At 40.0% G+C, this 265,918-nt stretch overlaps 1 protein-coding gene across 1 annotated transcript; it reads left to right on the top strand.

The window, feature by feature from the left end:
* Positions 1-73,218: 73,218 nt before the first annotated feature.
* On the top strand, positions 73,219-241,873 carry SLC2A11 (solute carrier family 2 member 11). The gene is made up of 12 exons (XM_053701969.1): positions 73,219-73,350; positions 73,843-73,935; positions 76,437-76,597; positions 77,511-77,635; positions 89,064-89,193; positions 110,758-110,906; positions 111,272-111,459; positions 125,412-125,522; positions 125,659-125,760; positions 161,116-161,191; positions 161,744-161,871; positions 239,247-241,873. The coding sequence occupies exons 1-12, from the start codon at positions 73,291-73,293 to the stop codon at positions 239,445-239,447; spliced, it is 1,524 nt and encodes a 507-aa protein (XP_053557944.1). The 5' UTR covers positions 73,219-73,290; the 3' UTR covers positions 239,448-241,873.
* The last annotated feature ends 24,045 nt before the right edge of the window (positions 241,874-265,918 follow it).

The following is a 265,918-nucleotide window of genomic DNA, read 5'->3' on the forward strand; positions in this document are numbered from 1 at the left end:
AAGGATAAAAAAAATTATTTGGTGGCTCAGGGGTTATTGCTTTGTGTGTTGGTGCACTTATTAGGTCAGACCATGCTGATTGTAGTATTCTTTCGACTGCTTCCGCCGTTCCAGCTATTTTTCCTTTATGATGCTGGGAGGCGGATCTGTTTGGAATGTATTTATTCGTCGGCTAAGTAGGTTTGCTCTGATCTTTTCCTTTTAAGTAAGCTGTGACGCAATTTTGCCGCTGTTCACGTATACGTGACTTCCTGTTGCTGGAGTGGTCGCGATTTTAGAGAAGAGATTCTCAGTTTCAGCTCCGATATTTAGTGGAGGCAGGAAGGCACCTCAGCTAGTCGCTGGGGTGTAGGTGTGTAAGTTTTTTGTGTTAATTGCGGAAAATGTTAAATAATTTTTTCTCCTAAATTTCAAATTTTATAATGACCTTTTGGATTGTTTATGAGGCACTGATGTTTGTTTGGGAGTTATTTTTAAAGGGACAATACTGAAATAAATCTTTTACTGAGATAATTAAGTTTTTATTTCCACTATGGATCAGGATTTTGTTCCTTTAGTTAATTGCAAGCTTTGCCTTGATAACCAAATTGAACCTCCCTTGCCTTTTTGTGTTCCTCATGCATTGAGTGGACTCTGCTGCATAAAGGTAAACTTTTTGATTCTGAGCCACCACTCTCTCAGGTTGATGCTGTTCAGACTATGTCACAGTCTTCTCCTCAAACGTCCCAAGCCTCAGAGGCATCACATGCAGTGCCCTGCGGTTCCTCTCAATCTCTAGGAGAACTTTATTTGAAAGCAGAAATTGCTGCCCAGGTGTCTGTTGCAGTATCTGAGGCATTAGCTGCTATTCCCATGCTTCAGGGAAAACGCAAGAGGAAGATTAGAGATTCAGAATGTAAGGTTGTTCTTTCTCATAAGTCTGAAGAGGAAGATACTTCTGTAGCCTCTGAGGGTGAAATCTCATATTCAGTGTAATTCCTTCTGATGCTGAAGTGGTTTCCTTCAGATTTAAGCTTGAACACCTCCGTGTTTTGTTAAAGGAGGTTTTGGCTATTTTGGACGACTCCGAAACTTCTGTCGCAGTCAACCCTAAGAAATCTAGCAAACTTAATAAATACTTTGATGTTCCTTCCTCCATAGAGGTGTTTTCTGTGCCAGACCATGCTACAGAAATTATTGCACAAGAATAGGAGAGACCTGGAATTCATTTTTCTCCGTCTCTTTTTAAGATGTTTTCTGTGGCTAAATTCATTAATGGCAAACGGTGCCCAAAGTGGAATTCATTAATGGCAAACGGTGCCCAAAGTGAAAGGGGCTATTTTGACTTTGGCTAAGAGAACTACGATTCCTATTGAGGATAGCTGCTCTTTCAAGGATCCAATGGATAAAAAGCTGGAGGCCTATTTGAAAAATATGTATGTTCATCAGGGTCTCCAATGGCAACCTGCATTGTGTATTGCCACTGTGATGAGTGCAGCAGCCTATTGGTTTGACGCATTGTATGAGTCTCTTCAGGTGGAAAGTTCCTTAGAGGAGATCCAAGACAGGATTAAGGCTCTTAGGTTAGCCAATTCCTTTACTACTGATGCTGCATTGCAGGTTATTAGGTTGGGTGCAAAAATATCTGGTTTCACGGTATTAGCATGCAGAGCTTTATGGTCGAAATCTTGGTCAGCAGATGTTTTATCTAAATCCAAGCTTTTGGCGATTCCTTACAAGAGTAAGACCTTGTTTGGGCCCGGTTTGGCAGAAATCATTTCAAATATCATGAGTGGTAAAGGTTCTTTTCTGCCGCAAGATAAAAATAATAGATCAAAAGGACATCAGAGTAATTTTCGTTCCTTTCATAACTTCAGAGGTAAGCCTTCCCCTACCTCTTCCAAACAGGAACAGTCCAAGCCATCTTGGAAACTTAATCAGTCTTGGAATAAGGGAAGCAATCTAAGAAGCCCGCAGCTGATTATAAATCAGCATGAAGGCTCTGCCCACGGTCCGGGAAAGGATCAAGTGGGGGGCAGACTTTTGTGGTTTTCCCAAGCATGGGTAAGAGATGTCCCAGACCCTTGGGCTGTTGGCATAGTATCCCATGGTTACAAATTAGAGTTCAAGACCTTTCCTCCCAGGGGAAGGTTCTACCTCTCAAAATTATCTGCAGACCAGATAAAAAGAGAGGCATTCTTGAAATGTATACAGGACCTTTTAGATTTGGGAGTGGTAGTTTCTGTTCCGATTCAGGAACAGGGTCTAGGGTTCTATTCCAACCTGTTTGTGGTTCCGAAAAAAGATGGAACTTTCCGTCCTATTCTAGACCTGAAATGTCTAAACAAGTTTCTTAGAGTACCATATTTCAGGATGGTCACTATACGTTCCATTATTACATTGGTCCAAGAGGGTCAGTTCATCATGATAACCATAGACCTGAAAGATGCGTACCTTCATGTTCCCATTCACAGGGATCATCACAAATTTCTGAGATTTGCCTTTCTGGACAAACACTTTCAGTTTGTAGCTCTTCCATTTGGTCTTGCCACAGCTCCCAGAATTTTTTCAAAGGTTCTGGGGCTCTCTTGGGAGTGATCTGGTCTTGGGGAATTGCAGTGGTGCCGTATCTGGATGACATTCTGGTTCAGGCACCATCATACAGAGATCTTGTTGTCTTTTCTACGTTCCCACGGTTAGAAAGTTAATCTGGGAAAGAGTTCCCTTATTCCAGCTACAAGGGTTGTTTTCTTAGGTACCATAATAGATTCTCTATCTATGAAAATCCTTTCTTTTTGCCTCTCTCTACAGTCTATTGTTCGACCTTCAGTGGCTCAAAGTATGGAGGTAATTGGTCTTATGGTAGCTTCCATGGACATCATCCCATTAGCTCGGTTCCATTTGAGAGCTCTGCAGTTATGCATGCTCAGACAATGGAACGGGGACTATGTGGATCTGTCCCAAAAGATAGATCTAGATCAGTCGACAAGAGACTCTCTCCCGTGGTGACTTTCTCAGGACCATCTGTCTCAGGGCACATGCTTCCAGAGACCTTCCTGGGTGTGACCATGGATGCTAGCTTGCTGGGCTGGGGAGCAGTCTGGGATTTGTTAAAGGAGCAGGGACTCTGGACTCTGGAGGAGTTTATTCTCCCCATAAACATATTGGAGTTGAGAGCAATTTTCAATGCACTGATGGCTTGCCCTCAGTTAGCTTTAGCCCGGTTTATCAGGTTCCAGTCAGACAACATAACCTCAGTGGCTTACATCAATCACCAAGGAGGAACTCAGAGTTCCTTAGCCATGAAGGAGGTAGCGCGGGTTATTTAGTGGGCGGAAGCTCACAATTGCTATATATCTGCTATCCACATTCCAAGAGTGGACAACTGGGAAGCGGATTTTCTGAGCAGACATTTTTTTCATCCCTGGGAGTGAGAGCACCATCCGGAGGTGTTCTCCAGCTTGACCCTCAAATGGGGGGGGGGTGCCGGAGATAGATCTGATCTCGTCTCAGCAGAATGCCAAGCTTCCCAGGTACGGTTCGAGGTCAAGGGATCCTCAGGTCGCTCTGATAGATGCGCTGGCGTTCGCTCTCCTTCCACGAGTCATTGCTTGTTTCAAGCATGAGAGAGCGTCAGTAATTCTCATAGCTCCTGCGTGTCCTTGCAGGATCTGGTATGCAGATTTAGTAGAGATGTTGTCTCTTCCACTTTGGAGACTGCCTCTCAGGTAGGGCCTTCTACTTCAGGGTCCCTTCCTCCATCCAAATCTAATTTCTCTGAAGCTGACTGCTTGGAGATTGAACGCTTAGTTCTGTCTAAGCGTGGGTTTTTTGAGTCGGTCATTGAGACTATGATTCAGGCTCGCAAGCCTGTTACTAGAAAAATTTCTCATAAGATATGGTGTAAATATCTTTATTGGTGTGAATCCAAGGGCCACTCTTGGAGTAGGGTCAAGATTCTTAGAATTTTGTCATTTCTCCAGGAAGGTCTGGAGAAGGGTTTGTCAAGTACTCTGAATGGTCAGATTTCTGCTTTGTCCATTTTGTTACATAAGCGTCTGGCGACTGTACCAGATGTGCAATCTTTTTGTCAGCCCCTGGTCAGAATCAGGTCTGTGTTTAAGTCGGTTTCTTAACCTTGTTCTTAAAGTTTTGCAGCAGGCTCCGTTTAAGCATCTGCATTCCATATATATTAAGTTGTTATCTTGGAAGGTTTTGTTTCTTCTTTTTTGTTTTAATTATCTTTATTAAATAGAAGGAACACATGTGAGTACACAGATAAACAGAGACTTATGTTCTCCAGCATAACAAGAGGAGATATGGCATAAATGTTAGACAAATTTTAGTACATAAGTCAGTAATATAGTCTCTCAAATAATTTCAATATGAAATATGCATATTCATGATCAGTAAGAGAAATAAAGGCATGTATATTCACTAGGTCATGTGTTTTCCTCTATCATTTTCCATTTTTATCTTACTATTTACAACTATCAAACATTTATATTAACAAAACACACTAAAACCGGATGAAAGTATTTCCAGCTAGGTCCACACTAAGTCGCTGATCTGTTTCTCCACTCAGGGGGTATGTGGGGTGTGTTAAAGTATATTGCTCCATTTGCCTCTAAGCATCGCTTCAATAAACACCTCATGGTGCAAGAAAGGTCTCAATATCTGTTTTTGTTGACAGATGGGGAGGCTTAGTATATAACTCTGCCATTTACGAAGGAAAGGTCTCAACCTATGTTTGGTATCTAGAGTAGTGTCAAATTGTTCTATATACATTTGCCGAAGCATTCTATGTTTAAATTGGGTCAGTGTGGGAGGGTTTTTGGAAGTCCACTGTGTCAGAATACATTGTCGGGCCAGTAGGGTACTAAGAGTAAGCATGGGATGTAACAACTTATGTTGTGGTTTCCATGATAGAAGGAAAATTAATTTAGAGTCATAGAGGAGGTCAATCTTGAAAGTTATCTTGACCCAGTGTTGTAAACGTCTCCAGAATTGATTTACATATGGATACGCAAAGAAGTAGTGTTTGAGTGTGGGTTCTGACAATGAACATTAAATACACTGGCTTGGAAGGTCCCTATTCCAGTGAAATCTGCGTGCGGGGGTAATGTAGTCTCTGCTTAGCATCCTGATCGGCATTTCTCTAATATGTACCGCTAGGCTGGCAGTCCTTGTTCTTTCTAAGCTGGTAAGTATATCTCTAAGGGATATGTCCCCCAGGTCTTCCCTCTGTAATTTGGTTAGCATGTTTCCCATGACATCTTTGGAAGCATGTGTAATTAAAAGGCGGTAGATGGGCGAAATAGAAAAACTGCCCAATTTGTATGCAATATGGATATGAGCCCAGGGAGAGGGTTGCCAGAAATCGTTATGTCATGATATCAGTGTGTTAGTATAGTGTTGGGCCTGAAGGTATGCATAGAAGTGTGAATTTGGTAGGTGGTACTGGTTTTTATGGTCCTGATAAGTCTTGACTGTGTGCAATAAAGGATCTAAAAGATTGCCCACCGATCTGATCCCCTGTGACTTCCAGACTCGGAAGGGGGCTGTTTAATTTCTATGTTTCCTATCAGTGGAATGCATTTAGGAGCAGGGGATCTGTCTCCCAGATATTTAAATGCTAGTCTCCATGCTCTTAGGGCATCACTGTACATAAAGTTATTTTTAACAGGCAGGTTTGTAGAGGGCATATATGGTAGGTAGGCTAAAGAATGTGGGGAAACAGCTGCTGCTTCTAGAGACGGTTTATGAAAGTGTGTGGTGTCAAGTTGCCAGTCCATCACCAGCCTGATTAGTGCTGCCCAGTTGTAAAGTTTGAGATTGGGAAGCGCTAGACCCCCACTGAGGTATGGTTGCTGCAAAGTCGCAGCTGCTATGCGCGCTTTCCTACCTTTCCAAATGAAGGATTGAATTGCTTTGTTTAAATTAGTCATGTCTGCTTTGGTAAGAAAAAAAGGCAACATTAGAAGTGGGTAAAGGAGCTTAGGTAAGATTGTCATTTTAAGTAAATTTATCCTTCCTGTAAGACCTAAGGGGAGTTTGGCCCAGGCTTTTAGCTGAAGCTGCAACTGTATACACTGCTTGGTAATGTTGAGGTCCTATAGCTTTTGTGGGTTTCTGTGTATGATGATACCCAGATACGTAAGTCTGTTAGGCTGTATGGTAAAGGGGTACTTATCCATATCCAGGCTGTGATCTGAAAGCCACAATATCTCGGACTTGGCCATATTTATTTTGTACCCTGAGAAATCTCTAAAGGTTTTTAAGGTGTCAATAAGTCTAGGGATGTATCGAGAAGGGTTATTCACAAAAAGCAGCATGTCGTCCGCATATAGGGCCATGTGTAGAATAGTGTTCCCTATAGTAATTCCCAGGAAGATTTGTTTTAATTTCAGGGCAAGTGGCTCTAAGGCTAAGTTAAATAATAGGGGGGATAGTGGGCATCCCTGACGTGTACCCCTCTCAAGAGTAAAGTTTGGGGAATTTAGGCCATTAACCAAGATACTCGCAATGGGGGAGGAGTAAAGTTTACAGATAAAATCCAGGAAAGGGCCCTTAAAGTGAAATTGCTGAAGAGTATTAAAAAGGTGAGGCCATTCAACTCTATAGAAGGCCTTCTCTGCGTCCAGGGACAGCAGGAAGGCCTCCTGAGCCCCATTTCTGCTTTTGGCAGGGGGTCTGGTCCAAAAGTGGTTGAGGGCATGAAGTACTCTTCTCAAGTTGACTACAAAAGATCTGCCTTGGACAAAGACCGATTGACGGTACGCTTCAGGGAGTGTGTGGTCCTTCCCTGGCTTGGGGATCAGGGTAATGGGGGCCATTGTGAAAGATCTAGACGGCTGCCCCTCTTGGTTAAACATGTCATTAAATAGTTGGTATAGAATTGGCAAGACCTGAGGTAGCAGTAAGCGATAGAACTCGGTAGGGAGTCCATCCGGGCCCGCTACTTTCCCCAAGGACAGAGATTTAATGGTATGTTGGATTTCTTCCAGCACTATTGGGACATTCAGTGTGTTTAACTGGTCCTGAGTGAGGTTGGGGAGTGTGAGTGATTGCCAGAAAATATGAGAAGAGCTTGGGGATTTTGGTTGCTGTTTTTTATAAAGATTAGAGAAGTAATCTGCCAGACAGCCGGCTATCTCTAAAGGGGTCCGGAAAATCTTCCCCTCATGTTTCAAAGCGGCAATGTCTTTCTTAACTGATCTTGCTTTCACAAGCGTGGCTAAAAGTCGCCCAGACTTTCCGCCAAATCGGTAAAATCGGCCTGCTGATTTGAGAAGGCCAGTAGCGGCCTGTTGTTGGACAAATGTGTCCATTTCCGCTTTAGCGGCAGTATAACTGTCGTATGCTGGGCGAGATTTTAGGGTGCAGTATGTCGGGTATGTCTGTCCTAAGCTAGTTTGTAGGGTATTATATCTATGTTGGATTCTACATTTTAAATTAGCCATGTATGATATAATATGTCCTGTAAGGACCGTTTTAGCGGTTTGCCAGAATAATTGTGGATCTGAGGAATGTATAGAGTTATCAGTATAAAAATCATTCCAAGTGTGGATCAAGTGTTTTTGGAAGGATTCAGATGTAAGAAGGTAAGAGGGGAAACGTAGTGTGTTCCTATTAGGTTTATTGGGGAAAACCCCTACTGTGAGTTCCACTGGCTTATGATCAGAGCTTACAATGTTGTGAATCTTGTCGGATTTAACCTGGGAGACTAGGGAGTCTGAAATAAGGAAAAGGTCTAATCTAGAAAGGGATGAGTTATACTTAGAAAGGCATGTAAAATCCCTATCATCGGGGTGCCTTCTGCGCCAAATATCACAAACAGCCAGAGTGTCAGAGAGCAAGTTAAATACCTTAAGTTCAAATCTTCCCTTATAACGGAGGATATATTTATTAGTCAGATCCTCTGTAGGCCAGGTTCTGTCCAAGGTAGGATGTGGAGTTAGATTGAAATCTCCCCCCAGAATAAATTTGGTGCCTATAAATGGAGATAAGGCCTGAACCAGCGATTTTCAGAAGAGCAGGGAGTTAGTGTTAGGGGCATAAATGTTGCAGAAGGTGTAGTTAACTTTGTCTACAGATGCTTGTAAGATGAGAAACCTACCGTCGGGGTCTAATATTGTATTCAATATTTCTACCTGCAGTCTTTGACCGAATAAGATAGCTATTCCCCTACTGCTACTTTGATATGACAAATAAGCTATGTTACCCACCCAGTCACTACTCAGTTTTTCATGCTCCCCATCAGTGAGGTGGGTCTCTTGTAGAAATGCGATATCCGCATTGAGTCTGCGGAGGTGTGTTAAAATAGATTTCCTTTTAACCGGGGAATTAATGCCCCCTACATTCCATGTAATCAACCTAAGGGCCATTATGTTACATTATAGAGATTCAGGCATGTCAGTGACTGGGTGGACATTCTGAGATAGGGGATAAGGGGACAGAGAGTGTGGGACTTGTATTTTTCCTTAAATATGCAAGTATGTGTGCAAGGCCTGCAGGCATATCATATATTGGGTGGGGGATAGTCAGGGAAGGTGGAATTGTAGAACCTGGTGGAGAAAGAAGCCAGCCAAAGATTATGTTGTGTGGACTAGTAATACAGCTGGATATAAGATATTCAGAAAACATAGATAACAACAAAAATATTTTAACATCGATACCAATCTGACATAGATACGTGTGTAGCAAGTAATGTCTGTATAACTTAAAACATAGCAGCAATAAGAACATCTGTTGGGGTGGAGATAGCATATCTTTCCATACATACAGTAGTTTATTATCAGACAGTGTGAGTGTATACGGGTATCCCAACAATGTGTAGGCCATTATTAGGCCTGGTGGAAGAGAGCAGGGCCCATCCGTGTTCACCTCTGTCACCCAATGAGCAGCCCTCAGAGACACAGGATAATAGGTTGCAATGCCATTGAGTTTCTGTATGTCAGTGTCATAACTGAGAGGCATCCAAACAACAAAAATAACAATAATAATATCAACATTTTAAACCTTAAAACAGGGAGAACTGATATATCTATACAGAGTGACCAGCGTCTGTGTAGTACTGAGCCCGTCTCACTACATAATGGGACTTAGTATGGTAGCCGGTCTCTATCCACGTATGGGTTCGAGACTTAGTGGGTGTATTTAAAGTCAACAGGCGAATACCACTCATAACAGGTGTGAGAGTGTAGGATAGCGGGGTTGGACTATGTGTTGTTCGCACAAGGTGGTCAGTCGTATGTGACAAAATATGAACCAAACACAAAAAATACAGCAAAATTAAGCATAAGAAATCCAAAAAAATAAACACATGTGGCATGTATACATTACATATCTTCATCTGGGATGGGGCACAGCTAATGTGCCAGGATATAGTCAACTAAAGCTGTAAATAAGTCCCTCAGGGAGCCTCAGTGGACTTTTCTGTAGCCAGGTATGAATCCAAGGCCTGAGGGGAATGGAAGATCTTAGGACCAGAAGGGGTCATTAGCCGCAGTTTTGCAGGGTATAATAGGGCCACTTGTCTACCCTGTTCATGCAGCTTAGAGCAGTGTGGAACAAAGTCCTTTCTCTGTTTGGTGATCTCAGCGGAGTAGTCCTGAAACATTAGAAGTCGGTGGTCTTCAAAAAGAACTTCTTTCTGCGATCTATATGCCCTGAGGGCCAATTTCTCTTGAAAATGGAGACATTTAAAGATCACTTGCCGTGGTCTGATGCGTTAATCAGGAGGGTTAGCAGGGCCCACTCTGTGGGCTCTTTCAATGTCGATAGGAAGATGATCAGCATGCAGGCCCAGTAGCTTAGGAAAGGTAGAGGTGACAAATTCCATCAAGACTTTGCCTTTAATTGACTCAGGTACCCCCACGATGCAGAGGTTGTTGCGGCGACTCCTGTTTTCGAGGTCTTCTACCCTGTTTTTAAGTGAGATATCCATACTTGATTGCCTGTCTTCAGTATCAGAGATGCGTGTTTCTGCAGCAGTTAGGCGTGTGGAAAATTGCCGCACCTCGCTTGTTAGATTATCCATTACTGCTTGGAGTGAGTCAATCTTTGGTAGAAAAAAGGATTTCAAGTCCTGCATTAGGGCAGAGTGGTCCCCAGAGCATGACATTGATTGTGATATTGACTGATCAGCCACAGGGGGGCTACCTGCATGTATCTCCACAACATGGCGACTTTTCTTCTCAGCCGCTTTTGATCTGCCACTCATATCTTCAGAAAAGCCAGATGAGATCTTTGAAAAGTACTTGTCGACTTTCATGAGAGAGATGTGAGAGGGGGGACTGATATGTAGTGTGCAGTTTTTCAACAAACCTGATCCACCCTGGTCCTCCGTGGATACTCTTTCTGCGTATGATGTAGTAGTTGAAAGGGTTAATAGGGGCACAGATTAAAGCGTTGCACACTTGGTTTTGATGTACCACTGCAGTGATTCTTTTCCTCCACTCTATAGCATTCTAGGTACCTGGATGGTTGAATGTTAGGCCTCAACGCTGTGTGCAGGCTGGGCCTGTGGATTTCCTTAATATGTGCACAGTTCTAGTATGTCCACTCCTGATTTGCCCCACAGAAATATTCTTGTAATAAACTTGCAATTGATGTCTTGTTGGATGGGGGATATGTGTAATAATGCCTTTAGGTGATTACGAACACTTTATCTACTTGGCCCTGTGTGATCTTTAATACGTAATGCAGGTTATATGGTGCTATCGGTACTGCCTGTACTTACGACACTGCGACACAGCCTGCGGTCTCCTTGCTGGGGCTTCTTGTATGGCCCTCTGCTATATGTATTGCCTGTATGCGCCCACCAGTCAAGAGGATTATTTCGCCGTATTTTCACCTTCTCTCCTGAGGCAAGATGGCTTCAGCGATTTTCCGCTTCTTGTATGATTGCTTTCCGGGTGCTGGGGCACTGATGGTATCCCCATACGCTGTTGTTGCTGACACCAACTGGTCCCTGGGTGTTTGGGACCTTGTAGTTGTGTAAGGCTGATGCGTGGGAGCAGAATAAGCGGCTTTAGATCGTATTTTTGCTGCTTATTTACCGGAGCTCTCAGTCCCTGCTGCTACTCGGTAGCTCTGCCTCCCGGAAGTCTCCAAGGTTTTGTTTCTTGTTGCTATCTCTTCTGCTCGGAGAGTCTCAGAACTCTCAGCTTTGCAGTTTGATTCTCCTTATCTTTCATGCCGATAAAGTGGTTCTTCGTACAAAGTTAGGTTTTCTTCCTAAAGTTGTTTCAAATAGAAATATTAATCAGGAAATTGTTGTTCCTTCTTTATGTCCTAAGCCTTCTTGTCATAAGGAACATTTTTTACACAACCTAGATATTGTGCGTTCTCTGAAATTCTATCTGTAGGCGACTAAGGATTTTTGCCAGTCTTCTGCCCTGTTTGTTTTTTTGGGAAACGTAAGGGTCAGAAAGCTACTCTTTCCTTCTGGTTGAGAAGTATAATTTGTTTGGCTTATGAGACTGCTAGACAGCAGCCTCCTGAGAGAATTACAGCTCATTCCACTAGGGCTGTCTCGTCTTCTTGGGCTTTCAAGAATGAAGCTTCTATGGAACAGATTTGCAAGGTGGCAACTTGGTCTTCTCTGTATACCTTTTCCAAATTTGATACTTTTGCCTCAGCTGAGGCTTCTTTTGGGAGAGAGGTTTTTAAGCAGTGGTGCCTTCTGTTTAGGTTACCTGTCTTTGTCCCTCCCTTATCATCTGTGTCCTCTAGCTTGGGTATTGATTCCCAACAGTAATTGATGATGCCGTGGACTCACCATATCTTAGGAAAGAAAACAAAATTTATGCTTACTTGATAAATGTATATCTTTCCAGATATGGTCCATGGTCCCGCCCTTATTTAAGACAGTTATTTTTGTCTAAGACCTCAGGCACGCCTACACCTTGTGTTGCTTCTTTTTTCTCCATTTCCCTTCGGTCAAATGACTGGGAGTTGTGGGTAAGGGATGTGATATTTAACAGCGTGGCTGTGGTGCTCTTTGCCTCCTCCTGCTGGCCAGGAGTGGTATTCCCAACAGTAATTGATGATTGTCTTTTAGTATTTCTCACTAAGCCTCTTAAGTTGTTTTAATATATATATATATATATATATATATATATATATATATATTTGTTATACATAAATATAGTCTTTAGATACTATTTTTAAACCTATGGTTAAATCTCCTGAGGTTTCTATCCCTGATACAGTCTCTGGGACCCCCTGGAATGGGCTATGCCATGTATTCTTTTTAATCCTTCCGCAAGGTTTAAGAAATTGTATCCTTTACCGGCTTTTAACATTGAGTTTTTGGAAACTGTTCCCAAAGTGTATGGGGACATTTCAACCTTGGCTAAACGTACTACTTTTCCTTAGGAAGATAGCTCTTTCTTTAAAGGGACACTGAACTCAGTTTTTTTCTTTTGTGATTCAGATAGAGCATGCAATTTTAAGCAACTTTATAATTTACTCCTATTATCAATTTTTCTTCATTCTCTTGCTATCTGTATTTTAAAAAGAAGGCAACTAAGCTAAGGAGCCAGCACATTTTTGGTTCAGACCATGGACAGCACTTTTTTTATTGGTGCTGTACAATCAGCAAGGACAATCCAGGTTGTTCATCAAAAATGGGCCAGCATCTAAACTTACATTATTGCTTTTCAAATAAACATACCAAGAGAATGAAAAAAAATGATTATAGGAGTAAATTAGAAAGTTGCTTAAAATTGCATGCTCTATCTGAATCACAAAAAAAAATTGGGTTCAGTGTCCCTTTTTAAGATTGTTTATATAGGAAGTTAGGGTCCTTCTATAGGAAGGCTTTTTAGTAAACAGAATATATATTTAGGCGAACAGTTTCTATTGCTGCTGTTTTTTTGAATTTTTTGTTTAAGAATTTTTTCTGGGCAGTTAGTGGAGCTTTTATAAACCTTTTGGAATTGCTGAAATGTGCTAGAACTTTCATTTGTTATGCTGTTTTTAACATTATTAAAGGGGCACTCAAGTCAAAATTTGACATTCATGATTCAGATAGAGCATGCAATTTTTAAACAACTTTCCAATTTACTTCCATTAACAAAATGTGCACAGTCTTTTTATATTTTAACTTTTTAAATCACCAGCTCCTACTGAGCATGTGCAAGAATTCACAGAATAAAACGTGTATGCATTTGTGATTGGCTCATGGCAGTCACATGGTATGTGTATGCATTTGTGATTGGTTGATGGATGTCACATGGTACAGGGAAGAGGAAATAGACATAACTTTTAAAATTATCAAAAAAAATCTACTACTTATTTGAAGTTCAGACTAAGTGCTATTGCATTGTCTTGTTATCTTGCATTTGTCGATTATGCAAATCTACTGTGTTGACTGTTAATTTGAGATTAATGCTAAAAGTATGTCTTTGATACTTCTTTCTAGAAGGTATTTATAAGGATATGGTTTCTAAACTCAAATCTAAATCTCTATTTTCAGGAAAAGATGTTGTTGGTTGGTTCTGGTTTGGATTCTATTATCTCTACTTTGACTGAAGGTAAATTAGCTTTTCTTCCTCAGGACAAGAAGTCAAAAAGGTAAATTTAAAGCTCCTAATCATTTTTGTTTCAGAACATGGCCTCCCAGGGGAAGGATTTTTTTCTGAGAAATCCTGTGAAGGCTTAGGCCTTTTTTTCATTCAGTTTCGGATCAAGAATCTATGGGAGTGATTGTTCCTGTTCTGTTGTTGGAGCAAGGAATGGATTTTCACTCCAACCTCTTCATTGTTCCAAAGAAGGGGGAAAATTCAGACCAGTTCTGGATCTAAACAAATTTCTCAGAGATCCTATTTTCAAAATGGAAACTATTCAGACTATTCTACCTTTTTGTTCAGAAATGTCAGTTAATGTCCACAATAGATTTAAAGGATGCTTACCTGCCTGTTCCTATTCACATGTTACATTATCAGTTTCTAAGGTTTGCCTTTCTGGACAAGCATTTTCAGTTTATTGCTGTACTATTCAGTCTGGCTACAGCTCCCAGAATAGTCTCAAAGGTCCTGGGTTTCATTTTGTCTGTGTGAAGCGGTGCTTCCTTACCTGGACAATATCTTGGTTCAAGCTCCATCTTTTCATTTAGCAGAATCTCACACCAGCAGACTGTTGTAGATCCTTCAACAACATGATTGGAAAATCGACTTTCCAAAGATGTCTCTGGTTCCTCAGACAAAGGTTGTCTTTTTCTGGGGGTTCAGATGGATTCAGTTTCAATGAGACTTTCATTGACAGATTAAAGAAGGTTGAAGCTATTGTCCACTTGTCTAAATCTTTGGTCTCTTTGTTTTTTACTTGTGGCTATTTGTATGGAGGTGTTAAGTCTCATGATTGCAGCTTTGGATGTTATTCTGTTTGCTCGTTTCCACATGAGGCCTCTTCAGCTTTGTATGCTTCGGCAATGGTGCAGGGATCATACTCCGCTATCTCAAGGATTCATCTAGATTTCAGAACAAGTCAGTCTCTTTCTTGGTGGCTGAATCATCAGCTTATTATGCAGAGGGCTTCTTTTGATCATCCTATTTGGACTGTGATCACTACATATGCAAGTGTTTAAGTTTGGGGGGCATCTGGGGGTCTCAGAGGTTTTGGTTTCCTCGGAAGGCGAGGTTGCCAATAAATGTTTCAGAACTTGGTGCAGTTTTCAGATCCCTTTAGAGTTGGCCTCTGTTCAAAAGGTAGTCTTTTTTTCTTTTCTTTTTTAGCAGTGGCCTAGGTCAATTATCAGGGGGGAACTCACAATTCCCTATCTATAAAGCAATTATCTTGAAGTCTATCTTTAAGTCTTTCCAGGGCAGAAGTCAATTGCTGTCTAATTTCTGATGTTCATATTCCAGGAGTGGACAATTGGGAAGTGGATTTTTCATCGTCAGTCCCTGCATTCAGGAGAATGGTCTCTACATCTGGATGTTTTCAATCATATATTAGATCTTTGGGGACTCCCAAAGATAGATCTGATGGCCTTTCGTTTGAATCACAAATTTCCCAGGTACTGTGTGAAGTCCAGGTATCCTCAAGCAGTGTTTTTTGATGCCCTGTTGGCTCCAGGGTCATTTCAACTAGCCTATGTTTTTCCACCTCTGGTTCTTCCAGAGTGATGTCCAGAATCAGGCAAAATGATGTATCGGTAATTCTGATTGCTCTGAATTGGTCTTGCAGAGTTTGGTATGCATATCTGGTTCAGATGTCCAGTTATCCTCCTTGGCCAATTCCTCTGCATCCAGAACTTCTGTCTCAAGGTCCATTTTTCCATCCAGATATCAAGTTTCTAAGCTTAATGGCATGAAGATTGAACGGTAAGTTCTTAGGTAGAGAGAGATTCTGTTATTGAGACTATGATACAGGCCTGTAAGCCTTTTACCAGAAAGATTTATCTTAAGATCTGGAGGGCCTTTATTTTTAGCAGCATGGTTCATGTTTTTTTCCTGCCATTCTTTTAGAATTCCTAGGATCTCACAGTTTTTGCAGGATGGTTTGTATTATTTGCCAGTTCTTTGAAGGGTCAGATTTCTGCTCTTTCAGTTTTGTTCCACAATTAGATTTATTTTGTACAAGCTTTGGCTAGAATTCAGCCTATAATTAAAACAATTTCTCTTCCTTGGGATCTAAATTTAGTTTTGAATATTTTGCAGGCTCCTTCATTTGAGACCATGCATAAGGTGGATATAAAGGGACAGTCTACTCCAGAATTGTTATTGTTTAAAAAGAATCATTTTATTACCCATTCCCCAGTTTTGCATAACCAACATGGTTATATTAATTTACTTTTCACCTCTGCAATTACCTTTTATCTAATACTCTACAGACTGCCCCCTTATTTCAGTTCTTTTGACAGACTTGCATTTTAGCCAATCAATGCTGACTCCCACGTAAGTGAAAACAATGTTATCTACATGGCACACATGAACCAGTGCAGCGCTGTATAGTTGTAAAAAAACTGTCAAAACACAAGGAGTTAAGAAGCGGCCTTCAAGGGCGAAGAACTTAGCATATGAGCAACCCTAGGTTTAGCTTTCAACAAAGAATACCAAAAGAACAAAGCAAATTTGATGATAAAAGTAATTTGGAAAGTTGTTTAAAATTACATGATTTTTTGGAATCATGAAAGTTTAATTTTGACTAGAGTGTCACTTTAAACTTTTTTCTTGGAAGATTTTGTTTCTTTTAGTTATTTCTTCTGCGAGAAGAGTTAAATGCTCTTTAATGTGATCCTCCTTATCTCATTTTTCATCAGGATAAGGAGATTTTAAGGGCCAAATTTGACTTCTTACCTAAGATTGTGTCTTCAGACAATTGAATTTGGGAAATTGTTGTCCCTACTTTGGGCCCTAATCCCAAGAATTCTTCAGAGAGACTTCTTTATAATTTGTGTGTTATTAGAGCATTGAAGTATTATGTTGACGCTAATGATTTCAGTCAATTTTCTAGTGTTAATTTTTCTTGTTCCAGGAAAGAGCAGAAGGTTTCTGCCATTTCTTTGGCTTCTTGGTTGAAACTTTTGATCCATAAGGCTTTCTTAGAGCCAGATCAGCCTCCACTTAAACAAATAACTGCTCATTTTACTATATCAGTTGCCACTTCTTAGGCTTTTAAAGGACCAGTAAACACAGTAGATTTGCATAATCATCAAATGCAAAACAATAAAATAGCACTTAGGCCCCGATTTATCAAAGTCTGGCGGACCTGATCCGACAGTGCGGATCAGGTCCGCCAGACCTAGCTGAATACGGCGAGCAATACGCTCGCCGTATTCAGCATTGCACCAGCAGCTCACAAGAGCTGCTGGTGCAACGCCGCCCCCTGCAGACTCGCGGCCAATGGGCCGCCAGCAGGGGGGTGTCAATCAACCCGATCTTACTCGATCGGGTTGATTTCCAGCGATGTCTGTCCGCCTGCGGACAGGTTATGAAGCAGCGGTCTTTGTGACCGCTGCTTCATATCTGCTGTTTCTGGCGAGTCTGAAGACTCGCCAGAAACACGGCCCTTCAAGCTCTGTACGGAGCTTGATAAATATGGGCCTTAGTCTGAACTTCAAATGAGTAGTAGATTTTTTTTCTGACAATTTTAAAAATTATGTCTATTTCCACTCCCCCTGTACCATGTGACAGCCATCAGCCAATCATAAATGCATACATATACCATGTGACAGCCATCAGCCAATGACAAATGCATATATGCTTATTCTGTGAATTCTTGCACATGCTCAATAGAAGCTAGTGACTCAAAAAGTTTAAATATAAAGACTGCACATTTTTTAATGGAAGTAAATTGGAAAGTTGTTTAAAATTGCATGCTATATCTGAATAATGAAAGTTTAATTTTGACTTGAGTGTCCCTTTAAGAATAAGGCTTCAGTTGGCCAAATTTGCAAGGCAGCTACTTGGTCTTCTTTGCATACTTTTACTAAATGCTACCATTTTGATGTTTCTGTTTCTTCTGAGGCAGCCTTTGGTAAGAAACTCCTTTAGGCAGTTGTCTCAGGTCTATTTTGATTGTTGCCCGTTGGTCATTTTATTTGCATATTTACCCTGTTTATTCTTTGGGTTCTATTTGGGTTGTTGTGGATTTAGTTTCTCTGTGAAAAAAGATGTTCTTTTTATCCCACACCATTTTTCATTACTCATGGACTCCACAGCTTGGGTATTAGTGCCCAGGTGTGATGGATTGTGGACTCTCATCACCTGTATGAAAGAAAACAATTTATGCTTACCCGATAAATTAATTTCTCTAATAGTGGTAAGACATACCTCCCAACATTTCAAAATTCAAAAGAGGGATACCCCCACACACACACACACACACACACACAGCAAAAAAATTGAAATGTGGTGGGCGGGGCTTAAAAAATCATAAGACCAAAGTAATATAAATAAAATTCTTAATAAAGTCATATATTTTAATACACTTGGGCAGCAAATCAAACACAAGCTCAAACCACTGGTATGGCTATGTGAGCTATGTATTTAACTAGCCTTTGCAAAGACATTGCTAAATATTTTTATCTTAATTGGACATTTAATAATAAATTCTTTAAAACTGCTCTCTGCATTCCCCATTAATATTCTAGATTCTGGCCTTTAAAGTCAGCAAAAATGCACAGTAGCACACTACATAGAATACACTTACACATGCAGATACATACACACTACATAGAATACACGTATACATGCAGATACACACACACACTACATAGCATACACTTATACATGCAGATACACACACACACTACATAGCATACACTTACACATACAGATGCATACACTTATACATGCAGATTCACACACACTACATAGCATACACTTATACATGCAGATACACACACACTACATAGCATACACTTATACATGCAGATACACACACACTAAATAGCATACACTTACACATGCAGATACACACACTACATAGCATACACTTATACAGGCAGATACACAGACACTACATAGTATACAATTATACATGCAGATACACACACACACATTACATAGCATACACTTATACATGCAGCATACACTTATACATGTAGATACACAGACACTACATAGTATACACTTATACATGCAGATACACACTTATACATGCAGATACACATACACAGTTATGGATACAGATAGACACACACACTACATCATATATGAGTATCTGTAATTCATTGTATGGGGTCCTGGAGTTGGCAAGCACATTAGCTGGCAGTCTGCGGCTGCCACTGCTTGTTACCCTGGTATTAGCACTGCTCATTGTATAAAACTGAAAGCATGCTAGTATTATTATCACCAGGGGTTAGACATAATCACTGCCAGAGGTAGGTTAGAGAGGTCACCATTACCCGGTGAGAGCAAAGCCAGCTGCTTCTGAGCATGGGCCCAATAGAATTAAAAAAAAAAAATAATATTTAATTCTATTGGGCCCATGTGTATGCTATGTAATGTGTGTGTGTGTATCTGCATGTATAATTGTATACTATGTAGTGTCTGTGTATCTGCCTGTATAAGTGTATGCTATGTAGTGTGTGTATCTGCATGTGTAAGTGTATGCTATGTAGTGTGTGTGTATCTGCATGTATAAGTGTATGCTATGTAGTGTGTGTGAATCTGCATGTATAAGTGTATGCATCTGTATGTGTAAGTGTATGCTATGTAGTGTGTGTGTGTATCTGCATGTATAAGTGTATGCTATGTAGTGTGTGTGTGTATCTGCATGTATACGTGTATTCTATGTAGTGTGTATGTATCTGCATGTTTAAATGCCTGGGGCAAATCGGGACAGATGGCTAGCAACCCGGGATATGGGGACAGATCCCTAAAATCGGGACTGTCCCGCGAAAATCGGGACAGTTGGGGGATATGGTAAGAGACCCCACCCTGTGTTTTTTTTTGGGGTTGGTTTATTTTTTGGGCACATCTTTTTTCCCTGCGCCTATACTTTTGCTCTTATTTCTTTTCCTACCTCTTTTGCTTGGCTATATGTCAGACTGAGTTACCAGTGAGGTGGGAGGGGTTTTATAGAGCACTTTGGGTTTGGGAATGTTTGCTCCTCCTAGTTTCAGGAAAGAGTAATTCCCAGGAGTAACCGATTGTGGACTCTCATCACAATGAAAGAAATTAATTTATCAGGTAAGCCTAAATTATGTTTTTTACATAGAGATGTTTAGGTGATAAATTCTAGTCAGCTTTTTACAGCTGCATCACTTTCAATTGCTTCAACATTTGGGTATCATGCACCTTTAAGTAACACCATGTAATCTCCTGCACTTCTTACTCTTTCCCTAATTCACTGCTAAACACAAGGAGAAAGATTACATATGCAGCGCAGGCTTCAGCGAAACTGCTGAAACCTGTGTCGCCCTGTAATTTCACCTTGCACATCGGGCTATTACATATACGGTGCTGGCAGTTCATAAAGTGCTGTAAATCGGATAAACTAGCGATGTCCAGAAATGTGCGTAAATACAAATTTCTGGAGTCGCCAGCGATTTACGGCACGTTGGAAACTGCCGGTGCCTAAGAAAAAAAAAAGTTAAATCTCCCATAAAAGTCTAACACGCCTCCCAAAAATAAACCGACACATAAAATCCCTATATCTGCAATCCCCCCACATCGCAACTAATAATAAATGTATTAACCCCTAAACCGACAACCCCCCACAACGCAATGTGCCTAATTAAACTATTAATCCCTAATCCACCATTCACCCACATAGAGATCTACCTAACATATGTATTAACCCCTAAATCCGCCAACCCCAGCATCACAAACTACCCTATAAATCTATTAACCCCGAATCCGCCAAACCCACATAACAACAAACTTAATAAATCTATTAACCCCTAATCCGCCAAACCCCCACAACGCAAATAACAAATTAAATTACTAAGCCCACTAACCTAACATCTCCTAGCCTAACACCCCTAAATTAACCCCAATTACCTAAATTAAAAAATAATAAGTTACAATTAAAATTAAAAAAACTAACATTACTTAAATAAAATAAAAATTTAATTAATCTAAGATTACAAAAATTAACATTACCTAAAATAAAAAAACAAATTATCAAAAATTTTGAATGAAACCTAATCCTTATGAAAATAAAAAGCCCCCCAAAATAAAAACACCCCCTAATCTAATACTAAACTACCAATAGCCATTAAAGGACCTTTTGTAGGGCATTGCCCTAAGTTAACCAATTCTTTTACCTTAAAAAATAGTAAGTCCCTCCTCTAACAGTAAAACCCCACACCCACCAAACCCCCCAAAATAAAAAAAAACTAACACTAGAACATTCTAAACTGATTTGAACAGCCAATAGGATTTCAGTAGCTCTCATCCTATTGTCTGATTTGAATTTGAAGAATCAAATCAGCCAATAGGAATACAAGGTACCCCATATTTAAACGCGTACCTTGAATTCAATCCTCAGTGTGCGGACAGTGATCGTACAAAGAGGATCTCCACGCTCGATGGCTCCGCAGCCGCCGGTCTTCTGTTCCGTGCTCATCTCCGCGTCGGCTTGGTCCTGGATGAAGATAGAAGACGTCGCAGCAATGGAAGAAGACTTCACCACTTGGAAGAGGACCTTCTCCGCCAGACTTCAGGAACGGTGAGTACCTATTTGGGAGTTAGAGTTAGAATTTTTTTATTTTTGGGGGGTTCGCTGTTTTTTTAGAATAGGGATTTTGGGCAGTGTAAAAGAGCTTAATGCCCTTTTAAGGGCAATGCCCATACAAATGCCCCTTTAGGGGCAATGGTAGTTTAGGATTTTTTAGTGTTGGGTTTGGTTTTTTTTGCGGGGTTTGATGGGTGGGGGATTTTACTGTTAGAGGGGGACTTAGTATTTTTTAATGTAAAATAGCTGGTTAACTTAGGGCTATTGGTAGTTTAGATTAGGGGTGTTTTTATTTTTTTGGGGGGGCTTTTTTATTTTCATAGGGATTAGGTTTAATTTTTGATAATCTGGTTTATTATTTTATGTAATGTTAGACTTTATTTTGTGTAATCTTATATTAATTTAATATTAGGTTTTTTTATTTTTATTTTTAAGTAATGTTAGCATTTTTATTTTAATTGTAATTTAGTATTTTTTAATTTAGGTAATTGGGGTTAATTTAGGGGGTGTTAGGTTAGGAGGCTTAGTAATTTAATTAGTTATTTGCGTTGTGGGGGTTTGGCGGTTTAGGGGTTAATAGTTTTATTAGGATTATTGCATTGTGTGGGTTTGGCGGTTTAGGGGTTAATGGTTTTATTAGGATTATTGCGTTGTGTGGGTTTGGCGGTTTAGGTGTTAATGTTTTTTTAGGATTATTGCGTTGTGTGGGTTTTTGGTGGTTTAGCGGTTAATAGTTTTATTAGGTTTGTTGCGTTGTGGGTTAATGATGGATTAGGGGTTAATAGTTTTATTAGGTTTATTGCGATGTGGGTTAATGGCGGATTAGGGGTTAATATATTTTATTAGTTATTGTAGTGGGGGTTGGCGGTTGACAGGTAGATAGATATTGCACATGCATTAGGCATTTGTTAATATTTTCAGCCAGTTACAGGAGTTACAGTACTTTTATACTCAGTGCAAGGCTTGCTGCGCCTGCCTATGTGTGGCGAGGTGAAAATGGAGTAAAATTTCTCCATTTTCGCTGCGTAAATCCTTGCGCTGAATATGTGATACCGATCTGCGACGAGGTTCTATGTTAGCTTATGGGAGTAAAAATTGCGGGCGACGGATGAAATATATGCGCCACATTTATATGTGCCGCCATATATGTGATACCAAAACCACGTAAAAACCAGCAATCGCCGGCTTTTGCGGGCGACACCGCATATGTACTCTTGCCCAAATCTCATATTCCACAAATAACTAAATTATGTGTGACTGTCATACTTTAAAAAAAAAATATTAATAGAGTAACGCTACAGCAAGAAACCAAACTAGATAGTCAAACATAATAATACACTGTGGGACCTCACTGGGGATCCTTGTTACGGAGACCAGGTATGGACACACACTGTCCATCTGTTGTCTCCATCTCAACGTATTTCACCCCAGATCACAGCTGAAGGAAGTTTCAACTTGCAATCCTAAGTAGTTTGTTTGCGTCACCTACTGGAGGATACATTTCCTACTCCTTTGAGCTCATTAGTAGTAACAATATTAATGTGATAAAACCTCAAAAAACACTTGATACTTATATACACAAAATTACATTAATAGATGGAACTAATTTATAACTAAATAAAATAACCAAAAATTATAAATAATCTGCACAATATATCCATATGAATTAATTTATAAACGTGCATATATAGTTATTATAAATTCATATACAAAATATCAAAATTCAACTGGAATTATATTTAAAAAAAATAAATAATATCTTTAAAAATATCCCAGTTTAACTATATGTATAATGTACTGGACAATACAGGCATACCTCATTTTATTACGCTCCGCTTTATTGCGATTCATTTTATGAATTAAAGGTTTGTGGCAACCCTGTGTCGAGCAAGGCTATCGGCATAACATATATACACATTAATACACACCACCAGCAAAAAGATTATGACTCATTGAATGCTCAGTTGATAGTTAGCATTTTTTTTAGCACAAAATTATTTTTAATTAAGGTATGTACAATGTTTTGTAGACATAATGCTATAACAGTTAATAGACTACAGTATAGTGTAAATATAACTTTTAAATATACTGGGAAACTAAACAAAATTTATGTGACACACTCTATTGCTATATTCACTTTATTGCGGTGTTCTGAAACCGAACCCAAGATATCTCTGAAGTACACCTGTACTAGTTTCCCTTTGTCATACTAGATCCATGTACATATATTGAAGGCACATATACTGCCAAGATCATTACATATGAGCTTATATATCTAGGTTTAGGTCATGGGGACAACCCCCCCCCCCCCCCCCCCGTCGGATTTCTGACTGAATAAAAGGAGAGGGCAGGATGCCAAAAAAGATAGGACATTCCATGCCATCCTAACGGCATTAAAGCCCAGCGCTGTTAGGATGGCATGGAACATTCTAACAGAGTTAAGCAGTTAATGTTTCATTTAAATACAAAAATGATCAAATCAAATTAATGAAAGAAACCTATATGAATATTTCAGATAATATATACTGTTTTACATGCTATTTTAAAAAACAATATTATAAAATTAAGATGTGTGAAACAATAAACATGTGAAAAACTTGAGCGAGCATGGAATGTGGTTTCTTTTTGTATGCATTTAGTTAAAAATCTGTGTGGGATAATAGGCACATAGACCAAGAGTTGTGTGAGGACAAGGCTTGTATTTGTAAAGATCACAGTATTTAAGGTCTCCTAAGGACATATAATAAAGTTGGCCTCTCCAGATCTGTGTGCCCTTTACATACCCAAACTATTGTTTTTGGCTCTAGCTTTGAATAAATACTTAAAAAAAACACATTATACAGTTCCCAAATAAAATATATATTCCTCATTTCCACCACAAAGAGATCTTTATGTTTGATAATGTAAATGTTGGCATACATTTTGTTATAATATATATATATATATATATATATATATATATATATACAGTGAGGCCCCGGTTTACGCACGACTCAGTATACGAAATTTCGGTTTACGAAATCGAAATTTGAAGAAAAATTGACTCGGTTTACGAATTTTTTTCGCAATACGAAACAAAATGCCGGTTTGCCCCCCTCGGTTTACGAATATTTTTCGCAATACGAAACCAGTGGCCCCTGTGCCCCCTGCATACTCAAGTATGATTGAATTAATGAAGTTTGGGTACCAGTGTGGAGGTGTTGGAGAGGTTTTGGAGCCATTTTGCAGCAAGTTGTTGAGCCTTTTGGAGTCATTTGCAGCAAGTTGTTAAGCCTTTTGGAGCCATTTGCAGCAAGTTGTGGAGCCTTTTGGAGACATTGGAGCCATTTGCAGCAAATTGTTAAGCCTTTTGGAGCCTTTTGGAGCATTTTTTGGACACTTTATTTGAATTTTTTCGGACCTCCGGAACGCATTAATTGATTTTCAATGCATTCCTATGGGAAACCGTGTTTCGGTTTACGAATTTTTCGCAATACGAAACGACCCGGAGAACGAATTAAATTCGTAAACCGAGGCCTCACTGTATATATATATATATATATATATATATATATATATATATATAAAAAATAGTGACACTGTAAACAAATATTTTAACCTGGACCTAGTGTTATGCAAAATGTATCTAGTTTAAGACTGTGTTAACTCAACATCAGAATTTTGTATAATGTTAATGTATATTCTAGAGCACATTTGTTCTCTTTTGGTAACTAAATAAAATCTAAAAAAAAAGTGTACAAATTAAGGTAAACTTACCAGTTCCTAATCGACAAAACCTATTTTTTTAGGTGGCGAGAGCTTACATGGTACAGTACGCATATTTTATACTCATATAAATACTCCGTTTAGTAAACTACATTTCTCCTTAGCTTGGTCTCATTTATATGGAAAGCATGATTTCTTATTATGATATTTATATACATCTAAATGGACATTCTAATGCAAAAAATGACATAATCAAAACTGTTAGATCAATTACTGAACCTAGCTTAGGCAAAACCCCCCTTGGGAGCCAGTGGCTATGGGTAACTGTTACTGCTGGCTGGCTCAATGGCTGTGTTCTGTGTGGGGCAGTCTACTTGAAATTTGTTTTTGTTTAAAAAGATAGATAATCCCTTTATTACCCATTCCTCAGTTTTGCATAACCAACATTGTTATATTAATACAGTACAATTTTTACCTCTGTGCTTACCTTGTATCTAAGCTTCTGCAGACTGCCCCCTTTTTTCAGTGCTTTTACAAACTTGCATTTCAGCCAATCAGTGCTGACTAATGCATAAGCACAATCATATCTATATGGCACACACGATAAAGCACTGTCTAGCTGTGAAAAGCTAATAAAATACACTGCGATAAGAGGTGCCATTCAAGGGCTTAGAAATCAGCCTATGAGCCTACCTAGGTTTAGCTTTCAACAAGGAATATCAAGAGAACAAAGCAAATGTCATGATAAAAGTAAATTGTAAAGTTGTCTAAAATTGCATGCCCTATCTGATTAATGAAAGTTTTATTTTGACTTTACTATCCCTTGAAGTATTTAGCAGTCATTTACTAGTAAAAAACTTAAAAACAACATAGGTGCTAAAACATAGTGGCCAAAGTGTTCTGTGTTTAACCCCTTTGCAGGCCAGATTACAAGTTGAGTGGATAAAATGCAAGCATTTAGGATAACACTAGGTCTATATAAGTGTTTCACAAAACGTGCAATTTGGAGCTTAAAGGGAAATGAAACTCAAATGTTGAAACACTTGAAAGTGATGCAGCATAGCTGTAAAAAGCTGACTAAAAATTATCACCTGAACATCTCTATTTAAAAAACAAACATATTTTACCTGAAAATGTATTCACACCCCGTTGTAAAGGAATTTAAGCAGCAAATCAGTATGCCTGTCCCAGGACCTGCAAGGGAGCGAGCTTCATGCACACTTATGTTATTTATATGAAATCTCATAAGATCACAGTAAAACAGTTCATGACCTCAGCACTGCTGATGCGGATTGGCTGCTGTTCATTTTTTTTTAAACCTGCAGCTGAGCAGTAACTGAAAGGTAAGCTTTTACAGAGCACTTACACTGGTAAGCTGAGGAAATTGTGAGGTAAAATATCTTCCTTTTTTACATACAGATGTTCAGCTTTTTACAGTTATGCTGCATCATTTTCAAGTGTTTTAGCATATGAGTATTATGTCCCTTTAAATTCAAGTAAATGATAGTTATTTTATCTCGGATAGTGCAAATGCTGTTCTAGCTCACTATTTCCTTTCAGTAAAATGATTACTGTTGCGTAGCACAGAGGGCAAAAGCAATTCTAATATGCTACATATGTTAAGGACAACGCCCCCCTTTACTTTCTGACTCCTCCCTTGTCATATCCAAAGACAACACAATAGGAACTATATGGAAACACATTTCCTGTAGGAGGATGCTGGCAGCCTCAGTCTCTCCTGCAACTTCTGTAGAGCTGTGGTATGTCATGATTGGCGGAGCTTCACTCCCCCGGCAACAACTTTAAACTCCAACAAAGGATTTCAAAGGAAAGAAAATTAAGAATGGTTTAATACTTTTGAGTGAATGCAAATATTAAGAGGAATGTATTCACAGGAAAGATCAGCTTCACCCGTACAAAATTAAAAAACAAATTGTGTATAAAATCGTCTTTAATAAACAGTTAAAAACAAGTATACAGCTTAAATAAAAGAGCTCTATGCATTTCAGCCGAAAACCTGCTTCTCTCAAGATCACATAAATAAATCCCAAACATCTGAAACCTTCTTTTGTAGTGTAAGTGCAATTCCAACAAAATAAAGTTTTCAAAATAAATAAATAAGAGTATGCTGTATTATGAATAGCTAAACTAAACCAATGACTTGTGATAAACGCCATGGTACAAGTTAACCAATAACTTGTAATACCAAATCTAACACTGCTGATTGCATGTGGCCTTGCACAATCAGCAGCACTCAATTTGTAATCTGGCCCAAAGTGAACTTGTGTCATTTTTGCTTAAAGGAACAGTAAAGTCATAATTAGACATTCATGTTTCAGATAGAACATACAATTTTGAACAACTTTTCTAATTTATTTAATAAGCTTCCTTTTCTTGTTATCCTTTGCTGAACGGTTTATCTAGGTAACCTTAGGAACAACAAAGAACCTAGGTTCTAGCTGCAGATTGGTAGCTGCATATATATATAACGATTGTCATTGGCTCACTCATGTGTTCAGTTAGCAACCAGTAGTGCATTGCTGCTTCTTCAAAAAAGCATACCAAGAAAATAAACTAAATGTTATAATAGAAGTAAACTGGAAAGTTGTTTAAAATTGTATGATCTATGTAAGAAAAAATTTGGGTTTCATATCCCTTTAAGAATGTACCTTTAAATGACCGCTTATACAGTTGAATTGCAAGATATATTACTTCTCAGGCTACTTTAATTTTATAAAGTGAATCCAAAAAACAGTATTCACAACACTTACTCAGCATGATTAAGGGCAGTGGACCCTGAAACTGTCTTTTTTATGTGTCTAATGGTCTAAATAAAGTGCTATTTTAAGTAAGGCCTGTGAACACTGTTTTGTGTATCATTACCTTGATAAAGTTGCTGTGCTCCCTGTTCATAATTTTATAAAGCAGAAATAAAGACAGTCTGAAAATTGATTCCCTTGTGTCATGTTATTATTAAAGGTGAAGTGATCTTCTCGTATATCTATTTGCTTTACCTCACAACAGAAGCACAATGTAGCCACTAAGTTACATCTTATAATAGATAACTTAGGAAGCATTCATACATGAAAAAAAAGGTTTAACACGCTCACACAGTTCCTACCAGGCATCGAAGAACTCAGGAAGCCACTGTGTGCAACATAATGAGCCAAGAACAGAAAATGGTGAGAGTTTCAAGTTTTTTTTTTTTAAGTGCCTGTTTTTTAAGTCACATCTAAGAATGTAATATGAGCATGTGGGATCTGGGTAATGTAAGTGTTCAAGTATAACACCATTTTGAAAGTTAGATACCAATCTGTCAACTAGTATTTTTCATTTAAACTGAATTAATCTTAATTTCTGCAATAGACTATCTGGCTTCATAATGTATTATAATGTAACAGTTGAACAATATATCACATTGTAGGACAGTGTTTCTGAATCATTTTTAGTAGTCATACACCTTAAGGTATAATTAAAGCAGTTTACAGAGAAAACAGACACGACACATACAAATGTACACCATATAAAAAGACACCCCTCCCAAAAAAAAACTTACATTTTAACATATAATAACTAAACTATTATGAATAAAATACTATAAAAGTGGTGCACTATGTTAAAAAACCCCACAACAATTAATAGACAGGTGACCAATTGATCTTAGGTTGGAGAGCTTTTAAATATAAGATAACATAAGTGTGATTAATATAAATAGTTGACAACAACCACAAATGTATTTGCCATAGCCACAAGACAGTACTGAGCACCTTGATGATCCATAAAGCATCAAAGTTATTTTTATTCGCAAATATGATTTTTGTTGTTGAAGTATTGCAGTGTTCTAACCAATGTTATGGCGCTGTAAAATAAATCATTTTTAATGCTTCTAAGGCACTGTCTGTCATTGTATCTGAGGAATACCAAATCTAACACTGCTGATTGCATGTGGCCTTGCACAATCAGCAGCACTCAATTTGTAATCTGGCCCAAAGTGAACTTGTGTCATTTTTGCTTAAAGGAACAGTAAAGTCATAATTAGACATTCATGTTTCAGATAGAACATACAATTTTGAACAACTTTTCTAATTTATTTAATAAGCTTCCTTTTCTTGTTATCCTTTGCTGAACGGTTTATCTAGGTAACCTTAGGAACAACAAAGAACCTAGGTTCTAGCTGCAGATTGGTAGCTGCATATATATATAACGATTGTCATTGGCTCACTCATGTGTTCAGTTAGCAACCAGTAGTGCATTGCTGCTTCTTCAAAAAAGCATACCAAGAAAATAAACTAAATGTTATAATAGAAGTAAACTGGAAAGTTGTTTAAAATTGTATGATCTATGTAAGAAAAAATTTGGGTTTCATATCCCTTTAAGAATGTACCTTTAAATGACCGCTTATACAGTTGAATTGCAAGATATATTACTTCTCAGGCTACTTTAATTTTATAAAGTGAATCCAAAAAACAGTATTCACAACACTTACTCAGCATGATTAAGGGCAGTGGACCCTGAAACTGTCTTTTTTATGTGTCTAATGGTCTAAATAAAGTGCTATTTTAAGTAAGGCCTGTGAACACTGTTTTGTGTATCATTACCTTGATAAAGTTGCTGTGCTCCCTGTTCATAATTTTATAAAGCAGAAATAAAGACAGTCTGAAAATTGATTCCCTTGTGTCATGTTATTATTAAAGGTGAAGTGATCTTCTCGTATATCTATTTGCTTTACCTCACAACAGAAGCACAATGTAGCCACTAAGTTACATCTTATAATAGATAACTTAGGAAGCATTCATACATGAAAAAAAAGGTTTAACACGCTCACACAGTTCCTACCAGGCATCGAAGAACTCAGGAAGCCACTGTGTGCAACATAATGAGCCAAGAACAGAAAATGGTGAGAGTTTCAAGTTTTTTTTTTTTAAGTGCCTGTTTTTTAAGTCACATCTAAGAATGTAATATGAGCATGTGGGATCTGGGTAATGTAAGTGTTCAAGTATAACACCATTTTGAAAGTTAGATACCAATCTGTCAACTAGTATTTTTCATTTAAACTGAATTAATCTTAATTTCTGCAATAGACTATCTGGCTTCATAATGTATTATAATGTAACAGTTGAACAATATATCACATTGTAGGACAGTGTTTCTGAATCATTTTTAGTAGTCATACACCTTAAGGTATAATTAAAGCAGTTTACAGAGAAAACAGACACGACACATACAAATGTACACCATATAAAAAGACACCCCTCCCAAAAAAAAACTTACATTTTAACATATAATAACTAAACTATTATGAATAAAATACTATAAAAGTGGTGCACTATGTTAAAAAACCCCACAACAATTAATAGACAGGTGACCAATTGATCTTAGGTTGGAGAGCTTTTAAATATAAGATAACATAAGTGTGATTAATATAAATAGTTGACAACAACCACAAATGTATTTGCCATAGCCACAAGACAGTACTGAGCACCTTGATGATCCATAAAGCATCAAAGTTATTTTTATTCGCAAATATGATTTTTGTTGTTGAAGTATTGCAGTGTTCTAACCAATGTTATGGCGCTGTAAAATAAATCATTTTTAATGCTTCTAAGGCACTGTCTGTCATTGTATCTGAGGAATTTCTGCTTTTCAGCCAGTAAGTAATCAGTCTTTAAAGGGACATTAAAATGCTGGGTGCAACTACTCTAACATGGCTACTACTCATTATGGTACCTACAGCTCTCTTTAAAGTCATTCTCTTGTCTTTATACATTACAGAAGGAAGTTGGTAAAGCTCTCTGCCTCTTTACACTGGGTGAGGCCATCTTGGAATGCACATATTGTTGCATTCTGTGACCAAAGCAGTGCTCTTTAACAAATCAGTGGTGTTGCTGTTTTTTTTTATAGAAAGCAAAATAGTTACATTTTTGCATTTTTTTTCCTACAGATTAAAGTTACATAACAAATATTAAAAAGGTCTCAGGAATAATAGAGAGCAATGCAGCCAATGCAAAAATATACAACTCCCACTGTGTATTGTACCCTCTAAACTAAGCTGCATGACATGCGTTGTCAAGAGGACAACAATATCACTGAAATGGCTTGGATACTCAAGTTTTTTTTCTTTCATGATTCAGATAGAGCAGGCAATTTTAAGCAAATTTCTAATTTACTCCTATTATCAAATTTTCTTCATTCTCTTGCTATCTTTATTTGAAAAAGCAGAAATCTAAGCTTAGGAGCTGGCCCATTTTTGGTTCAGAACCCTGGATAACACTTGCTGATTGGTGGCTACATTTAGGGAGCCTCATTTGCATGCAGTGAGAAACTGCACAAGCTTGCATTAGCAATAACCAGCCACTAATGGCTGGTTATTTATCGCACTCCCGCAAACGGACACATTTGCCCATTTCCGGGCGCACAATAAATTAGTGCTCCACTTGTAATCTAGCCCGTAATGTAAATAGTGTCTTATTATTTGCATGACATAAATATTTAGAGCTTGTTGTCCAACTAAAGTGACATTGAAATTCAAAAATGGAATATAGAGCATGTAATGTTTAACTGCTCACTATGGAAATTCCCAGGAGTTAAACACACAAGTAAAATACTGCTTGAGACCCAAGCTGAATACAGGTGATTGACAGGTTGTGCAATTATTGCTGCCTATCTGTTCACTAGCTGTTTCTGCAACATAGGTGTGTCCGGTCCACAGCGTCATCCTTACTTGTGGGATATTCTCCTCCCCAACAGGAAATGGCAAAGAGCCCAGCAAAGCTGGTCACATGATCCCTCCTAGGCTCCGCCTTCCCCAGTCATTCTCTTTGCCGTTGCACAGGCAACATCTCCACGGAGATGGTTAAGAGTTTTTTGGTGTTAAATGTAGTTTTTATTCTTCAATCAAGAGTTTGTTATTTTAAAATAGTGCTGGTATGTACTATTTACTCTGAAACAGAAAAAAGGATGAAGATTTCTGTTTGTAAGAGGAAGATGATTTTAGCAACCGTTACTAAAATCGATGGCTGTTTCCACACAGGACTGTTGAGATGAAGTAACTTCAGTTGGGGGAAACAGTGTGCAGACTTTGCTGCTTGAAGTATGACACATTTCTAACAAGACTTGGTAATGCTGGAAGCTGTCATTTTCCCTATGGGATCCGGTAAGCCATTTTTATTAATAAGAATAAAGGGCTTCACAAGGGCTTTAAAGACTGGTAGACATTTTTCTGGGCTATAACGATTAATTTATAAGCATTTTTAATAGTTTATAGCTTTGAGGAGTTATTTTATTCTTGGGAATTATGTTAAAAAAACGGCAGGCACTGTATTGGACACCTTTTTCACTGGGGGCCTTCTCTAATCATAGGCAGAGCCTCATTTTCGCGCCACTAATGCGCAGTTGTTTTTGGGAAGCAAAGCATGCAGATGCATGTGTGAGGAGCTCAGATACACAGAAAAAGCTTACTGAAGGCGTCATTTGGTATCGTATTCCCCTCTGGGCTTGGTTGGGTCTCAGCAAAGCAGATACCAGGGACTGTATAGGGGTTAAATATAAAAACGGCTCCGGTTCCGTTATTTTAAGAGTTAAAGCTTTCAATTTTGGTGTGCAATACTTTTAAGGCTTTAAGACACTGTGGTGAAATTTTGGTGAATTTTGAACAATTCCTTAATACTTTTTCACATATTCAGTAATAAAGTGTGTTCAGTTTAAAATTTAAAGTGACAGTAACGGTTTTATTTTAAAACGTTTTTTGTACTTTGTTATCAAGTTTATGCCTGTTTAACATGTCTGAACTATCAGATAGACTATGTTCTGTATGTGAGGAAGCCAAGGTTCCTTCTCATTTAAATAGATGTGATGTATGTGACAAACAATTTAGAGAAAATGATGCCCAAGATGATTCCTCAAGTGAGGGGAGTAAGCATGGTACTGCATCATCCCCTCCTTCGTCTACGCCAGTCTTGCCCACACAGGAAGCCCCTAGTACATCTAGTGCGCCAATACTCCTTACTATGCAACAATTAACGGCTGTAATGGATAATTCTATCAAAAACATTTTAGCCAAAATGCCCACTTATCAGCGAAAGCGCGACTGCTCTGTTTTAGAAAATATTGAAGAGCATGAGGACGCTGATGATAATGGTTCTGACATGCCCCTACACCAGTCTGAAGGGGCCAGGGAGGTTTTGTCTGAGGGAGAAATTTCAGATTCAGGGAAAATTTCTCAACAAGCTGAACCTGATGTTATTACATTCAAATTTAAATTGGAACATCTCCGCGCTCTGCTTAAGGAGGTGTTGTCTACTCTGGATGATTGTGACAATTTGGTCATTCCAGAGAAATTATGTAAGATGGACAAGTTCCTAGAGGTCCCGGTGCCCCCCGAAGCTTTTCCTATACCCAAGCGGGTGGCGGACATTGTAAACAAAGAATGGGAAAGGCCCGGCATACCTTTTGTCCCTCCCCCTATATTTAAGAAATTGTTTCCTATGGTCGACCCCAGAAAGGACTTATGGCAGACAGTCCCCAAGGTCGAGGGGGTCGGTTTCTACTCTAAACAAACGCACTACTATCCCTATAGAAGATAGTTGTGCTTTCAAAGATCCTATGGATAAAAAATTAGAGGGTTTGCTTAAAAAGATGTTTGTTCAGCAAGGTTACCTTCTACAACCAATTTCATGCATTGTTCCTGTCACTACAGCAGCGTGTTTCTGGTTCGATGAACTAGAAAAGTCGCTCGATAAGGAATCTTCTTATGAGGAGATTATGGACAGAGTTCACGCTCTTAAATTGGCTAACTCTTTTACTTTAGACGCCACTTTGCAATTAGCTAGATTAGCGGCGAAAAATTCAGGGTTTGCTATTGTGGCGCGCAGAGTGCTTTGGCTAAAGTCTTGGTCAGCGGATGCGTCCTCCAAGAACAAATTGCTTAACATACCTTTCAAGGGGAAAACGCTGTTTGGCCCTGACTTGAAAGAGATTATTTCAGATATCACTGGGGGAAAGGGCCACGCCCTTCCTCAGGATAGGTCTTTTAAGGCTAAAAATAAACCAAATTTTCGTCCCTTTCGCAGAAACGGACCAGCCTCAAGTTCTACATCCTCTAAGCAAGAGGGTAATACTTCTCAAACCAAGCCAGCCTGGAGGCCAATGCAAGGCTGGAACAAAGGTAAGCAGGCCAAGAAACCTGCCACTGCTACCAAGACAGCATGAGATGTTGGCCCCCGATCCGTGACCGGATCTGGTGGGGGGCAGACTTTCTCTCTTCGCTCAGGCTTGGGCAAGAGATGTTCTGGATCCTTGGGCGCTAGAAATAGTCTCCCAAGGTTATCTTCTGGAATTCAAGGAGCTACCCCCAAGGGGAAGGTTCCACAGGTCTCAATTGTCTTCAGACCACATAAAAAGACAGGCATTCTTACATTGTGTAGAAGACCTGTTAAAAATGGGAGTGATTCACCCTGTTCCATTAGGAGAACAAGGGATGGGATTCTACTCCAATCTGTTCATAGTTCCCAAAAAAGAGGGAACATTCAGACCAATCTTAGATCTCAAGATCCTAAACAAATTTCTCAGGGTTCCATCGTTCAAAATGGAAACCATTCGGACAATTCTTCCTACCATCCAGGAAGGTCAATTCATGACCACGGTGGATTTAAAGGATGCGTATCTACATATTCCTATCCACAAGGAACATCATCGGTTCCTAAGGTTCGCCTTTCTGGACAAGCATTACCAGTTTGTGGCACTTCCATTCGATTAGCCACTGCTCCAAGAATTTTCACAAAGGTACTAGGGTCCCTTCTAGCGGTGCTAAGACCAAGGGGCATTGCAGTAGTACCTTACTTGGACGACATACTGATTCAAGCGTCGTCTCTGCCACAAGCAAAGGCTCATACGGACATTGTCCTGGCCTTTCTCAGATCTCACGGGTGGAAAGTGAACGTAGAAAAAAGTTCTCTATCCCCGTCAACAAGAGTTCCCTTCTTGGGAACAATAATAGACTCCTTAGAAATGAGGATTTTTCTGACAGAGGCCAGAAAATCAAAACTTCTAAGCTCTTGTCAAGTACTTCATTCTGTTCTTCTTCCTTCCATAGCGCAGTGCATGGAAGTAATAGGTTTGATGGTCGCGGCAATGGACATAGTTCCTTTTGCGCGAATTCATCTAAGACCATTACAACTGTGCATGCTCAGTCAGTGGAATGGGGATTATACAGACTTGTCTCTGACGATACAAGTAGATCAGAGGACCAGAGATTCACTCCGTTGGTGGCTGACCCTGGACAACCTGTCACAAGGGATGAGCTTCAGCAGACCAGAGTGGGTCATTGTCACGACCGACGCCAGTCTGGTGGGCTGGGGCGCGGTCTGGGAACCCCTGAAAGCTCAGGGTCTTTGGTCTCGGGAAGAATCTCTTCTCCCGATAAATATTCTGGAACTGAGAGCGATATTCAATGCTCTCAAGGCTTGGCCTCAGCTAGCAAAGGCCAAATTCATAAGGTTTCAATCAGACAACATGACGACTGTTGCGTATATCAACCATCAGGGGGGAACAAGGAGTTCCCTGGCGATGGAAGAAGTGACCAAAATAATTCAATGGGCGGAGACTCACTCCTGCCACTTGTCTGCAATCCACATCCCAGGAGTGGAAAATTGGGAAGCGGATTTTCTGAGTCGTCAGACATTTCATCCGGGGGAGTGGGAACTCCATCCGGAAATCTTTGCCCAAATAATTCAATTGTGGGGCATTCCAGACATGGATCTGATGGCGTCTCGTCAGAACTTCAAGGTTCCTTGCTACGGGTCCAGATCCAGGGATCCCAAGGCGACTCTAGTGGATGCACTAGTAGCACCTTGGACCTTCAACCTAGCTTATGTGTTCCCACCGTTTTCTCTCATTCCCAGGCTGGTAGCCAGGATCAAACAGGAGAGGGTATCGGTGATCTTGATAGCTCCTGCGTGGCCACGCAGGACTTGGTATGCAGATCTGGTGAATATGTCATCGGCTCCACCATGGAAGCTACCTTTGAGACAGGACCTTCTTGTTCAAGGTCCGTTCGAACATCCGAATCTGGCCTCACTCCAACTGACTGCTTGGAGATTGAACGCTTGATTTTATCAAAGCGAGGGTTCTCAGATTCTGTCATTGATACTCTTGTTCAGGCTAGAAAGCCTGTAACTAGAAAAATCTACCATAAAATATGGAAAAAATATATCTGTTGGTGTGAATCTAAAGGATTCCCATGGAACAAGATAAAAATTCCTAAGATTCTATCCTTTCTTCAAGAAGGTTTGGAGAAAGGATTATCTGCAAGTTCTTTGAAGGGACAGATTTCTGCTTTATCTGTTTTACTTCACAAAAAGCTGGCGGCTGTGCCAGATGTTCAAGCTTTTGTTCAGGCTCTGGTTAGAATCAAGCCTGTTTACAAACCTTTGACTCCTCCTTGGAGTCTCAATTTAGTTCTTTCAGTTCTTCAGGGGGTTCCGTTTGAACCCCTACATTCCGTTGATATCAAGTTATTATCTTGGAAAGTTTTGTTTTTGGTTGCAATTTCTTCTGCTAGAAGAGTTTCAGAGTTATCTGCTCTGCAGTGTTCTCCTCCTTATCTGGTGTTCCATGCAGATAAGGTGGTTTTGCGTACTAAACCTGGTTTTCTTCCGAAAGTTGTTTCTAACAAAAATATTAACCAGGAGATAGTAGTGCCTTCTTTGTGTCCGAATCCAGTTTCAAAGAAGGAACGTTTGTTACACAATTTGGATGTAGTTCGTGCTCTAAAATTCTATTTAGAGGCTACAAAGGATTTCAGACAAACTTCTTCCTTGTTTGTTGTTTATTCTGGTAAAAGGAGAGGTCAAAAAGCAACTTCTACCTCTCTCTCTTTTTGGCTTAAAAGCATCATCCGACTGGCTTATGAGACTGCCGGACGGCAGCCTCCTGAAAGAATCACAGCTCACTCCACTAGGGCCGTGGCTTCCACATGGGCCTTCAAGAACGAGGCTTCTGTTGAGCAGATATGTAAGGCAGCGACTTGGTCTTCACTGCACACTTTTACCAAATTTTACAAATTTGATACTTTTGCTTCTTCTGAGGCTATTTTTGGGAGAAAGGTTTTGCAAGCCGTGGTGCCTTCCATCTAGGTGACCTGATTTGCTCCCTCCCATCATCCGTGTCCTAAAGCTTTGGTATTGGTTCCCACAAGTAAGGATGACGCCGTGGACCGGACACACCTATGTTGGAGAAAACAGAATTTATGCTTACCTGATAAATTACTTTCTCCAACGGTGTGTCCGGTCCACGGCCCGCCCTGGTTTTTTAATCAGGTCTGATGAATTATTTTCTCTAACTACAGTCACCACGGTATCATATGATTTCTCCTATGCATATTCCTCCTTTACGTCGGTCGAATGACTGGGGAAGGCGGAGCCTAGGAGGGATCATGTGACCAGCTTTGCTGGGCTCTTTGCCATTTCCTGTTGGGGAGGAGAATATCCCACAAGTAAGGATGACGCCGTGGACCGGACACACCGTTGGAGAAAGTAATTTATCAGGTAAGCATAAATTCTGTTTTTCTGCATGCAACCAGCAGTTCTGTGCGAGAATTTATGTGTTTAACCAACTTGTGGGATTAAACAGTTACACAGTGAGTAGTGCAAAAAACATACATGCTCTTATGAATTAAAGTATATATATTTTGTAATACATGCCCCTTTAACCCTTTGCAACAAATGAACGTACAGTATGTAGTACGTCAAACAGTACTTTGCCCAGCTTACAGTGTTGACGTGGTACCAACACTGAAGTGCACGCTGTGGTCCAAGCTGTCAGCTTAGCAGTGACGTGCGGTGAGGTCAGAGATTGGTGAGGTACTATATATGATACGCTGGAGAAACACATATACCGCGGGCAGCAAGTACCCCCAACAGGGCAGGTTTTAATTATCGCTGAACCAGTGCATAGATGAAATAATAAGCTGATGGGTGAGAGCATGTTATTAACCATGTGTTACTCATCAGCTGATTATTTTATCTTTGCACTGATTCAGCTATAATGAAAACCTTACCTGTTGGGGGTACTTGAGGACCACAGTTAAGATACATTTCACTAAAGCACCAGCTCATCTGCAATATTTTGACGCCCCACTGCCATAATGACTGCAGTCTTTGTTTTTCTAGGTAATGTTGTGTCTAGAGCAGACCACTCTTAGAGGATAATGTCACACAATAATTTTGGGATATATAAATTTAAAGATTTTGTGAAAAATACACCATATGAGGTGGTAAATAATGTTATTCCAGACACAATAAATAGTCCACCTTATTTTGATTAACATTTAATTTATTTTGCAGCATTAACAAATTCTCTCAGCAAAGAGTTAAATACATATTTAGAGACTGGCCAGTATCATACAATATTACTCCCATAAATGTATCTGTGGCTTAGTATCCTAAAAGCATGTATGGCTTAACATCTTGTAGTACAGTCATCAACCAAAAAACAAATCTAACAAAACTAACTATATTAAAACAGCATTGCAATATATAGTTACCTGTGAAAATTGTGCTTGTTTTTCTACCCTCAGAATGTATAATGTGCTTATTTTGTATTGCTGTAGTAAGTTTGTCTGTCCCCTGCCTGGTACATCATGGTGCATAGCAATTGCATACATCAGTGCAGGAGCTCATTTACCTATTGCACCTGACCCAATAGAGTTAAGATAAATGCTTAAAGGGCCACTGTAAGTAAATATTTTCTATGCCTGTTACTAACTGACTACCCCAAATACGCTTTTTATCAATAGCATTTCATTAACATATCTCTACTGTATATCAGAAATCTTGTCTGCAAATTTAATTGTTTTCCAAACCCACTCCGTGGGTATCCTTTGCTCTGTACCAATCCGTTTACAATACCTAGGTTTCAAAATGGCGCTTTAAACACAAAGTTATTGGTTTAAGTATTTTGAACACTCAGTGCTGAAAATAGTGGGCAGGATAACGTGACATTATCGGCGAATAAAATATATAACTTTTAGAACGTTATGAAACTTCGTTTTGGAGAAAATATAGGTCAGTAGGTTTTAATTAATGTTTATTATATTAACTTTAATATGCTAGTTGTTTAGCTTAAAAATTATAACAGAAAGTAATCCTTTAAGAGGATCTTATTGGTTAGTTTACATACCTAAATACTCTAGAGCAGCACAAAAAACAACTAAACTAAAACAGTCAAAAGCAGTTTTTTTTAAAGCACAAGCAAGCACTTTACATAGCATATTATAGTATTTTGCAATGTTATGCAGGCCAGGGGCTGCCACTGCAAAGCCTGTGTCTGTTCAATTTTAATTGCTGATTTAAACTGTTCATCATGTACTGGTAACTTGGATTTTATTATCAAATTAACTCGACTATGTCAGTGAGTCACAGTGTAAGATAGATGTTTTTGACTCATCCTTTGCCAGCACTGCAGGGGGTAGCTCCGGGGAGTGGGGACTAGTCGAGTCATGTCATCATCACACAGTCTCTTATTTAATTGTGTTCATTCTTCATTGTTATGTTAACTCATGAATTTTTTATTTTAACGGTTAACTGGTCCTGCTCCCTCCCAGTCTCCCACGCCACTCCTGAGCTCCTCAGTCACAGTCACTAGTGAAGAACTGATTAAGTCCTTTAGTCCACACTCCTCCTCACTTTACTGCTCTCTAGTACCTGGTACCGTCTACCGTGATGACTTGACTAACTACTGTAATCAATTAATCATTACTACTCTACTCACTCAAAAGAAGACAAGACAAACTCAGCAGCTCGCAACAACAGTGAGTCAGTTGCCTTGCCGGATACTCCTCCTCACGGCTCGCTCTGACACTGACAGTGTGCGACAGAGTGAGTTCTTTCACGTGGCTCCTCGCTCCTGGTGCCTCGTCTACGGCGCAGCAGCAGCTCCCTCCTGTTGTAACTGCTCTTCCTGACAAGGCGCCAAATGTGACGTCACTCAGCCCGCCGAGTCAGCCAAGACCAACAGGCACGCCTCCCTGCAGCACTGATGCTGCTGATTGGATGTCATTTAGCCTCTATTGGAGCGTGTATGGGACCCGGTGAACCACCACTGGGTGGTGCATAGCTCATAGTGAGCTAAGAACATATTCAGCATCCAGGTTGCGCAATCAATGGAGGGCAGCGGTACGGCTCACTGCCTCCTTATTGCGCAACATGGATGCTGATTTTTTTTTATGCATTGGGTGGCGCCGGCAGGGGGATACCTATGGGAGGGGTGTGGCCAGAAAAAAATTAAAAAACAGAAAATATATTTATTTTTTAGTATTAATCACAATTAAGCACTTTTTCTATGATTTGACAGGGGAGGCGCTGCATCCCCTGCCTCCTATCACTGCACGTTACTGCAGCTTAGACAGCTGAAACTACATCTTGGGGGTAGAAGGCATATACTGATTGTGCTCCCTTTACCATATGAAGCCATATCGCCAATACAGTCAGTGGCACAGACAGTATCTGCTGAAGTGTACTGTGGGAGTAGGAATGCCACCTCGGCCATGTTTTCCTGGACACTTATGGGTTACACATGCTGCAGGGTAAGCAGGGCGCAACATGTATTGTGCTTCTGGACATCACATGAATAGGGCTGATGAAAAGCACAAAACCTGTTCCTCCCTGCTTACCCTGGTAGCAAGCGTAACTCCTAAGTGTCCAGGAAAACATGGCCGAGTTGGCAACCCTACGTGGAAGGGAAGAGGGAGACGGGTGGCTCATCACCAGATGGGGGTAGGATGGGGAGAAAATGGAGGGTTCCCTATGCTACAGAAAATAAGGGAGAGGGAGGGATGCCACAAAGGGACTTTTGAGAGGGTGGATAGGGCACTATCGTTTTGAGGGGGGATTTCTACACTACATAAACATGTTTGTTTTATTAATAAATAAAATGTATAAATACATGTAAACTGGGTACTAGCGGTCAACTGCCAGTACCTAAAATGGCGGAGACCATTGGGAGGGGGGATGTGTAAGAGGAATCCTACAGTGCATATAAATAAATAAAAAAGACCTAAAATGTCATACTGGCAGACTGTCTGCCAGTACTTAGGGTGGTGGTGAGGAGTGAGTGTGTTTGTGTGGGGGGGAACAGGGAGGTCCTTACACTAAAATATTATTGCCCTTGCTAGCTAATTAACCCCTTCACTGCCAGGAATTTCAGAAGTGTGGTGCGTAGCTGCGATTAGCGGCCTTCTAATTACCAAAAAACAATGGCAAATCCATGCATGTCTGCTTTTTCTGAACAAAAGAGAATCCCAGAGAAGCTTTTACAACCATCTGTAGTATGAATGCACAAGCAAGCTTATGTAAATAAATTCAGTGAGAAACTTAAGTTTGTGAAAAAGTTGAGTGTTTTAATATGATCGCATTTGGTGGCAAAATAGTGGCACAAAATATACAAAGTGGGCCTAGATCAATACTTTGGGTTGCCTACTAAAATATATAGTTTTAAAAGGTTAGTAAAAAAAAAATCTGTTTAAATTTAGTGATAGCAAAAATGCTAAAAATTCTCCAGTATTTTGGGCAAGTTTTTCTTTAAAATCCCCGGTACTGAACAGGCATAGTGACAAACACTTGGATCTGGATGGATTTATTTAACCCCTTCCCGCTGTTAGGATGTTCTATGCCACCCTAACTGCACTGGGCTTTAGCGCAGGATAGGACGGCATAGAACGTACTAACGGTTTCTGTGTCCTGCTCCACCTCCATTGCCTTATGAGTGCTGGATCGGGTTGGGGAACGTGCCTAGCACCTGAGTCAGTCCACCAGGATCCAATCAGCGCTAAGGAGGAGTATCGATCTGCCCCTGCAACATTATAACAGCCAATAAATGTGGGATAATTGGCTGTTACAACTGTATCTGCTTCCTCTCCTCCCTGACTGCGATCTGAGGGAGAGAGGAAGGCAGATCAGTGTGTTGCACAGTATGTGTGTGCTGCATTAAAAAAAAAAAAAAAAAAAATATATATATATATATATATATATACAAAATAAATAAAGTGGTTCACTGTGATCAGCCTGTTAGCACTCTGATCAGTGCTGATCAATAGTATTAGTTTTTTTTTTGGGGGGGGTTCTATAGTTGCTGTTAACCCCTTTACTTAAGTTTTTAAGTTTAACCTTTTTTCCTGCCCTTTCCTTCTGTTCCTGAACACCACCCTTCCCAGTTTTTGTTTATACAAACCTGAGGGAAAAGGTGGATTGTAATTGGGGGGTGATGTGGGATTTGGGAAGTGGTGAAATGGAGTTTGGGTGGTGGTGAAGTGGGAATTGGTGAATAAAAAAATCCCATATGGCAGCGCACTACTCAGCCGAAGATGCTTACGATATCCTTTCCCAAGATTCATGGAGTGAAACCCTCTGCTTTATCTGATAGCGCAACTCTTACAACATCAGATATAGAGCCCCCTAGTGATGGTGCTCCCTGCCTTCCACCAACTAAAACGGGGCATCCAACAACATATGAACAAAATTGGCCAAATTTAACTGCCCCTGAAATACCCCTATTTACAGCTACTCCTGACATCACAACCATTGTTGCAGTATCAATAAAATATATCTCCCTGTTTCTGACAGATACCATGTTTGAGCATATAGTTGCACAAACAAATTTATATGCCAGCCAGTATCTTTGAGAAAATCCACAGTCTCAGAAAAAATACTTCACATCCCACTGACATATCTGAAATTAAAAAAGTTTTGGGCCCTGAATTTGGTAATGAGCATAGTGAAGAAACCCAGCATACGTTCCTACTGGAACCAGAACCCCATCCTGGCTAACTCTCTTTTCCCAGGGATTGTGAAAAGGAATAGATATGAACGACGAATGCGGTTTCTTCATCTTAATGATAATGCCCAGTGCCCACCCCCAGAAATGACCCCTTGCATAACAGGTTATATAAAATATAAAAAGGACATGGCCAGGACATTTCTATTGATGAGTCCTTCATGAAATTTAACAGGAGATTGCTTTTCTAGCAGTATATCCCATCCAAGCAATCCCGCTATGGTATCAAATTTTATAAACTGTGCTGTAAAGGATACATCTGTATATTTTTGATTTTTCACGGTAAAGATAGCCACTTAGATACACCTGGCTGCTCAGATTTAATTGGCACAAATGGGAAATTTGTGTGGGATATCCTCCTACCCTTACTAAACAAAGCTACTTTTGCAAATGATATGCCATGATGCAGGTAATTTTAATTCCTGGGATGCTATAATCTTTCAAAAGCAACATAGGCCCCAAAAAATCAATGTGCCACATTTCCATGTAAATGGGCATGCCCCATATTTCGCCCTGTAACTTCTTGAAAAACCATAAAACATGTACATGGGGGGTACTGTTGCAATTTTTTTTTTAAATATGACCACTACGTTTGGCCAGGTGTTGTGACTAAGTGGCTACAAAAAACTAGACTAGACAATACCCTGGGTTGTCTACTTTTACAAATGGTATGCCATGATAGGGTAATTTTCATTCCTAGGCTGCCATAATGTCTCAAATGCGACTTAGGCCCAGAAAATCAATGTGCCAAATTTCCATATAAATGGGCAGGCCCCATGTAGCTTCCTGAAATCCCATAAATCCTGTACATGGAGGGTATTGTTCTCATGGGAGATTACTGAACACAAATATGGGTGTTTAACTGCAGTATCAGGAATATGATATTCCCAATAAAATTCATTTCTCCTGTAGTGTAGTCAGTCCACGGGTCATCCATTACTTATGGGATTATAACTCCTCCCTAACAGGAAGTGCAAGAGGATCACCCAAGCAGAGCTGCTATATAGCTCCTCCCCTCTACGTCATATCCAGTCATTCGACCGAAACCATACGAGAAAGGAGAAACTATAGGGTGCAGTGGTGACTGGAGTTTAATTAAAATTTAGACCTGCCGTAAAAAACAGGGCGGGCCGTGGACTGACTACACTACAGGAGAAATGAATTTATCAGGTAAGCATAAATTATATTTTCTCCTGTTAAGTGTAGTCAGTCCACGGGTCATCCATTACTTATGGGATACCAATACCAAAGCTAAAAGTACACGGATGACGGGAGGGACAGGCAGGATCTTTACACGGAAGGAACCACTGCCTGTAGCACCTTTCTCCCAAAAACAGCCTCCAAAGAAGCAAAAGTGTCAAATTTGTAAAATTTTGAAAAAGTGTGAAGTGAAGACCAAGTTGCAGCCTTGCAAATCTGTTCAACAGAGGCCTCATTCTTAAAGGCCCAAGTGGAAGCCACAGCTGTAGTAGAATGAGCTGTAATCCTTTCAGGAGGCTGCTGTCCAGCAGTCTCATAGGCTAAACGTATTATGCTACGAAGCCAAAAAGAGAGAGAGGTAGCCGAAGCTTTTTGACCTCTCCTCTGTCCAGAATAAACGACAAACAGGGAAGAAGTTTGACGAAAATCTTTAGTTGCCTGCAAATAAAATTTCAGGGCACGGACGACGTCCAGATTGTGCAAAAGTCGTTCCTTCTTTGAAGAAGGGTTAGGGCACAATGATGGAACAACAATCTCTTGATTGATATTCTTGTTAGTGACTACCTTAGGTAAGAACCCAGGTTTAGTACGCAGAACTACCTTGTCTGAATGAAAAATCAGATAAGGAGAATCACAATGTAAGGCCGATAACTCAGAGACTCTTCGAGCCGAGGAAATAGCCATTAAAAACAGAACTTTCCAAGATAACAGCTTGATATCGATGGAATGAAGGGGTTCAAACGGAACACCTTGCAGAACGTTAAGAACTAAGTTTAAGCTCCACGGCGGAGCAACAGTCTTAAACACAGGCTTAATCCTAGCCAAAGCCTGACAAAAAGCCTGAACGTCTGGAACTTCTGCCAGACGTTTGTGTAAAAGGATAGACAGAGCTGAAATCTGTCCCTTTAACGAACTAGCAGATAAACCCTTTTCTAAACCCTCTTGTAGAAAAGACAATATCCTAGGAATCCTAACCTTACTCCATGAGTAACTCTTGGATTCGCACCAATATAAGTATTTACGCCATATTTTATGGTAAATTTTCCTGGTAACAGGTTTCCTAGCCTGTATTAAGGTATCAATCACTGACTCCGAGAATCCACGCTTTGATAGAATCAAGCGTTCAATCTCCATGCAGTCAGCCTCAGAGAAATTAGATTTGGATGTTTGAAAGGACCCTGAATCAGAAGGTCCTGTCTCAGAGGCAGAGACCATGGTGGACAGGACGACATGTCCACTAGATCTGCATACCAGGTCCTGCGTGGCCACGCAGGCGCTATTAGAATCACCGATGCTCTCTCCTGTTTGATCCTGGCAATCAATCGAGGAAGCATCGGGAAAGGTGGAAACACATAAGCCATGTTGAAGACCCAAGGTGCTGTCAGAGCATCTATCAGCACCGCTCCCGGGTCCCTGGACCTGGATCTGTAACAAGGAAGCTTGGCGTTCTGGCGAGACGCCATGAGATCCAGATCTGGTTTGCCCCAATGATGAAGCAGTTGGGCAAACACCTCCGGATGAAGTTCCCAGTCCCCCGGATGAAAGGTCTGGCGACTTAGAAAATCCGCCTCCCAGTTCTCCACGCCTGGGATGTGGATCGCTGACAGGTGGCAAGAGTGAGACTCTGCCCAGCGAATTATCTTTGAGACTTCCATCATCGCTAGGGAACTCCTTGTTCCTCCTTGATGGTTGATGTAAGCCACAGTCGTGATGTTGTCCGACTGAAACCTGATGAACCTCAGAGTTGCTAACTGAGGCCAAGCCAGAAGAGCATTGAAAATTGCTCTTAATTCCAGAATGTTTATTGGAAGGAGTCTCTCCTCCTGAGTCCATGATCCCTGAGCCTTCAGGGAATTCCAGACTGCGCCCCAACCTAGAAGGCTGGCGTCTGTTGTTACAATCGTCCAATCTGGCCTGCGGAAGGGCATCCCCTTGGACAGATGTGGCCGAGAAAGCCACCATAGAAGAGAATCTCTGGTCTCTTGATCCAGATTTAGCAGAGGGGACAAATCTGAGTAATCCCCATTCCACTGACTTAGCATGCACAATTGCAGCGGTCTGAGATGCAGGCGCGCAAATGGTACTATGTCCATTGCCGCTACCATTAAGCCGATTACCTCCATGCACTGAGCCACTGACGGCTGTTGAATGGAATGAAGGACACGGCAAGCATTTAGAAGTTTTGATAACCTGTCCTCCGTCAGGTAAATTTTTATTTCTACAGAATCTATAAGAGTCCCTACAAAGGGAACTCTTGTGAGTGGCAATAGAGAACTCTTTTCTACGTTCACCTTCCACCCATGCGACCTTAGAAATGCCAGAACTAACTCTGTATGAGACTTGGCAGTTTGGAAACTTGACGCTTGTATCAGAATGTCGTCTAGGTACGAAGCTACCGCTATGCCTCGCGGTCTTAGTACCGCCAGAAGAGAGCCCAGAACCTTTGTAAAGATTCTTGGAGCCGTAGCTAACCCGAAGGGAAGAGCTACAAACTGGTAATGCCTGTTTAGGAAGGCAAATCTTAGATACCGGTAATGATCCTTGTGAATCGGTATGTGAAGGTAGGCATCCTTTAAATCCACTGTGGTCATGTACTGACCCTCTTGGATCATGGGTAAGATGGTTCGAATAGTTTCCATTTTGAACGATGGAACTCTTAGGAATTTGTTTAGGATCTTTAAGTCCAAGATTGGTCTGAAGGTTCCCTCTTTTTTGGGAACCACAAACAGATTTGAATAGAATCCTTGCCCGTGTTCCGACCGCGGAACTGGGTGGATCACTCCCATTAGTAAGAGGTCTTGTACACAGCGTAGAAACGCCTCTTTCTTTATCTGGTTTGCTGATAACCTTGAAAGATGAAATCTCCCTTGTGGAGGAGAAGCTTTGAAGTCCAGAAGATATCCCTGAGATATGATCTCCAACGCCCAGGGATCCTGGACATCTCTTGCCCAAGCCTGGGCGAAGAGAGAAAGTCTGCCCCCCACTAGATCCGTTTCCGGATCGGGGGCCCTCACTTCATGCTGTCTTAGGGGCAGCAGCAGGTTTTCTGGCCTGCTTGCCCTTGTTTCAGGACTGGTTAGGTTTCCAGCCCTGTCTGTAACGAGCAACAGTTCCTTCCTGTCTTGGAGCGGAGGAAGTTGATGCTGCTCCTGCCTTGAAGTTACGAAAGGCACGAAAATTAGACTGTTTAGCCTTTGGTTTGGCCCTGTCTTGAGGCAGGGCATGGCCCTTACCTCCAGTAATGTCAGCGATAATTTCTTTCAAGCCGGGCCCGAATAATGTCTGCCCTTTGAAAGGAATATTAAGCAATTTAGATTTAGAAGTCACATCAGCTGACCAGGATTTAAGCCACAGCGCTCTGCGCGCTTGAATGGCGAATCTGGAGTTCTTAGCCGTAATTTTGGTTAAGTGTACTACGGCATCAGAAATAAATGAATTAGCTAGCTTAAGGGCTTTAAGCTTGTTCATAATCTCATCCAATGGAGCTGTGCTAAGGGTCTCTTCCAGAGACTCAAACCAGAATGCCGCCGCAGCAGTGACAGGCGCGATGCATGCAAGGGGTTGTAATATAAAACCTTGCTGAACAAACATTTTCTTAAGGTAACCCTCTAACTTTTTATCCATTGGATCTGAAAAGGCACAGCTATCCTCCACCGGGATAGTGGTGTGCTTAGCCAGAGTAGAAACTGCTCCCTCCACCTTAGGGACCGTCTGCCATAGGTCCCGTGTGGTGGCGTCTATTGGAAACATTTTTCTAAATATAGGAGGGGGTGAAAAGGGCACACCGGGTCTATCCCACTCCTTGTTAACAATTTCTGTAAGCCTTTTAGGTATAGGAAAAACGTCAGTACACGCCGGTACCGCAAAATATTTATCCAGCCTACATACTTTTCTGGAATTGCAACCGTGTTACAATCATTCAGAGCCGCTAATACCTCCCCTAGTAATAAACGGAGGTTCTCAAGCTTAAATTTAAAATTTGAAATCTCTGAATCCAGTTTACTTGGATCAGATCCGTCACCCACAGAATGAAGCTCTCCGTCCTCATGTTCTGCAAATTGTGACGCAGTATCAGACATGGCTCTACTATTATCAGCGCACTCTGTTCTTACCCCAGAGTGATCGCGTTTACCTCTTAATTCTGGCAATTTAGATAGTACTTCAGTCATAACATTAGCCATGTCTTGCAAAGTGATTTGTATGGGCCGCCCTGATGTACTTGGCGCCACAATATCACGCACCTCCTGAGCGGGAGGCGAAGGTACTGACACGTGAGGAGAGTTAGTCGGCATAACTTCCCCCTCGTTGTCTGGTGATATTTTTTTAACATATAAAGTTTGACTTTTATTCAAAGTAACATCTATACATTGAGTGCACAAATTTCTATTGGGCTCCACATTGGCCTTTAAACATAGTGAACAAACAGATTCATCTGTGTCAGACATGTTCAAACAGACTAGCAATGACACTAGCAAGCTTGGAAAAAACTTTTAAATAAATTTACAAGCTATATAAAAAACGCTACTGCGCCTTTAAGAAACATAAAAATGTGACACAGTTGAATTAACAATGAACCAAATATGTTAAAACAACCAAATTTTAACAGAAAATGTATAAAGTTAGCAGAGGATTGCACCCACCAGCAAAAGGATGATTAACCCCTTAATACCCAAAAACGGATAACAGTTGAAATAATAAACGTTTTTATCACAGTCAAACACATTGTCACAGGTCTGCTGTGACTGATTACCTCCCTCAAAACTAGTTTTGGAGACCCCTGGGCTCTGTAGAGACGTCCTGGATCATGGAGGAAGAAATAGGAAGACTGTGACTAAATTTTTACTGCGCAATAAAGCGCTAAAATAGGCCCCTCCCACTCATATTACAACAGTGGGGAAGCTCAGTAAACTGTTTTTATTCAGAAAAAAACGACAGCCATGTGGTAAAAATCATGCCCATAAAGTTTTATCACCAAGTACCTCAGAAAAAACGATTAACATGCCAGTAAACGTTTTAAAAATTGAAAATTATGAAGTGTTATTAATAAGCCTGCTGCTAGTCGCTTTCACTGCAGTGCAGGCTCAAATATTACTTTAATATTGACAGTATTTTCTTAGTGAAATTCAATTCCCCAGAAATACCTCAGAGTATACATACATACATATCAGCCTGATACCAGTCGCTACTACTGCATTTAAGGCTGCACTTACATTACATCGGTATTAGCAGTATTTTCTCAGTCAATTCCATTCCTTAGAAAATAATTTACTGCACATACCTCCTTGCAGGTGGGCCCTGCATGCTATCCCCTGTTCTGAAGTTACCTCACTCCTCAGAATGGCCGAGAACAGCAAGTGGATCTTAGTTACGACTGCTAAGATCATAGACAAACTCAGGCAGATTCTTCTTCTAATGCTGCCTGAGAACAAACAACACACTCCGGTGCCGTTTAAAATAACAAACTTTTGATTGAAGAAATAAAAACTAAGTTTAACACACCACAGTCCTCTCACACGTCCTATCTTTAGTTAGGTGCAAGAGAATGACTGGATATGACGTAGAGGGGAGGAGCTATATAGCAGCTCTGCTTGGGTGATCCTCTTGCACTTCCTGTTAGGGAGGAGTTATAATCCCATAAGTAATGGATGACCCGTGGACTGACTACACTTAACAGGAGAAATATAAAATTTCTTTTCCCACTATTCCCACTTACTTGGATTTTTTTTCAGATAAAATTAAAGTTTATATATAAATATTTGATGATAAAAGAAAGCCCTATTTGTCCTCTACAAAACAATATATAATAAGTCTTGGAGGCAAAGATTCCCAATCCCCAAGAGCTCTATTTAACTCCTCCCGCCTCTATGGTAATTAGTCTTATCTTTGCCTCCGCTGCAGGAAGGTGAAGAATGGTGATGTGCAGAGGACTGCTTCATTGAAAGGGGTTCACAAACTGAGTTGAGGCTCATTTCCCCTCAGAGTGCAGTGTTGATCAAGAGGAAAGTTTAAGGAGTTTGATGTGTCCCCAAATGTTTCTTTACCATGAAAACTTAAGTCACTATCCTCCCTAGGATGTTGCAGGTACTTGTCTTTTGCCTCCTCCTATTGGGTCTACAATTAACTCCTATAGTATATACACGTTATATATGTTTTCAGTACAGGGTTGTTTTTTTCCTGCTATTTTTGTATAGTAGGAGAGTGTGTAAGGTGATTCTTATTTAATTTGAACACTCTTTTTAAAACCTATACCGGGATTACTATATAGCATCTATATATAGCCGGGGATCAGGCAAAAAAAAAAAAAGGCAAAGGGCTTTAAAATTAATATACACACATATACATTTCTAAAGATGTGTGTGTGTGTGTGTGTATACATATATATATTAGGGCTGCACAATTAATCGCATATGCGATTTAAAACCGCGATTAATCGCCGCGATTTTAAAACCGCGAGAGTTCGCAATTTTTTGCTAAATAAAAAAATCCTCAGAAGTGGCTGTAATATTGACTTGCAAACTAGCTCCATCTAGTGGTTGCTTTTAGCACACATTTGTAAAATGCCTGTTTTTACTTTCACTTTCTGTTCTCATAAGCAGCCGATCAATCTAGAAGTCTAAAAGCAGAGCACATGTAGGAATGAACAGGAGAGAAAGCCACTTACTTATATTACCCCCTAGGGACGTCTTTAGTCTGAAACTTAGGGTATGTAAACATTATGAAACCTCTCACACAATCTCCTGCTCCTCTGAGAAACGGCTCAAATACATAGCAGATGCAGTTAACCCCACGGCTCCCAAAAAGGCTAAGACTGCAGTCTCCTCTGCTACTGGGTTAACTTAACTGCATCTACAATGTTTTTTTATTTATATATACAGGGAGTGCAGAATTATTAGGCAAATGAGTATTTTGACTAAATCATCCTCTTTATGCATGTTGTCTTACTCCAAGCTGTATAGGCTCGAAAGCCTACTACCAATTAAGCATATTAGGTGATGTGCATCTCTGTAATGAGAAGGGGTGTGGTCTAATGACATCAACACCCTATATCAGGTGTGCATAATTATTATGCAACTTCCTTTCCTTTGGCAAAATGGGTCAAAAGAAGGACTTGACAGGCTCAGAAAAGTCAAAAATAGTGAGATATCTTGCAGAGGGATGCAGCACTCTTAAAATTGCAACGCTTCTGAAGCGTGATCATCGAACAATCAAGCTTTTCATTCAAAATAGTCAACAGTGTCGCAAGAAGCGTGTGGAAAAACCAAGGCGCAAAATAACTGCCCATGAACTGAGAAAAGTCAAGCGTGCAGCTGCCAAGATGCCACTTGCCACCAGTTTGGCCATATTTCAGAGCTGCAACATCACTGGAGTGCCCAAAAGCACAAGGTGTGCAATACTCAGAGACATGGCCAAGGTAAGAAAGGCTGAAAGACGACCACCACTGAACAAGACACACAAGCTGAAACGTCAAGACTGGGCCAAGAAATATCTCAAGACTGATTTTTCTAAGGTTTTATGGACTGATGAAATGAGAGTGAGTCTTGATGGGCCAGATGGATGGGCCCGTGGCTGGATTGGTAAAGGGCAGAGAGCTCCAGTCCGACTCAGACGCCAGCAAGGTGGAGGTGGAGTACTGGTTTGGGCTGGTATCATCAAAGATGAGCTTGTGGGGCCTTTTCGGGTTGAGGATGGAGTCAAGCTCAACTCCCAGTCCTACTGCCAGTTTCTGGAAGACACCTTCTTCAAGCAGTGGTACAGGAAGAAGTCTGCATCCTTCAAGAAAAACATGATTTTCATGCAGGACAATGCTCCATCACATGCATCCAAGTACTCCACAGCGTGGCTGGCAAGAAAGGGTATAAAAGAAGAAAATCTAATGATATGGCCTCCTTGTTCACCTGATCTGAACCCCATTGAGAACCTGTGGTCCATCATCAAATGTGAGATTTACAAGGAGGGAAAACAGTACACCTCTCTGAACAGGGTCTGGGAGGCTGTGGTTGCTGCTGCACGCAATGTTGATGGTGAACAGATCAAAACACTGACAGAATCCATGGATGGCAGGCTTTTGAGTGTCCTTGCAAAGAAAGGTGGCTATATTGGTCACTGATTTGTTTTTGTTTTGTTTTTGAATGTCAGAAATGTATATTTGTGAATGTTGAGATGTTATATTGGTTTCACTGGTAAAAATAAATAATTGAAATGGGTATATATTTGTTTTTTGTTAAGTTGCCTAATAATTATGCACAGTAATAGTCACCTGCACACACAGATATCCCCCTAAAATAGCTATAACTAAAAACAAACTAAAAACTACTTCCAAAACTATTCAGCTTTGAAATTAATGAGTTTTTTGGGTTCATTGAGAACATGGTTGTTGTTCAATAATAAAATGAATCCTCAAAAATACAACTTGCCTAATAATTCTGCACTCCCTGTATATGTATATATATATATATATATATATATATATATATATATTTGTGTGCAACTGTGTATGTGATAATTTGTATATTATATATGTGTGTGTGTGTGTGTGTGTGTGTATGTATGTATGTATATAATTGTGTGTGTGTATGTGGCTTATACTGCTTCATTTGTTAATCATACCACTGTCCACTGTTAGAATGACTGTCCAAGAAAACATGACAATGTTGTGTGTCATAAGACCTAATAACTGGCTAGTGGCTACTATTTAATCACACAACAGGCAGCAAATTTTATTTTAACTATTTTGTGGGTTGTATTTTTATGCTCCAAGAGTGTATTGGACATTGAGAAACATGTACATTATGATTCTGTAGTGTTAAATAAACTTTAGAATGCAAAATGAAGGTGTTATAGTCATTTATAAGAAAATCACGATTAAATCGCAATCGCATTTTTTTTCTAAAAAAATAGCGATTTTTTTTGCCCATATCGCCCAGCCCTTATATATATACATACATACATATACACACATATATATATGTGTATTTATGTGTGTATATATGTATTTACAGACATATATTACACATATAAACACATACATATGAATACATATATAGACATACATATAGGTGCATTGGAATCTTTTGACTTTAAGTAGCTGTAAAAGCATATTTATGCAATATTCATATTTAATAAAGATTTTAACCGTGTATTTACTGTAAATATTTCACATTCCACATAGCAGAATATGTTCTATGTATTCATAAAGAAATATTTCTACATATATCTGATTTTTTGGTACAATATATACAGGGAGTGCAGAATTATTAGGCAAGTTGTATTTTTGAGGATTAATTTTATTATTGAACAACAACCATGTTCTCAATGAACCCAAAAAACTCATTAATATCAAAGCTGAATAGTTTTGGAAGTAGTTTTTAGTTTGTTTTTAGTTATAGCTATTTTAGGGGGATATCTGTGTGTGCAGGTGACTATTACTGTGCATAATTATTAGGCAACTTAACAAAAAACAAATATATACCCATTTCAATTATTTATTTTTACCAGTGAAACCAATATAAGATCTCATTATTCACAAATATACATTTCTGACATTCAAAAACAAAACAAAAACAAATCAGTGACCAATATAGCCACCTTTCTTTGCAAGGGCACTCAAAAGTCTGCCATCCATGGATTCTGTCAGTGTTTTGATCTGTTCACCATCAACATTGCGTGCAGCAGCAACCACAGCCTCCCAGACACTGTTCAGAGAGGTGTACTGTTTCCCCTCCTTGTAAATCTCACATTTGATGATGGACCACAGGTTCTCAATGGGGTTCAGATCAGGTGAAGAAGGAGGCCATGTCATTAGATGTTCTTCTTTTATACCCTTTCTTGCCAGCCACGCTGTGGAGTACTTGGACGCGTGTGATGGAGCATTGTCCTGCATGAAAATCATGTTTTTCTTGAAGGATGCAGACTTCTTCCTGTACCACTGCTTGAAGAAGGTGTCTTCCAGAAACTGGCAGTAGGACTGGGAGTTGAGCTTGACTTCATCCTCAACCCGAAAAGGCCCCACAAGCTCATCTTTGATGATACCAGGCCTAACCAGTACTCCACCTCCACCTTGCTGGCATCTGAGTCGGACTGGAGCTCAATCCAGCCACGGGCCCATCCATCTGGCCCATCAAGACTCACTCTCATTTCATCAGTCCATAAAACCTTAGAAAAATCAGTCTTGAGATATTTCTTGGCCCAGTCTTGACGTTTCAGCTTGTGTGTCTTGTTCAGTGGTGGTCGTCTTTCAGCCTTTCTTACCTTGGCCATGTCTCTGAGTATTGCACACCTTGTGCTTTTGGGCACTCCAGTGATGTTGCAGCTCTGAAATATGGCCAAACTGGTGGCAAGTGGCATCTTGGCAGCTGCACGCTTGACTTTTCTCAGTTCATGGGCAGTTATTTTGCGCCTTGGTTTTTCCACACGCTTCTTGCGACCCTGTTGACTATTTTGAATGAAACGCTCGATTGTTTGATGATCACGCTTCAGAAGCTTTGCAATTTTAAGAGTGCTGCATCCCTCTGCAAGATAACTCATTATTTTTTACTTTTCTGAGCCTGTCAAGTCCTTGTTTTGACCCATTTTGCCAAAGGAAAGGAAGTTGCCTAATAATTATGCACACCTGATATAGGGTGTTGATGTCATTAGACCACACCCCTTCTCATTACAGAGATGCACATCACCTAATATGCTTAATTGGTAGTAGGCTTTCGAGCCTATACAGCTTGGAGTAAGACAACATGCATAAAGAGGATGATGTGGTCAAAATACTAATTTGCCTAATAATTCTGCACTCCCTGTATATATATATATATATACACACACACACACACACATAGGAAGTCTAGTACTCAGCTAAGATTAAAAGCAAAACTGGAAGAGTTAGTTACCGCATCTGGCCAAATGGGACACACCCAGGTACCACGTCAAGGTCTCTCCCAAACCTGGGTCCCTAATGCAGCCAAACAATGCAAGCTCTCAATCGAGCAAGCTGGGAACAAGTCAAGGGTGCACAGGCTTATGTAATCACCCTAGACATATACAAAACACGGAAGGGGACTGCACTCTGAGACTGGACTGGGTACACATCCCATTACCCTGCAACATGCACAGCCCTGGGTGCTCAAAAGCATTCACAGGTAGTTGTACCGTCCCCAGAGTCCCAGTTAACCCCAGACAAGTCTGGGTGCAAGGCCCATAGGGAATGTATGTGTGGGGTTATTTCTGTATTTGTTCATTATTGAATTTGTCCTTAATCCTCCTTTGAAAGCTAATGTTTCTGATGTTACAAAATGAGTAATCAATAAAAATCATCAAATTATATATATATATATATATATATATATATATACAAACATACATACACACACATATATATATATATATATATATATAAATACATACATAGACACAAACATATACAGTATATGTGTGTGTATGTACCTGTTCATGGACAGGAATAAAGCAATACATTCCTTTAGTTAAAATTAAGTCATGTCAGAAGCAATGGGAAGAACATAATTAATAGCCCAACTGGTGTCCTAAGAAGCAACTGTCAACAGTCAGAAATAGCTAGAGAAAAAGGTAAAGTGCTGAGATACAACTTACTTTAGAAACAAAAATATACATTCCAGCTATTATGATGAACCAATCACACTCTAGGCCAACCCAAAATGATACCAAGCAATACCAATATCTATTTTGGGAAGTATTAGCTGAAGGGGCCTGTCATTATAGGTATATAAGATGTAGGGATAGAAGGAGGAGTTAAGGAGGAGAGGTTACAAGCAATAGAGTACCAGAAGTAAAGACAGACTTCTTACTGGGGCCCCAGAGGTAATATATTATTCTTATGCACTTACTTTATAGCTATAAAGTTGTTTTCATGTCTGTTTGGATTTGATGTAAGAAATTGTATGCAGTTATGTTAATGTGTTTTATGTAATTTATTTAATGTAACTCATTTTAATGGTACCAAATAAGGAAGATAATGTATCCTCTTCCTGCTTTTAATATTGAGCTTTGGAAAACTGTCCCTTAGGTGGATGGTACCATTTATAATTTGGCTAAACTTACTACTATCCTTCTGGAGGATAGTACTTCTTTTGAAGACCCTTAGGATTGGATACTTGAATCCTTTCATAGACAGGCAAGTTATCTTTTCAGACCAACTATTGTGATTGCTGATGTTTCTACTACTGCTTCCATTTGGTTGGATAGTTTTTCCGATCAGATTTCTGAGCATTCCAACAAAAGATTTTCTTAAAGGGACACTGAACCCAAATTTTTTCTTTCGTGATTCATATAGAGTATGCAATTTTAGGCAACTTTCTAATTTACTCCTATTATCAATTTTTCTTCGTTCTCTTGCTATCTTTATTTGAAAAAGAAGGCCTCTAAGATTTCCTTTGATTGAGTACTCTGGACAGCACTTTTTTTTTTTTGGTAGATCAATTTATCCACCAATCAGAAAGAACAACCCAGGTTGTTTACCAAAAATGGGCCGGCATCTAAACTTACGTTCATGCATTTCAAACAAAGATACCAAGAGAATGAAGAAAATTTGATAATGAGTAAATTAGAAAGTTGTTTATAATTGCATGCTCTATCTGAATCATGAAAGAAAAAAATGTGGCTTTAGTGTCCCTTTAAGCTTTTGGGTTTGATTAAATGTGTTTATTCCTTAATTGGAAATGCTATCTTAGGCCTAGATTTAGAGTTGGGCGGTAGCCGTCAAAACCAGCGTTAGAGGGTCCTAACGCTGGTTTTTACCGCCCTCTGGTATTTGGAGCCAGTCATTAAATGGTCTAACGCTCACTTTCCAGCCGCGACTTTTCCATACCGCAGATCCCCCTACGCCATTTGCGTATCCTATCTTTTCAATGGGATCTTTCTAACGCCGGTATTTAGAGTCGTGGCTGAAGTGAGCGTTAGAAATCTAACGACAAAACTCCAACCGCAGAAAAAAGTCAGTAGTTAAGAGCTTTCTGGGCTAACGCCGGTTTATAAAGCTCTTAACTACTGTGCTCTAAAGTACACTAACACCCATAAACTACCTATGTACCCCTAAACCGAGGTCCCCCCACATCGCCGCCACTCGATTACAATTTTTAACCCCTAATCTGCCGCTCCGTACACCGATGCCAGCTAAATTATCCCTATGTACCCCTAATCTGCTGCCCCTAATACCGCCGACCCCTATATTATATTTATTAACCCCTAATCTGCCCCATCAACGTCGCCTCCACCTGCCTACTTATTAACCCCTAATCTGCCGACCGGACCGCACCGCTATTATAATAAAGTTATTAACCGCCTCACTCCCGCCTCAATAACCCTATAATAAATAGTATTAACCCCTAATCTGCCCTCCCTAACATCGCCGACACCTAACTTCAAACATTAACCCCTAATCTGCCGACTGGAGCTCACCGCTATTCTAATAAATGTATTAACCCCTAAAGCTAATTCTAACCCTAACCCCTCCCTAAGTTAAATATAATTTTTATCTAACGAAATAAATGAACTTTATTTTAACCAGGTACAATAGCTATTAAATAGTTAAGAACTATTTAATAGCTAAAATAGTTAAAATAATTACAAAATTACCTTTAAAATAAATCCTAACCTAAGTTACAATTAAACCTAACACTACACTATCAATAAATTAATTAAATAAAATACCTACAATTATCTACAATTAAACCCAACACTACACTATCAATAAATTACTTAAATAAAATACCTACAAATAAATACAATTAAATAAACTAACTAAAGTACAAAAAATAAAAAAATATTTACAAACATTAGAAAAATATTACAACAATTTTAAACTAATTACACCTACTCTAAGCCCCCTAATAAAATAACAAAGCCCCCCAAAATTAAAAAATGCCCTACCCTATTCTAAATTAAAAAAGTTCAAAGCTCTTTTACCTTACCAGCCCTGAAAAGGGCCATTTGCGGGCATGCCCCAAAGAATTCAGCTCTTTTGCCTGTAAAAAAAAACATACAATACCCCCCTCCCCAACATTACAACCCACCACCCACATACCCCTAATCTAACCCAAACCCCCCTTAAATAAACCTAATACTAAGCCCCTGAAGATCTCCCTACCTTGTCTTCACCTCACTGGGTCCCGATCTGTCCAGAAGAGGGTCCGAAGTCTTGATCCAAGCCCAAGCTGGGGGCTGAAGAGTGACGTCCATCCTCGGGGCTGAAGTCTGGATCCAAGCGGCGGCTGAAGAAATCCATCATCGGGCTGAAGTCGAAAGTCCATCATCGGGATAAAGTCTTCTATCAAGCCGCATCTTCAATCTTCTTTCTTCCGTAGCGGAGCGGAGCCATCTTCTTTCCAGCCGACGCGGATCCAACCTCTTCAAGCCATGCCTACTAGCCGAATGACGGTTCCTTTAAATGACATCATCCAAGATGGCGTCCCTCGAATTCCGATTGGCTGATAGGATTCTATCAGCCAATCGGAATTACGGTAGGAAAATTCTGATTGGCTGATGGAATCAGCCAATCAGAATCAAGTTCAATCCGATTGGCTGATCCAATCAGCCAATCAGATTGAGCTTGCATTCTATTGGCTGTTCCGATCAGCCAATAGAATGCAAGCTCAATCTGATTGGCTGATTGGATCAGCCAATCGGATTGAGCTTGATTCTGATTGGCTGATTCCATCAGCCAATCAGAATTTTCCTACCTTAATTCCGATTGGCTCATAGAATCCTATCAGCCAATCGGAATTCGAGGGACGCCATCTTGGATGACGTCATTTAAAGGAACCGTCATTCCGCTAGTAGGCGTCGCTTGAAGAGGTTGGATCCGCGTCGGCTGGGAAGAAGATGGCTCCGCTCCGGAAGAAAGAAGATTGAAGATGCGGCTTGATAGAAGACTTCATCCCGATGATGGACTTCCGACTTCAGCCCGATGATGGATTTCTTCAGCCGCCGCTTGGATCCAGACTTCAGCCCGAAGATGGACGTCACTCTTCAGCCCCCCGCTTGGGCTTGGATCAAGACTTCGGACCCTCTTCTGGACAGATCGGGACCCGGTGAGGTGAAGACAAGGTAGGGAGATCTTCAGGGACTTAGTGTTAGGTTTATTTAAGGGGGGTTTGGGTTAGATTAGGGGTAGGTGGTGGGTTGTAATGTTGGGGGGGGGGTATTGTATGTTTTTTTTACAGGCAAAAGAGCTGAATTCTTTGGGGCATGCCCCGCAAATGGCCCTTTTCAGGGCTGGTAAGGTAAAAGAGCTTTGAACTTTTTTAATTTAGAATAGGGTAGGGCATTTTTTTATTTTGGGGGGCTTTGTTATTTTATTAGGGGGCTTAGAGTAGGTGTAATTAGTTTAAAATTGTTGTAATATTTTTCTAATGTTTGTAAATATTTTTTTATTTTTTGTAACTTAGTTTTTTTTTATTTTTTGTACTTTAGTTAGTTTATCTAATTGTAGGTATTTTATTTAATTAATTTATTGATAGTGTAGTGTTAGGTTTAATTGTAGATAATTGTAGGTATTGTATTTAATTAATTTATTGATAGTGTAGTGTTAGGTTTAATTGTAACTTAGGTTAGGATTTATTTTACAGGTAATTTTGTAATTATTTTAACTATTTTAGCTATTAAATAGTTCTTAACTATTTAATAGCTATTGTACCTGGTTAAAATAAATACAAAGTTGCCTGTAAAATAAATATTAATCCTAAAATAGCTATAATATAATTATAATTTATATTGTAGCTATATTAGGGTTTATTTTACAGGTAAGTATTTAGCTTTAAATAGGAATAATTTATTTAATAAGTTAATTTATTTCGTTAGATAAAAATTATATTTAACTTAGGGGGGTGTTAGTGTTAGATTTAGCTTTAGGGGTTAATCCATTTATTACAGTAGCGGCGAGATTCGGTCAGCAGATTAGGGGTTAATAATTGAAGTTTTGTGTCGGCGATGTTAGGGAGGGCAGATTAGGGGTTAATACTATTTATTATAGGGTTATTGAGGCGGGAGTGAGGCGGATTAGGGGTTAATAACTTTATTATAGCAGAGGTGCGGTCCGCTCGGCAGATTAGGGGTTAATAAGTGTAGGCAGGTGGAGGCGACGTTGTGGGGGGCAGATTAGGGGTTAATAAATATAATATAGGGGTCGGCGGTGTTAGGGGCAGCAGATTAGGGGTACATAGGGATAATGTAGGTAGCGGCGGTTTAAGGAGCGGCAGATTAGGGGTTAAAAATAATATGCAGGGGTCAGCGATAGCGGGGGCGGCAGAATAGGGGTTAATAAGTGTAAGGTTAGGGGTGTTTAGACTCGGGGTTCATGTTAGGGTGTTAGGTGCAGACGTAGGAAGTGTTTCCCCATAGAAAACAATGGGGCTGCGTTAGGAGCTGAACGCTGCTTTTTTACAGGTGTTAGGTTTTTTTTCAGCTCAAACTGCCCCATTGTTTTCTATGGGGATATCGTGCACGAGCACGTTTTTGAAGCTGGCCGCGTCCGTAAGCACCGCTGGTATCTAGAGTTGCAGTGGCGTTAAATTATGCTCTACGCTCCCTTTTTGGAGCCTAACGCACTGAAAACCCAGCCATTCTGTGAACTCTAAATACCATTGGTATTTAAAAGGTGCAGGAGAAAAAAAGCATGCGTAGCTAACGCACCCCTTTGGCCGCAGAACTCTAAATCTAGCCGTTAGATTTCATTAGGATTTATGCTAAAGCATGTCCTTGTCTGCCTGTCATGGTTGGCTGATGCAGTTTCTAAGTCTAGATTCTTGAATATTTCTTTTCAAGGAAAGAACTATTTTGGGAAGATTTAGTTTCTATTTTTTCCTACTGTTCCTGGTGGTAAGAGAGTTTTCTTACCCAAGATAAGGAATCTAGGGGTAAATTTGAAGCTTCTAATCGTCTTTCATTTCTTTGCTCAGAATAAGGAGCAAAATCTGATTCTTCCTCAACTAATCAGAGTTCCTTAAATTGGAAAACAAGTTCTAGTTGTAACAGGCATAAATAAGCATTCCAAAAAGCCAACTCCTGGTCCCAAGTCCGCATTAAGGTGCGGCTCTCATTCCAGATTATCTGGTGGGGGGAGGCTAAGTTTCATTAGGGAGGCATGATTTCGGAATATGTCAGATTCTTGGTCTCGGAATATTAATGTCTGAAGGTTATAGGATAGGTTTAAGGGTAAGAAACCCCAATGAAGGTTTTTCTTCATTCAGTCCTGGATCTGGATCCAAGGTGTGTGTGATAATTTCTGTTCCTCTGCAGGAAGAAAGGGATTTTATTTAAATCTCTTTATTGTTCCCATGAAAAAAGGAACTTACAGATAAGTTTTGAATCTGAAGGTTCAGAACAAGTTTGTCAGAGACCTTACCTTCAAAATGGAGATTATTTTGTACATTTTGCCTTTCATTCAGCAAGGGCAGTTTATTTTGACAATAGATTTAAAGTTTCTGAGGTTTGCATTTCTAGTCAAGCATTTTCAGTTTGTTGCTGGCTACAGCTCCAAGGATCTTTACAAAGGTTTTGGGGGCTCTTTTGTCTGTCATCAGGGGTTAGGGAATAGCTGTATTTCCTTACCTGGATTATATCTTAGTACTAGCTCCATCTTTACATTTAGCAAAATCTCACTCCAACAGACTCTTGATGTTTCTTCAGCAAAATGATTGGAAGATTAGTTTGCTAAAGAGTTATTTTGTTCCTCAGAAAAAGTTTATTTTCTGGGGTTCCAGATAGATTCAGTCTCCATGAGATTGTCTAAATCAGGTTAAAGAAGACTGAAGTTGGTTTCAGCCTATCAAAGTCATCAATTCCTCCAGTTTCCAACTGTTGCTCTTAGTTTGGAGGTTCTAGGTCTTATAATGGCAGCATCAGCTGCAATACCATTTACTCGTTTTATGAAACTCTTCAACTTTGTATGCTTCGACAATAGTGCAGGAATTTTTTGCTGTTGTCTCAGTGGCTGGATCACCAGACTATTTTGCAGAGGGGCTTCTTTTGTTCATCCTATTTGGTCTGTTATCACCACAGACGCAATTCTTTCAGGTTAGGGAACCATTTGGGGGGTCTCTGACAGCACTGGGAGCGGGGGCTCATTGAGAGGCAAGGTTGCCTATAAACGTTTTACAACTTTGTGCAATTTTCAGAGCTCTTTAAGCTTGGCCCTTCTGAAAGGAATAATCTTTTTCTCCAGTTCCAGTCAGTCTTTAAGCCACAAGGAAAGTTTTTTAAAATTTTCTTGGGCAGAGCCCAATTGCTGTCTAATTTCAGCAGTTCACATCCCAGGGGTGTTCAATTGGGTAGCTGAATTTTTCAGACGTCGTTTTTTTCATCCAGGGGAATGGTCTCTTCATCTGGAAGTGTTCAATCAGATTGTAGATCTTTGGGGTCTCTAAAAGGTAGTCCTGATGGCTCTCAGTTGAACAACAAACTGACCAGATACTTTGCAAGGTCAAGCGATCCTTTTGTATGTGTATCCTCTGATAGCATTATTGTCTTTTAAGCTGAAATTGCTTATGTTCCTGATAGTCATAGTTTTGTTCAGGCTTTGGTGCATATAAAGCCTGTTATTATCCAATTTGTCCACTTTGGAACCGGAATCTGGATCTGAACGTTTTATGGGCTCCTCCATTTGAGCCTATGTATAAGGAGGATATTAGTTCTTTTTCCTGGAAAGTCTTGTTTCTTCAAGGTAATCTCCCCTGCTAGATGAGTTTATGAACTTTCCCCTTATTTGTTTTTTATTCTCTTCAGAATAAGGCAGTTTTAAAGGGACAGTAAACCCCAAAAAATGTCTTTTATTATTTAGAGAATACAATTTTTAAAAAGTTTCCAATTTACTTCTATTATCAAATTTGTTTAGTTCTCATGTTCTTCTTTGTTAAAGGGATACGTAGGTAGGTAGCGTGCACATGCCTGAAGCACTACATGACAGGAAATTGTGTTGCCATCTAGTGCTCCTGTCAATGTATAACATTGTTGCAAAACTGATCCCATATAGTGTTGTGGACACGTGCACACTCATGAGCTTACATCCCAGCTTTTCAACAAATGATAACAAGAAAACAAAGAAAATTTGATAACAGAAGTAAATTGGAAAGTTGTTTAAAATTGTATGTTCTTTCTGAATCATGAAAGAATTTTTTTTGAGTTTTATGTCCCTTTAACCCCTTAATGACAACTGACGTACCAGGTACGTCATGCATTAACAAGCAGTTAATGACAATGGACGTACCTGGTACGTCAGTTGTCGAACAGAGTGCTGGAAGCGATCGCAATCGCTTCCAGCAGCTCTCAGGGTATTGCAGTGATGCCTCCATATGGAGGCATCCTGCAATACCTTTTTAGAAGACTCTGATGCAGAGAGAGCCACTCTGTGGCCCTCTCTGCACCGGTAGCGATGGTGCCGGTTCGTTGGTGGGTGGGAGCGTAACAGGGAGGCGGGTGGGCGGTCCATCGCTATCCGGTTCCTAGAAGTGCAATGTGCACGCCGGGTGCCGGGAGCGTGCGGGGGGCGCGCGTGCATGTGTTCAGAATAAGGCAGTTTTAAAGGGACAGTAAACCCCAAAAAATGTCTTTTATTATTTAGAGAATACAATTTTTAAAAAGTTTCCAATTTACTTCTATTATCAAATTTGTTTAGTTCTCATGTTCTTCTTTGTTAAAGGGATACGTAGGTAGGTAGCGTGCACATGCCTGAAGCACTACATGACAGGAAATTGTGTTGCCATCTAGTGCTCCTGTCAATGTATAACATTGTTGCACAACTGATCCCATATAGTGTTGTGGACACGTGCACACTCATGAGCTTACATCCCAGCTTTTCAACAAATGATAACAAGAAAACAAAGAAAATTTGATAACAGAAGTAAATTGGAAAGTTGTTTAAAATTGTATGTTCTTTCTGAATCATGAAAGAATTTTTTTTGAGTTTTATGTCCCTTTAACCCCTTAATGACAACTGACGTACCAGGTACGTCTAACAAGCAGTTAATGACAATGGACGTACCTGGTACGTCAGTTGTCTAACAGAGTGCTGGAAGCGATCGCAATCGCTTCCAGCAGCTCTCAGGGTATTGCAGTAATGCCTCCATATGGAGGCATCCTGCAATACCTTTTTAGAAGACTCCGATGCAGAGGGTGCCGGGAGCGTGCGGGGGGCGCGCGTGCGCGCGCATTAGCTGGCCACTGACACCAATGAGGAGGGAAGAGGGGGGGGGGGGGAAAGATTTAAAAAAATAATAATATAAAAGGATCTGGGAGGGGGAGGGGGATAGGGGTATTGTGGGGGGCTGCTACACTACAGAAAACAAAAAAAATTGTAAAAGAGGAAAAAATACTTTTGTTTTTGCGGCAAATTGGGTACTGGTAGACAGCTACCAGTACCCAAGATGGCCGCAATTAGATAGGGGAGAGGGTTAGAGAGCTGGGGGGGGGGATCATGGAGGTTGGGGCTAAGGCAGGAGTCCATCACAGCTAAAATATTTTATTTTTTTTATAAAAAAAAAAAAAAACTCCTTTTATTTAGTACTGGCAGACTTTCTGCCAGTACTTAAGATGGCGGGGACATTTGTGGGGTGGGGGAGGGAAGAGAGCTGTTTGGGAGGGATCAGGGGTGGGATGTGTCAGGTGGGAGGCTGATCTCTACCCTAAAGCTAAAATTAACCCTGCAAGCTCCCTACAACCTACCTAATTAACCCCTTCACTGCTGGGCATAATTTACGTGTGGTGCGCAGCAGCATTTAGAGGCCTTCTAATTACCAAAAAGCAATGCCAAAGCCATATAAGTCTGCTATTTCTGAACAAAGGGGATCCCAAAGAAGCTTTTACAACAATTTGTGCCATAATAGCACAAGCTGTTTGTAAATAATTTCAGTGAGAAACCTAAAATTGTGAAAAATTTAAAGTTTTTTTTTTATTTGCTCGCATTTGGCGGTGAAATGGTGGCATAAAATATACCAAAATGTGCCTAGATCAATACTTTGGGTTGTCTTCTAACAAAAAATATATACATGTCAAGGGATATTCAGGTATTCCTGACAGATATCAGGGTTCCTAACTAGCGCTAATTTTGAAAAAAAGTGGTTTGGAAATAGCAAAGTGCTACTTGTATTTATGGCCCTATAACTTGCAAAAAAAGCTAAGAACATGTAAACATTGGGTATTTCTAAACTCAGGACAAAATTTAGAAACTATTTAGCATGGGTGTTTTTTGGTGATTGTAGATGTGTAACAGATTTTGGGGGTCAAAGTTAGAAAAAGTGTGTTTTTTTTCCATTTTTTCCTCATATTTTATTATTTTTTTTGTAGTAAATTATAAGACATGATGAAAATAATGGTATCTTTAGAAAGTCCATTTAATGGCGAGAAAAACGGTATATAATATGTGTGGGTACAGTAAATGAGTAAGAGGAAAATTACAGCTAAACACAAACACCGCAGAAATGTAAAAATAGCCATTGTCATTAAGGGTAAGAAAATTGAAAAATGGTCCGGTCATTAAGGGGTTAAGAACCAAATTAGATTTTCTTACCAGGGTTATGTCCTCAAATTATTTAAGTATGGAAACTGTAGACCCTTCTTTGTGTTTTAATAAAAAAAAAAATCTTCAGAGAGCTTTTTTTTCAATCTGGATGTGTTTAGAGCCTTGAAGTATTATGTTGAAGTTACCAAGGATTCCAGACGAATTTCAGTTTGTTCACTTTTTAGTTCTAAATGTGATCATCAAGATTCTGCCATTTCTTTAGCGTCTTCATTAAAGCTTGTGATTTGTGAAGCTTACTTTAAGGTGGGCCAGACTCATAATCAGATTACTGCCCACTCTCCTGGATCAGTAGCTACTTCTTGGGATTTCACAAATAAGTTTCTGTTGACCCGATTTGCAAGGCAGCTACTTGGTCTTCTTTGCATACTTTTCTAAATTTTACCATTTTGTTATTCTTGCTTCTTCTGAGGCAGCTTTTGGTAGCAAGGTCCTTCTGGCTGTTTCTGTGTTATTTTGACAGTTGGTTGTTTTTAAGTACATAGAAAAGAAAATGTATGTAATATCTTTTTAGGGTTATGGATTTAGTTTCCTTATGGAAAAAAAATGTTTCTTATCCCACCCTATACTTTTATTACTTGTGGACTCTCCACAGGTTTGTTATTGGTTCCCAGGAGTAAAGGATCCATAGACTTTTACTACCTTTATGAAAGAAAACTTAATTTATACTTACCTGATAAATTTCTTTCTTTCGTGGTGGTAAGAGTCCACGAGACCCCACCCTGATTATTTGGTGTAGGTTCTTTATATTATGGCACATCTTTTTCATGGTTCCTATATTTTTTTCCTCCTTATTTCTTTTCCTACCTTTTTTTGCTAGACTATTCATAGACTACCATAGAGGTGGGAGGAGTTATATAGATCTCTTGGGGTTTGGGAATATTTGCTTCCTCCTAGTGGTAGGGAAGGTAATTTCCAGGAGTAATGGATCGTGGACTCTTACCACCATGAAATAAATTAATTTATCTGGTAAGTATAAATTATGTTTTCATTTACGTTCAGAACTTGGACAATTGCCTCTGTCCTGAAGGGGTTAATGAAACCTTTGTGGGTGCTGATTTGTGGCATAGAAGTTGATCTAACAAGATTTGAACACCTGTGAAAACTAAATTTAGCAGGAACCAGATTTTATTGTTGAAGAAAATAAGTACGAAACCAGTTTTTACCCCAGACTGTTAAAGGGACAGTAAACATAGAAAATAATGTTATATAATTCTGCACATAGTGCAGAATTATATAACATTATCATAGTAGCAGCTTTATGAAACTAAAGCATTTCCAGATTTTTTATTTCAAAGTTGGACTCCGCTCAGGGTTCTACTGAGCGGGTCTTATTGTTCAAAAGCGCTTTGCGAGCACGCTGTCTAGTCACATCCCGCCCGGTCACGCCATTGAAGTGAATGTAGCTTGCTCCCGCTCTGATCTGGTAGCGAGCTACATTCACTTCAATGGTGCGACTGGGCGAGCTATGACTAGACAGTGCGTTCGCAAAGCACATTTGAACAACAAGACCCGCTCAGTAGAACCTTGAGTGGAGTCCAACTTTGTAATAAAAAAAATCAGGAAATGCTTTAGTTTCATAAAGCTGTCGCTAAGATAATGTTATATAATTCTGCACTATGTGCAGAATTATATAACCTTATTTTGTATGTTTACTGTCCCTTTAAAGGGACAAAAGATTTCTGTGACTAAACACACAAGAGAAAGCCGCCCTTTCTCTTGTGTGTTTATTCACAGAAATCGTTTGTGTTTAAAAGCTTAGAAACGCGTTGCAATTGTTTTAAACACACAGAGGCTGTTATTACAACCTGTGTTTTAATTTTTATCTTGTATTTTAAAAATTTATATTTTTGTACTGCACTGAGAGCCTGAGTTTACCTTACACCTAAATAACTGGGAGAGGAGCACAAGCACAGAGGATCAGTGAGTTGGGACACAGAGGTCCCAGTCTGCCATACTAAGCACAATTGGGTGCTGCTACACTTGTGATTACAAGTCCACTAATACACATTATCATTGTGGCGTATCAGTATTACACTAGGAGGTGCCCTTTCTCTTGTGTGCTTACTCCAAGAAATTGTTTGGAATTGGGAGATTTATTTTAAAGGAGCAGCCTGTTCTGGAAGGACACTCTCTACAGAACCACATTGTGACTGATTGTATGACCTGAATCATCCATATGGACTGGTATACAGTTGTGCTCATACGTTTACATACCCTGGCAGAATTTATGATTTCTTGGCCATTTTTCAGAGAATATGAATGATAACACAAAAACCTTTTCTTTCACTCATGGTTAGTGTTTGGCTGAAGCCATTTATTATCAATCAACTGTGTTTACTCTTTTTAAATCATAATGATAACAGAAACTACCCAGATGACCCTGATCAAAATTTTACAGACCCTGGTGATTTTGGCCTGATAACATGTACACAAGTTGACACAGAGGGATTTGAATGGCTATTAAAGGTAACCATCCTCACCTGTGATCTGTTTTATTGTAATTAGTGTGTGTATATAAAAGGTCAATGAGTTTCTGGACTCCTGACAGACCCTTGCATCTTTCATATAGTGCGGCACTGACGTTTCTGGATTCTGAGTCATGGGGAAAGCAAAAGAATTGTCAAAAGGATCTGTGGGAAAAGGTAGTTGAACTGTATAAAACAGGAAAGGGATATAAAAAATTATTCAAGGAACTGAGAATGCAAATCAGCAGTGTTCAAACTCTAATCAAGAAGTGGAAAATTAGGCGTTCTGTTTGATAACATGCTGCATTCATCTTGCCATCAATTCTGACCATATTTCTTGTGCCTTTGTAGCTCACACATCCCCAAAACATCAGCGATCCACCTCCGTGTTTCACAGTAGAAATGGTGTAACTTTCATCATAGGCCTTGTTGACTCCTCTCCAAATGTAGCGTTTATGGTTGTGGCCAAAAAGCTCAATTTTGGTCTCATCACTCCAAATGACTTTGTGCCAGAAGGTTTGAGGCTTGTCTCTGTGCTGTTTGGCGTATTGTAAGCGGTTTGTGGCCCCAGAAGCAGAACTTTTTTTCACTTTCTGCGATGAGATTTTTTTTAGTTAAAAATTTTCTGCAGGTCATTTTGAAATAGAAATCACTTCACCATGGTCTCTTCATGCATACCCCCCTGCATATCAATATCACCCTGGTCTCTTCATGCATACCCCCCTGCATATCAATATCACCATGGTCTCTTCATGCATACCCCCCTGCATATCAATATCACCCTGGTCTCTTCATGCATACCCCCCTGCATATCAATATCACCCTGGTCTCTTCATGCATACCCCCCTGCATATCAATATCACCCTGGTCTCTTCATGCATACCCCCCTGCATATCAATATCACCATGGTCTCTTCATGCATACCCCCCTGCATATCAATATCACCCTGGTCTCTTCATGCATACCCCCCTGCATATCAATATCACCATGGTCTCTTCATGCATACCCCCCTGCATATCAATATCACCCTGGTCTCTTCATGCATACCTCCCTGCATATCAATATCACCCTGGTCTCTTCATGCATACCACCCTTGCTTATCAATATCACCATGGTCTCTTCATGCATACCCCCCCTGCATATCAATATCACCCTGGTCTACTCTCTTCATGCATACCCCCTTTGTATTCAATATCATCATGGTCTCTTCATGCATACCCCCCCCCCCTTCATATCAATATCACCCTGGTCTCTTCATGCATACCCCCCCCTTCATATCAATATCACCCTGGTCTCTTCATGCATACCCCCCCCCCCTTCATATCAATATCACCCTGGTCTCTTCATGCATACCCCCTGCAATATATTATATAAACATACTTTCACTGCACATATACCCCACCATACTGATTTTATTAGGATTACTATGTGACCATATATATATATATATATATATATATATATATATATACACACACACGTATATGTATGTATGTATGTTTATATATATATATATATATATATATATAATCTTCTCACACATGTATACACACATATACATATTAACACATTTATTAAACTAAATCTGGCTCCTAAGTATATTGGTTTGCTCCTAGAATCATTTTTTTAAAGGGCCAGTGTACACTAAAATAAATTAAATAATGGATCATATACCAGTAATAAATTCCCTAATTAACTAAATGAGATATGTATAGGAATTTTGAAAAACAATGCTTTTAGAACATTTTACTTTTTTATTTCCTGCTCCTGAAATATTCTGGATGGTGCTGGCATTCCCCTAGAAAAGGGCTGAGCTGTGCTTGAGGCTAGAATGCCCACCCTCCAATCATAAGCCATATGCAAATCCACATTGCACTCCAGCAAAACAGATAGTTATTAGAAAAGACAACAATAGGTCCAAACAGTGCAACCTTTATTAACTCATACAGCATGTATACTTGAATCAGACCAAGTATTTTACTGCATATGTATGTAACCCCAGTCCATCCTCCATTCCATTTAAACAGCAGTATATCGGTGCCAGACAGAACACTGTGTGTGGAGCAGCTCCATATAAAGAAGACCGGCAATGCGTGTTCTACACAGCAGCTGCCTATGACACAAACTCAGAGTAGATGAAGAATATATTGTAGGCTCCTTGACACGGTACAGTGTAGCAGCGTTCAGTTGCAATGTTTTCCCTCAATTTGAATTATTTGCCTGCCCACACAAATTTACTGTGGATCGCTAGTCGGACCTGAAGCAACACTACTTGTTTCACTAGATGAAGACACTGCTTCACATTCCGTGGGCTTCTTGCACAGACCTGCCCCTGCATCAGTGCACAACATGGTGACTCGCAAGATATTATATACCGGAGACCAGGTACTGTACAGCATAACAATTTCTGAACTGATATCCCATGCCATGTTGTGCACTGATGCAGGGGCAGGTCTGTGCAAGAAGCCCACGGAATGTGAAGCAGTGTCTTCATCTAGTGAAACAAGTAGTGTTGCTTCAGGTCCGGCTAGCGATCCACAGTAAATTTGTGTGGGCAGGCAAATAATTCAAATTGAGGGAAAACATCGCAACTGAACGCTGCTACACTGTAGCGTGTCAAGGAGCCTACGATATATTCTTCATCTACTCTGAGTTTGTGTCATAGGCAGCTGCTGCGTAGAACACGCATTGCCGGTCTTCTTTATATGGAGCTGCTCCACACACAGTGTTCTGTCTGGCACCGATACACTGCTGTTTAAATGGAATGGAGGATGGACATATGGAGTCTTCATCTAGTGAAACAAGTGGAGTTGCTTCAGGTCCTGCTAGCGATTGTGGCAGGCAAATAATCCAAATTGAGGCATGAAGGTGCTCAGACAGAGAAGGGAGTGGGAAGTCAGGGTTGAGGATCGTCTCGAGCAAGCAGCATGGGTTGGGAGAGCAATATGAAAAACTGCATATTTATTATTAAAAAAATATATACACACACTTCCAATAAGTTTACCAATTCACTTACAACTTTAGCACACAGAAAACTTGGATGTATAATGTCTGGCCCCTGACTTACCAATTCTGCAATCTTTTACCCTCCGCATTTGAGTTCAGGAAGAGAGAAGAAATTGAAAACAGAGCAACGTAGTAAATATTTAGACCGAGATAGAACGGGACAGTGACACCTGCAGGTAAAAATAATTAAAAGTGCAGGCAATTTTTTTTTTACTGTCACGTCCGGTCTTTCTGCAGACACACTACAGATTCTGCGATGAGATCGCACATTGTTCTGCCTTGGGGTTTGTGGCATTTGCGTAGTAATGGCTTTCTTCTGGTGACTCGACCATGCAGCCCATCTTTCTTCAAGTGCCTCCTTATTGTGCATCTTGAAACAGCCACACCACATGTCCTGTATTTCACCTGAAGTTATTTGTGGGTTTGTCTTTGCATCCCGAACAATTTTCCTGGTAGTTGTGGCTGAAATTTTAGTTGGTCTACCTGACCGTGGTTTGGTTTCAACAGAACCCCTCATTTTCCACTTCTTTATTTGAGTTTGAACACTACTGATTTGCATTATAAATTCCTTGGATATCTTTTTATATCCTTTCCTGTTTTATACAGTTCAACTACCTTTTCCCGCAGATCCTTTGACAATTCTTTTGCTTTCCCCATGACTCAGAATCATCAGTGCAGCACTGGATGAAAGATGCAAGGGTCTGTCAGGAGTCCAGAAACTCATTGACCTTTTATACACACACACTAATTACAAGAAAACAGATCACAGGGGAGGACGGTTACCTTTAATAGCCAATCAAACCCCTTTGTATCAACTTGTGTGCATGTGATCAGGCCAAATTCACCAGGGTATGTAAACTTTTGATCAAGGTCATTTGGGTAGTTTCTGTTGTAATTATGATTTAAAAAGAGTAAACACAGCTGATTGATAATAAATGGATTCAGCCAAACACTAACCATGAGTGAAAGAAAAGTTTTTGTGTTATCATTCATATTCTCTGAAAAATTGCTAAGAAATCATACATTCTGCTAGGGTATGTAAACTTATGAGCACAACTGTATATCACAGTTAAAGTGATGGTAAACTCATTTATTTGACAATTACATATTTACATTAGTATATATACAATATAATAAACCGCATTATCATTTTTTTTTATTTATATGTATTTGAATGTAAATTTGAATACATTTATAAATCCTTGTTGCGCCGCATCTCTCCGCCTCGCTCCACCCCTCTTAGATTTTGCACTGAATATTGTCTGCTTTGTCCTGTCTCCACCCTCTCTACACGTCAGAGGGTTCGCTCGCTCCCGACATAATTTTTCACGCATGTGTATTGGTTAGCATGACGTATACCAAGTAAACATCGAGTCGCAAGATTCAATGTTTACTTGGTTCAGTGTGATCGCAAACTTTGGTTCAGTGTGATCGCAAACTTTGTGTGGATCGAGTTGGTATTAAAAGAATTTAACATATAGAATTCAGCTATTTACTTACTGGCACTGTTCAAAGTAAACTATGAATCGTATAGTAATAGTATACGATACAGTGCTTACTTTAGCGTGCCGTGTGGAAAGTAACAAAACACGCAAAATCGTCTGTGGATTTAGAAGCTGTTGATTGGATGTTAGGATTGCTCGTTAATGCGCATGCGCAAATAAAATTGCATTGAAGGAAGCCTGTCAGGCGACAGGATTGATCATTGGACAAAAAAAGGAAAAATGGATGTGACGTCACGGGGGGCTGGCGATTTCACGGAACGGAGATATTCTTTATTATTCCATTGTAAGTAAATGGCTATATAATGTTTAAATGGAAAATTTGTGTGCACATTGAAGAAGAATGTACAATATTGATAATATATTCGGCCAATACTGAGTTTAACATCCCTTTAAGGCATAAAATCAGATATACCTCATTTAAGGTTGGATTTATTATATGTAGCCTTTTATCATATGTTGGTAAGATTCTATGTTTTTATTTTTATTTTTTTTATTTTTTTTTAATCTCTGTTCACATCATTTGCGCCCCCTTAGCTTGTGACAAGTTATTATCACTAACAGAGTAACTGTTAAAGGGACAGTACTTGAAAAGATAGATAATCCCTTTATTACCCATTCCCCAGTTTTGCATAACTAACACAGCTTTTTACCTATGTGATTACCTTGTTTTTATATATAAAACAACTGTTCGTGTGTGATGTGTCTCTGTATGAGAGCAAAAGGTCGCCTAGCTAGTGTATCAATGCGGAGAGCCATGTTACTGTTCCTTATCTTACATGCTGGAAGTGTGCCAGGTGGAATTGTGCTTGCTGACAGCAGCGTGTCCTATTGGCTCTGAGTCACGCCGGGTTTGTGTCCTTGGCAGCTCCTGTCTACATATTCCACCGCAGCACTACCCCCCTCTCCATCAGCACTTTATACCGCCCCGACCCTGATGGATGATGAGGGGGGCGAGGAGGAATTGGGCGACCGAGCATCATCACCACAGCCCCGGGTGAGAGAGCCCATTCAATAAACCGCACCTTCCCAGATATAACCGAGCGTCATGACGTCATGTGTGCTAATATTAGTGAGCTCGGGTCGCTGAAGTTTCGATTTCACGGCAGTGTTTACTCGATTTATAAACGTATATGTTATGTTATAATGAATTTATATGCAATACACGATTATGCGATTGTGGTTTCACATCATGTAGTCTTACGTTCAAATTGCAAATATTCCGTCTACATCTAATTATGACTGGTTTCTCAATTATTTTTCACAGTCTTGACATGAAATATAAAATAGGCTCTGTTATGATAAAAATGGACGGCTCTTTTATACGTTCCCTTATATAAATAAGACACCATTTACATTCTGCTTAGACAAATATCTATCTCTTGGGCAAAGAGTTATCAGCCACAGGGAGAAAATCAAATTAATTATTTTTTACAGAAAAAACTGGATAAATTGTATATTAATTATATATTTTTTTCTGCTGGTTTAGGGTTGGGTGTTACTCCTCACAATGTGTGCTGCTGGTATTGGGGGCACCTTCCAGTATGGATACAATCTCACCATCATAAATGCCCCCACTATGGTGAGTCTGCTGCATACCTGCCAACATTTCAAAATTCAAAAGAGGGACCCCCCACTCCAACCCTAGCAAAACATTATTAGTCTATCATAGAAATGCATATATCAAAATCTGCTTTACCTGCTAATCCCCCCCCCCCAGCATCCTTAAATCTTGTCACCATCACAATAAGGAAGTTGGTTTCTTATTTGTGGTATTTGGTTTCTTATTCATGGACGTTGTTTCTTATTCAATTATTTGTCAGAATGCTTTAAATTGACTTTAAAATAAAAATATAGGTTTCCAGATATCCCAACCTACATGTGACCCCCCCCCCCCCCCGAAAAAAAAAAAAAATTACTGTCAATTTACAAAGTGTTACCATGAGTTTCCGGGATATTATGTTTAGTTTGCATCAGGGAGAAACTATTTCAATGCAGGAGACTCACAGAACTTCCGGGAGAGTTGGGATGTCTGGGTTCCATTTAAATAAAAATATGATTCATATAATGTAGTTATGCAGAGGTGAATTCCCTTTATACAATCATTGTATATACAAACTGGAAACAAAGGGCACACATTGCCATTGATTCAAATATTACAATTTTGAATAATAAACTGATATTTACAAAGGATTAATGACCATTGGGCCACAGATGTTACTGTTGATATACATAGGGTAGATTCCCCTCCATGACATGGAATTGTTTTTAACCTGGTCCAATGTTTTTTTAGGCAAATAAATTGATGCCAAAACTGGCATAGGTGCTGTAATACAGTATCCATTTTTTAATAAGTAACTGATATTTTCAAAGGCCTAATACCATGAATAAGAAACAGCTTGAATAAGAAACCAACTTCCTTATCATTTCACCATCTGTACTTTCTCCTTGCATCTACACAAACTTCTGTTTTTTTTTTTTGCAATATATGTATGTTTAATATAACATACTTATAATTAGGTTACTTGTTATGTTGATACTTATACTTGTGGATATCAAATTACCTACTACATATCTACCTTAAAGGGACAGTCTAGTCAAAACTAAACTTTCATTATTCAGATAGGGCATGCAATATTAAAGGGACATGAAACCCAAATTTTTTCTTTTACGGTTCAGATAGAGAATACATTTTCAGACTAAAACTTCCCCAAAAGACAAGAGCATTTTTAGCATTTTTGCCATCACTCCATTTAAATAGAAATAGAACCTTGTTTTTTTTAATTCACCTATCAAAACTATACATATATTTTTAGTAGACAACCCAAAGTCTTGATTTAGGCATATTTTGGTATATTTCATGCCACCATTGCGATAAAATAAAATAAAAAATTGTTAACTTTTTCACAAACTTTAGGTTTCTCACTGAAATTATTTACATACCGCTTGTACAATCATGGCACAAATGATTGTAGAAGCTTCTCTGGGTTCCCCTTTGTTCAGAAATAGCCGACATATATGGCTTTGCCATTGCTTTTTGGTAATTAGAAGGCAGCTAATTGCAGCTGCGCACTACACTTTTATTATTTCCAGCAGTCAAGGGGTTAATCAGTTAGTTTGTAAGGTTTATTTTAGCTCTAGTGTAGAGAGTACCCTCCCACCTGACACTTCCCACCCCCTGATCCCTACCTAACCCCCCCCATACAGCTATCTTCCCTCCGTCACCCCTCACTGATCCCCATCTTAGGTACTGGCAGACAGTCTGCCAGTATGAAGTTTTAGTCAGGTTTTTTTTAATACATTTTTTATTATAATTTTTTTTGTGATTACCCCCTTACCTTCCCACCTCCCTGATCCTTCCAAAAAAGCTATCCAACCCTCCCCCCTCTAACTAGTTTTCCGCCATCTTAGGTACTGGCAGCTGTCTGCCAATATCCAGTTTTCTATCCAGGTATCACTTCATTTGCTGCCCCTATTATTTACCTCCCCTCCAAGCAATCTTTAATTCTAGGACCCACCTAACTCCACCCTCCCTCCCGCACTCAGTCTTGATTTTTTTTCTGAAGTGTAGCGGTTCCACCCATTCCCGCCCCTCCCTCCCCCTTCCAGCGATGGGCCACCTACCCACCTCCCTCCTAATCCACCCACATCACCAACGATCAGCACTGCCGCTACCTGATGCAGAAAGGGACACAGAGTGTCTCTATCTGCATCGGTTACTCTGCAAGTCTATTTCTACACTGCCCCACTCGTAGGGCATGCAGAAATAGCACAATCTCGCCACTGTTAGCGAGATCGCGACAGAAAGAGGCCCAGGACAGCAGCTTCGTACAGGGTATGGTGCTGGTCCTTAAGGGCTTAACGACCAACGCCGTACTGGGTATGGCGCTGGTCCTTAAGGGGTTAACAACATTTCTGGATTAGACTGTCCATTTAACTATGTAGGATTTCACATTTTATTTTGTATGTGTGTAAAAATTTTTATCTTTATACTTGTCTCTGTAGATGGAATTACTGGCTATACACATGCCTTGTGCTCATAGGTTTTTATCCTACTTCTGTTCCCCACATTTTTTTTCACAGCACATCCAAAAGTTTGTAAACCATACGTGGCTGGAGCGCAATGGTTCAGAACTGGACAACACGATCATCACTCTCATCTGGTCAATCATAGTGTCTGTGTATCCCCTAGGCGGGTTCCTGGGGGCACTATTGGCAGGCCCTATGGCCATAAAGCTTGGACGGTAATTTGTTATTTCTTTGAATATTATGTAAAAGTAGCATTAGCCCTCTTAAAGGGACATTCCGGTCAAAATTCAAATGTACATTGATGAATTACATCTTTGAATAGAAACATATTTGCAATATATATGTATTGGCAAAAATGCTTCTAGTAAAAGTTATCACTGTTTAGTGATAACATTTTTCTCTGCATGTGCATGTGAAGCATAGCTAGATATTCTCAGTGCACCAACATTTTAATTACTACAGCTGCTTAGAGCACCAGTGGGGGTTGTATTATGTCAGCAATTAACAAATTTAGTTATTAGCAGATGGTACAAACCCCTTAGGCTCTCTGAACAAGTGCTGAGTTTAAAATGCTGGTGCACGGGGCATACTTAAATACAAATTTAAAACAGCTATAGCTTTTATAAGAAGCATTTTTTGCTAGTACATGTATATTACAAAAATGCTTCTATCGAAAACTGAAATGCATCCATGTGGATTAAAATTTTGGCTGGAATGTCCCTTTAAGCATCTAAAATTCTTATTGATGTAGGCCAGGGCTGTCTACCTGTAGTTTTGTTGCCAAGGTACGCTAACAATTGAAAATTTCAGGATTTCCTTTCCCTTAAAATGAATCTGGGTAACTCAACCATATAAGAAATCTGAAACCCTGGTATGTTTTAGACACCCCTAGATTAGCCTTTAGTTTCTTTGAAAATCATCAAATTATACTAAACATTTATTTCCATTTTGAACAGTAATTTTAGGAGACATCTCCCTATTTGCATTGTATTAAAAAAGAAGAACACATATCTGTGCTTTATTGTATATGTATCATATCCTTTTTTTTTTAATTAAAAGTTGTTTGTCCGAGTCGTAGTTCTGCTGTACACTTTGCCTCTTTATTTATCCTCTGCCCATGTCCTACAGGAAGAAGTCTCTTCTTTTCAACAATATATTTGTGATACTCTCTGCAGTTCTTTGCGGGTTCAGCCGTTCTGCTAAATCTTTTGAAATGATTGTGATTGGCAGAATGCTTGCAGGTATCAATTCTGGTGAGTCTTTACAGCATGGAGTAGAAAATAACTCAATGAATGTAATGACTTTTGTCATCTTGCTTTTACTCTTCATTTCTGATGATACAACTGGTATTGTTGTTGATGACTTCAGTATCCTTATTATTAAGTCCAGTCCTAATACTTACAGCATCTTACAGCAACCTTCTTCATGATCTGTCTCAATGGGAAAAAACTCCCACTCAAAACAATGGTCATATTCTTTACCTTGATTTCTACCACCGACCTCAAGTTGGTAACAAACCAATTTCTGTATCTGGTTTTCTCCTTCTAAACTTTAGCCTAGATAAAACTAATTTCCCCCTTACTTTTCCCTCTTTCTTTAAACATAAAGTCATAACCAAAGTCAAACCTATTTTAAAGAAACTGTCTCTTGACCTTACCTACCCTTCCCCACTACCATCCAATTCCTCTCCTCCCATTAGCATCCATGTTGTTTTATAGACTCATCTCTCTCCAATTTGACACTGGCCTCTACATTTCACGACTGCCCATAGTAAACTGACCACTGACATTCATTCTACCAGACCTGTCAGATGTCTGATACTATTCATCTTACTTCTTCTTCTACTCATTATCCATGTTATCAAGCTTCACAATTCTGCCTTCTGTTTTTTTCTCCTACTTAATTGCTCTTTTAATGTCTTCTATGGTATCTTCCCTCCTCTTCCTTTCTCGGTTGGTGTCCAGCAGTGCTGTGTTTATGGTCACTATGTATTTTCTTTATGCATCTCCTCACTGGGTTATTCATTAGACTTCTAGTACCACTTTACACAAATGAGACCAAAGTCAATGCATTCTTCTCAATATCAATATGAAAGCAGCAAAATACATAATTATAGTTTATTGCAAAGTTGTTTTACTAAGCAGAACTAAACATTTTATATGTGTTTTATATACTGTTCCTATAACTTTTTATATTACCTTGTATGATCTTTTTTTGAGCAGGGCTCTCATTATCTTCATATCTCTTTGATGCAATTTCTCTAATGAAATGATATTTCTTTTGTAAAATGATGATGATCCACAGACCTCTATAACATGCAATATATTTCCCGCCACAAGAAGGAGGTCAAGAACCCGTATCAGAGCTTAAAATCCCTCCCACCTCCCATCTCTCTCTTAGTTTTGTTCTAGGCCTTGTAGGAGTTAGTTGAGAATAGCGGTGTCTCCAGCTACTTGCTTATGGATTTTAATTTGGGAGCTCAGACCTATGTGAGACCCAGTATCCCTGGGAAGTATCATTCACAAAGACAGAAGAGAATCTTCACAGCAGCTGAATGATACAGGGACATAAGAATACCCTGTTATATGCGCAGTATTTCCCTATGAGACTTCAGCCATAACTACCCTCAGGCGTTGGAGGGACTCGTCCTTAGCCTCCCGCTGAGGGACACAGGTATTTCCTACTGCAATCCTCTGTGGTACTCAATACCTGCACTGGATGGGATCTCTACTGGATACTGCTGCAGCTGCATTGACAAGGATTTGACATGCCTGGTAAGCCAGTGGAGGTGTGCTGCGTAAGGTAAGTCACTTTTTACAGCACACACACTGCCCAGAGACTATTTGTAGGGACTTTGACACAGGTACTTAACTTGCTTTCTTTATGACACATTTATTTTCTTCTTTTTGGGTCCCTACCTGCCCTATCCTTATCAGGGTCATAGTCAGGGAAGACTGAGGCCCTTTACAGCCCTCTGCAGCTCTGGGGACACTATTGGGGAACTTTGTTAAAAACCGCTGTATAGCCCTTTAAGAATGCCGCCATCTGCTTAGTGCAGTTAGCGGTTCAGTAGAGAAGGCACCGGCTAGGCAGGAGATCATAATTGTATTAGGATTGGATGTATAAGATGCATGGTGCACATTACTTAACTAAAAGTAGTGTTAAACTGTTCACTGCAGCACCAGCTTTTCTCCGCGCCCCCTCATTGTTCCCAGGTGTTTTCCTCAGTCCAAAGCTTCTCCAACCATTAATTTTGCTTCAGTAGTGTTGGGCCAGATTTACAGTACCTTCCGCTGTAGTGTTACATACACTAAAGAATAAATATAAGTGTCTTATGGCGTTTAAGTATAGTATAGAGGGTTCTCTACCTGTTTTTTTTTACTAGACCTTAAATAGGGTGTCATTGCATACTCTATTATAAGTTAAAATGGAATAAAATAACTCTGTCCCCACTGATGTCTCTATAGAGGACTCCGTTTCTGGTATATGTATATATGTTTATTTTGCAAATCTGTTTCAGTATGCAAGGTCAATCAACTCTGTGAGAATTCTATACCTCAGATTTTGCATACAAATCCCAGATGAAAATTTGCCCTGTATTACTGTTTTTACTCATTAACCCCTTAATGACCACAGCACTTTTCCATTTTCTGTCCATTTGGGACCAAGGCTATTTTTACATTTTTGCGGTGTTTGTGTTTAGCTGTAATTTTCCTCTTACTCATTTACTGTACCCACATATATTATATACCGTTTTTCTCGCCATTAAATGGACTTTCCAAAGATACCATTATTTTCATCATATCTTATAATTTTCTTTAAAAAAAATTATAAAATATGAGAAAAAAATGGAAAAAAAACACACTTTTTCTAACTTTGACCCCCAAAATCTGTTATACATCTGCAACCACCAAAAAACACCCATGCTAAATAGTTTCTAAATTTTGTCCTGAGTTTAGAAATACCCAATGTTTACATGTTCTTTGCTTTTTTTGTAAGTTATAGGGCCATAAATACAAGTAGCACTTTGCTATTTCCAAACCATTTTTTTTTCAAGATTAGCGCTAGTTACATTAGAACACTAATATCTTTCAGGAATCCCTGAATATCTATTGACATGTATATATTTTTTTTTAGTAAACATCCCAACGTATTGATCTAGGCCAATTTTGGTATATTTCATGCCACCATTTCACCGCCAAATGCGATCAAATACAAAAAATCGTTCACTTTTTCACAAATTTTTTCACAAACTTTTGGTTTCTCACTGAAATTATTTACAAACAGCTTGTGCAATTATGGCATAAATGATTGTAAATTTTTCTTTGGGATCCCCTTTGTTCAGAAATAGCAGACATATATGGCTTTGGTGTTGCTTTTTGGTAATTAGAAGGATGCTAAATGCCACTGCGCACCACACGTGTATTATGCGCAGCAGTGAAGGGGTTAATTAGGGAGCATGTAGGGAGCTTTTTGGGGTAATTTTAGCTTTAGTGTAGTGTAGTAGACAACCCCAAGTAATGATCTAGGCCCATTTTGGTATATTTCATGCCACCATTTCACCGCCAATTGCGATCAAATTAAAAAAAAAGTTAAATTTTTCACAATTTTAGGTTTCTCACTGAAATCATTTACAAACAGCTTGTGCAATTATGGCACAAATGGTTGTAAATGCTTCTCTGGGATCCCCTTTGTTCAGAAATAGCAGACATATATGGCTTTGGCGTTGCTTTTTGGTACTTAGAAGGCCGCTAAATGCCGCTGCGCATCACACGTGTATTATAGCTAGCAGTGAAGGGGTTAATTAGGAAGTTTGTAGGGAGCTTGCAGGGTTAATTTTAGCTTTAGTGTAGAGATCAGCCTCCCACCTGACACATCAGACCCCCTGATCCCTCCCAAACAGCTCCCTTCCCTCCCCCACCCCACAATTGTCCCCGCCATCTTAAGTACTGGCAGCAACTCTGCCAGTACTAAAATAAAATATATATTTAGGCTTTTTGGGTTTTTTTTTTAAGCATATTTACATATGCTGCTGTGTAGGAGCCCCCCTTAGCCCCCAACCTGGCTGATCCCCCACCAAACAGCTGTCTAACCCTCCCCCTCTGCCTTAATGGCCGCCATCTTGGGTACTGGCAGCTGTCTGCCAGTACCCAGTTTATAAAAAAAACAGTTGCTTTTTTTATTTTTTCCCCATTTTCTGTAGTGTAGCTCCCCTACCCACCAAAGAACAAACCCCCACCCCCTCCTAGATACCTTTGACTGTTTTTTTTAAAAAAAATAAAAAGCTTTACACAAACTTTTAGAACAGTCTTTTCTGTAGTGTAGCGGTTCCCACCCGCTCCCGCCCCGTGCACGCATCCGCCCGCCGCCCGACGTGCACGCGCGCGCGCCTGTGCGCGCCCCCATCGCCCCCGCCCCCGATCCCGCCCCCCTCTACATTACCCGGCCCATCGATGGCCGCCCACCCGCCTCCCAAGTCAGCTCCCACCCACCAACGTTACCGGCCACCGATGTCCGGTGCAGAGAGGGCCACAGAGTGGCTCTCTCTGCACCGGATGGCCATTTAAGGTTATTGCAGGATGCCTCCATATCGAGGCATCACTGCAATAACCGGAAAGCAGCTGGAAGCGAGCAGGATCGCTTCCAGCTGCTTTCCACACCGAGGACGTGCAGGGTACGTTCTCAGGCATTAACTGCCTTTTTTCTGAGGACGTACCCTGCACGTCCTCGGTCGTTAAGGGGTTAAAGGGGCATGAAAGCTAAATTTTTTCTTTCGTTATTCAGATAGAGAATACCATTTTAAACAACTTTCCAATTTGTTTCTATTATTTAATTTGCTTCCTTCTCTTGTTATCCTTTGCTAAAAATGTTTTTTCTAGGCAAGTTCAGGAGCAGCAGAGAGGTTCTAGCTGCTGATTGGTGGCTGCATATATATACCGATTGTCATTTAGCTGCTGATTGGTGGCTGCATATATATACCGATTGTCATTGGCTCACCCATGTGTTCAGTTAGAAACCACTAGTGCATTGCTGCTCCTTCAACAAATTATACCAAGAGAATGAAACAAATTAGATAATAGAAGTAAATTAGAAAGTTGTTTAAAATTGTATTCTCTATCTGAATCATGAAAGAAAAAATTTGGGTTTCATGTCCCTTTAAGCTAAAAAAAAACATGAACAAAATAGTGACTGTCCCCAAAATAAGTATGTGTAAGCGTAAATCTGGAGATTAAACCCAGTCTCCTGAGGTAAGTGTGCAAAATAATTATGCTGATAACCTAAGGGTTCAGATTTAATAACATCCTCTAGGAAGGTGGTTTTTGCAAGGACCTTTAGGAAGATGTACACCACAGCACATTTTCATGTGATCTACAGTGTACTCAATTTACTATAATATGTGCAATTATATATTGTACTGTTCATAATTACATATTATTATTATCAGGTATTTGTATAGCGCCAACAGATTCTGCAGCGCTAATGGTGCTATTATCATTTAATTTAAACTATTTGTGCTATTAATACTTACTTATAAGTCAATAAAGCATTGTACTCCCATCATGGCTAGGAGTACAATGCTTTATTTTTAAGTCAGTCTGCAATGTTGTACATTATATGCCCTTTGGAATATTATTTGCAGTAAAGTACCTCATGTAGGTTATGTACACTATTTTAATATACAAATCGCAAGAAGCTGTTTATGTTCATTGCATGTTCAGCAGCCCACATAATGATTTTACATAGGCAGAACTTCTGTCTTTGTAGATATACAAGACATTATGAACTAGATTACAAGTGGAGCGCTAATTTAATGTGCGCCTTTTAATGGGAAAATTTACTTTGCGCTAGACTTCATTAACCAGAGGTCAAACCTCATGACCCCCAATTGCTCCCAAAATAAAGTGTACTGTTCCTTGTTAAAATAAAAAATATGAGCATCTTTTATTTTTTATTAAATAACTGCACAAAGCAGTTATAAGGGGTTAAAGTGAGGGGTGTTAGAATAAAAACAGCACTGAAAAGTGCCTTTACATTGCAGCCTATTGTGACTGTGTTTTAACTGTTAATATAATAGTATATGCTTATATACATATATATGTATGTGTTAATATCTATATAAACATATAAATATATATGCATATATTCATATACATATACTGTATATTTAAGCTTTGCTGCCCATCGCTGCGCAACTCACCCCCTTCACTGTGCTAGGTTCTGTGCCATGTCTATCAGCATTAGAATGAGGCTCCCATTAGAGCCTATGTAAGCTCGCTTGCATTGCGCTGACCTAATAATACCAGCATGCGCTGGTGTTACCCGTGGAACGCGAATATCGCGCTTTGCGAAAGATCATTTTTGCCCTCCACTCGTAATCTGGCCCTATTTGTCCTTTGCTTCTAGTGTACACAATCGATAGTATATGCCCCTCTAATTATATACCTTCCATGTGTTGTACTCTACATGTTTAATTCCAAATGCAGTTGTACAGGATTTATTTGTATTTTAGTACAACAGAGGAGATCCTTTAGAGATAAAATCTTTTGGTATCTCTTTTAAACCTATGTTATGTGTAATTTATATCTATGCATAAAGGTTCTATTATTCAGATACTAAACATTGATCATAAATATTTTCACTATCAGCAAACATCCTTTAGAGATTTGTGATGAGTGATGTATATGTTTGCACATACGTTTATCATCCAGACATTCAACATTAATCATGAATATTTTCATAAACAATGTACATTGTGTATTTACTTTTTAAAGTATACGCAGTCTCTGCTTATTCTGGACAGGGATTTACAAGTATCTAATGTGCACCTGTTAGTCTATATGTGCTGCTTCTTTAGTCAGTATGGCCACTTGACTAACTAATATGTGCATATGTTTAACCCTTTCAGTGCTAACGAGGGCTCTGAGCCGTCGCAGAGTTTCCTACTCAGGTGATAACGACTGCTCAGAGCCGTCGCTAGCACTCTCCCACCCTGAGGGAGATATGGGGGTTCCCACCCGCTCCTCCACCCGCTTCACGTTATGCGCGGTGACGTCACGCGCAATGACGTGATGACATCACCGCACAACTTTATTTAAAAATTACTTTAAATATAGGAAAATGGGGCATGCTGCTTAGAAGCCTGTGTCTCAGGCATCTAAGCAGCTACAGACCCCCAAGACCCACCGTCGGAAAGGTAATCGTCTAACCTTTCCAACAGTGTAAGTCTTGCGGATCTGAAAAAAAAAAAGTAAAAAAATATTTCAAAAAATAGAAAAAACCTTAAAACAGCTTAGCACCCAGGTGGGAAAGTACTTAGCACTCAAAGGGCTAAGTATGTTCATGTATACTACATTTGATGCTTATGTCATGTACAAATTTAATATACTTTGTATAAACTTAGGTATAAGTTTATACATGTTAGGATACATCAGGAAGAATAGTTCAGATATCCGGATTGATTCTCTTTGTCCTTCAAGAGAACAAGAGTTTTGTTCTCTTTAAAGCAAAGTCCTCCTTATTGACCATCGGTCCTATCTCATGTTGCCAAATATCCTTCAGAGGTGGCAACCTGTATAAAACGATTTGGAGGATAGGAGAATAATTAATACCAGTACCAGTGTAACCTTAGAGACAAGAGTTTTTACCCCAATCTGTTCATTGTCCAAAGGGATTTACAGTCCTATTCAAGAGTTATCATTCCTAAACATATTGGTCAGGGTATAAAGGGAACATTCCTCTCTGTTTTTACCCTTAATCCAAAGGGTCAGTTTTATGGCTATTATAAATCTCAAGGATTCATATCTGCACATCCCTATACACGGGCATCACTTTCAGTTCCTGAGGTTTTTTCTGCAAAACACTGCTAGGCTGCCACTCTGTGTTGAATACAATTTTGAGAATGAGTGACAGCGCTAACAAGCGCAGGTCTGAGAATATAATGCTAACTTCAAAAAGCTCATTTGGAAATATCAAATGGTAGTGTATAGAAATATAGGTGTATTTGGAGGTAGGTTTGAAAATATATATGGTAATGGTGTTGGTACAAAAATATATTAGGTGAATACGCAAATATAAGGTATATATGAAAAACACTAATGCAATATTTTGAATAAAAAGTACAAATTTTACTGAAACATGAATGAATATTAAAAAGACATATTATAAATGCATAAAGGATGTCTCCCTTGAAATTGCAATACTTAAAAATCAGATACGCTAAAATGCCTACTCCTAAAGGTAGTATCCAATTGTACAAATATAGTGAAACAGGACTCTCGTCTCAAAGTGCTATTAAATGAGTGTGATGATGTTAACAAAAGTACCAGTATTAACCAATGTCTGTTAAGACTAAATAAAATTGCAGTCTGATATGGGATTTGTTTGTAAATAAGGTAAGTTATTGATGCAATTCATTTTTGGATGGCGTAATATTTTTCTTCAAACAATGAAAAAGAGATAATATACAAATACCTCAACTTTCGGATAGTTTTTTTTCACTGCTTCCAAGCAGGAAATCCCCACAGTCTGTATACTTCTCAGATTAGTGCGGTCCTAGAGGTTTATATACATATCAGACTGGTGCAGTCACAGCGGTCTGTATACCTCTCAGATTGTTGCGGTAACTGTGACACATAAACCTCTCAAGTTGGTGCGGTCACAATGATTTATATACCACTCTGTTTGGTGCGCTCAACAATGGTTTGTATACCTCTCCAATTTATGCACTCACAGCGGTTTGTATACCTCTTAGGTTGATGCGGTCTTGTGATGAGCCGTCTGGGTGTCCTGATCCACAGTGAATTGTAGTGAAACAAATGGCAACAATCTGTATCACCTTTGTTAGCAACAATTGCGCTTTGTAGACTACACCTATATTTCAATACACTACCATTTGATATTTCCAAACAAGCTTTTTGAAGTTAGCATTATATTCTCAGACCTGCGCTTGTTAGAGCTGTCACTCATTCACACTTTGTCTTATTCACTCAGATTCTCTTGGAAGGGGTTAATCGTTAGTGACAGCAAGGTCCACGTTTTATCTTGGGCGCAATTCCTATATACTTAATATACATATTGAATACAATTTTGCCAGTGATCAGAATTCACAACATTTCAGTTGCTCCGTATCTGGATGACATACGAGTGCAAGCTTATTTCCTGTCACTAGCTATTGCTCATATTGACAAGCTTCTGGCATCTTTTTAAGGCCATGGTTGGAGTATCAATGTATCTAAAGCTCCTTATATCCATCTTTAAGGGTAGCATTTATAGGAGTCATAATAGACTCAATCCTAATGCATTTAGTTCCTGACGGAACTTCACAATATAAAAATTCAGAGGGCATGTCTCTCCCTACAAAGAGCTACATTCCATCAGTAGCTCAATGCATGGAGGTGGTGGGTCTTATGGTAGCTGCTTCAGACGCTTCACTTGAGACCCCTTTAATTGGCTATGCTACCTCAGTGGTCAAATAATTATCTACATGTGGAACAACAGAATGCTTTGGTTTTCTCTGTCAGACAATCTTTTTCTTGAGATCACAAAGTCTGTCTTTGACCCTTGGGTCACCCTTCCTTCGTCAGTCTTGGTCTATTGTGCCAACAGATGTCAGTCTCTCAGGCTGGGGGGCAGTTTGGGTTTCCTAAAGAGTGCAAGGAGTTTGGAATCCTATAGAGGCAAGGTTACCAATCAACATTCTGGTACTTCAAGCGAACTTCGGCTCTTCAGCCCTGGCCCCTGTTGAAAGAGGAAAAGTTTATCTGTTTCTAGTCGGACAACATCTCAGCGGGGCTTACATAAATCATCAAGGGTAACTGCAGTCCACTGGCCATGCAGCAAGTGTCAAAAACTCTGTGTGAACAACTGAGATGTGGATCATCTCAGCAGTCAATCGGTCCATCTAAAAGAGTGGTCTCCCCATTAGGACATTTTTGATTGCTCACTAATCACAATGGGCTTACAGCACATAGATCTGATGGTCTCTCACTTAAATCACATGCTTCCAAGCTTGTGCAAGATCAAACTATCCCAAGGCTTATATAATAGACGCCTTGGTATGTCCATAGGAGTTTCATCTAGCATACCTGTTTCTTTTGTTTGTTCTTCTTTCAAGAGTCATTACTTGGATCAAACAGGAGTCAACGTCAGTAATATTAATTGCTCCAGCCTGGCCCCGCAGGACTTGGTATGTAGATATAGTGCAGATGTTCTCTTGCTCTCCATGGCTTCTTCCTCTGGATCCTCTGGATCTCAAATCTACAAATGTAATGGGAGTAGTTTGAACGTCTACTTGTGAGACATAGAGGTTTCTCAAATTTGGTTATTGAAACTTTGATGCAGTCCAGAAAGTCTGCGACACAAATGATTAATCACAAGATTTGGAAGGCATCTGCCAGAGGGTTTTTTGGTATTCCTTTAGGATTACAAGAATCCTTCAGTTTTCTGCTAATTTTCTAGACAGTCAAATTTCTGCTTTATTTGTTCTTCTTTTATAGGAGATTGGCTAATCTTCTTGAGGTTCAGACTTTTGTCCAGACGTTAGTTAGAACTAAGCCCAGTTGTGAAACCTATTTCTCCACTCTGGAATCTGAATCTATGTCCCTCTGTATTTCAAGGTTTTTCTTTTGAACCAATGCATTCCATTGATATCTACTATTATCTTGGAAAGTACTGTTACTATTAGCAATCTCTTCAGCAAGGAGAGTTTCCGAGTTGTCATCCTTGTCTTGTGATTCTCCATTTATAATTATTCACAAGGTGAAGGCTGTATTTTGTATTAAATATGGTTTATTTCCTAATGTAGTTTCTATGGAGAATACCAATCAAGAAATGGTTATTCCTTCATTGTGTTCAGATCCTGCTAACAAAGTAGCAACTATTACATAATCTTGATGTAGTCAGTGCTTTGAAGTTCTATCTCTAAGCTACTAAAGATTTCAGACAAACTTCTAGTTTGTTTTTTCACTACTCTGCGACTCGTAAGGGGCAGAAAGCTACTAAGATAGCATTGGCCTCTTGGCTTATTTGGTGGCGGGAAAGTCACCTCCTAATCATATATCAGTTCTTTCTATAAGAGAAGTTGCAACATCATGGGTTTTAAAAAATTATGCATCATTGAGCAGATTCGCAAAACTGCAACATGATCTTCTCTGCGTACTTTTTTCAGATTTTATCACTTTGTGGTTTTGCTTTTTCACAAGCAGCTTTTGGCAGGAAAGTCTGTGGACCATCATCATTTTACGAAAGAAAATGTATGCTTAACTGATAAATTATTTTCTTTCGAAAATGATGATAGTCCACAGGCCCCACCCATCTAAATTTTCAGGCAACAGTTCTAATGACACCTCTACAGACCCTGCTTTGTCTTTCCTACCTATATGTTTCCTATTCTCTACTCGGCTATACCTTAAACTAAGAGAGAGGTGGGAGGGATTTAAAGCTCTGATATGGGGCTCATGACCCCTTAGTGGCTGGACATATATCCTGTATGTTATGGAGGACTGTGGACCATCATCATTCAGAAAGAAAATAATTTATTATTTGAGCATACATTTTGTTATAATGTAACCTATTAGTATTTCACTGTCTATGACATACTTGTGCTTAACAAATAAAATATGAAAAACAATAATATTGAACACGTCTCATTTGTTAATATTTTAACTAATATCCCATCCTTAGGTGTCAGTATGAATATCCAGCCTATGTACCTAGGGGAGAGTGCACCCAAGAAGCAGCGTGGCACAGTGGCTTTGTCCTCTGCAGTTTCTACCGCCCTGGGGCTAGTGATTGGACAGGTGGTTGGTCTTAGGTAATATTAAATTATGCATTTTCATTATCCTCTTTTTGACCGGTGCCTTTGTGATAAGGTTTATGTATGCAGCGCAACTAATATTAAAAGGATATAGAAATATTTTGGTTGAAAAAAAGATTGTATTAAATGAGTATTGCTGTTTAATACCATAATTAATAATTCATCAAAATTCACAGTTCCACACCAACACAGTTGTACAAAGTAGTGGTGCCAGTATCAGGTACCTTTGGCTTTTTGTACTAAAACTAGAAAGGGTTGGTGCACTTATCGCAAGGCCAAATTGTTGTTGATGTTTAAAACACATACTTTTAAATGGGTGATAGAAAAAAATGCTCACATAAAAGTAGGTTGTACATTAATTTAGTTTTCTTGTCCAAAAGAGTATCCAAAAATGATGTGCCAATTAGAGCCAAGACCAAAGGACTGACACAAACATTACTTATGTTTACACTCAGCCACAAGCACATATAATAATGATGTGCACAAGTACACAGTTTTACTTATACATGGGTTACCATAGGTTGCTAAAAAGCTATGAAGGGTGGTAGGTGCTGCTGGAGATTTCTTTCATAAACTACATTTCCTGAGGCCCACAATAAACTCTTATGTCAGCTGTATAGCTAATCATCAGATGCATGCCCTAATAGTCGTTTCCTGTGTTCTACATGCCCAAACATAAAGACCTCTCTATGTTCGCTATACAACTGAACAGTAGACCTCAGGCCAATTGCATACATCAGAATACACTTTTATGATCAATGTATATCTAAATATTAGCTCAGGCGCTTTCTCCCAGCAAACCCATTATTCTCTGCTTCCTTATTGTTACATCACTTCCCAACTCGCAGTATGTTGTCTTACTCAGCCCCAAACATGAGGACAGGAAAGGTAGAGGGCATTAGGAAGGAAACGTTTATGGTTTTCACATTGCATGAGGTATAAATGACCAGAAAAAAATGAACTATTAAAAAAAATAGTACTATTAAGAATTTAGCAAATCATTTTGTTAAGCACATAGATCTTTAGTACAAAGAACACCTACACTCACCAATGCATTTGCCAAATAAAGTTACTTATCTGAAAACTTTATTTATGCCCTTTGTTCTCTTCAGCTGCTGCTGATCAGTGCCACGTAATTCTTTATGGCAATGTCTTATAGCATAAGTAAAACATCTGTATATACTACCTTCACTACCGGGAATTTCAGAGAAATACTTGCTCAAAGTACCGGAGAATTTTTAGCATTTTTACTATCACTCCATTTAAACAGAAATAGAGCCTTTGTTTTTTTATTTATCTATGAAAACTATATATATAGCTTTCATACAGGTGGTGAGAGTCCACGATCTATTACTCCTGGGAATTACTCTTATTTACCACTAAAAGTAAGCATAGATTCCCAAACCCCAAAAGCCCTATAACACCCCACCTACCTCACACATACCTCAGTCTTTACTTTGCCTCCGCTGGAGGTGGTTGAAAAATGAAGATGTGCATTTGATTCTTCAGATAGAAGGGTTTTATATATGGCCCTGGGACAGAATCCTTCATATTATTCCCCTTGCTGTTTCGCGCACATCAGCTTTTTTGGCACACTTAGATTACATTTTTGCGCATTGGCCTTTGGGTTTACATGAGTCGGGGGTGCGCACGTCGGGCTAATGTTTGTTGGGTTAGCGTACGTTCCTTTAGTCTTATTATAGTGACTTTTGCGCTTCGGCTGGTTTACACACGTTGGGTTAGCAAACGTCGGGTTTTGGCACACTAAATTCCTTATAGCTGTCAGTTTATTTTGCGTGCATTATCTAAATAATGACCTTATCTGACCATGTAATGTTAATGTCTCCTGCTTTGTTTTGCAGTTCGCTTAGCACGCATTGTACCTGTGAGTTTATTTAAAAAGCTACTTAGGGTAAGTGATTTCCATTTCTCAAGAGCTTTTTAATGGGGTTATAGTGTTTTTTTGCATTGCTTTGTTAAATGCTATAATAGCTGTCTGATTCTATCCCTAAATCTACCCTAGAAGTCCCCTGAACACTTTTCTACGATTATTAGGTGTGCTTATTGTAAAAAAGCTCATTTATGTGACTCATGTTTTAGAATTATTAATGCAATTAGACCAACCTATTTCTGTTTCTTTGGGTATTAATGCTCTGTCTCTTTGTTCATTACAGGAGAATAGTAATAATAATTCACTAGTGTAAAAAATGTTATCAAGGCTACAGTTTCTGAAGTGTTGGCTGCTCTCCCGCCTTCAAATAAGCGTAAAAGGTCAGTTCAGATTTTACCTTCTATCTGTCCTGAAGCCAGGGATACTGTTATGTCTTTAGATGGTGAAGTTTTCTCTGGTAATGAGGAATCTTCAACTGATGTTGAACCTGATGTTTCTTCTTTTTTGTTCTTAATTTAAGGGTTAAAGATACTAAAGTTTAAAGATACTAAAGTTTCTAATTATATACCCTGTAATTGTTTAAATTCAGCTTTTAAGACTGTTAATCTCCCTGAGATTTTTACCATTCTTGATGCTGCTCTGCCATGATGAATAGTCTAAGTCAGGTTATTCATTTAATCCCTCTGCAAGGTTTAAAAGTTATATCATTTACCTGCTGCTAATGTTGATTTGTGGGAAACTGCTCCCATGGTGGATGGGGCCATTTCCACCCTGGTTAAACGTACGACTATTCCTTTGGAAGACAGTACTTCTTTTAAAGACAATTTGGATAGAAAATTAAAGTCCTTTTTATAGAAGAGCCTTTTTACAAGCGGGGCATTTGCTCAGGCCAGCTATTTATTGCTGATGTGGCTGCTGCTTCAACTTACTGGTTATCTATTTTTTTAGAGCAGTGTTCTGATGACTCTGCTAGTGGAAATCTTTTGGGTTAACTCAAAAGTGTCAATTATTTTATTTGTGATGCTGTGTTTGATATTATGAAGATTTATGTCTAAAGCATGTCTTTGGCAGTCCTTGCCAGGAGAGCCTTATGGCTTAAATCCTCCTCTGCTGATATGGTGTCAAAGTCCAGATTATTATATCTTTCTTTTTACGGAAAGAAGTTGTTTGGTTTTGATTTAGATTCTATAATAACAAAAAGTCTAGAGGGAAATCTAAAGCTTCCAATTGTTTTCGTTCTTAGTCACATGATCACTGTAAAAATAGTGACTACTTGACTAAAATAATACATGCATTCATCTGCTGCCTCCCTTTACAGATCGACATTATACTCCTCTACTCCTGTACCATTACCTCTGCTGATATGTTTTAGTACTGGTCTGGCTGTCTGCTATATGTGGATGAGTGTCTTAAACAGTAAGTATATACTTTTATTATATAAGACACTCTCAGCTATGGATTGGGCACTTTGTAAGTAAAGTTGTTATATATTGTTTGTTTACATGCCTTGAGGCAGTAATTCAGTGCTCTTTTTTAGCGACTTTATTTGTGGCTAAATATTTGACAAGTTTGGTAGAGTCTGTGAAACATACATTTTTTTTGGAGCTAGTAATTTATTTATAAATTAGGATGCTAAGTATTATGTTAGTCTCATGGAATGTTGATAATCACATTTTATGCAGTTATAATAAAAGTATTAATTAGGCTTTATTTTGGTACATTTTGTTTTTTTGTATATACAATCAAAATTCTTACCTGCTTTTTAGAGTTATAGGTATATTAGAAATCCTCTTCAGCTTTGCATGTCATGAATGTGATGATGCTATTTATGTCATAGGGTGATGTGTCATCATTGTGTGCCTTTTTTTAGCGCCAAAAATTTCCTGCCAAAATCGCAGTTATAAGCTCCGCCCCCAGCTCATTCAGTGTTCTCAGTTAACACTTAGAGAGCTTTTATGCAGCATTTTATGAATCAGTTTTCTTTTTTATAATTTTTTTCGCTCTGTTTCTCATTTTCTCAAGCCTGTTATATATATATATATATATATATATATATATATATATATATATATATATATACAGTATATATATATATATATATATATTTTTTTTTTTCTAATTTAGTTTTTTTGCAATTATGTCTCAAACTGAATCTGCCTCTGATGTTACCATAGGATTTGAGATGCCTAAAAAAGGTATTTAACAAAGCTAAGTATGCATGTTGTAATTAAGCTGATCTAATTTATTCAGCTCTATTATGTGGCTCTTGTTTAACAAATTGTTAAATATATCTATGAGTACAAATACACACACTGTTATTCCATCTCAGTCTACATGTACATAGTATTACTGCAGAAATGTAAGATTTTATTGCTACAGCTATAGAGAAGGCAATGACTGCTTTTTTGCCTTCAAATAAATGTAAAAGGTTTTTGCAACTTTTTCCTAAACTTAGTGAATTAAGTTCTGACCTTCAGCATACTGACGTATCCTCTACTGATGGGGTCTCCTCTGATTCAGAGGATGCCACGTCAGAGACTGATATAGACAAATCTTCTTTTTTATTTAAGTTAGAATATATTTGTTCTCTGTTAAAGGAAGTTTTGTTTACTTTGGGTATTGAGGAGTCTAAATATCCTGATGATAAAGCTAGTAATTGTCTAAATACTGTATTTAAGACTACTGCTATTACTCCTGAAGTATTTCCTATTCCTCGCGCTATCTCTAATGTGATTGCTAAAGAATGGTCTAAGCCTGGTACCTCTTTTAACCCTTCTTCTAGGTTTAAGAAATTGTATCATTTACCTGTAGCCAAGGATCATTTGGATAGGAAGCTTGAAACTTATCCAAGAAGGGCATATTTACATTCTGGCTATATTTTTAGACCTGTTATATCTATGGCTGATGTTGCTGTTGCTTCTACTTTTTGGTTGGACAGTTTAGCACAGCAGTTGTATTCAGATTCTGAATTATTTAACATTATTGTTTTACTTCAACATGCAAATCATTTTATTTGTGATGCTATATTTGATGTTAGGAAGATCAATGTCAAATCCATGTCTTTAGCCATTCTAACTAGAAGAGCTTTATGGCTTAAATCTTGGAATGCTGACATGGTGTATAAATCTAGATTATTATCTCTCTCTTTTCAAGGTAAAGATCTTTTTGGTTCACATTTGGATTCTATTATCTCCACTGTTACTGGGGGTAAGGGAGTTTTTTCTGCCCCAAGACAAGAAATCTAAAGGTAAATTTAAAGCTTCCAATCGTTTCCGTTCCTTTTGTCAGAATAGAGAACAAAAAAACACTCCTTCCCCTAAGGCCTCTGGCTCTAATTGGAGACCATCTCCGAATTGGAATAAGTCCAAGCCTTATAAGAAACCAAATCTTGCCCCTAAACCTATATGAAGGTGCGGCCCTCAAGCCAGTTCGTCTGGTAGCTATTTCAAAGAGTTTGGACAGACTCTGTCCAAAATCAGTGGATTCAGAATATAATTTCTTAGGGGTGTCGAATAGGATTCAAAATAAGACTTCCTTTGGGAAAATTCTTTCTTAGCCATGTAACAAAAACCCAGTAAAAGCTCAAGTCTTTCTAAAAAGTGTTTAAGATCTAGAACTTTCAGGGGTAATTTTTCCCAGTTCCAAAGCAGGAACAAGGATTGGGGTTTTTATTCAAATTTTTTCATGGTACCTATGATGGAAAATTCTTTCAGACCTATTTTGAATCTGAAAACTTTAATTGGTTTTGTAAGAGTCCCAACTTTTAAGATTGTGGCTATAAAGACTATGCTGCCTTTTGTTCAGCAAGGTCACTTTATGTCCACAATAGACCTACAGGACACTTACCTTCACAATCCGATTCATCCAGATCACTATCGTTTTCTGAGATTCTCTTTTTTAAACAAGCATTACCAATTTGTCACTCTTCCGTTTGGCCTTGCAACAGCACCAAGAATATTCTTAATAGTTTTAGGTGCCCTTCTATCTGTAATCAGATAGCAGCGTATTGCAGTGTTTCCTTATTTGGATGATATCTTGGTACTAGCTCAATAGATTTCCAGATAGATTAAGTGTCCATGACTCTATCCCTAACAGAAAAGAGACGTTTGAGCTTGAACTTATCATTCGCTTCAGTGGCTATGTGCATGGAAGTTTTAGGTCTCATGACTGCAGCATCGGACGCGATCCCCTTTGCTCGTTTTCATATGAGGCCTCTACAGCTTTGCATGTTGCACCAATGGCGCAGGGATTATACTCGATATCACAACTGATATACTTAAATTCTCAACAGATGCAAGTCTTACTGGTTGGGAGCTATCTGGGGATCTCTGACAGCACAAGGGGTTTAGTAACCTCAAGGGACGAGGTTACCAATCAATATTTTAGAACTCTGTGATATTTTCATAGCTCTTCAGGTTTGGCCTTTATTGAAGAGAGAACTTAACATTCATTTTCAGACAGACAATATCACAACAGTGGCATATGTCAATCATCAAGGAGGGACTTGCAGTCCTTCAACAATGAAAGAAGTATCTTGGATACTTTCTTGGGCGGAATTCAACTTTTGTCAAATTTCTGCAATTCATATCCCAGGTGTAGACAATTGGGAAGCGGATTATCTCAGCCGTCAGACTTTACATCCGGGGGAGTGGTCTCTCCATCCAGATGTGGGGTCTTCCAGAAATAGATCTGATGGTCTCTCGTTTACACAAGAAGCTTCCTAGATACCTTTCCAGGTCCAAGGATCCTCAGGCGGCGATAGTGGATGTTTTAGCAGTTCCTTGGTTTTACCAACCTGCTTACATTTTTCCGCCTCTGGTTCTTCTTTCAAGGGTGATCTCCAAGATCATAATAGAACAATCATATGTGTTTCTGATAGCAGCTGCATGGCCTCACAGGGTTGGTATGCAGATCTTGTCCAGATTTCCAGTTGCCAGCCTTGGCCACTTCCTTTAAGGCCAGACCTTTTGTCTCAAGGGCCAGTTTTCCATCAGGTTCTCGAATCTCTAAACTTGAAGGCATGGAAATTTAACGCTTAGTGCTTAGTCATAGAGGTTTCTCTGACTCAGTGATTAGCACTATGATTCAGGCTCGTAAGTCTGTTTCAAGGAAGATTTATCATAGGGTTTGGAAAACATATATTTCATGGTGTTCCATCCATGATGTCACGCTTGGCCGCTGGGAAGCTCCAGCTGTCCTCTCTGTGTGCTTGATTGACATGTAGTCTGAGCCGCCCCTTCCTGATGATGTCACTGCCAGGCTTTTTATTCCGGGCTTCCTGTTTCTTCAGTGCCCGTTTGTTTGTTACTCTTAGTGGCTCCTGTGAGGACTTCGCTGTGGAAACTCTCTAACTGCCAAACTTTGCAAAGACTGACTATCCTGGGTTAACCCTCTAACTTCCTGATAACCTGTTGCCAAACATTGCAAGTACTATTTATTCTGTGAATCTCTCAATCTGCTTATTTACCTGTTGCCAAAACTCTGCAAATACTGTTTATTCAGTGTAAACCTTCTAACTACTTGATATCCTGTTGCCAAACATTACAAGAACTGTCTATTCTGTGAAACTCTCAAACTGCATGACAACCTGTTGCCAATCTCTGCAAGTACTGATTAATCTGTATTAACCCTCAAACTACCTGTTATCCTGTTAGCTAACTCTGCATGTACTGACTATTCAGTATAAACATACAAACTGCCTGATAACCTGTTGCCAAACTCTTCAAGGACTGACTACACAGTGTTAACCCTCAAACTGCCTGATAACAAGTTACCTACTCCTGCATTATTAACTGTTTCTTGTTTACCCTTCCTCTGTCTGAGTATAAGTGGACTATACCTGCTCTCCTGATTCTGTGGAAGACTTTTCCTGAAACCAGTTCCTTACTCAGAAGTCTGTTTGGCTGATATCTTGAATTACTTTGGACTCAGTCTAACCCTGCTCCATATCGTGAGTACATTGTTTTTTAAAGGTTGTCGTGGGGTCACGTCCTGGATTAAACTCAGAGTGCAAGGGTGTTGTTTAAGTTTGCCCTAGCGGGTCTTCTTCTGGACTTTTCCTAACCTGACAGTACAAACGGGCCATAATATGGACCCTAATGAGTTATCCAGGGCTGTGGCTCTACAAGGGCTACTTCTGGGAAATCATTCTGCTCATTTACAATCTTTGGATTCCAAGCTTGACCAGATTACTGCTCTGCTACATAACCTCTCTGCTCCTTCTCAAGCTACTGTGACTCCTACTGCAGCTGCTACTAGCTCCAATACTGTCTTTAACCCACCTCAACCTGTTGGACAGTATATACCATGAATCCCACTTCCAGATAAATATGACGGTAATCCTGAAGAATGCCGTGGATTCCTTAATCAATGTCGTTAACACTTCAGAAACAATCCTCAAGTTTTTTCCAATTCTACTTCCAAAATCACCTTTATTATTTCCCTCATGAAGGGTAAGGCTTTAGCCTGGGTGTCTCCTCTTTTAGAGAAGAATGATCCTTTACTACAGGATGTGGAATTATTTGTGTCCATTTTTTCTTCTGTTTTTGACAAGCCTGGGAGGTCTGCAGCTGCAGAGGCAGGATTGTTGGATCTGAGACAGGGATCCCTTTCGGTAGCTCAATATGCTATTGAATTCAGGACTTTAGCCGCAGGACAGAGTTAAGCCAGAATCCCATGTCTTCCCTCAATTCTAAACTTTTTGTTCCTGTAACTATCTCTTTTGGAGACACCAAGTTTCGAGCTCAAGCCCTCATTGACTCTGGAGCTGCTGGAGTTTTCATTGATTCAAACTTTGCTGACTCTCTCAGGATTCCTCTTCGAGCCAAGAAACAGTTAATTAAGGTAACCACTGTTAGTGGACCGCCTTTAGGTTCTGGTATCATACAAAATTCTACCATTCCTCTTCTTTTGTCTGTGGGCATACTCCATTCTGAAATTATTCGTTTTGACGTCATCACTTCTCCCCACATACCGTTGATTCTGGGGTTACCTTGGTTGCAGCTTCATGATCCAGTCTTCTCATGGTCTAAAGGAGAACTTATTTCCTGGGGAACTACCTGTTTCAAACATTGCCTGCAAAATCCCTCAAAACCATCTGGTCCTGACGTAGCTATGGTGGAAGTTCCTGATTCATTGCCTAATTACTATCATGCCTTTAGTGATGTGTTTTCTAAGAATGAGGCTGAGACATTACCTCCACACCGGATATTTGACTGTCCTATTGAATTGTTTTCAGGGGCTCCTCTACCTAAGGGAAGGACCTATCCCATCTCTTGTCAAGAAAATGTCTCTCTTGAGGAATACATAAAGGACAACTTAGCCAGAGGATTTATTCGTCCTTCCTCATCACCTGTGGGTGCGGGTTTTTTCTTCATTGGGAAAAAAGATGGAGGTCTGCGTCCCTGTATCGATTATCGGGCCTTGAATCAGATTACAGTCAAAAACAGCTATGCTCTGCCGCTCATTCCTGAGTTATTTGATCGTCTTCAAGGTGCTTCTTTTTTTTCAAAGTTAGATCTCCGTGGGGCCTACAATTTGGTCAGAATCCGTAAAGGAGACGGATGGAAGACGGCATTTAGCACTAGATTTGGTCACTAGGAGTATCTAGTAATGAAATTTGGATTGTGCAAGGCACCAGCAGTATTTCAGCACTTTGTTAACGAAATCTTCAGAGACTATCTAAATCAATTTGTTATAATTTATCTCGACGACATTCTGATCTATTCCAAATCATTACAGGAACATGTACATCATGTAAGACTGGTACTTCAGAGGTTACGAGACAATTCCCTATTCACTAAATTGGAGAAATGCTCTTTTCATCAGAGTTCCATTCCCTTTTTGGGTTATATCATTTCAGAATCAGGTTTTGAGATGGATCCTGCTAAACTTTCAGCTATCAAGGACTGGCCCAGACCAACTACTCTCAAATCCTTGCAGAGGTTTCTTGGCTTTGCCAATTACTATAGAAAGTTTATTAAGAACTTTGCTGACATCACGTCTCCGCTCACTTCTCTTACTAAGAAAGGGCAAAATTGTAAGAACTGGTCCACTTCGGCAGTACAGGCTTTTGAAATGCTAAAATCAGCATTTTCTTCTGCACCTCTTCTCAGTCATCCAATTCCTGATCTCCAGTTTATTTTGGAGGTTGACGCTTCTTCTATAGCAGCTGGAGCTGTTCTCTCCCAACGTGATCCGACTACCAGCAAGATACATCCTGTGGCGTTCTTTTCGAAAAAATGCAATCCTGCCGAGTTAAATTATGATGTGGGCAATAAGGAGCTTTTGGCTATAAAATTAGCTTTGGAGGAATGGAGGCATTGGTTAGAGGGTACCTTTTTTCATTCTGACAGATCATAAGAATCTTTTATACCTCCATACAGCTACTCGTCTCAATCCTCGTCAGGCTCGGTGGGCCTTGTTCTTCTCCAGGTTTAATTTCGTACTTTCCTATGTTCCTGGTTCAATAAATTCCAAGGCAGATGCTTTATCTAGGCAGTTCCAATCTTCTGAGCCTTCTCCTTTGGATTCTGAACCTATACTACGTCCAGTCAAAGTTTTGGCTCAAGTATCCTCTTTTCCAGTACAGGCTTTGCATGCTGCTCAAGTCCGGGTACCATCTTCTTGCAAACTACCTTCTGGTATCCTGTATGTACCCAAAGGATTACGTCTTAAGCTTCTACGTTGGGCTCACAACAACATTTCAGCAGGTCATCCTGGAGTAACCAATACTTTGTGGAAACTGAAGCAGCATGTTTGGTGGTCCACTATGAATGAGGAATGTTAAGGATTATATTGTTGCTTGTAGTTCTTGTGCTTCGAACAAACAATCTTCTCATTGACCGTTTGGTCTATTACACCCTCTTCCTATTCCTCATTACCCTTGGTCTCACTTATCCATGGACTTCGTTACAGATCTTCCTGTTTCTGCTGGAAATACGACCATTTGGGTAGTGGTGGATCGGTTCTCCAAGTCTGCTCACGTCATACCTCTTCCAGGCTTCCCTTCAGCTCAAAGACTTTCTGAACTCTTTGTTCTACATATATCTCGTTTACATGGTTTTCCCACTGACATAGTCTCAGATCGCGGAGTTCAATTTGTTTCCAAGTTTTGGAGGTCTTTTTGTAAGCACTTCGGAATCAACATATCTCTTTCTACTGCACATCATCCTCAATCCAACAGACAGACTGAGCGTGTAAATCAAGCCTTAGAATCTTTTCTTAGACATTATGTAGACCATCACCACTCCAACTGGTCTCAGTTATTGCCTTTGGCGGAATTAGCTCACAACTCACACTATAACGCCTCATTACAGACCTCTCCCTTTAAGGTAGCTTATGGTTTTGAACCTAGAACCTTTCCTATGATTACCAGTTCTGCTGAAGTCCCTGGAGCTGATCATATTGTGAAAAATCTCAGTAACCACTGGCAACTCATTCGTCAAAATCTACTTTCCTCTTCCTTAAGACACAAGAGATATGCTGATCGCAGAAGGTGTAAGGCTCCTTTACTTCGTACTGGAGACAGAGTATTTTTATACACCAGATTCATACGTCTAAAACAACCTTGTACTAAGTTGGGTCCTAAGTACATTGGACCTTTTCGAATTGTTTCCAAAGTTTGTTCTTCTGCATACCGCCTGGCTTTACCCAAGACTCTCAAGATCCAGCAAGTGTTTCATGTCTACTTACTCAAGCCAGTCATCTACAACCGGTACTCTATCAAGAGTACCTCCTCCACTTTCCATAGAGGGAACTTCTGAGTTTGAAGTCAGCCAGATTTTGGATTCCAAGCTACGGGGCAATCGGCTGTACTACCTGGTCCATTGGAAGGTTATCCTATCTCTGAACGATCTTGGGAACCAGTCTCTCATTTTCATGCTCCAGCTCTTGTCAAGTCTTTTCACAAGAAATACCCTGCCAGGCCCGGTCGGGTCCCCCGGAGGGGTCCATGAGGAGGGGGCACTGTCACGCTCGGCCGCTGGGAAGCTCCAGCTGTCCTCTCTGTGTGCTTGATTGACAGGTAGTCTGAGCTGCCCCTTCCTGATGTCACTACCAGGCTTTTTATTCCGGGCTTCCTGTTTCTTCAGTGCCCGTTTGTTTGTTACTCTTTGTGGCTCCTGTGAGGACTTCGCTGTGGAAATTCTCTAACTGCCAAACTCTGCAAAGACTGACTATCCTGGGTAGGGATGCACCGAAATTTCGGCCGCAGAAAGTTTCGGACGAAAATGGCATTTTTGGCTATTTCGGTTTTCCGTTTTTTTGCCTGTTAGTTTCGGTAAAATTATTGTGTAGCATATTTCAAATTTGATGCTAGCCTAGAGCTGCTGTTTAAGTTTATTACTTCACTTACTGTTCTGCATATAATGAGTTTTCTAGGATTATACTTTATTTGGATAATTGGTAAAAAAAAAAATGTTATATATGATTATGTTACATAGAACTAAATGAAGAATAATACAGTATATTGATATTTATAATGGTTTTAAGTAGGGATGCACCAAAATTTTGGTCGCAGAAACATTTTGGTCTAAAATGGCATTATTTTTTGCCTGTTTTTTTTTTTTCTTGGTAAAATTATTGTGTAGCATATTATTGTTTTAAGATATTTTTGTCCAATTTTAGGCCTAGATTTAGAGTTCGGCGGTAGCCGTGAAAACCAGCGTTAGAGGCTCCTAACGCTGGTTTTAGGCTACCGCCGGTATTTGGAGTCAGTGATTAAAGGGTCTAACGCTCACTTTTCAGCCGCGACTTTTCCATACCGCAGATCCCCTTACGTCAATTGCGTATCCTATCTTTTCAATGGGATCTTTCTAACGCCGGTATTTAGAGTCGTTTCTGAAGTGAGCGTTAGAGCTCTAACGACAAAACTCCAGCCGCCGGAAAATAGCAGGAGTTAAGAGCTTTCTGGGCTAACGCCGGTTCATAAAGCTCTTAACTACTGTGCTCTAAAGTACACTAACACCCATAAACTACCTATGCACCCCTAAACCGAGGTCCCCCCACATCGCCGCCACTCGATTAAAAATTTTTAACCCCTAATCTGCCGACCGCCAACTACGTTATACTTATGTACCCCTAATCTGCTGCCCCTAACCCCGCCGACCCCTGTATTACATTTATTAACCCCTAACCTGCCCCCCACAACGTCGCCGCCAGCTACTTACAATAATTAACCCCTAATCTGCCGACCGCAAAGCGCCGCCACCTAAATTATCCTTATGTACCCCTAATCTGCTGCCCCTAACACCGCCGACCCCTATATTATATTTATTAACCCCTAATCTGCCCCCCTCAACGTCGCCGACACCTGCCTACACTTATTAACCCCTAATCTGCCGAGCGGACCTGAGCGCTACTATAATAAAGTAATTAACCCCTAATGCGCCTCACTAACCCTATCATAAATAGTATTAACCCCTAATCTGCCCTCCCTAACATCGTCGACACCTACCTTCAATTATTAACCCCTAATCTGACGACCGGAGCTCATCGCTACTATAATAAATGGATTAACCCCTAAAGCTAAGTCTAACCCTAACACTAACACCCCCCTAACTTAAATATAATTTAAATCTAACGAAATTAATTAACTCTTATTAAATAAATTATTCCTATTTAAAGCTAAATACTTACCTGTAAAATAAATCCTAATATAGCTACAATATAAATTATAATTACATTGTAGCTATTTTAGGATTAATATTTATTTTACAGGTAACTTTGTAATTATTTTAACCAGGTACAATAGCTATTAAATAGTTAAGAACTATTTAATAGTTACCTAGTTAAAATAATAACAAAATTACCTGTAAAATAAATCCTAACCTAAGTTATAATTAAACCTAACACTACCCTATCAATAAATTAATTAAATAAACTACCTACAATTACCTACAATTAACCTAACACTACACTATCAATAAATAAATTAAATACAATTGCTACAAATAACTACAATTACATAAACTAACTAAAGTACAAAAAATAAAAAAGAACTGTTACAAAAAATAAAAAAATATTTACCAACATTAGAAAAATATTACAACAATTTTAAACTAATTACGCCTACTCTAAGCCCCCTAATAAAATAACAAAGACCCCCAAAATAAAAAATTCCCTACCCTATTCTAAATTAATAAATGTAAAAGCTCTTTTACCTTACCAGCCCTGAACAGGGCCCTTTGCGGGGCATGCCCCAAGAAAATCAGCTCTTTTGCCTGTAAAAAAAAACATACAATACCCCCCCCCCAACATTACAACCCACCACCCACATACCCCTAATCTAACCCAAACCCCCCTTAAATAAACCTAACACTAAGCCCCTGAAGATCTTCCTACCTTGTCTTCACCATCCAGGTATCACCGATCCGTCCTGGCATCCGGTGCTGAAGAGGTCCAGAAGAGGCTCCAAAGTCTTCCTCCTATCCGGCAAGAAGAGGACATCCGGACCGGCAAACATCTTCTCCAAGCGGCATCTTCGATCTTCTTCCATCCGGTGTGGAGCGGGTCCATCTTGAAGCAGCCGACGCGGATCCATCCTCTTCTTCCGTTGTCTCCCGACGAATGACGGTTCCTTTAAGGGACGTCATCCAAGATGGCGTCCCTCGAATTCCGATTGGCTGAGAGGATTCTATCAGCCAATCGGAATTAAGGTAGGAATATTCTGATTGGCTGATGGAATCAGCCAATCAGAATCAAGTTCAATCCTATTGGCTGATCCAATCAGCCAATCAGATTGAGCTCGCATTCTATTGGCTGTTCCGATCAGCCAATAGAATGCGAGCTCAATCTGATTGGCTGATTGGATCAGCCAATCGGATTGAACTTGATTCTGATTGGCTGATTCCATCAGCCAATCAGAATATTCCTACCTTAATTCCGATTGGCTGATAGAATCCTATCAGCCAATCGGAATTCGAGGGACGCCATCTTGGATGACGTCCCTTAAAGGAACCGTCATTCGTCGGGAGACAACGGAAGAAGAGGATGGATCCGCGTCGGCTGCTTCAAGATGGACCCGCTCCGCACCGGATGGAAGAAGATAGAAGATGCCGCTTGGATGAAGATGTTTGCCGGTCCGGATGTCCTCTTCTTGCCGGATAGGAGGAAGACTTTGGAGCCTCTTCTGGACCTCTTCAGCACCGGATGCCAGGACTGATCGGTGATACCTGGATGGTGAAGACAAGGTAGGAAGATCTTCAGGGGCTTAGTGTTAGGTTTATTTAAGGGGGGTTTGGGTTAGATTAGGGGTATGTGGGTGGTGGGTTGTAATGTTGGGGGGGGGTATTGTATGTTTTTTTTTACAGGCAAAAGAGCTGATTTTCTTGGGGCATGCCCCGCAAAGGGCCCTGTTCAGGGCTGGTAAGGTAAAAGAGCTTTTACATTTATTAATTTAGAATAGGGTAGGGAATTTTTTATTTTGGGGGTCTTTGTTATTTTATTAGGGGGCTTAGAGTAGGTGTAATTAGTTTAAAATTGTTGTAATATTTTTCTAATGTTGGTAAATATTTTTTTATTTTTTGTAACTTAGTTCTTTTTTATTTTTTGTACTTTAGTTAGTTTATTTCATTGTAGTTATTTGTAGCAATTGTATTTAATTTATGTATTGATAGTGTAGTGTTAGGTTAATTGTAGGTAATTGTAGGTAGTTTATTTAATTAATTTATTGATAGGGTAGTGTTAGGTTTAATTATAACTTAGGTTAGGATTTATTTTACAGGTAATTTTGTTATTATTTTAACTAGGTAACTATTAAATAGTTCTTAACTATTTAATAGCTATTGTACCTGGTTAAAATAATTACAAAGTTACCTGTAAAATAAATATTAATCCTAAAATAGCTATAATATAATTATAATTTATATTGTAGCTATATTAGGATTTATTTTACAGGTAAGTATTTAGCTTTAAATAGGAATAATTTATTTAATAAGAGTTAATTAATTTCGTTAGATTTAAATTATATTTAAGTTAGGGGGGTGTTAGTGTTAGGGTTAGACTTAGCTTTAGGGGTTAATCCATTTATTATAGTAGCGATGAGCTCCGGTCGTCAGATTAGGGGTTAATAATTGAAGTTAGGTGTCGGCGATGTTAGGGAGGGCAGATTAGGGGTTAATACTATTTATGATAGGGTTAGTGAGGCGGGTTAGGGGTTAATACATTTATTATAGTAGCGGTGCGGTCCGCTCGGCAGATTAGGGGTTAATAAGTGTAGACAGGTGTCGGCGACGTTGAGGGGGGCAGATTAGGGGTTAATAAATATAATATAGGGGTCGGCGGTGTTAGGGGCAGCAGATTAGGGGTACATAGGGATAATGTAAATTGCGGCGGTTTACGGAGCGGCAGATTAGGGGTTAATAATATAATGCAGGTGTCAGCGATAGCGGGGGCGGCAGATTAGGGGTTAATAAGTGTAAGGTTAGGGGTGTTTAGACTCGGGGTACATGTTAGGGTGTTAGGTGCAGACGTAGGAAGTGTTTCCCCATAGAAAACAATGGGGCTGCGTTAGGAGCTGAACGCTGCTTTTTTGCAGGTGTTAGGTTTTTTTTCAGCTCAAACAGCCCCATTGTTTCCTATGGGGGAATCGTGCACGAGCACGTTTTTGAGGCTGGCCGCGTCCGTCAGCAACTCTGGTATCGAGAGTTGCATTTGCGGTAAAAATGCTCTACGCTCCTTTTTTGGAGCCTAACGCAGCCTTTTTTTGAACTCTCGATACCAGAGTTAATTTTATGGTGCGGCCAGAAAAAAGCCTGCGGAGCGTTAACAGCCCATCTACCGCCAAACTCCAAATCTAGGCCTTAGTGTGTTACTTTCAATAAAAGTGTGGGCTTTTTTTATTGGCTCTAAATATGCAAAAAAATAAAATAAAAAAAAAATAATTTGAAAATAATTTGAAAAAATACATTTTCGGTATCAGTTTCGGTTTTCGGGCCAAGTGCATCCCAGATTTTCGGATTCGGTTTCGGTCCAGAATTTCCATTTCAGTGCATCACTAATCCTGGGTTAACCCTCTAACTTCCTGATAACCTGTTGTCGAACATTGCAAGTACTATTTATTCTGTGAATCTCTCAATATGCTTGTTTACCTGTTGCCAAAACTCTGCAAATACTGTTTATTCAGTGTAAACCTTCTAACTACTTGATATCCTGTTGCCAAACATTGCAAGAACTGTCTATTCTGTGAAACTCTCAAACTGCATGACAACCTGTTGCCAATCTCTGCAAGTACTGATTAATCTGTATTAACCCTCAAACTACCTTTTATCCTGTTATCTAACTCTGCATGTACTGACTATTCAGTATAAACCTACAAACTGCCTGATAACCTGTTGCCAAACTCTTCAAGGACTGACTACACAGTATTAACCCTCAAACTGCCTGATAACAAGTTACCTACTCCTGCATTATTAACTGTTTCTTGTTTACCCTTCCTCTGTCTGAGTATAAGTGGACTATCCCTGCTCTCCTGATTCTGTGGAAGACATTTCCTGAAACCAGTTCCTTACTCAGAAGTCTATTTGGCTGATATCTTGAATTACTTTGGACTCAGCTAACCCTGCTCCATATCATGAGTACATTGTTTTTTAGAGGTTGTCGTGGGGTCACGTCCTGGATTAAACTCAGAGTGCAAGGGTGTTGTTTAAGTTCGCCCTAGCATTTGGGTCTTCCTCTGGACTTTTCCTAACCTGACACATGATTATTCTTGGCATTCTTTCAGACTTCCTAGGATTTTACAGTTTCTTCAGGATGGTTTGGATAAAGGGTTGTTTGCAAATACTTTGAAAGGACAAATTTCTGCTCTTTCTGTCTTATTTCATAGAAAGATTGCTAAGCTTCCTGACAATTACTGTTTTGTTCAGGCTTTGACTCGTATCAAACCTGTTGTTAAATCTATTTCTCCTCCTTGAAGACTCAATTTGGTATTGAAGATTTTACAGGCTTCTACATTTGAGCCTATGGATTATCTGCATATTAAATTACTTTCTTGGAAAGTGTTATTTCTTTTGGCTATCTCTTCTGCTAAAAGAGTTTCTGCTATCTCTTGTGAGTCTCCCTATCTGATTTTCCATCAAGATAAAGCTGTTTTGCGGACTTTGATCAAATTTTTGCCTAAAGTTGTGAATTCTAACAACATTAATAGGGAAATTGTTGTTTCTTCCTTGTGTCCTAATCCTAAGAATACTCTTGAAAGATCTTTACATTCTTTAGATGTGGTAAGAGCTTTGAAATATTATGGTGAGGCTACTAAAGATTTCAGATAGACTTCTAGTCTATTTGTTATTTTTTCTGGTTCCAGGGAAGTTCAGAAAGTCTCTGCCATTTCTCTGGCATATTGGTTGAAACTTTTTTTTTTTTTAAAATACATTTTTATTGTGCATCCATCATACAAAAAGAAGTGCAATAACATCCATTGTTCAAATACATAAATCTAATATACAGTTGTCGCATGTATTATTACAACAGAGTGAACCAATGGAGATCATACATTATATGCCTTTCCTTACGTGGTTATACATATAACATTAAAACAAAGAAGAACATCAATAAAAGCAAACGAAAAAAAAAAAAAAAGAAAAAAAAACTGACACAGAAAGAAAAACTGCTGGTTAGCTCTCAGGGGTTAATTATCCCACTATCTGACCCTTGGAACATAAATTTCTGTCTCACATACTCGTCCCACATCAACTGTATCTGGACATACATATTTATACATTTGATCTTAATGTAGTGATATTCCTCCAGTCTTACAATGTCACTACATTTGTGGACCCACTGCGCTATGGTAGGAACCTCTCGTGACTTCCACTTCTGTGCCATTAAGATTTTCATACCACTACTCAGAATGTGTAGCATCTTTCTTTGTGCTGTTGTGAACCTGTTAGGTGTGCAGAGGAAAAGCCATAATTTGGGGTCAGTTGGTAGTTCTCTACCCAGTACCTTGGAGGCTTCTGCTGCTATCTTTTCCCATACTGGGGCTATATTGGTGCAGGACCACCATATGTGTGACATAGTCCCCCTGTCTAGACCACAGCGCCAACATGTTGTACTTTGTGTGTTGAAGAGTTTATGTACCCTGACAGGGGTCATGTACCATCTATATAATATTTTTAAGTTTAGTTCTATGATGTTGGCTGATATTGGTTGAAACTTTTGATTCACAAAGCTTATTTGGAGGCGGGGCTGTCTCCGCCTCAGCGAATTACAGCTCATTATACTGGATCAGTTGCCACTTCTTGTGCTTTCTAGAACGAAGCTTCAGTTGATCAAATTTGCAAAGCAGAAACTTGGTCTTCTTTGCATACATTTACAAAATTTTACCATTTTGATGTGTTTGCTTCTTCAGAAGCAGCCTTGGGTAGAAAGTTCTTCAGGCAGCTGTCTCAGTTTGATGCTAGAGCCTTTGATTTGAGTTTTTTGAAATTTTTAAGAAAACGTAATTATTTTTTTGGATTTAATTTCTCAGCGGATATAGCTGGTTTTATTTTATCCCTCCCTCTCTAGTAACTAGTGGACTTCCACATCTTGGGTATTATATCCCATACGTCACTAGCTCATGGATTCTTGCCACTTACATGAAAGAAAACATAATTTATGTAAGAACTTAGCTGATAAATTCATTTCTTCCATAGTGGCAAGAGTCCATGAGACCCACCCTATTTTTTTGTGGTTATGATTTTTACTCTTTTTTTTTTTTACACCTCACTACTTGGTTATACGTTAAACTGATGTATGAGTGAGGTGGGAGGTGTATTTATAGGCTTTTGAGGTTTGGGAAACTTTGCCCCCTTCTGGTAGGAATGTACAGTCATATGCAAAAGTTTAGGCACCCCTGACAATTTCCATGATTTTCATTTATAAATAATTGGGTGTTTGGATCAGCAATTTCATTTTGATCTATCAAATAACCGAAGGACACAGTAATATTTCAGTAGTAAAATGAGGTTTATTGGATTAACAGAAAATGTGCAATATGCATCCAAACGAAAATAGACAGTTGCATAAATTTGGGCACACTTGTCATTTTATTGATTTGAATACCTGTAACTACCTAGCACTGATTAATTGGAACACACAATTGGTTTGGTGAGCCCATTAAGCCTTGAACTTCATAGACAGGTGCATCCAATCATGAGAACAGGTATTTAAGGTGGCCAATTGCAAGTTGTTGTTCTCTTTGACTCTCCTCTGAAGAGTGGCAACATGGGTGCCTCAAAACAACTCTCAAATTACCTGAAAACAAAGATTGTTCAACATTATGGTTTAGGGGAAGGCTACAAAAAGCTATCAAAGATATTTAAGCTGTCAGTGTCCACTGTGAGGAACATAGTGAGGAAATGGAAAACCACAGGCACAGTTGTTGTTAAGGCCAGAAGTGCCAGGCCAAGTAAAATATTGGGGAGGCAAAGGATGGTGAGAACGGTCAAAAACAGCCCACAGATCACCTCTAAAGACCTACAACATCATCTTGCTGCAGATGGTGTCACTGTGCCTTTTCTGCACACACGCCACAAACACACATTTGGACAAGCCACCTTTATTTTGGAAGAAGGTGCTGTGGACTGATGAAACAATAATTGAGTTTCTGTTGGGGTGCCCAAAATTATGCACCTGTCTAATTTTGATGCATATTGCACATTTTCTGTTTATCCAATAAACCTCATTTCACTACTGAAATATTACTGTGTTCTTCAGTTATTTGATAGATCAAAATTAAATTGCTGATCCAAACTCCCAATTATTTATAAATGAAAATCATGGAAATTGTCAGGGGTGCCTAAACTTTTGCATATGACTGTATATCCCATACGTCACTAGCTCATGGACTCTTGCCACTATGAATGAAATGAATTTATCAGGTAAGTTCTTACATAAATTATGTTTTTTAGACGTTAATGGTATGTTGGAAAACCTGTCACCCATAATAAGGGGATAACTAAGGCAGGGCTTTATATGGGTATAGTGATGAGATCTAGGTTGGGAAATGGCGCTTAGAAATTATCCTCATGGAAATTGTATATATAATGTATTTCAGATTTTCTCTATACTTTATTTCTTATCTTTTTTTACAATGAGCATTAGTTGTCATTGTCAATTTTCCCTTTTCTCTGTTGAGGGAACTACATTTTACCTAATAGAAGAAAAAGCGTGTCTCAATGTGTGTGTTTTTTGTAAATAAAAATAGGGTTTGGGGGTTATAAATAATGCCCTATAATGTTTTTAATGGGGGCAAATGTAAAGTTAGGTTAATGTGAATTATAAATAAAACCAAACAAAAGAAAAAAATAGCTAATGGCTTGCTTGAGATTACCATGGTAACAGGCTCAATAAGCCAACTGGGAGGAATAGACTGTTAGGCACTAAAAGAGAGCAATCTGACAGACAGATCAATGTAACTCTAAACATCCAAATGAAAAAATACAGCTTTTATTCATTCTTTAATTGTTACAACATATTTTTCACTATTGTAACTGAAACTACTGTACATGTTGAAAGCTTGAGGCATTCAAGCCTAGTCACAGACAGTACTGTTTCACTATTCAGGAGCTCATTTGAGTAATAATGGTTGGTTACTCATTCAGTGAAGTATATAGTATGATTAAATACTAGCTATTCATTAAGTATATCATTAATGAAAGAGCGTTATTCAGTGGTCTCTACTTTCACAGGGAGATCCTGGGCAGCGAGGAAATGTGGCCTCTCCTTTTGGCCAGTAATGTAGTTCCAGGTGTCCTACAGCTTTTGGTTCTTCCATGGCTTCCAGAAAGCCCCCGATATCTGCTTATAGACCTAAAGGACAAGGATTCCTGTGTTTGTGGTAAGGAATTTGGGTCTTTTAAAACTCTTTATTAAATAAAGCAAATTAAATTTGATTAAAAAGCAAAACATTGACCACATAATATACAATTTCCTATCTCGTATAATCTTTCCTTTCTTTCTTTCTTTCTTTCTTTCTTTCTTTCTTTCTTTCTTTCTTTCTTTCTTTCTTTCTTTCTTTCTTTCTTTCTTTCTTTCTTTCTTTCTTTCTTTCTTTCTTTCTTTCTTTCTTTCTTTCTTTCCTGTTTCCTTGCATTAGATTGTAAACCAGATCAATCCATGTTTATAAAACAAGTACAACAGAATGATTTCATTTGAACAAGTTTCTATCATTTGTTTTTTATGTTCTTACATTGCTTCCTGCAGCATTGCAGCGGTTTCGTGGTCACTGTGATCTCAGCAGTGAAATGGAAGAGATGTTGGCAGAACAGGCTGCTACCAAAGGGCAGAAACCAAAGAGCCTATGGGAGCTGATCCGAGAACCAAAGCTAAGGTGGCAGCTTATCACTATAGTGGTTTTAAGCAGTGCCATGCAGCTTTGTGGCAATGACTCGGTAAAAGAAAGAAACTGGTCACTTTCCTTCTTTCCTCCATTGATGCAGCTGCTCCTTCTTGTCCTGAATCACCACCTCTTCACCTGTCACTGCCTCTGCTCTCTCTGCTCCATCACTGCTCCTCTTTTTTACTACCTCTTCTCCTATGTTACTGCTCTATCACTGCCTTTGCTCTCCTCCAACACATCAATTTCTCCTTTGTCACTACCTCTTCTCTTCTATCACCGCCACTGCTCTTCTCCATCACGGCTTCTTCTGCTCAATCACTGCCTCTACTCTCTTCCATCTTTGCTTCTTCTTCATTATACTATCAAACTCACAAAACTGTGAGAAATTCAGGTGCGTACTATACCACTGCTATATAAAATATTCAATAAAAATCTCATACATATCCTCACCAATAATAAAGTTCAACATAACGTCCCACACAATCCTGTAGAAATGTAGTTCCTAATCCCAGTTCAGACTGCTCCCTGGTTAAAGGTTTCAAGTATCTCCTCAAATATCAGACTTCCTAGAATAAAACAGACAAGGGTGCCACATAGTGTAAGCCAATTGGTCACAATGTGCATGATATAGTAATGTGGATGTAATAAAAAAAAAACATTAACATGTTTTTTATTAAAGTTTTTAATTACTTATCCTGGATACCTGTATGTATGTTTGTTACGCTATTAAGCGTTTCTAAATAAGAAGATTTGTTTATACAGCATTATGACCAACTGGACTAAAATATGTACCATGGCTACTTCTTCTCTATCACTACATCTGCTCTCCTCCATCACTGCTTCTCAGCAATCACTGCCTCTGCTGAGAAGAAGCAGTGTTGGAGGAGAGCAGAAGCAGTGATAGACAAGAAGTAGTGATCGAGGAGAGCAGAGGAAGTGATAGAGAATTAGAAGCAGTGATGGAGGAGAGCATAGCCTGTGATTGCTGAGAAGAACCAGTGATGGAGGAGAGCAGAGGCAGTGATTGCTGAGAAGAAGCAGTGATGGAGGAAAGCAGAGGCAGTGATTGCTCTCCTCCATCACTGCTTCTTCTCAGCAATCACTGCCTCTGCTCTCCTCCATCACTGGTTCTTCTCAGCAATCACAGGCTATGCTCTCCTCCATCACTGCTTCTTCTCCTCCATCACTGGATCTGCTCTCCTCCATCACTGCTTCTCATCTATCATTGCATCTGCTCTCCCCCATCACTGCTTCTAATTCTCTATCACTTCCTCTGCTCTCCTCGATCACTACTTCTTCTTGTCTATCACTGCCTCTGCTTTCCTCCATCACTGCTTCTCCTCTATCACTGCCTCTGCTCTCCTCCATCATTGCTTCTTCTCCTCTATCACTATCACTGCCTCTGCTCTCCTCCATCACTGAATCTGAATCATGACTAAAATATGTACCATGACTACTTCTCATCTATCACTGCATCTGCTCTCCTCCATCACTGCTTCTAATTCTCTATCACTTCCTCTGCTCTCCTCATCACTGCTTCTAATTCTCTATCATGTCCTCTGCTCTCCTCAATCACTACTTCTTTTCCTCTATCACTATCAGTGCCTCTGCTCTCCTCCATCACTGCTTCTTTTCCTCTATCACTATCAGTGCCTCTGCTCTCCTCCATCACTGCTTCTTCTCCTCTATCACTATCCATGCCTCTGCTCTCCTCCATCACTGCTTCTTCTCCTCCATCACTGCTTCTTCTCATCTATCACTGCCTCTGCTCTCCTCTATCACTGCTTCTTCTGGTCTATCACTGCCTCTGCTCTCCTCCATCACTATCAGTGCCTCTGCTCTCCTTCACCACTACTTATTCTCGTCTATCACTGCCTCTACTCTTCTCCATCATTGCTTCTTCTCATCTATCACTGCCTCTGCTCTCCTCTTTTACTGCTTTTTCTTCTCTATCACTGCCTCTGCTCTTCTCCATCGCTGCTTCTTCTCATCTATCACTGCCTCTTCTCGTCTATCACTGCCTATAGTCTCCTTCGCCACTACTTATTCTCCTCTATCACTGCCTCTGCTCTTCTCCATCATTGCTTCTTCTCATCTATCACTGCCTCTGCTCTCCTCTTTTACTGCTTTTTCTTTCCTTATGACTGCTGTCTTCTCTCCTCCATCACTGCTACTTATCTATCACTACCTCTGCTCTCCTCCATCACTGCTTCTTCTCTATCATTGCCTCTCCTCTCTTCTATCACTATTTCTTCTCATCTTTCACTGCCTCTACTCTTGTCTATCACTGCATCTGCTCTCCTTTCCTTCATCACTGCTTCTTCTCCTCTATCTCTGCCTCTGCTCACTTTTTCTCTATCACTGCTTTTTCTCCTCTATCACTGCTTCTACTCCCCTCCATCACTGCTTCTCTATCATCTCCTCTCCTCTATCACTGCTTCTTCTCATCTATCGCTGCCTCTGCTCTCCTCCACTGCTTCTCTTATATCACTGCCTTTCTCTCCTTCATCACTGCTGTCTGCTCTCCTCCATCACTGCTTCTTCTCCTTTATCACTTCATCTGCTCTCCTCCATCACTGCTTCTTTTTCCTTTATCATTGCCTCTTCTTTCCTCCATCACTGCTTCTCCTCTATCACTGCCTTTACTTTCCTTCATGACTGCTGTCTGATCTCATCCATCACTGCTACTCCTCTATCACTGCCTTTGCTCTCCTCTATCACTGCTTCTTCTCATCTATCACTGCCTCTACTCTCCTCTATCACTGCTACTTCTTGTCTATCGCTGCCTCTGCTCTCCTCCATTACTGCTTCTTCTTGTCTATCGCTTCCTCTGCTCTCCTCCATCACTGCTTCTTCTTGTCTATCACTTCCTCTACTCTCCTCCATTACTGCTTCTTCTTGTCTATCACTTCCTCTGCTCTCCTCCATCACTGCTTCTCGTCTATCACTTCCTCTGCTCTCCTCCATCACTGCTTCTTCTTGTCTATCACTTCCTCTGCTCTCCTCCATCACTGCTTCTTCTCGTCTATCACTTCCTCTGCTCTCCTCCATCACTGCTTCTTCTTGTCTATCACTTCCTCTGCTCTCCTCCATCACTGCTTCTTCTCGTCTATCACTGCCTCTACTCTCCTCTATCACTGCTTCTTCTTGTCTATCACTTCCTCTGCTCTCCTCCATCACTGCTTCTTCTCGTCTATCACTGCCTCTACTCTCCTCTATCACTGCTTCTTCTCGTCTATCACTTCCTCTGCTCTCCTCCATCACTGCTTCTTCTCGTCTATCACTGCCTCTACACTCCTCCATCACGGCTTCTCCTTTATTACTGCCTCTACTTTCTTTCATCACTGCCTTTGTTCTCCTGCATCACTGCTTCTTTTTCCTTTATCATCGCCTCTTCTTTCCTCCATCACTGCTTCTCCTCTATCACTGCCTTTACTTTCCTTCATGACTGCTGTCTGATCTCCTCCATCACTGCTACTCCTCTATCACTGCCTTTGCTCTCCTCTATCACTGCTTCTTCTCATCTATCACTGCCTCTACTCTCCTCTATCACTGCTTCTTCTTGTCTATCACTGCCTCTGCTCTCCTCCATTACTGCTTCTTCTTGTCTATCGCTTCCTCTGCTCTCCTCCATCACTGCTTCTTCTTGTCTATCACTTCCTCTACTCTCCTCCATTACTGCTTCTTCTTGTCTATCACTTCCTCTGCTCTCCTCCATCACTGCTTCTCGTCTATCACTTCCTCTGCTCTCCTCCATCACTGCTTCTTCTTGTCTATCACTTCCTCTGCTCTCCTCCATCACTGCTTCTTCTCGTCTATCACTGCCTCTACTCTCCTCTATCACTGCTTCTTCTTGTCTATCACTTCCTCTGCTCTCCTCCATCACTGCTTCTTCTCGTCTATCACTGCCTCTACTCTCCTCTATCACTGCTTCTTCTCGTCTATCACTTCCTCTGCTCTCCTCCATCACTGCTTCTTCTCGTCTATCACTGCCTCTACACTCCTCCATCACGGCTTCTCCTTTATTACTGCCTCTACTTTCTTTCATCACTGCCTTTGTTCTCCTGCATCACTGCTTCTTTTTCCTTTATCATCGCCTCTTCTTTCCTCCATCACTGCTTCTCCTCTATCACTGCCTTTACTTTCCTTCATGACTGCTGTCTGATCTCCTCCATCACTGCTACTCCTCTATCACTGCCTTTGCTCTCCTCTATCACTGCTTCTTCTCATCTATCACTGCCTCTACTCTCCTCTATCACTGCTTCTTCTTGTCTATCACTGCCTCTGCTCTCCTCCATTACTGCTTCTTCTTGTCTATCACTTCCTCTGCTCTCCTCCATCACTGCTTCTTCTCGTCTATCACTTCCTCTGCTCTCCTCCATCACTGCTTCTTCTTGTCTATCACTTCCTCTGCTCTCCTCCATCACTGCTTCTTCTCGTCTATCACTGCCTCTACTCTCCTCTATCACTGCTTCTTCTTGTCTATCACTTCCTCTGCTCTCCTCCATCACTGCTTCTTCTCGTCTATCACTGCCTCTACTCTCCTCTATCACTGCTTCTTCTCGTCTATCACTTCCTCTGCTCTCCTCCATCACTGCTTCTTCTCGTCTATCACTGCCTCTACACTCCTCCATCACGGCTTCTCCTTTATTACTGCCTCTACTTTCTTTCATCACTGCCTTTGTTCTCCTGCATCACTGCTTCTTTTTCCTTTATCATCGCCTCTTCTTTCCTCCATCACTGCTTCTCCTCTATCACTGCCTTTACTTTCCTTCATGACTGCTGTCTGATCTCCTCCATCACTGCTACTCCTCTATCACTGCCTTTGCTCTCCTCTATCACTGCTTCTTCTCATCTATCACTGCCTCTACTCTCCTCTATCACTGCTTCTTCTTGTCTATCACTGCCTCTGCTCTCCTCCATTACTGCTTCTTCTTGTCTATCGCTTCCTCTGCTCTCCTCCATCACTGCTTCTTCTTGTCTATCACTTCCTCTACTCTCCTCCATTACTGCTTCTTCTTGTCTATCACTTCCTCTGCTCTCCTCCATCACTGCTTCTCGTCTATCACTTCCTCTGCTCTCCTCCATCACTGCTTCTTCTTGTCTATCACTTCCTCTGCTCTCCTCCATCACTGCTTCTTCTCGTCTATCACTGCCTCTACTCTCCTCTATCACTGCTTCTTCTTGTCTATCACTTCCTCTGCTCTCCTCCATCACTGCTTCTTCTCCTCTATCACTGCTTCTTCTCGTCTATCACTTCCTCTGCTCTCCTCCATCACTGCTTCTTCTTGTCTATCACTTCCTCTGCTCTCCTCCATCACTGCTTCTTCTTGTCTATCACTTCCTCTGCTCTCCTCCATCACTGCTTCTTCTTGTCTATCACTTCCTCTGCTCTCCTCCATCACTGCTTCTTCTTGTCTATCACTTCCTCTGCTCTCCTCCATCACTGCTTCTTCTTGTCTATCACTTCCTCTGCTCTCCTCCATCACTGCTTCTTCTCGTCTATCACTTCCTCTGCTCTCCTCCATCACTGCTTCATCTTGTCTATCACTTCCTCTGCTCTCCTCCATCACTGCTTCTTCTCGTCTATCACTTCCTCTGCTCTCCTCCATCACTGCTTCTTCTTGTCTATCACTTCCTCTGCTCTCCTCCATCACTGCTTCTTCTTGTCTATCACTTCCTCTGCTCTCCTCCATCACTGCTTCTTCTCGTCTATCACTTCCTCTGCTCTCCTCCATCACTGCTTCTTCTTGTCTATCACTTCCTCTGCTCTCCTCCATCACTGCTTCTTCTTGTCTATCACTTCCTCTGCTCTCCTCCATCACTGCTTCTTCTCGTCTATCACTTCGTCTGCTCTCCTCCATCACTGCTTCTTCTCGTCTATCACTGCCTCTACTCTCCTCTATCACTACTTCTTCTTGTCTATCACTGCCTCTACACTCCTCCATCACTGTTTCTTCTTGTCTATCACTTCGTCTGCTCTCCTCCATCACTGCTTCTTCTCGTCTATCACTGCCTCTACACTCCTCCATCACGGCTTCTCCTTTATTACTGCCTCTACTTTCTTTCATCACTGCCTTTGTTCTCCTGCATCACTGCTTCTTCTCCTCCATCACTACTTCTGGGAAAGCATATATCAATGTGTGTTTTTTTGTAAGTAAAAATAGGGGGATAATAAATTATGCCCTATAATGTTTTTAATGGGGGCAAATTTAAACGTAAGTTAATGTGAAGTATAAATAGACCAATATCAATAGATCACTGCTTCTTCCCCACTATCATTGCCACTGCTCTTCTCTATCACTGCATCTGCTCTCCTCCATCAATGCTTCTTCTTGTCTATCACTTCCTCTGCTCTCCTCCATCACTGCTTCTTCTTGTCTATCACTGCATCTGCTCTCCTCCATCAATGCTTTTTCTCTTGTATCACTTCTTCTATTCTCCTCCATCACTGCTTCATCTCCTCTATTTCTGCATTTTCTGCAGGTGAAAAAGCATTAAAACCTAAAATTTAGGTGGGAAATACAATAAAAGTTTTAAAAATAGTGCACTTTAATTTCCTAGTCAGTTTATTAATATCTGTGTCAGACAAAAAGTATGTAAAAAAGCATTTTTTGTGCCGCTACTGTCTTGTAGCAGTAGCTCTAGATATTTACTTTATGTAAGTTTAAAAGGACAGTCTACACCTTATTCATCTTAAAGTCTTACTTTAGATTAAGATGCAAATATCCTCTGCTCCTGTGCCCTTTCTATATTATGAAGCAGTAACAGTAAAAAAGTTTTTAAAATGACTATTGTTTCTGGTCACTTTGAAATGGCTGCCAAGCTCTTGCCACTGATGACATCACAATCTGTGCTGCATCTAGGCACTCTGCTGAATAACATTGACAGACTGTTGAATCCAATTAGCCGTTAATGAAGCAGTTAAGTCATTTTAAAATAACTTTTTTTACTGTTACTGCTGCATAATATAGCAAGGGTGCAGAAGGATATTTGGAGCTTAATCGTAAGACTTTAAGATGATTAAGGTGTATACTCTCCCTTTAAGGTAATGCCCAGCTACTACTCTTCTGCCCTGCAGACATCCCTTATAGAAAATTGCTGACAAATTAATTTTCAAATTCTGAATGACCTCCTTAAAGGGACATTAAACACTAAATACATGCTAGATAGAATGATGCATTCAAAGAAAAGATTTAGTCTGAGAATAACATGTAGATGTATTTTTTAAAGTTTCATTAGTTGTTTAAAAAGTGACAAAATAAGTGTAAAGTTTTAGTGTCTATAAAACACTGGGAGCTGCCATGTTGTAACTTGTGTTACCTTCTCTGCTGTGGCCAATTAGGGACTGTTATAAATAGGTCATTAGAGTGTGCAGCCAATGGTTGTGCTGGATTTAGCAGTGTTCTGCACTTCCATTTCTAACAGGAACTGAAAAGCTCACAATTTCAGAATGGAATTACAGGCAAAGAGGACAAAATAAATAATGAAAGAATATTGCAGAGTTGTTTTATTATATACAATGTATCATTTTATATTACCATCTCAAAGTGTTTAATGTCCCTTTAAGAAATATCAGAAGAATGGAAATCATTTTTTATGACAAGCTATTTTTTGTCTGATCATATCTTACAACTTCTATTTTCCTCTATCAACAGCTCTCTTCTCATCCATCACTGCCTCTACCTCTTATATTGTTATTGAGTTTTAACCCAATATTTGCATATATCATATATGCTATTTCTCCAACATTGGTGTGTCCGGTCCACGGCGTCATCCTTACTTGTGGGATATTCTCTTCCCCAACAGGAAATGGCAAAGAGTCCCAGCAAAGCTGGTCACATGATCCCTCCTAGGCTCCGCCCACCCCAGTCATTCTCTTTGCCGTTGCACAGGCAACATCTCCACGGAGATGGTTAAGAGTTTTTTTGGTGTTTAAATGTAGTTTTTATTCTTCTATCAAGTGTTTGTTATTTTAAAATAGTGCTGGTATGTACTATTTACTCTGAAACAGAAAAAGGATGAAGGAAGATGATTTTAGCAGACAGTTACTAAAATCGATTGCTGTTTCCACACAGGACTGTTGAGATGAAGTAACTTCAGTTGGGGGAAACAGTTAGCAGACCTTTCTGCTTAAGGTATGACTAGCCATATTTCTAACAAGACCATGTAATGCTGGAAGGCTGTCATTTCCCCTCATGGGGACCGGTAAGCCATTTTCTTAGTTAAACATAAGAGAATAAAGGGCTTCAAAAAGGGCTTAAAAAACTGGTAGACGTTTTTCTGGGCTAAAACGATTGCTTTACTAGGCATATTATGCAGATTCCAACTAATAATGGTTATTATAATCTTGGGGATTGTTTAGAAAAACGGCAGGCACTGTGTTGGACACCTTTTTCAGATGGGGGCCTTTTCTAGTTATAGACAGAGCCTCATTTTCGCGCCACTAATGCGCAGTTGTTTTTGGAGAGCAAGGCATGCAGATGCATGTGTGAGGAGCTAAGAATCACTGAAAAAGCTTATAGAAGGCATCATTTGGTATCGTATTCCCCTCTGGGCTTGGTTGGGTCTCAGCAAAGCATATAGCTGGGACTGTATAGGGGTTAAATGTAAAAACGGCTCCGGTTCCGTTATTTTAAGGGTTAAAGCTCTGAAATTTGGTGTGCAATACTTTTAATGCTTTAAGACACTGTGGTGAAATTTTGGTGAATTTTGAACAATTCCTTCATACTTTTTCACATATTCAGTAATAAAGTGTTTTCAGTTTGAAATTTAAAGTGACAGTAACGGTTTTATTTTAAAACGTTTTTTGTGCTTTGTTGACAAGTTTAAGCCTGTTTAACATGTCTGTACCATCAAATAAGCTATGTTCTATATGTATGAAAGCCAATGTGTCTCCCCATTTAAATTTATGTGATAATTGTGCCATAGTGTCCAAACAAAGTAAGGACAGTAATGCCACAGATAATGATATTGCCCAAGATGATTCCTCAAATGAGGGGAGTAAACATGATACTACATCATCCCCTACTGTGTCTACACCAGTTTTGCCCACACAGGAGGCCCCTAGTACATCTAGTGCGCCAATACTTATTACCATGCAACAATTAACGGCTGTAATGGATAACTCTATAGCAAATCTTTTATCCAAAATGCCTACTTATCAGAGAAAGCGCGATTGCTCTGTTTTAAACACTGAAGAGCAAGAGGACGCTGATGATAATTGTTCTGTCATACCCTCACACCAATCTGAAGGGGCCATGAGGGAGGTTTTGTCTGAGGGAGAAATTTCAGATTCAGGAAAGATTTCTCATCAAGCTGAACCTGATGTTGTGACATTTAAATTTAAATTAGAACATCTCCGCGCACTGCTTAAGGAGGTATTATCTACTCTGGATGATTGTGACAATTTGGTCATTCCAGAGAAGTTATGTAAGATGGACAAGTTCCTAGAGGTTCCGGTGCCCCCGACGCTTTTCCTATACCCAAGCGGGTGGCGGACATAGTAAATAAAGAGTGGGAAAGGCCCGGCATACCTTTTGTCCCCCCCCCTATATTTAAGAAATTATTTCCTATAGTCGACCCCAGAAAGGACTTATGGCAGACAGTCCCCAAGGTCGAGGGGGCGGTTTCTACTCTAAACAAACGCACTACTATTCCTATCGAAGATAGTTGTGCTTTCAAAGATCCTATGGATAAAAAATTAGAGGGTTTGCTTAAAAAGATTTTTGTTTAGCAAGGTTACCTTCTACAACCAATTTCATGCATTGTTCCTGTCACTACGGCAGCGTGTTTCTGGTTGGAGGAACTAGAAAAGTCGCTCAATAAAGAATCTTCGTATGAGGAGGTTATGGACAGAGTTCAAGCACTTAAATTGGCTAACTCTTTTATTTTAGATGCCGCTTTGCAATTAGCTAGATTAGCGGCGAAAAATTCAGGGTTTGCTATCGTGGCGCGCAGAGCGCTTTGGCTAAAGTCTTGGTCAGCGGATGTGTCTTCCAAGACAAAATTGCTTAACATTCCTTTCAAGGGTAAAACATTATTTGGACCTGATTTGAAAGAGATTATTTCAGACATCACTGGGGGAAAGGGCCACGCCCTCCCACAGGATAGGTCTTTTAAGGCTAAAAATAAGCCTAATTTTCGTCCCTTTCGCAGAAACGGACCAGCCTCTAATTCTACATCCTCTAAGCAAGAGGGTAATACTTCACAACCCAAACCAGCCTGGAGACCAATGCAAGGCTGGAACAAGGGTAAGCAGGCCAAGAAGCCTACCACTGCTACCAAAACAGCATGAAGGGATGGCCCCCGATCCGGGACCGGATCTGGTGGGGGGCAGACTTTCTCTCTTTGCTCAGGCTTGGGCAAGAGATTTTCAGGATCCTTGGGCGCTAGAAATAGTTTCTCAAGGTTATCTCCTGGAATTCAAGGAACTACCCCCAAGGGGAAGGTTTCACAGGTCTCAATTATCTTCAAACCAAATAAAAAGACAGGCATTCTTACTTTGTGTAGAAGACCTGTTAAAGATGGGAGTGATTCATCCAGTTCCAATAAGAGAACAAGGGATGGGTTTTTATTCCAACCTGTTCATAGTTCCCAAAAAAGAGGGAACATTCAGACCAATTTTGGATCTCAAGATCCTAAACAAATTTCTCAGGGTACCATCGTTCAAAATGGAAACTATTCGAACGATCCTACCTACTATCCAGGAAAATCAATTTATGACTACCGTGGATTTAAAGGATGCGTACCTACATATTCCTATCCACAAGGAACATCATCAGTTCCTAAGGTTCGCTTTTCTGGACAAGCATTACCAGTTTGTGGCACTTCCATTCGGATTAGCCACTGCTCCAAGGATTTTCACAAAGGTACTAGGGTCCCTTCTAGCGGTTCTAAGACCAAGGGGCATTGCAGTAGTACCTTACTTGGACGACATCCTGATTCAAGCGTCGTCTCTGTCAAAAGCAAAGGCTCATACGGACATCGTCCTAGCCTTTCTCAGATCTCACGGATGGAAGGTGAACAAAGAAAAAAGTTCTCTGTCCCCGTCAACAAGAGTTCCCTTCTTGGGAACAATAATAGATTCCTTAGAAATGAGGATTTTTCTGACAGAGGTCAGAAAATCAAAAATTCTAAGCTCTTGTCAAGTACTTCATTCTGTTCTTCGTCCTTCCATAGCGCAGTGCATGGAAGTAATAGGATTGATGGTTGCAACAATGGACATAGTTCCTTTTGCACGAATTCATCTAAGACCATTACAACTGTGCATGCTCAGACAGTGGAATGGGGATTATACAGACTTGTCTCCGACGATTCAAGTAGATCAAAAGACCAGAGATTCACTCCGTTGGTGGCTGACCCTGGACAATCTGTCACAGGGAATGAGCTTCCGCAGACCAGAGTGGGTCATTGTCACGACCGACGCCAGCCTGGTGGGCTGGGGCGCGGTCTGGGAACCCCTGAAAGCTCAGGGTCTATGGTCTCGGGAAGAATCTCTTCTCCCGATAAACATTCTGGAACTGAGAGCGATATTCAATGCTCTCAAAGCTTGGCCTCAACTAGCAAAGGCCAAATTCATAAGGTTTCAATCAGACAACATGACGACTGTTGCATATATCAATCATCAGGGGGGAACAAGGAGTTCCCTGGCGATGGAAGAAGTGACCAAAATAATTCAATGGGCGGAGGATCACTCCTGCCACTTGTCTGCGATCCACATCCCAGGAGTGGAAAATTGGGAAGCGGATTTTCTGAGTCGTCAGACATTCCATCCGGGGGAGTGGGAACTCCATCCGGAAATCTTTGCCCAAATAACTCAATTATGGGGCATTCCAGACATGGATCTGATGGCGTCTCGTCAGAACTTCAAGGTTCCTTGCTACGGGTCCAGATCCAGGGATCCCAAGGCGACTCTAGTAGATGCACTAGTAGCACCTTGGACCTTCAACCTAGCTTATGTATTCCCACCGTTTCCTCTCATTCCCAGGCTGGTAGCCAGGATCAATCAGGAGAGGGCTTCGGTGATCTTGATAGCTCCTGCGTTGCCACGCAGGACTTGGTATGCAGACCTGGTGAATATGTCATCGGCTCCACCATGGAAGCTACCTTTGAGACAGGACCTTCTTGTTCAAGGTCCATTCGAACATCCAAATCTGGTTTCCCTCCAGCTGACGGCTTGGAGATTGAACGCTTGATTTTATCAAAGCGTGGGTTTTCAGATTCTGTAATAGATACTCTGATTCAGGCTAGAAAGCCTGTAACTAGAAAAATTTACCATAAAATATGGAAAAAATATATCTGTTGGTGTGAATCCAAAGGATTGCCATGGAACAAGATAAAGATTCCTAAGATTCTATCCTTTCTACAAGAAGGTTTGGAGAAAGGATTATCTGCAAGTTCTCTAAAGGGACAGATTTCTGCTTTATCTGTCTTACTACACAAACGACTGGCAGCTATGCCAGATGTTCAAGCATTTGTTCAGGCTCTGGTTAGGATCAAGCCTGTTTACAGACCTTTGACTCCTCCCTGGAGTTTAAATCTAGTTCTTTCAGTTCTTCAAGGGGTTCCGTTTGAACCCTTACATTCCGTAGATATTAAGTTACTATCTTGGAAAGTTTTGTTTTTGGTTGCAATCTCTTCTGCTAGAAGAGTTTCAGAGTTATCTGCTCTGCAGTGTTCTCCTCCTTATCTGGTGTTCCATGCAGATAAGGTGGTTCTGCGTACTAAGCCTGGTTTTCTTCCTAAAGTTGTTTCTAACAAAAATATTAACCAGGAGATAGTTGTACCTTCTTTGTGTCCGAATCCAGTTTCAAAGAAGGAGCGTTTGTTACACAATTTGGACGTAGTCCGTGCTCTAAAATTCTATTTCAGACAAACATCTTCTTTGTTTGTTGTTTATTCTGGTAAAAGGAGAGGTCAAAAAGCGACTTCTACCTCTCTTTCCTTTTGGCTTAAAAGCATCATCCGATTGGCTTATGAGACTGCCGGACGGCAGCCTCCTGAAAGAATCACAGCTCACTCCACTAGGGCTGTGGCTTCCACATGGGCCTTCAAGAACGAGGCTTCTGTTGACCAGATATGTAAGGCAGCGACTTGGTCTTCACTGCACACTTTTGCCAAATTTTACAAATTTGATACTTTTGCTTCTTCGGAGGCTATTTTTGGGAGAAAGGTTTTGCAAGCTGTGGTGCCTTCCGTTTAGGTGACCTGATTTGCTCCCTCCCTTCATCCGTGTCCTAAAGCTTTGGTATTGGTTCCCACAAGTAAGGATGACGCCGTGGACAGGACACACCAATGTTGGAGAAAACAGAATTTATGCTTACCTGATAAATTACTTTCTCCAACGGTGTGTCCGGTCCACGGCCCGCCCTGGTTTTTTTAATCAGGTCTGATGAATTATTTTCTCTAACTACAGTCACCACGGTATCATATGATTTCTCCTATATATATTTCCTCCTGTCCGTCGGTCGAATGACTGGGGTGGGCGGAGCCTAGGAGGGATCATGTGACCAGCTTTGCTGGGACTCTTTGCCATTTCCTGTTGGGGAAGAGAATATCCCACAAGTAAGGATGACGCCGTGGACTGGACACACCGTTGGAGAAAGTAATTTATCAGGTAAGCATAAATTCTGTTTTTTTGTTTATTATTTACATTTTTTCCCCACTGAGCTGTACAGCTGTACCACCTCTTTAAAAAATGTCACTCTCACACCTCTGCTTAAGCTGCCTTTTTTAGTCAAACTTCAGTAGAGGACTGGGAGCAAAATCTAATTTGTCTCACTGGGGAATGCTATAGGGTAAATATATTGAATGACTTGGGGAGGCTAGTAAGTAAAATGCTATTTAAAAACAACTTTAAGTGTCCCTTTAAAATGACCTTAATTTGCTTTCTGCTTTATTTTCTTCTTTATTCTATTTACCTATTCTTTTTCTTTCTTTCTTTTGTTTTTTTATTTTATTTATTTTTTACTCTGATCTTCCTATCTCCTTTTTGCCAACCAGATGTATTTCTACGCATCCTACATCTTTCAAGAGGCTCAGATCCCATCTGAGAAGATTCCGTATGTTGTAATTGGCACTGGGAGTTGCGAGCTCATCACTTCGCTTACCTGTGTAAGAGGCATTTGAAGAAATTTAAACATGATTTCTTACCAATAATTATATTTGAACATCTCCACTTCCTATGCAAGCCTATAATCTATGTATTGTTACTCTAGCAGTGAGGCTCTAGATTATCTCTCTTTTGCAGACTCTTTTCATTGACCGTGTTGGGCGTCGGATGCTGGTGATGGGTGGATACAGCCTGATGTCTGTCTGGGCTGTAGTCTTTATGGTCGCCTTATCTCAACAGGTACTGATTATCTGAGTGTCCTGTTGCTCATTTTACCTTGACTAGAACACAGTTAGTTTTCCTGATCTGTTAACACTATACCCAGCTATTAAAAATCTAACAAAAACAAACCACACAACATATACTGAAATTTCGTTCTAATGGTAGTGAGAGTCCAAAATCCTTACACTTGGGAATTACATCACCTGGCCACCAGGAGGAGGCAAATACACCATACCAGAGCTTTCATATATCCCTCCTACCTCCCCCTCCCTCCCAATAGTTATTTGCCTTGTCATGGAGAAGGCAAGGAGAGAGAGGTGTTAGAAGAAAAATTATATCATACCCTCAGTGGATAGTTCCCATAAGAGAGGGTTATTTATTGGAAGGCTGTAACTTATAATTCTCCTTGGTGGAGTCACTTTCACAGCAGATCTGGATGTCGCTGGGAAGTTCCCAAGCCTCATCAAATTGTGATCGCACAGATGATTTCTCTACATGAATCCGTAGGCTGTCAGTGACAGCATACAGAGCATTTGGTTTGTCCGTGACAACTACAGACAAGGGTATCTTCCTGATCCATGCATGGGGGGGGGGGGGGGTTAATTGCACAGTAACCACAGTGGAGGATCACTCTCAAAATAAAAAACCCCACCCCAAAAAAAAAAAAAAAATATTATAAAAATAAACTTCAAATAGTCCCTAAAAGGCCCTTTTGTAGGGCATTACCCTAAAGTGATCAAGTTCTTTTACAGAAAAAAAACCCACATCTACCCTCTAACATTTACCAAAATAAAAAACTATCTAAAAAAAAAAGCATCCAAAAAAATAAAACTACCACTAAACCCCAAGATGTTACTCACCGAAGATGATCCCTGCAGCGGTTCTTCTTCATCCCGGTGGTGGTCCTTCATCTCGGCGGCGGTCCATCTTCTTATCTTCAAGAGAGCTTGAACACTGTGGTTGTTATTCTAACGATTTAGGCTTAATAGTTATATGCAGCACTATTCAGTCCTTACGTTCTAAACAGCAACTTGGGTTAATAGGTTTTTCTCTTGTAAGGTGTATCCAGTCGACGGATTCATCCATTACTTGTGGGATATTCTCCTTCCCAACAGGAAGCTGCAAGAGGACACCCACAGCAGAGCTGTCTATATAGCTCCTCCCCTAACTGCCACCTCCAGTCATTCTCTTGCAGCTCTCGACAAGAAAGGAAGTATCAAGAGATATGTGGTGAATTAGTGTAGTTTATCTTCAATCAAAAGTTTGTTATTTTTAAACGGTACCAGCGTTGTACTGTTTTTACCTCAGGCAGAAATTAGAAGAAGAGTTTTGCCTGAGGTTTTTGATGATCTTAGCAGGTTGTTACTAAGGTCCACTGCCGTTCTCACACATAACTGAAGAGTATGGGAAAACTTCAGCTGGGGGAATGGCCTGCAGAATTAACTGCTCTGAGGTATGTTCAGTATATTTTTTTCTAGAGAGATGATAAGGTCTAGAAAATGCTCACAGTGCCTGATATATTTAAGGTAAGCCTGATTACAGTGATTTAAAGGACCAGTCAACACTGTACATTTGCATAATCAACAAATGCATAATAAGAAGACAATGCAATAGCACTTAGTCTGAACTTCAAATGAGTAGAAGATTTTTGTTAAATAAATTGCAAAGTTATGTCTATTTCCACTCCCCCTGTATCATGTGACAGCCATCAGCCAATCACAAATGCATATACGTATATGCTGTGAATTCTTGCACATGCTCAGTAGGAGTTGGTGACTCAAAAAGTGTAAATATAAAAAGACTGTGCACATTTTGTTAATGGAAGTAAATTAGAAAGTTGTTTAAAATTGCATGCTGTATCTGAATCATGAAGTTTAATTTTTACTTGAGTGTCCCTTTAACAAACGACTGGGATCATGCTTGCAGTAAAGGGTAATATTCATGTTACTTGCTCTTATTACTTAGTATGTAAAACGTTTGCATGATATATAAAAAACGTTTTTTTACTGAGGGTGATAAATCTTTATTTGGGGCCTAGTTTTCCACATGGCTGACTAGATTTCTCCTAGGAGTAGTTATTATGGCCCTTTCACTTTGAGTGCATGGTGGGAGGGGCCTATTTTTGCGCTCTAATTGCGCAGTAGTTTTTACAGTCTGAGATATCCAGCTTCCCTGAAGGAGTCCCCTGACATATAGGACCTCTGTAAAGGGTTTTAGTGCCTACAAAAGTCGTTTTATGGGCAGGTAGGAGCCACAGTAGAGCTGTGGCAGTTTGCTTGTGACTGTTTTTAACGGTTTTACCGTTTTTCTGCTTCATTTTTGAGCCTGAGGAGTTAATCATCCATTTGCAAGTGGGTGCAATGCTATTTTAGTCTATTATACACACTGTAAAAATGTTGTAGAGTTTACTGCTTTTTTTCACTGTTTTGCAGTTTATGTGTTTGTTTTTTTCCCTTAAAGGCACAGTACCGGTTTTTATATTCTGCCTTTTCACATTTATTAAAGTGTTTTCCAAGCTTGCTGGTCTCATTACTAGTCTGTTAAACATGTCTGACATAGAGGAAACTCCTTGTTCATTATGTTTAGAAGCCATTGTGGACCCCCCTCTTAGAATGTGTACCAAATGCACTGATCTTACCATAAATTTTAAAGACCATATTCTGGCTTTAAAAGATTTATCACCAGAGGAAATTGACAATGGGGAAGTTATGCTGACTAACTCTCCCCACGTGTCAGAACCTATAACTCCCGCTCAGGGGACGCCAAGTACATCTAGCGTGCCCATTGCGTATACTTTACAAGACATGGCGGCAGTTATGAATCTTACAGAGGTATTGTCCAAACTGCCAGGGTTACAAGGAAAGCGAGACAGCTCTGGGGCTAGAACAAATACAGAGCTCTCTGACGCTTTAGTAGCTATGTCTGATATACCCTCACAATGTGCAGAAGCCGAAGCAGGAGAGCTTCTATCTGTGGGTGATTTTTCTGATTCAGGGAAGACACTTCAACCTGATTCTGATATGTCTACATTTAAATTTAAGCTTGAACACCCCCACGTGTTGCTCAAGGAGGTTTTAGCAACTCTGGATGACTGTGACGCCATTGTAGTCCCAGAGAAATTGTGTAAATTGGATAAATACTATGCAGTGCCTGTTTACACTGATGTTTTTCCAATCCCTAAGAGGTTTTCAGAAATTATTACTAAGGAATGGGATAGACCAGGTGTACCGTTCTCTCCCCCTCCTGTTTTTAAACAGATGTTTCCTATAGATGCCGCTACACGGGACTTGTGGCAAACGGTCCCTAAGGTGGAGGGATCAGTCTCTACCCTAGCGAAGCGTACAACTATCCCTGTCGAGGACAGTTGTGCTTTTCTAGATCCAATTGACAAAAAATTAGAGGGTTACCTTAAGAAAATTGCAGTCACTGCTGCTGCGGCTTTCTGGTTTGAGTCTCTAGAAGAGGCTCTACAGGTAGAAACCCCGTTGGATGATATCCTTGACAAGCTTAAAGCTCTTAAGCTAGCCAATTCATTTGTTTCTGACACCGTTGTTCATTTAACCAAACTAACGGCTAAAACTCAGGTTTTGCTATTCAGGCGCGTAGGGCGCTATGGCTCAAATCCTGGTCAGCTGACGTTACTTCAAAGTCTAAGCTTCTCAACATTCCCTTCAAGGGGCAGACCCTATTCGGGCCTGGACTGAAGGATATCATTTCTGATATTACTGGAGGAAAAGGTCATGCGCTTCCTCAGGATAGGTCCAACAAATTAAGGACCAAACAGACTAATTTTCGTTCTTTTCGAAACTTAAAGAGTGGCGCAGCTTCAACTTCCTCTGATACAAAACAAGAGGGAAATTTTGCCCAGTCCAAGCCGGTCTGGAGACCTAACCAGGCTTGGAACAAAGGAAAGCAGGCCAAAAAACCTGCTGCTGCCTCTAAAACAGCATGAAGGATCAGCCCCCGATCCGGAAACAGATCTAGTAGGTGGCAGACTTTCTCTCTTCGCCCAGGCTTGGGCAAGAGATGTCCAGGATCCCTGGGCGTTAGAAATTGTGTCCCAGGGATATCTTCTGGATTTCAAAGCTTCTTCCCCAAAAGGAAGATTTCATCTCTCACAATTATCTGCAAACCAGATAAAGAGAGAGGCATTCTTACATTGTGTTCAAGACCTCCTAGTTATGGGAGTGATCCACCCAGTTCCAAAGGAGGAACAGGGGCAGTGCTTCTATTCAAATCTGTTTGTAGTTCCCAAGAAAGTGGGAACTTTCCGACCAATCTTAGATCTCAAGATCCTAAACAAATTTCTCAGGGTCCCATCCTTCAAGATGGAGACTATTCGAACCATCCTACCTATGATCCAGGAGGGTCAATATATGACTACCGTGGACTTAAAGGATGCTTATCTTCACATTCCGATACACAGAGATCATCATCAGTTTCTCAGGTTTGCCTTTCTAGACAAGCATTACCAGTTTGTGGCTCTTCCCTTTGGGTTAGCTACGGCACCAAGAATCTTTACAGGGTGGAAGGTGAACGAAGAAAAGAGTTCTCTATCCCCCCCTCACAAGAGTTTCCTTCCTAGGAATTCTGATAGATTCTGTAAAAATGATGATTTACCTGATAATGGTAGCGGCAATGGACATAGTGCCGTTTGCCCGCCTACATCTCAGACCGCTGCAACTTTGCATGCTCAGTCAGTGGAATGGGGATTACACAGATTTGTCCCCTCTACTAAATCTGGATCAAGAGATCAGGGATTCTCTTCTCTGGTGGCTATCTCGGGTCCATCTGTCCAAGGGTATGACCTTCCGCAGGCCAGATTGGACAATAGTAACGACAGATGCCAGCCTTCTGGGCTGGGGTGCAGTCTGGAACTCCCTGAAGGCTCAGGGCTCGTGGACTCAGGAGGAGACACTCCTTCCGATAAACATTCTGGAACTAAGAGCGATATTCAATGCTCTTCAAGCTTGGTCTCAGCTTGCTGCAGTCAGGTTTATCAGATTTCAGTCGGACAATATCACGACTGTAGCCTACATCAACCATCAAGGGGGAACAAGGAGTTCCCTAGCAATGTTGGAGGTTTCAAAAATAATTCTTTGGGCAGAGGTTCACTCTTGCCATCTATCAGCTATCCATATCCCAGGAGTAGAGAACTGGGAGGCATATTTTCTAAGTCGGCAGACTTTTCATCCGGAGGAGTGGGAACTCCATCCGGAGGTATTTGCACAGTTGATTCAACTTTGGGGCAAACCAGAACTGGATCTCATGGCGTCTCGTCAGAACGCCAAGCTTCCTTGTTACGCCTTGATCCTTCAACCTGGCTTATGTGTTTCCACCGTTTCCTCTGCTCCCTCGTCTGATTGCCAAGATCAAGCAGGAGAGAGCTTCGGTGATTTTGATAGCACCTGCGTGGCCACGCAGGACTTGGTATGCAGATCTGGTGGACATGTCATCCCTTCCACCATGGACTCTGCCGCTGAGGCAGGACCTTCTACTTCAGGGTCCTTTCAACCATCCAAAACTAATTTCTCTGCGTCTTGACTGCTTGGAGATTGAACGCTTGATTTTATCAAAGCGTGGTTTCTCTGAGTCGGTCATTGACACCTTAATTTAGGCTCGAAAGCCGGTCACTAGGAAAATCTATCATAAGATATGGTGTAGATATCTTCATTGGTGTGAATCCAAAGGTTACTCATGGAGTAAGGTCAGGATTCCTAGGATATTATCTTTTCTCCAAGAAGGATTGGAGAAAGGTTTGTCAGCTAGTTTCTTAAAGGGACAGATTTCTGCTCTGTCTATTCTTTTGCACAAGCATCTGGCTGATACTTCAGATGTTCAGGCGTTTTGTCAGGCTTTAGTTAGAATCAAGCCTGTGTTTAAACCTGTTGCTCCGCCATGGAGTTTAAATTTAGTTCTTAAGGTTCTGCAAGGGGTTCTGTTTGAACCTTTGCATTCCATAGATATTAAACTTTTGTCTTGGAAAGTTCTGTTTTTAGTAGCTATCTCCTCGGCTCGAAGAGTTTCGGAGTTATCTGCTTTACAATGTGATTCCCCTTATCTCATTTTCCATGCAGATAAGGTAGTGTTACGTACCAAACCAGGTTTTCTTCCTAAGGTGGTATCTAATAAAAATATCAATCAGGAGATTGTTGTTCCTTCACTATGTCCTAATCCTTCTTCAAAGAACTATTACACAATCTTGATGTGGTTCGTGCTTTAAAATTTTATTTACAAGCTACGAAGGATTTTCGTCAAACATCTGCTTTGTTTGTGGTCTACTCTGGACAGAGGAGAGGCCAAAAGGCTTCGGCAACTTCTCTTTCTTTTTGGCTAAGAAGTATAATCCGCTTAGCTTATGAGACTGCTGGCCAGCAGCCTCCTGAAAGAATTTCAGCTCATTCCACTAGAGCGGTAGCTTCCACATGGGCTTTTAAGAATGAGGCTTCTGTTGAACAGATTTGTAAGGGGGCGACTTGGTCTTCTACTTTTTCTAAATTCTACAAATTTGATACTTTTGCTTCTTCGGAGGCTATTTTTGGGAGAAAGGTCTTACAGGCAGTGGTGCCTTCCGTTTAAGTGCCTGCCTTGTCCCTCCCTTCATCCGTGTCCTATAGCTTTGGTATTGGTATCCCACAAGTAATGGATGAATCCGTGGACTGAATACACCTTACAAGAGAAAACAAAATTTATGCTTACCTGATAAATTTCTTTCTCTTGTGGTGTATCCAGTCCACGGCCCACCCTGTCATTTTAAGGCAGGTGTTTTTTGTTTTTAAACTACAGTCACCACTGCACCCTATAGTTTCTTCTTTCTCTTGCTTGTCTTCGGTCGAATGAGTGGAGGTGGCAGTTAGGGGAGGAGCTATATAGACAGCTCTGCTGTGGGTGTCCTCTTGCAGCTTCCTGTTGGGAAGGAGAATATCCCACAAGTAATGGATGAATCCGTGGACTGGATACACCACAAGAGAAATAAATTTATCAGGTAAGCATACATTTTGTTTTTGTGTCACGGAGGAAACCAAATTTGAAAGCTTTACAGGTTACCTCTGTGACTTGATATCAGCCGTATGTAATTGCCGTTAATATATAGTCATACTAACACAAGGTTCACAATTGGCATATGTTACCTTACCGTCAGTGAGTTCTGTTTCAGCAGACAGTCTGACAGACTGGAATTCAGATGAGCTGTTACACTAACCGAGCAGTTCGGGTAGGAGAAGCGGTTACTGCTGCCGGTAGCTGATGACGTCAGAGTGGTTGAGGTGTGACAACCTCTGTGTAGTGTTAGGAAGCTCGTACAGAGATGTAGCCAGACAGCCCTTGAAGGTTTACAGGAAGCAAGACAGGCAATAGGACCAATCTGCCTACTGAGGTAACTGGTAGTAGAAGCCTGGTATGAAGCTCTGAGTAGCCAACAATCAAGGAAGCGTAGCAAATGCTATTCTGGTAAGGAACACAGTTGCTCAGGATTCTCAATTAACCAGCAATGAGGGCTAGGGAGGAGTTGATGACTTAAAGGGCCAGAATGCAAACACCAGGCAGTGAATAAGTAGTCCTTACAGTGGTTCTCTTCATGAGGTCACCAGCTGAACACTGAATTCAGAATGCGAAGATTGCATGAAGAGGATCTCCATGTTTAAAGTTGCAAGATGAGGACCACTGCCACTGAGATGAAGATAAGAAGATGGAGCGCGGCCGGGATGAAGATGGAGCGCCGCCACCGCCATCATCTTCAGTTAGTATCATCTTGGGGTTTAGTGGTAATTTTTCTTTTCTTTTTTGGATTTTTTTTTTTAATATTAGGGTTTTTATTTTTTTATATGGGCAGCAAAAGAGCTAAATGCCTTTTCAGGGCACTTTTTAGATTAGATTTTTTTTTTTAGATATTTGGGGGGGGGTTAATGTTAGAGGGATGTAGGTTTTTTTTTCTGTAAAAGAGCTTGATCACTTTAAGGAAATGTTTTTACTTGTGATAAATTTAAATTTATGGGCAATTATGTGATCACAAGTAGAAATTTGCAGGTTATAGCGCTAAACCAATGTTGCAACTTACAAGTTAATGAATATAAGCAAGCACTGTGAGACACAGCAAACGTATAACTAATAACTGTCTATGTTATAATGCTTTAACCAGCCAACACTGGCAGCTGAACTCCTTAATTCAACACCGAGATCAGTGTAAGCCTATATTTAGAAGGAATCTGCAATATGGTGTCAGCTATTACTGTCATGTAACTTCAATATAATTGCCTTGGTTATTAATTTATGTGAAGTTATGTGCTTATAAGTGTAAACTTGCACAAATTGCTTCAAGTGCTACATTAAATAATTCTAACTATATGTTGGTGTGTAAGTACAATATCTTAGGACCAAGCAAACACATGATTCATCTTATGTATTGCTATCACTGGTACTAACCTACACAGCCTCTCATAGGCCTAGATTTGGAGTTTGGCGGTAGCCGTGAAAACCAGTGTTAGAGGCTCCTAACGCTGGTTTTAGGCTACCGCCGGTATTTGGAGTCAGTCAAAAAAGGGTCTAACGCTCACTTTTCAGCCGCGACTTTTCCATACCTCAGATCCCCTTACGTCAATTGCGTATCCTATCTTTTCAATGGGATCTTTCTAACTCCGGTATTTAGAGTTGTGGCTGAAGTGAGCGTTAGAAATCTAACGACAAAACTCCAGCCGCAGAAAAAAGTCAGTAGTTAAGAGCTTTCTGGGCTAACGCCGGTTCATAAAGCTCTTAACTACTGTGCTCTAAAGTACACTAACACCCATAAACTACCTATGTACCCCTAAACCGAGGTCCCCCCACACCGCCGCCACTCGATTAAATTTTTTTGACCCCTAATCTGCCGACCGCCACCTACGTTATCCTTATGTACCCCCTAATCTGCTGCCCCTAACACCGCCGACCCCTATATAATATTTATTAACCCCTAACCTGCCCCCACAATGTCGCCGCCAGCTACCTACACTTATTAACCCCTAATCTGCCGACCGGACCGCACCGCTATTATAATAAAGTTATTAACCCCTAATCCGCCTCACTAACCCTATAATAAATAGTATTAACCCCTAATCTGCCCTCCCTAACATCGCCGACACCTAACTTCAAACATTAACCCCTAATCTGCCGACTTGAGCTCACCGCTATTCTAATAAATGTATTAACCCCTAAAGCTAAGTCTAACCCTAACACTAACACCCCCCTAAGTTAAATATAATTTAAATCTAACGAAATAAATTAACTCTTATTAAATAACTTATTCCTATTTAAAGCTAAATACTTACCTGTAAAATAAACCCTAATATAGCTACAATATAAATTATAATTATATTATAGCTATTTTAGGATTAATATTTATTTTACAGGTAACTTTGTATTTATTTTAACCAGGTACAATAGCTATTAAATAGTTAAGAACTATTTAATAGCTAAAATAGTTAAAATAATTACAAAATTACCTGTAAAATAAATCCTAACCTAAGTTACAATTAAATCTAACACTACACTATAAATAAATTAATTAAATAAAATACCTACAATTACCTACAATTAAACCTAACACTACACTATCAATAAATTAATTAAATACAATATCTACAAATAACTACACTGAAATAAACTAACTAAAGTACAAAAAATAAAAAAATATTTACAAACATAAGAAAAATATTACAACAATTTTAAACTAATTACACCTACTCTAAGCCCCCTAATAAAATAACAAAGCCCCCCCAAAAAAATGCCCTACCCTATTCTAAATTAAAAAAGTTCAAAGCTCTTTTACCTTACCAGCCCTGAACAGGGCCCTTTGTGGGGCATGCCCCAAGAAATTCAGCTCATTTGCCTGTAAAAAAAAACATACAATACCCCCCCCCAACATTACAACCCACCACCCACATACCCCTAATCTAACCCAAACCCCCCTTAAATAAACCTAACACTAAGCCCCTGAAGATCTTCCTACCTTGTCTTCACCTCACCGGGTATCACACCGATCCGTCCTGGCTCTGATATCTTCATCCAACCCAAGAGGGGTCTAGACATCCATCATCCGACGGCTGAAGAAGTCCATCCAGAAGAGGGTCCAAAGTCTTCAGCCTATCAGGGAAGAAGAGTAGATCCGGACCGGCAACCATCTTCTTCCAAGCGGCATCTTCTATCTTCATCCGATGAGGACCGTCTCCATCTTGAAGACCTTCACCGCGGACCCATCTTCTTCCGACGACGACTTTCCGACGAATGACGGTTCCTTTAAGGGACGTCATCCAAGATGGCGTCCCTCGAATTCCGATTGGCTGATAGGATTCTATCAGCCAATCGGAATTAAGGTAGGGAAATTCTGATTGGCTGATGGAATCAGCCAATCAGATTCAAGTTCAATCCGATTGGCTGATTCAATCAGCCAATCAGATTGAGCTCGCATTCTATTGGCTGATCGGAACAGCCAATAGAATGCGAGCTCAATCTGATTGGCTGATTGAATCAGCCAATCGGATTGAACTTGATTCTGATTGGCTGATTCCATCAGCCAATCAGAATATTCCTACCTTAATTCCGATTGGCTGATAGAATCCTATCAGCCAATCGGAATTCGAGGGACGCCATCTTGGATGACGTCATTTAAAGGAACCGTCATTCGTCGTCTAGTCGTCGGTTGAAGAGGTTTGAAGATGCGGCTTGATAGAAGACTTCATCCAGATGATGGACTTCCGACTTCAGCCCGAGGATGGATTTCTTCAGTCGCCGCTTGGATCCAGACTTCAGCCCGAGGATGGACGTCACTCTTCAGCCCCCCGCTTGGGCTTGGATCAACACTTCCGAGGCTTGGATCAAGACTTCCGAGGACGGATTGGTGAACCTGGTATGGTGAAGATAAGGTAGGAAGATCTTCAGGGGCTTAGTGTTAGGTTTATTTAAGGGGGGTTTGGGTTAGATTAGGGGTATGTGGGTGGTGGGTTGTAATGTTGGGGGGGTATTGTATGTGTTTTTTTACAGGCAAAAGAGCTGAATTTCTTGGGGCATGCCCCGCAAAGGGCCCTGTTCAGGGCTGGTAAAGTAAAAGAGTTTTGAACTTTTGTAATTTAGAATAGGGTAGGGCATTTTTTTATTTTGGGGGGCTTTGCTATTTTATTAGGGGGCTTAGAGTAGGTGTAATTAGTTTAAAATTGTTGTAATATTTTTCTAATGTTTGTAAATATTTTTTTATTTTTTGTAACTTAGTTCTTTTTTATTTTTTGTACTTTAGTTAGTTTATTTAATTGTATTTAATTGTAGATATTGTATTTAATTAATGTATTGATAGTATAGTGTTAGGTTTAATTGTAGGTAATTGTAGGTATTTTATTTAATTATTTATTGATAGTGTAGTGTTAGGTTTAATTGTAACTTAGGTTAGGATTTATTTTACAGGTAAATTTGTAATTATTTTAACTATTTTAGCTATTAAATAGTTCTTAACTATTTAATAGCTAGTGTACCTGGTTAAAATAAATACAAAGTTACCTGTAAAATAAATATTAATCCTAAAATAGCTATAATATAATTATAATTTATATTGTAGCTATATTAGGATTTATTTTACAGGTAAGTATTTAGCTTTAAATAGGAATAATTTATTTAATAAGAGTTAATTAATTTCGTTAGATTTAAATTATATTTAAGTTAGGGGGGTGTTAGTGTTAGGGTTAGACTTAGCTTTAGGGGTTAATACATTTATTAGAATAGCGGTGAGCTCCAGTCGGGAGATTAGGGGTTAATGTTTGAAGTTAGGTGTCGGCGATGTTAGGGAGGGCAGATTAGGCGTTAATACTATTTATTATAGGGTTAGTGAGGCGAATTAGGGGTTAATAACTTTATTATAATAGCGGTGCGGTCCGGTCGGCAGATTAGGGGTTAATAAGTGTAGGCAGGTGGAGGCGACGTTGTGGGGGCAGATTAGGGGTTAATAAATATAATATAGGGGTCGGTGGTGTTAGGGGCAGCAGATTAGGGGTACATAGGGATAAAGTAAGTAGCGGCGGTTTACGGAGCGGCAGATTAGGGGTTAATAATAATATGCAGGGGTCAGCGATAGCGGGGGCGACAGATTACGGGTTAATAAGTGTAAGGTTAGGGGTCTTTAGACTCGGGGTACATGTTAGAGTGTTAGGTGCAGACGTAGGAAGTGTTTCCCCATAGACAACAATGGGGCTGCGTTAGGAGCTGAACGCGGCTTTTTTGCAGGTGTTAGGTTTTTTTTCAGCTCAAACAGCCCCATTGTTTCCTATGGGGGAATCATGCACAAGCACGTTTTTGAGGCTGGCCGCGTCCGTAAGCAACTCTGGAATCGAGAGTTGAAGTTGCGTTAAATATGCTATACGCTCCTTTTTTGGAGCTTAACGCAGCCATTCTGTGGACTCTCAATACCAGAGTTATTTTAAAGGTGCGGCCAGAAAAAAGCCAGCGTTAGCTACGCGGGTCGTTACTGACAAAACTCTAAATCTAGCCATTAGATACTAAACTACCACACTTGGCAACAATATTACTGTAGTATATTAGATACAACTCAAACGTATAAGTGATAGCATATTAGCTCAGTTCACCTCAGACATTTTTGGCTCCATGTCTACACAATGCCTGTCTTCTAATGCTTCTATTTGACATGTGAGAATTTACAGACTTAATGCGGAGTATTATTTTAGATATTTAATTTAACCACAAACAGATTTATCTATTTTCTGTTGAGAATTGTTTTTCCCTATGGAACCATGATTCAGGGTCAAGCACTTTACTATTATCTATCTAACACTTATCTGTAAGCAGTTGCTCCTTACTCACTCCAGCAGCCTTACACAGCTTTATTAAATAATACCTGTTACCATAACTCAGATAGGCTCCTAAGTGTGTTTTTATTCTTGTACATTCCTATTTTTTTGTGTATTCATAATAAAAGTTATATTTTAACTATCTACAAGTTGTATTTACTTATCCAATAATTTAACATAAACAACCTTGAGTTGTCTAAACATTCGGTAAAGTGACCCGATTTGGACATTGTTCAATTAATTTTATTAACCCCTTGGGTGCTATAGATGTAGTCTCTTTTTTTCAAGTCTGGGCTCCTCTGCCCATCTTGTTAAGTTTTAACAAGTGTCAGAATTTGTTTTGTCTCTTATGGAGGGTACTACTCTTCGCAATGGGACAGGAGTTTTAAGTAGCCCTATAAGCTTCTCACTGAGGGCCTGGGTGAAAGTTAGAGTCCAGAGATGCAGGGAGAGCTCTCCTCTGTGACTGCGACACCATCCCGACTCATATTAACAGCTCCTACAGCAATCGGCATTGACGAGTTTTGTAGACTGCTTTATTTCTTTCAAGTCTATGTCAGGAGTGGTGCTATGACCTGTCACACTTGAAGGGCCGTGTTCCTGTTCCACGGCATAGATTCTGGTAAGATTGTTTCCTTTTTTATTATATAATGTTAACACAGAAGACAGGGTCACAGTGTGGTGCCTTTTTATCTTTATAGAATCAAGGGTTAATATCTCCTTAGGGAGATTATTGAACAGGAGGGAATAATAATCTTATGTGTTTATTTGATTTTATGCTGCTTTCTGTGTGAGATGTTATGGGCTCTTAGGCTATTATTGAATATACAGGTTTCACTTTGAGAGCCATGCAGCTTACAAGCTTGGCGCGCTTTATCTCATAGCAGGGACAGTCCTGCATTGTGCACTATGTGATTTGTTCCCTCCTTCGTGACTAACAGAGGGGAGTCATACATCTCTGTACTGTCTGGGTCATAGGAGGTGGTGAGTGCCCCAGCCATTGGGGTATAGAGGTGCCGTTATTTTATATATATAAAAAAGGATGTTTTATCTCTCCAGTTCTCCGGTTATTGCACTAGTGATGGAGGATTTTGTTTCTTTAGAGGGCACTCCCTCTATTCCTATAGAGCAATTTCTGTTTTTAGTGAGAGGAGGCCCTAGTTCCCCCTCTCAATTATGTTCCATATGCCTTGATAGGATCCGATAGGATGTCCTGTCTGTTTTCCTTCTTCCCCTCTGAGGGAGGATTTATGCGGCTTGACAGTTAGTACCCGGATTGCAGGCTGGTCCTGTTTGGGTTCAGTTCTGTCTGGTAGCAGTTCGGACACATGGCGCCGCTGTGTTTGGCTGGCCGGTAGAGGCGCCAAGTGCTCATGTTATCCTCTGTGTTCAACTAAGCATTTTAGAGGACCGGTGGGTCCATGAGGCAGAAAGGATTGTCTCAGTCCTTATAGCCTTCAATTTGGATGACTGGGTTAGTGGAGGTCCGCTGCGTCTCTCACTCTTGTGTCTGGGGTTGTCAGACCCTAGAGCTCCTCCCCATGTAGTGAAGGGTTGTGGGGCTTGCGCCCTCTTGCCGCCGAGTTGGGCGGTTTGGCCTTTTTTCTTTTGAGGCCCTGGGAATTGTCCTTCTGGACTTAGATCTCAGCAGCTAGTAGTTTATTGGGTAGTTCAGCTGCCTTGCAGCGGATGGGTTGCAGAATGTGACCACCTGCAGCTATTGCACATTGACTGTACTGGTTAGCTGTTTTTTATGAGACCTTTTGGTCTTCCTCTGTTGTCTCCATGTGAGTTAGGTCTCCTTTTAGGGACCTGGGTTCCCCTCCGGGATATGGTCATTCCCTGTTAGGGGCACTGAGCGTGGTCTCCTTGGGCTCTACTCTGAGCTGGGGATGCTGTGCATCCTTTTCTCTCTATGATCCTCTGATTGTATGGAGGGGATGCAGAGACCTGCCTTTGCTTGAGGGATTTTGGCCTTGGGGTATCCCCTTGCTTGTTGTCCTGCGGCTGTTTGAGAGTCTATGGGCTCTAGTGTCGTTGTACAACTTTTAACGCCTTAGCTCCTTTGGAGCATTGGACTTTGGCAAGGTGTGCTCTCTTCCTTGGGTCGGGGCTTGCGAGTTATCTCGTTATCCGGATGGATCTGGCTATTGCATTGATAGCTTCCTGTGGTCTGGTTTTTTATATCAGACGAGGTGTTAAGTTGTTGGATATTGTTTGCTTAAACAATTGGGGGCTTGGTTCTGTTTTTCTCCCTGGTGTTTCTGGTTGCTGAGGCTTTGCTCAGTGTTTTCCTTTGTGGAGTTGTTGCCGGACCTTTCGGATCTAAGGCTGGTTCGGGGTTCCCCAGTTCCTGGGAACTTGGGCTATGTCCTTTTACTTGGACTAATTGACCTGGTCACGGTTGGCCAGGTTGTCTGAGTGCTGATGCTTATTGGGCTGGACTTACGCCTTTATGATCGGTTTCCCTTGGTCAGCTTGCTGTGGTAACCTTATGGATTCACTGCTCTGCAGGCGAATGGGTTTGCAGTGTCTCTGCTGCAGCTATTGCACATTGGATGTGTGTTAGCAAGATAATTCCTCAGGGGGATTTCTTCCAAGTTCATCTGCGTTGGAGATTAATCTTTCCTTTAGCCTGTGGCTTTGTGTCTTGTGGGCAGGTGCTCTGCCTTTTTGGCCCCATCCCTTTCTTAAGGTGAGGGGCTTATTCTACTTCTTATGGAGGTGCAGTCCTTTTTCTAGGGATTCTCTTGGATTCAGGAGGTTGGAACTGAGAGTTAGCCTTTCAGAGAGGGGTGTTTTTCTCTTGGTTGTTACGTTCCATCTGGAGTCTTGCTGGCTCCATGTTGAGACTATGGTGGGCCTTTTGTTAGATTTCTTTGGGTCTACGGCCTTGTCGTCTGTTTCTAAGGAGTCAAGTTGGCACCCGTGCTCTGTTGGGATGGCTGTGGCCATTCTTCCGCTCATGTTTGAGCTTGTGTTTGGGTTCTTCTGTTCTCCTGTTTCAGACCTGCCGATGCTTGGGCTGTCCCGGCTGGGAGTGGGGTCTGAGATGCGTTGTCATCTTCAGGATCTAGGTTGGCATAGTAGCTAGCTCCCTGGGCTTGCAAGCAGAAGGTCCAGGGTTACCATACACTTTCTGGGTCTGGGTGTAACCTCTCTCTCTTGGGGGTGCAGTGGGCCTCGTTGAGGTTATGTGCTTCCCCTTTTTGGAGCCCTGTGTGTAGGTCTGGCAGCTTCGATTGACTAGAGTGTGCCCTCTGTCCGGTCTTAAACCTCTGGTTTTCTGCTTGGTCTGGGCATATCCTCACCTTGTCAGTCAGGATCCATTTGGATCTTTGTGAGCTGGGCTCGCTATTGGGGGTTTTCCTTTTATGGATTTTGTGGTGACCTTTCGGTTTCCCTTCGTTTCTTCCTTGCCCTATCCCTTGGGGAGTTTAGGCTGGTGTTCCCCTCTTTAGTGATGGGTCAGCGGTGAGGGACCGACTGTTGGGCGACGGTGTGTCCTGGAGGACTGTTGGCTCAATTGAGTCCGATTTTGCGGTCTCTAGCTAGGCTTCTGGACTATCTGCTGGTCAGTGTCCTTGGGGCCTTTCCTTTTTAAAGTTTTCTCAGCTTCGGATGAAGTGGGGTTTTTGTTGGGTAGTGGTTTCAGGCATGGTGCTCTCAGAATGGGCCGCCTATTGTACCCTCCCGTTTTGGCATTCAGTTTCCTCTTTAGCTTGGGTATGGTTGTCCCAAAAGTAATAAATGCGGCTGTGGACTCTTTCCCATTAGGAAGAAAAACATAAATTATGCTTACCTGATAATTTCATTTTCTCCCGTGGGAAAGAGTCCACAGCCCCCCGCACGTTTTTTTTATGTGGGGCGTCTTAGTTGTATTCTTCTGGCACCTTTTCACCCTGATATTTCTTCTACTGTTCCTTGTTCCCTGGCAGAATGACTGGGGGATGAGGGAAGTGGGAGGAGTATTTAAGCCTTTGGTTGGGGTGTCTTAGCCTCCTCCTGGTGGCCGGGTTCTTATTTTCCCAAAAGTAATGAATGCGGCTGTGGACTCTTTCCCACGGAAGAAAATGAAATGATCAGATAAGCATGGTTTATGTTTTTTCACAGGCCATTCAAATTACTTTTATCTCAGATACTAAATTGTACAGGGAGTGCAGAATTATTAGACAAATTAGTATTTTGACCACATCATCCTCTTTATGCATGTTGTCTTACTCCAAGCTGTATAGGCTCGAAAGCCTACTTTTTACCAATTAAGCATATTAGGTGATGTGCATCTCTGTAATGAGAAGGGGTGTGGTCTAATGACATCAACACCCTATATCAGGTGTGCATAATTATTAGGCAACTTCCTTTCCTTTGGCAAAATGGGTCAAAAGAAGGACTTGACAGGCTCAGAAAAGTAAAAAATAGTGAGATATCTTGCAGAGGGATGCAGCACTCTTAAAATTGCAAAGCTTCTGAAGCGTGATCATCGAACAATCAAGCGTTTCATTCAAAATAGTCAACAGGGCTGCAAGAAGCGTGTGGAAAAACCAAGGCGCAAAATAACTGCCCATGAACTGAGAAAAGTCAAGCGTGCAGCTGCCAAGATGCCACTTGCCACCAGTTTGGCCATATTTCAGAGCTGCAACATCACTGGAGTGCCCAAAAGCACAAGGTGTGCAATACTCAGAGACATGGCCAAGGTAAGAAAGGCTGAAAGACGACCCCACTGAACAAGACACACAAGCTGAAATGTCAAGACTGGGCCAAGAAATATCTCAAGACTGATTTTTCTAAGGTTTTATGGACTGATGAAATGAGAGTGAGTCTTGATGGGCCAGATGGATGGGCCCGTGGCTGGATTGGTAAAGGGCAGAGAGCTCCAGTCCGACTCAGACGCCAGCAAGGTGGAGGTGGAGTACTGGTTTGGGCTGGTATCATCAAAGATGAGCTTGTGGGGCCTTTTCGGGTTGAGGATGGAGTCAAGCTCAACTCCCAGTCCTACTGCCAGTTTCTGGAAGACACCTTCTTCAAGCAGTGGTACAGGAAGAAGTCTGCATCCTTCAAGAAAAACATGATTTTCATGCAGGACAATGCTCCATCACACGCGTCCAAGTACTCCACAGCGTGGCTGGCAAGAAAGGGTATAAAAGAAGAAAATCTAATGACATGGCCTCCTTGTTCACCTGATCTGAACCCCATTGAGAACCTGTGGTCCATCATCAAATGTGAGATTTACAAGGAGGGAAAACAGTACACCTCTCTGAACAGTGTCTGGGAGGCTGTGGTTGCTGCTGCACGCAATGTTGATGGTGAAGAGATCAAAACACTGACAGAATCCATGGATGGCAGGCTTTTGAGTGTCCTTGCAAAGAAAGGTGGCTATATTGGTCACTGATTTGTTTTTGTTTTGTTTTTGAATGTCAGAAATGTATATTTGTGAATGTTGAGATGTTATATTGGTTTCACTGGTAAAAATAAATAATTGAAATGGGTATATATTTGTTTTTTGTTAAGTTACCTAATAATTATGCACAGTAATAGTCACCTGCACACACAGATATCCCCCTAAAATAGCTATAACTAAAAACAAACTAAAAACTACTTCCAAAAATATTCAGCTTTGATATTAATGAGTTTTTTGGGTTCATTGAGAACATGGTTGTTGTTCAATAATAAAATTAATCCTCAAAAATACAACTTGCCTAATAATTCTGCACTCCCTGTATGTTCAGCTTCATGCAGACATAGATCTATAAAATATTTTCGTACTTGCATCAACACGCATTGCTAGTCTCAATACACACTATCTATGTCAAGCTTAACATACCTAGTTTCACAAATAAAGAATCTAGAGTTTGATTAAACCCGTAGATGGATGCTGTTTTCCTCTTTAGTTATCTTTTATATGTGTGTTTAATGTTTTTTTTATTATAACGGGAGTTTCTGATGAAAGGTTTTTCCTCAGCCCTCCTGTGCTTCAAGGTCAAAGTAAAGGCTGCAAACCAGGAATCACAGACTCATTTTTGGGTGCAGGTGTGATAAGCTGCTATACTCTTTATTAGAAAATGTGGAATGTAAGCTTTTACAGTGTCTTACCAGTTTCCTATCGGCTAGATTAAGGCCTAGATTTAGAGTTTTGTCGGTAACGACCCGCGTAGCTAACTCCGGCTTTTTTCTGGCCGCACCATAAAAATAACTCTGGTATTGAGAGTCCACAAAAAGGCTGCGTTAGGCTCCAAAAAAGGAGCGTAGAGCATTTTTAACGCAGCTTCAACTCTCGATACCAGAGTTGCTTACGCAAGCGGCCAGCCTCAAAAACGTGCTTGTGCACGATTCCCCCATAGGAAACAATGGGGCTGTTTGAGCTGAAAAAAAACCTAACACCTGCAAAAAAGCCGCGTTCAGCTCCTAACGCAGCCCCATTGTTTGCTATGCGTAAACACTTCCTACCTAACACCTAACACCCTAACATGTGCCCCGAGTCTAAACACCCTAGCCTTACACTTATTAACCCCTAATCTGCCGCCCCCGCTATCGCTGACCCCTGCATATTATTTTTAATCCCTAATCTGCCGCTCCGTAAAACGCCGCTACTTACATTATCCTTATGTACCCCTAATCTGCTGCCCCTAACACCGCCGACCCCTATATTATATTTATTAACCCCTAATCTGCCCCCCTCAACGTCGCCTCCACCTGCCTACACTTCTTAACCCCTAATCTGCCGAGCGGACCTGAGCGCTACTATAATAAAGTTATTAACCCCTAATCCGCATCACTAACCCTATAATAAATAGTATTAACCCCTAATCTGCCCTCCCTAACATCGCCGACACCTAACTTCAAACATTAACCCCTAATCTGCCGACCGGAGCTCACCGCTACTATAATAAATGTATTAACCCCTAAAGCTAAGTCTAACCCTAACACTAACACCCCCCTAAGTTAAATATAATTTTAATCTAACGAAATTAATTAACTCTTATTAAATAAATTATTCCTATTTAAAGCTAAATTCTTACCTGTAAAATAAATCCTAATATAGCTACAATATAAATTATAATTACATTGTATCTATTTTAGGATTAATATTTATTTTACAGGCAACTTTGTAATTATTTTAACCAGGTACAATAGCTATTAAATAGTTAAGAACTATTTAATAGTTACCTAGTTAAAATAATAACAAAATTACCTGTAAAATAAATCCTAACCTAAGTTACAATTAAACCTAACACTATACTATCATTAAATTAATTAAATAAAATACCTACAATTACCTACAATTAAACCTAACACTACACTATCAATAAATAAATTAAATACAATTCCTACAAATAACTACAATGAAATAAACTAACTAAGTTACAAAAAATAAAAAAATATTTACAAACATAAGAAAAATATTACAACAATTTTAAACTAATTACACCTACTCTAAGCCCCCTAATAAAATAACAAAGACCCCCAAAATAACAAAATGCCCTACCCTATTCTAAATTACTACATTTCAAAGCTCTTTTACCTTACCAGCCCTGAACAGGGCCCTTTGCGGGGCATGCCCCAAGAAATTCAGCTCTTTTGACTGTAAAAAAAAACATACAATACCCCCCCCCCCAACATTACAACCCACCACCCACATACCCCTAATCTAACCCAAACCCCCCTTAAATAAACCTAACACTAAGCCCCTGAAGATCTTCCTACCTTATCTTCACCCTACCAGGTTCACCGATCCATCCTGAAGAGCTCCTCCGATGTCTTGATCCAAGCCCAAGCGGGGGGCTGAAGAGGTCCATGATCCGGCTGAAGTCTTCATCCAAGCGGGAGCTGAAGAGGTCCATGATCCGGATGAAGTCTTCATCCAAGCGGGAGCTGAAGAGGTCCATGACAACAACTTCTACCTAACATTGAATGTAAGCCAATATTATTTGCTAAAAGCAAACAACTAGTCTGCAGTATATACGGATATGAACCGTGTAAACTGTGACCAGCAATAATAATAAAAATAAGTAATATATATAATATAATACTCATCATATAGATATGCTTGAGCACAAATCTCACAATTGCCATGCTAACAAATAAGAATGTAACAGTGATTCTCCACTGTTATGTAATTTAACAAAGAGCAATAATAGACTTGGCAAGCTTTAGAATAATTCATATGCTTATTACATAAATCTTATCAATTACAAACTGATCAATCTGTAAGAAGGATTGTAATCTCTGATATATATTTTACAATCGCAAAATCTAATCAATAGTACTGTACACCACAGAGCTGCAATCTGTTCACTTCGTTGTTTACAATAATACTTAGCCGTCTGATCATCCAATCCCAGTACTCCAAATCTACACACCCACTATAGGTATGACAAGCGCGTTGTAGATTGGTGTTGCCTCTGTGACGAATCAAGCACACACCTTTTCTTAGAGTTTCTCCTACGTAGGATAATAACAAGACTGACAGGAGAATCAGCCAATCGCAAGGAGACAACTCCCAATCCGGTATCCAATCCGGTGTTAGTGGTAGGCATTCAGACTGAATATAAGACGCTGAGTAGCAGCGGCCCGCACCCCCTCTGAGGAAGCGTTCGTGAAACGCGCGTCAGGGGTCCGATAGGGGCAGCTTTGCCTCTCCTATCGTCCGTTTTTAACTTTGCTTACTCTTGTGAAAATTATGTACTAAGTAGTTAATAACAATATATCCTCTTATCCTTTATTATATATGTAAAAGTAAAACAGCCCTCGGATTGTAAGGGCTTAGTTAACTTTAATTTACCTGGATGGAGGATATTTGATAGTGATATTTTGACTTAAAGGCTATTATGCAAACCACAGAGTTTAAGTGGTTTTAATTCACAGCTTCTGCTACTGTATGAGTGTGAGTTCCTTAGTTGAATCAATAAACTATAATGTGTGAATGATTGGGAACGATTTTATTATTATTTTTTGGGAAACCTTATGATATAAGTAGAGGAAAAGTGTGAATATACATAAGTGGATTTACTCTCTCTTTATAACTTTGTTGTACTCTCAGTTACAACTAGTTTGTCTAGTTGTTGTTAGGTCTCTCAGTGAGTAATCCACTCCTAGTTTTGCCTCTTTGTAGAATCCATAATTCTAGTATTTGAATAATAAGTGAAATATGTAAATTTGGGTAAAACCTGGCACTATTTTTATAACTCTACTCCCCCCAACCCCTTATCTCTAAATAAGTCTGTACTTTGGGAGAATATACTCAGATATCTTTACTGAGTTTAGCCCTTTTCTTCTGGGGGTGTAAATTAATAGCTTGATAATGAATATCCAAAATGATATGGCGAATCGCCATCAAAAGAGATTACAAGAATTAAATTCTATTTTTAATGTCTCAACTAAGGACAATATAGCAATTAATGAGGAGGAACTTAATAATGTACTATGTAAATTGCACCAAACATTGCATAAACAATCTAAAAGGTGGTGGAACTGGCACTTCTTTGAGAAGTATGCAGAGAAAAACATTATACCCAGAGGTCTGAGAATGAAGGTATTCCCTGCCTTTAATTTGAACAATGAAATTCTAGTCAAAGAGTGGGAAACAGTGTTGTCAGAATGCTCCCTCAAATTAATTCAAATACTAATTAAACATGACAAATTGGAATTAACTAAACTGGATACAGAGATTGAAGAATACAATGCTCAGTTGTCCCAATTCAATGATAAAATTGATTATAAAACACAATATGACAGATATCAGAAAGAACTGGACAAACTAGAGCTAGAAATAATAGCTACCAAAAAACAGAAACTTTTTTGTGATAGGATTCTATCAGCCAATCGGAATTAAGGTAGGAATATTCTGATTGGCTGATGGAATCAGCCAATCAGAATCAAGTTCAATCCGATTGGCTGATTCGATCAGCCAATCAGATTGAGCTTGCATTCTATTGGCTGTTCCGATCAGCCAATAGAATGCAAGCTCAATCTGATTGGCTGATTGGATCAGCCAATCGGATTGATCTTGATTCTGATTGGCTGATTCCATCAGCCAATCAGAATATTCCTACCTTAATTCCGATTGGCTGATAGAATCCTATCAGCCAATCGGAATTCGAGGGACGCCATCTTGGATGACGTCCCTTAAAGGAACCGTCATTCGGCTAGTAGGCGTCGGGAGAAGAGGATGTTCCGCGTCGGAGGTCTGCAAGATGGATCCGGAAGAAAGAAGATTGAAGATGCCGTTGATAGAAGACTTCATCCGGATCATGGACCTCTTCAGCTCCCGCTTGGATGAAGACTTCATCCGGATCATGGACCTCTTCAGCTCCCGCTTGGATGAAGACTTTAGCCGCATCATGGACCTCTTCAGCCCCCCGCTTGGGCTTGGATCAGGACATCGGAGGAGCTCTTCAGGACGGATCGGTGAACCTGGTAGGGTGAAGACAAGGTAGGAAGATCTTCAGGGGCTTAGTGTTAGGTTTATTTAAGGGGGGTTTGGGTTAGATTAGGGGTATGTGGGTGGTGGGTTGTAATGTTGGGGGGGGGGTATTGTATGTTTTTTATACAGGCAAAAGAGCTGAATTTCTTGGGGCATGCCCCGCAAAGGACCCTGTTCAGGGCTGGTAAGGTAAAAGAGCTTTGAAATGTAGTAATTTAGAATAGGGTAGGGCATTTTGTTATTTTGGGGGTCTTTGTTATTTTATTAGGGGGCTTAGAGTAGGTGTAATTAGTTTAAAATTGTTGTAATATTTTTCTTATGTTTGTAAAAAAAAATTTATTTTTTTGTAACTTAGTTCTTTTTTATTTTTTGTACTTTAGTTTATTTCATTGTAGTTATTTGTAGGTATTGTATTTAATTTATTTATTGATAGTGTAGTGGTAGGTTTAATTGTAACTTAGGTTAGGATTTATTTTACAGGTAAATTTGTAATTATTTTAACTATTTTAGCTATTAAATAGTTCTTAACTATTAAATAGCTATTGTACCTGGTTAAAATAATTACAAAGTTGCCTGTAAAATAAATATTAATCCTAAAATAGCTACAATGTAATTATTCGTTATATTGTAGCTATATTAGGGTTTATTTTACAGGTAAGTATTTAGCTTTAAATAGGAATCATTTATTTAATAAGAGTTAATTAATTTCGTTAGATTAAAATTATATTTAACTTAGGGGGGTGTTAGTGTTAGGGTTAGACTTAGCTTTAGGGGTTAATACATTTATTAGAATAGTGGTGAGCTCCGGTCGGCAGATTAGGGGTTAATAATTGAAGTTAGGTGTTGGCGATGTAAGGGAGGGCAGATTAGGGGTTAATACTATTTATTATAGGGTTAGTGATGCGAATTAGGGGTTAATAACTTTATAATAGTAGCGGTGCGGTCCGCTCGGCAGATTAGGGGTTAATAAGTGTAGGCAGGTGGAGGCGACGTTGTGGGGGGCAGATTAGGGGTTAATAAATATAATATAGGGGTCGGCGGTGTTAGGGGCAGCAGATTAGGGGTACATAAGTATAACGTAGGTGGCGGTCGGCAGATTAGGGGTTAAAAAAATGTAATCGAGTGTCGGCGATGTGGGGGGACCTCGGTTTAGGGGTACATAGGTAGTTTATGGGTGTTAGTGTACTTTAGAGTACAGTAGTTAAGAGCTTTATAAACCGGCGTTAGCCCAGAAAGATCTTAACTACTGACTTTTTTCCTGCGGCTGGAGTTTTGTCGTTAGATGTCTAACGCTCACTTCAGACACGACTCTAAATACCGGAGTTAGAAAGATCCCATTGAAAAGATAGGATACGCAATTGACGTAAGGGGATCTGCGGTATGGAAAAGTCGCGGCTGAAAAGTGAGCGTTAGACCCTATTTTGAGTGACTCCAAATACCGGAGTTAGCCTAAAACCAGCGTTAGGAGCCTCTAACGCTGGTTTTTACGGCTAACGCCAAACTCCAAATCTAGGCCTTAGAGTTTTGTCGGTAACGACCCGCGTATCTAACGCTGGCTTTTTTCTGGCCGCACCTTTAAAATAACTCTGGTATTGAGAGTCCACAGAATGGCTGCGTTAGGCTCCTAAAAAGGAGCGTAGAGCATATTTAACGTAACTTCAACTCTCGATACCAGAGTTGCTTACGGACGCGGCCAGCCTCAAAAACGTGCTTGTGCACGATTCCCCCATAGGAAACAATGGGGCTGTTTGAGCTGAAAAAAAACCTAACACCTGCAAAAAAGCCGCGTTCAGCTCCTAACGCAGCCTCATTGTTTCCTATGGGGAAACACTTCCTACGTCTGCACCTAACACTCTAACATGTACCCCGAGTCTAAACACCCCTAACCTTACACTTATTAACCCCTATTCTGCCGCCCCCGCTATCGCTGACCCCTGCATATTATTATTAACCCCTAATCTGCCGCTCCGTAAACCGTTGCTACTTACATTATCCCTATGTACCCCTAATCTGCTGCCCCTAACACCGCCGACCCCTATATTATATTTATTAACCCCTAATCTGCCCCCCACAACGTCGCCTCCACCTGCCTACACTTATTAACCCCTAATCTGCCGAGCAGACCGCACCGCTATTATAATAAAGTTATTAACCCCTAATCCGCCTCACTAACCCTATAATAAATAGTATTAACCCCTAATCTGCCCTCCCTAACATCGCCGACACCTAACTTCAAACATTAACCCCTAATCTGCCGACTGGAGCTCACCGCTATTCTAATAAATGTATTAACCCCTAAAGCTAAGTCTAACCCTAACACTAACACCCCCCTAAATTAAATATAATTTTAATCTAACGAAATTAATTAACTTTTATTAAATAAATTATTCCTATTTAAAGCTAAATACTTACCTGTAAAATAAATCCTAATATTGGTACAATATAAATTATATTTATATTATAGCTATTTTAGGATTTATATTTATTTTACAGGTAACTTTGTATTTATTTTAACCAGGTACAATAGCTAAAATAGTTAAAATAATTACAAATTTACCTGTAAAATAAATCCTAACCTAAGTTACAATTAAACCTAACACTACACTATCAATAAATTAATTAAATAAAATACCTATAATTATCTACAATTAAACCTAACACTACACTATCAATAAATAAATTAAATACAATTCCTACAAATAAATACAATGAAATAAACTAACTAAAGTACAAAAAATAAAAAAGAACTAAGTTACAAAAAATTAAAAAATATTTACAAACATTAGAAATATATTACAACAATTTTAAACTAATTACACCTACTCTAAGCCCCCTAATAAAATAACAAAGCCCCCCAAAATAAAAAAATGCCCTACCCTATTCTAAATTGCTAAAGTTCAAATCTCTTTTACCTTACCAGCCCTGAACAGGGCCCTTTGCGGGGCATGCACCAAGAAGTTCAGCTCTTTTGCCTGTATAAAAAATCATACAATACCCCCCCCCAACATTACAACCCACCACCCACATACCCCTAATCTAACCCAAACCCCCCTTAAATAAACCTAACACTAAGCCCCTGAAGATCTCCCTACCTTGAGTCGTCTTCACCCAGCCGAGCCAAATTCTTCATCCAAGCGGAGCAAGAAGAGGTCCTCCATCCGGTAGAAGTCTTCATCCAAGCGGGGCAGAAGAGGTCTTCCATCCGATTGAAGTCTTCATCCAAGAGGCATCTTCTATCGTCATCCATCCAGATCGGAGCGGCAGCATCCTGAAGACCTCCGACGCGGAACTTCCATCCTGGCCGACGACTGAACGACGAATGACGGTTCCTTTAAATGACGTCATCCAAGATGGCGTCCCTCGAATTCCGATTGGCTGATAGGATTCTATCAGCCAATCGGAATTAAGGTAGGAATATTCTGATTGGCTGATGGAATCAGCCAATCAGAATCAAGTTCAATCCGATTGGCTGATCCAATCAGCCAATCAGATTGAGCTCGCATTCTATTGGCTGATCGGAACAGCCAATAGAATGTGAGCTCAATCTGATTGGCTGATTGGATCATCCAATCGGATTGAACTTGATTCTGATTGGCTGATTCCATCAGCCAATCAGAATATTCCTACCTTAATTCCGATTGGCTGATAGAATCCTATCAGCCAATCGGAATTCGAGGGACGCCATCTTGGATGACGTCATTTAAAGGAACCGTCATTCGTCGTTCAGTCGTCGGCCAGGATGGATGTTCCGCGTCGGAGGTCTTCAGGATGCTGCCGCTCCGCTCCGGATGGATGACGATAGAAGATGCCTCTTGGATGAAGACTTCAATCGGATGGAAGACCTCTTCTGCCCCGCTTGGATGAAGACTTCTACCGGTTAGAGGACCTCTTCTTGCTCCGCTTGGATGAAGAATTTGGCTCGGCTGGGTGAAGACGACTCAAGGTAGGGAGATCTTCAGGGGCTTAGTGTTAGGTTTATTTAAGGGGGGTTTGGGTTAGATTAGGGGTATGTGGGTGGTGGGTTGTAATGTTGGGGGGGGTATTGTATGTTTTTTTTTACAGGCAAAAGAGCTGAACTTCTTGGGGCATGCCCCGCAAAGGGCCCTGTTCAGGGCTGGTAAGGTAAAAGAGCTTTGAACTTTAGTAATTTAGAATAGGGTAGGGCATTTTTTTTATTTTGGGGGGCTTTGTTATTTTATTAGGGGGCTTAGAGTAGGTGTAATTAGTTTAAAATTGTAATATTTTTCTAATGTTTGTAAATATTTTTTTATTTTTTGTAACTTAGTTCTTTTTTATTTTTTGTACTTTAGTTAGTTTATTTCATTGTATTTATTTGTAGGAATTGTATTTAATTTATTTATTGATAGTGTAGTGTTAGGTTTAATTGTAGATAATTATAGGTTATTTTATTTAATTAATTTATTGATAGTGTAGTGTTAGGTTTAATTGTAACTTAGGTTAGGATTTATTTTACAGGTAAATTTGTAATTATTTTAGCTATTAAATAGTTCTTAACTATTTAATAGCTATTGTACCTGGTTAAAATAAATACAAAGTTACCTGTAAAATAAATATAAATCCTAAAATAGCTATAATATAAATATAATTTATATTGTAGCTATATTAGGATTTATTTTACAGGTAAGTATTTAGCTTTAAATAGGAATAATTTATTTAATAAGAGTTAATTAATTTTGTTAGATTAAAATTATATTTAATTTAGGGGGGTGTTAGTGTTAGGGTTAGACTTAGCTTTAGGGGTTAATACATTTATTAGAATAGCGGTGAGCTGCAGTCGGCAGATTAGGGGTTAATAATTGAAGTTAGGTGTCGGCGATGTTAGGGAGGGCAGATTAGGGGTTAATACTATTTATTATAGGGTTAGTGAGGCGGATTAGGGGTTAATAACTGTATTATAGTAGCGGTGCGGTCCGCTCGGCAGATTAGGGGTTAATAAGTGTAGGCAGGTGGAGGCGACGTTGAGGGGGGCAGATTAGGGGTTAATAAATATAATATAGGGGTCAGCGGTGTTAGGGGCAGCAGATTAGGGGTACATAGCTATAATGTAGGTGGCGGCTCTTTGCGGTCGGCAGATTAGGGGTTAATTATTGTAGGTAGCTGGCTGCGACGTTGTGGGGGGCAGGTTAGGGGTTAATAAATATAATAATGGGGTCGGCGGTGTTAGGGGCAGCAGATTAGGGGTACATAAGTATAACGTAGGTGGCGGTCGGCAGATTAGGGGTTAAAAAATGTAATCGAGTGTCGGCGATGTGGGGGGACCTCGGTTTAGGGGGACATAGGTAGTTTATGGGTGTTAGTGTACTTTAGAGCACAGTAGTTAAGAGCTTTATAAACCGGCGTTAGCCCAGAAAGCTCTTAACTACTGACTTTTTTCTGCGGCTGGAGTTTTGTCGTTAGATTTCTAACGCTCACTTCAGACACGACTCTAAATACCGGAGTTAGAAAGATCCCATTGAAAAGATAGGATACGCAATTGACGTAAGGGGATCTGCGGTATGGAAAAGTCGCGGCTGAAAAATGAGCGTTCGACCCTTTTTTGAATGACTCCAAATACCGGTGGTAGCCTAAAACCAGCGTTAGGAGCCTCTAACGCTGGTTTTCACGGCTACCGACAAACTCCAAATCTAGGCCTATGTTCCTTATGACTATCTTAAAGGTACTTTGTTCCCCTCCGAGGAAGCGTGAGAGAAACACGTGTCAGGGGTCTGGCTTCAGAGAGTTCATACTCTCATTTTTTAACTGCTTACTCTCTATGATAACTGTTGATTGCCAATAGCTTATAAATGTGTGTTATATTCTGAGATCAGACGTTGTGCTATGTTAGTGAAACAAGTCAGTTAAACGTTAATCTTTCCCCCGTTATAGAAGGGGCTTAAATAGACAGAATCTATTACACTGAATAGCTGTATAGCTAAAGTTACCTGTGCAACCTACTGAATAGCTAAAGTTACCTCTGCAAAGAATATATAATTACAGATATAGAATTATCTTATTAGCTTTAATCTTGCAATCTGACATCCAACATATTAAAAGGTCCTCTTGTTACAGCATTATTTCTGAATTTATTAATAGCCGGCTGTAAAAAATATTGTTTGTATCTAACTGCTTGATATTATACAAACCAAGTACAATGTTTCATATTTAGATACATGACTCTCAGAGGTATTATTCACACACCTATGTTATATATTGATATCGAGAGAGTTTAAGCAGACAGAATCTATTACATTGAGCAGCTATGCTAAAGTTAACTGTGCAAGCAAGGACTTTATAATTACAGATAGAGTATTAGCTAGATAGGATTAATATCATAATCTGACATTCCACATATTAACAGGTCCTTTTGTTACAGCACTATTTTTTAATTTATTAATAGCCGGCTACAAAAGATATTGTTTGTATCTGACTGCTTGATATTATACAAACCAGGTACAATCTAAAGACCGCTGCTCCATAACCCTGTCTGCCTGCTCTGATGAGGCGGATAGGAATCGCCACAATTCAACCCGATCAAGTACGATTGGGTTTATTGACACCTCCCTGCTGGCGGCCCATTGGCAATGCTGCATACGGAGAGCTTATTGCTGTCCGCATTCAGCGATGTCTGTCGGACCTGATCCGCACTGTCGGATCAGGTCCGACAGACATTTGGTAAATCGGCCTCCTTATCTATTACACTGAACAGCTGTGCTAAAGTTGACTGTGCAAGCAAGGACTTTATAATTACAGATAGAGTATTAGCTAGATAGCTTTAATCTCATAATCTGACATCCCACATATTAACAGGTCCTCTTGTTACAGCATTATTTCTGAATTTATTAATAGCCGGCTACAAAAGATAATTTTTGTATCTGACTGCTTAATATTATACAAACCAAGTATAATGTTTCACATATTGATACATGATTCTCAGAGGTTTTATTCACACATCAATGCTATATATTGATATCTAGAGAGTTGAAGTGTTTTTAAACGTGTATGATTGAATAGTTAAACCAATAAAGATAAAGGATGAATGGTTAAAAATCGTTTCTGTATTATTCAGTGAGAATTTTTCCTAAATAATTGCAGGGGTAAAGCACTCTTTTTTGTTACAGACTTTGTAACTCATGTATCTATGAGTCTCCTTAGTGCTATATTGCCCCCCTAACAGGTGATTGTTGATTACAAAAATATTTGGCACCTATAGGTACTTACCATTAGTACTACTTTACCTACTATCTTGTTACTTTGTTCCCTTGCTCTATAACATTTATGCATCCTTTTTGCTTTCCTTGTTTTCAGTGCTCACATCAGCACTTGCCTGGGCCTGGGCGCCATCTGAAGGTCTTGATGCATTAAAGGAGTTTGGTTTCCTCTGGAGGGGAGGTTACAACTTAACATTCTGGAACTCCAAGTGTTTCTTAGAGCAGAACATGATCCCTTCTCAGCTAAGACCCATCTCCATTTCTGATTAGACATCATTTCAGAGGTTGATTAAATCAACTGTCAAGGGGGGGGGACTTGCATCTCCCTCGTCATGCAAGAAGTGTCTCTCATCCTGTTATGAATAGCGAAGGAAAGCTATTCTCTATCAACTTCATATTCAAGGAGTGAACAGTTGGGAATCAGACTACTTTATCTGTTCAATCAGGAGAATGTGTTCTTCATCAAGACATTCAACCAGCTTATTTTAAACTACCATGTATAGATCTAATGGTGTAAAAGCTGAATCACAGCTTCAAGCATATTGTGCCAGATATAGAGCCCATTTATCAAGCTCGAAATGGAGCTTGAGGGCCCGTGTTTCTGGCGAGCCTTCAGACTCGCCAGAAACAGCAGTTATGAAGCAGCGGTCTAAAGACCGCTGCTCCATAACCCTGTCCGCCTGCTCTGATGAGGAGGACAGAGATCGCCACAATTCAACCCGATCGAGTACGATCGGGTTGATTGACACCCCCTGCTGGCGGCCGATTGGCTGCGAGTCTGCAGGGTGCGGCGTTGCACCAGCAGCTCACAAGAGACCTGATCCGCACTGTCGGATCAGGTCAGACAGACATTTGATAAATAGGCCTCATAGAGTCTCCAGTGCTCTATGATAGATGCCTTAGTTTGTCACTGAATAGTAATTCTCAAAGCTCTGGTGTGGGCCTGCAGAACTTGGTATGCAGACCTAATACAGATGTCTTTTCTTGCTACATGGAACCTCCCCCTAAGGAAGGATCTTCTGTCTTAAGGACCTCTGTTTCACCCGTATTTCAATTTGCTGAATTTGAGTGTGTAAAGGTTAAAAGCTTAGACCTCAAGTTCAGGGGTTTCTATGATTCAGATAGATATACTTTGCTTCATGCAAGTAAGTTGGTTAAGCAAAGAATTTATCTTAACATCTAAAAATCTTACTTGCTTTGGTGTTCTTCTTGAGTATTTTTTCTAGGAAATCCTTTAACATTCCCAGAATTCTTCAGTTCCTTCAGGATGGACTAGATAAGGGCCTATTGGCTAGTTCTCTAAGCAGTCAGATATCTGTATCAACTGTTTTGTTTCACAAAAAGTTAGCTAAGTTGCCAGATGTTCAAACTTTTGTTCAAGCCCTGATAAGATTTTGTCCTGTTGTTAGATCAATTTCCTCCTTGGAACTTGAATTTAGTTCTCTCTGTTCTGCAAGGTCCTGCTTTTGAATCTATGCTTATTTCTTTAGTAAAATGATGATTGTCCACAGTCCTCCATAACATTTCCCACCACTAGGAGGTCAAGAACCCATACAGGAGCCTTAAAACCCTCTAACCTACCTTATCTCTCTTAATTTTGTTCTTGGCCTGGTAGGAGATGATTTAGAATAGAGGTTGTTCCAGCTTCTTGCTTATGGATTACAAATTGAGAGCTCGGACCTATGTGAGGCCCAGAGTCTCTGGGGAGTATCATTTACAAAGAAGACAAAAAATACTCTTCACAGGAACTGAATGATACATGGATACAAGAATACCCTGTTACATGCACAGCATTCTCCTAACAGGACTTCAGCCATAACTACCATCAGATGTTGAGGGGACTCGTCCCTAGCCTCCCCCTGAGGGACTCAGGTATTTCCTACTGCAATTGTCTGGGGTACTTGATACCTACACTGGATGGGCTCTTTACTGGATACTGCTGCAGCTGCATTGACATAGATTGATGTGCCTGATAAGCCAGTGGAGGGATGCTGCGTAAGGTAAGTTACTTTACACAGCACACACACAGCCTAGAGGCTATTTGTACGTATGCTCTGATAAAGGTACATCATAGCTAGGGACTTAACCTGCCCTCCTAATGACCCATTTTTTCTCCCTATCAGGTCCCTAAAGGTTATATCTTCATTGGGAACATTTTTAGGGAAGCGTCTGATCCTTTACAGCCCTCTGGCAGCGCTAGGGTTTTTTTTTGGGGGGGGGCACTTTTAATATTTAGGTGTATGGCCCTTTAATAAAACTAGGCTTTAGCTTAGTGCAATATGCAGTTTGGAGGGGAAGATTCTGTTTGGTTAAGACCTGGACAGTCACTGGTGGGAAAGGAGCCTTTCTACCTTAGGATAAACAATTCAAAGGAAAAAACAGACGTGGGAATCAGTTTCATTCCTCTCTCTCCTCAGATCAGAAGTCCTCCTTTACTCAGAAACCAAAGCCCTCCAAGTCAGCCTGGAAGCCTGGTTCTTCATGTTCAAAGAACAAGCAATCCAAAAAGTCCAACAACACCACTAAATCAAAATGAAGGTGCAGCACCTGACCATATTCTATTCTGGTAGGGGGCAGACTGAGTCTTTTTCAGGAGGCCTGGTTCGGGTGAGTCCAGGACCCCAGGGTTGGAAATATAATTTCTCAGGGTTACAGGATACGCTTTTGGTCCAGACCTCCTTGAGGGCGATTGCTTCTGTCTCATATTCCCTTCAGTCAAAAGCAGCTGCCTTTCTACACTGTGTTCAGGAATTATAGGATATGGGGGTAATTATCCCAGTACCTGTGTCTCAACAAGGTCAAGGGTTTAACTCCAATCTGTTCATTGTCCCATATAAGGAAGGGACTTACAGACCTGTCTTGAAAGGGTTCCCACTTTCAAGATGGAAACCATTCGCACAATTTTGCCCTTAATTCAACAGGGTTGGTTTATAACGACAATAGACCTCAAGGATGCATACCTGCACATTCCCATCCAAAGGGATCGCTTTTGGTTCCTGAGTATTGCTCCAAGAACATGGTTGGAAGATCAATGTTCCCATTTTTTATTTTTCACAAGGACAAGGCTGTACTTCATACCAAATATGATTTTCTTCCGAAAGTGGTTTCTACTGATAACATCAATCATGAAATTGTACTTCCTTCTCTTTGTCCAGACCCTACTAACTCTAAAGAAAGTTTGTTACATAATCTGTAAATTAAGCAAGAAAATAGAGAGACGCAGTAACTGAAACAGAACAATAGTTAGAAAAACATCTGTGCTTGTCCACAAGGCCAGTGCCACTCTATGCCTTTTCACAGAGAAAAAATATCCTGTAGCATATCAGTCTGATCCTGCCCAATTAGAGTCCAGCACCGAAATACCAGGCAATTCCTCTCTGAACATGACAAACTACAAGCCCCAGACGTATGTTTCGGCCTCTCTTGGACCTCGTCAGTGAGGTTCAGTTGCATATCTCTAGGGCATGTGTGCAAGGAGTCCATATCTGGTTTCCCCCTTTTACTCTTAGGGAGACCTAAGAGCAATTTTCGGAAGTTTTTCTAGCTATTGTTCTGTATCAGTGAGTGCGTCTCTCTATTTTCTTGTTTTTATAATCTGGAAATTGTCAGAGCTTTGAAGTTCTATCTTCAAGTTACTAAAGAGTTCAGAAAAACTTCTAGCTTGCATTACTCTGGGACTCTTAAAGGACAAAAAGCTACTAAGGTATTGTTGGCATCTTGGCTTAAACAGGTAATTCACAAGGTTGCGGTTAAGTTGCCTCATAAACGCATAACAGCTCACTCGAAAAGAGAAATAGCAACATTGTGGGCCTTTAAGAATAATGCATCTTTGGAGCAGATTTGCAAAACTGCCACATGGTCTTCTCTACATTCTTTTTTTTAATTTTATCATTTTTTTATGTCTTTGCTTCTTCGCAAGCAGCTTTTGGCAGGAAAGTCCTTCAGGCCACGGTGTTGGCTAAATAGGAACTGTCAGACAAAGTATTTTCTCAACCTTTCCGTAGCATAAACCATCTGCTTGGGTATTAATGCCATATGTTATGGAGGACTGTGGACCATTATCATTTTACGAAAGAAAACAAAATTTATGCTTACCTGATAAATTATTTTCTTTCGGAATAATGATGGTCCACAGGCCCTGTTCGCTTCATGTTGGGCAACAGTTCTAATAACACCTCTATAGACCCTGCTTTGCCTTTCCTATCTTTCTTTTCCTATTCTCTACTCGGCTATATGTGAAACTAAGAGAGGTGGGAGTGTTTTAAAGCTCTTGTATGGGTTCTTGACCTGCTCTTAATGGTGGGAAATATATATCATGTTATGGAGGACTGTGGACCATCATCATTCTGAAAGAAAATAATTTATCAGATAAGCATACATTTTGTTTTTAGACCTTAAATGGTTGTCTTGGAAGGTTCTTTTTCTTCTAGCCATTTCTTCAGCTAGAAGAGTTTCTGAATTATCAGCTCTATCTTGTGATCCTCCATTTCTGACTTTTAACCAAGATAAGGCGGTCCTGTGGACCAAATATTATTTTCTTCTGAAGGTAGCCCTTTATCATTTTACACTCATCAGTGTACCTTTAGTTTTGCATTTCTCTACTTTACTCTATATTTTTCATATTTTCTATATATTTCTTTCAGAAATTCACCTCTTTGTTTAATACGTACCCTCCCATCCTCTTCTGCTCCGAGGCTTCAGTGTTTTTTCTTCATGATGATAGGGGTAGAATTAAGCTTGTCTCTTATTTGCAACTATCATAGAAAAGTGAAAATAATTTGACGTGGGATTTGTGGTTTAGGGCACTAAATAATATATGGAGTTTCTGTAGGTTGTAATGAGAGAATATTGTCTGCAGGTTAAGTGTATCCTACTTGTTATGATCCCTGTTCCCTGCTGTGTTGCTGAAGTATCTTCTGCTTTTCAGGGTCGTGTTACCTGGATGCCATATCTCAGCATGGCCTGCATCTTTGCCTACATCCTAAGCTTTGGCATTGGCCCAGGTCTGTACCAGTTTCAAGACTCCATTCAACAACACCCAGTGTTTTCAATTATTTCACCTTTAAGCACACAATTACATATTTTCCTTGCTCATCATTCATTTCCTGTTCTTTTTATTTAGTTTTTTTTTCTTCTTCTAAAATGCTCTCCCTAATATATTTATACTCCAAACCCTCATTTTTCATACATTCTCTTTACTAATTGCACTTTTTCTTTATATTCTCCATTTTTTATTAACAGGAGCAGCAATGCACTACTGGGAGCTAAATGCTAATTGGTAGCTGCACATATATGGTTCTTGCCATTGGTTGACCAGATGCACTCAGCTTGCTTCCTGTAGTGCATTGTTTCTCCTTTAACAAAGGATACCAAGAGTATGAAGCAAATGTGATAATAGAAGGGAATTAGACAGTTGTTTAAAATTGCAAGCTCTATCTAAATTATGAAATAAAAATTTGGGGGTTGATGTTCCTTTAAAGAAACAGTAGAATTTCTTGCCAACCCCTTTTCATGTTTGTTACTGTTTTTTTGTTTTACTATTTACCCCATTAAAGCTGGAGTTACTGGAATAATGCCAGCTGAGCTATTTGACCAGATGGCCCGTCCTGCTGCCTACATGATTTGTGGTTCTCTTATCTGGATTTTCCTGTTTATAGTCGGACTGGCTTTTCCATTTATTTTGGTGAGTGAATTATTTACCTATAGCCACATTTATTCTCTTATGAACCAACATTTAGTTTTAACTATTATAATAATTACTCCGTTTCTTAAAGGGACAGTCAACTCCAAAAATGTTATTGTTTAAAAAGATAGATAATTCCATTCCCCAATTTTGCATAACCAACACTGTTATATGAATATACTTTTTACCTCTATGATTACCTTGTATCTAAGCCTCTGCAGAAAGTAATTCGTTCTGACTCTTAAATAACCCACTAGAGAGAGCACAGTGTTATCTATATGGCACACATGAACAAACAGTACATGTTTTTAGCTATTCACAGCCAGACAGTGAGATAAGAGGTGGACTATGGGGTCTTAGAAATGAGCCTATTAGCCTACCTAGGGTTTGCCTTTAACAATAAATACCAAGAGAAAAAAGCACATCTGATGATAAAAATAAAATAGAAGATTGTTTAAAATTACATGCCCTATCTGAATCATAAAAATGTAATTTGTACTTTACTGTCCCTTTAATAAAAAACGGTTTGTGCTCAACACTGAGCTGCATTGCTTTCTGCACCCAGCTACATAGCTTACTGGGCAAAATTAAAAACTGGTTTCTCCATTTTCTCAGTCATCAACCTCTCTCTGGCTTTACCAGTTACATAATCAGCTTCATAAATGGAGCTGATTTTCTAGTTTCTTTCTAATGACACAGTGAGTCCACGGATCCTCTCTAATTAGTATTGGGAATATCACTCCTGGCCAGCAGGAGGAGGCAAAGAGCACCACAGCAAAGCTGTTAAGTATCACCTTCCTTCCCTCAAACCCCAGTCATTCTCTTTGCCTACGTTAAAGCAAGGTGGTGGTAAAGTTTAGGTGTCTGAAAGAAGATTCTTCAATTAAATTTGTATTGTTTTAAAGCAGAGCAGGTTTGTTCTGATCTTTCCTGGGGTTTAGCCGTAGCCCACGTCAGTCTCTTCAGTAGAGCAGTAGTGGCTTTTAAGCAATTGGGAACTTGTGGGGTATAATCCTCACTGCGTCTCCAAAACAGTTGTTGCTGCCCTATCCTGAAAGCCTGATTAGGATTATTCAGTCTTTCCTAATTTATCCACGGGTCCATGTGGGGAGATGCCCTCTCATACCAAGTAAGCTGCCCTGCTGCCGGGCAGATTGAACTTTAGGTAAGTGCATACTTTTGTTTTCTTGGGATGAGAGAATATGGCACTTTAACAGTTAAGTCTGTTTTTGGGACGTTAAGTACTGGTAATCCTATTTAGGGTTAATAGGATTTAAGTAGGCAGTGTATGCAGGCACTGGGGAAGTAAAATCTTTTGGAGAGGCTCAGATTTAGTTATTTTTGTTCCGGTTTGATTCTAGACTTTGTGGTGCAGCGGTAGTGTTTGTTCTGTTTTACTTATGCGAAATATACATCGGCTATACATTGTAGTAATGGTGGCCGGTCAGTTTTCTGTTTAGGAAGGGCAGGTTTTCTGAGGCGGCAATTTAGTGTTGCGCGCCTTTCCGGAGTTCTTCCTGTTAGTTCCGGTCCGGAGTGGATGTTTTTGCTGTGTCTCTGCTTATAAGAAAGCATTTGTTTTGTAGCTGTTTTGAACAGCTCTGAATTGAGTCCGGATCGTAGTCAAAGCTTAATCCGGTTTCCAGGAGGACAGGTAGGCACCTCAGCAAAGAGTGCTGAGGTGAGGAGGCTGTCTGAGGTTTATAGTGAGCTGCTGCTTGGCGGTAGTTAAAAAATAAAGAAAAATAGCTGCAAAAATGTGTTTTACTTTTAAATTTAAAGTGACAGTTGTGATATTATTTTTCAAACTTAAATAAGAACAGTTGGGTTTATTTTGTTTGAATATTGGGTAAAGATGGATCAAGAGGCCCTGCAAAACGTTACATGTAGCTTGTGTTTTGATTCTAATGTGGAACCTCCAATCCCTTTTTGTTCCTCATGTATTGAAAGAACAGGGATAGACTTTTTGAATCTGAGCCATCATTAGCTAAGGCATATGCTGTTCAGGGGTCTCCTGTTCAAAATATGCCGCAGCTTTCTCCTCAAGTGTCCCAAACACTATCATCTACACATGCAGTGCCCTGCTTTTCCTCTCATACTCCAGTTGGGGTTACCTTGCAAGACATTGCTACCTACATATCTTCAACGGTAACTTATGCACTGTCTGCCTTTTACCATGCTGCAGGGAAAGCGCAAGTGGAAATGCAAAGAATCAGTGAGTAAGGTTTCTGGTACAGTCAGGGCTATTCCGAATGTTTCCTCCCAGAAGTCTGAGGAGGAAGATACTTCGGTAGCATCTGAGGGTGAAGTCTCAGACTCAGACAGTGAAATATCAGAAGTCTAGAAAGCTAAACAAATACTTTGACGTCCCTTCCGCGGTGGAAGTTTTTCCAGTACCAGACCAGGCTACAGAGATTATTGCATGGGAATGGGTGAGACCTGGTATCCCCTTTTCTCCATCCCCAGTTTTTAAGAAGATGTTTCCAATAACTGACTCTATAAAGGAGTCTTGGCAAACGGTCCCCAAAGTAGAAGGGGCAATTTCCACCTTGGCTAAGAGAGCTACTATTCCCATAGAGGATAGCTGTTCTTTTAAGGATCCTATGGATAAGAAGTTGGAAGGGTTACTTAAAAAAAGATGTGTATTGCTACTGTCACCAGCACGGCAGCTTACTGGTTTGATGCATTATCTGAATCTATTCAGACAGATACTCATCTTGAAGAAATCCAGGACAGGATCAAGGCTCTTAAGTTGGCCAATTCCTTTATCACGGATGCTTCTTTATTATTTATCTTTATCTTTGGGAGCACAGATTTCTGGCTTTGCTGTTCTAGCCCGTAGAGCCTTATGGTTGAAATCCTGGTCTGCGGATGTGTCATCTAAGTATAAGCTTTTGGCAATTCCCTACAAGGTTAAGACCTTGTTTGGGCCGGGCTTGGCTGAAATTATTTCAGATATTACGGGAGGAAAGGGACATCTCCCTCAGGATAAGAGGAATAAACAGAAAGGACGACAGAGTAATTTTTGTTCCTTTCGAAACTTTAAGGGTAAGCTTTCCCCCCCCTCTTCCAAGCAGGAACAGTCCAAGGCTTCCTGGAAGTCCAATCAGTTTTGGAACAAGGGGAAGCAATCTAAGAAGCTTGTTAGTGACTCAAAATCAGAATTAAGGGTCTGCCCCCAATCCGGGACCGGATTTGTTGGGGGCAGACTTTCTCTCTTCGTTCAAGCCTGGGTTTGGGATGTTCCAGATACCTGGGCAGTGGACATCGTGTCCCAGTGTCAGGGTGCCAGGAATCAGACTAAGACGAGAAGTGCAAAAATAATCACACCTTTATTAATAGCAATAGTCAAATAACAACCCAGGAGTCAAAACCAGAGCTGGTAGTCAGACGAGCCGAGTCAGGAGCCAAAGCGTATAGTCAGGAACAAGCCAGGGATCAGGAACCAGGAAGGACGTCAGGCAGCCAGGTAATACACAGGAACTCTCACAAACAGGTCTGAGACAACGCAAAGGCAAAGCATACTGAACAGAGGCCCTTTAAATAATTGACATCACAATTCTGAGACTGCATCCTGTCTTACATGGATGATGCACACCAGTCTGGCCATAAAAGGAAGTGCAGGAAATGAGCAGCATCCCCCACAATGAGCAGAATAGGGTAAGCATTCTTAATGGTAAGACAATTAAGACCCCTATAATAAATGCATGGTCTTAACTCGCCACCCTTTTTCTTCACAAAGAAGTCAGCGCCTGCAGGAGAGCAGGATTTGCGGATGATCCCCCGCGACAGAGCATCGACAACATACTCCTCCATAGCACAATTCTCTGCAACAGACAGAGGGTACACCCGGGCCCAAGGAGGAATGGCTCTGGGTTGCAGGTCTATGGCACAATCGTAAGACCGGTTAGGAGGCAACGTACCGGCACGCACCTTGTCAAAACCGTCTAGAAACTCTCGGTACTCCTCTAGCAAATGAGATACCGAAGAAGTGCACAAGACTTTAACTGGTTTCCGAAGACAAGTGGAAATACATTGCGGGGACCACGACAAAATTTCGGACCTGCAACAGTCGAGACTGGGATTGTGCTTTTGGAGCCAGGGATAACCCAGAACAACCGGAAAATGCAGTGAGTTTATCACCTGGAACTGGAGGGTTTCAAAATGGAGAGCCCCAACAACCATGGACAATGGAGCAGTTTCGTGAGTAACGAGTGCGGGCTGAAGGGGCCTGCCATCAATGGCCTCAATAGCAAGCGGAACGGACAGAGGCAAAACAGGAATGGAGTGCTTTGATACAAAAGCACTGTCAATGAAATAGCCCGCAGCACCGGAGTCAACAAGAGCCTGAGTGACTATGGAGGAGTCCAACCGTGACCAAAGGTTTCTCGTTAAGCGGTTCCGAGGACGAGGATAAACCACCCAAGGTCTGCCCCCGACAGGACCTTAGGTGTGAGCGTTTCCCGGCCGTGTAGGACAAGACTTCAAAAAGTGGCCCTGTAACCCACAATAGAGGCAGAGCCCCTCCCTCCTCCTAAAGGCCCTCTCTGCTGCAGAGAGACGCGTGAATCCCAACTGCATCAGCTCAGCAGTACCTGGTGACTCGGGACCAGGAGGCATGGGAGGAGAGGGAGGCATGGGTGAGAATGAACACTTAGGAGACAACGGAACAGGAGGAGCTGGAACATCAAATACCCTTCGAAAGGAGGCCACAAATTCAGGGTAATTTGAAATCACAGGTTTATTAGTCTCCCACAAGGGATTAGCCCAGGCAAGAGCTGTGTCAGAGAGTAACGAGATGAGAAATCCCACCTTAGCTCTGTCAGAGGGAAACGCCTGAGGTAACATCTCAAAGTAATTACCCACCTGGTTCAAAAACCCTCAGCACTGAATAGGATCGCCTCCATATCACTGAGGTAGAGGTTCAGAACCGGACATGCTCCTGGTAGGCATAGGTGCAGCAGCGGAAACAGGAGCAGCCATAACTTGCGGAACACTTTGGTCCAAATGTTCAGTGCAAGTCAGCAGAGTTTGCAGGTTTAGTGCAAATTGATCCAAGCGGTGATCCTGGAAATGATGGCAGGTAAAGGTGGATAATTAGCACCATCAGGATTCATGGCCTTTGCGTAATGTCAGGGTACCAGGAATCAGACTGAGACGAGAAGTGCAAAAATAATCACACCTTTATTAATAGCAAAAAAAAAGCCGAGTCAGGAGCCAAAGCGAATAGTCAGATGAGCCGGAATCAGGAACAAGGAAAACAGCAGAGTCAGGAACAAGCCAGGGATCAGGAACCAGGAAGGACGTCAGGCAGCAAGGTAATACACAGGAACTCTCACAAACAGGTCTGAGACAATGCAAAGGCAAAGCATACTGAACAGAGGCCCTTTAAATAATAATTGATGACATCACAATTCTGAGACTGCATCCTGTCTCACATGGATGATGCACACCAGTCTGGCCATAAAAGGAAGTGCAGGAAATGAGCAGCATCCCCCACAATGCACCATAGTCAGGAAGAGAGGTGAGTAAAATGGCTGCCAGCAGCACATGGCAAACAAACAGGGAAAAAACCCTGACACCCAGGGATACAAACTGGAGTTCAAGTCCTTTCCTCCGAGGGCAGGTTTCTCCTCTCAAGTTAACTGTAGACCAGATTCTTACATTGTGTCCGGGATCTATCCGACCTGGGAGTGATAGTTCCTGTTCCAATGCAGGAGCAGGGTCTGGGATTCTACTCCAATCTGTTTGTGGTTCCCAAAAAAGAGGGAACCTTCAGACCAATTTTAGACCTCAAGGGGCCCATTTATCAAGCTCCCAACTGAGCTTGTGGGCCCGTGTTTCTGGCGAGTTTTCAGACTCGCCAGAAACACCAGTTATGAAGCAGCGGTCAAAAGACCGCTGCTCTATAACCCTGTCCGCCTGCTCTGATGAGGTGGACAGGAATCACCGGAAATCAACCCGATCGAGTACCGATTGGCCGCGAGTCTGCAGGGGGCGTCGTTGCACTGCTGAATACGGAGAGCGTATTGCTCTCCGCATTCAGCGAGGTCTTGCGGACCTGATCCGCACGGTCAGATCAGGTCCGCAAGACCTTTAATAAATAGGCCCCTAAGAGTCTAAACAAGTTTCTCAGAGTATCATCCTTCAAGATGGAAACAATTCGTTCCATTCTTCCCTTGGTTCAAGTGGGGCAATTCATGACAACAGTAGATTTAAAGGATGCGTACCTGCATATTCCCATTCACAGGGACCATCACAAGTTTCTAAGGTTCGTGTTTTTCCATTCGGCCTTGCCACAGCTCCCAGGATTTTCTCAAAGGTTCTGGGAGCGCTGTTGGCAGTGCTTTGGTTGTGGGTATTGCAGTGGCACTTTATCTGGATGACATTCTGGTCCAGGCGCCATCTTTTCAACAAGCAAGCTCCCACACTGAGATGTTATGTTTTCTGCGTTCTCACGGATGGAAGGTGATTTGGGAAAGAGTTCCTTAATTCCATCTACAAGGGTGGTATTCTTGGGAACCATAATAGATTCTCAATCAAAGAAAATTTTTCTGACAGAGGTCAGAAAGACAAAGATTCTCAATTTTTGTCTTGCCCTTCAGTCCTCTCTTCGACCCTCTGTGGCCCAATGTATGGAGGTAAGTGGTCTGATGGTGTCTGCCATGGACATCATACCGTTTGCTCGATTCCATCTCAGACCTCTGCAGTTGTGCATGCTCAGTCAATGGAACGGGGATTATGCGGATGTCTCCGTGATTAGAACTTGATCAGACGACATGAAATTCTCTTCCATGGTGGTTGTCTCAGGAACATCTTTCTCTGGAAACCTGCTTCCATAGGCCTTCCTGGGTTATTGTGACCACGGATGCCAGCCTACTGGGATGGGGAGCAGTCTGGGGCTCGCTGAAAGCACAGGGTCTATGGACTTGGGAGGAGTCAAGTCTTCCCATAAACATCTTAGAGCTGAGAGCAATCTTCAGTGCTCTTCTAGCTTGGCCTCAGTTAGCTTCAGCCCGGTTTATCACGTTCCAGTCGGACAACATAACTTCAGTGGCTTACATCAATCATTAGGGAGGAACTCGGAGTTCCTTGGCCATGGCAGAGGTAACCAACATTATTCGTTGGGCGGAGACTCACAACTGCTGTCTGTCTGCGATCCACATTCAATGAGTGGACAATTGGGAATCAGATATTCTGAGCAGACAGACTTTTCACCCGGGGGAGTGGGAATTTCATCCGAAGGTATTTTCCAGCCTGATCCTCAAATGGGGACAGCCGGAGATGTACAGGTAGATGCCCTGGCGGTTCCTTGGAATTTCAGTCTAGCATACCTGTTTCCTCCGTTCGCTCTCCTTCCTCGGGTCATTGCTCGAATCAAACAGGAGAGGGCGTCTGTGATCCTCATTGCACCGATGTGGCCTCGCAGGATCTGGCATGCAGATCTAGTGGAGATGTCATCTCTCCCACCTTGGAGACTTTCACTGAGGAAAGACCTTCTACTTCAAGGGTGGTTTTTCTGAGTCAATCATTGAGACCATGATTCAGGCTCGTAAGCCTGTTACCAGAAAGATTTATTATAAGATATGGCATAAATATCTGTATTGGTGTGAATCCAGGGGCTACTCTTGGAGTAGAGTTCGGATTCCTAGAATTTTGTTTTTTCTCCAGGAGGGTCTCGCAGGATCTGGTATGCAGATCTAGTGGAGATGTCATCTCTCCCACCTTGGAGACTTTCACTGAGGAAAGACCTTCTACTTCAAGGGCCCTTCCTTCATCCAAATCTCGTTTCTCTGAAGCTGACTGCTTGGAGATTGAATGCTTAATTTTATCTAAGTGTGGTTTTTCTGAGTCAATCATTGAGACCATGATTCAGGCTCGTAAGCCTGTTACCAGAAAGATTTATTATAAGATATGGCGTAAATATCTGTATTGGTGTGAATCCAGAGGCTTCTCTTGGAGTAGAGTTCGGATCCCTAGAATTTTGTTTTTTCTCCAGGAGGGTCTAAAGAAGGGATTATCTGCTAGTACCTTGGAGGGTCAAATTTCTGCCTTATCTATATTGTTGCATCAACGACTGGTGGACGTGTCATATGTGCAATCCTTCTGTCAGGCTTTGGTCAGAATCAGGCCTGTGTTCAAGCCTGTTACTCCTCCCTAGAGTCTTAACCTTGTTCTTAAAATTCTTCAGCAGGCTCCGTTTGAGCCTATGCATTCCTTAGTTAAGATGTTATCTTGGAAAATTTTGTTTCTCGTTGCAATTTCTTCTGCTCGAAGAGTCTTTGAACTCTCGGCGTTGCAGTGGGAATCTCCTTACCTTGTTTTTCATTCAGATAAGGTAGGTAAGTTAGGTTTCCTTCCTAAAGTGGTTTCGGATAGGAATTCGTTGTTCCTTTTTTGTGTCCTAACCCTTCTTCTCATAAAAAAGCGTTTACTGCACAACCTAGATGTGGTACATGCATTGAAGTACTATTTGCAGGCGACTAAGGATTTTCGCCAGTCCTCTTCCTTGTTTGTCGTTTTCTCTGGGAAACGCAAGGGTCAGAAAGCTATGGCTACGTCTCTTTCTCTGTGGCTGAGGAGTATATTCCATTTGGCCTATGAAACTGCTGGACAGCAGCCCCCTGAGAGAATCACGGCTCATTCCACAAGGGCTGTTTCCTCTTCCTGGGCATTCAAACATGAAGCTTCTGTGGAACAGATTTGCAAGGCTGCAACTTGGTCCTCTCTGCACACTTTTTCAAAATTCTATAAATTTGATACTTTTGCCTCGGCTGAGGCTTCCTTTGGGAGAAAGGTTCTTCAAGCATTGGTGCCTTCCATTTAGGTTCCCTGTCTTGTCCCTCCCTTATCATCTGTGTCCTCTAGCTTGGGTATTGATTCCCAATAGTAATTAGAGATGATCCGTTGACTTACTGTGTCATTAGAAAGAAAATGAAATATATGCTTACCTGATAAATGTATTTATTTCTTGACACAGTGAGTCCACGGCCGCCTTGTTGTTCAGACAGTCTTTTTGTTTTGTAAACCTCCAGCACCTCTGCACCTTGTGTTAATTTCTTTCTCTCTTTTTCCTTCGGTCAAATGACTGGGGTTTGGGGAAGGGAGGTGATACTTAACAGCTTTGCTGTGGTGCTCTTTGCCTCCTCCTGCTGGCCAGGAGTGATATTCCCAATAGTAATTAGAGATGATCCGTGGACTGGAAATTTATCAGATAAGCATAAATTTCGTTTTTCCCCTTTGATGAGCTAATCTTAAAAGATCCATCTCTTTGAGGCTACTGACAGGATTCTGGAATTACATATTTTACATTAAGATTTGTGTATATATGGTGTACCCTACATTTCCTTATGTAAAAGAGAGACACATAGAGGGTAGTTATCAAGCCGTCAACCTCAAATACGCTGGAATTCCGCAGCGTATTTGTGGCGAGGCTGATTCGCCTTAGTTATCAAGCCCTAGATACCGGCAAAAGTAGAATTTTGTGACGTAAGCTTCGATCCGCCGGACTCAGTCCGACACAGATCGATTCTTACGTCACTCCAGATGTTCCGCACACAAGTGCGGCACAATCTGACTACTTTTGCTAGTTATAAAAAAACTAGCAGGTACGCTCGGCACTTTTCCGGCCCAGCATACCTGGTTTTCAACCCGCCGCCCTGGAGGCGGCAGATCCCATAGGAATCAATGGGAGTCTGACCATAGCGAAAGTTCATGTTCGCTGCTGCCAGACATCCCATTGATTCCTATGGGAGCTGTCTATACCTAACACCCTAACATGTACCCCGAGTCTAAACACCCCTAATCTGCCCCCCCTACACCGCCGCAACTAAATAAAGTTATTACCCCCTAAACCGCCGCTCCCCGGAAGCCCACCGCCACTCTAATAAACTGATTAACCCCTAAACCGCCGCTCCCGGAGCCCACCGCAAGCTATACTAAATATGTTAACCCCTAAACCGCCGCTCCCTGAGCCCACCACCACTCTAATAAACTGATTAACCCCTAAACCGCCGCTCCAGGAGCCCACCGCAAGCTATAATAAATATGTTAACCCCTAAACCGCCGCTCCCGGTCCCCGCCGCAACTATAATATATGTATTAACCCCTAAACCGCCTCTCCCAGACCCCGCCGCCACCTACATGATGCCTATTAACCCCTAACCTGCCCCCCTATACCATTGCCACCTATAATAAATTTATTAACCCCTAATCTGCCCCCCCTACACCGTTGCCACCTATAATAAATTTATTAACCCCTATCCTGCCCCCCCTACACCGCCGCCACTGTAATAAAATTATTAACCCCTAAACCTAAGTCTAACCCTAACACCCCCCTAACTTAAATATTAATTAAATAAATCTAAATAATATTTCTCTTATTAAATAAATTAATCCTATTTAAAACTAAATACTTACCTTTAAAATAAACCCTAATATAGCTACAATATAAATAATTAGGGTTGCACCGATACCGATACTAGTATCGGTACCGATACCAAGTACTTGCATGAGTACTTGTACTCGTGAAAATGCACGGATACTTAAACCGATACCTCCACTTACTACCCATATGCTATCTTGTGGTGTTTTTTTCAAACTGCATGTTCCCATTTCATTTAAAGCTGTAGTGGAGACTAAACTAAAAATTGTTTACTACTGTTCTACCAATACAAATTGCTCTTATTTGTATTATTGTAGGAGAGATCACTGTACTGCGTTCAGACAAACCCCTGAAGTACTGGGCAGTTAATAAACTGAGATTTCCAGCTCTGGCTAAAATGGCCCAAAAATATCTTTCTGCCCCATGCAGTAGTGTGGAAAGTTGAACCTCCTTACTGATAGCAAAAACAGACTTATAGCTGAACATGCAGAGATGCTTCTGTTCTGTTCCTTAAAAAGAACTTGAAACTAACTTTTGAAAAAATATTCTAATTGCTAGATTGCCTTTTAATACTGCAAGTTCTCATCTTGCACAATTATGTTCAAAACATACTGTACTCTGAGGAACATCTTATCTTATATAATTGCAGGAAGAGTACTCACAGGAAAAATTAAATTAATCCCAATGAACACTCATCCTGCAATTATAGGACTAGATTTAGATTACCTTTGATTGGTAAGCTTTACTAATGCTCTGTTCACATTTCCAACTCCATAGCCTTTAATGGAGTAGGACATGTAATGAGAGCATTGGTAAAGCTTACCAGTCAAATGTAATCTAGCCCACAGTGTTGTTTGCCATGATTAAACCGTATTCTGTTCTATTTTTTACTGTATGGCACTTTTGGTTGGTTGCAATTTTATATTTGTTATTTATTTTTGTTGTTAATACAGGGAGTGCAGAATTATTAGGCAAGTTGTATTTTTGAGGATTAATTTTATTATTGAACAACAACCATGTTCTCAATGAACCCAAAAAACTCATTAATATCAAAGCTGAATAGTTTTGGAAGTAGTTTTTAGTTTGTTTTTAGTTATAGCTATTTTAGGGGGATATCTGTGTGTGCAGGTGACTATTACTGTGCATAATTATTAGGCAACTTAACAAAAAACAAATATATACCCATTTCAATTATTTATTTTTACCAGTGAAACCAATATAACATCTCAACATTCACAAATATACATTTCTGACATTCAAAAACAAAACAAAAACAAATCATTGACCAATATAGCCACCTTTCTTTGCAAGGACACTCAAAAGCCTGCCATCCATGGATTCTGTCAGTGTTTTGATCTGTTCACCATCAACATTGCGTGCAGCAGCAACCACAGCCTCCCAGACACTGTTCAGAGAGGTGTACTGTTTTCCCTCCTTGTAAATCTCACATTTGATGATGGACCACAGGTTCTCAATGGGGTTCAGATCAGGTGAACAAGGAGGCCATGTCATTAGATTTTCTTCTTTTATACCTTTTCTTGCCAGCCACGCTGTGGAGTACTTGGACGCGTGTGATGGAGCATTGTCCTGCATGAAAATCATGTTTTTCTTGAAGGATGCAGACTTCTTCCTGTACCACTGCTTGAAGAAGGTGTCTTCCAGAAACTGGCAGTAGGACTGGGAGTTGAGCTTGACTCCATCCTCAACCCGAAAAGGCCCCACAAGCTCATCTTTGATGATACCAGCCCAAACCAGTACTCCACCTCCACCTTGCTGGCGTCTGAGTCGGACTGGAGCTCTCTGCCCTTTACCAATCCAGCCACGGGCCCATCCATCTGGCCCATCAAGACTCACTCTCATTTCATCAGTCCATAAAACCTTAGAAAAATCAGTCTTGAGATATTTCTTGGCCCAGTTTTGACGTTTCAGCTTGTGTGTCTTGTTCAGTGGTGGTCGTCTTTCAGCCTTTCTTACCTTGGCCATGTCTCTGAGTATTGCACACCTTGTGCTTTTGGGCACTCCAGTGATGTTGCAGCTCTGAAATATGGCCAAACTGGTGGCAAGTGGCATCTTGGCAGCTGCATGCTTGACTTTTCTCAGTTCATGGGCAGTTATTTTGCGACTTGGTTTTTCCACACGCTTCTTGCGACCCTGTTGACTATTTTGAATGAAACGCTTGATTGTTCGATGATCACGCTTCAGAAGCTTTGCAATTTTAAGAGTGCTGCATCCCTCTGCAAGATATCTCACTATTTTTGACTTTTCTGAGCCTGTCAAGTCGTTCTTTTGACCCATTTTGCCAAAGGAAAGGAAGTTGCCTAATAATTATGCACACCTGATATAGGGTGTTGATGTCATTAGACCACACCCCTTCTCATTACAGAGATGCACATCACCTAATATGCTTAATTGGTAGTAGGCTTTCGAGCCTATACAGCTTGGAGTAAGACAACATTCATAAAGAGGATGATGTGGTCAAAATACTAATTTGCCTAATAATTCTGCACTCCCTGTATATTTTATTGTAATATTTTTATTTCTAAACATGTTCTGTGAACTATGTGACAAATAAAACCTGTTTTATTATTTCATAATGTATTTTGAGCTACAGTCCTTCATAATTATAAAGAAGGAATCTTAAATAATTAGTCTGTATTGTGCTTGGTAAACTGTCACATGACAGTAAAAAAAAAAAGTATCGGTAATTGGTATCGGCGAGTATTTGAAAACAAGTATCGGTACTTGTACTCGGTCTTAAAAAAATGGTATCGGTGCAACCCTATAAATAATAATTATATTGTATATATCTTAGGATTTATTTTTATTTTACAGGCATCTTTCAATTTATTTTAACTAGGTACAATAGCTATTAAATAGTTATTAACTATTTAATAGCTACCTAGCTAAAATAAAGAGAATTTTACCTGTAGTCGGATTGAACTTCAATCTGATTGGCTGATTCAATCAGCCAATCAGATTTTTCCTACCTTAATCTCGATTGGCTTATAGAATCCTATCAGCCAATCGGAATTGAAGGGACACCATCTTGGATGACGTCCCTTAAAGGAATATCCATTCGTCGGTAGTCGTCGGGAAGAAGAGGATGGCTCCGCGTCGGCTTGTCTGAAGATGGCTCCGCTCCGCTCCGGATGGATGAAGATTGAAGACGCCGCTTGGAAGATGACATCGCCCGGATGGAAGATTTCTTCAGCGCCGCCTGGATGATGACTTCATCGGATGGAAGATTTCTTCAGCGCCCCTTGGATGATGACTTCTACCGCTCCGGATCTCCTCTTCGGTTCCATCGATGGTCGGCTGGCTGAAGACGACTCAAGGTAGGATGATCTTCAGGGGGGTAGTGTTAGGTTTTTTTAAGGGGGGTTTGGGTTAGATTAGGGGTATGTGGGTGGTGGGTTTTAATGTTGGAGGGGGTTGTATTTTTCTTTTACAGGCAAAAGAGCTGAATTCTTTGGGGCATGCCCCGCAAAAGGCCCTTTTAAGGGCTGGTAAGCTAAAAGAGCTTTGAACTTTTTAATTTAGAATAGGGTAGGGAATTTTTTTATTTTGGGGGGCGTTGTTATTTTATTAGGGGGCTTAGATTAGGTGTAAGTAGCTTAAAATTGTTGTAATATTTTTTAAATGTTTGTAACTTATTTTTTTTATTTTTTGTAACTTAGCTTAAAAGGGCAAAAGGCCCTTTTAAGGGCTGGTAAGCTAAAAGAGCTTTGAACTTTTTAATTTAGAATAGGGTAGGGAATTTTTTTATTTTGGGGGGCGTTGTTATTTTATTAGGGGGCTTAGATTAGGTGTAAGTAGCTTAAAATTGTTGTAATATTTTTTAAATGTTTGTAACTTATTTTTTTTATTTTTTGTAACTTAGCTTTTTTTATTTTTTGTACTTTAGTTAGTTTATTTAATTGTATTTATTTGTAGTTATTTGTAGGTAATTTATTTAATTAATTTAATGATAGTGTAGTGTTAGGTTTAATTGTAACTTAGGTTAGGATTTATTTTATAGGTAATTTTGTATTTCTTTTAGCTAGTTAGTTATTAAATAGTTAATAACTATTTAATAACTATTCTAACTAGCTAAAATAAATACAATGTTACCTGTAAAATAAATATAAATCCTAAAATAGCTACAATGTAATTATTAATTATATTGTAGCTATCTTAGGGTTTATTTTACAGGTAAGTATTTAGTTTTAAATAGGAATAATTTATTAAAGTATAGTGTAGTGTTAGGTGTAATTGTAACTTAGGTTAGTTTTTATTTTACAGGTAAATTTCTCTTTATTTTAGCTAGGTAGCTATTAAATAGTTAATAACTATTTAATAGCTATTGTACCTAGTTAAAATAAATTGAAAGATGCCTGTAAAATAAAAATAAATCCTAAGATAGCTACAATATAATTATTATTTATATTGTAGCTATATTAGGGTTTATTTTAAAGGTAAGTATTTAGTTTTAAATAGGATTAATTTATTTAATAAGAGAAATATTATTTAGATTTATTTAATTAATATTTAAGTTAGGGGGGTTTTAGGGTTAGTGTTAGACTTAGGTTTAGGGGTTAATAATTTTATTACAGTGGCGGCGGTGTAGGGGGGGCAGGATAGGGGTTAATACATTTATTATAGGTGGCGACGGTGTAGGGGGGGCAGATTAGGGGTTAATAAGTTTAATATAGGTTGCGGCGGGGCCCGGGAGTGGCGGTTTAGGGGTTAAACTATTTATTTAGTTGCGGCGAGGTCCGGGATCGTCAGGATAGGGGTTAATAACTTTATTATAGGTGGCGACGGTATAGGGGGGCAGGATAGGGGTTAATAGGTATAATGTAGGTGGCGGCGGGGTCCGGGAGCGGCGGTTTAGGGGTTAATACATTTATTATAGTTGCGGCGGGGTCTAGGAGCGGCGGTTTAGGGGTTAATAACTTTATTTAGTTGCGGGGGGCTCCGGGGGCGCCGGTATAGGGGGTAGAACAGTATAGTTAGTGTGGGTGCTTAGTGACAGGCTAGCAATAAAGCTGGGAAAAAGCCGAAGAGCAGCGAGATCGGATGAGTGATAACTATCACAGTCCGCTGCTCATCGCCCCGTACTTGGTGCGCAGCTTTTTGACAGCTTTATTGATAACTTAGGCGAAATTTTGCAGGTCCGCGGCGGCGATGGTAGGTGAGCTTAGGCGGGCGTATTGAACCGGCGAAGGCAGGTAAAGTAGACGCGTTGATAACTACCCCCCATAGATTAAAAGGAACATGATACCCAATTTCTTTTATACAGGTGGGGAGACTCCATGATCCATTTCCCCTGGGAATTACTCTTCCCTACCACTAGGAGGAGGCAAAAATCCCCAAAACCCAAGAACTCTATAAACCCCCCGCCCCCTCACCAGTACCTCAGTCTTGTCTTTGCCTCCTCTGGAGGTGGTCAAAGAATGAAGATGTGCATTTTATTCTTCAGAGAGTGGGGTTATCAGATCGAGTTGAAGCCCATTTCCCCTCAGAGTACAAGTTGCTTGTTGGAGGGATGTAGAAACTTGCCTTTGGTTAAGGTCTATATTTTTATTCACTTGGCAATCTATAAGCCGTATAGGTTATTACTATCTATCTATCGATATATATCATATATATATATATATATATATATAAAGGATTTAAGAAGCCCCTCTCTGGTTGTTTTTGAATGTAGTTTAATAGAACAAGCGTGACGTTTCAGGGACAGACTCCCCTTCCCACCTGAATGTCTGAGGAAGGGGAGTGTGTCACACGCTGTCATTTTCTCAAGCTGAGAACCGGCTCCCTGGTTTACTCGAAGTACGCCTAATACAGCCATCGACAGCCACGGATAAATAACATGTCTTGTTCTGGATAAACCATTGCTATAGATTCTGGAAGTGGAGGACTTCTTAACGAAAACAGGTTACAGTAATGTATTAACGGACTTACGTGTTCGTATCTTTATAATGCAAGGCGTTTTCTCTGGAAACAAGTGGTTTACAACACTATGCACTACAGCTTAAAACAGTGCTGGATTGGAACTGACATGTTTATTAAACGTTGCATAAGCACTTGAATTTATTATTGGTTCTAACTAGAACGGGTTACTTTGTTACTTTGCTATGCTAATGTGTGTCGATATATGTAGCTGTAACTACGCATTTATTACAATTTGAACATAGATCCTGGAAAGTCTAAATGGTAGCTAGTACCTCTTTATGTGAATGGTGCTACCCTCTGGTTGGGGAGTTGTTCATCTTGTATAGTGTGTAAATTGTGTAAATTATATACTATTTACGTATATTGCTTCATTGATACAGTGTTAAACTTTTTTGGCATAGATCCTCAGGTGGTTTGTCTCATGATTTCCTTTATTTATTGGGTTATCCTCTGAGAGAGGTGTTGCCATTTAACCTTATAATGCTTCTTGCATGGATCCCCATTTGTAACCCATGGTAGCAGATTCCTGTGGGTTTACAGGGCTACCCTCTGGCAGGGGTGTTGCAACTTAGCGTTTAATTTGAAGTTTCTTAGTACTGAGTTAACCGTGTGTGAGCTGGCCAGCTTTTTTATACTTACTATACATATTGTATGTAAGATGTATGAGATTATTTGCATATAATAAATTACTTTGCAACTAATATGTATGTGGTTTCGTTTAGGGGACCCAGCTGTTGTGTAATTTGCACCGGAGTTAATACAACCAAAATAAACTGTGTTTTTTTATTAATTAAATAACGTGTGTGACTGACCAAGTTATTTCATATAAGAATTTTGAGTGCTGAAATCCCTGGCTATTGTGGGGTCACGACAGTGTCCCCCTTTGTTTCTTTCTGCTTTTTTAAGTCTATATACGTGTCTTACAGGGTCTGCACAATATTAAATTAAACTAAACTAAGATAATGTTGGTTCCTCTCCCCATATAAATTTGTGTGTTTTATATATATATATATAGTCAAGCAAAAAAAAAACAGTGGGAAGCAACTGCTAGTTTGAGGAGCTAGAGAAGGGAGAAATGTGCAGTAAACATTCACCCTGGGAGTAATGCCAATTATGGCTAGTGGTGCAGACCCTTAAAATTATGTATAATAAAATAATATAGAAGGAAAAAAACAAACAGCTAGATTACGAGTTTTGCGTTATAGTGAAAAAGCAGCGTTATCAGGTTATAACGCTGCCTTTTCACTACCGCTGGTATTACGAATTGCAGATTTAGGGGTACTGCAAACTTTTTTGGCCTTACCGCAAATTAACTTACGCAATTTGTGTATAGTCTATTTTCAATGGGACTTCCATAGCGCCAGTATTACAAGCTTGTCCTGGGAGGCCAAAAAGTGAGCAGTACACCCTATCCCGTCAAGATTCGTACCGCATTTTAAAGTCAGTAAGTATGAGTTTTACACTACAAAGCTGTAGCATAAAGTGCTAAAAAGTACTCTAACACCCATAAACTACCTATTAACCCCTAAACCGAGGCCCTCTCACATCGCAAACACTATAATAAAAATATTAACCCCTAATCTGCCGCTCCCGACATCGCCGCCACTATAATAAACATATTAACCCCTAAACCGCTGCACTCCCGCCTTGCAAACATTAGTTAAATATTATTTACCTACAATCAGCCAATAGGATTGAGCTGATTGGAACAGCCAATAGAATGCAAGCTCAATCTTATTGGCTGATTGGATCAGCCAATAGGATTGAAGTTCAATCCTTTTGGCTGATTGCATCAGCCAATAGGATTTTTTCAACCTTAATTCCGATTGGCTGATAGAATTCTATCAGCCAATCGGAATCTAAGGGACGCCATCTTGGATGACTTCACTTAAAGGTACCTTCATTCGTCGGGTAGTCGTCGTTGGAAGAGGATGCTCCACGCCGGATGTCTTGAAGATGGACCCGCTCCGCGTCGGAAGGATGAAGATAGAAGATGCCGTCTGGATGAAGACTTCTGCCCATCTGGAGGACCACTTCTCCCGGCTTGGATGAAGACTTCTCCCGGCTTCGTTGAGGACTTCTTGCCGCTTCGATGAGGACTTCTCCTGGCTTCGTTGAGGATGGATGTCGGATCTTCAAAACTTCTAAAGTGGATCTTCAGGGGGTTAGTGTTAGGTTTTTTTAAGGGTATATTGGGTGGGTTTTATTTTTAGGTTAGGGCTTTGGGCAGCAATAGAGCTAAATGCCCTTTTAAGGGCAATGCCCATCCAAATGCCCTTTTCAGGGCAATGGGAAGCTTATGTTTTTTTAGTTAAGGTTTTATTTGGGGGGTTGGTTGTGTGGGTGGTGGGTTTTAATGTTGGGGGGGGTTGTTTGTAATTTTTTTTACAGGTAAAAGAGCTGATTTCTTTGGGGCAATGCACCGCAAAAGGCCCTTTTAAGGGCTATTGGTAGTTTAGTTTAGTCTAGGGTTTTTTTTTTATTGGGGGGGGGGGGTTATTTTGATAAGGCTATTAGATTAGGTGTAATTAGTTTAAAGATCTTGTAATTTGTTTTTTCTTTTCTGTAATTTAGTGTTTTTTGTTGTTGTTATTTATCTAATTTTATTGAATTTAGTTAATTGTATTTCATTTAGGGATTTTTTTTAATTGTAGGATTAGGTTAGGTGTTAGTGTAACTTAGGTTAGGTTTTATTTTACAGGTAAATTTGTATTTATTTTAGCTAGGTAGTTATTAAATAGTTAATAAATATTTAGTAACTATTCTACCTAGTTAAAATAAATACAAACTTGCCTGTAAAATAAAAATAAAACCTAAGATAGCTACAATGTAACTATTAGTTATATTGTAGCTAGCTTAGGGTTTATTTTACAGGTAAGTATTTAGTTTTAACTAGGAATAATTAAGTTAATAATTGTAGGTTTTATTTAGATTTATTTTAATTATATTTAAGTTAGGGGGTGTTAGGGTTAGACTTAGGTTTAGGGGTTAATAAATGTAATTTAGTGGTGGCGACGTTGGGGACGACAGATTAGGGGTTAATAAATCTAGGTAGATGGCGGCGATGTTAGGGGCGGCAGATTAGGTGTTAATAATATTTAACTAGTGTTTGCAATGCGGGAGTACGGCGGTTTAGGGGTTAATATGTTTATTATAGCAGCAGATTGGGGTTCATAAGTATAATGTTGGTGGAAGCGATGTCGGGGGCGGCAGATTAGGGGTTACTAAGTGTAAAATTATGGGTGTTTAGACTCGGGGTTCATGTTAGGGTGTTAGATGTAAACATAAAGGAATCAATGGGGCTGCGTTATGGATATTTACGCTGCTTTTTACGCTGCTTTTTTGCAGGTGTTAGACTTTTTCTCAGCCGGCTCTCCTCATTGATGTCTATGGGGAAATCGTGCACGAGCACGTACAACCAGCTCACCGCTGAAGCACAATTTTGCTCTATGCTCACTTCTTGCCTTTTAATGCCGGGTTTGTAAAAACCTGTAATACCAGCGCTGTAGGAAAGTGAGCGGTGAGAATAAAGTGCAAATTAGTACCGCACCCCTCATAATGCAAAACTCGTAATCTAGCCTAAAGCAAATACTTTGTTTAAAAAAAGACAGGGATTTCAGCACTCTTTTTAAAAAAGAAAGAAACAGCTCCATATAGAAAGTGTACAAAAGTGTACAAAAGTAACAATTTATTAATATAATGAGACAGATCAATTCAAAGATACACCACATCCCTTCAAAGGATGTTCAAAAGAAAAACAACATCTCTTGATGCATTTAACCAAGTTATTGTTAATACCCAGATTACACGTTAATGTCAGAATCTATATACAATTGAAACCTGACCGGTCAGGGTGAACATAGGCGCCAGTGTAAACAAATGCATGCAATGAAGCTTTTAAAATTACATAGCAATGTATACTGATTAACTACACCCAGCTGCACACAGAACCCCCACGTAAAGGATAAGGAGGTTTAACCTGGGCAGGGAAATAAAGTGGGATCTAAGTTGTGAGTAATACACCCTAAGCAGCTGAATTCAGGGCTTAGTAGTATATGCAAGGAAGGCAAAAAAGCGTTAATGTGCACTATGCAGAAGATATATGCATAAAGGAACGCTATAGGGTTGCAATACAATGATAGTCTGAACAACTACACCCAACTGCACTCAGAACCAGAAATAATGATTACGGGGTTAAACCTGGGCAGGTAACTTAAAATGGATCTAAGTTGTTAGACTATTCATCCTATGCAGCACGTTTTAGTTTTGCAAGCAAAGCAATGGAGACACACAAATGGTTAACAGACTGTAGCAAAATCAAACAAGCATTGTTAGTAGAAAAGTCCAGAGGACATGGGGAAAATGTTCTGTGCAAGTAGTAATGCCAAAGAGCAACCGTGTAGGCACATTATGTCATCCATTAGACTGTGTAGCAGTGTGTGTTGTTCCATATAAACACATTAACAAACGTCGCCAGAATGCAGATTTTCAAGGAAAAGGAAACGCTTTAAGCTTTGTTCTGAAAAAGAGGCCAAGTGCTTTTGAGATCAATGGTATACTGCTTGTATACTACACCTTCCTTCTGATAATGCAGCTCAAACAAACTTCTGTTAGTTTGGAACAAGGCAATGCTTCACAGGCTTCATGCTTAAAAAAGTCGCTCCATATTCAAGCCTATGTTGTAGGAGGTACACTGGGGACATGTGTTCACATCTCGTAATACGGTAAGCCAATGCCGACGTGCGTTTAACCCCCTTGTCTATATACAATTGAAACCTGACCGGTCAGGGTGAACATAGGCGCCAGTGTAAACAAATGCATGCAATGAAGCTTTTAAAATTACATAGCAACGTATATTGATTAACTACGTTGCTATGTAATTTTAAAAGCTTCATTGCATGCATTTGTTTACACTGGCGCCTATGTTCACCCTGACCGGTCAGGTTTCAATTGTATATAGATTCTGACATTAACGTGTAATCTGGGTATTAACAATAGCTTGGTTAAATGCATCAAGAGATGTGTTTTTGTTTTTCTTTTGAACATCCTTTGAAGGGATGTGGTGTATCTTTGAATTGATCTGTCTCATTATATTAATACATTTTTACTGGAGTGCTAATAGATTACTAGTAGCATATATTGCCTAGAATCTGACAACTTCTATCTCCCTAAACTAATGCCCTACATATGTGCAGTTAACCCAGACTAAGCCATGAATGTGGTGAACAGTTATAATCCGTTGGTTTTTAAAAGTGTGTATCAATTGGAAAGTTGTGTGCAAATTATATCATGTGGTTATGGCCCAGAAGAGTTAGTGAATTATGTGGTGTAAATTTATATAGCATGTCTGATACCACTATTGTCTTGGGATATTGTGCCTTAATATACTTAAAATGAATTTAAGTGGATTGTGGATAAGATGCTAAGCCCCAACTGGTAGCTATAGTGAGGGTTAAAAAGGAGGATATAAACGATTTTTCAAACATCCACCATACTAAATAAAAAGTGTAGAAAAAATTGCAAACAGAGAGGCTGGAGAATTTAAGAGAGAAACTGGCAACCCAGTTTAGTTTGTATAGATCCACACCTACAGTAGTAAACCATCATAAGTATTTAGGCACTAAAAAAGAGTATGATGCGCTGTTGGCATACCTAGCCTCCCAAACCCTCTTAAGAACTAGGGGCAGGTTTTATAGGTATGGAGATAAGTCAGGTAGGCTACTGGCCTCATTAGTTAAAGGGTCAGTAAACCTTAAAAATAATGTTATATAATTCTGCACATAGTGCAGAATTATATAACATTATATTAGCCAAACTTTGTAAATCATAATATTCACTTTTTATTTTGTAAAAATACCGCTGTTTTTCTTGTTAAGTGTATCCAGTCCACGGATCATCCATTACTTGTGGAATATTCTCCTTCCCAAAAGGAAGTTGCAAGAGGATCACCCACAGCAGAGCTGCTATATAGCTCCTCCCCTCACTGCCATATCCAGTCATTCTCTTGCAACTCTCAACAAAGATGGACGTAGTAAGAGGAGAGTGGTGTATTATAGTTAGTTTTTTAACTTCAATCAAAAGTTTGTTATTTTTAAATGGTACCGGAGTGTACTGTTTCATCTCAGGCAGCATTAGAAGAAGAATCTGCCTGTGATTTCTATGATCTTAGCAGAAGTAACTAAGATCCTTTGCTGTTCTCACATATTCTGAGGAGTGAGGTAACTTCAGAGGGGGAATAGCGTGCAGGTTTTCCTGTAATAAGGTATGTGCAGTTAACATATTTCTAGGGATGGAATTTGCTAGAAAAATGCTGCTGATACCGGATTAATGTAAGTTAAGCCTTAAATGCAGTGATAGTGACTGGTATCAGGCTTATTAACAGAGATACATACTCTTATAAAAGTGTAATATAAAACATTTGCTATCATGTTAATCGTTTTTATATATGTTTGGTGACAAAACTTATTGGGGCCTAGTTTTTTTTTTTCCACATGGCTGGTTTGATTTTTGCCTAGAAACAGAGGCTTTCCACTGTTGCAATATGAGTGGGAAGGGCCTATTTTAGTGATTTTCTGTGCAGATAAAAATAATGACAGAGACATTCAGCTTCCTTCTGCATGATACAGGACATCTCTGAAGGGCTCAAAAGGCTTCAAAGTCGTGTTTGAGGAGGGTAACAATCACAGTAGACAGTGGCAGTTGTTGTGAATGTGTTTAAAAACGTTTTTGTCATTTATTATTCTATTTTTGTTATTAAGGGGTTAATCATCCATTTGCAAGTGGGTGCAATGCTCTGCTGACTTGTTACATACACTGTAAAAAAATTGTTAGTGGAACTGCCTTTTTTCACTGTTATTTCAAATCTTGTCAAAATTTGTTTCTCTTAAAGGCACAGTAACGTTTTTTTATATTGCTTGTTAACTTGCTTTAAAGTGTTTTCCAAGCTTGCTAGTCTCATTGCTAGTCTGTACAAAGATGTCTGAAACAGAGGATACTTGTTCATTATGTTTAAAAGCCATGGTGGAGCCCCATAGGTGAATGTGTACTAAATGTATTGATTTCACCTTAAACAGTAAAGATCAGTCTTTATCTATAAAAGAATTGTCACCAGAGGGGTCTGTCGAGGGGGAAGTTATGCCGACTAACTCTCCCCACGTGTCGGACCCTTCGCCTCCCGCTCAAGGGACGCACGCTAATATGGCGCCAAGTACATCAGGGACGCCCATAGCGATTACTTTGCAGGACATGGCTGCAATCATGAATAATACCCTGTCAGAGGTATTATCCAGATTGCCTGAATTGAGGGGCAAGCGCGATAGCTCTGGGGTTAGACGAGATACAGAGCGCGTAGATGCTGTAAGAGCCATGTCTGATACTGCGTCACAATATGCAGAACCTGAGGACGGAGAGCTTCAGTCTGTGGGTGACGTCTCTGAATCGGGGAGACCTGATTCAGAGATTTCTAATTTTAATTTAAGCTTGAGAACCTCCGTGTATTGCTTGGGGAGGTATTAGCTGCTCTGAATGACTGTGACACAATTGCAGTGCCAGAGAAATTGTGTAGGCTGGATAAATACTATGCAGAGCCGGTGAGTACTGATGTTTTTCCAATACCTAAAAGGCTTACAGAAATTATTAGTAAGGAGTGGGATAGGCCCGGTGTGCCCTTTTCCCCACCTCCTATATTTAGAAAAATGTTTCCAATAGATGCCACTACACAGGACTTATGGCGGACTGTCCCTAAGGTGGAGGGAGCAGTTTCTACTTTAGCAAAGCATACCACTATCCCGGTTGAGGACAGTTGTGCTTTTTCAGATCCATTGGATAAAAAAATTAGAGGGTTACCTTAAGAAAATGTTTATTCAACAAGGTTTTATTTTACAGCCCCTTGAATGCATTGCACCTGTCACTGCTGCGGCGGCATTCTGGTTTGAGGCCCTGGAAGAGGCCATCCATACAGCTCCATTGACTGAAATTGTTGACAAGCTTAGAACTCTTAAGCTAGCTAACTCATTTGTTTCTGATGCCATTGTTCATTTGACTAAACTAACGGCTAAGAATTCCGGATTCGCCATCCAGGTGCGTAGGGCGCTATGGCTCAAATCCTGGTCAGCTGATGTGACTTCAAAGTCTAAATTACTCAACATTCCTTTCAAGGGGCAGACCTTATTTGGGCCTGGTTTGAAAGAAATTATTGCTGACATTACTGGAGGTAAGGGTCATACCCTTCCTCAGGACAGGGCCAAATCAAAGGCCAAACAGTCTAATTTTCGTGCCTTTAGAAATTTCAAGGCAGGTGCAGCATCAACTTCCTCTGCTTCAAAACAAGAGGGAACTTTTGCTCAATCCAAGCAGGCCTGGAAACCTAACCAGTCCTGGAACAAGGGCAAGCAGGCCAGAAAGCCTGCTGCTGCCTCTAAGACAGCATGAAGGAGCGGACCCCTATCCGACAACGGATCTAGTAGGGGGCAGACTCTCTCTCTTTGCCCAGGCGTGGGCAAGAGATGTTCAGGATCCCTGGGCGTTGGAGATCATATCTCAGGGATATCTTCTGGACTTCAAAGCTTCTCCTCCACAAGGGAGATTTCACCTTTCAAGATTATCTGCAAACCAGATAAACAAAGAGGCATTCCTAAGCTGCGTACAAGATCTCCTTGTAATGGGAGTGATCCATCCAGTTCCGCGGACGGAACAAGGACAGGGGTTTTATTCAAATCTGTTTGTGGTTCCCAAAAAAGAGGGAACCTTCAGACCAATTTTGGATTTAAAGATCCTAAACAAAAAAAACATTTTACCCATGATCCAAGAGGGTCAGTACATGACCACAGTGGACTTAAAGGATGCCTACCTTCACATTCCGATTCACAAGAATCATCATCAGTTCCTGAGGTTTGCCTTTCTAGACTGGCATTACCAATTTGTAGCTCTTCCATTCGGGTTGGCTACAGCCCCAAGAATTTTTACAAAGGTTCTGGGCTCACTTCTGGCGGTCCTAAGACCACGAGGCATAGCGGTGGCTCCTTACCTGGACGATATCCTGATACAGGCGTCAAGCTTTCAAATTGCCAAATCTCATACAGAGATAGTTCTGGCATTCCTGAGGTCGCATGGGTGGAAAGTGAACGAAGAAAAGAGTTCTCTATCTCCTCTCACGAGGGTTTCCTTCCTAGGGACTCTAATAGATTCTGTAGAAATGAAAATTTACCTGACGGAGTCCAGGTTATCAAAACTTCTAAATGCTTGCCGTGTTCTTCACTCCGTTCCGCGCCCCACGGTGGCTCAGTGCATGGAAGTAATCGGCTTAATGGTAGCGGCGATGGACATAGTGCCATTCGCGCGCTTGCATCTCAGACCGCTGCAATTATGGATGCTCAGTCAGTGGAATGGGGATTACACAGATTTGTCCCCTCTACTAAATCTGGATCAGGAAACCAGAGATTCTCTTCTCTGGTGGTTATCTCGGGCCCATCTGTCCAAGGGTATGACCTTTCGCAGACCAGATTGGACAATTGTAACAACAGATGCCAGCCTTCTAGGTTGGGGTGCAGTCTGGAACTCCCTAAAGGCTCAGGGTTCATGGACTCAGGAGGAGAAACTCCTCCCAATAAATATTCTGGAGTTAAGAGCAATATTCAATGCTCTTCTGGCTTGGCCTCAGCTAGCAACACTGAGGTTCATCAGATTTCAGTCGGACAACATCATGACTGTGGCTTACATCAACCATCAAGGGGGAACCAGGATTTCCCTAGCGATGTCAGAAGTCTCCAAGATAATTCGCTGGGCAGAGACTCACTCTTGCCACCTGTCAGCGATCCATATCCCAGGTGTAGAGAACTGGGAGGCGGATTTTCTAAGTCGTCAGACTTTTCATCCGGGGGAATGGGAACTCCATCCGGAGGTGTTTGCTCAATTGGTTCTCCGTTGGGGCAAACCAGAATTGGATCTCATGGCGTCTCGCCAGAACGCCAAGCTTCCTTGTTACGGATCCAGGTCCAGGGACCCAGAAGCGGCACTGATAGATGCTCTAGCAGCGCCTTGGTTCTTCAACCTGGCTTATGTGTTTCCACCGTTTCCTCTGCTCCCTCGTCTGATTGCCAAAATCAAACAGGAAAGAGCATCGGGGATATTGATAGCGCCTGCGTGGCCACGCAGGACCTGGTATGCAGACCTAGTGGACATTTCATCCTTTCCACCATGGACTCTGCCTCTGAGACAAGACCTTCTAATACAAGGTCCTTTCAATCATCCGAATCTACTTTCTCTGAGACTGACTGCATGGAGATTGAACGCTTGATCCTATCAAAGCGTGGCTTCTCCGAGTCAGTAATTGATACCTTAATACAGGCACGAAAGCCTGTCACCAGGAAAATTTACCACAAGATATGGCGTAAATATCTTCATTGATGTGAATCCAAGAATTACTCATGGAGTAGGGTTAGGATTCCTAGGATATTGTCCTTCCTCCAAGAGGGTTTGGACAAAGGATTATCAACTAGTTCTTTAAAGGGACAGATTTCTGCTCTGTCTATTCTTTTACACAAGCGTCTGGCAGAAGTTCCAGACGTTCAGGCATTTTGTCAGGCTTTAGTTAGAATTAAGCCTGTGTTTAAACCAGTTGCTCCTCCATGGAGCTTAAACTTGGTTCTTAAAGTTCTTCAAGGGGTTCCGTTTGAACCCCTTCATTCTATTGATATCAAACTTCTTTCATGGAAAGTTCTTTTTCTGATGGCTATTTCCTCGGCTCGAAGAGTCTCGGAGTTATCTGCCTTACATTGTGATTTTCCTTATCTGATCTTTCATTCGGATAAAGTTGTTCTGTGTACAAAACCTGGGTTTTTACCTAAGGTGGTTTCTAACAAGAATATCAATCAAGAGATTGTTGTTCCATCATTATGTCCTAATCCTTCTTCAAGAAGGAACGTCTTTTGCATAATCTAGACGTAGTCCGTGCCTTGAAGTTTTACTTACAGGCTACTAAAGATTTTCGCCAAACATCTAACCTGTTTGTTGTTTACTCTGGACAGAGGAGAGGTCAGAAGGCCTCGGCAACCTCTCTTTCTTTTTGGCTTCGGAGTATAATCCGTTTAGCCTATGAGACTGCTGGACAGCAGCCTCCTGAAAGGATTACAGCTCATTCTACTAGAGCTGTGGCTTCCACCTAGGCCTTTAAAAATGAGGCCTCTGTTGAACAGATTTGCAAGGCTGCAACTTGGTCTTCCCTTCATACTTTTTCCAAATTTTACAAATTTGATACTTTTGCTTCTTCGGAGGCTGTTTTTGGGAGAAAGGTTCTACAGGCAGTGGTTCCTTCCGTTTAAGTTCCTGCCTTGTCCCTCCCATAATCCGTGTACTTTAGCTTTGGTATTGGTATCCCACAAGTAATGGATGATCCGTGGACTGGATACACTTAACAAGAGAAAACATAATTTATGCTTACCTGATAAATTTATTTCTCTTGTAGTGTATCCAGTCCACGGCCCGCCCTGTCCTTTTCAGGCAGGTCTAAATTTTAATTAAACTACAGTCACCACTGCACCCTATGGTTTCTCCTTTCTCGGCTTGTTTCGGTCGAATGACTGGATATGGCAGTGAGGGGAGGAGCTATATAGCAGCTCTGCTGTGGGTGATCTTCTTGCAACTTCCTGTTGGGAAGGAGAATATCCCACAAGTAATGGATGATCCGTGGACTGGATACACTACAAGAGAAATAAATTTATCAGGTAAGCATAAATTATGTTTTTACAGACCCGCTCTCTGTACTCTGCTGAGCGGGTCTGTTGTTTTTACTGAGCGCATCGGGCCAGCTGTATAGTCACAGCCCGGCTGACCGCGCCATTAGACACAGTGCAGCTCGCTCCTGCTCTGTCTGACAGCGGGAGCGAGCTGCACTGTGTCTAATGGCGCGGTCGGGCCGGGCTGTGACTAATATTATGATTTACAAAGTTTGGCTAATATAATGTTATATAATTCTGCACTATGTGCAGAATTATATAACATTATTTTTAAGGTTTACTGTCCCTTTAACTTAAAAACCTCCACATGTTTTATTGCAGCTATTAAAACCAAGGATACTTTGGTTAAGGACCCTAAGGGAATAGTGGAGGCTTTTGCTTCCTACTACTCCGATCTTTATGCTAGCACTCAGCATAATTCAGAGGAGAAGATGCATACATTCTGGAGCTCTATTGCACTACCGCAGATATCGGAAGACAAGCTAAACAAGCTTTATGTGCCTATTACTAGGGAAGAGGTAGACAAGACGATCATGGCCTTGAATTTGGGCTGATGGGCTGCCTCTAGAATTTTATAGAATATTAAAAACAAAAGTGACGCCGGTGCTCACTGATCTATTCACAAGTTACTTCTCGGAGGCGAACAGGCCGGCTAAGACTTTCACGGCTGCCCATATTACTCTTATCCCTAAGGCGGGCAAAAATACGCTTCTTCCGGAATCTTACAGGCCGATCTTGTTGCTAAACTCCGACTATAAGATACTAACGAAATTACTAGCAGAGCGCCTTAAATTTATCTTGCCGGATTTGATACACGAAGATCAGACTGGATTTATGTTGGTGAGATCCACGGTGGTAAATGTACGTAGAATCTTGCAGGTTCTTCAATACTTCTGGAATATGAAACAGTCTAGAGAGAGGTGCGAAATTCCGGAGGCCTTCCTGCTGTCCATGGACGCAGAGAAGGCCTTCGATAGAGTGGAGTGGTGTCATCTCTTCCACACCCTGGCCAGGTTCAATTTCTCTGGGCCCTTTGTCTCGTTTATAGAAAATCTTTACTCTTCTCCTGTTGCTAATATCTGTGCTAACAATCTATACTCGTCAGATATCATGTTGCAGAGGGGCACGAGGCAGGGATGCCCGTTGTCTCCCCTGCTGTTCAACCTAGCATTGGAGCCATTGGCAATGATATTCCCGAGTGTCGATGTGGCGGGATGTTCCCAGCATCTCGCATTGTATGCGGATGACATGCTGCTATTTGTGCAAGATCCAAGGGCGCATATACCATCTATTGTACAGACCTTGCTAGATTTTGGGACATTCTCGGGCTATAAAGCTAATGTGCAAAAATCTGAGATTCTTTGGTTACATAAGGTTGAGGATCCGGCTCAGAAATACCCATTCACAGTAGCGAACCAGGTGATCACGTACTTAGGCATCCAGATTCATGTGAACCCCAATTTGACTCCTTTGTGTGCGAAACTGTGCTGTCAGATGAGAGGTTGGAAATCGCTCCCTATATCACTGATGGGAAGGGTCAGCCTTCTTAAAATAGTGATCCTACCTTGCCTTTTATACCCTATGCTTATGTTACCTCTATTACTTTTGAAGACAGATGTGAAAGCACTAAACTCTGCAATGCGCTACTTTGTGTGGCGGGGAGGTAGACCATGTATCTCGACTGATAAGTTATCTATGAGTTATCTCCATGGTGGGTTATCCCTGCCAGATTTTAAACTATATAATTGGGCAGCCATGATACGCTTGGTACTCGATTGGCAATTGAGCACAGGTCACTTTTACCGAAGTGGTTTGGAACAAGCGACTCTGGGAGGCATAGCTCTGGCGTACCTACCACACATGTCTAGGTCAAGTGCGGCCAAATTACTAGATGGGAATCTTCTATACCAGGGTCCTCTAAAGGCCTGGCACCTGGAGCATAAGTTCTTAGATAAAACAAACCTGGGTTCTATCTTTCTCCCACTTAGTGATAATCCAGACTTTCCCGCGGGTATGGATACGAAACCATTCAACTCATGGGAGAAGCTTGGATTGAAAAATGTGGTTTCGCTGGTAAACTCGCTGTTGAAAACAATGAAATCATTTACGAAGCTGCAAAAAGATTATAACCTCCTACGTGGCCACGTTTATGCGTACCTACAGGCACGTCATTATGTGGACAAGTTAGTTAGGGATGGACCAGGTTTTTGGGAAGGTTCGCCGTTTCGCGTTACGCAAAACATTTAAAATGGGGAGCTTCTCTTTATCTGAGATTTACCAAATTCTAATACATAGACGTTTACAGTTGCTACAACCGGACCTCTTAAAAGGTTGGCAAAAAGAGGGGTTGTAGGAGGCTACATGGGAGGAGGCCCGGAGGGGATTGGAGAAAGCTAGAAAAGCCACTTTATCTGCGAATTTAAGGGAAACACAAATTAGATTCCTGCATAGGGCATACATGACCCCCAGGTGTCTGGCTAAGTGGATACCTGATTAGCCTAATAGATGCTCTAAATGCTCTGCGGAGTCTCCGGGCCTGTTACACTGTATTTGGGATTGCCCCATGGTTAGGCAATTTTGGAACAAATTACAGTACTGGATTGGGAAAAAAGTGGGTATTTCCATTGACTTAACACCTACAACCATACTATTCTTGGACTGGGAACAACAAGGTAGCCAGTTTGACTCGGAACTGACTTTACTGATATTGTTAGCGAGAAAATGCATACTCAAACACTGGACGGCTTCTAAAACGCCTGCAATAGCTTATTTTCGCAATATGTTGAGAACGCAATTATTTATTGAACAAATAGATGTTAGAGTGGATGTGGGTAACAGGCTAAATCTGTTTTTGCGGAAATGGCGTAGATTGATTCTGACGTTCGAATTAGATATCCAACGGCAGGTTCTACTACCGTTTCGCAACACTTTTGCATTTTTGGAAGATTCCTTGAGGGGTGAATGGAATCATCTAATTTTTTTTAAGAGAAAGGTTAAAGAGAGACCTCCCCCCCAGATATCCCATCTCCCCCCTCCCCCCTTTTTTTTTTTTTTTTTTGCCAGACCACCAGGGTACATGAGAACGAATACTTATTTGACTATGCGATCAAGCAATATAGGAATTGGGGTAGTTTACTTACGGCTAGATTTAGAGTTCTGCGCCCAAAGGGGTGCGTTAGCACCAGGCTCCAAAAAGGGAGCGTAGAGCATAATTTACTGCCACTGCAACTCTCAATACCAGCAGTGCTTACGGACGCGGCCAGCTTAAAAAACGTGCTCGTGCACGATTCCCCCATAGGAAACAATGGGGCCATTTGAGCTGAAAAAAAACCTAACACCTGCAAAACAGCAGCGTTCAGCTCCTAACGCAGCCCCATTGTTTCCTATGGGGAAACACTCCCTAAGTCTGCACCTAACACCCTAACATTTACCCCGAGTCTAAACACCCCTAACCTTACACTTATTAACCCCTCATCTGCCTCCCCCGCTATCGCTGACACTCTCATTATAATATTAACCCCTAATCTGCCGCTCCGGACACCGCCGCCACCTACATTATCCCTATGAACCCCTAATCTGCTGCCCCTAACCCCCGCCGACCCCTATATTATATTTATTACCCCCTAATCTGCCCCCCCCCAACGTCGCCGCTACCTACCTACAATTATTAACCCCTAATCTGCCGACCGGACCTCACCGCTACTCTAATAAATGTATTAACCCCTAAAGCTAAATCTAACCCTAACACCCCCCCTAAGTTAAATATAATTTCTATCTAACGAAATAAAATAAATCTTATTAAATAAATTATTCCTATTTAAAGCTAAATACTTACTTGTAAAATAAACCCTAATATAGCTACAATATAACGAATAATTATATTGTAGCTATTTTAGGATTAATATGTATTTTACAGGCAACTTTGTATTTATTTTAACCAGGTACAATAGCTATTAAATAGTTAATAACTATGTAATAGCTACCTAGTTAAAATAATTACAAAATTACCTGTAAAATAAATCCTAACCTAAGTTACAATTAAACCTAACACTACACTATCAATAAATAAATTAAATACAAATACCTACAAATAAATACACTAACTAAAGTACAAAAAATAAAAAAAGAACTAAGTTACAAAAAATAAAAAAATAATTTACAAACATTATAAAAATATTACAACAATTTTAAGCTAATTACACCTACTCTAAGCCCCCTAATAAAATAACAAAGCCTCCAAAATAAAAAAAATGCCCTAAACTATTCTAAAATAAAAATTGTAAAGCTCTTTTACCTTACCAGACCTTAAAAGGGCCTTTTGTGGGGCATGCCCCAAAGAATTCTGCTCTTTTGCCTGTAAAAAAAAACATACAATACCCCCCCCCAACATTACAACCCACCACCCACATACCCCTAATCTAACCCAAACCCCCCTTAAATAAACCTAACACTAAGCCCCTGAAGATCTTCCTACCTTGAGTCGTCTTCACTCAGCTGAGCCGAATTCTTCATCAAATCCGGGCGATGTCTTCATCCAAGCGGGGGCTGAAGAGGTCCATCATCCGGCTGAAGTCTTTATCCAAGCGGGGGCTGAAGAGGTCCATCATCCGGCTGAAGTCTTCATCCAAGCGGGGGCTGAAGAGGTCCATCATCCGGCTGAAGTCTTCTATCAAGCGGCATCTTCAATCTTCTTTCTTACGGCTCCATCTTCATCCCGCCGACGCAGAACATCCTTCATCCACGACGAACTCCCGATGAATGAAGGTTCCTTTAAGGGACGTCATCCAAGATGGCGTCCCTCGAATTCCGATTGGCTGATAGGATTCTATCAGCCAATCAGAATTAAGGTAGGAAAATTCTGATTGGCTGATTGAATCAGCCAATCAGATTCAAGTTCAATCCGATTGGCTGATTGGATCAGCCAATCAGATTGAGCTTGCATTCTATAGGCTGATCGGAACAGCCAATAGAATGCAAGTTCAATCTGATTGAAGAGCTTTTCAATTTTTATTTTAGAATAGGGTAGGGCATTTTTTTATTTTGGGGGGCTTTGTTATTTTATTAGGGGGCTTAGAGTAGGTGTAATTAGCTTAAAATTGTTGTAATATTTTTATAATGTTTGTAAATTATTTTTTTATTTTTTGTAACTTAGTTCTTTTTTTATTTTTTGTACTTTAGTTAGTGTATTTATTTGTATTTATTTGTAGGTATTTGTATTTAATTTATTTATTGCTAGTGTAGTGTTAGGTTTAATTGTAACTTAGGTTAGGATTTATTTTACAGGTAATTTTGTAATTATTTTAACTAGGTAGCTATTAAATAGTTATTAACTATTTAATAGCTATTGTACCTGGTTAAAATAAATACAAAGTTGCCTGTAAAATAAATATTAATCCTAAAATAGCTACAATATAATTATTATTTATATTGTACCTATATTAGGGTTTATTTTACAGGTAAGTATTTAGCTTTAAATAGGAATTATTTATTTAATAAGATTTATTTTATTTCGTTAGATTTAAATTATATTTAACTTAGGGGGAGTTAGGGTTAGACTTAGCTTTAGGGGTTAATACATTTATTAGAGTAGCGGTGAGGTTCGGTCGGCAGATTAGGGGTTAATACTTGAAGTTAGGTGTCGGCGATGTTAGGGAGGGCAGATTAGGGGTTAATACTATTTATTATAGGGTTTTTGAGGCGGGAGTGAGGCGGTTTAGGGGTTAATACATTTATTATAGTAGCGGGGGGGGATCTGCGGTATGGAAAAGTCGCGGCTGGAAAGTGAGCGTTAGACCCTTTCCTGACTGACTCTAAATACCAGCGGGCAGCCAAAACCAGCGTTAGGACCCCCTAACGCTGGTTTTGACGGCTAACGCAGAACTCTAAATCTAGGCGTTAGTTAGTCTACTCGCAAGGTACTCCCTTGTGGGTTAGTTTAGTTTAGGATAGTTGAGGGTGAAGTTTTAATCTCTCTGAAATGACAAAATTTGAGAGTGGCGTACATGTGAAGTTGGTGTCATTCTTGAAAATGGGTTGGTGTACTTTATTGATTTATTGTTCAAGAAAGAGTTATTCAAATCTCGACCAAGAATGTTTATCTCAATGCTAATGTAGCATTGTATTGTATAAATCATATACTTGACTTCAGTGATGTACTGTTATGATAACTTTTTGTATTCACATGATGGTTGCTCTCTTAATAAAAAGATTTTTTCTTTTAAAGTGTAGAATGGGAGTTTTGAAAAGTTAACTAAATGTGTAAATCAACTGGCAGTTCACGTTTTGTATCACGATTATTTGTGTACTAATAAAGTTTTTCCTGCCGTTTTGAAAATAATAATAACGTATATTGACTACATACCCATTTTGAACTTACATAGGAAAGTCTCTTTTCTGTTATGATTGTTATTTTAGCCTATATATAAGAACCGAGGCAAACATAAAACAAAAAAAAAGGTATACAACAATATAATTTCTTAATTAACTACAACAGCAGCTACCTAAAAGAAGAAAAAACAAAAACAAACTGTGCACGTTGTGAGATAAAAGGGCTCCTGGTAAGTATGCAAGAATATTAAAGTGAAACATTAACTTCTACCACAGAGTATTTTTAGAGTCCTTGGAGTCAGTTCTGCTCCATATATAATAGGGTGTCTATATGAACATAATGCTGGAGCAAGTATATGAAGTTCTATAACAGGTCGCCTCTCATGAAATGATTAAACTGACCCGTAGTGGTTTATCTATATTGTCAATCAGCCAATGCCCATTGTTGTACGAATGTACCGTCTATTGTCCTCCACGTGGTAACTGAGGCTTTAAGCAGCTGCAAACGGCACTGTTTCAGATGTGTGTACTAGCTGAGTCGCCAGCAGTCTTGATCCTCGGAACGATACGTTGCCATTTGTCTGGCATGCAGTATGGGAGAGTGCGCTCTTCAGTGCGCTCTTCAGTGGCTGTTGATAAGACAAGTAAGTGTGAGTATTGCGCTGCAATACAAATGTATTGCATGTTACCATGTTCCTCGGCACTGTAACTCTATCTCCTTTGTCTGTGTTGATGTCTACTTCTCTGTTTTGTGCGGGGGAGCAATGGTCTAACAAGCCGGTGTCCAGCAAAGCTGGATTCTGTGTCTGCAGCCTCTGCGATCTCTCATTCTGCTCTGGTTGATGCACCTCTGGAGTCATGTAGACATTATCACGGGGTGACTCTGCTGAGATTTGGCACCATTTTGAAGAGGGGCTTAAGAAGTTCCCGACTTGAATTTCGGTCACAATTTTTGTAGTGTAAGATCCAGTTTGTCCAACGCCGGTAATAGTAGGTCCTTGAGAGAGATAATCGCGTCTTGGGTTCAGAGTTCCTTTTCAGTGGGAAAGGTATCCATTATTGTTTCTATTCCCGACTATGTTGTGTACAACGTGCAATGCCGCGCCAGTACTCCTCTCTCTGTTCTTGATTCTTTCTGACTTCTCGGTAGCCAAGAGGTGTTAATCTTGATCCTTTGAGGTGCCCGAACAGCAAAACTGTTAAGGGGTAGTAGGATGGCAATGAGTTTAACCTGATTTAGAGAAAAAATCGAGAGGTTTAAGCAGAGCCACCTTGAAACGCCACCCACCGGAAAAGAATACAATTCTTATTCAAAGTATGCAGATAAAAACGTTAATAAATGTACACAGGCAAAATTAATTAATAATTTACGTAAATCTATGTTAAAATACAAAAATTAGAATTGTTCTGAAATATAGAAATTTAAGGCATATTTTATTTTTTTTATTTAAAATGAGCCTCAGCTAGTGGCATGAACAGGGGTGGTTCCTTAGGTATGTCTGACGTGTCATTGTATTCTCTAAGCATTTTAACTCTGCATATCTTGCATTTTTATCTTGTAAAATGTATGGGAAATTTTTCTTAAAATATGCAAAGCACTTATTACACTGATAAACAAGTATGTAAACCTTGAAGTGTTACATTTTCTCTCCCCTGCAAGATTCATCATTTCAAAGCACTTCATTCCTTCCTGTGGGTGCATCTTATCATTCCCTGGTTCAACACCATTTTCAGAGAAAATTGAGTGAGGTCTGCCCATGCAACGGTCAGTATGATAATTTCACTCTATGATAGTGGGCACAGACTATCATAGAAGCAAATGAAGCTTGAAACTGTGTGCAACAATCTGAGATTGCCCTCTGCGCCCAATATTTTTCTCCCTTTCATAATGAAATACTTACTCATAGAGTGATTTGGAAATGAGCCTCCAAATAGTGGTTATACTATATGATAAAGGAGTTGATTGCAATCTTTATGGGGGGGGGGGTTCTGATGTTTGAAAAATGGCAACTGACGTTTTTTGGTTAACAAAGTTTTCACAAACTTTCAAACAAAGCCTATATTGGGCCCGATTTCAAGTGGTGGGCCAAATTTTTTCCCCACTTGCACTCTAGAAGTAAGCTTTTAACATTGGCGGGTTAGCACGTGTATTACAAGTTGAAAGTGAAATTGTAAAAGTGTAACCTAATGCGCACAAACTTCAGGACTTAAATGGAGAGCACTAACCTGACACGCATTAAACCTACTGTGCTAAACCCAAAGGTAGTTGTGAATATTTAACATTCCAATGTTCTTCACATAGAAGAAAATTTTCTTTTTATTTTCCAGTATCTAGATTTTAAAGTGTCCAAAAAAATCAAAAATGTTATTCCATAATATATATATATATATATATATATATATATATATATATATATATATATATATAATTGAAGTAAGTTTTTATGCAGGCGGGTTAGAGCGCATATTACAAGTTAAAAGTAAATTGAACGCAAGTGAAATCTGACACCTACAAACTTCAGGACTATGAAATGCTTAGTTAAAAACATTATTCAATATTAAAATTTGATTAAAAATTATTTTCCAAATTTTCAGGTATTTGAGCGGAAAGGGCTCCAAAGTGTGTATGTGTGTGTGTGTGTGTGTGTATATATATATATATATATATATATACATACATACAAGCCAAATGGTGTGTGTGCACTCCCACTATCTTCAAACAACTGTCATGGTGCTATGTAGAAAGTAAAAAATTTGTGAAAATAAGCATTCGCTGGTATATATATATATATATTTTTTTTATGTGTGTTTATATGTGTGTGTGTATATATATATATATATATATATATATATACATATATATATATATATATATATATAAAATTATTCACATATTTAGACATATATATATATTTATTTATTACACACACAGTATAGCCCTTTCCATTCAAATACCTTTTCATATACCATATACCTTTTTAACCGTTATAAAAGAAAAAAAATCATATTTATATGAATTATTTTTATCAGATAGTGTACATATTAGTGTGACAGTTTATTTTAACGTATTTATGTTGTGTTTGGTGTACTATTTTTTTTATAGCCATTGCTGCCTATTTATTAATGTGCAAGCGGACACAATCCAATATTGTGGATCTTGTCCGCCGCACATCGATAAATGCCGACAGCGTACGCTGTCAGCATTTATCATTGCACCAGCAGTTCTTCTGAACAGCTTGTGCAACGCCGATCCCTGCAGATTCGCGGCCAATTGGCTGCCAGCAGGGGGTGTCAATCAACCCAATCGTATTTGATCGGGTTGATTTCCGGCGATTTCTGTCCACCGCCGCAGAGCAGACAGACAGGGCTTCAAGCTTCATATGGAGCTTAATAAATATGCCCCTTAACGTTTACGCAAGGTCTACATTCGTGCTTACCCCACAAGTGCACATTTTGTATACGAGCGCATTTACATTCAACTTGTAACAGCACGCAAGTTAATAAGTAACATTAATAAAAAGTAATCATTAAATACACGGTTGCAATATTGCTTATTGTGCTAACAATAGGATGCCATTTGTAATGTATTTAATTTTTTTAATCATTAAGAAAACCTTGTTTTTCCTTTTGGTGAGATTTTCATGTAAACAATGCAGGATATTAATTTCCATAACAAGGAAGTGGCACCAATTTCTCATCTTCTAAAACGGGATATCTTTCATCAGAAGGTGAGAGTCCACTAGTCATTACATGTGGGAATTCCCCTCCTTACCACTAGGAGGAGGCAAAGTACACCTCAACACACCAGAGCTACAAATCCTTCCCATGTCCTATCATCCTCATTTTCTTTTGCGTCCTATTGAGGAGAAATTTAAGTGCAGGTCTACTCGTTGAGCTGAGGCACATTTCCTCCCCTCAATAACCTGTTTTTCAGAGGGGTAAACAAGAAGCCTTATCTCAGTGAGAAATGTCACAGGCCTCCCACATGAAATGTGGACATGTTCACCAATCCCCTGGTCTATATTTAGCTGCTTCTTGTGGATCCCTGGTGCAGTGTATTGTAAACCAATCCCCTTGGTTGTAGATGCTGTTACTGATTTAGACCCTCCGCATAGTGCTCCCACTGACTAGCATGAGAAGCAAGTTGCTGCAGCTGAGGTAAGCACAGTGGATGAAGATGCTGATAGGTAAACATTTTGCACCTTCATAGCCCACAGCCTGTTAGTATGAAAATGTACTAAAGCTTAGAAATATTAATATTATGAGGTCACTGTTGCTTTAAATTTAGCGAGATCGGCTTAGTGAGCTCAGAAGTTACTTCTGAGCTATACACAGTATTTTCTTGCTTCACATGCTCTAAATTTCTTCTTGTTTCCTTTAGGTTCTTGACTTTAGCTCTCACCGGTAGCACTTGGGGTTAACAATTTTAGTGCATCTGTTCAGCTTCAGTCTTTATTTCTTTCATGTAATTGGCAAGAGTCCATGAGCTAGTGACATATGGGATATACAATCCTACCAGGAGGGGCAAAGTTTCCCAAACCTCAAAATGCCTATAAATACACCCCTCACCACACCCACAATTCAGTTTTACAAACTTTGCCTCCTATGGAGGTGGTGAAGTAAGTTTGTGCTAAGATTTCTACGTTGATATGCGCTTCTCAGCATTGTTAAAGCCCGATTCCTCTCAGAGTACAGCGAATGTCAGAGGGACGTGAAGGGAGTATCACTTATTTGAATATGATGATTTCCCTAACGGGGGTCTATTTCATAGGTTCTCTGTTATTGGTCGTAGAGATTCATCTCCTACCTCCCTTTTCAGATCGACGATATACTTTCAATTTACCATTACCTCTACTAATAACTGTTTCTGTACTGGTTTGGCTATCTGCTATATGTGGATGGGTATCTTTTGGTAAGTATGTTTTTTATTACTTAAGACACCTCAGCTATGGTTTGGCACTTTATGCATTTATATAAAGTTCTAAATATATGTATTGTACTTATATTTGCCATGAATCAGGTTCATGTATTTCCTTCTGCGGACTGTCAGTTTCATATTTGGGTATATAAACATTTTAAGAAATGTATTTCTTACCTGGGGTTTAGTCTTTTTTCAAATTGACTACTTCTTGCAATTGCGGGTATTAGGCCCGCGGGTGCGTCAAATGCTAAACTTTATTGCGTCATTCTTGGCGCGAAAATATTTTTGGCGCGAAAAAATAAGTTTATGACGCAACTTCGTCATTTCCGGCGTCATACGTGACGCCGAGACTTTTCACACGGCGGCGTCAATTTCCGGTTATTATTTCAATACCCCTTGTATGTTTGCTTCTTGCTTTTTTTCTCTATCAGAGGCCTATGCTATTGCATTTTTTCCCATTCCTGAAACTGTCATATAAGGAAATAGATAATTTTGCTTTATATGTTGTTTTTTCTCTTACATTGTGCAAGATGTCCCAATCTGATCCTGTCTCAGAAGTTTCTGCTGGAACATTGCTGCCTGACATCGGTTCTACCAAAGCTAAGTGCATTTGTTGTAACATTGTAGAAATTATTCCACCGAATGTCATTTGTAATAGTTGTCATGATAAACTTTTACATGCAGATAGGGTTTCCATAATAGTACATTGCCAGTTGCAGTTCCTTCAACTTCTAATGTGCATGATATACCTGTAAATTTTAAAGAATTTGTTTCTGATTCTATTCTGAATGCTTTGTCTGCATTTCCACCTTCTAATAAACGAAAAAGGTCTTTTAAAACTTCTCATTTAGCTGATGAAATTTCAAATGACGAACAACATAATTTTTTATCCTCTTCTGATGAGGATCTATCTGATTCAGAAGATCCTTCCTCAGACATTGACACTGACAAATCTACTTATTTATTTAAAATAGAGTATATGCGTTCTTTATTAAAAGAAGTGTTAATTACTTTGGATATTGAGGTAACCAGTACTCTTGACGTTCAGTCTAATAAACGTTTAAATGCTGTTTTTAAACCTCCTGTGGTTTCTCCAGGGGTTTTTCCTATTCCTGAGGCTATTTCTGATATGATTTCTAAGGAATGGAATAAGCCAGGTACTTCTTTTATTCCTTCTTCAAGGTTTAAAAAATTGTATCCTTTACCAGCAAAATCTATAGAGTTTTGGGAAAAAATCCCCAAAGTTGATGGGGCTATTTCTACTCTTGCTAAACGTACCACTATTCCTATGGAAGATAGTACTTCCTTTAAGGATCCTTTAGATAGGAAGCTTGAATCCTATCTAAGGAAGGCCTATTTATATTCAGGTCATCTTCTTAGACCTGCTATTTCTTTGGCTGATGTTGCGGCTGCATCAACTTTCTGGTTGGAGAATTTAGCGCAACATGAATTGGATTCTGACATATCTAGCATTATTCGCTTACTGCAGCATGCTAATCATTTTATTTGTGATGCTATTTTTGATATTATCAAAATTGATGTTAGATCCATGTCTTTAGCTGTATTAGCTAGAAGAGCTTTGTGGCTTAAATCTTGGAATGCTGATATGACAACTAAATCTAGATTACTATCTCTTTCTTTCCAAGGTAATAATTTATTTGGTTCTCAGTTGGATTCTATTATTTCAACTATCACTGGGGGAAAATGAGTTTTTCTGCCTCAGGATAAAAAACCTAAGGGTAAATCTAAGGCTTCTAACCGTTTTGGTTCCTTTCGTCAGAATAAGGAACAAAAACTTAATCCTCCCCCCAAGGAATCTGCTTCCAATTGGAAACCTTCCTCAAATTGGAATAAATCCAAGCCATTTAGGAAACCAAAGTCAGCCCCTAAGTCCGCATGAAGGTGCGGCCCTCATTCCAGCTCAGCTGGTAGGGGGCAGATTAAGATTTTTCAAGGATTTTTTAATAGAATCTGTCCAAAATCATTGGATTCAGAGCATTGTCTCTCAAGGGTATCGAATAGGATTCAGAGTAAGACCTTCTGTGAGAAGATTTTTTCTCTCACGTATCCCTGTAAATCCAGTAAAAGCTCAGGCTTTTCTGAAGTGTGTTTCAGACCTGGAGGCTTCAGGGGTAATCATGCCAGTTCCTCCTCAGGAACAAGGTTTGGGGTTTTATTCAAACCTATTCATTGTACCAAAGAAAGAAAATTTATTCAGACCAGTTCTGGATCTGAAAATTTTGAATCGTTATGTAAGAGTACCACCTTTCAAGATGGTGACTATAAGGACTATTCTGCCTTTTGTTCAGCAAGGACATTATATGTCCACAATAGACTTGCAGGATGCATACCTTCATATTCCAATTCATCCAGAACACTATCAGTTTCTGAGATTCTCTTTTCTAGACAAGCATTACCAATTTGTTGCTCTTCCATTTGGCCTAGCAACAGCTCCAAGAATCTTTTCAAAGGTTCAGGGTGCCCTACTATCTGTAATCAGAGAACAGGGTATTGCGGTGTTTCCTTATTTGGACGATATCTTGGTACTAGCTCAGTCTTTACGTACTGCAGAATCTCACACAAATCAACTAGTGTTGTTTCTTTGGAAACATGGTTGGAGGATCAATTTACCAAAAAGTTTCTTGATTCCTCAGACAAGGGTCACCTTTTTAGGCTTCCAGATAGATTCAGTGTCCATGACTCTGTCTCTAACAGACAAGAGACGTTTAAAATTGGTCGCAGCATGCCGGCTCCTTCAGTCTCAGTCATTCCCTTCAGTGGCTATGTGCATGGAAGTTTTAGGCCTCATGACTGCAGCATCGGACGCGATCCCCTTTGCTCATTTTCACATGAGACCTCTACAGTTTTGTATGCTGAATCAATGGTGCAGGGATTATACAAAGATATCACAATAATTATCCTTGAATCCCAATGTACGACACTCTCTGACATGGTGGATAGATCACCATTGTTTGGTTCAAGGGGCTTCTTGTGTTCGGCCAACCTGGACTGTGATCTCAACAGATGCGAGTCTTTCAGGTTGGGGAGCTGTTTGGGGATCTCTGACAGCACAAGGGGTTTGGAAATCTCAAGAGGCGAGATTACCAATAAATATTTTCGAACTCTGTGCAATTCTCAGGGCTCTTCAGTTCTGGCCTCTGCTAAAGAGAGAACCGTTCATTTGTTTTCAGACAGACAATATCACAACTGTGGCTTATGTCAATCATCAGGGTGGGACTCACAGTCCCCAAGCTATGAAAGAAGTATCTCAGATACTTGCTTGGGCGGAATCCAGCTCCTGTCTAATCTCTGCGGTGCATATCCCAGGTGTAGACAATTGGGAGGCGGATTATCTCAGCCACCAGACTTTACATCCAGGGGAGTGGTCTCTCCATCCAGATCTGTTTTCTCAGATTGTTCAGATGTGGGGTCTTCCAGAGATAGATCTCATGGCCTCTCATCTAAACAAGAAACTTCCCAGATACCTGTCCAGGTCCAGGGATGTGCAGGTGGAAGCAGTGGATGCGCTGACAGTTCCTTGGTGTTATCATCCTGCTTACATCTTCCCGCCTATAGTTCTCCTTCCAAGAGTGATCTCCAAGATCATCATGGAACAGTCTTTTGTGTTGCTGGTGGCTCCACCATGGCCACACAGGTTTTGGTATGCAGATCTGGTTTGGATGTCCAGTTGCCCGCCTTGGCCACTTCCGTTACGGCCGGACCTACTATCTCAAGGTCCGTTTTTCCATCAGGATCTCAAATCATTAAATTTGAAGGTATGGAAATTGAACGCTTAGTTCTGAGTCATAGAGGTTTTACAAGCTCGTAAATCTGTCTCTAGAAAGATTTATTATAGAGTTTGGAAGACTTACATTTCATGGTGTTCTTCTCATAAATTCTCCTGGCATTCTTTTAGAATTCCTAGAATTTTACAGTTTCTTCAGGATGGTTTGGATAAGGGTTTGTCTGCAAGTTCCTTGAAAGGACAAATCTCCGCTCTTTCTGTTTTATTTCACAGAAAGATTGCTATACTTCCTGATATACACTCACCTAGATTTAGAGTTTTGCGTTAGAAGGGGTGCGTTAGCTACGCGTGTTTTTTCCCCCCGCACCTTTTAAACAACGCTGGTATTTAGAGTTCTCTGAAGGGCTGTGTTAGGCTCCAAAAAGGGAGCGTACAGGCATATTTACCGCCACTTCAACTCTCAATACCAGCGTTGCTTACGGACGCGGCCAGCTTAAAAAAACGTGCTCGTGCACGATATCCCCATAGGAAACAATGGGGCATTTTGAGCTGAAAAAAAACCTAACACCTGCAAAAAAGCAGCGTTCAGCTCCTAACGCAGCCCCATTGTTTGCTATGGGGAAACACTTCCTAAGTCTGCACCTAACACCCTAACATGTACCCCGAGTCTAAACACCCCTAACCTTACACTTATTAACCCCTTATCTGCCGCCCCCGCTATCACTGACCCCTGCATTTTATTATTAACCCCTAATCTGCCGCTCCGTACACCGCCGCAACCTACATTATCCCTATGTACCCCTAATCTGCTGCCACTAACATCGCCGACACCTACATAATATTTATTAACCCCTAATCTGCCCCCCCCCCAACGTCGCCGCTACCTACCTACACTTATTAACCCCTAATCTGCCGACCGGACCTCGCCGCTACTCTAATAAATGTATTAACCCCTAAAGCTAAGTCTAACACTAACATCCCCCTAAGTTAAATATAATTTTTATCTAACGAAATAAATTAACTCTTATTAAATAAATTATTCCTATTTAAAGCTAAATACTTACCTGTAAAATAAACCCTAATATAGCTACAATATGACGAATAATTATATTGTAGCTATTTTAGGATTTATATATATTTTACAGGCAACTTTGTATTTATTTTATATAAACCGGAATATCTGTGCTAATGGTACCACAGATCACCTATAGGAGGCTTTATATAACAGTAATAAATGTTACCCAAGTGTTAAACGTGCATCTTGTAACACTGTGTACATAATATAAAAAATTAAAAGTATAAAAAATATACAATATATATATGGATATATGTATATACACACGTGGCACTAAGTTGTGACCAATGTGAGAGGTATATGGAGAGAGTCCCAAAAATGTCCCAAAAAATCCGTATGAGATAAAGGCAGATCTCGGTCTTCACTCCAAGAATGATGTGACTTCTAAGATGGATAACCCCTCTTAACTGCAACCATTACTCCACACAGTGTAGACGCTCTGCCGCATCCGGAAAACCGACCAGCCCCCAATGCGCAACAGCGCATGCGCACACAGGACTACCGGTCCCCTTCCCTCTTATATCCCACCACGTGCTTGTCCCGAATCCGGCCACTTGTTTGTGTCCCGGTTGCGCGAATGCCCTTGTGCACCAAGCTCTACAGAAGCTCCACAACACCAAAAAGATCAGGGAGTTCAACCAAGCTGGGCCAGTTTTTACCAGTCACATGATAACTCCTCCTATTATCCCATTATTTTAACTAGGTACAATAGCTATTAAATAGTTATTAACTATTTAATAGCTACCTAGTTAAAATAATTACAAAATTACCTGTAAAATAAATCCTAACCTAAGTTACAATTAAACCCTAAACACTACACTATCAATAAATTAATTAACTAAACTATCTACAATTATCTACAATTAAATCAACTAAACTAAATTACAAAAAAAAACACTAAATTACAAAAAATAAAAAAAGATTACAAGAATTTTAAACTAATTACACCTACTCTAAGCCCCCTAAAAAAATAACAAAGCCCCCCAAAATAAAAAAAATGCCCTACCCTATTCTAAAATAAAAAGTTCTTTTACCTTACCAGCCCTTAAAAGGGCCTTTTGCGGGGCATGCCCCAAAGAAAACAGCTCTTTTGCATTTAAATAAACATACAATACCCCCCCCAACATTACAACCCACCACCCACATACCCCTAATCTAACACAAACACCCCTTAAAAAACCTAACACTAAGCCCCTGAAGATCTCCCTACCTTATCTTCACCACGCCGGGTATCACCGATCTGTCCAGAAGAGGGTCCGAAGTCTTCATCCTATCCAGCAAGAAGAGGTCCAAAAGAGGGTCCGAAGTCTTCATCCTATCCGGCAAGAAGAGGACATCCGGACCGGTAGACATGTTCATCCAGGCGGCGTCTTCTATCTTCATCCATCCGGCGCGGAGCGGGACCATCTTGAAGCAGCCGACGCGGATCCATCCTCTTCTTCCAGCAACTCCCGACTACTGAAGGTTCCTTTAAGTGACGTCATCCAAGATGGCGTCCCTTGAATTCCGATTGGCTGATAGGATTCTATCAGCCAATCGGAATTAAGGTAGGAAAAATCTGATTGGCTTATTGAATCAGCCAATCAGATTCAAGTTCAATCCGATTCCAATCAGATTGAGCTTGCATTCTATTGGCTGTTCCGATCAGCCAATAGAATGCGAGCTCAATCTGATTGGCTGATTGGATCAGCCAATCGGATTGAACTTGAATCTAATTGGCTGATTCAATCAGCCAATCAGATTTTTCCTACCTTAATTCCGATTGGCTGATAGAATCCTATCAACCAATCGGAATTCGAGGGACGCCATCTTGGATGACGTCACTTAAAGGAACCTTCAGTCGTTGGGAGTCGCTGGAAGAAGAGGATGGATCCGCGTCGGCTGCTTCAAGATGGTCCGGCTCCGTGCCGGATGGATGAAGATAGAAGACGCCGCCTGGATGAACATGTCTACCAGTCCGGATGTCCTCTTCTTGCCGGATAGGATGAAGACTTCGGACCCTCTTCTGGACGGATCGGTGATACCCGGCGTGGGGAAGATAAGGTAGGGAGATCTTCAGGGGCTTAGTGTTAGGTTTTTTAAGGGGTGTTTGGGTTAGATTAGGGGTATGTGGGTGGTGGGTTGTAATGTTGGGGGGGTATTGTATGTTTATTTAAATGCAAAAGAGCTGTTTTCTTTGGGGCATGCCCCGCAAAAGGCCCTTTTAAGGGCTGGTAAGGTAAAATAACTTTGTTATTTTTTTAGGGGGCGTAGAGTAGGTGTAATTCGTTTAAAATTCTTGTAATCTTTTTTTATTTTTTGTAATTTAGTGTTTGTTTTTTTGTAATTTAGTTTAGTTGATTTAATTGTAGATAATTGTAGATAGTTTAGTTAATTGATTTATTGATAATGTAGTGTTAGGTTTAATTGTAACTTAGATTAGGATTTATTTTACAGGTAATTTTGTAATTATTTCTCCAACATAGGTGTGTCCGGTCCACGGCGTCATCCTTACTTGTGGGATATTCTCTTCCCCAACAGGAAATGGCAAAGAGCCCAGCAAAGCTGGTCACATGATCCCTCCTAGGCTCCGCCTACCCCAGTCATTCTCTTTGCCGTTGTACAGGCAACATCTCCACGGAGATGGCTTAGAGTTTTTTAGTGTTTAACTGTAGTTTTTATTATTCAATCAAGAGTTTGTTATTTTAAAATAGTGCTGGTATGTACTATTTACTCAGAAACAGAAAAGAGATGAAGATTTCTGTTTGTATGAGGAAAATGATTTTAGCACCGTAACTAAAATCCATGGCTGTTCCACACAGGACTGTTGAGAGCAATTAACTTCAGTTGGGGGAACAGTGTGCAGTCTCTTACTGCTTGAGGTATGACACATTCTAACAAGACGATGTAATGCTGGAAGCTGTCATTTTCCCTATGGGATCCGGTAAGCCATGTTTATTAAGATAGTAAATAAGGGCTTCACAAGGGCTTATTAAGACTGTAGACTTTTTCTGGGCTAAATCGATTCATTATTAACACATATTTAGCCTTGAGGAATCATTTATTCTGGGTATTTTGATATGATTATATCGGCAGGCACTGTTTTTGACACCTTATTCTTTAGGGGCTTTCCCTAATCATAGTCAGAGCCTCATTTTCGCGCCGGTATGGCGCACTTGTTTTTGAGGACAGCATGGCATGCAGCTGCATGTGTGTGGAGCTCTGTTACATAGAGAAGTCTTTCTGAAGGCATCATTTGGTATCGTATTCCCCTTTGGGCTTGGTTGGGTCTCAGCAAAGCAGATTCCAGGGACTGTAAAGGGGTTAAATATAAAAACGGCTCCGGTTCCGTTATTTTAAGGGTTAAAGCTTCCAAATTTGGTGTGCAATACTTTTAAGGCTTTAAGACACTGTGGTGAAATTTTGGTGAATTTTGAACAATTCCTTCATACTTTTTCGCAATTGCAGTAATAAAGTGTGTTTAGTTTAAAATTTAAAGTGACAGTAACGGTTTTATTTTAAAACGTTTTTTGTGCTTTGTTATCAAGTTTATGCCTGTTTAACATGTCTGAACTACCAGATAGATTGTGTTCTGACTGTGGGGAAACCAAGGTTCCTTCTCATTTAACTATATGTATTTTATGTCATAAAAAAATTTAGTAAAAATGATGCCCAAGATGATTCCTCAAGTGAGGGGAGTAAGCATGGTACTGCATCATCCCCTCCTTCGTCTACACCAGTCTTGCCCATACAGGAGGCCCCTAGTACATCTAGTGCGCCAATACTCCTTACTATGCAACATTTAACGGCTGTAATGGATAATTCTATCAAAAACATTTTAGCCAATATGCCCACTTATCAGCGAAAGCGCGACTGCTCTGTTTTAGAAAATTCTGTAGAGCATGAGAACGCTGATGATATGGTTCCTGAAGGGCCCCTACACCAATCTGAGGGGGCCAGGGAGGTTTTGTCTGAGGGAGAAATTTCAGATTCAGGAAACATTTCTCAACAAGCTGAACCTGATGTGATTACTTTTAAATTTAAGTTGGAACATCTCCGCGCTCTGCTTAAGGAGGTGTTATCCAATTTGGATGATTGTGATTATCTGGTCATTCCAGAACCACTATGTAAAATGGAAAAGTTCTTAGAGGCCCCGGGGCCCCCCGAAGCTTTTCCTATATCCAAGCGGGTGGCGTACATTGTTAGTAAAGAATGGGACAGGCCCGGTATACCTTTAGTACCTCCCCCCATATTTATAAAATTGTTTTCCTATAGTCGACCCCAGAAAGGACTGATGGCAGACAGTCCCCAAGGTCGAGGGGGCGGTTTCTACTCTACACAAGCGCGCCACTATACCCATAGAAGATAGTTGTGCTTTCCAAGATCCTATGGATAAAAAATTAGAAGGTCTGCTAAAGATGTTTGTTCAGCAAGGTTCCCTTCTACAACCAATTGCATGCATTGTCCCTGTCACTGCAGCCGCGTGTTTCTAGTTTGATGAGCTAGGAAAGGCGATTATTAGTAATTCTTCTTCTTATGAAGAGATTATGGACAGAATTCGTGCTCTTAAATTGGCTAATTCTTTCACCCTAGACGCCACCTTGCAATTGGCTAGGTTAGCGGCGAAAAAATTCTGGGTTTGCTATTGTGGCGCAGAGCGCTTTGGTTAAAATCTTGGGCAGCGGATGCGTCTTCCAAGAACAAATTGCTTGACATTCCTTTCAAGGGGAAAAACACTCTTTGGCCCTGACTTGAAAGAGATTATCTCTGATATCACTGGGGGCAAGGGCCACGCCCTTCCTCAGGATAGGTCTTTTCAGGACCAAAAATAAACCTAAGTTTCGTCCCTTTCGCAGAAACGGATCAGCCCCAAGGGCTACGTCCTCTAAGCAGGAAGGTAATACTTCTCAAGCCAATCCAGCCTGGAGACTTATGCAAGGCTGGAACAAAGGAAAGCAGGCCAGGAAACCTGCCACTGCTACCAAGACAGCATGAAATGCGGGCCCCCGATCCGGGACCGGATCTGGTGGGGGGCAGACTCTCTCTCTTCGCTCAGGCTGGGGCAAGAGATGTTCTGGATCCTTGGGCGCTAGAAATAGTCTCCCAAGGTTATTCTCTGGAGTTCAAGGGGCTTCCTCCAAGGGGGAGGTTCCACAGGTCTCAGTTGTCTTCAGACCACATAAGAAGACAGGCATTCTTACATTGGGTAGAAGACCTGCTAAAAATGGGAGTGATTCATCCTGTTCCATTAGGAGAACAAGGGATGGGGTTCTACTCCAATCTGTTCATAGTTCCCAAAAAAGAGGGAACGTTCTGACCAATCTTAGATCTCAAGATCTTGAACAAGTTTCTCAAGGTTCCATCGTTCAAGATGGAAACCATTCGAACACTTCTTCCTTCCATCCAGGAAGGTCAATTCATGACCAAGGTGGATTTCAAGGATGCGTATCTACATATTCCTATCCACAAGGAACATCATCGGTTCCTAAGGTTTGCATTCCTGGACAAGCATTTCCAGTTCGTGGCGTTTTCTTTCGGATTAGCCACTGCTCCTAGGATTTTCTCATAGGTACTAGGGTCCCTTCTGGCAGTGCTAAGACCAAGGGGCATTGCTGTAGTACCTTACTTGGACGACATTCTGATTCGAGCGTCGTCCCTTCCTCAAGTAAAGGCTCACACGGACATTGTCCTGGCCTTTCTCAGATCTCACGGATGGAAAGTGAACGTGGAAAAGAGTTCTCTATCTCCGTCAACGAGGGTTCCCTTCTTGGGAACTATAATAGACTCCTTAGAAATGAGGATTTTTCTGACAGAAGCCAGAAAAACAAAACTTCTAGATTCTTGTCGGATACTTCATTCCGTTCCTCTTCCTTCCATAGCGCAGTGCATGGAAGTGATAGGTTTGATGGTAGCGGCAATGGACATAGTTCCTTTTGTGCGCATTCATCTAAGACCATTACAACTGTTCATGCTCAGTCAGTGGAATGGGGACTATTCAGACTTGTCTCCGAAGATACAAGTAAATCAGAGGACCAGAGACTCATTCCGTTGGTGGCTGTCCCTGGACAACCTGTCACAAGGGATGACCTTCCGCAGACCAGAGTGGGTCATTGTCACGACCGACGCCAGTCTGATGGGCTGGGGCGCGGTCTGGGGATCCCTGAAAGCTCAGGGTCTTTGGTCTCGGGTAGAATCTCTTCTACCGATAAATATTCTGGAACTGAGAGCGATATTCAATGCTCTCAAAGCTTGGCCTCAGCTAGCGGGGACCAACTTCATACATCAACCATCAGGGGGGAACAAGGAGTTCCCTAGCGATGGAAGAAGTGACCAAAATCATTCTATGGGCGGAGTCTCACTCCTGCCACCTGTCTGCTATCCACATCCCAGGAGTGGAAAATTGGGAAGTGGATTTTCTGAGTCGTCAGACATTGCATCCGGGGGAGTGGGAACTCCATCCGGAAATCTTTGCCCAAGTCACTCAACCGTGGGGCATTCCAGACATGGATCTGATGGCCTCTCGTCAGAACTTCAGAGTTCCTTACTACGGGTACAGATCCAGGGATCCCAAGGCGGCTCTAGTGGATGCACTAGTAGCACCTTGGACCTTCAAACTAGCTTATGTGTTCCCGCCGTTTCCTCTCATCCCCAGGCTGGTAGCCAGGATCAATCAGGAGAGGGCGTCGGTGATTTTGATAGCTCCTGCGTGGCCACGCAGGACTTGGTATGCAGATCTGGTGAATATGTCATCGGCTCCACCATGGAAGCTACCTTTGAGACGAGACCTTCTTGTTCTAGGTCCGTTCGACCCACTCCAGCTGACTGCTTGGAGATTGAACGCTTGATCTTATCAAAGCGAGGGTTCTCAGATTCTGTTATTAATATTCTTGTTCAGGCCTGAAAGGCCTGTAACCAGAAAAATTACCACATAATTTGGTATATCTGTTGGTGTGAATCTACAGGATTCCCTTGGGACAAGGTTAAGATTCCTAAGAGTCTATCCTTCCTTCGAGAAGGATTGGAAAAAGGATTATCTGCAAGTTCCTTGATGGGACAGATTTCTGCCTTGTCTGTGTTACTTCACAAAAAGCTGGCAGCTGTGCCAGATGTTCTAGCCTTTGTTCAGGCTCTGGTTAGAATCAAGCCTGTTTACAAAATTTTGACTCCTCCTTGGAGTCTCAACCTAGTTCTTTCAGTTCTTCAGGGGGTTCCGTTTGAACCCTTACATTCCGTTGATATTAAGTTATTATCTTGGAAAGTTTTGTTTTTGGTTGCAATTTCTTCTGCTAGAAGAGTTTCAGAATTATCTGCTCTGCAGTGTTCTTCTCCTTATCTGGTGTTCCATGCAGATAAGGTGGTTTTGCGTACTAAACCTGGTTTTCTTCCAGTTTCAAAGAAGGAACGTTTGTTGCACAACTTGGATGTAGTTCGTGCTCTCAAATTTTACTTAGCAGCTACTAAGGATTTCAGACAAACTTTGTCTTTGTTTGTTGTTTATTCTAGTAAACGGAGAGGTCAAAAAGCAACTTCTACCTCTCTCTCCTTCTGGATTAAAAGCATTATCCGATTGGCTTATGAGACTGCCGGACGGCAGCCTCCTGAAAGAATCACAGCTCACTCCACTAGGGCTGTGGCTTCCACATGGGCCTTCAAGAACGAGGCTTCTGTTGATCAGATATGTAAGGCAGCGACTTGGTCTTCACTGCACACTTTTTCTAAATTTTACAAATTTGATACTTTTGCTTCTTCTGAGGCTGTTTTTGGGAGAAAGGTTTTGCAAGCCGTGGTGCCTTCCATTTAGGTGACCTGATTTGCTCCCTCCCTTCATCCGTGTCCTAAAGCTTTGGTATTGGTTCCCACAAGTAAGGATGACGCCGTGGACCGGACACACCTATGTTGGAGAAAACAGAATTTATGTTTACCTGATAAATTACTTTCTCCAACGGTGTGTCCGGTCCACGGCCCGCCCTGGTTTTTTTAATCAGGTCTGATAATTTATTTTCTTTAACTACAGTCACCACGGTAACATATGGTTTCTCCTATGCAAATATTCCTCCTTAACGTCGGTCGAATGACTGGGGTAGGCGGAGCCTAGGAGGGATCATGTGACCAGCTTTGCTGGGCTCTTTGCCATTTCCTGTTGGGGAAGAGAATATCCCACAAGTAAGGATGATGCCGTGGACCGGACACACCGTTGGAGAAAGTAATTTATCAGGTAAACATAAATTCTGTTTTTAACTAGGTAGTTATTAAATAGTTATTAACTATTTAATAGCTATTGTACCAAGTTAAAATAAATACAAAGTTGCCTGTAAAATAAATATAAATCCTAAAATAGCTACAATATAATTATTTGTTATATTGTAGCTATATTAGGGTTTATTTTACAGGTAAGTATTTAGCTTTAAATAGGATTAATTTATTTAATAAGAGTTAATTTATTTAGTTAGATAAAAATTATATTGAACTTAGGGGGGTGTTAGTGTTAGGGTTAGACTTAGCTTTAGGGGTTAATACATTTATTAGAGTAGTGGCGAGGTCCGGTCGGCAGATTAGGGGTTAATAAGTGTAGGTAGGTAGCAGCGACGTTGGGGGGGGCAGATTAGGGGGTAATAAATATAATATAGGGGTCGGCGATGTCAGGGGCAGCAGATTAGGGGTACATAGGGATAATGTAGGTTGCGGCGGTGTGCGTTCGGCAGAATAGGGGTTAAAAATTTTTATTAGAGTGGCGGCAATGTGGGGGGACCTCGGTTTGGGGGTACATAGGTAGTTTATGGGTGTTAGTGTACTTTAGAGCACAGTAGTTAAGAGCTTTATGAACCGGCGTTAGCCCATAAAGCTCTTAACTCTTGACTTTTTTCTGCGGCTGGAGTTTTGTCGTTAGAGTTCTAACGCTCACTTCAGCCAAGACTCTAAATACCAGCGTTAGAAAGATCCCATTGAAAAGATAGGATACGCAATTAACGTAAGGGGATCTGCGGTATGGAAAAGTTGCGGCTGGCAAGATCGGAACAGCGAATAGAATGCAAGCTCAATCTGATTGGCTGATTGGATCAGCCAATTGGATTGAACTTGAATCTAATTGGCTGATTCAATCAGCCAATCAGATTTTTCCTACCTTAATTCCGATTGGCTGATAGAATCCTATCAGCCAATCGGAATTCGAGGGGCGCCATCTTGGATGACGTCACTTAAAGGAACCTTCAGTCGTTGGGAGTCGCTGGAAGAAGAGGATGGATCCGCGTCGGCTGCTTCAAGATGGTCCCGCTCCGCGCCGGATGGATGAAGATAGAAGACCCGCCTGGATGAACATGTCTACCGGTCCGGATGTCCTCTTCTTGCCGGATAGGATGAAGACTTCGGACCCTCTTCTGGACGGATCGGTGATACCCGGCGTGGTGAAGATAAGGTAGGGAGATCTTCAGGGGCTTAGTGTTAGGTTTTTTAAGGGGTGTTTGGGTTAGATTAGGGGTATGTGGGTGGTGGGTTGTAATGTTGGGGGTTTATTGTATGTTTATTTAAATGCGAAAGAGCTGTTTTCTTTGGGGCATGCCCCGCAAAAGGCCCTTTTAAGGGCTGGTAAGGTAAAAGAGCTGTTAACTTTTTATTTTAGAATAGGGTAGGGCATTTTTTTATTTTGGGGGGCTTTGTTATTTTTTTAGGGGGCTTAGAGTAGGTGTAATTCATTTAAAATTCTTGTAATCTTTTTTTATTTTTTGTAATTTAGTGTTTGTTTTTTTGTAATTTAGTTTAGTTGATTTAATTGTAGATAATTGTAGATAGTTTAGTTAATTGATTTATTGATAGTGTAGTGTTAGGTTTAATTGTAACTTAGATTAGGATTTATTTTACAGGTAATTTTGTAATTATTTTAACTAGGTAGTTATTAAATAGTTATTAACTATTTAATAGCTATTGTACCAAGTTAAAATAAATACAAAGTTGCCTGTAAAATAAATATAAATCCTAAAATAGCTACAATATAATTATTCGTTATATTGTAGCTATATTAGGGTTTATTTTACAGGTAAGTATTTAGCTTTAAATAGGATTAATTTATTTAATACGAGTTAATTTATTTAGTTAGATAAAAATTATATTGAACTTAGGGGGGTGTTAGTGTTAGGGTTAGACTTAGCTTTAGGGGTTAATACATTTATTAGAGTAGCGGCGAGGTCCGGTCGGCAGATTAGGGGTTAATAAGTGTAGGTAGGTAGCGGCGACGTTGGGGGGGGGGGCAGATTAGGGGGTAATAAATATAATATAGGGGTCGGCGATGTTAGGGGCAGCAGATTAGGGGTACATAGGGATAATGTAGGTTGCAGCGGTGTGCGTTCGGCAGAATAGGGGTTAAAAAATTTTATTAGAGTGGCGGCAATGTGGGGGGACCTCGGTTTGGGGGTACATAGGTAGTTTATGGGTGTTAGTGTACTTTAGAGCACAGTAGTTAAGAGCTTTATGAACCGGCATTAGCCCATAAAGCTCTTAACTCCTGACTTTTTTCTGCGGCTGGAGTTTTGTCGTTAGAGTTCTAACGCTCACTTCAGCCAAGACTCTAAATACCAGCGTTAGAAAGATCCCATTGAAAAGATAGGATACGCAATTAACGTAAGGGGATCTGCGGTATGGAAAAGTTGCGGCTGGCAAGATCGGAACAGCGAATAGAATGCAAGCTCAATCTGATTGGCTGATTGGATCAGCCAATCGGATTGAACTTGAATCTGATTGGCTGATTCAATCAGCCAATCAGATTTTTCCTACCTTAATTCCGATTGGCTGATAGAATCCTATCAGCCAATCGGAATTCGAGGGACGCCATCTTGGATGACGTCCCTTAAAGGAACCTTCATTCGTCGTCTAGTCGTCGGGAGAAGAGGATGTTCCGCGCCGGAGGTCTTGAAGATGGAGCCGCTCCTCGTCGGATAGATGAAGATAGAAGATGCCGCTTGGATGAAGATGTTTGCCGGTCCGGATCTCCTCTTCTTGCCGGATAGGATGAAGACTTCGGAGCCTCTTCTTGACCTCTTCTTGCCGGATAGGATGAAGACTTCGGACCCTATTATGGACGGATCGGTGATACCCGGCGTGGTGAAGATAAGGTAGGAAGATCTTCAGGGGCTTAGTGTTAGGTTTTTTAAGGGGGGTTTGGGTTAGATTAGGGGTATGTGGGTGGTGGATTGTAATGTGGGGGGGTATTGTATGTTTTTTTACAGGCAAAAGAGCTGTTTTCTTTGGGGCATGCCCCGCAAAAGGCCATTTTAAGGGCTGGTAAGGTAAAAGAGCTGTAAAATTTTTATTTTAGAATAGGGTAGGGCATTTTTTTATTTTGGGGGGCTTTGTTATTTTTTTAGGGGGCTTAGAGTAGGTGCAATTAGTTTAAAATTCTTGTAATCTTTTTTTATTTTTTGTAATTTAGTGTTTGTTTTTTTGTAATTTAGTTTAGTTGATTTAATTGTAGATAATTGTAGATAGTTTAGTTAATTGATTTATTGATAGTGTAGTGTTAGGTTTCATTGTAACTTAGGTTAGGATTTATTTTACAGGTACATTTGTAATTATTTTAACTAGGTAGCTATTAAATAGTTATTAACTATTTAATAGCTATTGTACCTAGTTAAAATAAATACAAAGTTGCCTGTAAAATAAATATTAATCCTAAAATAGCTACAATATAATTATTATTTATATTGTAGCTATATTAGGGTTTATTTTACAGGTAAGTATTTAGCTTTAAATAGGATTAATTTATTTAATAAGCTTTATTTTATTTAGTTAGATTTAAATTATATTTAATTTAGGGGGGTGTTAGTGTTAGGGTTAGACTTAGCTTTATGGGTTAATACATTTATTAGAGTAGCGGCAAGGTCCGGTAGGCAGATTAGGGGTTAATAAGTGTAGGTAGGTAGCGGCGACGTAGGGGGGGCAGATTAGGGGGTAATAAATATAATATAGGGGTCGGCGGTGATAGGGGCAGCAGATTAGGGGTACATAGGGATAACGTAGGTTGCGGCGGTGTACGCAGCGGCAGATTAGGGGTTAAAAATAATTTGCAGGGGTCAGCGATAGCGGGGGCGGCAGATTAGGGGTTAATAAGTGTAAGGTTAGTGGTGTTTAGACTCGGGGTTCATGTTAGGGTGTTAGGTGCAGACTTAGGAAGTGTTTCCCCATAGGAAACAATGGGGCTGCGTTAGGAGCTGAACGCTGCTTTTTTGCAGGTGTTAGGTTTTTTTCCAGCTCAAACTGCCCCATTGTTTCCTATGGGGGAATCGTGCACGAGCACGTTTTTGAAGCTGGCCGTGTCCGTAAGCAACACTGGTATTGAGAGTTGCAGTGGCGGTAAATATGCCTGTACGCTCCCTTTTTGGAGCCTAACGCAGCCCTTCTGAGAACTCTAAATACCAGCGTTGTTTAAAAGGTGCGGGGGGAAAAAAACACGCGTAGCTAACGCACCCCTTCTAACGCAAAACTCTAAATCTAGGCGTTCCTTTGTTGATGCTTTCTACTCCTTTCTTATCACCCCAGTGCTTGGCTATTCGTTAAACTGAATTGTGGGTGTGGTGAGGGGTGTATTTATAGGCATTTTGAGGTTTGGGAAACTTTGCCCCTCCTGGTAGGATTGTATATCCCATATGTCACTAGCTCATGGACTCTTGCCAATATGAAAGAAATTAATTTATCAGGTAAGTTCTTACATAAATTATGTTCATCTGAGCTTTCTTTAACATTTGAGTATATTCACTCTACTATTAGTAAAGGTTTTAACTGGTATGCTTCTAGCTAATAAGTGCAGATGTTTGCAAGGATTAGAAGGTGGTCTTTCTTCTGCCTTTTGCTCATTAGGGACTTCCCTTAGGAGCAGCCGTGCTAAGTTACTCCTTGATGAAGGGGGTGTTTCTGACTCTGAGGACTTTTATTATTATTTTTTTTTTTTTCAAATTTAATTTTTTATTGAAGTTTCAAAAAGCAAAATGAATACATAAAACAACATTTGCCCATTCATAAGGTTAACATTATAGTACAAAACATAATATTGTGACATACAATTTAGCTATGTGGCTGGTAGGGGAGCAACTGTTCTAGGTATCTAGTTGAGTCATAAATTTTAGGGCTCATAGAGAAGATCATAACAATAATAGTACAAAGAGACCAGCTTTAACAAGAAAAAACCTATGTAGTGTCTAGAGAGTTATCAAATATAAGGTTGGGCGAACTGAGGTGAAACTTCATTTTATGGGTTAATAATTGAGATCTGATCTCCACACCTATAACATAAGTAGAGTAAAAATTTCTGCAGTGATGTGGGGGTCAGGATGTAAAATGGCCACTAGCAGGCCATAGTGAACAGGAAAGAAGAGGGATTGCAGTGGGCGAGAGCCACTCGAATTATGAGAGGGAGGGGGAGGAGAAAGAAGGGAGGGCAGAGCCAACCTTGACAGGGCTGTAGTTTGGGCTTGTTTACATAATTGTGTATGTTATAAATGTATAGGGAGCAACGACTAAAACAGAAAGCCTTGGGAAGCATCTTATGAGTTATGTGCATCTATGGAGCGAGGTTAGACATAACAATGGGAGCTGGAGGGGGGGTTCAAAGGGTTCTATTCGCATCCTAGGGGGGGTCATGTTGTAGAAGAAAGGACGGGGGTATTGATGTGGAGGTGCTAAATCTGGCTTATTAGTCTAGAAGTGAATAATTCTACTGCAGTTTCAGACCCCTTAAACTACTTGAAGGGGGAGAAGGGTTACATTATGATCATGAGATCAATAGGAGGGGTGTAGTAGTTAGGAACACCTAATATGAGTCCTATAGAGAGAGTTCCCTATGTGTACACTCTAAGACCTAGAGATCATAATCTTAATTTTGTATGAGAGACCAATACTTTAACAATCATGATTACCAAATAAATTTATATGTGAGTAATAGACCGTATGGGATATGTGTCTATTTTACTACAGAGGTAGTGCTAGGTTTTATATATAATAAGGTCTGATATGGCCGAAATTGATAAGCAGAGGAAATTATCCTCAAACTTAACTGAGGCTTATGTGAGCAGCCGCCGATGACGTGTAGACCATCCTGGCAGAAAAAGGGTTATAATAGAGCTAAGACCATCTTCTAGGTAGTTCAGAGCTCACGTTGTGCAAAAAAAATTTGCTAAGCTGAGGAGGGTGGAGGAGATAAATTATAGTAGTATATCTAAATTGGCACCATTCGAAGTACATGAATGGGACTCCTTAATATTTTATGTTTTGCGTGCCGCCAAGGCCTCTATTATGTATATACGGGGGAAGTTACTAGGATATTTAGATCTTAGGGCCCCCTTTAGGGATATTTTAACTAAGTTTAGGTAATTATAAAGTACTTCTCATCTAGGAGCAATACTGTAGGAGTGTACATGCAAACTGTCATTGCCTATAGTTGTTAGGAAAAGCACCCTAAAAAGAGAAGGTTATCATAGCTAAGTAGTTCATCAGATATGGATATGACATAGATAACAATGTGTGACAAATCCTATCTTGCCTGCAATTTTCAGAGGTAGCCTTCTTGATGCGTGCAAAAGCCTTAACAACATTCTTTATCTCATACTAGGAGTAGCAAGGCGGTGTGATCACATGGCTGTAAATTTAATTAGCCCTCAGTAAACAAGAAGCACCTTTTATACAGTAAATCCCAACATGAATATCCTATGATCCCCCAGTGCATCCCAATAGAAAAATAATAAAACATTGAGAAATGATACAACATAAATCACAGAACTTTTTAACACATGCTTATATGCTAAATGAACATGAACATGAGCTGCTGTGAAAACTTCCATCACCCAATGCCCAACTCACGGCGTAGCCTAGCATGAGGATCATGTAGGGTCTTACTAGTCTGTACAGAGTTACAGTTCAAAGCTCGGATCTTAAGGCTCACATGGGAATCGTCCTGTAGCTCAGCTAGGCAAGATAGATTTTGCCAATCTGCGCAGTCCTCTGCTCCAGGTTGCTCATCGTGTAGAGGAAGCTCTGAAGAGGCCATGATGGGAGTGCTGCTACGCTGCATCTCAGCTAAGGATTTGGTTCTCCCCCCTCCATCGCCGGGTGTGGCTCTCAAAGCGCCATCAACCTCCTCTATGTTTGTCCCCGCTCCGGCCGGCCGCACCAGAGCAGGAGTCAGATGCGTCACGGCACACTGACAGCAGGGCTCTTCATCAGCACTTGGCAAGTGAGAGGTTAGTGTGTTTTCCTCATCGGCCCGATCACAGGATGCAGATAGGTGTAGGTAGTTAATTGGAGTTTGCTTCCATCGGCTCCAGAAGATCATGCTGCGCCATGGTAACTTTCACAGTATGTGATAGGCGGGCGAATGCATTATCCATTCTATGTTCAAACTCCTTTAAACAGGCCAGAAGAGCTTGAGAAAATTCGTCCTGGGCCATGGCCATTGTAAAACTGTATACACAGGGTCTAGTAGAAGAAGTATAGCTTGTAGTAATCGAAGCCTTTGTTAAAGTGTTCTACTGATGAACCGGATAATCATTGCGGCCTTTACTTCTGTGCTGTATTAACGGTCCCAGACACTTATCTCTGCAGCCAAACAGATTCCTCTGCTTCTTAAATGTTCTTGTATAGGATTTGGGGAGATTTAGGTGCTAGTTAGATCTCAAATTGTAGTTTTAATCCCCAGATTAAGGCTTTTAGCAGAGAGCTCCTCCATAACACGTCTGATCTCTTCCAGTGTTGGCTCCGCCCCGAGGACTTTTATTTTGAGGGTAGTCTCTCTGAGTCTCAGGACCCTGCTGCTGTGACAGAAGATGCTTTCTTTAATTTCAGGCATATTCATGCTTAATTGCACAAAGTTTTAATTGTCTTAGAGGTAGAGGATTGAACTGCTACAGTTAAAGGACCAGTAAATACAATAAATTTGCATAATCAACAAATGCATGATAGAAAGACAATGCAATAGCACTTAGAGCCCAATGTTCAAAGCATCGACAGACCATTGGGAAACTTGTTGGCATCGCAGCCCGACGTTCTGTCGAAATATTCAAACAAAAGGGGCATGTCCGAGCAATGACGGCGAGTGGCAATGTCGCTCCCATAGCAGTCAATGGGATTGTGAGGTCTCTGCCTACATCACTGCTTCAAATCTGGTCCCCCATTCCTCCCAGAAGGTAGCACCCCCAAACAAGTGGTATCCCGAGGTGCCTCATCAAATTGCCTACCACATACTAAAAGACTGACTTGATCCCATGCACCCTACTTGATCAACACCCCTTTGAATAGCGGTGGACTGGGGCTCAATTCTGGTACGGCACTGAGTTCCAGAAGCCCGGCTAGGCCAGAGAGGTTTTGCTGGTCCTCTGGCATTTACCTCATGCATTGTCATTTACAATCTAGATTAATAAAAGTATTGGAGATATCTTAAAAAGGATTTAATATTTGCTTGCTATTATTTCAAACATAAATATATATTTGAAAATATATGTTTATGTTTAAAATAATATTAATTAATCATTAAATCCCTTTTAAAATATCTACAATATATTTTCTTTAGCCATTGTGGGTAGTAATTTTCACAGATGCTTGGCTGTTAGGTTGGGGTGCAGTCTGGGGGTCTCAAGAGAACAGAGGGAGATTGGTCTTCGCAGGAGGTGAGGTTACCCATGAATATTCTGGAACTGCATGCAATCTTAAGAACTCTTCAGAGTTGTCCAGATTCTAGTCATACAATCTCACAGCAGTGGCCTATGTCAATCATCAGGGAGGAACTTGCAGTTCCTTAGTGATAAGAAAAGTGTCCAACATCATTAGCTGTGCAGATCTACTTTGTTGCATCATTTTAAGCATCCTCATTCCGGGTGTGAACAATTGATAGGCAAACTTTCTCAGTCACCTGTCTCTTCATCCTCGCTGAATCAGAAAGTTTTTCACCAGATTGTGAGAGTTTGGGTTTGCCAGAGATAAATCTCATGGCCTCTCACTTGCATCAGAAACTATCGCCTAGATTACGAGTTCTGCGTTAGCTTTAAAAAGCAGCGTTAAGGGGTCCTAACGCTGCTTATTAATGCCCACTGGTATTAAGAGTCTGGCAGGTACAGGTGTACCGCTCACTTTTTTTCCGCAACTTTTCCATACCACAAATCCATTTACGTCAATTACATATCCTATCTTTTAATGGGATTTGCCTAACGCTGGTATTACAAGTCTTGGAGAAAGTGAGCGGTACAGCCTCTACCTCCAAGACTCCTACCACATTTAAAAGTCAGTAGTTAAGAGTTTTATGGGCTAACACCGGAACATAAAGCTCTTAACTACAGTGCTACAAAGTACACTAACACCCATAAAATACCTATAAACCCCTAAACCGAGGCCCCGCCACATCGCACACTAAAATAAAATTTTTTAACCCCTTATCTGCCGACAGACACCACCGCCACCTACATTATACCTATGAACCCCTAATCTGCTGCCCCTAACATCGCCAACACCTACATTATATTTATTAACCCCTAATCTGCCCCCCCCAACGTCGCCGCCACCTACCTACACTTATTAACCCCTAATCTGCCGACCGGACATCGCTGCCACTATAATAAATGTATTAACCCCTAAACCGCCGCACTCCCGCCTCGCAAACACTAAAATAAATTTTATTAACCCCTAATCTGCCGTCCCTAACATCGCCGCAACCTACCTACAATTATTAACCCCTAATCTGCCGCCCCCAACGTCGCCGCTACTATAATAAAGTTATTAACCCCTAAACCTAAGTCTAACCCTAACACCCCCCTAAGTTAAATCTATTTTTAATAAATTAAATAAAATTACTATAATTAAATAAATTATTCCTATTTAAAACTAAATGCTTACCTATAAAATAAACCATAAGATAGCTACAATATAACTAATAGTTACATTGTAGCTTTTTTATGATTTATATTTATTTTACAGGCAACTTTGTATTTATTTTAAAAAGGTACAATAGCTATTAAATAGTTAATAACTATTTAATAGCTACCTAGTTAAAATAATTACAAAATTACCTGTAAAATAAATCCTAACCTAAATTACAAATACACCTAACACTACACTATCAATAAATTAATTAAATAAATTAACTACAATTATCTAAACTAAAACACAATTAAATAAACTAAACTATATTACAAAAAAAACAAACACTAAATTACAAAAAATAAAAAAATATTACAAGAAGTTTAATCTAATTACACCTAATCTAATCCCCCTAATAAAATAAAAAGCCCCCCAAAATAATAAAATTCCCTATCCTAAACTAAATTACAAAGTTATCAGCTCTTTTACCAGGCCTTAAAAGGGCTTTTTGCGGGGCATTGCCCCAAAGTAATCAGCTCTTTTACCTGTAAAAAAAAGAAATACAATACCCCCCCAACATTACAACCCACCACCCACACACCCCTACTCTAAAACCCACCCGATCCCCCCTTAAAAAAAACTAACACTACCCCATTGAAGATCACCCTACCTTGAACCGTGTTCACCAAGCCGGGCACCGATGGGGCAGAAGAGGACATCTGGACCGGCAGAAGTCTACATCCTATCCGGGCACAAGAGGACATCCTGACCGGCAGACATCTTCATCCAGGCGGCATCTTCTATCTTCATCCTTCCGGAGCGGAGCCATCTTCTATCCAGCCGATACGGAGCCATCCTCTTCTTCCGATGTCCTAACGAAGAATGACGCTTCCTTTAAATGACGTCATCCAAGATGGCGTCCCTCGAATTCTGATTGGCTGATAGGATTCTATCAGCCAATCGGAATTAAGGTAGGAAAAATCCGATTGGTTGATTTATTCAGCCAATCGGATTGAAGTTCAATCCGATTGGCTGATTGGATCAGCCAATAGAATGCGAGGTAAATTCTATTGGCTGATTAAATCAACCAATCGGATTTTTCCTACCTTATCTTGTCTTGGATGACATCATTTAAAGGAACCGTCATTCTTCGTTAGGACATCGGAAGAAGAGGATGGCTCCGCGTCGGCTGGATAGAAGATGGCTCCGCTCCGCTCCGGAAGGATGAAGATAGAAGATGCCACCTGGATGAAGATGTCTGCCGGTCCAGATGTCCTCTTCTGCCCCATCGGTGCCTGGCTGGGTGAACACGGCTCAAGGTAGGGTGATCTTCAATGGGGTAGTGTTAGGTTTTTTTAAGGGGGGATCGAGTGGGTTTTAGAGTAGGGGTGTGTGGGGGGTGGGTTGTAATGTTGAGTGGGGGTATTGTATTTCTTTTTTTTTACAGGTAAAAGAGCTGATTACTTTGGGGCAATGCCCTGCAAAAAGCCCTTTTAAGGGCTGGTAAAAGAGCTGATTACTTTGTAATTTAGTTTAGGATAGGGAATTTTATTATTTTGGGGGACTTTTTTATTTTATTAGGGGGATTAGATTAGGTGTAATTAGATTAAACTTCTTGTAATATATTTTTATTTTTTGTAATTTAGTGTTTGTTTTTGTAATATAGTTTAGTTTATTTAATTGTATTTTAGTTTAGATAATTGTAGTTAATTTATTTAATTAATTTATTGATAGTGTAGTGTTAGGTGTATTTGTACCTTAGGTTAGGATTTATTTTACAGGTAATTTTGTTTTGTTTTTAACTAGGTAGCTATTAAATAGTTATTAACTATTTAATAGCTATTGTACCTAGTTAAAATAAATACAGTTGCCTGTAAATAAATATAAATCCTAAAATAGCTACAATGTAACTATTAGTTATATTGTAGCTATCTTATGGTTTATTTTATAGGTAAGTATTTAGTTTTAAATAAGAATAATTTATTTAATTATAGTAGTTTTATTTAGATTTATTAAAAATATATTTAACTTAGGGGGGTGTTACGGTGAGGGTTAGACTTAGGTTTAGTGGTTAATAACTTTATTATAGTAGCGGTGACATTGGGGGCGGCAGATTAGGGGTTAATAATTGTAGGTAGGTGGCGGCGATGTTAGGGGATGGCAGATTAGGGGTTAATAAAATTGATTATAGTGCTTGCAAGGCGGGAGTGCGGCGGTTTAGGGGTTAATACATTTATTATAGTGGCGGAGATGTCCGGTCGGCAGATTAGGGGTTACTAAATGTAGGTAGGTTGCAACGACATTGGGAGCGGCAGATTAGGGGTTAATAAATATAATATAGGTGTCGGCAATGTTAGGGGCAGCAGATTAGGGGTTCATAGGGATAATGTAGGTGGCGGCGGTGTCCGGAGCGGCAGATTAGGGGTTAATAGTATAATGCAGGTGTCAGCGATAGCGGGGGCGGCAGATTAGGGGTTAATAAGTGTAAGATTAGGGGTGTTTAGACTCAGGGTTCATGTTAGGGTGTTAGGTGTAGACTTAGAAAGTATTTCTCCATAGGAAACAATGGGGCTGCGTTAGGAGCTGAACGCTGCTTTTTTGTAGGTGTTAGGTTTTTATTCAGCCGTCTCAGCCCCATTGTTTCCTATGGGGAAATCGTGCACAAGCACGTTTTGCCAGCTTACCGCTACCGTAAGCAACGCTGGTATTACAGTGAGAAGTGGAGCTAAATTTTGCTCAACGCTCACTTTTCTGAGGCTAACGCAGCCATTCAGAAAACTTGTAATTCCAGCGTTGTTTAAAGTGAGCGCTGGAAAAAAAAGGAGCGTTAGCTCTGCAAGTTTTTACCGACAAAACTTGTAATCTAGCCATATGTGTTGTGCCAGGTCTCTTGGACACTTGGTTGAGTCTGATAGATGCTCTAGTGCAGTGATTTTCAACCTTTTTTTTGCCGTGGCACACTTTTTTACATTAAAAAATCCTGTGGCACACCACCATCCCAAAATATTACATAATCACACATTGTAACCTTATACAGCATATATATATATATATATATATATATACACACACACACACACTGTGCTGTGCTGTCATGCCATGCCTCCTACAAACTATACATGACATATTGACATTCATTCACAAACAATCATAATGATTGCCTGTGAATGAATGTCAATATGTCATGTTTGTAAATGATGCCTGATGAGCTTTTCACATACCTCCCAATATTTCAAAATTTGAAAGAGGGACACCCCCGCACTAGGAAAAGTCCCCCCCCTGCGCACCGGGAAAAGTGTTATATGTGGAGCACAAGATTATATGTGGAGCACCTCCCTCTTCCTCTCCAGTGAGTCTCCAGTCCTCCAGTCATGTTCCTTGTGCTGAGAAGGAACGTGAGTGACGTGACCTGGCTGGAACTGTTCTGGAGGAGGAGCAAAGCTGCGCCATCATTCATGGGGGATTGAAGTGTCGCGTGGTGCTGAGTGTAGACCCGGCACTAGACACGTGTTGTGGTGGGTGGGGGTTCCTTCCAAGTGTGAACACGGGTCGGGGAGGCGAGCTGCCACTGCGCAGTTACCCTCAGTCATCATCTCACTCAAAATAAAAAAATGGCCCAGAATAAAAAACAAGCAAAATTTTAAAAATATGTCACACTGTTTTCAGTCTGCGGCGGCACACCTGAGGATCTGTGGCACACTGGTTGAAAAACACTGCTTTCGTGGTTTCCTGGCCATTCAACCTGGTTTACAGTTTTCCTCCATTTGTGTTACTATACAGAGTGATCCAGAATCAAGCAGGAACAAGCCTTAGCAATTCTGACTGCTCCAGTGTGGCGTTGCAGGATTTGGTTCAGATGTCCTGGCCTGGTGGCTTCCTCTAAGTCGGTATCTTCTCTTTGAATGTCTTATCTTTTATAAGGATCTCAAAACTCTGAATTTGATGTAATGGTGATTGTTGGCTTAGCTCTGTCACAGAGGGGTTTTTATGTCAAGGAAACCTGTTACCATACTTATTTATATATTTTTTTGTTTGGTGTTCTCACAAAGGTTATTGTTGAAATTGTTGCAAGAGGGTCTGGAAAAGGGTTTATCAGTTATTTGTTTGAAGGTTCAGATTTTAGATCTTTCTATTTTTGTTTCACAAGAAAAAATGCTACAATTTCAGATTTCCAGACCTTTGTTCAGGCTCTGATCAGAATGAAACCAGTTATCAGTCCAGTTTCTCCATCTTAGAATCTGAATATGGTTTTGAAGGTTCTCCAAATCCTCTTTTTGAGCCGATTTAGACCATCAGTTTTTGTCTTAGAAGGTTATTTTTCTTCTAGATTTTTCTTTGGCTAGGAGGTTTCAGCTTTGCCATGCAAATCCTCCTTTGTGATTTTCTTATCAGGATAAGGCTGTTCTTCGTATTAGCTATTATTTTCTTCCTAAATTATTCTATACAGATACTATTGCTTTTTCACCAGCCCTGTGACCTCTAAGGAGCAGCTTTTATTTACAATTTGGATGTTGTGAGAGCTCTCAAATATTATGTGGAAGCCACAAAAGATCTCAGACTTCCTTCTTCTCTTTTTGTTCATTCTTCTGGTTCCTGCAGGGGTCAGAAAGCTACAGTTTGCACCTTATTTCATGGTGGGGATGGCTCCTCCTGAATGCATTATTGCAGATTCTTCTAGAGCAGTTGCAATTTCTTGGGCTTTTTGTTTAGAGATTTCTTTTTTGCAAGACAGCTACTTTGTCTTCTTTGCACTTTTTTTTTAAAGATGTCCTACTCTGATTTGTATGCCCCATCTAAGTCTGCTTTTTTCTGCGGCCATGTTTTTTGATTAGCAATGTCCTGCCTTCACTGTTTGTCCCACCCTATTTCAAGGTGATATCATGGATTTCACTGCTTGGGTATAGATTCCTACACGTGATGACTCATGGGCTCTAACCATCTGATGAAAGAAAACAAGTTATTTATTTAAGTTTATTGATTTACTGTGTGCAAACTGTTAAAAACAAAATGTACGCTTACCTGATTAATTAATTTATTTCATAATAGTGAGAGTCCACAAGCCCAACCCTTTCTTTTTGTTCAGGTGTTGGCAGTATTTTTTTTGCACTTCTTTTTCCCAGCTTTCCTGCTTTTCTGTTTGTCTCATATACTTGGCTATATGTAACTGAGGATAATGGGAGGTGGGAGGGATTTAAAGCTTTGGCGTGTTGGAGTGTCTTTGTCTCCTCCTAGTGGTCAGGAGGGGAATTCCCACAAGTGATGAAAAAATGAATTTATAAGGTAAGCATACATTTAGTTTTTAACAGTTAGCTCACTGTAAATCAATAAACCGCACATTACAAGGTTTTAAAAATAGCACAAAGTTGCAAAACTCACTGTACAGACCAATTTTTAAAACCCCCACTGTACAGGCTGCATTTTCAAAAACCCACTGTGCATACCATGATTTCCAAACCTCAGTCTCACTATACAGAACAAAACCCAAGACCTGACTTGACCTGCAATTGCACGATTTCCCCCTATAGACATCACATGTGGGATTACACTCCAGTCCACTTGGAGGAGGCAAAAACACCCATACATACCAGAACTCTACTCTGTACCACTCTCCAAGAATCCCTCAGTCAAATTTTTGCCTCCAAATTCTGAAATGCTGATCTATCATTTGATAAGGGGTCCCTAACCAATCTGAGACCACCCAGTTTCCTATTCAGAGTGCCTACCAAGGGAAGAGGGGAATACAGGAGTCTCCCAGTGTGGAGATGTTACAGGCCTCACAGGTGAAATGTGGATTTATTTGCCAATCCCCTAGTCTATACTGTGCTGCCCTTGTGAGAAGTTGCAGACCTCCCAGGGGAAATGCTTATTTTTTTACCTGCTCTAGTCTTGTCAGATTCATTCTACTGGAAGCAGTCATCTGCAATTAAAGGGATACTAAACCCACAAATTTTAAGCAATTTTTTAATTCACTCCTATTATATTTTTTTCTTCTTTCTCTTGCTATTTTTATTTGAAAAAGAAGGCATCTAAGCTAAGGAGCCAGCCAATTTTTGGTTCAGAGTCTGGACAGCACTTGTTTAATGGTGGGTGCATTTAGCCACCAATCAGCAAGCACAACCCAGGTTGTGAACCAAAAATGGGCCGGCTTCTAAACTTACATTCTTGCTTTTCAAATAAAGATAGCAAGAGAATGAAGAAAAATTGATAATAGGAGTAAATTGGAAAGTTGCTTAAAAATAAAAAAAATAAAAAATTTGGGTTCAGTGTCCCTTTAAGGTAAGCACAGTAGACAGAGGTGCTCACAGGTAAGTACAATTCACCTTCATAGCCAACTGGCTATTAGCATGAATATATACACATAATTCACATAGCCTGGGGGCATATACACAACCTCTACAGCAGTTTTGGATACTTTTCAGGTGATTTTAAAAAATTGTTACAAAATGAGGGTACTGTCTCTTTAAATTTACTAAAATCTATAACTAGGTCTCTGTTAATCACCAGCACTAACAAACAGCAAAATTACAAGTTATGCGCTAAACCGGGTGCGTAAATAACGCAAAAATTGAGCAGTATCGCACTCTCCATAGCGCTGCCATTACAAGTTACTGAAAAACCTTCTTGTGTTGTGCGATATGGTGCGATATGCTGCATACCACACAAAACACAAGGCCTGACTTGACCTGCAATTGCACGTTTTCCCCCTATAGACATCAATGGAGAGAAAGTGTTAGAAAAAAAACTAAAACCTGCGATTGCGGAATGGTGATTGACGTAACGCATTCCCCATTAATGTCTATGGAAAAAAAGAAAGTTATGTAAAAACATAACATAAACTTATTGAGGCCCATTTATCATGCTCCGTATGGAGCTTGAGGGCCCGTGTTTAAAGCCCGCTGCTCCATAACCCTGTCCGCCTGCTCTGATGAGGCGGACAGGAATCGCCACAATATAACCCGATTGAGTACGATCGGGTTGATTGACACCTCCCTGCTGGCGGCCCATTGGCCGCGAGTCTGCAGGGGGCGGCGTTGCACCAGCAGCTCTTGTAAGCTGCTATTGCAATGCTGAATACGGAGAGCGTATTGCTCTCCGCATTCAGCGAAGTCTGACGGACCTGATCCGCACTGTCGGATCAGGTTCGACAGACATTTGATAATTCAGCCTCCTAGTCTAAATACCCCTAATCCGCCGCCCTGAAATCTCCGACACTAAATAAAGTTATTAACCCCTAAACCGCCGCCCCCGCATCGCTAACACCTAATTAAACCTATTAACCCCTATACCTCCGCCCCCGACATTGCTGACACTAAATAAACCTAATAACCCCTAAACCGCCGGCCCCCCACATCGCTACTACTATAATAAAATGAACCCCTTATCTGCCGTCCCCTGTGAAATAAAAATTAAAAAAAACTAAGATTAAACTGTAAATAACCATTTAAAGAAAAGAAAATAAAAATAACAAAACCTAAATTACAAAATTAAAAAAACCTAATACTATGAAAAAATAAAAAAAAATCGAACACTACCAAAAAAAAACCCCCACTAAAATTACGAAAAATAAAAAAACACTAAGATTACAAAAAATAATAAACAAAATTATCCAAAATAATAAAAATTAAACTTAATCTAATAGCCCTATAAAAACAAGCCATCCAAAATAAAAACACCGCTAATCTATCAATAAACTACCAATAAAAGGGCCTTTTGTAGGGCATTGCCCTAAGTTAAACAGCTCTTTTACATAATTAAATTACAAAGTCCCCCCTAAAAGTAAAAAAAAAACCTAAAATAAAAAACTTTACTTTTAGGGGGGACATACAGGCCCATTTATCAAGCTCCGTATGGAGCTTGAAGGGCCGTGTTTCTGGCGAGTCTTCAGACTCGCCAGAAACACAAGTTATGAAGCAGCGGTCTAAAGACCGCTGCTTCATAACCCTGTCCGCCTGCTCTGAGCAGGCGGACAGGAACCGCCGGAAATCAACCCGATCGAATACGATCGGGTTGATTGACAGCTCCCTGCTGGCGGCCGATTGGCCGCGAGTCAGCAGGGGGCGGCGTTGCACCAGCAGCTCTTGTGAGCTGCTGGTGCAATGTTAAATGTGGAGAGCGTATTGCTCTCCGCATTTAGCGAGGTCTTGCGGACCTGATCCGCAGTGTCGGATCAGGTCCGCAAGCCCTTTGATAAATGGGCCCCTTAGTAATTGTATTATGTAAAAGAGCTGTTTAACTTAGGGCAATAGTGCTGCGGAATCTGTTGGCGCTCTACAAATAACCGATAATAATAATAATAATAATGCCCTACAAAAGGCCCTTTTATTGGTAGTTTATTGATAGATTAGCGGTGTTTGGTTACTTTTAGGGGGGACTTTGTAATTTTATTATGTAAAATAGCTGTTTAAGTTAGGGCAATGCCCTATAAAATGTAATTTTAAGGGCTATTGGTAGTTTATTGTTAGGTTAGGGGGTATTTTTGTTTTTATAGGACTATTAGATTAGGTTTCATTTTTATAATTTTGGATAATTTTGTTTATTATTTTTTGTAATCTTAGTGTTTTTTTATTTTTCGTAATTTTAGTGTTTTTTTGTAATGTTAGATTATTTTTAATTTTCGTAATTTAGAGTTTGTTTTTTTGTAATGTTAGGTTTTTGTTTTTTTTGTAGTGTTAGGGTTTTTTAATATTGTAATTTAGTTTATTTTTATTTTATTTCATTTTTTTAAATAGTAATGTTAGGTTAGTTTATAGTTTAATCTTAGTTTTTTTTATTATTTCACAGGTAAGTTTTTTTTTATTTTAATGTAGTTATATTGTAATTTTAATGTAAAGTTGGGGGCTTAATAGTTTTAGTTTAGTATTTTCGATGTGGGGGGTCAGCGGTTTAGGGGTTAATAGATTTATTTTAGTAGTAGCGATGTGGGGGACGGCAATTTAGGGGTTAATAGGTTTTTTATAGTAGTAGCGATGTGGGGGTCCAGCGGTTTAGGGGTTAATATGTTTATTTTGTATTGTCTATGTGGATGGGCGGCGGGGTTAATAAGTTTAATAAAGTATTTGCAATGCTGGGGATAGTAGTTTAGGGGTTAATAGGTAGTTTATGGGTGTTAGTGTACTTTGTAACATTTTTGTTATGAGTTTTGTGAAACATTTTTGTTTTGCAAAATCCATAACTACTAGTCTCAGATAGCATAATGGATCATGGCAGTATAAGCTATAATGCTAGCGTTATAGCTGGACCGCACAACCTGTAATACGTGCGCTATGAAAATCCTGCATTTAATAGCCATTTTGTGAGTGTGGAATGGAGAGTTGCGTAAAGGCTAAAACGCTAGCGGTATAGCCGTACTGTCGCGACTTGTAATGCGGGAGACCTGCATATTCCGTGCGCAATGGCCAATTCAGCGGTATAGCCATACCGCACAGCTTGTAATTTTGATGTAAGTATCTAACAGTTTTGGACACCAGGAATTAGTCTTTAGTGCCTACCAGTAATACTGGTGTACTAGGAGTTATTTTTTATGTGCACTTTATGAGGCCCATTTATCAAGCTCCGTATGGCGCTTGTGGGCCCGTGTTTCTGGCGAGTCTTCAGACTCGCAAGAAACAGCAGTTATGAAGCAGCGGTCTAAAGACTCTGAGCAGGTGGACAGGAATCGCCACAATTCAACCCGATCGAGTACGATCGGGTTGATTGACACCTCCCTGCTGGCGGCCAATTGGCCGCAAGTCTGCAGAGGGCAGTGTTGCAGCAGTAGCTCTTGTGAGCTGCTGGTGCAATGCTGAATACGGAGAGTGTATTGCTCTCCGCATTCAGCGACGTCTGTCGGACCTGATCTGCACTGTCGGATCAGGTCCGACAGACATTTGATAATTGGGCCTCTATAGCTCACCTGCTTCTAAGGTGCTGTAGCCATCCTAAACATGTTAGGAGAAGCTCTTAAGATCCAGTGCAAGTGGTGAGACCTTATGATCACACCAGACTTTTTTAATTTAATCCTTTATTTGCTGTGGTTAATTGTTGATACTGGTAATTAAAGTTTCTTAAGGGGTGCTGATACTTCAGTAAACATCACTGTATACCCTAACAGGGGATACTCAGTTTTATATTTTGCCTTGTTAACTATTGCTTACCGTATAGTACCATAGAAAGAAGGTACTTTTCTGTCTGGCTCTCAAAACTTTGAACAACCTAATAAAAATACCCACTTTCAAGATGGAAAGATGGAAAGAATTTGAAATTATACTTCCTTTAGTGCAGGAGGGTCAATTTATGTACGCCACCAACAAAAGAAGCATTTTTATATATCACAAGTATTTTGCCTAGTTCCTGTGATCTGCCTCCCTAAAGAGGCATTATTTTCTTTCATAAAGGTGGTGAGAGAAGGTAATTCCCAGGATTAATGGATCGTGGACTCTCACCACCATCAAATAAATTAATTTATCAGGTAAGCAAAAATTATGTTATTCATTGGTGCTTCCATTTGGTCTGGTCACAGCACCCAGAGTATTTACCAAGGGGAACTTCTGGGAGCATTGTTGACTGTGGTGTGAGCTCAGAGAATCTTTGTAGCTCCCTATCTGGATGATATTCTTGTGCAGACACTCTTTAATTGCCCATGCAGTTCTTAAGCTACTTCACTGTCACACTTGGAGGATTTTACTTACTAAATAAACTTACTAAAGAGTTCCTTAAAGGGGTTTGAAAGTTAGTAAAAAAAAAGTGTATTAAGTCAAAGTAAACAGATTGTGTTAAAAAAACAGCAGGCAACTTACTTATTTTCTTGCAAAATAAGCACTTAGAAATGCTGCGTATAGTAACATAAGGAAGCAGACATGCTGAGAAATTAAAGGGACATTGAACCCAATTGTTTTGTTTTATGATTCAGATAGAGAATGCAATTTTAAGAAACTTTCTAATTTACTCCTATTATCAAATTGTCTTCATTCTCTTGTTGTGTTTATTTGAAAAGCAAGAATGTAAGTTTAGATGCCGACCCTTTTTTGGTGAACAACCTGGGTTGTCCTTGCTGATTGGACAGCACCAATAAACAAGTGCTGTCCATGGTCCTGACCCAAAAATGTACTGGCTCCTTAGCTTAGATGCCTTCTTTTTCAAATAAAGATAGCAAGAGAATGAAGAAAAATGGATAATAGGAGTAAATTAGAAAGTTGCTTAAAATTACATGCTCTATCCGAATCGTGAAAGATAAAATTTAGGTTCAGTGTCCCTTTAAGTTGCATTCTGACTCTTCTGAGCATGGGAAAAAGTTCCTTTTTATTAAACATTCTCTCAACAGTAAGCAAGCTCAGTTTGCTCTAGAAGATTTATGACATCAAGCTAGTTATGCCTTTCTGTAGAGACTCCAGCCCCATTGAGGGGCTGTGACAGGAACCTGCACAAAATTAGATTAAAAAATTAAATAAAAGATTAAATACTTTTAAAAAGACTCATGTATCTTTCCTAGGTCGATCAATGCAAGGTTAAACTGCAACAGGCATGTGCTCAACCTCAACACAATTCCCTTTCTTCCATTTGTCAATGCATGGAAGTTGTGGGTCTCATGGTAGCTGTTAGATGCAGCTCTTGTTACCAGGTTTCATCACCAACCTCTACAACTTCAACAGTGGAATAGAGACTATGATGACCTGTCTCGGATTCATTTTTTTAAAACACAGGAACAGGCAGTCTTTAACTTGAAGAGAAATAGAACTACAGGTAGCCCTCAGTTTACACCAGTGTTAGGTTCCAGAAGGAATGGTTGTAAATCGAAACTGTTGTAAATTGAAACCCAGTTTATAATGTAAGTCAATGGGAAGTGAGGGAGTAAGGTTCCAGGCCCCTCTCAAAATTGTCATAAGTAACACCTAATACATTATTTTTAAAGCTTTGAAATTAAGACTTTAAATGCTAAACAGCATTATAAACCTAATAAAATAGATTGTAGCATCATCAAACTAAGTTTAATGAACAAAAACATTTGCTAACAGCACCTAATAAAATTATCACACAAACACAGACTGTATCATCATCAATCTAAGTTTAATGAACAAAAACATTTGCTAAACAGCACCTAATAACATAATTACACAACAGGCTGTATCATCATCAAACTAAGTTTAATGAAGAAAAAACATTTGCTAACAGCACCTAATAAAATTATCACACAAACACAGACTGTATCGTCATCAATCTAAGTTAATGAACAAAAACATTTGCTAAACAGCACCTAATAACATAATCACACAACAGACTGTATCATCATCAAACTAAGTTTTAATGAACAAAAACGTTTTTTTACTTGCCTTTTTCTGCAAACAGTTCTCTGCATTGAGTCTGCAGCTAAGGGAAGTGGCTGCTAGATTTTGTTCCTTTGAAAGCTGATCCATTGATCACGTCTGGTTTACTTGGCTTTGCATCCCTTTGCTGCAACACAAGCGGACAGCTCCACCTACTTTCTATTTTAATGAATGCACTGCTTCTCAATGCTTTTCAATAGCAGTCAATGCTTTTTAATAGCAGTCATATGACTAAAAAAAAAGGGCGTTATTCTGAAACGGCACAAATTGAACTGTCGTAAACCGAGGGCCACCTGTATTTCAAATTTAACTTTTAATGAACAATTAAATGAATTAACAATAAAAAGTAAAAACTGTATTGCTAATCCCCTTAATATGAATAAGGGCAATAAAAAGATCACCAAAACAGAGGAAAACTTGGTTGCAACACAAAAAAGGAAGAGAAACAGATTTCTGCACTTTTCTATTTAAAATTTAACTTTTAATGAACCATTAAATTAATTAGTAATAAAAAGGAACTCTTGGGCTTGTAGACCAGGGGCCGGATCCGATATAAATCGTTGCCCGCAAAAGCCGGCGACGACAAATTTTGCGCGGGTTTGGTATCCTATATACAGCGTAACTTAGAAGTTACGCGCGTTTATTTCTGCCTTCGCCCGTATTATTTTTACCCTTAGACTGACATACAAAACACGCGCAGTTTGGGTATCCAATATACAGCGTAAGGACTTACGTTCGCAGATTTCAGAAAATCTACTCCATTCTCATCTCGCCACAAATTGCAGGCGCAGGAGCCCTTGCACTGACTAAAAAAACCAACGTAACTCCCTGGAAGCCTTAACAAACACATACATTTAAGCAACATCTCAAGGTTAAAGGGACAGTATACTATGATATTGCTTTTTTAAGGTTTATTTGTGTATTTGAAATAGTCAAATGGATTGAGCTTGTAGGTACTTTATCACATTGGGGACATATACTTGCTTATTTAAAGGGCCACTGTAAGTAAATATTTTCTATGCCTGTTACTAACTAACTACCCCAAATACGCTTTTTATCAATAGCATTTCATTAACATATCTCTACCGTATATCAGAAAGCTTGTCTGCAAGTTTTTTTCCAAACCCACTCCGTGGGTATCCTTTGCTCTGTACCAATCCGTTTACAATACCTAGGTTTCAAAATGGCGCTTTAAACACAAAGTTATTGGTTTAAGTATTTTGAACATGCAGTGCTGAAAATAGTGGGCAGGGTGACGTGACATCATTGGCGAATAAAAGATATAACTTTTAGAACGTTATGAAACTTCGTTTTGGAGAAAATATAGGTCAGTAGGTTTTAATTAATGTTTATTAACTTTAATATGTTAGTTGTTTATCTTAAAAATTATAACAGAAAGTAATCCTTTAATGTAAATTGGATTACCTTCATCTCTTTAGAACCCACTGGTGTAATTTATTCTAATGCTAACAAAGCTTGGCACTGATGCCAAAATATATAAAGGGACAGTAAACTCCAAAGAAAACCTTTTAAATAGGGCATGTTATTTCACACTTGCTTTGTTCTCTTGGTATTCTTAGTTGAAAGCAAAACCTAGGATGGCTCATATGATCATAACACCTTCTTATCATTTACAACACCTTCTAATTACGGGGCACATCTTTTAGAACTTGCGGTTATTTTTTACGATTCGTAGCCTATTTTGCATCAAACTACTCTTTATTGAGACTTTACGTGAACAAAATACTGGCGTAAGTACTTGCGACTACTAAAATGTGTATTTGCGCACATTTTAGTTGATCGCCGGTTTTTGCTACTTACGCCAGTTTAGCATCTGACGGCGCAGTATATTGGATAGGTCGAGTTGCAAGGTGAAATCTTCATTACATACTTTCACAATATTTTACAACTTTGACGTGAATGCCTCTTCTGTGGTGGCTTTTGGCAGGAAAGTGCTGTGGACTGCAGTGCCTGATCAGTAAGGTATCTGTTTAACTGTATTGCTCCCCCCCCCCCAAACATGGTGGTCTTATGGACGTCACTGCTTGGGTATAAGACCTTGTGGAATATTTCCATATTATAAAAGCAAACAAAATGTATGCTTACCTGATACGTTCATTTTTTTCATGATTGTCATTTCAAGAGCTTTGTCGATTTTTTCTATACAGTTGATGGTAGAGCTTGTTTTGTGCTTTATTTGCTCCACTTTTTCTTTCCTGCTTTTTTGGTTTCCTCCATCTACCTGGCCTTGTATATGAGTGAGGGGTTCCGGGAGAGTTAGAGAGATTAATGCTCCAGTATGAAGCTGTGTTTTTGCCTCTGCCTAGTGGACTGGAGTGTAATCCCACATGTGATAATCTCGTGGACTCTAGCTATCAGGAAATGTCTATTAAATGCATATACACATGTAAATGTCTGTCTCCTGACTACACAACAGTGTTAAATGTTGGTTTGACAATTCAAGACCATATCATTTTATATCATTATTCCAAATTCTCTTGCAATACACAGAAACATGTAGAAACATACCGTTTTGTACATTATCAACACCCTTTGTGTGATAAATTTGTTGTGTCTCTTTTGTTGCCAAAACTGCAAAACTCGTCATCTGGAGGATTGTGATTGCCGAAGCCATTGCCGTGCATGCATCATATGGGGCTATTTTCCTGCTATCTGCTCAGATCCAATGTGAACTTTTCCCAATACGGAAATATTGTTATAGCTTTGATTGGGATTACACCAAACTTGATAAATATGGATTTAAAAAATTGACTGCAATGAGACTTACTGGTTCTGCTTTTGCACAGCTTCCATCACCTAATTATTTTTCACTGAGCTCAACTTGCCCAGCTTTCTGTCACTATTAGTCTTTCACTGCTCCCTTATTATGAATTGTCCATAGTTGCAACCTGCTATAAAATGTCTAGCTACTTCCTGCAGCCAAATAACAGATACTGCTCCCATTGTGTCCTGAATTAAGCACCTTTAGACTGCTCCATCTGCACCAGCTTTATTGCACTGCTCCTTCTAAACATTATGTTTTTTTTTAAACTGTTCTTCCTGAATTAAAATATGTGTGCTTCTCTCCATGAACCTTTAAACTTTCAAACTGCAATCTAAAATAACCTGACTCTTATTTTCTTCCTCTTGCAGCAGGGTCTTGGGCACTTCTGCTTTATTCCATTTCTCGTGGTTTGTGTCTGCACAGCCGTGTTTGTCAAATTCTTCCTTCCAGAGACTAAAGGAAAAAGTCTGCTAGAGATCACTGAAGAATTTGCTCAACGCAACACCAAACTGTCCATAGAGGAGAATGTCCTAAATGGACCTCAGGAGATTAAATCTACAATGCTCTGATACCTGGATTGCACTGGTTATGGAAAAGGGAGTTACCCTGATACCTCCAGCTGGTATGGGCTTCAGATGGGTAATCAAAACCTTTTTCCGTTTTATTATATGGACTATACAAACCTTCCTGGTTCCACTTGCTGTAAGCCAACACTGAGCTGCTCCATTTTATACCCAATGTTATTGAGTAATTTGCACTACTATGCATCTCTGTCTCTTTTTGTAAACTGAAGATGCATCTGGCAGTATTAATAATAATGTTCTCTTACACCCATATCCAAAATCAAACTGTGAACTTAAATACAAAAGCTACACGTGTACATATGTTGTGCTGCTTCTCACCTACAGATACAGTATATTTAGGTAAACAACAGTTTTATGAAACATTATAGAGTAAATAATATAAAAAAGATGAATTTAAAGTACTGTTTATTTATCAAGCTTTTCCTCATGCTGCATTCCAGATGGCTCAACTTTACAATCCCTTTAATTCAAAAAACATTTTTTTAAAACCATGTATTTAACATAAGCCTTTCGGGCCATTTTAAGCAAAGTTTTTTAAAAAAAGAAACAGGTACGATAAGCTGACACAGTCATATGTACACAGTTATCACTTATTCAGATCATAAATATGAAACGACTTGTTTTGATGCAAGCCATGAATAGAAGAATACATGTACTTGCCTAATTATTTATGGTTAGAAATTTGAAATATATTATATTAATACTGCCTTTCATCTCTCAGGATGACGTTATTTGCAGGACTGTGCCATTTTTAATGCAAGCTGTTTTTTGGAATGGTTGTTAGAGTAGAGAATTATATTGGGTTTTCTGGTAAACACTGAAGTATCCTTTGTGAGGAGTGGATAAAAAGTCTTAGCTGCTGGAATATTTAACTAAGAGTATCTTACACTCCTTTATATCCTATATATTATATTACTTCTTGTCTGCTGTTTTGAAGTTAAAGGGACAGATAGAGCATATCATTTTAAACAACTTACCAATTTACTTCCATTGTTGAATTTTCTTAGTTCTCTGTTCAAAAGCATACCTAGGTAGGCTTAAGAGCTGGAAGCTAGTTGCTGATTGGTGTCTGCACATGTGTGCCTCTTGTCTTTGGCTTACCAATGTGTTCAGCTAGCTCCCAGTAGTGCATTGCATCTCCTTCAACAAAGGATGCAAGAGAATGAAGCAAAATTGATACTGGGGAGACGATTTAATAAAACCTCAACTGATAATACGATGGAATCCGCTTGAATCTTGCGCCATATTCAATGCAAATTGAATCTGCCGTAAATAACAATTTATTAAACATTCAACAGGTACGTGTCTTTTCCGCCGCAGCGTACCTATCGTTCAAACCGCCACCCTTGAGGCCACGAATGCTATAGAAATCAATAGGAGTCTGAAAACCCAGAAAGGTTATGTTAGATGCTGCAAGAGAATGAAGCTTATTACATATTTATGTAAATTAGAAAGTTGATTACAATTGTATACTCTTTCTAAATCACACAGACAACAAAGATGCATGTTCAGTATCTAAATAATATATTAAATAATAATATTATAATCACATGTAATTTCAAGGGACATATTCATTTCAAAAGTAGTTTTAATGACAAGTACTGTCTGTCTGGCAGCAGGACTAGTAGATATAGGGATAAAAATTAAATAAATAAATTCCATACTATAGCTAACTTCCTTTTTTTGATCAATCTAATTTCCCCATGTTTAACACATGTAATACAAGTCCCACTGCATTTCATACCAAATTTGACGCAATACTTTGCACCGAATTTGACGCAATACTCAAACTCCTAAACAACCTACAAACTAGTGAAATTTTCCACCACTTTTGATTTGGAAATGCATAATCACATGATTTATGACATCAGCCAATCTGTTTTAAATATACATTTTATACTATCACTAACGAATCAAATTGCTCGATACTTGTGTCATTGATCACTCATTAGAACTTGTAAGTGCCCTTTTGTTACATTGTGTATTATACTTTGAAAGTATGTGTATGTGAAATTAGTATTAAAGTTAAACATTAATGATGACATTAGGACACACAGTGTAATATTTTTGACAATGATTTTAAAAATCGATTGATGTTTGATTCAATATAATCTTAAAATGATAGCTCAAAGGGATAGTCCACCTAACATTAAACTGTCATGAATCAGATACAGCAGAAATTAAAATCACCTCTTTACTGTAATGATATTTCCAGTGTTTTTCTTCCTTCTCTTGAATTTCATTTTCATTAAGAAATGTCATCTTATATGCCAGCCCATTTTATAACACCTGTGTAGGGGTGGTGTTTAAAAATACACTGTAATCAGGAAGGGTTACACAGGTACAGAGAGAAAACTGTCCCAGCTCTTAAAATATCCATTGATTGCAAATAAATACATATGATACCCTGATTACATGATATATTTGCATATTATTCTTACTCAGAAAAATAATATATTTACACTATATACATATAGTGGTATAAATAAAAACAGAGATATGAAAGACAACATTGTTTAGAACAAAATAAAATTTAGGGACATGTAAATAAATATGTCTAGAAAAGATTTCTGACATAACACATATACAGTATATATATACAAGTATGTGCAAAGATATATGTACAAATTCTAGCATTAACCCCTTAATGACCGAGGACGTGCAGGGTACGTCCTCAAAAAAAAGGCAGTTAACGCCTGAGGACGTACCCTGCACGTCCTTGGTGTGGAAAGCAGCTGGAAGCGATCCTGCTCGCTTTCAGATGCTTTCCGGTTATTGCAGTGATGCCTCGATATGGAGGCATCCTGCAATAACCTTACATGGCCATCCGATGCAGAGAGAGCCACTCTGTGGCCCTCTCTGCACCGGACATCGATGGCCGGTATCGTTGGTGGGAGCCGACTTGGGAGGTGGGTGGGCGGCCATCGGTGTGCCGTGTGATGTCAAGGGGGGCGGGATCGGGGGCGGGACCGTCGGGGGGCGCGCACGTATGCGCGCTCGTGCACGGAGGGTGGCGGGCGCGTGCATGGGGCGGGAGCGGATGGGAACCGCTACACTACGGAAAATGTTTTTAGTAAAAAGTGGCCTAATCTTGTTTGTGCAAAAGCACAAAAAGAGATCGTGGAGGGGTGGGGGGTTGGTTTTGTGTGGGGGGAAGCTACACTACAGAAAAGTTTAAAAAATTAAAAAAAAAAAACATTTTTTCTTCTAAACTGGGTACTGGCAGACAGCTGCCAGTACTTAAGATGGCGCCCATTAAGTTAGAGTGGGAGGGTTATAGAGCTGTTTGGGGGGGATCAGTGAGGTTGGGGGCTAAGGGGGATCGTACACAGCAGCATATGTAAATATGCTTTTAAAAAACCCCCCCAAATATAGCTTTTATTTTAGTACTGGCAGACTTTCTGCCAGTACTTAAGATGGCGGGGACAATTGTGGGGTGGGGGAGGGAAGAGAGCTGTTTGGTAGGCATCAGGGGGTCTGATGTTTCAGGTGGGAGGCTGAGCTCTACACTAAATCTAATATTAACCCTGCAAGCTCCCTACAAGCTACCTAATTAACCCCTTCACTGCTAGCCATAATACACGTGTGATGCGCAGCGGCATTTAGCGGCCTTCTAAATACCAAAAAGCAACGCCAAAGCCATATATGTCTGCTATTTCTGAACAAAGGGGATCCCAGAGAAGCATTTACAACCATTTGTGCCATAACTGCACAAGCTGTTTGTAAATGATTTCAGTGAGAAACCTAAAATTGTGAAAAATTTAAAGTTTTTTTCAATTTGATCGCATTTGGCGGTGAAATGGTGGCATGAAATATACCAAAATGGGCCTAGATCAATACTTGGGGTTGTCTACTACACTACACTAAAGCTAAAATTACCCCAAAAGGCTCCCTACATGCTCCCTAATTAACCCCTTCACTGCTGGGCATAATACACGTGTGGTGCGCAGTGGCATTTAGTGGCATTCTAATTACCAAAAAGCAACACCAAAGCCATATAAGGCCTCGCTTCCATTGAGTCGTAATTCAGTTTGCGTGCACTCGCAAACCGTTAAATATGCTGTCGAAAGCAATAGCGTTTAACGACTGTTTCCAATGGCGCGTTATACCTCAATATCGGCTGCCGGACTTCGGCTGCCGAAAAGATTTTCGCGTCCCATAGAAAGTAATAGAAGCCGTTAATCGATAAATTATACCAGGTTTCCATTGAAAGCGCTAACCGTTAATACACTGTCGGAGGCTGTCGATACATTGAGAAATATTACCCCCAGCTCAACTAGGTGTAAAGGAGGAAAAAAGAGCTTTTTGAGGCCTGTTTCTCATTGAAATAGCAAATCACAAAAAAATTATGAGTGTTTCAATGTACAAATAACATTATATATGCTACATTTATTGGTCCTATGTATAGGAATATTTGCACCCATGTTGTCATAGAAATTTCAATATGTATGTGCATATAAAAATATATGCAAGCACCACAATTATGGAACGACCTCCCGCACACTTTCAAACCTTCCCCATGCCTAATATCCTTTAAGAGATCCCTCTCTACATATCTCAAAACAGAATGCACCTGTCATTGTTGATTATATATTTCCTACCGGTTCTATGTTAAATTTTTGTGCATATATGGTGTATTATTATTTTTTTTTATTTTATTGTACCCATTGTATCAATGCAATGTTTTGTGGACCCAGGACGTACTTGAAAACCATAGAAATCTCAATGTATCTTTCCTGGTAAAATATTATAAAAATAAATAAAATATCTACCTATTCAAAATGAAACCTTTGCCCAGGGATGCTATATATAATCTCAATACATATAGAAAAATAATTCAAAGGAAATAAGTTGTTTATCATGAAGATGAGTTTTATTATTACAGATTTACCCTCATTCAAATGTAATTTTCAATGTGAAAATCATATTTATTCAATACAAAACGATGACACATTAAAGTTATAATGTGTCATAGTACTAATATTTATAAAATATATGTAATGTCATGTCTGCTAAAGCAGATAATACATTTGCAATATTTAGACTATTAACCAAAATACATAAGTGCTTAATATTACATACTTCAAGAGATATGAAGTATTGTCTTTAACATGGAGTTATTGAAACATTTTAAAAGTGCATTGTGCATTGGTCCCAGGGAGAGTCTGTGTCTGTTCATATGATGTCAATTAAAATGTATTAATCACCTCTATATCATGGCAATCACATATATGTTGTATATACATCAGTGCATAAATATCCTAAAGATACATTTATCTAATTATTCTAAATATTGAATAATAATCTTGACAAAAAGGAGTGCATTAGTCATGATAGGTATTAGTCATGATAGGTATATATTTCAGATATTACATTCCACATAGGACTATAAGAATGAATGCAAGGTATTTGGCCATATCAACAGGAAGGAGTATTTACTTTTCAACTCTTCTATAACTGTATAACCCTTATTAGCTTCATCTGAAGGAGCAAACAACATATGCTTGTGGAATATAAATCATAACATTTACACATGTCACGTTGACTTATGTTAGATAGCATATACTGTATAAATTTCAGACACGTATCCCCAAGTATTCTTAAACGGCATAATATGATATCCTCAATAAAAGGACACATAAATTTATCAACAATGTACACCTGCATATTAATTGACATCATGTGAAATAAAAATGAATAAAGCTGTTCATTTTTAGCAGATAAACAGCTATTAGAATAATATTAAGATATATGTTCAAATTTGGATTAGAAAAATGGATGCATATTTATGAGATGAAAATCGCACTTAAAAAAGTGCTTTAGTGCAAAAATTAGATATGATATATCTTGGGTTGAAAAAAAAGAATATTAATTAATTCTTGCGGCGGGATTTTGCCTTTGGAGGAGAGGTACTTAGGGGGGCAGTGTGGCGTCTTGTGCGACGCCCACCAGCTGAATGTGAGGCTAATAACCGCGATTCAGGGTCCTGCAGGGAGATGACAGAGGATGCAAGGGAGGATGGAGTTTGGGGCCTATCCGCGAGCCTCTCCACTGCCTCTGCCAGGCGGACGAGTGAGGCATTATGGATGTCCATTTGGCTCTGTATCCTTCTCAAATCCTGCTGCTGCTGGAGCCTGGACAGCCTAAGCTCTCTATGTATGAGCCTCAGTAGATCATCCTGCTGGGACTGTGCCGGACCCTGTTGTACATTTGGTGTCTCAGGAACTAATAATTGGCTGGTTCCAGGGCTGTCTCTCCGTATTGGTGACTGTGAGGTTGTCTGTGATGGCACTGTTGGCAATACATTGGTGGGTGCAATGGGTGGTGGTGTGGATTCCTGTTGTGCCATAGGAGTGGGAGGCATATAGTACAGATGATGCAGATCTGTATGCTGCTGTGGTGGGTGCATCATCTGCTGCTGAGGATAATGATGTCGTGGTGGGTGCATCATCTGTTGCTGAGGAGGATGTTGTGGTGGGTGCATCATCTGCTGCTGAGGAGGATGTTGTGGGGGGTGCATCATCTGCTGCTGAGGAGGATGTTGTGGGGGGTGCATCATCTGCTGCGGTGGGTGCAGCTGTGGGGGCTGTGCCATTTGTTGCTGCGAAGTATGCATGAACTGCCATTGTTGAGGAGGATGAGTCTGCTGGGGTTCAGAACCCAAAACATGAAATGTTGTCTCCGAAGTAGATGGAGAAGGGCATGATACATCCTCCACCTCATATGCCCTAGGCTGCTGCATATCATCTTCTAAGAGGCTGATATAGGAGGTAGTGTCACCATAGATATCCTCATCCTCCTCAGTGAATGTAGGAACATCCTGCTGTGGTGTTGGTGCAGCTTCATACTCCTCCTGTTCGGAACCTACAAATAAATATACGGTATGTTTACATTATCTATCTAATAGAATATATTACTTTGTAGCATAACAATACAGACTATTATATTCCATATTTATGTGTATATATGTACACACACACACATACACACACACACACACATACACACACACACACACACACATACACACACACACACAAACACACATACACACACACATACACACACATACACACACACATACACATACACACACATACACACACACACACACACATACACACACACACACACACATATAGTGTGTTTGGGATAAAATCAAAGCATATATGACCATAACTGAGGAATCTTTATAGACTGTGTCTTAAAGGAACATTGTTAAAGGGACACTGTACCCAAATATTTTCTTTTGTGCTTCAGATAGAGCATGCAATTTTATTCAACTTTCGGATTTACTCCTATTTTCAAATGTTCTTTATTCTCTTGGTATCTTTATTTGAAATGCAAGAATGTAAGTTTAGATGGTGGCCCATTTTTGGTGAACAACCTAGGTTGTCCTTGCTGATTGGTGGATAAATGCATCCACCAATCAAAAACTGCTGTCCAGAGTACTGAACCTAGAAAAAAAGCTTACATGTCTTATTTTTCATATAAAGATAGCAAGAGAATGAAGAGAAATTCATAATAGGAGTAAATTAGAAAGTTGCTTAAAATTGCATGCTGTATCTGAATCACAAAATAAAAATTTTGGGTACAGTGTCCCTTTAAGGACAATGACACATGATTTATATGAAATGCTTAATATTCTTGGATATTATATTATCAATATTCTTGCTTGTTGGAGCAGATATACAATACAGAGTGCTTGCTGAACATATTAAATACAACTATGTAAATTTAGATTCATAGCTAAACACAGATGGGTATTTATGATATACAACATATATACATCACATATATGGTTATATTTAATATTGAATATTCACCTTCATACACCTCTTCAGGTGGCACAGAGGTGTCCATTGTCCCCTTACATCCGTAAACAGATTCATCCGAGATGACATTGGACAGCATCTCCTCCCATGACCTTAGGTGTATTCTCTTGCTAGGACCACCACCTGTCCCACGTGCATATTTGGCCTGCTGTGCCAGCTTAGCTTTGGTTTCCCTCCTGCAGTCATGATAGCGGTGTTTAATGCTGGCAGTAGAACGATTACGTCCTAAGCAGCTGACTGCCACTCGAATCTCCTCCCACAGCTTATTCCGGACAGCCGGCCTCAGGTTAGGGTTCTCCAGCTGAGCTGCCCTCTCCAAGTATGCCTCAACAAGAGCCTCCTTCTCCTCCTCAGAGTACCTCCCCTCTCTTAGCCTGCCCTTCACACCTGAAGGGCCAGCAGACACAGACTCTCCCTCCTGTGACTGGGGACCAGCCCTCTCTACCTCCTCTGTCCCTGCAGGCTGTGACAGGCTACCACCAGCCCCACCCCCAGTTGCCACAGTCTGCCCCACTTTCCCTTTTCTTTTTGTGCCTAGCTGAGGCTGACTCCTCCTCACTCCTCCCACCTCCATTCCTCTTCCACCCTCTCTCCTTCCCTCCTCTGCCAGGGTTTGAGGAAGGACAAATCCTCCACCCAAACCTCGGCCCCTATTCCTGCCCATACTACTCCCTACTTCCCCCCTCCCCCTCCCTCTATCCACCCTCACCACTGCCCTCACCCTAGCCACCCCCTTCCCAACTCCACTAGGCCTATCCATCCCTTTCTCCTTCCTCCCTAACTCTAACCTAACACTAAAGTCCCTAGCTTACCTAACTACACTAATTCACCTAACTAAACCCTAAATTAAATAGCCCCAAAACTAACTACCTAACCTATCTAGACCCTAACTATCTCTATTCTATATCCCTCAAAATAAAAATAAAATGTGGGGGTGAAAATAAACAAAGGGATGTAAATGAAAAAGGAAAAACTAAGGAGGATTAGAACAAAATTATAGAAAAATAATAAGGGATGCAAATTAAGAAAGGGGTGAGCTATATAGTCAAATGAAACAAAAAATATGGGATGTTAAAAAAAAAAAAATAGGATGGGCAAAATGTATATATAAAAAAACAAGTTATATAGTGAGGAAGGGAAGGGTAGTCAAAGGGGGGATGGGAAGTGGAATAAGGGGATTAATGAAAGGAGTAATAAAGGAAGATGGGGATATGGGGGTTAATGGAAAAAAAAAATGTGAATGTGTTTGTATCAAATAAAAGTGTGTATGTGTGTGTGTGTGTATTTGTGTGTATAAACTAATGTGTGTTAATTAACTAATGTATGGATGTGTGTGTGTGTGTTCCTAATATTATATGAGGCCTACAATAAGAATATATGAAAATCAAATATCAAACTCTCCACTAACTCTCAAACAACTCTCAAAAACCCAAAACTCCTACCAACGCAACTAGCTCGCGTGTCTTTCTCTCTAGAGGCGATCACAGGTAAAGAGCGCAGGCGCAAACCGTTATTCTTATAGACAGAGGTCGGGTTACCATGGCAATGCACTTGTTATGGCGCGCTTTTCGACAAATCCGACATCGGTTGGCAACGCAAACTTACGTACGGCCGAAAAGAGCGACTGCGCGCAACACGCTAATCTTTTCAATGGAAACCTGGTACTAAAATGGAGCCGTAAATTACTTTTAGCTGTCGTCCGCTTCGGTAGCTTACGGCTCCATTTTTAACGACTCAATGGAAGCGAGGCCTAAGTCTGCTATTTCTGAACAAAGGGGATCCCAGAGAAGAATTTACAACCATTTGTGCCATAATTGCACAAGCTGTTTGTAAATAATTTCAGTGAGAAACCTAAAGTTTGTGAAAAAATTTGTGAAAAAGTGAACGATTTTTTTTATTTGATCGCATTTGGCGGTGAAATGGTGGCATGAAATATACCAAAATGGGCCTAGATCAATACTTTGGGTTGTCTACTAAAAAAAAATATATACATGTCAATGGATATTCAGAGATTCCTGAAAGATATCAGTGTTCTAATGTAACTAGCACTAATTTTTTTTAAAAAAATGGTTTGGAAATAGCAAAGTGCTACTTGTATTTATGGCCCTATAACTTGCAAAGAACATGTAAACATTGGGTATTTCTAAACTCAGGACAAAATTTAGAAACTATTTAGCATAGGTTTTTTTTTGGTGGTTGTAGATATGTAACAGATTTTGGGGGTCAAAGTTAGAAAAAGTGTTTTTTTTTCAATTTTTCCTCATATTTTATAATTTTTTTATAGTAAATTATAAGATATGATGAAAATAATGGTATCTTTAGAAAGTCCATTTAATGGCGAGAAAAACGGTATATAATATGTGTGGGTACAGTAAATGAGTAAGAGGAAAATTACAGCTAAACACAAACACAGCAAAAATGTAAAAATAGCCTTGGTCCCAAACGGACAGAAAATGGAAAAGTGCTGTGGTCATTAAAGGGTTAAAGGGCCATGAAACCCACATTTCTTTCATGTAATTAGCAAGAGTCCATGAGCTAGTGACGTATGGGATATACATTCCTACCAGGAGGGGCAAAGTTTCCCAAACCTCAAAATGCCTATAAATACACCCCTCACCACACCCACAATTCAGTTTTACAAACTTTGCCTCCGATGGAGGTGGTGAAGTAAGTTTGTGCTAGATTCTACGTTGATATGCGCTCCGCAGCAAGTTGGAGCCCGGTTTTCCTCTCAGCGTGCAGTGAATGTCAGAGGGATGTGAGGAGAGTATTGCCTATTTGAATGCAGTGATCTCCTTCTAAGGGGTCTATTTCATAGGTTCTCTGTTATCGGTCGTAGAGATTCATCTCTTACCTCCCTTTTCAGATCGACGATATACTCTTATATATACCATTACCTCTGCTGATTCTCGTTTCAGTACTGGTTTGGCTATCTGCTATATGTAGATGAGTGTCCTGGGGTAAGTAAGTCTTATTTTCTGTGACACTCCTAGCTATGGTTGGGCACTTTGTTTATAAAGTTCTAAATATATGTATTCAAACATTTATTTGCCTTGACTCAGAATGTTCAACTTTCCTTATTTTCAGACAGTCAGTTTCATATTTGGGATAATGCATTTTAATTTAACATTTTTCTTACCTTAAAATTTGACTTTTTCCCTGTGGGCTGTTAGGCTCGCGGGGGCTGAAAATGCTTCATTTTATTGCGTCATTCTTGGCGCGGACTTTATTGGCGCAAAAATTCTATTTCCGTTTCCGGCGTCATACGTATCGCCGGAAGTTGCGTCATTTTTTGACGTTATTTTGCGCCAAAAATGTCGGCGTTCCGGATGTGGCGTCATTTTTGGCGCCAAAAAGCATTTAGGCGCCAAATAATGTGGGCGTCTTATTTGGCGCGAAAAAATATGGGCGTCACTTTTGTCTCCACATTATTTAAGTCTCATTTTTTATTGCTTCTGGTTGCTAGAAGCTTGTTCTTTGGCATTTTTTCCCATTCCTGAAACTGTCATTTAAGGAATTTGATCAATTTTGCTTTATATATATGTTGTTTTTTCTCTTACATATTGCAAGATGTCTCACGTTGCATCTGAGTCAGAAGATACTACAGGAAAATCGCTGTCAAGTGCTGAATCTACCAAAGCTAAGTGTATCTGCTGTAAACTTTTGGTAGCTATTCCTCCAGCTGTTGTTTGTATTGATTGTCATGACAAACTTGTTAAAGCAGATAATATTTCCTTTAGTAAAGTACCATTGCCTGTTGCAGTTCCTTCAACATCTAAGGTGCAGAATGTTCCTGATAATATAAGAGATTTTGTTTCTGAATCCATAAAGAAGGCTATGTCTGTTATTTCTCCTTCTAGTAAACGTAAAAAATCTTTTAAAACTTCTCTCCCTACAGATGAATTTTTAAATGAACATCATCATTCTGATTCTGATGATTCCTTTGGTTCAGAGGATTCTGTCTCAGAGGTTGATGCTGATAAATCTTCATATTTATTTAAAATGGAATGTATTCGTTCTTTACTTAAAGAAGTACTAATTGCTTTAGAAATAGAGGATTCTGGTCCTCTTGATACTAATTCTAAACGTTTAGATAAGGTATTTAAAGCTCCTGTGGTTATTCCAGAAGTTTTTCCTGTTCCTAATGCTATTTCTGCAGTAATTTCCAAAGAATGGGATAATTTGGGTAATTCATTTACTCCTTCTAAACGTTTTAAGCAATTATATCCTGTGCCATCTGACAGATTAGAATTTTGGGACAAGATCCCTAAAGTTGATGGGGCTATTTCTACCCTTGCTAAACGTACTACTATTCTACGTCAGATGGTACTTCGTTTAAGGATCCTCTAGATAGGAAAATTGAGTCCTTTCTAAGAAAAGCTTATCTGTGTTCAGGTAATCTTCTTAGACCTGCTATATCTTTGGCTGATGTTGCTGCAGCTTCAACTTTTTGGTTGGAAACTTTAGCGCAACAAGTAACACATTGTGATTCTCATGATATTATTATTCTTCTTCAGCATGCTAATAATTTTATCTGTGATGCCATTTTTGATATTATCAGAGTTGATGTCAGGTTTATGTCTCTAGCTATTTTAGCTAGAAGAGCTTTATGGCTTAAAACTTGGAATGCTGATATGGCTTCTAAATCAACTTTACTTTCCATTTCTTTCCAGGGTAACAAATTATTTGGTTCTCAGTTGGATTCCATTATTTCAACTGTTACTGGTGGGAAAGGAACTTTTTTACCACAGGATAAAAAATCTAAGGGTAAAAACAGGGCTAATAATCGTTTTCGTTCCTTTCGTTTCAACAAAGAACAAAAGCCTGATCCTTCATCCTCAGGAGCAGTTTCAGTTTGGAGACCATCTCCAGTCTGGAATAAATCCAAGCCAGCTAGAAAGGCAAAGCCTGCTTCTAAGTCCACATGAAGGTGCGGCCCTCATTCCAGCTCAGCTGGTAGGGGGCAGGTTACGTTTTTTCAAGGAAATTTGGATCAATTCTGTTCACAATCTTTGGATTCAGAGCATTGTTTCAGAAGGGTACAGAATTGGTTTCAAGTTGAGGCCTCCTGCAAAGAGATTTTTTCTTTCCCGTGTCCCAGTAAATCCAGTAAAAGCTCAAGCATTTCTGAAATGTGTTTCAGATCTAGAGTTGACTGGAGTAATTATGCCAGTTCCAGTTCCGGAACAGGGGATGGGGTTTTATTCAAATCTCTTCATTGTACCAAAGAAGGAGAATTCTTTCAGACCAGTTCTGGATCTAAAAATATTGAATCGTTATGTAAGGATACCAACGTTCAAGATGGTAACTGTAAGGACTATCTTACCTTTTGTTCAGCAAGGGAATTATATGTCCACAATAGATTTACAGGATGCATATCTGCATATTCCGATTCATCCAAATCATTATCAGTTCCTGAGATTCTCGTTTCTGGACAAGCATTACCAGTTTGTGGCTCTGCCGTTTGGCCTAGCTACAGCTCCAAGAATTTTTACAAAGGTTCTCGGTGCCCTGCTGTCTGTAATCAGAGAACAGGGTATTGTGGTATTTCCTTATTTGGACGATATCTTGGTACTTGCTCAGTCTTTACATTTAGCAGAATCTCATACGAATCGACTTGTATTGTTTCTTCAAGATCATGGTTGGAGGATCAATTTACCAAAAAGTTCTTTGATTCCTCAGACAAGGGTAACCTTTCTGGGTTTCCAGATGGATTCAGTGTCCATGACTCTGTCTTTAACAGACAAGAGACGTCTAAAGTTGATTACAGCTTGTCGAAACCTTCAGTCACAATCATTACCTTCGGTAGCCTTATGCATGGAAATTCTAGGTCTTATGACTGCTGCATTGGACGCGATCCCCTTTGCTCGTTTTCACATGCGACCTCTTCAGCTCTGTATGCTGAAGCAATGGTGCAAGGATTACACGAAGATATCTCAATTAATATCTTTAAAACCGATTGTTCGACACTCTCTAACATGGTGGACAGATCACCATCGTTTAATTCAGGGGGCTTCTTTTGTGCTTCCGACCTGGACTGTAATTTCAACAGATGCAAGTCTCACAGGTTGGGGAGCTGTGTGGGGATCTCTGACGGCACAAGGAGTTTGGGAATCTCAGGAGGTGAGATTACCGATCAATATTTTGGAACTCCGTGCAATTTTCAGAGCTCTTCAGTTTTGGCCTCTTCTGAAGAGAGAATCGTTCATTTGTTTTCAGACAGACAATGTCACAACTGTGGCATACATCAATCATCAAGGAGGGACTCACAGTCCTCTGGCTATGAAAGAAGTATCTCGAATTTTGGTTTGGGCGGAATCCAGCTCCTGTCTAATCTCTGCGGTTCATATCCCAGGTGTAGACAATTGGGAAGCGGATTATCTCAGTCGCCAAACGTTGCATCCGGGCGAATGGTCTCTTCACCCAGAGGTATTTCTTCAGATTGTTCAAATGTGGGAACTTCCAGAAATAGATCTGATGGCGTCCCATCTAAACAAGAAACTTCCCAGGTATCTGTCCAGATCCCGGGATCCTCAGGCGGAGGCAGTGGATGCATTATCACTTCCTTGGAAGTATCATCCTGCCTATATCTTTCCGCCTCTAGTTCTTCTTCCAAGAGTAATCTCCAAGATTCTGAAGGAATGCTCGTTTGTTCTGCTGGTAGCTCCGGCATGGCCTCACAGGTTTTGGTATGCGGATCTTGTCCGGATGGCCTCTTGCCAACCGTGGACTCTTCCGTTAAGACCAGACCTTCTGTCACAAGGTCCTTTTTTCCATCAGGATCTGAAATCCTTAAATTTAAAGGTATGGAGATTGAACGCTTGATTCTTGGTCAAAGAGGTTTCTCTGACTCTGTGATTAATACTATGTTACAGGCTCGTAAATCTGTATCTCGAGAGATATATTATAGAGTCTGGAAGACTTATATTTCTTGGTGTCTTTCTCATCATTTTTCCTGGCATTCTTTTAGAATACCGAGAATTTTACAGTTCCTTCAGGATGGTTTAGATAAGGGTTTGTCCGCAAGTTCTTTGAAAGGACAAATCTCTGCTCTTTCTGTTCTTTTTCACAGAAAGATTGCTATTCTTCCTGATATTCATTGTTTTGTACAAGCTTTGGTTCGTATAAAACCTGTCATTAAGTCAATTTCTCCTCCTTGGAGTTTGAATTTGGTTCTGGGAGCTCTTCAAGCTCCTCCGTTTGAACCTATGCATTCATTGGACATTAAATTACTTTCTTGGAAAGTTTTGTTCCTTTTGGCCATCTCTTCTGCCAGAAGAGTTTCTGAATTATCTGCTCTTTCTTGTGAGTCTCCTTTTCTGATTTTTCATCAGGATAAGGCAGTGTTGCGAACTTCTTTTGAATTTTTACCTAAAGTTGTGAATTCCAACAACATTAGTAGAGAAATTGTGGTTCCTTCATTATGTCCTAATCCTAAGAATTCTAAGGAGAAATCGTTGCATTCTTTGGATGTTGTTAGAGCTTTGAAATATTATGTTGAAGCTACGAAATCTTTTCGTAAGACTTCTAGTCTATTTGTTATCTTTTCCGGTTCTAGAAAAGGCCAGAAAGCTTCTGCCATTTCTTTGGCATCTTGGTTGAAATCTTTAATTCATCTTGCCTATGTTGAGTCGGGTAAAACTCCGCCTCAGAGAATTACAGCTCATTCTACTAGGTCAGTTTCTACTTCCTGGGCGTTTAGGAATGAAGCTTCGGTTGACCAGATCTGCAAAGCAGCAACTTGGTCCTCTTTGCATACTTTTACTAAATTCTACCATTTTGATGTATTTTCTTCTTCTGAAGCAGTTTTTGGTAGAAAAGTACTTCAGGCAGCGGTTTCAGTTTGAATCTTCTGCTTATGTTTTTCGTTAAACTTTATTTTGGGTGTGGATTATTTTCAGCAGGAATTGGCTGTCTTTATTTTATCCCTCCCTCTCTAGTGACTCTTGTGTGGAAAGATCCACATCTTGGGTAGTCATTATCCCATACGTCACTAGCTCATGGACTCTTGCTAATTACATGAAAGAAAACATAATTTATGTAAGAACTTACCTGATAAATTCATTTCTTTCATATTAGCAAGAGTCCATGAGGCCCGCCCTTTTTTGTGGTGGTTATGATTTTGTATAAAGCACAATTATTCCAATTCCTTATTTTATATGCTTTCGCACTTTTTTATCACCCCACTTCTTTTCTATTCGTTAAACTGAATTGTGGGTGTGGTGAGGGGTGTATTTATAGGCATTTTGAGGTTTGGGAAACTTTGCCCCTCCTGGTAGGAATGTATATCCCATACGTCACTAGCTCATGGACTCTTGCTAATATGAAAGAAATGAATTTATCAGGTAAGTTCTTACATAAATTATGTTTTTGTCTTTCATGATTCAGAAAGAGAATGCAATTTTAAACATCTTTCTAATTTACTTCTATTATCTAATTTGTTTTATTCTCTTGATATTCTTTGCTGAAAAGCATATCTAGATATGCTCAGTAGCTGCTGATTGGTTTCTGCAAATAGAAGCCTTGTGTGATTGGCTCACCATGTGCATTGCTTTTTCAACTAAGGATATCTAAAAAATGAAGCAAAATAAATAATAGAAGTAAATTGTAATGTTGTTTAAATTTGTATTCTCTATCTGAATCATGGAAGAAAGATTTTGGGTTTAGTGGCCCTTTAATAATCATTTTAAAAAAAGAAAAAAACATGAGATAGTCATATCATGATTTCTAGAAATATAAATACACATTCATTTATGTGAAAATATCATATATCATATATCAGATTTTTCTTGGACATTAACAGATGAAAAATAAAAAGATTAGCATTAGAGAAATGTAGACAGTAATAATAAGGTATAAATAAAGTAGGAAAAAACAGAAAATCTGCGACATCGATGACTTATTTATCAACAGTCTGATGCTCAACGCTCCGTACTTGACGCGCGTGTTTTTGACAGACTTTTTAATAAATAAAGGCGTCGTATGTGGATTTGCAGCAGCGATGTCTGGCGAGAGTATTGACTCCAACGACTGCACTGAAATTGACGCTTTGATAAATCGGCCCCTAGAAGTAAATTGGAAAACTGTTTAAAAATGTATGTTCTAGCTGAATCATGAGAGAAAATGTTGGCTTTCATGTACCTTTAATTACAGTAAGCATCATTCATGCATTTATGTATATAATGTTTTTTGTTTTTTAAATTATGGATCTTGTTTTCTAGCTGAACAAGAGGTTGATTGATAAATGTGTAGCATGACCCTACACAGCGTCATATGTATATATCTCACATCAGACTGGATTTGAAAGGCTATTGCACCCATTACTTATAACAATTACAGAGCAATACAACCAGGTATAATGTCAAATGCAATATGTCCCCTAACTGCTAAAGACTAAAATGTTGTCCTTTATATGCCGTAGCCGCAATATTATGTAGTGCGTGTAAAACACACTTCATAAAGTTTCTCTACTAAAGTAGGGATTTAAATATGAAATATTGTGGATATGATACACAGTTAGAGGACTGAAAAGCATTACAGCTGTCTCTTACACCAAAGATTTAACCCCACACCTGACTTAGCCCTAACATCCTATTCCTAACACTATATTGTACATTTCAGTGTAATTCTTTTCACTATCAACAACATTTGGCCAACTTCACTTTAGTTAAACACCACTTATAATGAAGTGCCTTTACAGTCTGACATCTAGCAGAAATACATTGTGTGGAAGTTTGAATGTACAAAAATCACTGGGGTAATATAGTAATAGACATAACAGAAACTAAATGATTTAAAAAGTAAGTCATTTAAAAAAGAAAATTGTGGAATAGACAAAGTTACTATTATTTATTATTATTATTATTTGAGGGTTGTTCTATGATAAATGATCCCTAGACTTCCTAACAACTGTCACAAGGCTTGTATCTGCATGTATTCCCTTTTTAGACAATTTGTAAGCTGATATATTCCCACAAAATGGTTGTAAGGATGTAATGCTGGATGATCAGCTGCATTCCCTTTAATAAATGCATGTTGCATGACAATCCAAACTGAGTTGGGATGTATTCAAATGGTTTCCTCCAAATGTTATGTATTTCTAAGTAAATGTCTTGATGTAATAAATCTGAAATAAACTGGCCTCTTGGAACCTTTTTGTTTGGCATTTTTACTGCAAATACCAATGTTCGTGTTTCCCAACCATGTAGTGTAGAAGAATTCACAGTGACTTTCAGATGATTTTAAATTGAATTATCTTCTGTATTCCTAGACTGATTTGTTTGCACATCTGCATCAACTTTTCTTCAGATACATGAAGTGCAAACTAGGTTCCATGACAGCACCCGTGCAGCAAATGTATTTAGTGTTCAGTTTCCCTTTAACAATTAATTGTAGCCATTGTATCTACTTAGAAATGTAACCACCTCTTATTTAAACTAATATATAACAGAGGTGGGACCAAGTCATTAAGTAAGTCTTGAGTCTTTGTATTTAAGTCCCAAGTCAAGTCCAGAGTCAAGAGAGGCAAGTCCCAAGTCAAGAGAGGCAAGTCCCGAGTCAAGGCAGGCAAGTCAAGTCTTGATTTCGTGCACAATAAGTCAAGTCTTGAGTCAACAAATGCAAGCCTAGGTCAAGTCCTCAGCTTTAAGCTTCAAGTGTTCAACAAGTCATTAGTACTCTTTGCATTAGCAGTGGAGTATTAATTACTATATATAATGTATACTAATTCATATCCGGAAGGTGTTTAAAATATGTTTATCTTTCTCTTGTTAAGTGTATCCAGTCCACGGATCATCCATTACTTATGGGATATATTCTCCTTCCCAACAGGAAGCTGCAAGAGTCCACCCACAGCAAAGCTGCTACATAGCTCCTCCCCTAACTGCCATTCCCAGTCATTCTCTTGCAAGTCTCAACATAGATAGGAGGTCGTGAGAGTCTGTGGTTTTTTTATACTTAGTTTATTTCTTCAATCAAAAGTTTGTTATTTTTAAATGGCACCGGAGTGTGCTGTTTATCTCAGGCAGTATTTGGAAGAAGAATCTGCCTGCGTTTTTTCTATGATCTTAGCAGACGTAACTAAGATCCAGTTGCTGTTCTCACACATTCTGAGGAGTAAGGTACTTCAGAGGGGGAATGGCGTGCAGGTTTTCCTGCAAATAAGATATGTACAGTAAAATATTTTTCTAAGGAATGGAATTGACTAAGAAAATACTGCTGATACGGAAGTAATGTAAGTACAGCCTTTAAATGCAGTGAAAGCGACTGGTACCAGGCTGATTGATAGAGATATATGCTAAGGTATGTGCAGTAATATATTTTTCTAAGGAATGGAATTGACTAAGAAAATACTGCTGATACCGAAGTAATGTAAGTAAAGCCTTAAATGCAGTGATAGCGACTGGATCAGGCTTATTAATAGACATACATACTCTTATAAGAATGTGTTTTAAAACGTTTGCTGGCATGTTTAATCGTTTTTTAACATATGTTTGGTGATAAAACTTATTGGGGCCTAATTTTCTTTCATGTAATTAACAAGAGTCCATGAGCTAGTGACGTATGGGATATACATTCCTACCAGGAGGGGCAAAGTTTCCCAAACCTTAAAATGCCTATAAATACACCCCTCACCACACCCACAAATCAGTTTTTACAAACTTTGCCTCCAAGGGAGGTGGTGAAGTAAGTTTGTGCTAGATTCTACGTTGATATGCGCTCCGCAGCAAGTTGGAGCCCGGTTTTCCTCTCAGCGTGCAGTGAATGTCAGAGGGATGTGAAGAGAGTATTGCCTATTGAATGCAGTGATCTCCTTCTACGGGGTCTATTTCATAAGGTTCTCTGTTATCGGTCGTAGAGATTCATCTCTTACCTCCCTTTTCAGATCGACGATATACTCTTATATTTACCATTACCTCTACTGATTCTCGTTTCAGTACTGGTTTGGCTTTCTACAAACATGTAGATGAGTGTCCTGGGGTAAGTAAGTCTTATTTTTTGTGACACTCTAAGCTATGGTTGGGCACTTTATTTATAAAGTTCTAAATATATGTATTCAAACATTTATTTGCCTTGACTCAGAATGTTCAACTTTCCTTATTTTCAGACAGTCAGTTTCATATTTGGGATTATGCATTGAATTATCATATTTTTCTTACCTCAAAAATTTGACTTTTTTCCCTGTGGGCTGTTAGGCTCGCGGGGGCTGAAAATGCTTCATTTTATTGCGTCATTCTTGGCGCGGACTTTTTTGGCGCAAAAATTCTTTTCCGTTTCCGGCGTCATACGTGTCGCCGGAAATTACGTCATTTTTTTGACGTTATTTTGCGCCAAAAATGTCGGCGTTCCGGATGTGGCGTCATTTTTGGCGCCAAAAGCATTTAGGCGCCAAATAATGTGGGCGTCTTATTTGGCGCTAAAAAATATGGGCGTCGCTTTTGTCTCCACATTATTTCAGTCTCATTTTTCATTTGCTTCTGGTTGCTAGAAGCTTGATATTTGGCATTCTTTCCCATTCCTGAAACTGTCTTATAAGGAATTTGATCTATTTTGCTTTATATGTTGTTTTTTCTCTTACATATTGCAAGATGTCTCACGTTGCATCTGAGCCAGAAGATACTACAGGAAAATCACTGCCTGCTGGATCTACCAAAGCTAAGTGTATCTGCTGTAAATTTTTGGTAGCTATTCCTCCAGCTGTTGTTTGTAATAATTGTCATGACAAACTTGTTAAAGCAGATAATATTTCCTTTAGTAATGTACCATTGCCTGTTGCAGTTCCCTCAACATCTAAGGTGCAGAATGTTCCTGATAACATAAGAGATTTTGTTTCTGAATCCATAAAGAAGGCTTTGTCTGTTATTTCTCCTTCTAGTAAACGTAAAAAGTCTTTTAAATCTTCTCTCTCTACAGATGAATTTTTAAATGAACACCATCATTCTGATTCTTTGGACTCTTCTGATTCAGAGGATTCTATCTCAGAGATTGATGCTGATAAATCTTCATATTTATTTAAGATGGAATTTATTCGCTCTTTACTTAAAGAAGTACTATTTGCTTTAGAAATAGAGGATTCTAGTCCTCTTGATACTAATTCTATACGTTTGGATAAGGTTTTTAAAGCTCCTGCGGTTATTCCAGAAGTTTTTCCTGTTCCTAATGCTATTTCTGCAGTGATTTCCAAAGAATGGGATAAATTGGGTAATTCATTTACTCCTTCTAAACGTTTTAAGCAATTATATCCTGTTCCGCCTGACAGGTTAGAATTTTGGGACAAAATCCCTAAAGTTGATGGGGCTATTTCTACCCTTGCTAAACGTACTACCATTCCTACGTCAGATGGTACCTCGTTTAAGGATCCTTTAGATAGAAAAATTGAATCCTTTCTAAGAAAAGCTTATCTGTGTTCAGGTAATCTTCTTAGACCTGCTATATCATTGGCTGATGTTGCTGCAGCTTCAACTTTTTGGTTGGAAACCCTAGCGCAACAAGTAGCAAATCGTGATTCTCATGATATTATTATTCTTCTTCAGCATGCTAATAATTTTATCTGTGATGCCATTTTTGATATTATTAGAGTTGATGTTAGGTTTATGTCTCTAGCTATCTTACAAAGAAGGCAGGATCCAGCTTTTGTGTGAAATAAAATCCAATTTTATTAGGCTTGGTTAAAACGCCAAACCGGCAGCACAAACTGAAAAAACAGGAAAGGTGTGTGAGCGTGACACCAGGGCTTACATGTTTCGGCCAGCAGCCGTAATCATAGCCATAGGTGTCATGCAGGTGAGTACATACTTAAAAAGGTAGTGATAAAATCTGATTGGACAAAAATACAAATTCAAAGTACGCCCACACTCCACAGGTAGGAAAGGAGTTAACCCTTAATTCCCTGGATCTGAAACAACACTTGTGTATACATTTGCAAGTAAATACATTTACAAAGTAGTATAATCTCAAAGCCAACATTAGTGGATGATATTAATGTTAAATACACTGGCCATATAGACCACACAGATTACATAGAAAATATATAAATAGAAAATGTATAAAATACTGCAAGGTACGCCATAAAAGTATAGTGTGATTTACCACATAATAATTAATGCTCAAAATACACATGATGTATAGTTTAAACCCCTATCTACCAGATAAATAATTCTAAAGTATGTACAATGGTATCATGGATATTTAATTGATATAGTGTACTTAGGCTAATTTTGGTACTATATAGACCCTGTATATTGTGTTTTGGAGGACAGGGTAGGAGGGTAAGGGGAGGAGAATAATTCAAGATACAAGTCAAAAATGTAAATAAAAATGAAAATGAAAAAGCACTAAAGTAAGATGTATGTACCCTTATATGATAGGTGCCCTAATTAGTATGATCCTTGGTGACTGTACTGTAAGAATATATTGGAAAAATATATATATTTGTAAATGTCAGAAATATGGCATAGTAATGGCCTAATGTGAACAATTATGCTTGTGAATGTGCGTATTGCTCCATATGTAAAACAGTCATAGAGTGAGAATATGTACACATGTAGTCTCAGTAATGGCACATGACAATAAGCAAATTGTACATGAAATGTGTGATATAAAAGATGAAATATGTGGTAAAAGTTACAACAGATGTAACTTGTAAGGCTATTCCCAGAAATTGATTAAATCATATCTGGAGTTTAATCCTAAAGGTAGTCTAGTTTTCAAGGTGTAAATCCAATATACTTCCCTTTTGGCAAGTATATTCGCTAGGTTGCCTCCTCTCTTAGGCACCTTAGCTTGTTCTATTGCCAGCCATTTAAAAGAATTTAAGCTACATCTGTGTTTGGTAGCAAAGTGTTGGACCAGAGGTGTACTAGACGTGCCTTTTGTGATAGTAGAGAAGTGTTCTCTAATACGGGAATTTATATCCCTCGAGGTTAACCCTACATACTGGATATTGCATAGGGTGCATATAATAATATATATGACATCCGTACTTTGGCAATTGAGACAGGTTTTGATAGGGTATGTCTGACCAGTTGTAGTAGAAGTGAATTCTTTGGTAACCCAAACAAAATCACAGGGTTTACACTTTCTATGGCCACATTTGAACATACCTAAATGTTGTAGCCATGAACTTGTAGGTTGTAGTGTCTGTTTAAGTTCTGTGGGTGACAAAATGGATGCTAATGTGGGACTTTTTCTATATGAACACCTGACCCCTTGTTTTACGGTGTCAATCAGCTTATCATCGGCTGCCAGTAGAGGGAAATTTTTCCTAACTATGTTACAGATCTGTGAGAATTGTGTACTGTATGTTGTCACAAAGTGTACACCTTGAAAATCACCGTGTATTTGTTTGGGTTTATCTTCCAAAAGTTGATCCCTATCCAGCTTGTCTACAGCTGATCTAGCTTGTTTGATGTGTCTGCGTGTATATTTTCTTTCTTTGAGCCTCTTCTCAAGACAGTCAGCCTCCTGCACATAATCCACAGTGTTGCTACAATTCCTCTTAAGCCTAGAAAACTGGCCCTTAGCAACAGCATACGATGTGTTTTTAGGATGGCAACTGGAAGCGTGCAGGAGGGTGTTGCCTGAGATGGGCTTACGATATACTTTAGAGGTGATTTTTCCACTCCTTTCTCCTGTAAGGCATAAATCTAAGTAGTTAATAGACTTTGTGTCTGTGATGTAGGTGAAACTTAGGTTTAGATTGTTATTATTGATCATCTCAATGAAAATCTGTATGTCTGCAGGTGAGCCTGACCAGATAAATAGCAGGTCATCTATATAGCGTTTAAAAAAACAAATATATGATCTGTATGGGTTACTATGGTCAAAGATGTTATCTAGCTCCCATTTGCCGAGGAATAAATTTGCATAAGAAGGGGCATATTTCGCCCCCATGGCCGTTCCGCATCTTTGGACATAGTATTGCCCTTCAAAGGTGAAAAAATTATGAGTCAGAAGAAACTCTAGAATTCTCAAAACATAGTTTTGAAAATCCAATGTGTATTCTGTGTGTGTGGTCAAAAAATACTTTACTGCCTCAATACCTCTATTGTGTGGAATTCTAGAATATAGAGAGACCACATCCACTGAAAGCCAGTGGTAGTTGGTTTGCCACTTTATGTCAGTTAGTAAATTAAGTACATGCTTTGAATCTCTGGTGTGTGAGGGTAATTGATTAACCAATGGTTGTAAAATGGCATCAAGCCACTGGGACAATCTTTCAAATATGGAGTCTATGCCACTGACTATTGGGCGGCCTTTTACGTTGGTAAGTGATTTATGGACCTTGGGGAACATATGGAACACTGGGGTCCTAGGGTACCTGACATAGAGATAGTCTGCAGTATTTTCATCAATAAAGCCATGTTCAACACCATCATCTAAGATGCTACTTAAGAGTTTCTTATACTCATTTGTTGGATTTCTAGGTAAGAGCGAATAGTCTGAAGGATTGTTTAGCTGTCTAAGAGCTTCTGATACATAATCTTTCCTATCGAGGACTACAATAGTGCCCCCCTTATCTGATGGTCTGATCACTAGATTTGGTTGTTGTTGTAATGACCTAAGTGCTTGTGATTGTCTTTTAGTCAAGTTATGTGCTGTTCTGTCTGTGGTCTCCTTCAATTTCTGCAGATCTGACTCTACTCGTGCATGGAATGTCTCTATTATTGGCCCTCTATTTTGTATCGGGTAGAAGGTAGATTTATTTTTGAATGAAAAAGCCCTATTAAGCGTTCCAGATACACTATTGCTCTCTATAGCTAGATTTTGGAGAGATATAAGATCACAGACTTCTGAGAATGTATTTATACCTATACATGATGTAGTATGAACACTAGCCGATTCAGAGTGAGTAGTCTCATGTGGAGTATCTGCAAAATGTTTCTTTAGTGTGATGTTCCTTACAAATTTGTTTATGTCAATGAGTGTCTGGAAGATGTCAAAGCTTGTGGTAGGTGCAAAACCTAAGCCCAGAGACAATACATCTATTTGATCCTTAGTCAATACAGTTGAGGATAGATTTACCACACTATTTATTTGTATTTGGTCTGTGTGCGGTTGCCCCGTACAGGGTATCTCTCTTGGCTGTTGTATGGTGTCCCCCCTATGCCCTGTGAAGGTGGGTCTATGGGAAAAACCTGATTCAAAAGTAGCATATCTTGTGCCCCTGTGTTCCCAATGTGTGTACTCATTTGTTCATCTGATCTATTAGTGGGAACGTACTTAGACACGGTGTTTTTATCTTTATGTCTTGCCCCTTGTGGTACCAGGCTTGTGGATGCTATGTTAGGCATACTGGGAACATTGGAGACATTAGCAATATTGGAAACAGTAGGAACAGTAGGGGCTTTTAAAATGCCCTGTTGAGTATTAGAAATGGTGTTTGTCTGTGTTACTCTATCTATCTCATTGTCACCACCTGAGTTATATTCATCAGACGATCTGTCTGTATCGCTATCAGAGAAGCTAACCTGTTTGCGGTGACCTCTGCCATGTCTACGATTGCCCCTACGGTTTTTGTTCTGTGGTAAGTTTCGTCTATAGATGGAACGTTGTTTTTTGTTCCAAATATACACTGAGTTTTTCTGGTAGTCAGTTTTGTCACGTACAAACTTGATATGTTTGTTTTCCATTATGACTTGCTTACCACGGGCCAAAGACTCTTGCAATATCTTATCAAATTTAGCAAAGTTTGGGTCAACACTTCTATTATTCAGCTCAATCTGAAGAGTATCTATCTCTAGTTTGACATCGTTTAGTTGCTGTGTTCTATATTGTATTAATAACAACATTAGTTGGCATGAACATTCTGATAACACTGCATTCCATTTATCAACAAATTCTACATCTGTGGTATCAACATCAAAAGTAGGAAATTTAAAAATTCTCAGTCCTCTAGGAATCATATGGGCTTTAAGATATGATTGGAATGTCCAAATGTCCCACTGTGCCTTGGTTTCTTTGAACAAAAGGGTTTCCATAGTATCAAATAAAGTGCTGAGTGAAAGTGTCCCCTTATCCTCAGAAAATATTTTTTTTCACATTCTGTGGAAAAGTCACTGCGTGTTGTAGCAGGTCTCAGGGAGAAATATTGTTGTGCTGTTTCTTCCATTTTAATTTAATTTTTTATAACAATTGTACTGATCCAGTAAAAAGTGGATAGTCAATATATAGAATAGAGCCCCTGTATTGTACACTGCAATGAAGAGTTTCCCTGGGTATCACCAGTAATACCCCAAATAAGTAGGAAATGTGGAAAGATGAGAAGTGCTCTTCTAACATGCAAACTCAAATGAGTTTGCATGTTAGAAGAGCACTTCTCATCTTTCCACATTTTCTAGCTATCTTAGCCAGAAGAGCTTTATGGCTTAAGACTTGGAATGCTGATATGGCTTCTAAATCAACTCTACTTTCCATTTCTTTCCAGGGAAACAAATTATTTAGTTCTCAGTTGGATTCTATTATTTCAACTGTTACTGGTGGGAAAGGAACTTTTTTACCACAGGATAAAAAATCTAAAGGTAAAAACAGGGCTAACAATCGTTTTCGTTCCTTTCGTTTCAACAAAGAACAAAAGCCTGATCCTTCGTCCTCAGGAGCAGTTTCAGTTTGGAAACCATCTAA

This window comes from Bombina bombina, chromosome 2, assembly GCF_027579735.1.
Source record: "Bombina bombina isolate aBomBom1 chromosome 2, aBomBom1.pri, whole genome shotgun sequence".
NCBI classification, from domain to species: Eukaryota; Metazoa; Chordata; class Amphibia; order Anura; family Bombinatoridae; genus Bombina; species Bombina bombina.

Bases quoted from the DNA above. Each gene is read 5' to 3' on its own strand.
- SLC2A11 (XM_053701969.1), top strand. From the start codon at position 73,291: ATGGATGATGAGGGGGGCGAGGAGGAATTGGGCGACCGAGCATCATCA. The intron at 77,636-89,063 runs GTGAGTCTTTAC...TCCCATCCTTAG, and splicing joins GCTTGCAGGTATCAATTCTG to GTGTCAGTATGAATATCCAG. The intron at 111,460-125,411 runs GTAAAAGAAAGA...TTTGCCAACCAG, and splicing joins AGCTTTGTGGCAATGACTCG to ATGTATTTCTACGCATCCTA.